At 39.5% G+C, this 288,358-nt stretch overlaps 5 protein-coding genes across 5 annotated transcripts; 2 read left to right on the top strand and 3 right to left on the bottom strand.

The window, feature by feature from the left end:
- Positions 1–113,563: 113,563 nt before the first annotated feature.
- Positions 113,564–198,963, bottom strand: WDR27 (WD repeat domain 27). Its single transcript, XM_059827963.1, has 25 exons — positions 198,781–198,963; positions 197,737–197,878; positions 195,185–195,309; positions 194,592–194,705; positions 192,540–192,591; positions 191,281–191,351; positions 190,288–190,402; positions 188,810–188,942; positions 182,984–183,087; positions 182,465–182,532; positions 181,379–181,512; positions 178,767–178,843; positions 177,137–177,215; positions 176,531–176,602; positions 175,210–175,313; positions 172,211–172,300; positions 166,154–166,275; positions 165,449–165,582; positions 158,017–158,114; positions 157,591–157,712; positions 148,611–148,708; positions 136,298–136,400; positions 121,315–121,413; positions 113,937–113,975; positions 113,564–113,653 (listed from the first exon to the last, which is right to left on the bottom strand). Exons 1-25 carry the CDS (start codon positions 198,961–198,963, stop codon positions 113,564–113,566), a joined length of 2,568 nt encoding a protein of 855 aa, XP_059683946.1.
- A 5,619-nt stretch (positions 198,964–204,582) lies between these two features.
- Positions 204,583–206,674, top strand: C2H6orf120 (chromosome 2 C6orf120 homolog). The gene is made up of 2 exons (XM_009817119.2): positions 204,583–204,614; positions 206,055–206,674. Exon 2 carries the CDS (start codon positions 206,099–206,101, stop codon positions 206,654–206,656), a length of 558 nt encoding a protein of 185 aa, XP_009815421.1. The 5' UTR covers positions 204,583–204,614; positions 206,055–206,098; the 3' UTR covers positions 206,657–206,674.
- A 1,294-nt stretch (positions 206,675–207,968) lies between these two features.
- On the bottom strand, positions 207,969–227,142 carry PHF10 (PHD finger protein 10). The gene is made up of 11 exons (XM_059835793.1): positions 226,660–227,142; positions 223,808–223,914; positions 223,095–223,225; positions 222,217–222,300; positions 220,755–220,888; positions 220,491–220,640; positions 219,190–219,299; positions 217,485–217,638; positions 210,020–210,128; positions 209,551–209,739; positions 207,969–208,054 (listed from the first exon to the last, which is right to left on the bottom strand). Exons 1-11 carry the CDS (start codon positions 227,140–227,142, stop codon positions 207,969–207,971), a joined length of 1,737 nt encoding a protein of 578 aa, XP_059691776.1.
- Positions 227,143–228,638: 1,496 nt separating this feature from the next.
- Positions 228,639–234,097, bottom strand: DYNLT2 (dynein light chain Tctex-type 2). The gene is given in 6 exon segments (XM_059827959.1): positions 228,639–228,749; positions 230,082–230,156; positions 230,158–230,238; positions 231,063–231,151; positions 231,154–231,265; positions 233,675–234,097. Coding segments are annotated over 6 exon segments (891 nt in total).
- A 528-nt stretch (positions 234,098–234,625) lies between these two features.
- ERMARD (ER membrane associated RNA degradation) lies at positions 234,626–253,373 on the top strand. The gene is made up of 18 exons (XM_059835794.1): positions 234,626–234,685; positions 235,612–235,780; positions 236,870–237,009; positions 237,524–237,625; positions 239,481–239,570; positions 240,744–240,841; positions 241,430–241,566; positions 242,889–243,003; positions 243,599–243,701; positions 244,140–244,169; positions 244,694–244,762; positions 245,579–245,749; positions 247,645–247,728; positions 248,578–248,657; positions 249,474–249,602; positions 251,083–251,292; positions 252,182–252,295; positions 252,957–253,373. Exons 2-18 carry the CDS (start codon positions 235,612–235,614, stop codon positions 253,114–253,116), a joined length of 2,001 nt encoding a protein of 666 aa, XP_059691777.1. The 5' UTR covers positions 234,626–234,685; the 3' UTR covers positions 253,117–253,373.
- The last annotated feature ends 34,985 nt before the right edge of the window (positions 253,374–288,358 follow it).

Genomic DNA, 288,358 nt, shown 5'->3' with positions numbered 1-288,358 from the left:
AAACTGCTGTTTTAGCAGAGCAGTGACAGAATTCAAAGGTCCAAATTTCTGCGTTAACAGTAGGAAAAAAGAGGACTTGAGAAATCTTGCTAAAAACACCAAGCTGGAAGCTCTGGGAAGGAATGCTGGAAGTGTGTTTACTTTGCTGCGTTAATTATTGACAATTCTTTATGTAGAATTGCTAGCCTTGCTTAGAATTTGGTTATTTCTCATTTGCAAAGTCTTTGGGATGCCAGTTTTCAGACGGTGCCTTCATTAAATGGCTATGGAGTCCATGGTATTTTTTCTGGGTTTGGTTTTGTTTTGGAAATTTTTTGTGAATAGGTATTTAACTTCTTGTGGTACAGCTAATATAAACATTGGTGAGTTGGAGTAGTGCCATCTGTAGAAAATCAGGAAAATGTCAGAAGAAGGATATGGTGACTAACCTGAGGCATATCCATTCAAGACAGTGGTACTCTAGTCACCTTCTTGGGAGGCACTACTTAGATTTGTGCAAGGAAAAAGAAAATAAAGATCTACTCTCTTCCAGGCAAAAAAAAAAAAAAAAAAAAAGGGTGGGGGCAGAATGAAAAGGCTCAAATCTAGGTGCAGGGCAAGAACTAATCATGCTCTTAAGCAGCTGAGATGTGAAAAAAAAACCCCATCCAGTCTGTATTATGTATGGGCTATACTTCTGAGAATGATACCTGGATCCTCTCTTTGAGCCTCAGTGACTAGGCTGATTCAGTGGCTGGAGCTGTTCATGAGTCAGCTGGAGAGCTGTGAATTCTACACAAGTTTCCTACATCACTCCAAAGAAAACGAAGTTCCTCTAGAATTATTTTTCTTTTGACCTGGGTTTCAGTTAATTACTGAACATTACGAAAAACATTCCTTTAGCAAGCTAACAGAATGAAGAGTGTACATGCGCTGCAAATCAGTGGTGGCTGGTTATATGCACATGAGGCCTAGGGGAAGTCAAACACACAGAAATAAGCATGAGCTCTCATAATATTAAGATCTGGCCTGCTCAGTTTGCTTTTGTTTTCAGAAAAAAAGCTCAACTAATAAATGCCATGGGAAGTTGTTTTCTTCACAGCCACTAACTACATATTGGGGACTGAGTTTCATCTTGCAGAGAAGACAGCATTGCTTTGAACAACTAAGAAGGAACACCTAATCCTTAGTGGTCTAGACAACAGTATCTTTATACATATGCTGTGCTTTATTTGCAGCATTCCCTGGTATTCTTCCAAGAAATGTAATTTCATGAAGATTCATCTCAGAAGACTGGCTACTCCCTCCTCCCCATGCATTCCATATGGTGTTTTCTGGGCTGCCTGGGATATGTTAGTGCTTAAATACCAAAACGAATCACAAATATAAACCTCTGTATGGCCTCCACTAGCATTTTTTTGATTGTTGGTTGAAACTGCTGGTAGGTACAGCTAGTGTACCTATAAATGTACCTATAAATGGTGGAGAAAACCAAGAAACAAAGTGACTGAAAGCAGTAACAGAGGAGCCATTCCTGAATCACCAGGTGAAGCTAAGAAACAGTTTTCATATTGCATTTTGGTGTTTGAATTTATGTTAAGTAAGTAAATTATGCTAGCAATTTTTCTAACCTTAATAAATTTATCTCCAAATAGAATGTGAATTTTCTGGCATTAAAAGGTGAGCTAGAGCTACCGAAACACATGGAAGTCAGGGTAGAAGAAAAAGCCACACCATGTACTGTACTCCTTCAAGAAGGTTTTTACTTGAGAAGACATTTCTTTATTAATAAAATGCATTTGATGTGTGGGCCTTGAACAGATGTACACTTTTCAAATCTTAATAAATCATATAGACTGTGGTTTTCAAAAATACTGTTTCACCCACTCTCTTGTTCAGAGAAAACTGAAACAAATGACAGACCTTTCCTTTAAGGTTTGCTGATTCATGGTCTGTCAAAACAATGGGAAAAAAAATTCCACAGCTGGGGATCTTTCTGCTCAGGTCCCTCTGCACATTCAGCAAGGAGTAGGCTTTATAGGCCAACATCAACTACTTGGGCAGTAATTGGGCACAGAAATGAATGAAAGGTCATACAGCTAGTAGGGCAATTGACTAAAAATTACCTAGAAATTTGTTGGAAGCTCTTTTTCTTTATAGAAATGGAAAGTGTTGAACGTTTTCCTCATCAGATGAAAAGATGATGCCTTTGCTTTAGTGAATGAGCTATTTGAACACATGAAATAATGAGTGTGTATAGAAACTGCGGCAGAGGCAAGTGGTATAAAGGATCCTCTAGGACTATTCATACACATATCCAGGACCATGTGCAATTAGTGTAATTAATTTTAACACAGTATTAATAAAAGACTAGTTAACTTACGACTATAATGCAGCACAGTACATAAGAAACCAATGTTTCACCAACAGCTTTGAGCATCTTAGACTGAAAAAGACTGAATGTCTAAAGCAGGTTTTACCTGAGGGCCAAAGAGGGCTATGCTATAAGCCTTCAAAGCCAATGGCTTCAGTTTGTGATGCATGTGCCTGTATCACTTGGTGGGGAAAATACTGCTGCTGCCTGTCCTGAGCAGCACTCCAACTACATCCTACTCTGATTCATTTTGGGGGTTTTGTTCCAGCCTTTCTAGATGTAATAGCAGAAAATATTGCTGCTGGGGATGAACCCCGCATTCTGCAGGACCTCTGCTTCGTAGTCATTCATGAATGCTAACTGGCAAGCTAGTTAAAAATGAGTGCTAAAGGTCAAAAAAGGCATTTGGGAAAGTATGGTATTATGTGGCATTTTAAAACTATTTGCGCTAGCTTTCTTATTTTTGCCACAAAGTGTTTTCACTAGTACTGCTGATAGAAACAGCAACAAAGCCTTAGCCTTTTAAATCTGCTCTTCCCCCATAGTGTTTTTTTCCTTTGTGGAACAGAATCTCCCTCAGTTTTAGCGAACCATCCTGATATGCAGAGTAATTATGCCATTTTGGATTGATAGCAATGTAACTCACAACAGAATGTGGCATATGACATAAATACTTAACCCATCCTAAACCAAGACACCTCTAAACAGTCCTGCTGACCTTGCATATAAAGACTAAAAAAAAGTAAGTTTTCAGAGAAAAACTTAGTTCAAAACTCATTTCAAGTGTCATTCCCTGCAGAAAATATTACTGGGAGAGAGCAAGGCCAGAAGATCTATGCACAATGCATGGTCCTGAGTTGTCCTAATGTAAGCAGAGAGAGCATGCTGGGTCACACTCCCTGCAGTAACCCCAAATCGTCCTTTGAATGATCAGTCACTCAGCCTTATTATGAAGGATGAGTGTTCCCAGGTCGTGCTTCCTAAACTTGTTTAAAACAGAAGAACACAGCGAAGCAGATAATGAATGAGAGGCTAATGCAGGAGCAGGTAAGAGCTGTTTTCACAAGGAATTAAAAGAGTCCCTTGGAAGCGATGGGCCAGCAAGAAGAACTCTGCTTGAATCCAAAGTTCAACAGAGGACCTGGTTCAAGTACCAGAAGTTCTCAGTAAGCAGGACTTGATGTTACTAGGATCAGGGTCTCTGTACTATTCCAATTTGGCTGCCTCAACACCGTCTTTAATTTCTTCTCAGAAAGGCAGTTTCCCTCCAAACATTTTTCTCTCCAGCTGTAAGCTAAGGCTGCTGATTTAATTTTTCCAGAGGTGGCATATCTTCTTAGTCACTCATATGAACTGCTATTTCAACAGACATTTTTGGGGACAAAATGCACTCTCTATTGCCTTTCTGTAGGAAAATGTCAAAAAGCACGGAAAAATTAAAATAAAATCATAGAGCTTATAAAAACATAGTCCAAAGAGTTAGACTGATGCGGGGGCAGGTAGTGAATCCAACAGAATTTTTGGGTCTGCTCAGCTACAAAAGCAGAAAATATGAAAAGGAGCTTTATCATGCTGCACAAAATGCATACTTCTTGAAGGAGTGTAAGATGAGGACAAAGGTAGCATCAGCCTCATGGCCCAACACTTCAGGGAGAAATTCAAGGAAGTTTGGCAGGAAACTGAGGCACTTTCCACTTAATGCCTAACAGAAGTGATCGCTGGCTACTTCCAGAAAGCCTTCAGCTTCTGAGGGACTCTCCTTTCAGTGGCTTCATGAAATGCATCAACAGCTTTCAATGTTGGACTGCATTGCAAGTCCAATTTATTTTTAGCTAGCACTTAGTTTCTTTGCCTTACATTCCTTTTATAAAGGCAATTATATGGAGGTACAGTCACTAGTGTCCTTTAGAGTATTAAAGTTACTAAGAAAAGCAGGGTATATATTTCTAATCATACAACTGCTTTACATTAAAAGGATGTGTATCAGGGACTGCTTGGCATTTTTAAACATCAGACTTCCATAACATCTAAAAGAATTTCATTTTATGGTGACTAACAAAATAAGAGACCAGGATAAAAAACTTCCTTTATTGAACGTTTTGGTTTTATTCTTATTATAAGAACAAGACTTGAAAAAAACTAAATTGCACCGCATGCAAAAATAATTGTGTGCAGACTTGATCTAGATGTATTAATGCACTGGCAGGTATAGACAGAACTGAGCACTTTCGTGTCTATAAACATCTGTTTTGCAAACACGGGCAATTGCTAATGTACATATAAGCAAGTGACTGCATATTTCTCTGTCTGTGTCCCAGCAAAATGAGTTTCTGCTAATCATACATGCTGTGCTAGCTTTGCAACCTCTATACAGCTTTTATTTCCCTCACTCACACACAGTACATATAATTACATATTGTGTCAACACATGCAGATTTGTCAAGTATATATTATGCATTCACCTGCAATGTCTCAGAAGGAAAATTTTCCTAAAAATGTCTTCAGTCTAAAAGCAAAACAGAAGAAAAGCGTAATTAAAAAAAAAAAAAGTGTTGCTGCTAAATCAGCAAATTTGAGCCAGTAATCTTTTTAAAAATAAGAACAATCCTGTGATACCAAAGCAGCATATGCCTAATCTGTTAGGCACTGATGGAGACCTGCTGACACAACACTTAAAGCATGGTTATGGACATTTTCTTTCTTCTTTCCTGTAGACTACACCATTATGGAGATATTAAATTTCAAAAATATTTGCTGTCATGAGAAGGTCTCTCTCCCACTGTTCCTTTGGCAAACTAGAAATGGCAGAAAGAAAATAATAGCTTGCTGGCAGTATAAATTCAGTCTTCAGTTATAGCAGAATAATTCGGAACATTTGTCACATGTAAAAATCTGTAAAAGGCAACACTTAAAGGCACATTGATGACGAGCTGAATTATGTTCTCAATTGCACTGGTGTAAGTCAGGAGAATTTCTGTTTGCTGTAATGAAGTTACTCTCTCTTTACACCAGTATAATCAATTGCTGAAGCGGGTATTTAGGTTGCAAAGTGTAGGTAGAGTGGCAGCCAGCAGTCTCTCCATCAGCCTGTCATTCCTGTTTGGGCTATGGCAAATGCAAAGCTGGCCAGTTTCTATTATAAGGCTTCATCTACTTAAGTCACGGCAAAGGATTAGAACATGGCTGTACTGCCTGGCATCAGCAAAAAAAAAAATCATGCCAAAGAGTAGTTAGTCCCACTTTTTAGTTTCTAGTGCAAGGCTCTTAGCCCCTGCAATTGTCTCATAAGCAGCCCTCTGTATTGTCAGAAAATCTGAATAAGTAAGTGAGAGCATCAGATTTTATCAATTTCTACCATTTTAATAAAGATATGTTTAAAAAAAAATCTAATCAAAATGCATCCAGAAGATATATTGGTCCAAATGCTAATTTTAACTGGTTATAGTAAGAAAACTGTTGAAATCTAGATAAATAATAAAAGGGCAGATAATTCCACTGCACTAATTGTTCTGATTCCAGGAGGATTTTTCTTGTATTTTATTGAGTCAGAAAAGTCTCGATTTGAAAATTTATATCCCTCCTTCTCCCTTCGTTTCACTCCACTCACTGTATGTGGCCAATCTCGTATTCCTCGGAAAATCCAGCAGACTGCAAGAGTGCTAATGTTGTGCCAGTATTTGCAGAGGGGCAAGAAAAATGATCAGCTAGTGTGACAACAATCTTAGACACAAAAAAAGGAAGAAGCTTATAAAACACATCTGAAAAGGACCTCAGGTGGTCTATTCCCCTGCCTTGAGGGAAGATGAACATTAGCAACAAGGCCCGTTAGACAGCTAGTACCAACTTTCATGCACAAGGCTGAATATTTCAAAAGTGTGCACAAAGATCTGGGTTTCTACTGGCATTTTTCTCAAGTCTAGGCCTAGGAACCCAGGTGAGCAGTTTTAAAAAAGATGCTTTCTTCCTAATAGAATCCATCTTAAAATGCAGCTCATAGGTGCAGAAAGCCTGTACCCTGAGTTTCCAGAAAACCTGGGGGCAGTACAATCCAAAAAGAGCTAAAGGACAGGAATTGAATCAATACTGTGGTCAGTACTGAGAAGAGGCAGTTCAGATAAAAGTCACAGAAAAAGGTTAAGGGATAGAAAAAGTGATTTATTATGAAAGATGAGAAATATTTAATAAATTTGTCTTGCAAAAAGAAACTTGACAGATGTCTTGTTTGTAGTAGGAATAAAGTCTGTATGAGGAGAAAGTATGAAGTACAAGAATATAACATAGGAGAGAAAGCAATGACAGAAAAACAATGTCTGATGACTGAGGTCAGCCAAGTGCAATTGAGAAAGAAGCCTTAGCTGCTCTGGTTTTAGCAACTAGAATAAAGCACCAAGGAGTTCTCAACTCTTCATGCTTCCAGCCTCAAACTTTCCATCTTTCTAAAAGCTGCTTTCACCAAACAGAAGTTATTAGACTCAGTTCAAGGCCAGCAGAAAGTGATATAATGAAATTTGATACACCATGGTCTTATGTTTAAGACCTAATTGCTCAGCTTTCATTAAATTCTGTGACTCTCAAAGATAACATAAGGAATGGATAGCATTTAGATTGAATGCCTCCAAAGGAAACCAGATGCCATAGACAATACTGCTGGTAATCCTTTCTGGTGCTGAAACAACTCCTACTGCATACCCTGCTCTCCTGGGATGTGCTATCCTTACGACTGGAATTTTATAAAATAGAACTTTGATCTATGTTGCATCTGACATTATTCCAATTATCTTGCCAAATTCCAAGTGTGAGTAAACACAGTCTTCACCTTTACCCTCACAGCTTCTGCTGGAAAAGATTTCCTCATTTCTTGTCCTATGCAGCATTCCATGAGGAAATGCATGTGTAAACCAGTGCAAAATACAGTAGAAATTTTAAGTTTTATATATAGCATAGATCTATTCTGAGCAGGAGAGATATCGTTCTGACCTTAAACTGGTTTTCAAATGCAAATGTGCCCTCTAAATAGATAGTCAGATGTTGAATTAAAAACAATGGAGAGATTCCCATTGACTTTCCTGAGCACAGGTTCAAACTTAAAAACAGGCCAAGTAGCCAATGAAATGCTGTACATGCTATGTACCACAGGCAGATATTTAGATTTTTAGCTTTCTATTCAACTGTTAACATTATCTGGAGATTTCTTTCACAACTGATTCATACTGATAAAAAGCTGTCTACTGGATTCACAGGCAGTCATCCATTGCTGTTCATGCACACTGCTTTAACCCTAAGCGGTCTTTGTATGGATTGCAGAAATACAAATAACAGCTGATTAAACAAATTCAAAGAATATGGAGTGTCGATGGATAAAGGCAAAGCTGCATTCATATGCAACCTCAGCTGAGAAGGGGTATGATAGTGAAGATCAGAAACCCAGTGACTGCAACATGTCTAGGGTGAGGATCAACTTTGAAACCACTTGGAAATAGACTTCTTTTCCACGTCACGCCAGTGAAATATTCCACAGGGGGATGGGGGCAGGGGTGGGGAGGGAAAAGCTAATATGTCAGGATTTTGGTTCATTCAGTTTCAGCGACTACCACCCCTATGCTGTAGTTCAAAATCATAGTAATTGTTGCTACTCTGTACTAGTAAACTACTGAGAGAAACGGGACACCAGCAGTGTGAAATTTATCTCAACTCCTAGGTGTCGCACAGTAATAGCTTAATAGTGTTCTTGATTGTTACTAACCCGTTTTACCAACTTTCTCATCCTACCCTACCACCGTTGTCATTATGAGCACATCAAGGCAGCTGTATGGAAATAGGAAAGATTAAAGCTGGAGGTGCAAGCAGGTGAGAGTAGCCAGGGACGTGTGCCTTTGGGGAAAGCAGTGGAATTGATGTAACTTTGGGTTGCTTAGAAGTTTTAAGCACTGTAATGCTAATTGCATGACAACAAGATGTGCTAACTCCCTACTCACCTACAGCTGTTAATACACTGGAGACATTTTTCTCCACACTGAAACCACTGAAAGCTATGCTGGGCACAAGGCTGCAGCGCCAGGAACAATTCTCATCGCTGATGTCGTTACAGCCAGGTGCCACAGACCTGCCCCCAGCAAGATGCTTGCTGGGTTTAAATTTTTGGGATTCTTTTTTGTTAGTACACATACTGTCTCCTACCCTGAGCCTCACCCCAGAGAGGAAATAATTGGCATACTCTTGCCAATGGTAGCCGATTTTCAAAAACAGGAGTGAGGGAGAGAAAGTATTTTGAAGTTGTCTTCAATCATGATGCTTGGTCGAGTTGCTACTGTTCAAAGAACTGTGAAAAGCATGATATAAGATGCTGCAGAATTTTCCCAGGATAGGTATTGCAATAAAAGGCAATTCCACAGGTAATAGAAATATCAACCAGGGAATTTCAGAGCTGTAGTACTCAGATTCCCTTACCTTTCTGTTTAGCCGCATAGAATAAATCTTTTTTCTCTTGAAACTCAGGGTTGACATAGGAAAAAGTTCATAACCACTGATTTACAGAGCCGCTTACATTTTTTAAAAAAGGGAGAAAGTGATTCAGCAAACCCTTTGGGACAGCCTTCTGCAGATCTCAGGGCTGGTTGAACTGATAAGCTACACTTTTCTGTCGTCAAAAATTGCTAGTGAAACTCTTTGCCTAAGGGGGGGGAAAAAAAGTTTTCACTTCTTTTTGCAGCAGGGATTTAGAGGTGTTCCTGATGTGATGAAACTGCCAATTTCAGACAGAAGTGCCCTAAATCTGGCAAGAGTCATGCAAAATTTCTCTGCATGCAGCAGAGCCCTAACACCTCTCTCCTGACCTCTACAACACCCCTCTGAACCTGTTCCCGAGGCGTTCCTGAGGAGACAGCCAACCATGATGTATTACGTGCATTTGCAAAGGACCAGATTGATGTGACCACCAAAGGAATGTTTCCTTTGCTGGAAGAACTGTCTTTCACAAGAGATTTTCTGTTCCTCCTCAAGTTGTTTTTCAAACATTATTATTATCATTAGCATTTAATGAATGTTCTACATGTTCAAATATGCACCATATTTATTAGTTTCTGGCTGAGGTTATCTTGAATTCTTTGAATTTCCTGTTACGTTTCATCTATTCATTATAAAAAGGCAGATGCAGGTTTCTTATGTCTAGTATGCACAGGAAAATCCTAAAGTTATTTCCCCAGAGCAAAGGATTCTTCGTTCATGGGATAAAACACAGGTAGAAAAGTGTAACTTTTTGTCAGTCTGTCTCAAAAAAAATGTAAAATTAAGTCACTAGAAACTATATTATCCTTATATTAAGATATAAGCCATTACCATTACTCTGGAGAAACCAAGTCATGAGACATACACTGTTCCATCCCTCCACATAAATATCCAAATATAGGGGCATAAGTAATGAAAAATATTTCAAATGAATATTTAAACAAAAGTTTTCAAGGTTTCTTCATACAAAACAAAGTACCAAAAAAGAACACAAACTCAATTTTCATCTGTGTGTACATTAAAGATTAGCACACGGTATACTCCACCCTCATCTGGCTCACACATGAGTCCCATTATTAGTCAGTCCCTTGATTCTCTGTTTACATTAGATGTAGCTAAAGCTCAAGGTGGGGCTGCAAATCTGGCCCTAGACACATAGATCCTTCTTCTTGTGCTTTTCCCAGTTTGAAAATTAAGCAACTGTATATATTTTTCCTTTAATTTTAAATATATTTAATTTTGGCCTTAAATGAACAAAAGGGGTTTGTGCAATTAAGGTGTGTTTGAGCGGAGCTTGGTATGTCATTGATACCAAAGATCAGGCTCATAAATATCATGGCAAAGATGGCATCCTCCAGCCAATTAGTAAGTCATTGCAGCTGGTTTGATTTAGAGTCATCCAGAGGAAGAGATCCTGGCTCCTTGAACAAAGTGAAGGAACTGGAATCCACTGACCTCCACAAATACCCATTTCTACGCAACAACAAAAAAGAGAAATTATGAGAGTCATTCTCTGAAGCTAGCAGCTGAGCATTAAATATAATTAATTCCTGACTTTATTTTTCCACAAAGAAACTGCAGATCTCAAAGAGGAAGGGAAACGCACAAGTAAGAAAAGGAGGTGTCAACAGAGCAACCTTTCCAAAATTGCCCACCACTGAAAAAAAATTGCAAACTTAGAAGTTTAGCTAGAAAGGAAAAGAATGAAAGAAATTTTGAAGTAAATACTAGGAGCTTGGATTTTCATCCACTTAAAATTATTCATAACATTTTTTTTTTAATTCTCTGTGCCTACAGTGCAGTCTGTCCGGTTGAGCATATGCCTGTTAGCATTATATTTTCATGCGCTCCCTAAGATTTCTAGGTGCTGTATAGACAACTAACAGGCACACATCCTTCCACTTCCCTCTATTGCAGCTTTTTCCCCGACTCAACCAGAGAAGCGACTAGCACCGGGTCATAAATAGAAAGTGATGGAGTATGAATGTTTTGCGGAAAGCTGATTGGAAAAGGACGTTTTCCTTCTAACAATATTCATACCTCTGGGTAATTTGGAACAACACTTTTTTTTTGGCATACCACATTAGACATTTTGGTTTTTATTATATTTTTCACTGAAACTAGAAACAGCTGCTGTCTGATGTTGGCTGGTATATGTGGTAGTAGTGTGGGTGGAGGAAGAGATTTCTTTTCCCTCACAAGAAAGACGCAACTGTGGAAAGTATGAAGTTACAGAAAAGTGTTAGCAGGTGATATAAAACATTCCTATGGTTTATATAGGTTAGAGAACATAGATCCAAATTGCCTCTGAATGATTGCAGTTGTCGCATCTTTAAAGTACAAAGGTTTGATAACTGCAACAGCGATTAGAAGAGCAAAAGAATCTATTTTCTTTGAAATTATAATTGCCAGGGGAGGATGCTTGGCAAACATTTTTTGGGACTGTGACAATCAACACTTGCCCCTCTGACATATTCCAAAGCCACCGTGTGGAACAGGAGAATGAAAGCAGCAAGGGCCTAGCTGTCCATCTCTCTCTTGTAATTATACCTCTGGTTTTTTCATTTCTCTTCTCAAAGCAGAAATATTTTTGGAAGTGCCACTTTTTAGTTATTTTGAAGTATTTTTGAGCACTGTACCACAACACAAGCATTCCCTGAGTTAGTTAATCCTATATAATGTTCCTTCAGAAGCTCCCTGAAAATCATAAATGGAAGGAAGCTTATCAATCTAAGCTGAAACAGGCAACGTGCCTTCCAAACACCTACTTGTCAGTTCCTATGTCCACATACTCAAGTACAAAGCCCCAGTGACTCAGGATGAGACTTTATCGTTCCTGCGCAGTCACGCAGCTACACCCCAGCCAGCTGTAGGGACACATGCCACAGCAGTCGGTAAAGCCATGGCACGGAGCGGTGAGCAGAGCGCAGCTGCTCACTCTTCCTTCCAATACAAGAAACTCTTAAGTGACAGGTCCAGTAAAACCAAAGAAAGGTGTTTTTTTTTACACAGTCTGTAATTACACTGTCGAACTGTTGGTTGTTGCAAAGTTTACGTGGGTTTAAAGTTGACCAAACTAATGAAAGAAAAAGCTATGAAGGGTCTTCAAATGCAAAGACTCCATCTACAACTGAGGAAGCTTGTAAGCCATAAGCTATTGGGGGCTAGAAGAGCATTTAGGGGAAGTAGGGCTACAGTTATTTTTTATACTCTTCACTGTACATCTGCTTTCAGCTACTGTCAGAGACAGGATACAGGATACTGATGAGCCTTTCCTTGGACCCAGTACATATATCCTTATGGTTATGCCATTTAACATAGACATAGGACCTGGAAAGGTCTTTGTAAACCAACATAGGAATGGGCCACTGGGACAGCTGTCCTAACAAGGTCTAAGACCTTAAACTTTGAAACATCTCTTAAAGAAGGAAGGACGTTTGGGATTAAAGAGCTGGTGCATACTCTCTCTCTATCTCTTTCTTTGCCTTTGGAGGGATAGGCTGCCTGTGTTATTATCTCCTTGCCACTCCTCCATATGCCTCGGCAGGCAGAGCTCAGTCTTCTTTTGCAAGGCAGCCTTGCAGGACAGTCTAGAGTGCAGCCTTTTCATGCTCATAAGAGCCAAGTGTTACAAGCATGGAGGCATAGGAAATTTAGAGAGCTTCTGTGGAAGTGTCAGCATGCGTCTCCTTGATGTTTCTTGCCTTTTGCTGAGTCTTTGCCCAAGTGTGCAGGCAGCCTAGGTCCAACTCCCAGTCTCAGAGCACCTGGATTCAGAGCATTGCAAGTGGATCAAAACAGGTTCCCTTCAGTATGACTCCTGGGTGTTTTACAAGGCACCACAGACACAGGAGTGCTGCTCTCTGGGTTGAATATGAGGACCTGTTCTTTTCATGTGTAGGTAAAGAAAACAAATTACTATTTCTCTGTCTTGAACAACGGTAAAAGTCTGACTCCTGCTGGGACTGGAGTTGCGCATTGAAGGCTGTTATACATCCCATATGATCTGATTAATTCCCCTTAGGGACTTCTGCTATGGTCCCTCTCCACAGACTTCTACAAAAGCCTTGAAATGGGCTGGCATTGTGCCCCCTGGGTACAGCTAAGTTCAACAGGGACCACCCCAGGCTTATGACCTCTCGCTGAAAAAGGGGCCCCTGCTTCAGTGCCAGGAGGTAATATAAGGGGACCAGGGACACGCTACTCTGTGCGAGCCTCTGGACAGGCATGCACCACCAGGTGGGCTGTGAAATACAGGTTGTAGTCCAGATTGGCCTTGGGGAAACAGCATGGAGGACTGCAGAAAACCAGCTCTTGACCATGCTTCCCTCCTGCATTTTGCCAAGAGTTGTGGAAAGCAGAAGGCAGACCATTCACTTTGTGTAGAGCTACACAAAGTGGCTGTGAGGTCTGTGGGAAGCAAGCAAATGGCATCTCCATGAGCCCTTTAGAAAACCTGGGTGATCGTACAACCTCAGTTCAACAGACATATATCTCACAAATATTTGTATATTTATTATAGTTAGTTTTCCCTTAAGGAAAAGCAATCTTCCTTTAATCTGTACCCCATAATTTCTCATGTCGAGCTCTCCTGAAGTGAACATACAGCTGTATGCCAGTGACTAAAGACTAAGTAGAAACTAATTTCAGGGTTTGGCCCATGGTGATTTTAAGAAGTCACACCTGGGCTGGGCCATTGGGTGCCAAGATTTTATCCTGGAGCAAATTTTTACAGCCAAGTTTGAAACCCCTGAAAATGAGAAGAGAGGGGAATGTTATAATGGAAAGGCTGGCATAACTTCAACTACTGTAGAGCAGCCCAAGAAGTTGATGAGGCCAAGAGTTAGAAGCAAATCTGCCAACTTTCACTCTGTTCAAATAAGGTAAGTCATGCTAAAACATTTGACTGCTTTAAAAAAATAAAATAAAGTTGCCTTCACCTCTTCAGAAAGCTACCAGTTATAAAAAAAACAGTCAAAAATAATGCAAATACGCTTTCAATCAAACTCTGCTTTGTTTTCTTTGTGTCACGTGATTTTTCTGCTCAGTAAAACGGGATGTGGGAAACTACCTTTAAAATGAATTTGACTATTCCTGGCTTGAAATTCAGGCTCTACCTATCCAGAAAAAGGCAGTATAGTCTGGGCCATTCCCCAACAATAGAGTGGCGGCAGTCTAAATATAACCACACTTACAGTCCCAGAACTGGCATCTAACACCAGGGGCTTACAATAACACTGGAGCTGCTGCTGCTCCAGCAACAGCAGAGGCAAGGGGAGGGAAAGCTCTGTTTATTTTTCAGCCGGGACCTCATTCTTCGCTCAGCTGTTTGCTATTAGGGCTGGAGCAGTAGCAGTGAAAAATTCATTGCTGCTTGCTCTCTGAATCCTGACACAGTAACAGCACAGATCCAACTAGCCAAATCCACAAAGGATCAAGGGAAGGGGAAAAAGAGAGCAACAAACTTTTGAGTGCTTGCCGTGTCACTTTTATAGCACCCTTCATCCCCAAGGAACCTATTTACTGAGGGTCAGACTCTGCCCCATTCCTGCAGAGGTGCGTATTAGTGAGTGCTGGAAGCAGTAGAAGGAATTTCCTCTCACCCTGCTCCTCCACCCTGCTGGTGCAACCTGTGTGATTGGGAGGCATTCCCATCAGCACGAGGGCTGGGGTGTCCCTCCAGCTGTCACCTGCACCGTGCCTGGTGCCAGATCCCCTCCCCTGCCTGGCTGGGAGGAGAGATGAGGGACAAAGCGGCGTGAAATGGTGGGGAAACAGGAGCGTTCCCGGTGTGAAGTTGCAGGTCTCTGCTCCTTAGAAGGGCACAAAATCAAGCACTAACTCAGTTAAACTCATCCTGATGCTCCGGCAGCTATTGGACCCAATTCTGCTCGCACTGACACAGGTGTAAATTGAGGTGAATTACAGTGTAAATATTTTTTGGAGAACAGGACTCACCTTACCAGCACATCTCCAGATCAGTGGAGTGACTACCATGCCCCAGTCCTAGGGGTGAGGACACAGCCCCGCTGGCATTTAGTGGAGAATACGGACTCCGTAAGAGCGACACAGGCTGGGTGAAAAGCAGAGACTCCTTTCCAAGACAACTGCTCCAGAGCATTTGCTACTTGGGAAAACTAAAATTGCTATCTGGGACTCTGCTTTTGTGCAGTAGGTAAGCGCTACCAAAGCAAATTGCTGCATTTCAGAGCAGGCTTCCCTGCCGCTGCGGAGAGCAGAGCTTTCAGCTTCTCACCGAGGAGAGCTCTGGAGGAGGAGCCTTGATTTGGGGTCCCTGGGTACAAAGGGTGATTTCTGCTAGTCCTGCTCTAAAGCACTGCAGCTGAACGACGGCTGCTGGATGCAGACAGCATGGGTGAGAGTTCGTGCATAGAAGCTTGTCACAGCAGTGGAGCTGATTTGCTTTCATTTTTCTGCAGTCTATTTATGTTTGAAAATAAAAATGATATGTAAGAACACAGGGGCTTTTCTGCCAGTATAGCTGCTTCCCCTTCTGGGGACTCTACTGTCTGGCTTGTGAGCTAAGCGATAAGATTGCCAGTACTGGGATTTTTGTTTTGCATTTCATTGCCTCCTTGTCCTGTTGACACAATGATCTCATATGCAAAAACAAATCACCCCTGACCTCAGCGTAACAAATTGAATGCGATACTTGACACATGGGCTCTGAGACTGTCTGCCTGCTTTCTCCTGCTGCCCTAGAGTAAAAGGGTCTGTTTCCTGCTATCTGCAGCCTGCAAACTTGGATACAGTTGGGGCTACTGCCAGCTGTCACCTGTGAACCTATCCCTCTCAGCCGTGCTTTCCGATTACAGTGAATGAGTCAAGTATGTCCCCATAGGCTGACAAACTAGGCACAAAGGAATTCTTGAGAACATTAAAAAAAAAAAAAATCAGGCAGCAAATGATTGCCTTTATACAGAGAAAATCTGTATATATACATATACATATATATACACAGATATATATATCTGTATATATATAAAATTACTCACTAAAAAGCAAATCCATCACTAGTTCTGTGTCGGTATACATAACCAAGACTGACCGTAAAGGGCAGAGTGCAGTGTAAGCAGTGCAAGTGCAAGCATCTTGATATTGAACACACTTGCGAGAGACCCCCATGTGCTCTGCCCCACCACCTTAGATCAGGTCTTGTGCCTACACCGAAACCCTAACTCCCTGCTAAGTCAAACTGTGGATGCTATGTGTTGTCTTCCATCCTAACCCAGATGTGGATGGATCTAGTTGGCTTAGCTGGTGAGAAAAATCAGGTGGGGACCAGCTTCAGCTTGAGCCTTCCCCTCACAGGCAGGAGGGCCAGTGCCTCTTTCAGTGATATGAAGGAGGCAGCAAAAACCAGAAAGATTCACAGCTGTGGAAGCATCAGTCAGTCACCCCACAGGAGCTGCTCCCCTTTGTTTCTAACCCATGGCACACCATGTTTACTTCTTCTTCTTTGTAAGTACCTGCTAAACATGTAGCTGTTCAGGGCTGGCTGTTCTCAGAAGCGTACCCAGTACATACAGGATAACTAGTACTGCCTACTGCACCAGTTGAAACCATGAGGTTTTGATCTGATTTTTGATGATGTCTTTAGACCATTTGCAATGGGTACCTGAAAAGTGATTAAGAAATGCATGGCTGTTCACAGGCTTACACTACATTGCGTTGGCAGACAGGGACTCTACTTATACCAGAAAACTTCAGTAGGACATCTGCTGAAGACCCAGGAACCACTGCTGTACAGGGCTGCATTCCCAACCTGTAGACATGAAAGTCTTGAGCTGTGCCTGACCCCTGTAGCTACTTAATTGAACAGACTAGTGTCAGCCTGGATTGTGACACCCTTATTCACTTTAAAGAAAGAAGCAACTTGATCAGTGAGAAAGGGGAACAGAAGAGAGCCCACACCCTGTATATAGCATTACTACTATAATACAATGAATAAGAGCCCTAGCTAATCAGTTATTTCTTCACTATCAGAAGCAGTTACATTTGAATCTCTGCTAACAAGCCCCGTGTGCATCTACCAGTTATGTGGAGTCCAGATCATCTGACACTCTTTTAGTGCTAACATCTGTCCCAAGTCCTGTGTGACTTTTTGGCATGAAACCATGACAACTCCCAACAATGGATGATGGTCAGCTGACCCAGGGCTTTCTTCTTGCAGAATTACTCACCTTTATTTTGCCCTGAACACCTGAATTCTCCCACAGTATTCTCCTGGAGAAGCTGGCGGCTCGTGGTTTAGACGTGTGCACTCTTCACTGGGTAAAAAACTGTCTGGACGGCTGAGCCCAGAGAGTCATGGTGAATAGAGCAAAATCCAGTCGGCGGCCGGTCACAAGCGGTGTCCCCCAGGGCTCAGTTTTGGGACGGGTCTTGTTTAATATATTTATTGATGATCTAGATGACGGGATTGAGCGCTCCCTCAGCAAGTTTGCAGACGACACCAAGTTGGGCGGGAGTGTTGACCTGCTTGAGGGTTGGAAGGCTCTGCAGAGGGATCTGGACAGGCTGGATCAATGGGCAGAGGCCAACTGTATGAGGTTCAACAAGGCCAAGTGCCGGGTCCTGCACTTGGGTCACAACAACCCCATGCAATGCTACAGGCTTGGGGACGAGTGGCTGGAAAGCTGCCCAGTGGAAAAGGACGTGGGAGTGTTGGTCAACAGCTGGCTGAATATGAGCCAGCAGTGTGCCCAGGTGGCCAAGAAGGCCAATGGCATCCTGGCCTGTATCAGAAACAGTGTGGCCAGCAGGAGTAGGGAGGTGATCGTGCCCCTGTACTTGGCGCAGGTGAGGCCGCACCTCAAATAGTGTGTTCAGTTTTGGGCCCCTCACTACAAGAAGGACATTGAGGTGCTGGAGTGTGTCCAGAGAAGGGTGACGAAGCTGGTGAGGGGTCTGGAGCACAAGTCTTATGAGGAGCGGCTGAGGGAACTGGGGTTGTTCAGTCTGGAGAAGAGGAGGCTGAGGGGAGACCTTATTGCTCTCCTCAATTACCTGAAAGGGGGTTGCAGAGAGGTGGGTGCTGGTCTCTTCTCCCCAGTGACTAGCGACAGGACAAGAGGAAATGACCTCAAGATGTGCTAAGGTAGGTTCAGGCTGGATATTAGGAAAAATTTCTTTACTGAGAGAGTGGTGAAACACTGGAACAGGTTGCCCAGGGAAGTGATTGAGTCACCATCACTGGAGGTGTTTAAGGAACACGTGGAGGTGGCATTGTGGGACATGGTTTAGTGGACATGGTGGTGTTGGTTGATGGTTGGACTTGATGATCTTACAGGTCTTTTCAAACCGTAGTGATTCTGTGATTCTGTGAATTGCTCAGTACTGAATTAGCCTTTTAATAGACTTTTATTCCAACAGTTAAAGAATCCATTTCACCCCTGAGAAATAACTGGAGCTTACTGTGCTAAGGCACATCTGGTATGAACCTCATTAATCTTGAAGCAGTATGGTATATGCCCAGCACAATTTTGGCACTGTGAAAGAAGGAAATAAGAACGTTCCTTCAGAAGCTGTGAACACCTGGTATTCTACACAGGTTGCTATAGAAAACATAGCCCACCTTAGCAGTACACTTACAGATGGAGTATTGTAGCAGCCATCTTGACTTACTTTGCAGGGAAAAAAAAAAGAGATTTCTCCATCCAATAGCTGATGTGTCTTCACTGGTCCTCAGTTGGTTCTGCATGGTATCTACAAGTCCACTGCCCTCCATGAAGGCTCTGCCTGAGTTACAAATTACTGGCCCCATGAAATCAGCTGCAAACACTGAAGAAAGATTCATTTCAAATATACAAAGACTTCACAGGACCTCCGAGACCATGTTCATAATTGAATTTTCTTTCAGCAGCTTCTGTAACTAACACAATCATACAACCATATACCAGCATTCCTCCCTTGCTCACTCCATGATGAAAATCAAATCTTGTCTTCATCCTTCCACTACTATATTTGGTGTGGTAAAAAGTAGCTTCCACCTTGTTAGAATGTGAAAACCAGAGAAAAGAAATGCCTTTGTAAACATTTGAAACTATGACTATCTTCACCAGAGAGAGAGAGAGAGCACAAAACCTGTGCTTTTAAAAACACCACTTGAATCTTTACATTTCTTCAAAAACATTAACTAATTCATTCTTCTTGCAGGTTTTTGTGCTGGTAGTCATCACCTCTAGTTTATATCTGAGCAAAGTGAAGCTAGCGAGATTTGCCCAGTCATGTCTGAGCTCGTCACCTCAGTTTTGTCCTCTTAGCCTGTTTCCTCCTTTCATTCCCTGTTTGACTCTGCATGAGTTGAATACAATCCTAAATCATGGTGGCAGTGACTTTCTTCAATGTTTTGGAAGCAGGCAACCAACCATCAGGGTTCATTTGTGCCATCTAATTGTATCTTACAACCTAAGAGTGCCATTTAAACTTATAGTACTATGTGTGTGTAAAGACAGGAGAGTGTGATTTAAAGTTTGGGTTAAGGAACACACACTAAATTCTTGAACTCCAAGCATGTGCTTATATGAAATAGTTCCTTACCCTTTGATCTCAATGGCATGTGTCAAGGATAAAAGTACTATGAGTAAAGTTGTCAGACAAAAGTCCGGTCACATGTAACTAAATTTTAAAGAAGATATTACCTACTATTCTTATGACGTTACCTATGGTGTTGCTGCAGATGTTTATAGGTTCTTAGCACTCAGCTGCTCTTCAGTATTTGAGGAAATACTGCATTGTTAGTTTTGCAATGCAAGTTGTTCCTCCAGTGACCATATGCATATATCTGAAGCAGCAATATTTTCAACAAGACAGAGCTATGCTTTGGGAATCAGGCAGTAGTGTTCTAGCCTAGGTGCCTGAGCTAGGGAGGTTTATCTGTTTGCTGTTTGATTGCCTTTCTTCAAGAATAGGAGCACACAATACAAATAATACTAGTTATATCAGTTAAAATAAAAGTGCTGCTAGACTGGTTTAACCCTCAAGGGGAAATCAAGCTGCAATCCCTCCAAAATGTGCTATTATTTTGTAGGGACAACATTACCTCAAATAATACTAGAAAATTTATGACCCATGGGGAAATAAAAAGTAAAGCTGGTAAATTAACCTATATTTTGGATTATGTTAATGAGTTTCAACAAAACCAAAAAGAAACAACTCCAGAGCAGCCCTATCTTCATCACTCTCACACTCTCTTTCAATTCTTCCTTGCCTCAGGCACCTGCTCTCTGGCCACAGTAGACTGGGTCAGCAATATTTTGGCTCCCACAACAAACCACTGATGTAGTCATAACATATAGCCATGTCTTAGCATCAGACAATTTACACAGCTTTGGATATAGACCTGCTTACTCTGAGCTTGGTGGGCACCAGGAAGCAGAAGGCAACTTCATTGCTCCTGAGGGACAGCAGCCCCATGCTGTTCTTGCTCTGACAAGCAGGCAACTTTACCAACTCTTAGCCTTTTGTTCTGAGTCAAGGAACTTTTCTTGCATTTCACAAGTGTTGCTGTTTATTTCAAGCCTTACAGACAAGGATGGTATGAATTTATTTTTCCCACGAAGCTTCTCCCCCTTATAGCTGCAGAGAAAAGCTGAAGAATTTGACATAGTTAAAACTTAAATTCCAAAAGATGAAAGGGCAATAAAGCAAACCCAAATGGGTTTATTTGAAGCTCAAGGGTTTTAGGTCAGTCACATCATTTTTGGGAAGCTTAACTTAACCCAGGGAAAGTGAGGGCATTTGCATGTTTGAGATTGGAGGTCATAAAGCAATGGTCTACAGCAGAGCAGCACACGCACGGTACTGCTCCTTTCTGCCCCAGGGCTCCCACGGCAGCACACTGACCACACACAGCCCAGACAGTGCTTGTCAGGGGCCAACAAACAACAGCCCAAGAGCAAGACTTCCCTCCGCCTTCAGCCGCTAGACCAGAGACAGAGGAGCAAGGAGGAACCGCTTCCTACTGTCACCCTCCCCAGACGGAGACAGCTGCAATGCCTACAGACATGGGAACAAGGCTTGGGGAACCAGCACAAGCTCTCCAAGCCAGGTAAGCTTCCCAGTAACGCAACACACAGTACGTAGGGAAAGTCTTGACTGGTGCCATGTGTTCGTTCATAGCATTATTAAGCCTACAGGCCATATGAAGTCTCTAGTTCCTGGTGCTTCAGTGAGACTAGAATTGAAGGGAAACAATCTCATTTACCACATGGTAAATCATCTGTCCTTTCCTTTCTGAAAAAAAAGCTGCTGTTAGCTTGACTGTAGCAATAGGCAAAGTTAATTTACTGTCTTCCTTCCTCCAGGGCACTGTCTGCTAGAGAGCACATCTGAGAGGGTCCCTAAGCAGAGCTGCTATGTGAGGAATCCCGACCAGCAGAAAAAAACAGGATGCAGAAAGTGCTTTATTCCAGGGCAACACTCACCTGGTTCCTATTGCTGGTGAAACCACCTCCTCTGCCTGAAAGCAGCCAGACTCACAAGCTGTTTTGATGCAGGTCACTTCATGTGTTGTTAGGCCATGATATAAACTCCCCCAGATCACCATTAAATATGGGTTGCTTTATGTAGTGCTGTGTGTGTTTGTGACTGAGAATGGCAGTGGGTTCACAGCCATGGAGCCAAAATATGAGCCTGCCCATGGGAGCAGGAGGTATTACTGAAATGCAGTTTTATGTAGCAGCTTCGCAGCATGCTGACAGATGTGCAAGATGATCAGGCCACTGAGGAGGGAGCTGATGCTCGCTCCTTGGTCTGCAACAAGGATCAATAAGAAAAAAAAATCAAGCTCTCTCCACTTTCTCCCTTGTTCCCCCACTCGGATCCTGTGGAGGATCAAAGGTATTCTCACCTGTTCAAGACCCAAACAGATGCTGCAAACCCAGCCCCCTTGGTTGTGCGTTTGGAGGGGGAAGTACTTTGTGCTTCCTTTTAGTCCCAGGGGACAGATCTTTCCTATTTGATGGCTCCATTTCAGTTTACACATATATAATCTCTCTAGCTCTCACCCTTCCAAGGTGAATTCATTCTTAGCTCCCCAATGAAAATCTGGGAGAAGTCCTTGGCCCCTTGGCCACTCACCAGGAGAAGAGAATTGGGAATTACAAGGCATCTAATAAGGGTTTGTAAGAGCCCATACTGCAGTATTTCCTGTAGCCAGGATGCAGAGATTATTATCAGGATGATCAGCACCTTTAGTTCTTGGCCCCAAGCACCCTCTGATGTTTCAGTTTGTCTTCTTTCAGGATTGTCAGATCCCAAAGTCAGAAAACCTTTTGGAAATTTCTTTTTCACATTTCAGTTAGGGATGATAGAAACCCAGTCCCTGCTCCCAGACACATTTCCATCTGTGCAGAGAAAAGGTTTAAGGTGCACAGGCTGCACTCAGACCCTTTCATGGATTAAACAGGATGCTGCCCCATCACACACAAAGCCTCCCTTGATTTTTCTCCCTGTCAAAGCACCCGCAAACCGCTGCCAAACTGTTCTGCAGTGCCATCTAGTGAGACAGACACATTTTCACAGAGCTTCTCACTGAGCCTGGGCACATCAATCGTTCCTACAACGCTTTTTATTTTTTCACTAAGGCTTCTCTTTCCTTCTCATATAACACCCTTCCCATATCTTTTGGTGTTCAGAATCCAGCCAGACCAGCTTTTCCCTCCTAACATGAGGCCAAAGTCTTGACTCCAGAGCACTTTACCAGCCTACCGAGAGTAACACCGCTGAAAGTGGATGGCAGCTTTGCAGTCTGCAACAGATTAGATACGTGTAGATGGTATCATCTCCTGCCCTTCAAGAAAACTTGGAAATGTGGAGTTAGGATACATGTGAATGCAGTCGTCCATGCTGGGGATGGTTTGCAGGTGGAAAAGAGACAGACATTGGGTGGACGAGGAGAATGACCAGCTAGGTAAGGGACTTGGGCAGGGAGATGGGAAGAGGGCAAGGGATCAGTTGGGAAAGGGAAAGCTGAGGTTGCAAAGAGGATGGAGCTGAGGAGCAAGAGGACCGGAGGTGTGGCAGAAGAGGACATGGAGACACAGCAAAGCAAGGTGTGATGACCATGTTATGGTTGCCTGCTCAGGGAGGCAGGATGAAGAAGAAGGAATGAAATTAGCAGAAGAGCTGAATGAAGGAGAGTGAGACTGGGAACAGTAAGAATAGACAATATAGTTAGGCAATGGGAGACAAAAGCAGTGGAGACACATAAATCTGCTGTGGCTCGCCTGGGAAGTTGTGACAGAAAATGGGAATGGCCAGGCTTGGGCAGCAGCACTGAGAAGCTGGGAGCAAGCTAGGAACAGGCTAGGATGGGTGTTCATGGGGATTTTCTGAGGATGGGGCCTGTGGCAAGTGTCAAAGTTAAATGCCAAATGATGACTATGCACATGTGTCAATATTCTAGTTTTCAGTTTGATTATTTAAAGACTTAAGAAATTGAATGTATACATGCAAAGTGCATGCATGCAGAAACCTTACATTACATTATTAATATATAAAATAAATTAATATATAATACAAATCCTATCTTATACTGCAGGATTAAAACTTCACCTCTGAGCTCTCCAAAATTAGTTAACTGTTGGATAGGGTTGCCTATACTTCCTAATTCACCACATGCCTTTAAATAAGAGAAGTCAAGATTGTGCAGTAAGAGACTTGTCTGTAGGAGACTGTGCCTGCCTTTCTGTAGGCAGGAGATTGTGGGAGAGGATGAGCTCATGGATAAGGCAGCTGAATGATGCCACAGAGACAGACTCTCTCTCTTCCCTTTCCCCAGTGTTCCCAGGGGACATGCCTGGTCTTTTAAGCCACGCTTTTCTCAGGTGATGCTCAATGTGTGCTCTTTGCTTTGGGGGTGCCAGACTGGAGATCTATGAATGTGGTTTGCAGAAAGGCAGAGATATAAATCCATAAATAATGTCACGAAAAATTCCCACACCAAATCACTGCTCAAGACTATACCATAAAACCAGCCTGGTTGGAGGGCACATATATGCCAAGAAAACCATCATCTTGCACAATGACAGTTTCTGGCTTTCTCACGTGTTGCCAACCAATTTCCATGTGCCCAAGCACAACTTTACTTTTTCAGAAGGTAGATGTCCCTCTGGTCTGATCTGCCATGATTTTTCATGTAGTTTTAAGGGACTAGGAGTCAAAGTACTAATAAATGTAACAGCGTGTAAACTGATCTTTTAATAAAACTGCAGTTATTGGGGGGAAAAAATCTTTGTTAGATTTCAGAATAGTCTGTGTTGCATTTTCCATTTTGCTTGGACAGAAATGTGAAGTGGTGGCTGCGCTGAGGAAGAAGAAAGCAGCCTCTTAAAGCCCTTAACTATATCTCCAAGCACCTGAAAGAATTCCACAATCACTCCCTGTTTTCAGTTCAGTAAGGATAGGAACTTAGTGTACTTCTAAGTAGGAAAAGGGAAAAAAATATGAAAGGGAGAAAAGCCACAATAAACTCATGGGGTATTTTCCATCCTGCGGGGCTGGCTTTTCAGTATTTACATTACATAATATACAGCTACTAGAATTACAATCCTATTCCAGAGAAGCTTCCGGAAACCAAATTATTTAGTGGCTAGGCATGAATGCTAACCCCATCATTTAAAACACAAGCTAATGATATATAAGTTTATTCTAGGGTATGTGTATCCATCATACTTGAGATGCATTCTTCTGTATGATAGATTCAGCTTGATGGGCATGTTTACAAAGGCTTTCTTCTTAGGATAATTGGACGATTTTGGTTTGGGGGAATAGAGACATTTGAAAAGTATTCTAGCATAGCGTAAAACACTCCAGAGATCTGGCTACAAAGACTTGAGGCCTGAGGAAGTGAGCAAAACTCAGAAACGAGAAATGAAATCATCAATTCCAAATGGCCAAGAGGCCTGCTTGGGTAGGCTGTGGTTATCACTAAAAGAGCCATGGCCAACATAGCTGCCCCTTCCTGCCTACACCATACAAGGCTCAAGACCACTGGTCATTTGTAATGCATGGGCTAACCAGGCTTCCCTCTGTTTTTCCCAAGAAACCCTTCCCGTGGAGCAATAAAGACCTGTCAGTGAGATCCCTAGGGCTTGCTAAGTCTTCACAGCTGACGTGGCATCCGACCGTCTGAAGCACAGCGTGAAACCCACGGGCAGCAGACTTTGTTATTGCAATACAACATTTAACTCCTCAGCTCCAAAACATAATTCCCCACCAATACACGAGGTCAAGCGTGACAGCTAGGTTTACGCAACAGTGGCACTTCACTGCTTCCTGCATGTTCTTCTCTCCCTACTGCCCGTAATGACAGTCCATGACAGTCCAGTCTTTAGCAGTTCCCAAGTACCCCACTGATTCGTCCTGTAAAGGTTTCTTCCCACAATTTAAAATGATGAAAAAATGCATTCATTTACCATATTTGCCCATGCAATGTCTGTATATTTTTTTGGAAATATGCTGAGGGTTTCTAATCATAAACTACAAGTAATGTGTTACTCACAACTAGCCAAAACCAGAGACGTTATGTGTGCTAGTTTTACCAGAAAGTCAGGGATCAGTTTGGACTGGGTCACGAAGCTGCTACTTCTTTGCAGCTGCCAGACTGAGCCCTTTTACAAATAAAAGAATAATAATAATTTAAAGAAAGCCAGCTGTCTAATGTCCATTTTCAGAAGTGGAGAAGAGTCCCAGCTTGCAAGAGCTTCCTTTTATGCTATGTCTGGTTCAAGCTAACTCTTCGTGAAGGCACAGGGTGTGTTGGAGTGCCCTAGCTACATCTCCTGCTAAGGAGCTCAGCCTGTCTATAAAGGGTCTGGCCCCCAAACCACCCTCAGCACATCCGAGGAGTCTAGGTCAACATGTTTCATATCCAAACTGCTTATGAGAAAGTCCCTTTTTTATGTAATCGTAAACCTGAGAGAAAGGGAAACAATGATCAGAGCCAAGTCACAAGAAACAAAAGCATCATTACAGTGGAGAAGAAAGGGAGGAAGCAGGGGAAGGCAAAGGGCAGCACAGGGCGGACTGTAAGGAGTGGCTGCTTGGTTTGGAGGAATAATGCAGGAAGGAAGCTGGAGGGGGTATTAGATCTCTTTCTTTCTATGCCGAAGTGGCAGATCTCCTTTCCCTGTGAGGCTCTGGAATAACGATGCTTCCCAGATATTAACGTCTTATGGCTTTGGGCCTCTGAAACAAAAAAGCATTTTTTCCTTGGTATCAAAAACATCAGTGTCCCTCTGCTTTTTCCTGGGAAGTTCAGGGTAAAATTCATGTTTACAAAATTTAAAATGGACAGTCTTTACCCACACATCTGTTTCTACTTAGGAGAAAATGACAGCAGGGCAAAGGATACTTTCTTTCCATTTTCTTTGAATCTTACCCCCATTCCTCCTTCTCCAAAGCCTGCGTTTGCTGGTTTCATCCTTGCAAAGAGATTTCCTGTAGCCCTGACTGTCACAGGAGCAGTCAGCTACTACAGAACTACTGGCAAAGTGTATAACCAGTGTAAAAGTGTTTATGGTAGTAAGGAACAAGTTTGGGGGTTTCACATTCATGGTGCCAGCACTCCAAAATATCTCTGAGGCAAGGTCACCTAGTAATATGCCCAGATAATGTCTTTCTTAAGGTCTTTGCCCATTTACCAGGAAGAAATGTGAGCTGGCCACTGATTTAGCTTCCAAGAGCTTCGAAGTTATGTTCACAGGCCAGCAGGATTGCAAAAGGGTGGCAGTCAAAACCTTTATCCACCACAAACTGCCCACAAACAAGGTTAGAACCATCAAGTGTCAAAACCTACAGCTGAAGAGTAACTTCATTGTTTGCTACCAGGAACAGGCTATGGTCCTCAAGGTTGACTAACCACAAACAGAAACAATGATGTGAGGATTTACAAAAGTGTGAAGTGGTTAAAAGAGGGGGAGTGGTAACCAATCACACAGCTTAAACTGCAGGTATGGGTCTATAAATACCCAATAATCCTTAACAGGTGCTCATTTGGAGCACCCCAAAATAAGTCATTTAACACCAGCAAAATTTTTAAAGAGTTTCTTCCAAGTGGGCAATAGCGCTTGGCTAACAGTTACTAACTCCAGCAGGAGCACAGGTCTAGTTCTCACTAGCCCGGCATATCCCCCAACTTCACAAGCATGTAGATGCACATATCGACTCTGAAAGAAGCTATGGGTAAAATTGTCAAAGAGGAAACTGTACCTGACGTACCACCAGTGAAAACATCCTTGGAACACTTCAGAGACACGTTTCTGATGAGGCTCCAGTGCTACTTCAAGGGCAAGAATCCCCATAGCTTCGAAGATTCCCAAAAACAGTGTTTGGCACTAAGAAGAAAAGCAGCATTTTTGCAAAGGCAGAACACCTGTAAGGGCTTGTTTTGCAGTGGAAAGTGTGCTGTACCAGCAGAGAGGGAAAGAGGGGAGACAAGCCTGCTGCAAAACCTCATCATGCATCTCGTTATATTCTGAAATGTAGATTTTCGAATAAAACAAAGAAGCTGATCGCAGAGTGTGAGTTCAGCAAGTGACTCTCATATCAGTAAAAAGCTTTTTGGTAAGATTACCTGTCACACAAGGAGTCAAATACCTCAAAGTCTGAGAAAGACAAGGTTAGCAGACAAGAACACTATCAGTGCAAGAATTTCATCGGCTATATTGAAAAGAAAACAATTCCAGACAGACAGTAGTTTTATTAAGTTATGAGTTGTCTCTTAGCATCATGTTACTATCTTCTGGATGATTTATGTTGTCCTAGGAAAACTCTGGTGTGCAAAATGTTCAATCAAAAGACATGAGTTCAGCCATTTCTCTGAGCCTGGCATAAACAAAGGTGTTTTATGCCAAGTGGACATAACCATGCAAGTTCTTTGACATTCCTACTGCAACAAGTAATTGTTATTATTCCAGCTTTAGATATGACAATAGCTTTCTTGTCTCCTTACATAAGAAAGAGCCATCATTTGCTTTGTTAGGCCTGGAAGGGAGCACGTTGTACCTTAGAGAAGAACAACTTAATAGAATTGATTTTAGCACACATGCTTCAGAGTTTGGTGAGCACAACAGTATGTTCACTTTGCTTCATGATGTGAATGAATCCTCAATGCAATCCTCAATGCAATCCTCAATCCTCAAACAAGCAAACTTGTTTTAAAGCCAGATTTTCAACCTGTTGAAGCCTCACATTGTTTTTTGTTGTAGCTATTAATAGCTTTTTTGTTAGGGCAAAAGCTAGATGTTACAAGTGACCCCAGCCCACGTTAGATATCCAAATAAACAAGGCAATTGAGAAAAGTGGCAGAGAAGACATTCACTCATAAGAAGAGAGCAATGGCACCCTGGAACAATAGTGTCACTTGTCCAAAACCATTTGACAGGTTTCATATATGTTGTTGTATCACTGCAGCAGAACTTATTAAAGGCCCATTTCAGTGCATGGGGAATGAATTCTTGACTGAACAGCCTCCATTACACAGATCCTTGTAACCTTTCTTCAGAGAGGCACCAGCAGTTGCATTATCTAGCGCAGCTCTCCGAAATGCAGCAGGTTTGCCTTTAACTTAATTTTGCCTTTAACGTAATTTGTGGGGGACTTTTCACATCCACGAGAAGGAAAGAAATATTAGAAGAGAAGGTATTTTTTTACCCTTTAAAGATATTGGTTGTCTCAAGCTGGACTGCTGGAACAAGGCCACAGAAGAAGGATTAACAAGCTGGGTGCTGCAGAGGTAATCACAGATCTGCAGTCTATCACACAGCCAAACCTTCTCTTGTGTAATTTTTTAGGACATGCCTTCTTGGGGAAGCAACATTTATATGTTTCTTCCATGTGAATTTACATTTTCAGGACTGTTCTAACTGTGAGCATCCAGAATTTCCTGTAGTAGCTAATCCTACTCTCAGGGAAGTAAGGGGGGATTCACCCTAACATCTTTGGGAGCAGGAAAGCTCTATTCCTGTCCAAGAACCTCTGTATGTTTTCTCATGACAGAAAAATTTACCAGAGTTCAGATTTTGTCTGATCTCCAATCAGACATTCAAATGAGTTACAAGGATCAATTAAATTTACCACTGCAAGAAATGTAACAATTAGAACATAAATGGTTTAGGTCTTAGCTAGCCTTGAACTGCTGTGTATGACTAACCTCCGCCTGCCTTCTACAAGGCTATTTGCGCCTTACTCTGGAGCATCTGGTGCTGGCCATGGACTGAAACTATACCATAGGGTCACATGGATTTGGGATGTAGTTCAATTCAGCGACTTCCGTGTTTCATTTAGAAGTATCAGTAGCTCCTTCAGCTGTGCAGATATTTGTTAACCAAAGAGGGGAGTCTGCCCCGTGAAAGAACTACTGCAATCCCCATTTTCTTAGACCCCTTTTTAACACTCCCCAGTTTTGAAAGCAGAGCATCCCAACACTGGTGCTTTGCACCTGGACTCACCCTGCTATTAAAAGAAGAAACATCAGGACACCAAGTTATCCGATAACCAGAGGCACTGAGAACTGTTCCCCAGAGAGCACCTTTGCTGCCAAACTCTGCCTATGAGAGTAGATGGTGCTGTGGTCATTGGGGCCCCAGATGCAAAAGGCATCCACTGACAACAGCAGATCTTCAGCTTTAATCTATCCCATCTTTATGCAATGCAAAGGTTTGACAATCAGCAAAGTAAAAAATGCTCTAGTCTACCAAAACATATCTCTTGCAGTTATGAGAAACAGATAATACCTCTTAGGAAGAAAATGTTTCCTTTCAATAGATCTGGGCATAACTGTCCAAGCATGTTTTACCTGGAAGGCACTTATTTTCTTTTTTTTTGCTTTTCTTTTCTTTTTTTTTTTTTCCATTTCTGTCAGAACAATACATTTAGTTTCTTTGGCCTCTTGTTTTAAGAAAATTCCATGTCTGTGGAAAGCGTCTCAACAAGCTGGAAAGATAGAGTTGGCATCAGACCAATGGCACCGTAAGAAGGCTGCAGTTGGCCTAACAAAAGGCTTTTCATTAGAAATAAACCATCTTCATCCTCCAAATGCTGTGTCTGTCACATATCTTGAAAATTCACACTTCTCTTTCTTTTCTCCTTTCAGGAAAAAAAGTAAAAACAGAATCCGAGACCCAACAACAAAAATATGGCTAAAAGAAGCAGCAAGGTGTATAATTGAGAAGATCCCCCTCTTCGAAGTGAGGCATGAGCACATGCTGCTATGACTGCTTTGACAGCTCACCTTCAAGGCTCATCAGCATTCCTTTTCCTTCCCAGAGACCAGTGCATGACCTGGGCCCAGCATCTCTCCCAAGAAGAAGAGCTGAGGAGATGTGCAGAAGGGGAGGAGGCTGCTCCTTTGTTGGCAGGGCAGAGCAGCTTGCCTGGCAGCACAGGAGCCCAGCAGACTCAAAGGGCCTGCAGGAAGCTCCCAGAAGTAGCCCGTGGTCTTGTATGCCCAGGGAGGTGCAGGAAAGCCTCTGTCCTCCTGTCATGCAGAGAAGCAACCACCTCCTCTTTTACAGATCCTGCGACTGCTGTGAAGACAGGGTCTGCTTCTTAAGTGCAGGTTTATTCCTGGCTTGTAAAGCTGCATGACATGTTTACAATTTCTATACTAGCTATGTATTTAAATATTTTCCTATTACCATGTTAAAACTATCATTCTGGAAGGTCTTCTTCACTTTTCTCCTCCTCAGTAGTGTGATCACTTGTCACAAGCGATCCTAAGCAAAACTGCAGTGTGTCTCGTGAGCTAACAAACAGCATGGAGAAGAGAAGCAAAGCCAGAACACTTTGCATCCATCCTCATCTTCCTCCAGCAAAACACAAAGCCTAGTGAATGCATAGAGACAATTCCAGCAGCTCCAAGTCCTTCATGCTTCGTCCTGCACTGTTACATGCCAAAAAACCACACTCCAGTGGGTGCTTTGCAAGTGTCACTTGGGAAGAGAACCTCACAAGACAGCCTTGCTACTTATGTCCTTACAACACACTATGCTGTGCAAGTCTGTTTAGACCCACACAGCTCCTCTGTGTTTCCTCGGTAAGGACCAAGTTTGATCTCACTTGTGCAGAGATGTGATGCGTAAAGGAGCCACTGTAGGTTGCCTGGTATTAATTTTTCATGAGATCAGAATCTGACTTGAGACAGCCTTTGTGTGTGTCTGTGTTTATTTCTGTTTGAATCCTTTCAACAGTCGTTTCTAGCTACGCCCGCAAGGGATGACTGCAAACATTCTTCTCACATGACTTGTGTGTTGTAAATTTTGCAGCTCTTTGGTGCAGGTTTTTTTTTTTTTTTTTTTTTTTAGGACTGTAGCCCTTCCCCATCCTTTTACATCTCATTACAAAGGAGAGTAAAGGTTCACTGGCTGGATTTCCAAAAGGGTGGACAAATTTATTACCACTAATAATATTTTCAGCTACAAAATTCAATAAGCTGAGCAGCCAAAGCTTCAGACTGAGGCAGGAGGATCCCACGTTTGGGACTATTCTCTTGCTCTGTCTAACACATCAGCAGTCCCTGGTCAGAGCCCACTCTCCTCCAGCCACAAACTTGAGAGGGGGAGCGTGCTGATGTCTCAGCAGGCTGGCTCCTTGCAGGCATTTAAGTCTCCCCTGCCACCTGAGAGCCTAGAAGGCCATGGGGACAAGGAGGGCAAGGCAAGGGGGAAAGAATAGTGTGGGAGGAACAAATTTCAGTTCCCTAGACACCATTCGCAATTGCTCATGGAGGATGGGGGGGGCTTGGCCCATGTGAAAGGACAACCAGCTGTCTTGGCTCAGGGTGCAAACTGGCTGATACTGAGGGCAGAAACAATTACCAGGGTGACATGTGGCTGTGGTGTCACAGGATGCCGTTGTCCTGTTTTGTTCGCCATGTCTTTATTTTCTTCCTCTGTAACATCAAGTACTGGCTGGCAGATGAGGAAGGTTTCCTGCAATGGCAAAAATGGCTTACGTTCCCGTTCCCTACTCCCTCATCCATCACTCACACCTGTCCCCAGGCTGCAGCTCACCAACCCTCAAGCCTCCTCCCTCCCCATCTCCTCCCAAAACAGTTTCTTTTTGGATGGGGGCATGGGGTCACAGCCAGAAGGACACCCCACAGATAGCTCGAGCAACACACCTGAAGGGCTGGCAAGCTGTGGCACAAGAGCGGGAATGAACCTCCTGTGATGGGCTGGAGCCAAGGGATCATCTTATGTTGTCTTCATACCAAAGGAAAATTTAACACGTAACAACACCTGAGATGGGAAATTCTGGTCTTCTGTAGCACACTGTGAACACAGGATCCATCCACCGGCTTCAGAAATGTCCTCCTTAAGTGTACCTTCCACTCAAAGCCATTTCTGGCAAAGCATGCTTTGCCTTGCCACACCACTGGCTCTGGCAGGATTTTAACTTTATGGAAAATGCTTTCATAAATGTCATTCATTAGCTTTTTTCTCCCCTCTCAGTTTCTCTACATTTTATATTACATTTAAACCTTTTAAAAATTGTGCTTATTGTATGAGTACATAAGAGTTTTAAACAAAACTTTTGCGATGTTATGCAACATCTGATTGGCCCGTTAGCGTATGTGGGGTATTATTAATATCTGCTAATTGAATGTACCCGGCGACAGTTCATCACTTAAGTAAAAAATAAGCTTTAAGCCAAAGAACTTTCTCTGTGAGATTCAGGGTTGTTTTCCTTTCCTTCTTCCCAGAGTGTGAAAGTATTTAAGACCAGCTATAGATCAAGTTTGTAATGGGAACATTATAGTTTTATTGTGCTCCTGGAAGGAGATAGGAATCAGGCTAAATCCAGAGTATCAGTAGCAATTTTGGATTAATTCCAACTTGTGCACATCTTGAGAGTCTATCTGTTAGAGATGGGTAACGTTCATAGTTTAATCGTAGACATTTGCTATTAATATTAATCTGTTTCTGCTTATGACTCAGAGTGCTTTGCTGCCAGAACACACTGAAAAACCCCAAAAGGCGGTGACAATGAGTGCATTCATTACGTTAGCAGAGAAGGCAAGGAATGGGGGCGAATGGTAAACTCATTTTACAAATTGAAGGTATGGCTATTTATTATGAGTCATTTTATTGTTTGTCTCACCGCATTACCTCACTGGAATCTCTGCTGAGCTTCATGCTGAGAGATAGCCTGTGCCCTCAGGAGCCTTCCCAGCCCAGCCAGGCACCGAGCGTCTCCAGGGGAGACACACAAACCCTCAGACAGACTGCTCCCATGGGGCTCAGAAAGGGCAGCAGGGTCTGAGCAGGCGCCCCAGCTCAGCCCAGGAGCTTGCAGGCAGTGCTCGCATGTCCCACAGGCTGCTTCAAAGGGGTAGGTGGCCCCAAGAGAGGAGCAGGACCTGCTCCCACCCAGGCTGGTACCTCTCAGAACCAAAAGAAGGGAAAAAGGATGGAGCCACTTACTCCACCTATAAGCCTCACCATCCTCCCTAGAGGACCTCTCCCTCATTTACTTGTTAGAGACAATTCCAGATCTGTCTCTGCAGTGAGCATGAAGGAAAAATGAAAATAAAACTGTTGGACATCAGCAAGTACTGTCTCCTTCATTTCTGGCCACACCTCATTTGAAGGAGTAGGATCTCTCAAGCAAGCTGCAAAACATTACAAACGTCAAGAGAAGAAAAGGAAACTCATTTCTACCTTTTAGCAGCAGAGTGGATTGCCTGAGACTCCGTTTCCTATTCTTCTGAGGCAGGATTTGTTTTATTCACCCCAAGGGCCAGGGCACAGCATGGCCACGTGCAGGAAGAGAGCTATCGGATATCGAGCTCTAACAGGATTTCTACGGTGGGTCTGTTTTCCTCATCCCAAACAGCCATTTCTTCCTGCATGTCCTGAAGTAAAAAATCTGCCCCCAAGCCTATACAACAAATGCTGCCCTCTGCACCTACTTTCTCATTTACTTTCCACACTGGCCTTTATAGACTTGTCACCTTGATCCCTCCTTCAAGCCTTCTGCAGTGCCAAGTAGTGCCTCACAGGAATTTCCTCAGCTCAACCGATTTTCAGAATTTCTAAGATTAAAAATATATATGTAAGGAAGAAAAATAAAGAGGTCCAAAGAAATGCCAAAATACAGCACAGAATCATTCAGATATTAACTGAAATATAAGCAAATAAACTTGTCCAATTGACTGGAGTGGCTAGTTGGTTACACAACCTTCAAAACAAGCACTGGGCTGAGGTTTTCAATGTGTTTGTTTCTCTGAGTCATAAGTGTGTCAGGCTCCCTGGGAAAGGCCAGCCAAAGGAGATCACTCTCTGTCTTCCCTTCTGCTTCCTTCCATTGACCATAAACAATTCCCGTACATGTTCTTAAATGGTCCAAAATAACAGGAACTGGATCTGGTTCACAGGGAGCACACCAGTGTCCCATAATACTCATTCCTACCTCCCTCCTGTCAAGTTCATTATCTTGGCATGGCTGTTCTGCTGTGCTCTGTTTCTATTTATATGACTTTTTTTTCCCCTAAATCACTTGTTGCATTGATCCAGATATTTGGTAAATAGAAATGAGAGGCCTCAGACACAGAAATAAACGCAAAACAAATTATGGATATTTTATTGTTTCTGCAGGTTATTTAAAAAAAAAAGTCCTCTTCAAGATAGCATGAAATTTGCAAATGCCTCCTGTCCCCATCTTTTAACTACTGATTAGGGTCCCTAGAGAACACCAGTAAAGGCAAGGCTGGGTACTGGAAATCTGTCATCCTTGGAGGTAGGCTTTGCATGTGTCAGATCCTTATGGCTGTTGGGACAGAAAGCACTTAGTTCCCAAACTGTAGCTCATGGATCACCATGCCTTCACCATAAACTTGCTGAAAATTATTTGATCACAAAGATCAGATGAAGCAATCTTTACTTCCAGCTTCTAGGTCTCACAGAGAGAAACTAGAAATGCCATTATTTGTTAAATCTCTAGGTAATACTGATTTTCTATAATAGCTATACTCGTGGGTTTTAATAACAAAGAGACTAAAAACATACACATTGCAATCTGCCTGCAGTTCAAAATTTAGACATGAAAGTGTATACTGGAAACATGTGAGTGTGCAACGTGTATGTGTGCATGTATAGGTGAAAAACTAAAGGCTGACAGAGAAGCAGAGAGATAAGCAGTTGAGAACATACTCTGCACATGTTTTTAACTAGATCTGACACCAGTTCTTAGGCTGTAAATCACTTTATGCTACAAATGCACATGTACATGAGTTATTTGCTTAGTGATCAGCCTTTTTTTTAAATTGGAAATGTACAATATGAGGTTAAAGTGGCTAAAAAGATTTCATAGAAAATTTTGTGAAAGGGTCTGTCTTTCCTGATTAAAAACCTTGCCTATTGAAACTTTTCTCACTGGTCTTAGCCACTGTCCAAGCTTGGTCTGAACTCTCTGCCTGCTGTGCCTTAAATGTTGGAAGAGGCTAAAAATAAGCCAATAGAGCTGCTTTCTCCATTTCTGTTCTGAAAAAATAAGCAGCATGTAGTCTCATTATGGTGCTTGCACTGTATGAGGCCAACAAAATGCCTCCCTGGTTAGCCCCTCTCCGAAAAGCACAGCCATCAACAGCAGAGTGTGCCTGGCTGTGCCCATGCCTCCTGCAAGGCTTACAGCAAGGCTCTCCTTTCGTTTCCATCTTCTCACGTGCTGGAAATCCCACCTTGGCAGCGGGTTTCCTGCAGAAAATTAAATATATATTTCCCAGACACCCTGTTGCAAAGCCAACCAGGACAAGACTCTGCGCTCAGTCCAGCCTTAAGAATGCAACTCCATTTGTTCGCAGCCCCCCCCAGTGCCTAGTTAAGGTTAGGAGGTGACACTCTTGACTATATCCCCCAATCTAAACTAGTTGCCACCTCCCACTTTTAGGATCAGTGCTCCTTCATGACGTAAGGTTGGAGCTGCAAGGGCAATTGCATCTGTTTCACACTTTCATTGTGGGCACTGCATGGCTGAGGTGTCTGTGGCTCTTGTGATTCAGTGGAATAATTCCTTAAGCCAGTGTTGAGAGTGGAGATTGTTCACTGTATTTCTATACAGCAAGTAATGCGTTCTGTCAACAGGTAACAGCACTGTTCAGTGTCCTAAAGATTTCCTTACACTACGTAGTTTGTATCAACTTTCCTTGAGCTGCAGCAGCAGCATCTGCTGCACTTACAACATACTCTTTCACTTCCTACTGTGAATCTTAAAAAAAACATCTGCAGGGGCAGAAATCACACCACAAGGACACACACATCCATCTGCCCCACATAAATAATTCCCAAATTCAGACGTAACTCCTGACTGCAGGGATCTTTGTTCCCTGATTTCAGCCCTATTTCCACTTCCACAGAGCATTTGCTGGTGGGGGAAAGTTATCACCCCAGAGCCACTGGATTTATTATCACAGCTTATGCAGAGCCACTGATCTGTCAGGCATCCCTCTTCTGAGGAGAGGAGAGAATGGAGATGGCACATTTTCATAGTTCTTACAGCAACAGACTCTAAGCAGCAAGATCTGTCTAGAAATAACTCTTGTTTTCTAGCAAGAGTCTCAGGGACAGACATGCAAACTGAATGATCCGTTTCCATTTTTCTTGCTGTCTCCACAGCAAAAAAGAAAAGTAGAAACCTTCATCACACACATGTATGCAATGAGAGCAGAGGTCAGCACTGACACTTGATGTGGTTTCAAAACTGCGGAAGCAGTCCCCCAAGGCCTATTCTACTTGGCAGGCAATATTTTTCCTGCATGAAATAAAAACAAGATACAAACCTGGGGCTTCTAGTTGCTGCAAAGGAGAAACAGTGTACCACATGGTTCATTATTTGGGGTTGATCAAGATCCACCCACCTGGAGTGCTGACTAACCTTCAGGTGGGTTTTCCCCCCACACTGACTGGAAAAAGAAACATCACAAATCTCTCCTGAAACAGTCTTCTCACAAGATTTCCGACCCACTTGTGCAAACTGTAGTAGTGTGGATGGTTCAAATAAAGGTCAGCTGAGCATTCAACTTTGTACCTTCCAAATTGTGGAGTCTTGCCCCACCACACTATCATCTAGCATTGCTAAATCTATGATCACATCAAATTACCTACACCACGATGGAGGTATTTGCAGGTGGAGCTGTAAAAATCAGGTTTCAATGGGAAACAATAGGAACTTCTCACTCCAAGCAATATGCAAATAAAAACTGACCATTTTGCACAAACTTTCTTGAAGGATTTACAACTGGTTTGAATTATTTTCAACTTTTTGTTTCAGAAAATATTTCTCCTATTTGTAAAGAAGAAAATATTTTTAATTCATTTTCCAGTAAAATCTAGTTTCAAGTATGTTATTAGCATGGAATTAGGCAGTACAAAAGAAATGTGTACTGTGCCCATTTTGGAAATGCAGAATGATAAAGATTAAAAAACATATTATTTTTTAATATGGAGTATTTGGATGATTAGCAAAAAGGGACCACTGTATCACTACAGCTGACAGAAGACACTAAACTTCTGTGCAGCTTCTAGGTCTTCAAATACTTTCTTTAGCTGCAGAACAGTCTCATAATATGGATTAAAAACATTCATCCCAATTTAACTAAGAAGGCAAATATAAACACAGTCCTCTTCAGACTGGCCCAACCTGTACAGCAATATGTAGCACTGAAAGAATCTTGTGCAGAACTCAGGGTCTTTGGCACGTTCCCTACTAGCTGTCTGCACCAGGTGCTCTCACATCACCCAAGGTAGAAGAGTTTCCTGGAAAACACAAACTTCTATTTGCACTTTTACCAAAGATGAACAAACAAAAGAAATTGCATCCCACATTGAACTGAAAACAATCCACAACTTCTGTCTGAATTTCTTTAGCCTCATCTGCTTTGTGTCTCACTAATCTTATGAAATCTTCTTGATTTTGAGTGTGTGGCAAATGTCCAGGATGCCTTTCATCCCAGAACCTGTGGCTGTGTGCTCTAATGAATCAGCCAAAAGCAATAGCGCTATTGCCTCACTCTTCAAGGAACATCACAGAACTGCAAGGATTCTCCTTACATAAGTTGCTACTGGACATTCCTGGTGCATACAATTTGTCAGGGAGACAGAGGTATCTAAAGAAATAAGCCAAAGTTTGGATATTTCACAAATACTAAAAAAAAAAAAAAAAAAAAAAAAGATGACAATTGTATTTTGAATGCAAAGGGAGAGATAGCTCCTTCCTGACTTCTCTGTAGCCACAGGTCACAGACAACAAGAAGATTCTCTCTTTTGACATTGTATTGACAGTTTTCATTCTGGTCTGCAAATAGGAGATTTGGGGCTGGGGGGAAGGAGGGTCTGTCCCCCAACCTTACCAGAACTGAAGTTGAAATTCACCTTTTGTTCTTTCAGCTCTTACAGAATCAAAGAAAACAGTTGTAGGGAGGGCTCTGTGACCCAACAAGGGTTAAGATGTAAACATCCACAGGTTCTGGACGATGAAATATATTCTAGCTTGTTCATGACTTGAAAAATAAATGCATTTGACCAGAGTAGTGCTCAGCAGCTGGTTGTTGGATTAGAGCTGGACAGCTGGAAGCCTACAGTTAAAAAAGTGTTATCTAGAACACAGTGGTAAACAGAAGGGTTTGTTATAAATGTCTGAGTAGCTGAAAGGTCAAGAAGGAAATACAAGAACAAGGGGAGAAAATAAAAATGTTAACTCAGTTATTTACTCTGCTAAGTCAGATAGGAAAGTTTGAACCAGACATTCAGGTAATTTCTTGTTATAGAGCACATCCCAAGTGAATGAAAGACTGCTCAGCTTTAGCAGCACAATGTTTATGAGAAAAATAATTTCTTTGATGCTGAGAAAAAGTAATACTTTTCTATAGAGACTTCCTCCTGAGGAATCCTGCAGAATTGGTGGCAATGTCCAGTGCATCTGTCTCCACTTAGGGTTGGGTTCATCACACCTAGCTTTTGGTCTCAAAAACACAGACATCCAGTTTAAGTTAGTTATCTATACATCTTCCACAGACAATGGAGAGTGCTAGACATCTTCCCAGAATAGTTCATTTCACTGGTCTTAGCCATCTGTCTCTGTCCAAAAACCTCACAAGATGATTTTCAGAGCCATCAGTATAATCAGGTGCTCAACATCTATTCGAGGGCGTGGGAATGTTAAATATTCCCTAGGCCATGCCTGGACTCCCAGCACACTCCCTTTGAGCAGGCTGGAGGGAAATAGCAGAAAGCTTGCTCCAGAGTGAGCATGAAGTCTAAGAAAACAACTATGACAGACCATCAGGGCTGTATATGAGGGTTTGCAGTGGTTTTTCTGTAAGCCTAAATAGCATTTCTTGTACAAAGTAATCTCTTGGCATTCTACACAAACTGATCATGTTGCCCATGTTGTCCCCAAAAGAGAGCTAAAAGCACTGACCACCGCTCTCTTCCAATACCATACACATATGAATGATACCAGACTAGAAGAGGCTGGTGGGAAAGTTAGAGTAACTTCAGAGACCTGCCTTAGCAACAACAGAGCAGATATAACAGGGGTGCAGGAGAAACTGCTAGTTGCTGAATCTTGGGAGCCTTTTATTTCTATATAAATTCTGTAAAAAGTTTTTTGGAAATGTCAACACAGGCAATCAAAGCAAGTCAACATATGCCCTGATCTCTAAATATGCTCTGATCAATCAATAAGGACAGAACACAGGTGGAGGGAAATAATGAAGTTATGCTCAAAGGCACCAAAGGGCCAAGGTGAAAGACTAAGGACTCTTCCAGAGATTGCCCAGTGGATTTTGCTAGTATCTGAGAATATCATAAATGGGTGAAGTTGTTCTGTTTGCTAGTTTGCAAACTAAGAAAATTACCAGGCTGTGGTCAATAAGCAGAGGTCTGAATAATAAATCATTTCACTGAGGGCTTCCAACTCATTTTCCTGTGTATTGGGGAGGGAATGGCTCTCACAGTATTGGATAAAAGCTCTTAATAATGGGTAAGTTTTCTTACCAGGAGGTACGCTATACAAATCTTCCCCGAATATAAAGGGAGACAAAAGAGAAAGGAGTTGAACAAAGTTGGAGGAAAAAGAAAGGAGGACAAAAACCAGAAGAAGCATAGATATTTTTTTCTTCAATTTGCTGATTTGTTTGGCTTTTTCAAATGAAGGAAAAGATCATGAAAATGCACTAGAAGAGAACTATATCAGCACATACACCTCAATCTCATGGAAATATATAAAAGTGAAGGCACATTGTAGTAACTGCAACCTTTTAAAGACAGTCTCTATATTTGAAAAGCTCATTCAGACTTATTTCAGTATGTAAACTGCAGAAGCATCCAGTACACTATAGTCAGCTTTATTCACTTATGGAAAAATCCTTTGGAATGCAGGAAGCGTGAAGCCGAAATGGTCCAATAGAAATTACTTTATCCAACATTTGTATCCCTCCTATACAATTCTATAAATTGATTTTTAAATTCTGTAGAAAGACTACCACTCTATTAAAATCTATCATATATTTTCCATAAGGGCTACGTGTGAAAGTCCTTATAGCAAATATTCCCATGTTCTCCTGCAAAACTTGTGACTTTCTGTATATCCATTCATTAATACTCAATTGATTGATACTAGAGAAGAGAGAACTTTCCTTTTCTTTGGACTTAATGGTATTTGGAAAGAGACCCCCTGCAATCCATCCAACAGGGCTCAGTGATGTGAAAAAAGAGACCACTAACACATCAGTGCTCTGTAATATTGGAAGGGAGACCCTCTTTTGCACTGAATTAGTGCCTGGAAAATCTGCTCCCCTTATGCTTTTTCCATGTGATTTGCTGGAGCTCACTCTTGCTCCATTGCTGGGAAGGCCAGGATATATCCCCTGGCAGTTTTTAAAACTTTTATAAACTGGAAAGTATTTTGCTGGCTTGAACTTTGATTGCCTAGAATCTATGAAAGATGCTGCTGTTATTGTTGGGGTGTTAGTTGAGATAAATCATGTTATTCATTCCTGTTCAATGGGGTGGTTTGATTTATTTTTAAAGCTTTGTTATTTACCTCAGGATGTCAATTAATTCAATTCCCAATTGCTTATTTGTGCTTCCTCCCTTTGGTTCATTCCGGTATGTGCAGGAACTTAGCAGGGGGGAAAGGGGGAAAAAATGTATTGTTCCAGCTTGGTTTCCAGTTTGTTATTTTAGTCTAGGTGAGAAGGCCAATCTGCATTGATTTAAATACCTGAAAGGTGGGAGAGAGATGGGTCTTCTGGTGCCAAGAAAGCAAGCCCTTTTGCTGAGCAGAGTCTAGTTTGTCTTAATAACAGCTGCGTTTTCAGCATCCTCAGAATATGAGGAAGTCATGTATGGGGATCCTCCATGTTTCAGGTGAAACAAAACTGTGGGTTTGTGATAAGAATTTGTACACATTAAATGTTAGTCCAGTGGCACATCAAGGTATTTTTTCTAAGGTGATGAGCTGGGCCTCCCTGAACTTTCATTGGCTGAAATATTGAAATCCTGGAAATGCGTGTGTGTGCACACAGAGAGGATGGGGGGGAGGAGGCATTCTTAAATATCCTTCCAGTTTAAATAAAAATCATGTAAAGATCTGAAAATGGGTATAAAGTTGAGATCTTAAAGTCATTTACCATTCAGTGTACTCAAAAATTTGCCAACAATTCATTCACTTACTTACTTGGCTCCTTGCCTACAAAATTGACTGTGGAAGGATTTAAACAAAGAGTTTGATGGAAATGAGAGACCGAGTCAAGAATATATTCCTGTGCTGCTGAGGAAATGTATCTTCAATAAAGTGAACATGATATTTAGAGTGCCCAGAATGGTGTTTTAAGCTATAGCATTAAGCTGGTGATTTGTGTACTATGAAATCTGTAATGGAAATAATATCAACCACCGGTTTGGGTAAGACTAAATTCTGGGATGGCTTTTGTCTCAATGGTTCATTCTTCTATTAAAGAGAAAGTTATCACGTCTGAAAGCAATCACACTGGAAAACCGTTTGGGGAGTACAAGTCTCCTTAAATCAAACTCAAAAGTTTCCTGAAAGCCATAAAGTACTAGGAAAACACCAGTTTGGATGTTTCTATTTATCTGCCTACTTACATTGCTATTATTGTATCTGCACTTAGCTGCAGATGCACTGAATATGTTATGAAATACCATGGCTAGTTCCTACCATCAGCATTAATAAAGACTTAAAGTTAGGAAAAAAGCAAACAAACATGTAACATACAGATTTATTTGTGCCAGTAATTAACATGTGAATCAGCTGAGGAAGGGTCACTGGGACCTCACCGGATCATTACACAGAAGAGCAAACAGGTGGGTGTAATCCCAGAGCACTCCTGGCCCATGTCAGACTGGAAGTACCAATCTGCTCCTGAACAACTCCAATCTGCTCGTCAACTACCCCATGGTCTTCTGCTGCCTCTTCAAAGCAGCCAGCAAGTTGATCCCAAGGCTCCACATCAATGAAGCGTTCTCCTGGCGTGTTCCATCGGCTGTTGTCTGACATGAGGGCATGTGCTCGGTGTCAGTGGCAGCACAGTACCTCGGGAATGACACAAGAAGAACTTTTGGAAAAGCCATTTTAATCTGTGTCAAAATAGAGTAGTTGGAAGAGCCACGGTTTGGATGAAAAGAGATTTCAACTGTATTCTTCAAATGTAGCATTTCTAAGAGGCCTGGACCTGAGTTATATGATTCTGATCTGGGCTCATAAAAACATAGAAAAGGTAGGGTGAATCATGGTGAAATATTTTCTGGCCTGGTCTGAAATAGCCCAAATGAGTGCCAGTGTAGCTGGAATGGATCTTGACGGTTTTGGTTTTCCTCATCAAAATAAGCATATGTGCTCAGCTCTGTATACAGCACATGGATGACAAACCCACAGGGCACGGGCAGATGGGCAAGAATAATGGGAAGTCTGTGCAGAGAGAAGGGACTCATTGAATTAGCTGAATTTCTGTAGAGGTAAACAGACCCTGCTAAGCAACATAAAATAACTAATGAGCTATAGTTCAGTAAGAATCACTGGCAAAATGGCATTACCTCTGGCTTCATTATTTGTTATGAAATTATAGTAAGTAAATTAATTCGCGAACTTCAATTTTGGTACCTTTGCTCTGGGGAGAAAGTAACTCTTCCTCTTCCGTATGGGCTTTTCTCCCTCCTGATACCACAGTGCTCCCTCATTTTTCGTCCTGTCTAAAACCAACATTACCTAACACAGAGCTCCTGGGCAACTTTCTTGTTGAAAGGAGAGCAGAAATTTGGGTGGACAGGGAGAACAGAGTTCAGTATTGCCCCTAAAATGTGTTGCAGAGTGCAGTAGTTGTTTATTACTGTTTTTTGACAGACAGTGATGAATGGAGGGCTAGTCTTGAACTGTTCCTTTCTTCAGGAACGACCCTCTGAATTGCAGGTTCAGCATACTGCATTACAACAGTGCATGCATGCTTATTGACAGTAAAATGATCCATGTTTCAAAATAAGTCTATTTATTTTTGCATGGGAAACTGCATGATGTGCAGCACTCCCTGACTTTGGCGCATGGGCTCTGGCAGACCACCCGCATGCTCTCTGCTCTATGTCATCCACAGGACAGAAGTAAAGCCCTGCTGAGATCTGAAGTTATTGATCCACTTCTCAGACAGAGACCGTTTTGTGGGGAATGACTAGATTCTCAGCCAAAAAAAAAGGTTAAATCATGTCTTCACTAGTGTAATTCTGAGTAACAGAACAAATCCCTCAAGGATAAGTTTCATTTTTCACAGAAACAACTAAAACCAGCAGCATGTACCTACTATTTAACAATTCTTTAAAATAACCCTATCATTAGGAGGTGGCAAATACAGTCTGGATCTCAGGGTTTATTCCCAGTCCTGACCAAAAATGTCCCTGTGGGCATGCTGCACAGAGACCAAAATCCATGAAGTGCCTGTAAAATGGTTACAACTGGAGAAAAAGTGCCAGTTAACACTAAGCAAAGCACACAATGAAAATAGGTTGTAAGTGGCTTTAAGAACTCTGACCATTTCTGTTGTCAAGAAGGCTGTAAAAATGAAATTTACTTTTCAAATACCCAACATAAGAAAAGAATAAAGCAGATGGAACTAGTGTCTCACCTGTGTGAGAAAGAGCAGACACCATGAGCACAGGTCTGGTATCCAACAATAACCCAATTAAATCCCAGTACAAGGGCTATTAAAAACTTACCATCCTCCTATGATGGGCACTGCTCAACAGAGGACCCCAAAGTAGATATGATGTCAGCATATACCGTGCCCATGAAATCATGGATTGCAATACCCAGTTTGGAAATTGAAGAGGAACATGTTTCTTAGCAACTCCAAAACACACACTTGAATATTCAAGGATGCTTTGCACTAAGATAAAACTAACCCAGGCCTAAGGCTCCACAGCAAGTCTGCAGCCTCTCAGGCTCTCAGCATGCTCACCTTCAAATCTATGCACCACCTCCTCTGAAGGGCTTGAAACACTGGCTGTCCCAAACGTGTATTTCCTAACTTCCCCTGACGTTCTGCATCCCTTTCTTCTGCCTTCACCCCTCTATGTAACCGCAACCTCAAGGATGAGAATAAACTCCTATTAGGATTCTTTCTTTCAGTATCACCTCCCAAATCCAATTAACAATGCTTGTCCAGATGGAAAGCCCAGACCTACAATTTCCACATGAGTCTAAACTAGCTGTCAAGCACAACTTTGGCATCTGTTTCTCTGTTTGAAAGAAACTGCAGAGCATTGATTCAGGATTTACCCAACACTCAATAAATCCTCTAGTGCTTGATTTACCTTTAATAATAAATTGGGTCTAGTCATGACTTATGAGGCAATTGACTGCCAACTGCAAAATACCCATCCCAAGGGCACCTCCTGGGTTTGAAACACTAGCTAGGCTTCTACTTTATTCAAGCAAACTTCTTGTGTGTCTCTGAGCTTCTAACTGACTCCGACAACTCTGTCACTTTAAGAAATGACTACCTCTGTACCTAAATCAGCCTTTCCAGACCCACCAGCCTAGACAGGAATGGTGGATGGGGACACGGGAGGACCTCTGGGGTTTTTGCTGGTCTTCTGCAGAGTTGCAGAAGATGCCAGTGGCTTTGTAACTTCTCTTGAATGACAAAAAGATTAAAATGGGTGCAGGTGGCTCACAACTCCATTGTCTGTCTTATCTGCTATGCTAGATACTTCCCCAGATGTGGAGTTCAGTGTTGGTGACAAACGTCACCAACATCCAGATCCTTGTCTTCTCAAATATAACTGCATGCTGTTAATGAAAACCAACAGCTGGGGAGCCAGGGATGTGGGACCAGACATAAGGTTTATTGCTTGAGACCTTGTTCCTAATCTGCCACTCTTACTGTATTTATTGAAGAATGAAGAACAAGTCGGAGATCACTGTTTAAGGTTTTTCCAGAGTTCACTAACTGCCTCCTAGGAAGGATCTGAGTGAAGCAATGCGGCCAAGCAGCTTCCCCACAGCCACAGGGCTAGGCTGGATTTAAAGGCAGTCTGGGAGGTGAGTAATTCAGGTCCTGTGGCACTGTTGTGGAGGAGGTCCTTTTCCCCCACTCCTGTCACTTGATTCACCCCCAGTTCTGACAAAGGCACCGCAGCTTGGTGACTTCATGAGATGAAGAACCCACCACTTCCCTTGATAGCTTTCCTCATGTACTGTTAAAAACATACGGCCACAGATTCTTGTTATCTTTTCTTGCATGGATTAAAGAAAAATATAGTACTTTCTTTCCCCCAGACATGAAGGTATTCAAATAGAGCAACCAAGCCCCATGTTCTTTTTGATAACCTACACAGTTGAAACAATTTAAATACCTCAATATGAATCCTTTCTCCATCTCTTCAGTTGTTTCTAGTGTTCTTTTTTACATTATCTAATTTTTTCATTTTTCTTGATGACTGGTTGACAGCAGCATTGAATCTTTAATGTCTGGCACGTTCAAAGCAAAATCACTCTGCTACTCATCTAGGTCTCCTCAGCTGTATCCCAGTTTCATGTTGCAAGTTAATCATCACCTGTAAGTCCACTATGAGCCCTTTTCCAGCTGCCATGTTCTCAGTTTTGTAAAAGACTGCCAGTTCTGCTCCAGTGGCTAATTTTATCTACTGTAATTTTATTTTTCATCCTTTATGTTACAGTTACATTGAACATTGCCAGCTCTACGATGGCTCATTGGCAAGCGCCCTATGAAATAATTCATTTGATAAAGATTCTCTAGTGACAATTACTTTTTTCATTGTGTTTTGTGAGATTCATCTCACACACAATCCTTAATCCATTTAAAACATGCTGCTACTATGCAGTGCTAATTTCAAATATAGTGCCATAGTAAGCAAATTGCTTTACAAAGTCTAAATACACTCCATTATGCAGCTCTTTTGCATTAGTCATTAGAAACTTCATCAAAGATTTACACAACTTTCACTTAACAATAACTTTTCAAGTATTATGCTGTCATAATTTATACCCCCATTTTTTAACCATCATTTGATATCTGTATCAATTTTTCTGTTATTTTATCCAAGACCTGATTCAGATCAAGTATTTTTCATCTGAACATGGTGTAGTGCTTTTCTTAAATATTGGCAGAACATTAGCACACTTAAATTTTCTGAAATGTTCTCAGTTTTCAAAGATCTATTTAAAATTAGTATCAGGAGGCCAAAGATATTCTCAGCCTTAGGATTTCTGGACAGAAGTTATCCGTGTCTGATGGTGTAAGAATATAATAAAAACATATTGACTTCTGCCTATTTTCGCCTTTTACAATTGCTGTTTATTATATTTTTTCTTTTTAATTGGTGCCATGATTTTGCCACTGTACCATGGTTTTAGGCCACAGACATCCTTTTTTTCTGATGTCAGAAGTAAGCCTTGTAGTCATCTCAAACCTCTTTAGGGACAACAAGCATCTCACTTCTAAAACTACCCTCCTGCTCAGCAACACTCAATTCATCCCATGGGGGAGCTGTGTATGGCATGCAATGACCTCAGAGAGCATGTTCCATTGTTTTCGTGATGTTAAGGATGCCTGTTCAAAGTTAAGGGCTTTAGGATGGAAAAGTTTCATCTTTACTTCTTGCTCTGTTAACATTGAAGCTTTTTGAACATAAATATTAGTGCAAGTCTTCATCATTGCCCAGCTGATATTTATGTATTAAATGAGTCATGCACCCACTGCAGCTCTTGTATTTGCCTGGTTGAACTGTTTTTGTTGAGGACTTTATAGAAAGGAGTATCAGTTCTTTCTAACTCTGAAATTCTTAGATAGTCTGAGGTTGATAGGAAACAATGGCTCTGAGGATCAGGGCCCCAGGCAACTTATTTTATTTATGTTTTCTTTTACTATTTTTAAATGTAACCTAAAATTTTAAATAACATTTGCCTGGCTCTTGAGCCTAATCCACTATTGTTTTATATAGTATGGCTCATTCAAGAGCATCCATTAAATAGAACTTGATTCATAATTCCGAGTTCTAATTCCACAATTTTTAACAGTATTATTTTGTCTACTTGAAAGATGCCGCTCCATACAGGACTCAGCGTGTACCTTCAATCACAAAAGGAAAACAATGAAAACCAGCCTTCTTGTGAAGGCAAACATGCATTTTCAAATGACTGTCAACATAGGGAGGAACTCAGCAAAGGTGTCTCAGAATAGAAAGAAAATTTCCAAAGAGAAATGTGCATTGTAGAGAAATCCACTAACCAACACCAACTGTCTCCCTGTAAGGAAACAGCTAGCTACTCCAAGGGAGTACAACAACATGTATGCTGAGGGTGCTTAGCTTCAAGGTTGGCTGGAAGCACTTCAAAAAATGTGGGAAGGAAACCAACAAGGGCAAAATAATAATCATGATGAAAAAGTGATAAATAATGGGGAGAAAATTATTCACACTCTAAACTGTTGTATTTCAGAACATCCTTTGCCAAGCAGAGTGGTGAGGGTGGCGATTACCACAGTAAAAGAGAGATGTTATACCGAAGGGGTCCCTTAAGCCCTTTCCCTTGAGTGGCTCCATTTGACCCTGGAATGGTCCCACTCAGCCATGGAAAAAACTGATGCCATCTTCTTCTAGCCCCAAAACTAGTTGTCCTCAATGCATATGCATATACAGGTAACACGGGCTTGACCAATGGCTTGCAAAGCAGTCAGCCACTGTATTAAGTGACCAGTCAGTGCAGGTCTGCTTGGTGTAATATATTGGCCAAACATAAGCCTGGCACGCTTTCAAAATGTGGCTTCACAACTCTCATTTAGCTCTCTTGTAAGTCATATGACCTCGCAGGCCCTTCTCCATGCATGGCTGCCTGCTCTATGCTTTGCAAAACACCACCATTTCTCTGCCTCCCTTGACACTGTTGTCCCTCTTTGGGTCCCCTTGGATTCAATTCCCACTCCTATTCTTGCACCCCTCAAGCAGAACTGGCCTTTTCTCTAGGAAATCAGCACCTGGAGACCAGTGTGGATAACACCTTCACCCCCTCCATCAGCTCTGGTACCACTGCACGCCGGTGGCCCGTTCCTTTTGCTGAGGCTCGCCCTGGCTCTGAGCCTGCGCCAGGAGCATGGCCCTGGGAAGGACTTGGAGGCCACACAGACCTGAGCAGCTTGACAGGGCAAAGTCACCTTTAGCTTTGGCTGTAGATGCCATGCTCTGCATGAACAAAGACAGAGTTTCTTTGTTTCAGGAGCTAAGGACTTGGCAGACAAGATAAAACGTCTCAGATAAAGAACTTAATATCAGTCTCCACTTGGCTGTTTCTGAGATTTCTGAAAGTTTTGGCAAACTTCAGCCCTCTCCTCAGGACCTGGAAAGCAACTCCTTTACTTTGTAGTATAACCTGCTTTGTTTCCACAGGTTGACAGTGACTTAATCATGGTGCAGGCTAGCATAAATCTCTGACCTGGCCAGCACGTTACTGCAGCCTGCCAATTAGATGTCTGCACTTCATACACGGCCTCATGTCTTAGCAGTTGAACCTTTTACACTGAAATGGGGACCTCCAGACTTTACCCAATGAACTGGAAAGTTCTGGGCAAATTGATCTGCTGCCTCACCTGCAGCCTTGATTTTACTGCCAGAGCCAAAACCCAGAGCTGGGTTTCTGTCCGTCTAATAGCTCTTAATTCAGACCAGACCCCAGAAGACACACTGCAACGCTCCTGTGGGTCAGCGTTGCTGATTGCAACCAAGAGCAAAGCAGCCCTTTCAGTACTTTTTAGACAATCAAATGTTTACTGTTACTCAGTTTGATTAACAGCTGCAGTCACGCTCAGCCCAGCTCAGCTTAGAAAAATTACACAACGTGTCCTGTTTACAGCTTTAGCTGAATGAAGGCAGGAAAGATAAAAGATTTGCTTTATAAACTACTGATATGCTGCCTAAATCTGGCTCAGGAAGCAAAACATCAACAGCTGTGGAGCATGGGATTTTTAATTCCTGGACAAACTATCATGATTGTTTTCCCAGTGACACGGCCAATTGACAGCCCTGCAGCCGTGATACCACTGAAGTAAAGCATCTTGTGAATCAGCTGGAGGGAGAATAATGAATCTGAGATTCTCCCCCAGCCTCTGCTACAGATTTGCTGGGTAAATGAAATAGCTCTGAGCCTCCTTTTACACCTCTGTGAAGGACCTAAACTGTCACAGTGTGAAGGACTTTATTGATTCCTCAGAGAATTTTGAAGGCAGGTAACCGAAAGCATCAGGCGGATTAATAGGAACATAAACAAATAATAAGAACATGATTTGCAAATGATAATACCATAATCAGAAACTGTTGAGTATTACAAAATTATTTTTGTAAACTTCAGCATTTTTATTTTGTAACACCCATGTTTCTTCCTGGTCAGTCAGCAACAGACTACCACAGAAGCAGGTCTTCATCTAGTACTTATTTATTCCTGCTAAAACCCATATGTGACTCAGACAGGGAGACTTCTAAGTCAGAACAAGTATTCACTATTTGTACTGGAACATATAAAATTCACTTTTTCATCCAATCAAAGGACTGAAATAGCTGCAGGTGACTCAGTTTATCAGTCCCACGTGCCATCCACATACTCAAACATATTGTTTATGTACACACACAAGTAATGAAAACAAAAAAGCCTTTACAATGTCTATATTCAGATACACTTCAGAAGGAATAATTAACGAAGCAAGGACAGGAGCTTGTGTACAAATTATTGTGTAAATCCTGCTAACACAACTTTCATTTGAAAACATGCAGCAATGCTTCCACACTGTGCTTCGGGTGTTAAATAAGCCTGGGGAGATGGCAATCTGATGCGGAAAGGAGAAAGGGGAGTCTGGGTTGTGGGTGCAGGCACATGCAGAGCAGTGTTCTGCAGCCAGGGCTCTTGTGTAGCCATCCAGGCAGTTACTCCCACCTCGGAGAAGGAAGTTCGACACACTGCTCCCTCCTGCAGGAGGTTTCAGTAGCTTTGTGCACTCACTAATAGCATGTTTGTCAGACCCTGGCTGCCATCACTCCCATCCAGGAGGGACATTCCCTCCTTCCCTACCCTCTGCCTGTTCCCAGGCATCTCGGAGGACCTGCCTGGACCCCTGTACCAACCACGTCACTCCTGCCTCCGAGCATCTCCACTCTGGTGTAAAGCAGCCGAGCCCACACTCCTCCTGGTCCAGACCTCCAAAGAGGTCCCTAGGTAGAGAAAGCAGGCAAAGAAAACTGTTGGGGACCCCTGCCACCATCCATCCCTAGCTGAGCAAATAAAAGGTTTACATTGCCAAGCAGGGCTAACAGGAATTATAAGGAAAAGAGGCACAAGATGAAAGGAAGTTGGCAAGAAAAGAGTGGGGTCCAAGCAAAGGGGAATAAAGAAACTCATCAAGAAGCAGCCAAAATGGTAAGAGGAAGCAGGCTTGAAAAATCTGTGGCTGACACCATAGTCTGTGGCTAACTCCAACAGTATTTCTGAGGATTTGTACAAACCAAAGCAAGCTATTTTTGCCCCATCCTTTATTTATTATCTCACAAAGGAGTAACAAATCAGAAGAAAAGTATCATGCAAAGCAGAATGAAAAAAAGAAAGCATTTTCAAAGTTGCTTCAATATGTAAAGATCCTGTGCTTCAGTCCAGCTTCTTAGATCATGAATGCAACTTGGAGTTCAATGTTACCAATATATTTCTGTATATTTTTGCTAATAAAGATCCTAAACACTGCTGTCAGTAATGCATTAAGCTGAAGGAAAAAAAAATCCCGTGAGGGTCCTCATATTTGTGTATGTGTCTCTCTGTTCTTGAAGAGATGTTGCCAGAGAACACAAATGGGGAATCATGAGTCAACAATCTTTTATATTCACATAATGTCCTTTGGGATTGTGTACGTTCTAGCACAAAGACATATGTTATGTGATCATGGAGAATAAGCATTTAATTGTTACTATTATATATGGCCATAATTTTGTTATGATGGATCAACTGAGCATTGTTTGCATAGCAAGCACCATAGAGTCTACATTTCAAGCCAAGTGACTAAACAAAGCAGTACCGTTTCCCATATGTTATGTGAACTTCATTATCACCCTTCACATTTGGAACTGCAGGTGACATTCTTTATTTGCATTCATTGCTTTTTTGGCATTTTGTAGTTAAATCTTTAAAAAGAATGTTATAGCAAAAAAATTTAGGAGGATGTCTTCTCACCAGCCTTTGAGGACAGAGTCTCGAGAAGTAGGATATTCTCCCAAGCAGAGAGAGCAGAGCCCCACTATTCCAGTAAGGAGCAACACAAGAATATTCAGACGGCAACAGCGATTCGTTGTGCTTTGTCGGTACTTTGGGGCATATCTTACATGACATATCAGCTCCGACTCTGCTGTGCAGCATGATGCTTTTGAGTACACACACAGTGTACCCAGCCAGCCTGACCACTCAGTGTTAGACTGATTTTCAGTAGCAAACAAAGTTCAGACTAAATCTTTGAATCATTTTGCTGTCTGGAGCTCAGACACAGTGGAGGATGAGAGGGAGGGGAATGGCAGATGGTGGGAGAAAGAATGAGAGCCAGGATGTCCCACTGTTATCCTAATCCATGCATGTACTTTGTTCCCTTCCATTTTTTTGCAGTGGTTTATAACACCGCAGTCCTGAATCTTGCATCAACTGAATGTACCTATGCTGAATTTCATGTAGTCTCATTTTCACTGAGACTATCCCAAAGCATGAAAGGTGCCTGGAAGAAACACCTACAAGCCTGGTCCTGCTGTATAGAACAGTCAAAGCGAATGCAGAAGACCTGAGTGGGCTTGGAGGAAAAGCTGCTGCCCGTTAATACTGTTTGATTCCTCAGTAAGACACACACACTGCTGGGTCATTCACTTAAATACATTTCTCCGCTGTGAGACACAGAGGTTCATCTCAGTGGCTTCCGTCTTAAGGCAGCCTCACTTACGCGCAGTGAGGTGGCGGGGCAGTCCTGAAGCTCCCTGGCACACAGATACATTTCTGTAAGTTCCCTCTGCCCATCAAAAATCTATTCAGTCTGGAAAAAAGGAATTCAAAGCAGTTAAAACTTTCTAGGAGAGAAATTTGAAACAATTTAAAATAGAACCTGAGAGTAATCAACACCACAGCATGCCTAGTTCAACACATACGATACATACAGTATCGGCAAGTACTAGTCTCTAGTTAACATTCTAGTTGCCTTGAGGCCAGGGAGTTCAACAGACCCAAGAATTTTAACTCTTTTCATCCCTGCGTTTGTACCAGTATAAAAATTCACATCATATGAGTATCTCTGTGCTATGAATGTCCCTTGCTGGAAAATGATTGAGAACCCCAAACCTCAGACTTACATGTACTTGTCCTACAGGTAAGATTGGAAATAGAAAATCTGTGTGGTAGGAAACTTAAAATGCTGTCAAGAAGAATATTATTTCATATTGCAGATTGCATTTGAAAGTCATGTCAGTAGGGAACTACTGCTTTTATTTTCCTAACAAAGTAATACTGAATGTTTTACCTCTTAATTTGGATTTTCAAAGGTCCTCCAGTGCTAGAAAGAGTCCAAATGAAAGTGGTATAAGGCTGTAGGCTAGAAGGACTTGAAATATGCTTTTTTCTTTCTGTTTAAAGGCATGGCCAAGGCTATGAATAAATCATTCCTGGATTTGATTGTTAGTTACTAAGAAAATTGGCTTTTTATCCGAGAAGCACACACATGACACAAAACCAATCAAACCCAAAGAATTAATATTCAAACCTAACTTACTTCTCATTTCTGGGATACAAACAAATTCCTCTCAGCCACCCACTGAGTTACCCAAAAGAAGAAATGGGACTGGAATTTCTTTATTGCACTTGGCAGGAAACATGAGCTGCTTTTCTGTGCGCTGTATGTGCATCAGTAATGCCACAGCTCTACTCCTTAGGTGGCAGAAGTTGTCAAACCTGACTACTATGAGTAATTTTTAATGTAGTCCTTCAACTTAGCTGACAAAATTCTTAGGTAGCATTTAGGCCAGGGCAACTGATTCAAGCTGGAGTCTGAAATGCTTTCACCATTCCAAAAGGCTGTTTAGTCCTCTTAGCTTAGCATTAAAAGCATTTTCCAGCCTCCCTGTGACTAGTTAATCACGGCAATGCAGTGATATTTCATGCCTACCTAGCTCATCACAGAATCACAGTATGCTTGAGGTTGGAAGGGACCTCTGGAGATCACCTAGTCCAACCCCTCTGCTCAAACAGGGTCCCCTAAAGCAGGTTGCCTGGGATCTTGACCCATAAGCTCTTGAGCAGCTCCTGACTCATCCCAAGGCAGAGCTCCATGCCCTGTCATCTGTAAAGCAGGACCAATTTCAGACCCTAGTTCCTGAGTGTTGTTTTCCAGACCAGAGGAAGAGCCTTTGTTTTTGCATAGGAGAGATTTCTGAGTTGAATCTGGGACGATGTTCACAAGGCTAGGTCTCCTACTGTATTGCCTGGAAACTACATCTGGGTAGAATCGGACTTGGGACATCTAGCAGACATACCACAGATCTGTCATAGCCTTATCCCGATTACCATTACAGGCAGAGACGAGACCCTGTGCTCGCACAGATCATCAGGGCAACGTGTCAGAGCTATGCCTGACGTTTCCCAACACACTGGCTCTCTGGTGCATGAAGTGTGGTAATGGACTGAGCAAGCTCTGTAAATCCCCCATGCTCAGCTATCTCCTGGTAGAAACACAGGAGCCCTTTATGAGCAGATCCTGGAATAACATAAGTGACAGGTCTTGATGGCAAGCAATTGACTTTAAAACTGCAGTTGGACTCAAGGAAAGCCTCTCCCACTTCCTCCTTTGTTCAGCAAAACAAAGTGAATACAATTTGAAGCTGTGGTTCTGCTATTAAATTTAGGCCACTTGAACACAAAGTGATCTACCAGGTCTGGCAGCTGTCCAGAGGGTTGCACTGAGCAAATGTACTTCTTGTAGTCTGAATGTGTCTGGAGATCCCGTGTGGTTGCTGTGCATTAGGACGCAATACGAATCTACTACTTTCACTGGGATTTTGCCAGTTAGTCTAGTCGCAACCTCATCTTCTGATTGAAACCTTCGTTAAAATGAAAAATGGTTCAACAGACAATGATTTATGGGACAAAAATGTGAAAAATGCAATATTTTGTTCTCTTGCAAAATGCAACATGGAAGTGAGAATGGGCTGATGAGTGCCGGCTATTCCCAGCCTGGAAATTCAGGATTTCAGGCCATCTAAGAGAACACTAGTGGAAAGGAAGGCAATTAACTTATTAAAATAGCATATGGAACTGCAGGGGTTTTTTGCTCTGAAAGGGTAGAGTAGCAGGACTTTTTTCTAGGTTGGATTTGCAGACACATCCTGTCAGAGCAAATGGGCACTCCAGTTCCTAGCCCCTTGAAATCCTGCACATTTCTGGAGTTTGCTGATACAGGACAGGTAACTAGATCTGGTGGAAGTTTTTCCATGGAGACAATTTTCCATGGGAAAAGGCTGATACTGTGGCAACTTCAGAAAGAAACTTGGCACATTTCCGGCAGAGGACTGGCTGCTTATTTGTCCGTTCAGCCCACCTATGCTTTGGACTCCTGGTTTCTCCGTACAAGTCCTGGTGGGCTAGCTATTTGACGTCTTCATCTCTCTACTTTTGCTCAGGCTCTCCAAGAAGATGCCAGGGATCTGGAAGCCTTTGGTTTACCAGATATCAGAGGCTACTGTAAGCTGAGTAAGGAGCTCACCATTTCCCCAAGCTTTTTTCCCTTACCATATGGGCCAGCCCAGCAGTCAAGCAGGGGACTCCATGGCGAGCTCCCTGCCCATCCAGCAATTTGGATTCTCAGACTCCCAGGCTCTGCTGTTCCCTGTGCTGCTTGGGAACAATAGCAGTTGTTCACTGGCTCCTAGAGCTCATCTGGGACTTTGGGGGTCCCCTTTCAAGGTATCCAACTTGTCAACTAACCATCTTCCCATGATCCCATCTATCTTGAAAAGCAAGACAATGTTCAGGCAGGCAGCCTGTCTGCCTACAAACCAGGCAGTAGCAGCAAGGAGAGCAGAACATTTCATTTTTTGTCTCATGAAGTAGAATTTCCTGGAAATCCCCCCATGTTGGGAAATAAACCCCAAAGTCTGCCCTTTGACATTTTGTCCTCGTTCAAAACAAAGCCCTTTTTACAATACAGCAACAATGAGAGATTCTCATTTTGCCAGCACCACGGAGGGGGCTATTTCTTAATTTCATTTCAGACGGGAGCCAGATACAAATTCCCTCTCTCTCTGAAGTGTGCACACAAAGGAAGGGCAAGGGAAGCAGAGCTAAATGTGACTGCAACTTTGTATTTCTGCAGAGGTCTATTCCTTAAGGAAAAAATGCCAAGGATGAATTCTGGAGTCTCAGGCATTTCATTTGAGCCTTTTTTTTCTCAAAATAAAGGCTAGAAGAGTCCTTTTTGCAGTGAATGGCAAATTGCAAAAGCAGAGGAGGACAAGCATCTAGAGGAAGGGTTAAGAGACCACGGAAAGCTCAGAATGTCTTTTTTCTGACATTACTTTTGATTCCAGACTTTTATGTTAGGAAGTTTTTCCAGCTGAATATTAGTGGAGGGTTAGGATTGGAGAGGAAGTGGCTGTAGCAACTAATTTAATTTTATTTATCCTTTTTATAGAAACATCTCTTTTCTGTCACACAGAAGGCCAGTTTTATGGGGAAGACTCTTCAGTGGGTTTCCTGATGCTAGGGACCCATGAGCCTGGAGCAAAAAATCCTTTTTTATTTGGCTATAGCTTTTGCTATCATACATGGCCTTGGTAACACAAATTAGACCAAAACAAATACCTAAAATTTGTGACTTAACCAGGCTTATTTTCTGGATATTGTTTCCTCTGCTCCATTTAGAGAAAATACAGGGAGTATGTGTTCCTAGTGAATCTTAGAGAAGGTTGGGACTTGAAGCTCTTGTATCTTTCACATAATTTGGCACCCTACTGGAAAGGAATTTGGAAAAAGCACTACAAGAGGAAACCTCACCCTTCTTGCAGGTTTCCCTCTGGGAGAAAGTTATTTCCCTTCCTAATTACATTTTTTATAGGTGTCTTCTTAAGTAATGTATTAACTACATACAATAAATATGAAATGCATAGGGATGTTGCTGGGTGTTAGTTCCAGTTGTCATTTATTAACTTTAAAATGTTTTTCCAGTCTGTCTGCCAAAGGACTATGTAGGATGATGATGGTGTGTGTATACTATGACATATATAAAGGGTGTGCAACTTCATTACTCTTAGTGAATGTCCACACTTTGAAGAAAAATGCCTTAAATCTCCAGTTTCCTCCACCCAAACTATATTTGTTTTTACATCATCCTTATAGTCTTTATTTTAATCACTGTATATTAGATTATTCCGACTGTTCTCAGCATGCAGATCATTTTAGAAGGTGCTTAAAAGTGAGATAATAAAGAAGATTATTTGTATTAAGGTACCGACTGGCAATCTGGAAAGTGCAAAAGCATAAAATATTTCTAAAGAAGAATAATAAAAGCATATTGGTATGCCTCTTGAATGAAACCTGAAATTATATTTTTACAACTATCTTATTACACAATTTTGTTTTCTTAAGCAATTTCATTATAGTTTACTATCATGAAATCAAAAAACTGCAGTGGATGAAAAAGCCTTTGGATGAGTGAACAAAAAAAAAATAGTACTACTCTGTTAGGACAGAAGAAGGTAATTTGCATTTACTGCATCCTACATCATGCTCCACATCATGCTTCACTTGAATATATCCTCTGTTATGACTTCATGGGTGGGAGCAAAGAGGAAGAATGGGTAAAAGGAAACATACCACTGTTAGACCACTGATCACAGTGGTTTCAACTAGAGGAGGGAAAAAAGCTCCTTCCAACTGTATTTTTCATGGTCCAGGATCACACATGGTGGAAGGTATTTCATTCATTTTTTCAGCTTCTATTTCCTTTCCTCAAGAAGTCTTTTTATCTACAATTGTGGAGAGTGTGTTTTATAGTCATTAGGCCAAGATCGTTCCTGATGTAACCCTAGCCAAATGTGTGGAGTTGGGCCAGGAACACTTTCAGCCTCTGGTCTCTTTCTTTCTGGGATCGTTACCACCTGAAACCAGCATCCTCCCCTGAGGCACGGCTTTTGGGTCAGCTAGTCAGCAGGCACAGACATGAGGCAACACTTTCTGCCCAGGGATTGGTAGCTGCCTGTGAGTCCTGTCTACAAATTGGTAAAATGAGATACCTCTGGGCATTGTGGGAGAGTAAACTATAAACAGACGTTTCTTGCTTGCAAACTGAGAGCTTAAATGGCCAGTTTAGGGGCAGGTGCTGCCCCGAGAAAGCAAAAAGTGCTTAATCCAGGCATTTTGGCAGATCTCTGAGCAATAGCATGGAAGCAGAACAACAGCTACATTACTATGTGCTGTTACTTTTCACAGCTCATGTTGCAAGTCGGCTCTAGGATGGGTTTGCCACTACAGACTCCACAAACAAATGGGAATTACTCAACCAGTATTTCAGTGAACCCTGAATTTGGGCCTGTATTTAAGTTATAGCTGCCTTTTCTTATTTACTGTCTCACTGTGGCTTAAAATAATGGAATGTGCTGCAACGATTTGGCAGTGTGTAAGCTTACTCCCTTACTCCTTACTCCCAGAGCAGAGCACAGCCCAACTGTCCACATCGCAGTCCTCAAGCAGAAAGACACTGGGTGATGCTTATGGATGATTAGAAGTCTTCTTTCATGTAGAGACTACAAAAATTTTGGATTAACAGGGCTTCAAGATTAATAAGGCTCAGAAGTTTGAAATCCTCTCTGTTTAAAATTAAAACAAGGCGCAGCAAATTCAGGTTAACTTTTATCCTTCACTTCTATTGCTATTAATTGCCACATGAAAAGCCTAAAACAATGGGGAAAATGCTTACTTCAGATAGTCTGCATTTTTCCTCTGGCCTTAAGAAAATTGTATAATTCTTTTCTTCTGTTAATTCAACTGCTCAGAAAAATATTTTGCAATAATATCCAAGCTCCCTGTACTTGACACAGCTAATGAGAGAAACAGCAGCCAGGAGCCTCCAGCAGGTCTCCTAGAAGGGCCGGTCCTGCAGTGGGGCACAGTAACCTTTACATGAAAGCTGCATAAAAAAAAAAAATCAGAAAATGCTATCTTGAAGAATAGAGTAGTAACCCTTTTTTTTTCCCTGTCCCTTCCTAAAAGATGTGAATTCTCTGAGTCTGAATCAACACAGCCAAACTGCAGCATTTGGTGCTATGGTAATACAAGGCCTTTGGAGGGAAGAAAAGTCAGAGATTTAACTCATCTTAATTCCAACAGTGCAAATGAGGAACAGCTCTTTGAAACTGAATGCAGATATTAGATGTAAAACAAATGTGAAATCATTGTGGCTAACATGCCTGGTCCAAGGGCCAATTGCCTTTCTCATGGTTGGAACCTCCTTAAACCTAACAGGAGAGTCAGGCCACAAATTGTTTCAAAGCCCATGCCTTCAGCTAAAACCAAAATGCATGCATATAAGTATGTGCATGATTGGTTTTTTACACCAGGGGACTAATGCATCTACACAAAGTCCCGATGAGTGAAGGAACAAGAAATTTGCACTGTGACATAGTAAAGTAATGATGGCGTTCAAGTGTTGTTGACCTCAACAACATCAGTAAAAGCTGAAGTGTCCTGCCTTCTCTGGATTGCTAGAATAAGGCACTAATTTCAGCTAATTATCTCATTGAAAGTCTTCTCCTCCTGCCTCCATCTAAAGCAAGTGAAACAAAAAGAACACCTTCCTTGGCAGTGAATATACAATCTAGGAGCCAAGTCAGCAGGCAATTGACTTCCTCCACCCTCCAGAATCATTACTTATTCAATTTACAGACAGTAATAAATTAGGAGGTGCTGGAGGCACTTGGGACCACAGGATCAGAATTCATTGTGATGTTGGCCAATTCAAAAAATGAGCTGAAATTATGCAGGATCCAGCAAGCCTAGGGGGTGAGCATGAGTCAGTAATGCTACATATCTGTAGACAAACTCAACACCACAGTGGAATGTCAAATTATGAGTGCCATATTTAAGAAGCACCAAGCCATGCCTTCAGCCTACACAGCACTGACATAGCATGTAGTGGTGTAACCTTCTGGGAGCACTGCACTTCCAGAAAGAGGAACATGGGACTGGAGAAAGTACAGAAAACAACAAAAATTAACAGAGGTCTAGAAAACATGACCTATGAAGACAGATGGAAGGGCCTAGCTTTGTTTAGACTAGAAAAGAGAAGTCTGAGGAGAGACATGATAACAATTGCCAAGTATGTTGAAGGTTGCTACAAAGAGAATGTAATGAATTATCCCCTGTGCCTAATGGATTAAGACAGAGAGTGATGGGTTTAAATTGCACCAAGGGGATTTCCCACCTCGGGAGGCTGTGGAATCTCTGTCACCAGAGATTCTGAGGAACAGTTTAGACAAACATCTGTCAAGAAGGATTCAGAAGTAGCTGCTTTGGGCTTGTGGGCTGGTCTTTGGAGGTGGCTTCTCAAGTGTTCATCTTTCTTCTGTGACTGGATCACAGGATCAGCCTAATTGCCACATTATCTTACAATACTTTTCTGCTCATAGCAGATTTTTGTCCAGGAACAAACAAAGCAAAACAAACCCCAACAAATCACAAACTCTTTCTTGTTTGAACGGAAGGGAAGGCATGAGTTCATTTGTTTGCATTAACTAAGACAGTGCAAATGTTTCACTGTGGTTGGTTTAACTTTGGCCACAATGTAAGATTAATCTGGAAGCTCTTAATCTGGGAATGGAATTTATATTACTATATGTTAGATCGAATTCATCTTAATGAATTCTGCTCATTCATGCCGCATCTTTTACTCTGTGTTTGGTCCAATACCTTCCTTTTAGCAACACTTGGCTTTCATGAAAATACATACAAAAAAGGCCTTCAGCTAAACACTAGCTTTTGGATTAAGATATTTTTTCAGGTCAAGATACCATATTCACATCAAACATATAAAGATTTAACATAAAACAGTTAACATAGAACTTGCTTGCCATCAGTAACTTCTGTAGGCTTCTTCAGGTGTATCCAGCTTTCAGAGTTTACACTGTTCTATCACCAAAAATTTGTACTTAATAGAAGTATACTGTTCTCCCTTGGAAGTTATTAAAATGCCTGGGACAGCGTCCACTCTCAGCAGCACCATGTTCACAAAAGTAAGCATAATTACTCTTGCTTTACTGAAGCGCAGAATTCTGAAGAGCAGAATTTGGCTTAAGTTATTGTGGGAATACTGGTGGGTAGAAGTTCAATTTAGACAGTAAGATAAATAGTAGTATCTCCCAGAGCAACATCTTACTATCCTTAAATAAGACTATTCTTTTAAACCTGCAAGGATTTCAAGGAACGTACTATGTTAGTCTTCCTTTTCTGTTGGTATGTATTTTAGAATCGCCACTCATGCATTGAAGCCAGGCATCCTAAATTATATTAATAGCTATTTCATACCACATCACTTCATTTTTATTTATCAGGTATACACCAACATTTTTTTTAAATTATTTTATGTAATTTTTATTGATATTTTTTCTTCCTGCAATGAAATACCATAAGACAAACAGTTCTGTTTGTTGTTTAAAATGGAAAATGTGATTCACAACGCAGTTTTGGAAAGATAATTGGAGATGATTAAATAAAGGAACAATGGAAGAAAGAAAAGAATATGTGCCACTGACTACCTCCAGATATTCCAGAAATATTTAACTGAGTGTTTAAATGCAATTATCATGTATAATGGAAAGCAATATAATCTTGAAGAATACATCCAAAGAGCACTTCTTTCCTGGTGAATTAAGGAAATGGAAAAGGGCAAGGAAAAGCAGAGTTCATTCGTGGGCTTGCTCTTCCCCTCCTCCTGACAGTGCAACCCAAATTTGTCCACCTCTGCTTTCTTTCTACACAGAAAAATGAGTAGTATCTGATATTTTGCAAACTACTTAATACCAAACAGTTTTTAACAGGGTCCGCTTCAGAACAGTGCTGGCTACCTCCCTGTGCTTTCTCACCTTTAGAGCACCAGAACAAACTGCTGTGTAAATCCATTTTAAGAATTCTGCGATGTTTGGCAGAAGGTGTTCACCTGAGAAAGTACCCCACATAACAGCACACATAAAGTCACAAAAACACCATTCTTCTCCCCAATATATAGGACATTCAAGGAGAGATGCTACATAATGACACAGCAAATATCTAATGAAACTAGACTATACTTCTGCCAACTGTTTTCCTCACACATTGCCACATATTCCTTCAAAGCCAGACTTCTACATTTCATGAGATATTTGGGACATATACTATAGTCACGTTTTTCCAAAAGCAGTCTGAAAGCATACTCAAAATTCCTCACAATGACCTATTAAATATTTACACTTACAGCTGTCTGTGTCAATTATTTTATAGCTGAGATATGCTGTCTACCTGAGCTAACCAGGAACTTTTCCTATCTGCTTTTAGGACTGTCTCTTTTCAGATAGTCTTGTCTTTATGCCAGAAACTGAAAATATAAACTGTCACGTTTGCCTGTTTAAATCCAAAGGTCTAGTGCTTTTGTGGATACAGCATTATGTTGAAAAGTAATCTTTCATGACTGTAACACTTTAGTAATGAAGTATAGTCTGCTGTGTCCTCCTATCAAACAGATCTCAGAAGGAAAACCTAGTGATTATGAAAATTTTAGATATAATATTATAAGATGGTAGCACCATCCACGACTGTTTTTTCCTATTACTTGCCATTAGAAAACCTGCTTTCAAACATTTAACTGTGCCAAACTTGAAGTGTGTCAGCTAAAGTTTTCCATTCTCAAAACCACAAGCATTAAAACATTTCTGAGGAGCCCAGCGGGAAAAACAATCTCTCTTTTTTGAACATATGAAAAAATTGTAGTGAATTTCCATTTGAAAAGTCCTAGCGCCTGTGTGGTAGGGCAGATTCTCACCCCCGAAGGAAAAAGGGGTTACCAAATTCTTGGGCTACCAAAGAGCTACACATCTGCAAGTCCTGAACAGATGAAAGTCTCTGTTCAGCATGGATTGTTGGTGCTGTGGTCATGGCCAAAATGCCCCAAAGGGCTTTTCTGTCCAGCAAAAGTCCTTGGTGAAAGTAACCAGAAAGCACCAGACAGTTGAGTCTCACATTAAAGAAAGAGATAATACATTAGATTTGGAAGAGGAGCTTCTCCTCAGAGATAAAACTAGCCCATGATTAAGAGGGGGTTTTGGGATCCACACTGGCTGACTGGTGACTGACAACAGTCCTAGAAGGTAGGAGATCTAGAAAATGGATGCCTTTCCCTTTTACTTTAGTCCCATGCGGACTGTGAGAACCTCTATGCTTCCAGCAAGGATTCAGAGTTTTTCTGAGTGTCTCCTCTGCCTTGAGCTTTGAGAATGTTATTCTTCTGTTTTAAGAATGTGGCACTTTTAAAAAGAAATAATAGTAATAATTACAGTTCACACCTCCTCAGCAGATGTTTCAAGCTCTCTGAAGAGTCCGTCACTGCTAAGCAAGTTGCAAGCCAGGGCTCAGGAGCATTTTCCTTGCAAATACAGCTATGGGCCATGCTATTTTTCTGTATTTGAATAGTGACTCTTGGTGTGGAGTCCAGAGCATGCAGATGAGAAAATTAGCTAAATGAAGTTTGAAGAAGAACATCCTGAGGATCCCTGTGGTGGAGATAAAAATTCCAATCTTGCTGATAATTCGTGAGTGTAGCGTACCAGTGTGCAGCCACAGCAGCAAAGGTGATCTCTTGGTTAATCTGATTTTGAACTGAAAAAGTATTCAGGTGGGTTATTCCACATTTGCTTTGATCATACCAGTCCCAGTTTTGATATTCAGATGCCTGCTGAATATGATCTAGCTGCACTACACTCTTAGAATTATTGATGAGATTGTTGTGTTGTGGAGAATATCTGAATATGATATATAGTGACAGTATATGATTTTGTTTAGTAAAAAACAGCTAAAGCCTTTTCAGAAGAACATTTTTTTATGGAAATTAAGCAACTTATAGAAATACCTTGATTCACTTATACTAAATATTATAAGTATAGATTGGGGATGCCTATTAAATACAAGATTATTTACAGTACTGAAAGTGATCTGGCCATACTGATTGTTGTAAAAGTGGTGGTGGGAATTCCATTTTTAAATTTTTTTTTTTTTTTAAAGTAATCTGATTAATAAAGTTTAGTGATTCTATTCTGGCAAATTTAACTGAAATGGCAGCACAAGTTTGCAAGAAAAAGAAAAAAATCTCTCTCCTTCCACTAGTCATACACATGCTCTCTACTCTTACCTAGAGTTAATGAACATTTAGAATGTCTAGTTTTAAAAAAAGAGTTGTCTAACAAGTCTTTTCTAAGATCAAGACAAATAAACTAGGAAGAATACAAGAAATGAACAATTTTTTCCCCATAACTTTATTTTCATATTACTTAAAATTGTTTTAAAATATTTAAAGAGTTATTGAAAGACAGAAATAGTTTCCTTACTTTTAAAGCTGTTTTAATAATATCAGACTGTAGCAATAAGGTAACATTTTAAAGAAAAGACCTTTCTCACATATTCCCTAAGAAATTTGCAGAATGTAGTATAAAGTGTAAAACATTAAAATTCTTATTTTTGCAATAAAGTTGACAGATTGTACAACAGAAAAACTTTGAGAACAGCTTGAGAAACTCACAGAAAATAAAAACAGAAGAAAACGGTGGTTTAAAAGGGAATATTCTGCTGCTTGCCTATGGCCAGTTACAGTCTCCTTTCAGCAAGTCGTTAGAGCACGAGGGCCAAAGCTCCACAGGCTGGTAAATATCAGGGTAGAAACAATTGGAGTTTGCCATCCAAGGTGGCTGTGGTGAGCTGCAGTTCAAAAGAAAAGAACATATGTCTTTAACAAAACTCTTTCCAGTGAGTGAAGTTTGCTTTAGGGCAATGAACTGAATGAAGATCGTTAGAAGATATTTCCACTACTTCTATATTAAGAGGTCCAGGATTCATTTCAAAAAAAAAAGCAACAACTTAGCCTATGGACTCTTCTCAGCAAGCTAATCTGAAAATTCCATTTTACTTAGATTTTTCTTTTCCAACTATTTTCAAATTTGTGTCAACATCCACTAACACATCAACAGTCTGTAAAACCAAAGCATATGTTTAAACCACATAGAAAGACAAACAGACTTCACTGTGTATGACTCAAGAAGAGAGTGTGGAAGAAATAAGAAAGAGCTGGAATAAATGAAGATGGAAAATACTATGAATTAAATCAGGCATACCAACAAATGCAGTTTTCTGATTTCTTATTGGTGTTAAATGTACTATAAGAATTTCCTTTGTAAGAAAGTATGTTGAAAAAGGCCACAAACCTTTATGAAAAGGCAAGCCTCGAAGACATGCATAAAGAGTCTTCAACTGCATTAGCTTTCTTTTACCAGTCTCACAAAATCTTAATTAAAAATAAAAGCAAATACTATTTTCTGCTATTACTTCTACAAACAAGTACTTGAAGACCTGCTGTAGCTCAGAAAGTGAGGATCTACAAATGGCACTTTTTATTAAAGACATTTACTACTTGCATATTAGGATTTACAGTTATTCATATCAGTGACAAAAATCTGAAGAGCTGGAACCAAAAACATATCTCATGCTCTAACTGGTTCATCTGGTTAACTTTTCTCATCCTCATTTTTCTTGATCAGTTATTTGTTTGACATGTTTACTCATTTCTTTTCTTCCTTTGGATAAAGTGGCTGTCTGGCCAATACATGTCTTTGTATTCCCTCCTTCAACATCTCCAACTACAAATTCTTTTAATCTCTTACAACTGTTATCTCCCAAGACAGTGACTTTTGTTCTCTTATTTTCTTCTTTTTCACTCTCACTTACGTAGTCCTAAAGTGTAGACTACCCAGAACTGTCCAATCTAATTCCTCCAACTGTATTTTTTACAGCTATCCAAGACTATTACATCTTTCCAAAGACTTTTATTAGCTCCTTATCTTCCTCTGTAACCTATTATTCAAAAGATGATATATCTATAAAATACCTAAGTAATGTATCCTTTCTAAGTATCTGTACCCATTTAACTTGTGGGAAAAAAGAAAATGCTTTTATTATTATTTCATCTTATCACAAAATAACTGACTTAACCTGAGAAATCAGAGATAGATTCTATTCTAACTGAATATTCATTATAACTGGAGATAATATAGAAACCTTGTTTAGTTTTCAATTGAAAATAAAATGATTGTAAACAAAGTAAATTTTTGCAAGACCCAAGGAGGTCATCTGGTCCATCTTCCTGCTCTAGGTGCAACCACTGAAAACTTTAGAAGAGCTTAGCTATGGTTTCATCTGGCTAAATCTTGAAAAATTACAAGGAAATTTCACAATTTGTTCCAGCATTCCACTGCCCTCCTAGTGCCTTTTTTTTGTTGTTCAACCTGAACCTCAAAAACTGCAATGTGTGGTCAATCCCTCTTGTCATATCCTCTGACAATACTGAAACACTGTTTGGTTTCCACCCACTAAATGTAAATGTATTCCCTACACTATTATTACATTCCTCTTCCAGAGTCCTTCTGTTTTTACTATCCATTAAAAATGATCTTTCTACTTCATCCTTTTTGGTCATGTGCTCTAAACCACTGATTGTCTCCGAAGTCCTCCTCCTTCCCTTTCCCGTTCTCCTGCTTTTTCAACCTGCTTTCCTTGACAGTAGGTAGAAGAGGCTGCCCTTTGATTGCGTCATTCTCCTGAGAAGTGTTACACTCAGTATCTTGCCATGGACAAAAGGAATACACTCTACATACAGATCCAGCAATTTATATTTTTTCAGTCCAACCAATGTTTTAAAAGTCTAATCAAAATAAAGCAATTATTAGACAGTTAAAATGACACTCGTAATCCAAAAATTGCCTAATTATTACAGAAAAGTTTCATCAAAAGTGGAGTTTTTGATGGGGTCAGCGAGTCACTAGCATCCTGAGTTCTTCCCTGGGAGGAGTACAGTGTTGATGGAGCGGATTTTCTTCCTCCTCAGACTGGAGTTCCCTTGGGTTATTTTTAGACATTACATGGGTTAATGTAGACTAGCGCTACTCTGGTCCCGTGGATTGAAAGTCTGTTAGCACACCGAGTGCATCCCTGGAGTTCATCTTTTGGTTTGACTTGATCAGAGGCAAATCCAATTCACATCTCCAGTGAGTGTACAGCAATGAGAAGCAAAGTTGGATAAATGGGCACAACTGGGACATTCACTTCAAAAGCGCATTTCTGATCCAAACTAAATTCCTAATACACACTCACAGGGAGTCCCGTTTAGCCTTCAGATTTTAGAATAAATTTCTATGCCTGATTGCTGAAAGAGCGTTTTCGCTTGTAAAAATGGCATACTTGTTTCAGAAGTGACTGAAGATAAATGCAGAGCACCTATAACAACAATTTTACAGTGTGTTACATTTCAGATAATATGGAAATTTTAGTTAATAGTACAATAGTAAGACAATAACATTACAAAGTTAATTGCAATCTGTATCAACATACATCAAAAGAGCTACTAAAAACCTAACCTGTAGGACCCTTGAAATTTCTGAATTATTACACTTAAGAGCTATCAAAATTGATGAATAAAGAATGTGCTCAGCTGTATTTAGAATCCATAGAAATATGAGTAAGATTTTAAAGAAAAAATGATGTTTAACTTATGCCAATATTACATTTCCAAAAAGTGCAGGTCTGTAACTTCATTCAAACCCCTCAGCTCCCAAATATGTTATTCCAAAATTGTGGTTTAAATTATATTTGAAATCTCTATAGAAGTTGTCAATTTAGTACTTAAAATTAAAAAAAATATAAAAATCTGTCTTACTATTACATGTTCAAATTTTGGCATCAGTTCTGTGAATAACTTGAAACCTATGCAAAGGTTTCCTATGGGACAAACACTAGAACATTATGGAATATTAGAGGGCGTATGAGAGCATGGACTATTTTTCATATCAATGGATATATGAGTAGTGAAGAAAAGACCTTCAAGTAGGGTAGAGAAGAAGGTGTAGGTTTTGAGCATTTTACAGCTTTTTACAGAAGCTTCAAGGTTTAGAAAGCACCTATGATATCTGGTGCCAGAACGGGGGTAGAATAAGTTCTTGAACACAGTCCTCCTCTACTTGATGGGCTGCAGAATATATAAAAGTTTGCTGCAACAAAATTAAAACAGTGGCATGCAGTAGTGGAAGGCTGTCAGTTAACTAACAGAATTAATTTCAAGACATTGCCTTCTGAATTTCCTTTTATAAGAACACAGTATATATATTTTTTTAGAATTATCTTTTGAGGGTGGGAAATATGCTTCTGTAGTGTTGCCACATAAAAAATGTGCTGTAAATTAGAGACCTAGAGTTTTTTAAACCACAAACACAAACAGTTGGCTTTGTATAGAAATGCAAATATTTTGTTCTAGTATTTCACACAACACACTTACGTGTATGCAGTGTAAGCTTCAAGACATACTGTACTTCAGGAAATAATAAGAATCAAAGCAATTCCAGCTAGTTTCACAATACAGACACATGATATGATTTTGCTTTCTTTTAATTAGTATAAATACATAAATATGCATAATATGCAAATAGAGAAAAATTCTTGAAAAGGTCCTCTAGCTGCACAGCAAAAAGTATCATCTTGCCAAAAATCCAGTATCTCAAGAGACCAGATGGGAATATAGTTTTTAGGGGTTTAATCTTTTTAGTTTTCACTATTCAAACTATTCTTTGAAAATAAGAGGGCACATGTAGAACCAAAACTGCCAGAAGCAGATGATGCGGAGCAATATGTCTCGGTAAAGTCATCCCTCGAGCTTCAAAATGATAAAGAATTCCTCAGGCCAAGCTGTTATATATGATTTATAGGAATAGTTGCCATAAATTGTATTTTCAAAGTAGCAATTACTGTTCAGGGAAGCATCTGTTTATGGTTTGGCTAGTCAGTTAATCTTATTGTTCCCTTCATTTTCTTATGTGGCATATATTGATATGATAGGAAAAAATTATCAAAGCAGAAATGAAAGTATAACATACTGAATTGTTATTAGTAATACTTGCATATGAGACTAGAGAAATGTTTACATATAAATAACCTACATGTTGTTGAAGCACCAATTGCGACTCCAACTTTTGCACAAGAACCTGCGACTGCTGACTGACGACTATGAAAGTCTAGCACCTTTCTGCATTCCACCATGTACTTGAGAGGTAAAATAAACATACCAAGTTAGATGAATACACGCATTTTCTAATTTAACTTACACTTTTTTACAGCTGCTTTTGAATGTCATAATGGCATTTTTACATTATAGACTTTAGTTCAATAACATCTTTTTAACATTGCCTGGGCTCCTATTCCACTTGTTACAGAGGCTTGCCATTGCCTGTGCTTCAATACACCAAAACCTTACTTTACAAGAAATATATTTTCAAAGGAAATGCTAATTCATTACACAGCTATCGAACAGCATACGCAGTAAGTTCAGGGTTTAAAGTAATCTTCCCTAGCCTTCTGGTTTATTAGACTAATATGTTTTGAAACTGGTCATACAGAACTGCTTCCTAACCACCAGAGTTATTGTGCTACACAGTAATAAATAGTAAACAATGGTCAAATTAAAAAAAAAAAAAGTACCTATTATTTTTTCCCACAAATGATTTTATATAAATAACTTACATACCAAAATCAACAGCTATAAAAGCTACTCAAACCCAGAATCATTGATTTTTCATAGAACCAAGAAGTGCTATGCCAGAGCCCATCACATACTGAATTGTTCTGATTACAAGCTAATCATTTCTGTCCTTCTGAAAGAAAGATTAAAAAAGAACTCACCAAATTGATCTGCAATTGCAGTTTTTCAGTTGACCCTCACAGAAACACTGAGTCTGCAGTTGGATGGTGGGATCCCATCCTGCAGCACAGTGTCCCCCCTCACCCCACAGACTGCACAGGTGGTCGTACTGTACCACGGTTGGCAGCACTGGGTGCAGAAGGTGCACCTGCAAGTGGTACTGCTGACCCTGACAGCAGCCCCTGCAGGAGGAAGTGGAAGTGATTTCCTAATGAAGGGATGGGGGATGGATGAGTATCACCAGCAGAGACAGGTCCAAAGAACTAATGGTAAAAGCGAAAGCTGTTTTTCATTAATTTCAAACCTAAAAAATACCTGGTTCATTTATATGTATAATCAACCTGGAGTCACATTGATATGGTAAGTTTTCGAGTTTCTTTTGAGACTGAGCAAATTTAATTCATTCTCTCTTCATTTTTTTCACATAATCTCAGAAAGCAGAGATTAAACTAAAGACTTCAATCTTCTCTACGCTATTCAGAGTGTCACAGACTTCTCTTATCCATGCCTTTTACACTCGGGATAACCAAACACAAGACAACCTCTCAATGTGGCTTTACGTGTAACCTACACAGAAGTCAGAAGAACCAAATATCTTAGCAAGTATTTATTTTGAAAATTAACTTGAAATTAGTCACACAGATAAAATATAAATACAACTCCTATCTCTCTATTGCCATGCAACAGTATCTTTAGTTTCATAATTTTCAACTAATTATGAGAATGGGAAAAAAAGGCACTGCTCAATGGGTTTGAAGTGTACACAACAACAAACACCAACTTTTATTCCACATATTACAGTAGGCAAACATTACTCACTGATACAATAAATCTCAATTTCAGGCCATTGGCAACAAGCCACATTCCAAATCAGTGCTGTAAATCCTACAGGTGTTTGACCACTGTTTTTATTTTTAAAACAGTAAACTTTAAATGCCAATGGAAATCTTTATGTGCCAAGACTCTTTAAAAACTTACAAATTTGAATTAACTCAGAACTAAACATATCAGAAATAAAATTGTAACTGTAATGATTTTTAACATCAATTAAGTATATATTTGCATTTATTTTTATATGACATACCTATAAATCCTTATACTATAAAACTTTATAAAACTATTAAACTTTATACTATAAAAATCCAGATTCTTAATCAATACTGGTCATACCTAGACTGAAACACACTTTAGGAAACAACTCCGATCTCTCTTCAACGGATATAGTCAATGCCTATTACAACAGATTTTTGGTCTCATCACCTTTGAATGGATAGATAATCTCTGAATTTACTAGTGGCACACTCACAGCTGCAATATAAAACTGACAGAAAGCCAATGATGTGGATGAAATGAAATTGGTAGGAATACCACTAAATACTAGTGTTTATCAATGAAAACAAAACCACCAATACTGTAGCACTTACTGTTGCTCTTGAATTATGCATTGGTTTGATGGCTAGCAACAATCAAGAGCAACAGGAAAAGGAGACATTAGGAAATGGACTTTTATTATATTTTTCCTGTTCAGAAAGTGGTGTCTAAAGCAATGTAGAATTCACCACCTTTACTCCTGAAGTTCTACAGTACCTGAAGGCTTTACCAACTCTGGTTTTGTGGTTTAACCCAGGAACAGAAGACATGTAAGCAGCGCTTTGAAAAGATTTGTTTTCTTGAAGAGATGATTGCTTAATTTGACAGCTACCCTTGAAGCGTTCAATCAGTTAGATCAAAGCCACATGTTTTTTCGCAGACAGAAGACAGGATAGAGGTTTTTATTGTTAAGATAGCGATCTTATTGCAGAAATGAGAATTGAGTAGAAAATATAAAAAACAGGTCAGCAGCTTTTAACCATAATTCCTTGAGGTGTAGCACACACACACACAAACATATAGGGGTTAAGTACATGTAGTGTCATTCAAGAGCTGAGGGCTTTTCTGTCAAAACATGTGAACATATTTATTTGAAATTTCTATCCAGACTTCTCTGTGTATTTATTCAAGTGCTTTTATTTGGAGCAGAAGACTAGGTATACTGGAGCAAAGATCCACCTAGCTAGACTCCATCTGGGAGTCTTCTTCAAGAGTGCTATAAACAAATACCTAGGAAAGAGATAGGAAAGATACTCTTACAGTTTGAATGTAGGTGCACCTACATTCAATGTTAAGGAACCTAACACTAGGACCTAACTTAGTGTTATGTCAACAGTTGGGCTCGATGATCTTAAGGGTCTTTTCCAACCTAAATGATTCTATGATTCTATGACTTCCTGAGCCAGATACAATTTCCACATGTTTGGTAACGTAGTCAAGGGTAGACTCTAGTGGCCTCCCTCACCATGAAACAGTCATTCTTAGCATCTAAAATCTGATCTCTCCATACATCCTGATACGGCAGGGACCTTCTGCCATCACTGATCTATCATAACAGAGACAGTGTTGCCATCCTGGTCTTGTTATCAGGATGTAAGTCCAATACTCTATTCTTCCTATACAGGCCTGGAATTTCAGCCTGTTCAGGTCTCCTTATCACTTGTTGAGGTTTTTATTAATTTGTCTCTCTTCTACACTGCCTTTAACATAAAGCATACCTCGACTGCCAGCAAGGTTTAGTCTATGTTCCCTATACATTTTGTAACCTTGTACTGGAGTGTCTCACTGATTACCCTTCTTCCACCAAATTTGTGATAAGCCTAACAGCTCACCCAGGGGTGCCTTCATCTAGCACTGACCATTCCATTTTCCCATCTTATTTCTTAGTATTTCTGCAGATGTGTTCTTGTCAGCCTAAGTTCTATTTTCTGCCTGACTATTTCTACCCTCTGACATATTTGTGAGAATACAGAATTTCTGCATCTTATTCTTTCATAGGAGGGTCATCCCAAACTCAACCTTAAGTTTTAACACCTTAGTTCCCTTACGACTCAGATTAAGTTCACTTCTGGACAAATGTTCCTGGAACCTCCTAGGAGGTTTCTCTAAGGTATCATATTTTTAAATGTATTACTCATTTCAGCACCTGCATCTCTTTGCTGTCAGCTTTTAGTAAGTATTATTTATGTGTTCAAAAAAACCAAAATTCTCAACTATATTTAACATGACATTTTTATAGGCAAGTAAAACCAGTAATTTCCAATAAGTCTTTTGATGTGTGAAATTTACTTGACGAAAATATATTATGTGACGCAATCTTAAATCTATCTTCTTGCTTCTATACTAACATTCAGGAATCTTTTTCATTTAAATTTGATATTGATGAAGGAAAGCTGAAGGAGTAAGCCACCCCAAATAACTACAAACTCCTGTAATGGATCTAATTTGTTTGACTGCCTTCTCAAACATAGATAATAATCTGTGTAAATATTATGAAAATCCTCAATCAGCAAGATAATAAAAAACAACTTAAATACCCTCATCTAAAAGAATATAATCCACTTCATATTTTTCTGTCTCTAGGGCTAATGAAGAAACAAATACATGACAGAAGGTTTCATAATGCTTATACCACTACTGAAAGATAGGTCAACACCACAGCAATGCAAATGCTCTGAGGATAGATGTGATGCAGAATAGGATTTTATGGAAAGCTCTGCACATTTTCCAGCTTTAAGATATAAGCCAACACTTGTTAAGTCCAGCAAGAGAGTTTCCTCTAACTTTAAGGGGCATTGAATCAGATCTTAATGTAAAAAAGCCAATAACTGGAACAACACACTAATTTAGAGTTACTCTTTACAACTCACAGTGATCAAAAAAACTAGTTTCACTGCTTGCTACTATACTATTAATGACAACTTACATAGGCCCCCAAATGCTGTTTTTCTTTTAATAGGCCATATTAAATATTTCCATTCCAGAAACCATGCCATTTTGGCAGCAGACCCTCATGTGTGCAGAGCACTAGGTTAAAGTAGTGGTAAATGTTCCTTACACAACTAAATACATATCAGTACATCAAATCCCAGCTGCTAGAATACAAATGAAAAGAGACAACTTAAAAAATAACTGAAAATAAAAATAAGTCAGACTTAACAAAAGGATGGCGTGAGCAGTGGTGACATTGGAGAATGGTTCAATAAACATAGCATTCATGCTTTAAGCACTCTCATACGTGAAGTGTTGTTTGACAGGAGAACAACTGGGAAAGTGTCTCATACAAAATTTGTATCATGAACCTAAATAAATTATTTTTTTCCTTTCTTTAGCATAGGCTTTGCTCACTACAGATGTTCTCTTTCTCCAAACTTTTTATTTTTTAATGAAATCATTATATTGGCTTGGACTTTATGACATCATACTTGGTTTTATGTCAAAATCTATTATTATTTTTGTTATTGATTTCACATCAAGCAGAAAGCTGAAGTGTAAAAGAATAGTTACTTTAAAACCCCCAAACATCTTGGCAATAAAAAGTGAACTTATGAAAGGACTCATTAAGTACAATTGTTTTTTCATACAATCTTTTATTTATTAAATTTGGTTCCAACATAAAGTTCTGTCTCAACAGACACTCCATCCTGGTGGGCTAACACCTTGGGGGACTGCTGAAAGAATGCATGGAACCTGACACTTTGAAGCAGCTAATTCTGTTTCAGGTTAGTATTTCTCAAACACGGCGTACTACTCACTTCGAAATGGAGAGGGGGCTCACTCTGCTAATGGCAATTTGTTTGTACTGTGTAAAGAAAATTCCCAAATAGCACTACTGAGGAAATAGGTGTGAGATTAGAGGATGAACTACACTTCTCTCTTCCAGAAATAATACACCCAGGACAGGGTCAAGGTATGAAGCACAGCAATAAAGGAAAGTGCAATTCATTACTCTGCATGTTTTGTGATTAAAAGGGAAAGTTCTCTACAGACCACATCTCTTGTAACAAGACACCACACTTCACCTCCCATACCACAGAGGTATTTAAGTTTTACATATTATCATTTTAGACATGTAACTTAGTCCCTTGCTTTGGAATCACAGATATAATTGTTAAACAATTTTCAGTATAAAATATACATTTTTGGTTTGTCATTTCTGTAATTACAAGGCAACAGCAATGGAAGTAGGTAAATACACGATATATAAATTATCAAAGTAGCCTTCCATCAGAATTATCCAGTCCTTTGAAATGCACATCTCAGATTTTTCACTTGTAATTGAAATAATACATTGATATATCATTCAGTTTATCTACAAGAAAGAAAAAATACTTTTCTGGTAAATTTTCTTCAACTTATTTAGATCCAGAAGAAAATGATAGGGAGGAAATCTAGAGTGGATAGGGACTGATGGAAGACAAAAAAAAAATAATAAAAAAAAAAATCAGTATTTCCTGTTTTGTGAATATAATCTGAAATGGGTCTTACATAAACATAATGAAGAGTCCAAGAAAAAAATAATAGTTTTAGTTGCCTGTTGAACATTTGTTCAAAAGGCAATCATGGTAAATGTCTTACTGCATATCTCAGGTCTCAAACTAAGAAACTACAGACATAAAAGTTCAGTAAGGAAGAACTGGAAGGAACAAAACCCAGAAAAGTGGAAGAACTTGTTTAATATTTTCCTGCGTTAAGGGGCAGAGAAGACAAATAAAAGACAATAAATATTGATGAAAGTACTCAAGCTAAAAAAAGAGAAGAAATTTCAAAACAAGAGTGAGCCATTTATGTCTAATCCGTGCTCACATCTGAGGTTCAGGCAAACCATAACTGCTTTCCAGTTTCCATAACTGTGCCCAGCCCCAAATTACATGATAGCCCACGCTGATTCTTACAGCAGAGGACAAATGTGCTACCTAGTTTCTGTCCATGCATCTGACTGCAGCACAGCAACACAGCAATCCTTCCTGGTCTGGGGATCCGCACATGGTGCAGCTAATTCATGCATGAGGGACCCACTGACAAACAGCCTAGAGAAAGGGCTCCTGGAGGGGCACAGAGGAAGTGGCATAGTACTACCAATGCTCGAGACACAGTGGCTACAGATAGCATAAAAAGAAGCAAAATCGTTTCCTTCATCATGTGAAAATTGACAGGAGTGTTTTTGTGGTTTTACTCTCATCAGTGATGCACTTTGTGACATATTATTCTGCACATATTATTTCTCAAATTGCCAAATGTGGTTTTTGGCCTCCTTATACATAGAAGTTTAGTCCTCCTTGGCAAAGACTAGCTTGTGTTTGTGTCAAGTCTACTGGAGTCAAATAAGAGACACCATTTCTTGAGGCCAGTAAAGCATTTCTTGAAATGCAATGTCCAAAGCTGGTTACAATGCCCTATGTGATGACCTAGTAGCACTTATGTAGGTTGGACAAACTATAAAAATTGTTTGACATCTCACATTAATATGATGCCATCTCTCATTTGATGCACTTAATACAAAACCTGGCAACTGGAGGTACGACTTCATGTGCCAATTATGCCCGTATTCTAAGAAGAGGTTTTCTAATTTGCCTTTATTAGGGGTATCATGCTAATGACTTTAAGATATTTTGAACTTATTTCCACCACTAATAAAATAATTGCTATTTCTATGCCTCATTACCACTACTTATTCTTCTTTGGCTCCCATTTACTTTCCATTGCATCAACATCAATGAGAAATGCAGAACAGAATTCTTTTAGACTTTCTGGTCACACTGCATAATCTTGATCTTGTTGTTATCCTCGCAACATAACAGCGCATATATTTTTTTGCTTCTTTTCATATTTATAGCTAAATATATTTTTATTTTCATAATATTGGGACATTTTCAGGATCTAATTTACCTTGACTTTTCATGTTTGTCATTCAAACTCTCTATAAGTTCCTAATGTCTTATAGATAAGTATGTGCCAACAGATATTGGTCATTCAGGAAAGACAAGGATCATTAGTTTGCCTTAGGGGGAGGAAGTCATCAGAGATCTTTGCTGGTCAAAAAGGCAATATTAGCTAATAATAATAATAGGAACAGCTAGCTAAGCTGCTCATAAAGACAGGTTGCACAAACAGAGTAAGCTTTCAAAGGCTCCTCTGCAAACTAGGAAGTCCTAAAGAAGGATAACAAGTCTTGTTCTGAACAGATTTCCTGAGGCAATTTTACCTCTGGCTTATCACTTCATTTTATGGTTGACTTCTGAACAGCAGGTGTTGCCATCAGTCATGCAGGACATCACAGTGAGCAGTGCAGTGACTGCACTGTCAGTCTGCCTCCCCAGACATGAAATGAATTTCATGGTATAGAGTTAAAAAAAACATTAGGTTGTTACTCCTGCTTTTTTGGGCATGCTGTTTCATTGATCTCAGTTATGGGAGTCTCTAAGACAATCAAAGCAGTGCATGTGCCCATCACCAGCCAATATAAGGACAGAGGAGGAAAAGTAAATCTTTAACACCAAAAACTTTTGCAGTGCCATCTTGCTTAGTATGATATACTGTTCCCAAGAGAACAGGCTTCAAGAAGAAAGCAAAAAGGATGCAATAGTCTCTCGACAGAGTAACCATTGTGCACACAGTTTACAAACAAAAATGCTAAGAGAAAAAAGAAAGAGAAGAGAGATCTAAGAAATGCAGGAAAGAATGGTACTAGCTGGTGAGGGGTCTGGAGCACAAGTCTTATGAGGAGCAGCTGAGGGAACCGGGATTGTTCAGTCTGGAGAAGAAGAGGCTGAGGGGAGACCTTATCGCTCTCTACAATTACCTGAAAGGGGGTTGCAGAGAGGTGGGTGTTGGTCTCTTCTCCCAAGTGACTAGCGACAGGACAAGAGGAAATGCCCTCAAGTTGCACCAGGGGAGGTTCAGGCTGGATATTAGGAAAAAGTTCTTTACTGAGAGAGTGGTGAAACACTGGAACAGGCTGCCCAGGGAGGTGATGGAGTCACCCTCACTGGAGGCATTCAAGGAACGTGTGGACGTGGCATTGTGGGACATGGTTTAGTGGGCATGGTGGTGTTGGGTTGATGGTTGGACTTGATGATCTTACAGGGCTTTTCCAACTTTAATGATTATGTGATTCTGTGATAAACGCCATAGTTCAGAACTATTTTGTACTAAGAAACAAGAGAAAATGCGGTAGTCACAATGCACAGGAAGAAAAGAAAAACAAAACGAGGTGAAACAAGAAAATATTTATTGCTCTGTAAGCACACAAATGAACTGACAAAAACTCTAAGCGTAAAAACCAATATATAGCAGACATATAAACTATGCCCCTGTCCCAAGAAGGACTGGGATATATGTGCCCTCTCTTGATACAACCTAGGTTACCAAGTCTCTGCCTTCAAGTGCTAATGGAACACCCACCACTTTGTGAATGTACATATGTGCTCCCATTGGAAAAAAAGGCAACATACCGTGAACATTTCCTCTTCTACTCTAACCTTGCTTTAAACCCACATTAGTAAAATCATGCTATACAATAACAATGCCTGTTTGTATGGGCATATATGCATCAGCTCATATCCCTGCACATATATAAAGTTTATTTTTACTTTCTTCAAACTTCAGAAGCTGGTTATGGCTGGTTGTGTTTCAGATAAAGAAAACCTCAGAACCTTTCTTACTGAACCCACACAGGTTCAGAAACCTGCATTTAAATGTTACTATTACCATGTCTTTATAAATACACATCAATTAACATCTAAAAACACACAAGACAATGTAAAATACAGCTGGTTTGCCTCAGGATATTATGCTGAGGTAATTAAATACGTCTTACTTCACCGGTTCCTGTACATAAAAGCAGTAGAATGATTACATCTTTTCACTGTTAGAATAATACCACCTAAACCTGTACTATTTGTTCAGAATTTACAGTATCTAGACAGCCCGTGAGCATTCATATCTGAGATTTCACTCATTTGATTATTGGGCAGGAAACTAGGAAACAGTTTGCTGTTTCTAAGGAATCCTTTTTGAAAGTTTCATGGCTGGACTAAGAATTCTGCTAAGAATTCTGCATATTCCACATTCCACAATATTTCCCAATTCCATACAATTTTCCCTTCCTTGTAGTTCCCTAGCTCAAGTTCTGTGCGGCAGACACAAATTTGCATAAATCAGAGGACAGCTGCCAATCTGGTTGCTAATTTTTTCAGGCACATATCCACTCATATCTCTTACCTATTCCACTTTAAATGTGGGGCACTGTAATAAAGGGTTTGTCATAATTACAGTATATTGAAGGCAATCTTGAAGCAGTCAGATTGCTGTCAGGTTGCCCAGAGAGACTGAGGAGTCTCCATCCTTGGAGATATTCAAAAGCTGACTGGACATGGTCCTGAGCAACCTGCTGTAGCTGTCCCTGCTTGAGCAGGGGAATTGGACTAGATGACATCTAGATGTCTCTTCCAACCTCAACGATTCTGTGATTCTGTGATATCAGAATGGTAAACCAGGGATCTGAAGATAGCGCATGGCGAATAACAACAAAGACTGCAATGAAGTAGCTTATGTTATTGGCCTCAGTCATTATTATATGAGAAAGAAAGATGCCAAGGTTAGTCAAACTCTCAGATACATTAAAGCAAAGTTCAATTAAATTAGAAAAATATATATAATTAGCGGTATTAAAATGTCTAATAAACCATTTTTTAATGTAGAAAACACTTGTACTATACTCTTACAACAGCAATTTTTGAAAGTCTGCAAAATACACTTTGAACTCACATGGCTGGACAAATGATCAGGAATGGTTTCCAGATCATTTTCTTTAATGATGGGTTTGAAACAACTCAAATGTAATCTCAGACATTCTTCAAAAGACTGCCTTAATCTCTGAGGCTGCTAATGTTTGCATGACATCATTGTCATTACAATCCTGTCTCTTCACTCAGTAAGGAGAAAAACTAAGGGAAACATGAAAAAGAGTTTTTACTAGCGTCCTACTCAGGTGTATAATTTCAAATTCCACTTCAATCTCTGGACATTAGCTCACAGCAAGATACACTAAAAAAACAAAATTCTTTCATGCAAACCTAGCCACGCAAGCGTAGTCAGGCAGTCCCCTTCAAAGTAGTTGTTTTATACCCCTACTTATCCTTGATACACCACAGGGATAGATTTTTCTTCCTAAAACTGAAGCACGTATCAGAACCTAACAGGCTCACATTACTTCTTTTATTATTCCACATTCAAGTGACTTTTTTTTTTTTCTCAAAACCCTGACATTCTTATACAACTTCCGCATTTAAAATAGTCCCTTCATCATGAAATAAGGTATCATCACAAGAGAAAGACAACTATCCAAAGAGTAAACCTGCTATATGAAGGAACTTCTATAACTTCTTGCATTCAACATTTTGAAAACAAAATGCAAGAGTCAATGGAAATTTTCTATGATGTAATTCATCTTGGGCAGTATTGTTTCTGTCCCCATATGGTACTTACGAAATTTCTCCAACTGGCATAAAGTTTGTGTGTTACAAAAGCTGCGAGAAAGAGCATCAGTTTTTTAAAAAGTAGGTGTTAACTACTGATCACATAGGCACAAAGCAGCATAATGAAGTCATTTGTGCTTGGCAGATCTAGACCCAACTGAAAGTAACTGCAAGTGGATGTATTTATTCAGGGTACCTACATATACAGTTCAAATTGTCACCATAGTTTAAGATTTTAAAAGATACAAAGAACTGTTATTCATAGAAAATCAACACTTTCTCAGATTAATTGTCTAAAAGAAAGGGGTATATCACTAAAACGTTTAGCAGTTACCACAGTGACAGGAGGCATCCTAAATTTTGTCAGGTTTTAGTTTACTTCTGGGTTAACAATTTAAATAAAATTAACAGTGATTAGTTAGTAATCCTCTTATATGCTTATACCAAAAAATTTGCTGAGATGTAGTAAGTCTATTTAAATACATAATTTATAGCAAAAATAACACCAATGTAATTTTTAAAGAACATTAAATTAATGGAAATGCTAAACAACCTCAATTCTGCCCTGGCCCTACAAAATACAGTATGATCATTTTGTGTAAGTTAAATTTACTAAAGCCTATTAATATTCACTAATGACTTTTAGGCAGACTAAGTAATACACATGTATTCCAAAATTTATTAAAGTGAAAGTACAGTGATTAAATAAAAAAATTGCAGATGTCTATTCCTCTGTCCTGAAAGGGTAGAAGACAAGGAAATGTATATTAGCATCTTCCGTAAACATATGTATGCAAAAAAGTTTAGCCTGAGATTAAAATATAACTTTATACATGAACTGCAGAATTGTACCTTCCTGATCAAAGTAATGGAAATGCAATTTCATAAAAAATCATTGCACTAGTATTATATTATCACTTTCCCGAAGAAAGAAACAGAAGGCCCAGGGAGATTCCACTGTGTCAAAAATACTTCTGGAAGCAACTACTGAACGTAATTCTTAAGATGAACCTTGAAGAAAAAGAGAAGCCAAATGTGTTTTCCACTTATAATGAAGTACAGTTCTTGGCAGTCAAAAAACATAAAACATAATGAGACTTCACCACATGAGAAAAGTATCTTCCCACTACTTAGTGACACACTGCAACAGTTTGTACATGAAAGAGTCCAGGTAGGTCATTAATAGCAATGTGAATGTGCCTTTATAGTCTCCACAGACTATATTCTCAGAGTCATGGGCTATTGTCACTTGGAATCTAACACACTAAAAAACGCAAATGAGCCTTAAATCTGAGTGCTTTCCTGCCTTTAAAATGGGTAAGCCCACTTGTCAAAGAATGGAAGATGGTTTTTTACAGTGCAGCAGCTACAAGGCAGCTACAAGACTCTACGGCAGGATCAGCCTTATGGCATGAATTTTCCATTCATGATCACTACAGTATGTATAACCATCTTGAGGAGAGGGAACATTCATTGCACTTTTGCCATTCCACAGATGATTATTCTAAAATTTTCCAGATAGACTTATATTTTGAGATGATCATTGTTGACATTAGTAATTACAAGAAGCATTCTGAGATGCAAAGTTTTAATGGCAAAATAGAGCATCACATATCAACTGAAAAGAAAACTGTGGACATATAAATGTAGATCATTCTTGTTAAGTGGAATTTCTCAGAGTACAAAGGCCATTTATCTGAAGTCAACAAAGGCTGCCTCTAGCTTTTCTAATTGAGTGCAAAGTAGTCATTTAGCTGGAAAACTCTAGACTATTAGATGAAAGCTCAAACTAATGATTCACAAGTAATTTGAAAATTATGCACACAATTATGTGCTGAGTCATCTTGCTTACAGGCATTTTCTATATGCCTGTTGCCCTGTAAAAGCACAGGTCATGATGCCCCCCTACAATCACCGGTGTGCTAAGAGGATAAGATAGCTTACCAGCCTGTGCACTGAACTGCCAATGGGACTTGGTCTGCCATGTTGTAGGCACGTCTTCTCTCTTGTATTGCTCTGGTGAAACAACTGTCCCAGCTAATGCATTTTCTGGGACCACATGTAGCTCTTTTCCTGAACAGCAACAAAAAGCAGTTCCATTCTGCAGAACCACCCTCATGGAACCCCACCTGCCACCAGCTCATGAGTGTCTTCAAGCCTGAGCTAAACTAGTTCGATTAGGAAATGGGTCTAAATCCCTATTTTAATACCACTGTGTATACTCAGGCTGCTTTTAGTTTTCATCTGGAAAATGAAACCTTCATGACCAAGTGCAAAAAACAGCCTCTTAGTGCCTCAGTTATCCAATTTGAAAACAGGGATAAGAAGATTTTCCTACTACCTAAGGCTGCTCTGAAGGCAGATAGAGTGAAAAAACTGGAATACCACTCAAGATACCACAAGCAAGAAAGAGGGAGAATTTATGTGTGTTATATATGTCAAGATATTTTTCAAAGTATGGTTTTCTTGAACTTATAAATATATTCCTAGTTACATAATATAATATAGAATATGAAAGAAATCTTTAGCCCTGTGTTTTGATGAAATTTTATTTTAAAAAGAAATTTTTAAGATTATTGCAGTCCTGTGCAGATTCACCTTCAAATCTTTTAAATCCATACTGCAAGTCTTAGTGATACTTAAATACAAATGTCTCTCCAATAGTCTCCTATTCCTGTACAAAATATGAGATGAGGGTGTACATATTTTTTTCTTTGTAACCTTGCACTGTTACTAAGAGTAGATCATCACATCTGGAATATTCTTCACTTCTTCCCCCACAAAAGAAAGCAGGAATAGAAGGAAAGCATGAACTGATTTTGCTTTTCACTTTACATTTTAACTTTGTGAAATTAGGAAGTTTAATGTTTCTGGTAGCTGAAATGAACTCATCAAAGGTGCAGTTTCCAGATTCCTCACCATTGTAATTTGACTATGAAACAGTAGGCTCTACATGTGGAATTACTTATTTCACAATATGAAGATTATTTATAAATAAATTATTTAATGTTGTTTGCTGCCATTTGGGAAATAAGGACTATATTTTAAGTTCCTAGAAATGGTACATTTTGCTGTTTATCAGTTCCTCATTAACTTGATACCTTTTGGACAGTATGTATAGTATAAATATATCACACTGGAAAACTACAATTAATGTATCTGAAGTCACGCACTTTGAAAACGGTTTATATGTATGGGGAAGAGGGAAGAGTGGCATGACGAGAAGGCATGCTATGTACTGAGTTTATAAACTACCCAGAAATAAAATTCTCAGAACAGAAGATTGCTACTCAATTGACACATTCCTCAGATGTGACTTCAGTGCACTCAGTGCTGGAGATCCCAGTACTCAGCACATGAAGAACAGAGTGACTTGCCAGACAAATAGCTTTCACTAGCCAGATACTAGATCAACAGTCATAAAGAATAATCTGAATCAACTTCCATGGCCAAAGCCCAGGGACTTAAAATACAAGTATTTACAGAAGTATCACTAAGACAAAGACTCATATATCAAATTTGTTATTTTACAAGAGAAAATCAAATACCTTTTGTAGGGCATATTTCATTTCTAAAAGAAAATTTTGCTGCTATACTATAGTTGGGAAAATCCATTATTTAATACAGGAAGCTAAAAACTTATCATACATAATCCTTCTAAAGTAGAAAAAGTTGATCCGCTTGGTTCTCTATACACATTATTAATTCTTTGTGATTTTCTAGAGTTTTCTGTCTTTTTCAAACTAAGATGTTACAGACTCACTGAATTATATTTCCCTTTTCTACTTTAATGTAATTTCTATCAATAATTTTTTTTTATCTTATAGTAATGATGGAATTACAGTATTATTTATGTGAACATCATGTAAAAGATCTTTGTGTAAAAATGCAAAATAAAATTTAAGAAATTATATTTTTATTTATGTTATCTATTGGCAAGTATGCAGATTCCTACATATGCTTTTGACTATAATCTTATAAAATATGAAAGCTGCTAAATATGCACCATAGTAAACATTCTCTATAGCTAGCAAGTGACATGGTGAACACACAATATTAATAATATTTTCATTTTTCAAAGCACTGAATATTTACCAATTTCTATTAACTTTTCAAAATTGTAAATATGGAGAAATATTCTGCAGGAAAAAATCCAAGGCCATATTGCAATTTGGAACAAAAAAATTACTAAAATAGTATACACTCATAAAATACTCAGAATGCTAACAGAAGACAGAATTAGTTTTCTGGAATTTCTTAGCTCACAAAAGAAAAATAGAAGAGAAATTAGATTAATAACTTTCTTAAAATGTGTTTTTCCTAAGTGCATGATTTGTACAGCCAAATGAGAAGTTTAAATGTAGCATGTCAAATAACAAGCTCATTCAGTGTGCTGTACCTCAAGTACACATACAAAAACATTTGCATTAAGTAACTCAGGGGGGCAGTTAGAATGTACACATTAAATTTAAACCCAAGTTTTAAAACAACAGTAAGTCTTATAAGGAGAAGTCTGCTATTTATATTATAATAGAAACAAAACCAAAGAACTTCAAGGCATGAAATTTAGGGCATGCCTATACTGTGAAATGGACCACGGTGCTGTTATGCTTGAGTCAACAGAGAATCAAGGTAATATGGTCATATGGTTTAGTAGAGCACTATGCAGTCTTGTGTGAGTTCACGGGCAGTACAGCCATGTTAGTTTGGTACCACCTTCCAGTGAGTTAGTAAGGCTGACAAGAGTTACTAGCTCATCTACAGTGCTAGAATAAAACACTTAAACTGTCCCAGGCCACAAACTAGCTTGCCAGTACTCCACTGTTGAGTTTAAGTCTGGTGTGAATAAAGCAAGGCTGGAGTCTTCATGCACACCTACCTAAATATGTCCTTACTGCTATCAGGACTTCAGTCTTTACTGATTAAGGGAGGCCATTTATCAATAACTCTGAAGTGGAGTAGTCTATACAGACATTTACAGTCTGTGTATGCATGTGCAGTCAAACATCTTAGACTAGGGATATCTGTAAGGTTTGCACTCCCCTGTTCCCTGTCCTGCTGTCTGAACATGAGATAAAAGCCGTAGAGAGCACCCCACCTTTTTGGTTACAAACCCAACCCCTCCCTTTGAAAAAGGAATTCAAACCAAAGGGGAGGAATGCAGCTGTGAATATGCACAACACTTCCCTAAGAATGCCCCGCAGTTTTTAAGGAAACAATCTTTTCCTTCAGGTGATAGTCCCTTCATACTCATGCTCTGGGCCACCCCAAGCAGTATCATTCCTAGCCTCCCTGATTAGACAAACTCAGAGTAACTAGAAGGACATATTCACTTTAGCAGTGGCATAATTTGTAATAAAAGCATGGGTCAATCTTCAGGCAGCAAGCATACACATCACTAGCTTAGAAAAAATTCCAGAATTTTCTTGGAAGTCCCTTTGGCTTGAGCTGACATCTTGCTGCTCATAATTCTCTCCAAGACCTTCACAGCAGATGCGCACAAAGCTGGCAGTACTTTGGAGAGGAGCTTACTGAAAGCCTTATGAATATAAGTTAAAAAAATAATGCAGTAGTTCTTTTAAAAAAGCCTGAATCTATGTATTTTTCCAGGGAAGACAATGGTTACCAAAAGGTCATTTTCACTAAAAGATGAAGATATTAAGCTACAGACATAAAGGTTCACAGCAAGTTGATATCCCTTTCTATGATACAGTCTCTAGAGGGAGAAAATGTCAATTGCTCAAAGAAGTTAAGGATGTCAGCATATGAAAAAATTAAATACTATTCTACAAAAGCACTGAGCAGAGACTGATGCTAAATGCATCTTCACATAGGTCACAGAATTCCTCATGCTAAAGGGAGAAGAAATGGGTCTTCCAGGATTGAAAGGGATCTGATTACATTCAACATTAGAATGCCAGTCCACTTCACTACATATCTGCAGGTTCCTTTTCATTATTAATTATGTGCCAAGTAAACTTGCTTTAACCCTCAGTGTCATACAATACTGCTGTAGTCTGGAGCAAATTTATAAAGTTAGTGTGGAAGCTTCATTCCAAGCCATTAAAGTCTGTCACCAAAGTTAAAGACCACACTGGTAAGCGGAGTATGTCCTGAAATCAAGAGTTATCACTACCATGCATGTGAAGTCATTTTCTTGGAAACACACTGCCTTGCTCTGTATTTACAGTGCTAGAGGAAAACGGTTTGAAAAAGCAGAAACAAAAGGACATGTATTAGAGCCTCAGATAAAGACAAAAGATAGATCCAACAGGGATTTCTAGACTGGTCCTGGAGCAGAAGAGGTGGTGGCATCTTCCTATAGGTGGTCCTGTTGGCAGAAGAGCTAGCAATAGAGGGAAACTGGGAAAATGTTGATTATGGGGCCAAGCCCTGGCTGGCAGCAGAAGCTCCTGGCAACAAGCCAATAGCACAGCCTGAGGCCACTGCAGACACTGGCTGTTTCAGGGGAAGCAGAGCTCTGAACTTTTCCTTTCCTTTATACTTGCCTGAATGGTTCACATGTAACATACAGAAGCCCCAGTTTTTGATCCAAGTTATTATGAGCTTCCTGAGTTCCTTCTGTAGTACACCAACTCTGCAGAAGGTGAGAATGCCTTTCTTCACAAAACTTGGACCAACAAAATCCTTGAAATCAGGAACCAAATTCTCTACTGAAAACACACAAATTTTTCTCAATAACTAAATAAGAATTCGAAAGTGAACATCTATGAGTTCCTGATGAGACAAACAGTAGAGAGAATGTCAGAGTTTTTCCTAATACTTCTGCCTAATTTGGCCTTTGGATACCCAAACACTTGCTCTATGTGTTCTTCCTTCAAAAACGAAGGGTGGAACTGGGCCCCCAGAACGGATGCATGGGTCAATCTCAATCAGTTCATCTAGGAGACAATAGAGAGGCCAACAACAAAAGAAAATGACAAAATTAACACTAAAATGTCAACACAGGCAACATAAACCAAATACCAGTAACTAATGTAGAAGATGAACATGCAGAGTATAACTAAAGCACTGCAGCAGAAAAGCTTTACCTCCACTGGATAGTTAAGAAGAGAGGTGGTATATGCGCTAAGAGTTTCAAACAGTAAAGAGTGGAAGATTAGGAACATGTCCTGTGGTACTGCAGAGGCTATAAAAGTCTGAGGTCTTGTTTGCTGCCAAGGTTTGCAGGTCAGGTTTTAACTTTATCCTTACACGTCTAATTCTGTCAAGTTAATTAGCAGATGCCTAGATGTGCATGAAAACTTACGGAAATCAGTCCCGCTGCACCAGTGTGGAATAGTTACATGGAAAATAATTACAAGAATCTTTCTTCACACTTTCAAGATTTTAACATTTTCTTGAATAAGTTCTGAAAAAAACTATTGTATATGCACCTTTTCACGAAGAACTGTGTTATTTTGTGTATTTGGGTTCCCCATTTATTATGTTATGTAACTTCATGACTGTGGCTCTAGGTACTACTCTAGCAGGCTTTGCTACTATTTATTATAATTTCGTGACAGCCTCTGGACACAAATTGCTCCATATGAAACAGATGGCTGTTTCTACTAATGTCAATCAGAGCAAGGTCTATAGTTTCGATCCTGTACTTTGAGCACACAAAACATGAAAGCACCCTTCCTTATCTTTAGAAATCACTGTAAAATTAAGTACAACTACCATGATTAATGTTTAAACAAAGATCTGTATCTAGAAAGAGATCCTGTCTCCAAATATCAAGATTTTTCACCATACATATTGTATAATGTCCTATTTAGGCCAATAAAACTCCAAGCTCTTGGACTGAAAAGCAGACTCCACAGCCAAATAAAATAGCACTGTGAGTCTGTTATAAACATTTGATGAAAATTTGTCCAACCCAGAATTTTCAATCCTGTGAGTATATTTCGTATTCTAAAGGACTGAAATCCCTTGTATAATTAATTAAGCTATTTTGCAGATTTTCTCTAAATTTTAACATGTATTATAAAATGGCTCTGGTGTAAATTAATAATAAGCTATTTCTTTTTAAATTAGAATACTTACTGAAGTGATTTCCTTCCCAGAACTCTGCAATTTAAAACTATTTTTTTCAAGTTATAATTCTGGAAAATTGGTTCTACTTGCAAAAGTATGTTTGACACTACTACTATTATTAGTCCATCCTTATGCACAGTGATCCAGATAATCCTTTGCATTTTACATATAAACAGTAACATGAGAATCCACTGTTCCATAACACAAACTTTCTCCCATATGACTATTAGAGCAAAATTCAATTTGTGTTTAATTATTACTATTCCTGGTGAAATGTATTTAATTTCTAATGTCATTGCCTTGCAAATACAAGGCATATTTCTTTTTTATTCACCTCATATTTACTGTTCCTTTTTTAGTATTTTTTCATTACCCTTTCATGTTTTAAAAACTTTTCACCTTATAAAAATAAATATCAGTTCTACCCTTTCCTGCACTTTAAAGCCTTGCACTAAAACTGTGTGTGAATACACAATTGTTCTTTCTTTCCTTCCAGATACTGTTCTACTTCTGTTTCTTTTTTGTTACATTTGGTGAGTTTAATTGTATGCAATTATTTTATATAATGTTTTAGTACTCTGATATGCTAAATTGCTAATACTTCTTTTGAAGAATAATTTTAAGTCAAATCACCATCAAATATATTCCAATATATTCCAAAGAACAAACCTGTGATCTAGATACATTTTTCTCTGTAGTTTTGCCTAACTAAGGTTTCTCCTTTGTTGGTCATAGACAGACCAGAAACAGGGAGAAATCTTATTGCATATTTACGTGGTAGATCTATTTCCTTCAGGAACAAGAGATTTTGCAAATGGAAACAAATAAACTTTTCTTCTTTTTTTTTTTTTGTAGTTCCAATTCAAAGTCAAGAACATTAAACTGTCAAGGTCTGAAAGGTATGCACAGCACTAATGCTTCACCTTTCAAAGGTACCTTTTGAATAAACACAAGCAACCAGATTAATAATATCTTCCATATATAAGCATGGAGTAGGATGGTGCAATTAGCCTTCTGGGAATCTAGTATTTCATATGTGAGAACATAAAGTATAACTATTTTGACATGTAATTATCCAAACATTTATTAATGGCATAAGCTAACACTAGTAAGAATTGTACCCATAAAGCAAATCCTTTCCCTTGGTTCTTATTTCATTTGAAAAATTCAAAACTTAAAGAAGTTGTAAGACTGATGGATCACTTTGGAACAGCATATCCTAGACTTGCCATCATTCCTATTAAGTTTAATCCATAAGGAATATTATATTGCCCTACATAGCTAATGAAGTTTTTAAGAGGCTCAAACTGATCTAAGTTAAAATTGAGAGGAAAGCATTCTAGAGACTTTTAAAGAAGACGACTCTACTCCATCCTCTTCCCCAAAGCGTATGTTTCACAGCACTTTGCATAATGATACATAATACCAAAAAAGATTAAACAAAGAACATTTGTAAAGATCTCTGCATATTCCATGAAGGGTTATCTCTTCTACCTTTATGAGGACAAATCTCAAAGACAAATTCTACTGAAGATAAAATATGGATTACAAGGAATTGCAATAGAAAAACCCAACAAACCCCTGCCCTAATGACAGATGAAGTTTGTTTAGTATGTGTACGGATCAAGAAGCATCAATCTAACCCATACCTGGCTAACTGTGCTGCTTCAGTTGAGCAGATGAGCAGCTTTAACTGTAGAAACTGTCAACAGTGTTTCATTTAAGATTCTGAGAATTTTCTTTCTCTGCTTTTGGTGTGGTTACTACCTTGACTAAATAAGCTACTTTTCTAGCATGAAATTTCAAGTCTGTAATGCCCATTACTTCTTTCCTAACCATGTTTATTTCTCCACAGTATTTTCCAACTTTTGTCTTCCTTTTCTTTTCCCCTCCTGCAATGCTTGCTTCCTTGTCAGTTGAGAAATTGCTCTTCTGTTCTGCTTTCCTTGCCTCAGAAGCCCAGTCTCACACATTAACTTATTTCCTTTATTCTCTCCATTACTTATTAACATATCAATGTCATCTGGCTCTTCCTCCTTCCAATGCAAACATTCCTTAGTTTCTGTGTCCTTAAAGGGCCTGCTGTTGTCCATACTTGTTTCTCCAGTTACAGATCATCTCTCATTTACTTAATAACAAAGAATGTGCAGTCTGCAGTCAGGTTTGGTGGGTTTTTTCCCAGTTCTCTTCTCTAATGTACCTTTTGCCTCTGAATTTCATTGAAATGGATCCTGACAATCCTTCTAATGATCTGTTCCTAGCCATAACTGAGAATAAATGTGTCATCTTTATTTGCTTCCATCTATCAAGCTGCCTTCAATACAGCTGACAATGCTTTTCCTGGAGTCTAGATCTCTCTTGGCTTCCTTGATTCTTCTCTATCCTGACTATCTTTCTGCTTCATAAGTCGGTCCTTCAGATGAGCATTCTCATTTCCCAGTCAATTCCCTACAACATCTCACAGAAGTCTGCCCTTCCTTTTCTTTCCCCCCTCTCTTTACATCTTAACTTAAGATAATGTCAAACTACTATTTCTCTACACATGACTCACAGTTAAACCTCTATTCCAGACTTGTCTCCACACCTGTCTAATGTTTCATCATTATTTCAAGTCTGACAAGATTGGAAGGATACTTATTTCTCTTTCACTGCAATTTTTGCTCAGACCTTCTCCATCATTGTACACAGCAACTTGTTACTGGGACAGATAAATTGGAGATCATCTGCAACTTCAGTTTCCTTCTACATAATCACCCCTAGGTTATGTGTTAGTCCTACAAATTCTTTCTGCTTAAGATCTCCTTTTTCTTTGGCTTGCTAATTGCTTTCATCCTTCCTTTCCTTCACTATTGTCACCCCTTGATTCAAAACAAAAATCAGAAGTCCACCACTTTGACCATGCCACCACCCTCCTTTCTTTTTTTCACTGCATCAGACCTAAGCTAGTCATTTTCACTACCAAATTTGCGAAGTTTGTTTCTGCATCAATCTTTGAGCATCTTGCTTACACAGAAGCACAATTCATCTGCCTCAGGCATCTCTGCAATGAATAATTCATTAGCCTGCCCTTTTATTTAAAAGAACAAAACAGTTATTGTGGAATGCTGCAAAGTGTTTATTAGTGCTATACTGATTGATTTTGACATTCACAGATAGAAATTAATCTAATTGATTCAAAACTAAATTACTAGCTAAAATGGGAAAATCAAAAAGATGATGTTTGAATGCCAAAGAAAATTACTCCTGAAAAGATTATAAACATAATTATAATAATTTTTGAGGTTTACTGTAATGGTAATATAAAGTAAGAGAAAACATGCATGTAAGGTATACTGTTAGTCTTCCAGAGTATTAATTCTTGCAGGTTATTAATAGAAAATGTCAATGTTGGATAAAGTTCTTTCACAGAACGATGAAAGACTCCACATAGACTTACAGACGGACAGGTCTGGAGAAATTCTTACATGTTTACTCTTAGCAGCATAATGAGGACTCACAGGCAAGTGGAAAAAAAATGACTGTGAGTTAAAAATGCAAAGAGACAGACAGCTATTATTCTTTAATATCAGAATTCTTTAAATTGAAAAGATTTACTAGTTTCAAAACATTTGATCTACAGTTATAGTATTAGTCTTTATATAATTTTCAGTTAAAAAAAAAACTACATCAGCTATAATAATATGCCTTGCATGTCTCCAAAAAATAGCCTAAAATGGGCATTCAACACAAATTGCTACAGTCAAACACAGATTAAGTTTCTTTGGAACTTGGAATATTTACCTTTGGGTATGCTGAATGCGGGCCTGATGTGAAATTCCAATGCTCACAGTTGCCCACACATTGACCATAGAATCCCTCTATAGCACAAAGACAATCTATAAGAAGGCAGGGTAAACCATCTCTGAATTTTCTTTAACTACATGCTGGGGCAAGAAACTTTCTGAATCAAGCAAACACACAATGGATGCTCATGAAGTCATTTCTTTAAAAATATATATGTTTTCACCTTGTTGCAAACTCACTGGCTCATCTGTTGGAGGTTTAGAAAATTACCTAGTGCTGGTCCCCAAGAAATACGCCCTTAATAAATGTCTGGAATTCAGTCAAAATGGGTAATCCTGTCCACTTTTTTTCTTGTGGTGCCCTTTGTTTTCTTTTCGCTTGCTACTCCTTCCTTACCTACATTGAGTTCACTCTCATCGACCTATTTCCTTCCCAGTTCTCTTCAGCTCCACTGATGCCTCAGCACCCATGCAGTTTCCAAAGGGCGCAGTTTCCTTGCAGATCAAATGCTATGCAGAAGCCTAGATGGTAAGTATATTTCTGGCAATCTCATTGCCCTGTCAAAGCTTTTGACAAGCATGCAACTCTTGACATATAACAATTTCTTGAGAACATGGTAACTTACCAGTTTTCTGGTATTATAATTTTTCCTTAGAAAGTAATTAAAAACAAACCAGCAAAGATGAGGTAATAGTTCGGTTTTGTTGCAAATACTTTTACGATTGATCTTGTTCTGCTACTTGACATAAGGCATACAACAAAAGTCCAGACTGTGGATAACATCAGGCTACCATTCATTAATCATCCTCAGCATCCATGGTCCATTAATATGAGATAGAGACACGTGAGCCATTCTGCAGATACTTCACTTCCTGAAGATTTGGGTAGCATGATATCTTTTAAAAATCCACTAGTGAACTGGCAAGAGATTTTGTGAACAGTCCTTGAAACACTTAGAATGTTGCACCTCAGTATCACAGGCAAGATTAATATTAAGCTAATTTTCAATAGGGACAATTATGATCAGGTTCTGCATTGGTAACTAAGCCAATAGATACTTTCTTTTCAAACTCTCTTTGACTGCATTTGCAATGACTTACAAAAGTAAGCCAAAAATGGCATATCATCAATGCTGAATTTCCAAAGCAAAGTAGTGTTCGAGCCAAGGTTACACATTGTCCAGCAGAGCCACCAACCAATCAGAGACTATATGAAATGATGATGGAGCACCTTGGATAAGGATGCATGGAAATCAAAAAATGCTACCAACAGTTCTGCAAGATTTAGTTATCCCTGGCCTGTCCACCTCAGTGTGATATCAGATCATATAAGGGATCTAGCTGTGTAAAAATATTTTTTCAGCTGTACTGTCAGGAAAAGTTTGCTGCCTAAATTAACTTCCCATTTAGAAATGTTGAAATACTTGTAAAAGCACAAATACATCATTAATTTGCTTTCATTTTCTGCAGTCCCATGGAAGATTTCTCTACCATTACCAATCAGAAAAAAGGTTTTCATTTTGGCCAAAGAATTAATTAACTTTTTTGAAATACCTGCATGTCTTAAATAGCATGAAGGAATAAATGCCTTCAATGACAAGTGACAATATTTATAGCATCATAATTATAAGCAGGCTGTAATGGCAGCCACAAATGGTTAAAGGTATACAAGTACACACAGTAAACAACAACTTTCCTAACGTGCTTAAATCTATGAGGCTAATTTCACCATAGATCAGGCCAACACATTCAGGATCTGTGATGGAACTGGACCATTAACAAGCTATATAACAGCTTTATTTCCTCCATACTAGTAATATGCCTCCTACAAAGAATGTCAGTTTATAAAACTGCATTCCCACCCCCCCTTCACCATCTTCAGTCAGAGACACGTATTTTTGCTGAACAAACAGTCAAATGCCATGTAAGAACACTGAACATGCCTGAACATCTGTAGTCTGAAAATAGTAGTTAGACCTGAAACTTTCTTCAGAATAAGATGGTAAATTCTAGATTTTCTGATGATCTCTATAAGCGTGTGTGCATACAGAGTGTCTTACTTATTCATGTACCAAACAACAGCGATGTGAATTCAAAAATCAAAAAGGGATAGTTTACTCTTTCATAAACTCTAACATACAGAAGAGTGACCACACCATTCAGGAAATAAACTGTGAAATCAATCTGTTGTGAGGCAACAGTTGGTTTCAAAGTCACATTAGGAATTTCGGAAACAAAAGAAACCAAGAGCCAATTTTTCCAAATTCTTCATCAGGCAAACTTGCAGTAAATTCAAACATATTGTCAAATTTGCACTTGCAAAATCAATGATCAGTGTTGATCTTGGAACAACCTTTCATTTTGGTAGCCTAATTAGCTATGGATTTCTAAACAGCAAATGACAAAGAAAACAATTCTAATTACAGCTAAAAGACAGACATCACCAATCTGTTTCTATTCTCATGTTATCAGAGAAGTAGGGGGAAAAGAACAAAGGGACACATGTTACAGATTTCAATAACTAAATAGACTGGCTTATATGCTTGCATAACTAACCACAAAATTACCAATAGCTCATTCCTAACTGACCTTAAGGCCACTTTGTGTGCCAGAATTAATTAATACTAATGCAGTGTAGTTTATTGTTTCTTTCTTTGTGATCCCTTTTTTCCCACAAATTTAAGCAGCATAAATACTCATGTCAGGTTTGTTGTACATATGCAACGTGATGCAGTAGAAAACTGCAACTGTCTCTTCTCATAAACCAATGAAAGATACTTCATGAAAATAATAGATCCTTCCTATGATTTTAGCATCTATTTCATGCTGCTGAAGTATTCACATTTTTCAAGACAGACAAGAACCAGCACACAAAAAGTGCAAATAATGTCTTTTTGCCCACTTTTTACTTTAAAAATAATGAAATTTTTTTTCAGAGCTGAGAAGAAAAACATGTGTTAATAATTTGTCCAAAGAGCAAAAAAGTCAGAAATTAATAAACAACTGACATGCTAAAATGAAAACATTCACAAAACTCTAGTATGAATCAACCCCAATAGCTGTTTATAGCAACGTGCTTTTTCTGCTTTTTCTTAATTTTGTTTCGCTTAACATAATTGTTTTTGCTATTGCAGCATTGGCATTTTATAAAAAGACGGACATAAGACTACATTTAATGCAGAATAAACGTATATTACCCAGACTACTGGAAAGGAAAAAAATGGCTATTTTGCTGATTTGTCATGGCTGAATTTCACAGTTTACCATTTCTGACATAAATATGTTAATATAAACCACTAAGAATGGATAAATGCACTGACATATGGGGAATACATGGAAGGCATTGAAACCATTAGCAATAGCACCACTGACATTCTTAACAAAAGGAGCTGTACTATCGGAGGTAGTGTCATTCTTAAGAAACCATCAACAAAAAGAAACTCTGCTCTAATAACAAGGTAATCGAAGTGATTCACTCCCGTACTATGCAAATATAGTTCAAATCAGTTTCCCTAAAGCAGTTTGGCATACAAATTCCCTTCAACTTCAAGGTCTGGAAAAATTCTGTGGTTTGGCAAGAGAGCAGCACAAGGGTGCAACTGTATACAGTACTACAAAGCAAAACTGTATTCTTTCAGAAGAATGTGATTGTACTAATTAATGTGAAGAGTTTGTCTATTTTTACAGATATTACAAGATGTGTAATCAGATATTCTGATCTTTCACTACCTTACCACAATCCAGTAACTATTCCTGCCTCCGCAGTTATAAATTTAAGGCTGTAAACTCTGATTTTCTTCACTGAAAAATAAAAAGCCAGTTGACCAAAGTATGCCTTAAAATGAGACTGTGACCTATAAGACCATTTCATATGGAGTTATTATGTATGCAGAATCTTCTTTTCTGTAATGTCTCTTTCCTTCCCAGTGGAGTGGCTGTCACAAGGTTAGCCATGCTTAGGAGAATTAAACGGAGAATACATCTATAAAGAGAGAGCACTACTCCCAATCTAGCCACAGTGTCTTCCTGAAACTGTCCCTCCCAGGAAACTCTTGGACCACCCATGATACACACTATTTAAGAGCTATTTGTTATTGATGGACTTTCCCAGACTGCCATTGTATTATGACCACCCATTGTGGGTTTGCTTGAGGAATGCGACTCAGGCCATTCAACAAAAACAGTAAGAGCCTCCATGATTTGAGCTAAAGGGCTAAAAGCTCAAACGCTGAGTAAAAGATCTAACAAATGAATAAATGATAACTAAATTACTGACTTAAGAGTAGGTTCCAATTCCATCTTCAAAAAGGATCTGTAAGCTCTCAGAATCCTAAATCACTTGAGTGGTTTTATATCCTGCTATTTAGTCCATAAGCCAACATCTGCAGCAGACGCCTTACACTCTTATGTATGAAATCCTGGAAAAGTACAAAAACCTCTGGTACATTAACAAGGGTTGCATGTTCTTGCAATCTACTTAGATATCTAGACTCCGGTATTGCTATTATAAAGTGCCACTGCTGTCTTGTGAACATCTCTGTCATGAATACTGCCCTATGACCTACTCTCCATCGATCCATTCCCTACAGAACATTGTACCTACCATCTACTGTATAAATCTCAGTCACTTTGATGTTCTCTTAGTTTTAACTGTAGCAGTATTTATTTTTACCTTTAAAACATTCCAATTTTTAAAGTCCAGAAATTTGTAACTTAGAAGCATAGTGGAAATGAAAATGAAACAAGAGGATGCACAGTGGATATGGTTTGAATATTGTCCATTAATGACCTGTAACAAGTTTAGCTGTTCAGAAGCCCTTCATTCTAGGTCTTGAATATAACTCAGATGGACGCTCTCATTTGCTCTTCTTTTGAACTGTGAGGCCATACTTTGTGCCTATCTGGCACAAAAGAGCAAACATTTAATAAACCAAACAATGTCAGAAAAAAGGTATACATAGCTAAGTTGAAAGCCACTTTGCCATCTAATATATATATAATATTCTACTGAATTAAAGTAAGTGATTTTCAATACTGCTTTTTATACTCTACTCATTGGCACCACTTCTTTAGAACCACTGCACATTAAAACTCCAAAAATAACTCAATGGAACAGGAAATGTTTACAGAAGTGGGAGCTTAAAAACTACAACTTTTTTTCACTTCAGCTGTAAGCACTATGACAGGCCAACCAGCTGTAGTGATGTCAGTCAAATGGATTCCAGACCTGATATCATGCAGTTTATTTACAAGATAATTTAATGAAGTAAATACAAATCTCTTGCTTCTTTAAAATTTCCCATGTAGTGCAATAGGTTAAAGAAAAGTACTTGTACCTTTCTAGTACGAGTCTTAATTATGTAATTAAACAAATGTATTAACATCTGTTTTCCTTAACTTGCTCCTGGAGAACCAAAGAACAGCCTCTTTTCTTCCAGACTCCATGACGTTCTCTTTTGTTTGCATTTCCTTTTTGAAGGGGACAGAAATGCTAGCTCTAGTCCAGGGAATTATATTAGCTCTCCTTGCATGCAAACAGGAGATAATATGGCTCATTTCACTGTATAAATCTCCCTTGCATTGGTCAGTTTGTATTGGTTATATAATAAGCATATTTTCCTGAAGGACTACTAGTGATTTGCCTTTTAAAATAACCTATCTGAAAAAAGGATTTCTGCCATTCTAACACATGCCACAGTTCCTTAATATGCAACCTTGTCATTCCATCTGAATGACTTAGATAACAACTGGTTTTATTAACTCAGTATTGCTTCCTTTTTTTAAAGCTTTTGCTTTCCTCTGGATGGTACTCATCCTCTGTGTCTGAGAGATTTATAATGTGTATATGTGCCTGCATGATATAGCCTGGGACCCAAAATATATTGTGTTTCTGAATTATTCCTCCTCATATCTCTTTACCCGCAGAAAGAAAGTTCATTTTGTTGTTGGGTGATCCACCTTTTCCTCAGGAAAATATTTTGCAGAACATAGCAAATTCAAAAGTCAAACCATGGTCTTAAATGACATACTGCATATTTAAAGATATTCAAGAGAAAAGGATATTCTGTTTAAAAATAATAAAGGGATATAACTCACACTTAAAGAAAATGAAATCATATTTATTCCATACAGACTTTTGTATCACTTATAGGAATCTTGAAATAATCACTTAACTGTCATGAAGGACCTTATTATTTACAAGATGTTTTAAAATTCTGTATTTCCGTATCTAAAGTAAAAGTAACAGGAGCTGTTCAAGTCATGGGATAGCAATGCTTGCATAACACTTGGTAAGTCAGTGGGAAAACCAGCTAAACCTGCCAGACTAGCAGCTTCCCAATGGAGAGTGTATCATATTCTGCAGTGCAAACAAAACATTTTGAAATTGAATCATTCATAGACAGAATTTGTTCCAACCTTCAAATATAGAGTAAATCTGAAATTTGGAAGGAGAATGCACTTAGAAGTGAAAAACACTTCACTCAATAAGTATCAGAATATAACTGTGTATATTATTCATGGGAGAACCTCAAAAGTTTCATTTCAGAGCAGATACCAACATTTCAGATGCTAGCTGAAATCTATTCAAAACTTTTAGATCCAGTATAGTTTACATGGAAAACAAAACAGTAGTCCATGTTCATACTTCACACTAAAAACACAGTGTTCTGCAAGGCAGAGAAGGAATTTTGGAAATCCTTATGAATTTTGTAATGAATCGCAGCTTGCGTGTCCCTCTTTAGGTATTTTTTTAACCTTAAGATGAGTCTTAATAGATATTTAACTAAAACAGCCCAAAGAAAAAGTGTTTTTTCCCAAACAGCACTCTTTTGTAATTATTATAACTTGACAGTAAGTAAACAACAAATGACAGCCATTTATAGGCATCTATTGTTATCATTAATATATTCCTTTAGACTTTTGGACTGCTTCTTAAGCAAAACCGAAAAATGTTTTCCTTAATTTTTATCAGACTTCATATTAAAACAGCATTGAAAATAAAACGGAAGGAATGCAACTTCAGTTAGAATCACAGAAAATGTTATGTGCTCCAGATACAATAAAGTGCTGCCAGATGTAGTGTGTCATTTGGTTTACAGTACAATTTTTTGGAAGTTCTCAAGATTCATCTGCTGCTTCTATATCTACTGCTCTTAAGAAGTTCTAACACAAATATGTAAGCTTGAAAGAGTAACCTTTATGTCATACTCTCCATAAATTTTTATGAACTGTAATCTTACTTTATGCCTTTTCTTAGAATGATAGCTCTATGACTTCTGTTTTCCCTTTTATTAATATATTTTTTCTTATATTTGACATTATACATTTATAAAAAAACCCTTAAAATTAGGAAAGTTCGCTAAAATCTGATAATTGAAATCAGATGTTGCTTTTCACTACTGCAGCTTCTCACTCCCAGTGTTCTCTCCAAATTCAAATTGGGCAATTAAAATCCTGTTCTACAAAGGCTCCTCCTATACTACACTCATCATCACATCTCAAACCTAGAATTTTAACTGTAAAAAGACATAATCTCATTCTGCAATGGCACATGTTACATTTTGATGTGAGCTATTTTAAACCAGTGAAGACCAACTGGTGACTTTAGGACAGAAACAGGCAAAGGAGAGATTTTAACTAGCACCTGGAAAGCTTTAGAATCGGCTGCACAAAATGCAGTAGGCTAAGTATTTTGTTTGGCCAGCAGGTAGATGAGGAGGGTTCATGAAACAGGTTAAGGAGAGAGGAGGTAAATGCACAAGGCTTGCCCTGATAAGGTCTGAGGGACAAGAGCTAGCTCTCTGCAGGGTCATTCAGATGTCTTTATACTGCACTTCTCAGAGACTGAGGTTTTGGAGAACTAATTACTTTCAGCGAAGTGCAATACTTGAGTTATCTATCCTAATAAGCTAACACGGAGCAATATGAGATTTTACACAGACTTTGCAGGGCTACTGCTGAGACAGAGCTAGTAAAGGCTAATGGACTCAAGCTGCCTGCATATGATCAGTATCTGTACCAGAATCCCTTGCCTATAATAAAAGTGTCCATATTATATATAATTTTCAATTGCCTGCAGTATGGCAGACCTTACAGAACTAGGGGGAAAAACTGGTGTGGAAAGGCTGGCTTTCAAACCTTTTGAACTGCAGTAGATACATGGTAACAATTCTCTCTGTGGAGTCTATCTCTCGTCCTGGGTAATATGCTATCAGCACATGAATAACTTTACTTTTAACATTTTTACCAGTGAAGGACATTTTCATATTGATAGTAGACCTACTATTTTTCACCTTCCCAATGAAGTTTCTGAATGCTTAAGTATCTACAGCAAATGTTCTGAAAGATCCTGCTTAATTTTTTTAAAATGCATAAAAGGAGAGAAAAACCAAAACACAAACCAACAAAAAACTCAAAGGTGAGTGAAAACAGAGCTGCGTGATGGAAAATAGAGAAGGAGCTTCCTTAAATCCTTAGATCATCCACATAGTTTATCCCTGCAAATACCATACTTTACAGACTTGTGCTGCAACTCAGGAAACTTCATACCATGTAATTAAAATACAAGGTCTATTCCTAACAAATTCTGTTGAATTTATTGTCGTGAGTTCTGGGTACATAGTGTGAGACCATGGATGACCCTTTCTTGACTGTAAAGGAGGAAAAAATAAATCTATATCTCCTGAATATACATATTTATAATTTGAGATTTAAAACTGGGATTAGTTTATCTTTTTTTGGACACACTAATAAAAAGCTTTTACCTGAAATTTATCTCAGCATAACAGTGAGAAACAAGATTCATATTTCACTAATCAGTTTTTAAGAGCTGTGTTATTAAAAGATGCACAACAAAGTAATTCTATTTCTCATTTGTTTCAAGAATTTGTATTTATTAGATTAATAAATTCTAAAGTAAAGAACATAGCATATTTTAAGCATATGAATAAAACTGTTCTGTCTAATCAACGTCAAATTTCATTAAAGTAAAAAAGCCAAGTGATTTTTTTTAAGTTTTTTTGGCACTAATAATTTAATTCAATGTAGAATTTCACAGCTTTCACAGTTTAACAGAAAAGTGCTTCTTTCATTAGTTTTAAATGCATTATTGATGTGTCTAGTTACAATGGATATGGTGCACATAGATGATAAATATATACACCCATTCAGACAAATATGGATACAGAACAATTCTAGATATTCCTTCAGGATTTAGCTATCCTTGCTGTTTCTCAAAGTCTCTGCATCACAGCAATTCTACTTCTGTTGAGTAAGTTAAGTAATTTTCAAACTGGAAGCTTGAGTTTCAATCTTGTTAAGAATATGCAAAAGCCTTCAGTTTGTCCCAAAACTTCTGGATTAAAAAAACCAGTCCTTTCTTCCTTCACCATTTTTGATGCAAAAATAATTCCTCCACTTCAGTAAGACACAAGATACAGGCTTCATGAGAGCAAGGTCTATGGAGTCATGCCAACAGAAAAAACCAGCTCTTTCAGCTTGTAAAATAATTTTTATCTTAAATAAATTTGTACTAAGTAATTCATCATAAGGAAGAAATACATTTTAACACATTATTGGGATTCAAAAAAGACCACTGAAATACGAAGATTTGACGTGTCTGCATTAGCTGTAAGAATAATGGAACCTGAAGATTATGAGACTATTTAAAGAATCTAAGCAATAGAAACATGTACAAGAAAATATGGAAAATGCTCTCCTTTTAGTTATTAGGTTCATTGGGTGGACACCTAGAAGAGACCTAGCCTGGTAGGCAACTTGGGTTTCAGTGAACAGTTAATGAAATTAAAGACTTTTTTTTCAGAATATGACAGAAGCATTTGTGCAAAGTACATTGAAATAGCAGAAATATATTCTTGTTCTTTTTTTGGTACTTATTAAAGGCATCATGAACTCAGGATCCTCTGTGTATAATTCTAGGATTAAGTAAGCAAAAATATAAAACTTTCCCAAAGATTTTTGTATGTGACTATCTAACTATTATAAGATTTAGTAGATTCTTAAAATATATTGTATAGATCATCTGGTTGTGGTGGTGACAGCCTACTTGAAAAATAATGAAATCTAATGTTTTTTCTCCAAAAATTTTGTATGAAACCCACAAAGAGGTTTTTTTTGTGTCACTGTGATAAAACACAGACTGAAATGTTACCAAAGGGGAGTTTCTGAGTCATTTAAAACATACTGTACACTCATAACAAGACAAGAAAAGACTCCAAGATTTCTGCTTACAAAAATGAGAGCAGAGCAATGATTCAAAATTCCACGCTATGCACAAATACTTGCACTCTATGCACAGATAAGTTTCAAATCATACTTTAAGATCACAAGAACTACTGGACTTCAGTTGTTTTTTCTCCAGATTTTGCGCTAAAAACTGTAAAATCACTTAAAGTAGTGATAGTATGGCAGAGGTCTGTAGTTCTTGTTGTTACAAGTAGGACAGCTACTTCTAACACTAAGATTGTAAAACAGAGTGGTACAAATAGTACTGTAGAGCTCTTTATTCCCTAAATTTTCCAGTATTGCTGTTACAGAGAGCATTTCTCCTGTGACAGAAATAATGGGATAACATCTGAATCAACCTGAGCACTCAAAAAAATAAAGGAAAAAAGCCTGAGGTGCGGAATTAGCAACGCTACTGTACCACAAAGATGACACTGCTCTTAAGAGGATTAGTTAGATGCTGACCATATTACCTGCTGTTACGACCCATCTGTTCAGGTTTAGAAAAAAACACGGGGAAAATTAATTGCTGTAAAATAAGTAAGACAAACTTTGAAATTAAATGGCCCTGTTTCTTACCAGCATCATAACAGAGTACTTTACCTTTGGTCCAATAGATGGTGGAGAATATTCATTGTGGAAAACAATAAAGAGTTAACATTTCTGGAAAAGTGGAGCAGAGCCTAATTCTTAGGGAGTCTAGGAAGGAAGGAAGAAATGGGGAAAGCAGAAAAAAGAGGGAGTCTGGCAATTTTGTACAAAGAACTCAGGCATTACAGTAACTAGAATGATGAAATTGTCAGCTATATGTGTTGGCTAAACTTATGACATAGACATTTTTCAGTGACATCAGAACCACATATATGAGGTTTCAGCTCTTTTCTTTATGACATAATCAAAGATCTGATATAGCTTTATTCAGACCACCAGCAAAATGTTTATTTAATGTGTAACTGTAAAATAAAAACTAAGCTATTAAATTCAAATATAGAGGTGACTCTGCTTTTGGGCTGGGGAAAATATGTGAAGTCCTTCATCCAGTCTTGTCAGTTTATGGAACTTCTACATCGCATATCATTTCTAAACATCATAAGGTTCACAGAGATTTTCACTGCATATAGATTATACAAATGACTATACTGGGTCAGACTAGCCCACTATCCTGCCTCTGATAGTGGTCCAAAGTGGATGTCCAGGAAATAAGAATGTACAAAAGAATGAACTTTTAAGAATATTAAGATATAATATAAGAATAGACTAAGTATATCATCCCTAACATTCTGTGTGTAGAACTTGAAATCCAGGTACATTTTGCAGAAAAGGGGATCTCTGTGTATTTTGATTTACCTTTAACAGATTTCTCAGCAATGAGTCTGTCTAGCTTCCCTTAAAACAATACAAAATTTCAGCATTCACAGCATTCACGGGTAAGGTATTCCAAATCTTAATTATATGTTATGGAAAATCACCTTCTTTCATTTGTTTTTAACCTATGACAGGTTATTTTCATGTGATATCCATTAATTCTGTATTGGAAGATGAACAACCATTCCTTATTCATCCTCCGCAGGCTATAAAATTTACTCTTGATTATTTTAGACATCTCATATAACACCTCAGATTTGCTTCTTTTCTGGGCTGAAGAATCTTTAGTTATTTCCTCGGCCAAAGCTATTCCACGTCTTTGATCAACTTGGTGAATCTTTTCTGAAACTTTCCCAATTCTATTAAATGTTTTTTGAGATTGACAAATCAGACTTTGCACATAGACTATCATGTATTTATACAATGACATGATGATGTCTCTGTTTTGCTTCCCGTTTAATTCTTAATAATTCCTAACATTTTTTTGTTTGCTCACTGCTACTGAACATTAAACTAATGCTTACATGCATCTATTGAACCGCAAGATCTTGTTCTAGATCAGTAGTGGCTGGCTCTAAGCCCATCAGTTTATAAAGTTGGGATGTTTTTTCCTCACCATGTGTATCACTTTTCTAAAATAGAATATTAGTGAAACCAGTGTTCATTTTTTTTCCCCAGACTCTAGTAATATTTACTGCCTAGTTAGAATTGTGAAATGTCTGTTGCATCTGTTCTTGTTCAGAATATTTATTATCTTATTTTATTATCTGTCCCAGATACTTGTAGGTGGAAGATTTATACTAATTTTAAACAAATAATTTGAATGGTGTATATTTCAGAACTTGACGAATTACTTGAGGCTGTAGTTCCCCAGATGTATCTGTAGTGCCAATATCCAGTGACAACTACCACCATCTTCCTCCCCTCACCTTAAATGTTTGCTCTTATCCCCATGTCTCATGTCATCATAAAGACTTGGCTGCAAGGTGAATTGGATCAAGGCATAGATCTAGGTGGAGAAACAAAAAACTGCCAAATTATTTGTTTTATGCTGACAGGGCCTTTTCTATGTTCTCAACTCTACACATTTTAATCTCCGGAATAAAATATGAGAACATACTCTGATATTTATCTCAATTGCTTTAGGCTAAATATTTTTTCTACATTATTTAAAATATTCACACACAAATCTTTGACAAACAGATTTTTTTTAAATGGTAGTAGTTTTTCAAGTGATAACAATTCTTTTAATATAAAGCAATTCTTTTCCCTTTGATTCTTTAAATCTTTCTTAGTTCTCCTGGAATGAATGAATGAATCAATCAATCAATCAATGTTTCCTGACACTAACAACCTATCTCTTTACTTCTGTTTCTCTTTACTGAAGCACTATCTGGAAACATTCCTTTCAGTGTTAATGTTCTATGATCATGATGTTGTTTTCCAAACAACTTGCTGAGAACTTGTATCCAAAATATAATCACACTAACCTCTGAAATAAATTAAGCATTGATGAAATACTTAATCAGTGATTTTTAATATAATGGAATGGAATGGAATGGAATGGAATGGAATGGATTAGAATAGAATAGAATAGAATAGAATAGAATAGAATAGAATAGAATAGAATAGAATAGAATAGAATAGAATATTTTCAGCTGGAAGGGACCTACAATGATCATCTAATCCAACTGCTTGAGCACTTCAGGGCTGACCAAAAGTTAGAGCATATTATTAAGGGCATTGTCCAAATGCCTCTTAAATACTGACAGGCATGAGGCATCAACCACGCCTTTAGGAATCCTGTTTCAGTGTTTGACCACTCTCTCTGTAAAGAAATGTTTCCTAATGCCAAGCCTAAACATCCCCTGACACAACTTTGAATCATTCCCACACGTCCTGGTTTCTGCCATGGCCTGAGAGAAGAATAACCACACTAGTTTGCCCTTGGGAGTCAAGTGGCAGAGGACACATCAGGGATGTCCAGCAGCTGTGCCCAGTGCATGGACACCAAGGGCAGAGGCAGCCCCCTGGGCCTCTTGGGCACAGGGACTACCTCAGGGCCAGCACCTCAAAGGCCTTCCTCAGAAGGATGCTGGGTGGAGGGGTGGCGGGCAGGGCTGTGGAGGGCCCTGTTACCCCCATGTCACAGTGCCACCACACGGCAATGCAGCAGTCACAATGCCCTGGGGCAGGATAAAGGGGGCATCCTCCCATGTCCCACAGCGAGCCTGCCCAGCTTTGCCCTCATGACAGAGCTGGCCCAGGGGCAGCCCGAAAACATCTGAGAGGAAGTCCTTGAGGAATCAGTGGAAATACTTGGAGGGGGCTGAGGGAGGAAGACTGGAGGCTGCATAAGGCTGCTGGAGGTTCTTTGCTGCAAGGCCAGCTCCTGGGGGTCCACATTCAAAGCTCATCTGATGCATGGAAATCCTTTTCGGCTGGATAGCAGTAGCAAGACCAAGGGAATGCCTTCCTGAGGACCACTGCAGAGCTCGCTGTCCTCATCCCCTGTGGAGCCCAGGGCAGCAGCCGTAAGAAATTGGATGCAGAGATGTTGGAAGGAGTCTCAGTGCTTTAGAGCACCCACTAGTGTCTTGACAGCATGGGGAGGATTCTTGCCCCCAAGGTCAATCAGACCAGGGGGATTTGGCCACTCTTGGAAGCCCCTGAGATGGCTCCAGGTTGAGGGAGAACAGGGGTTGGGCATCTTCTGGGAGGCATGACCAGCCTGTGAGACGAGGAAGCAGGTCTTGCTCATATGCTCAAGGAATAGCCGATTGCCAGCTGTGGGGTCAGGAAGGAATTTTCCCCCGAGGCAGATTGGCACTGGTCCCTGGGGTTTTTTGCTGCCTTCTGCAGCATTGAGCATGATCACTTGTCAGGGCTCCTCTAGTCCATTTTGGCTAGGTTACTGCCTGCTGCTCATGCACCGCAAAGATGACCTCTCATGCCCTGCATCTGTGGGGAGGAAGGCTTTTTTACCCCCAAGGTGGGCTTGCAAAGGTCCACGGGGTCTTTTTGCCTTTCTCTGCAGCATTGAGAATGACCCCTTGCCAGGGTTCCTTTGGGCCATTTTGGCTAGGTGCCTGCTGCTCATGCTCCACAAAGGTGGCCCTCGTACCCAGCAACTGGGGGGAGGAAGCTTTCTAGAATCCCAGGGTGGGGCCTCAAGGGGGGCCCAGGGAATCGCTTGTTTTCCTCTGTAGCATTGAGCACAGCCCCTAGTCAGGGCTCCTCTGGGCTGTTTTGGCTAGGTTCTTGCCTGCTACTTTTGCACACCAAGGCACCACTCAGGCCCTGGCTCACTCAGGCTCTCTTTCCCAGCGCAAGTTTGTAGCAGGAGTGAGCTTTGTTCTTCCCTTGGCTCCATTTCCCCAGGCATTCTGGCTTGTGCAAAACAGCCTGTGCTTGGAAGGGCTGTAGGCTTGCTGCACCACCAGGAGTTACCACTTTTCAGCTCTCCCTGCGTGCAATACAAGTGCAGGGCAGGCAAGAGAGCACTTTTCATGCATCACTGGCCAAGAAGCATAGCAGAGCAAATTTTTGAAGGCAAAAAGTATGCTTGTCATCCATATGTGTCATACTTTTTAAAATACCCCATGGTACCACACACATCTTTTGTGTGTGGTCAGTCCTGATCCTCATTCTTCAAGTTCTCTTGTGGAAACGGGGACTGCTTGGCCTGTATTCCTGCTGCTACTTTCTGTAGCTCTGTGACTTGCCTTTGCCAGACTGCAAGGGATGGTTTTTCAAGCTGAACTGCAGGATGCATCAGCTGGCTCCGGGCTACACATATGCATTGTGTTAATGCTTGTGAGCATCAGCTCTGAAACACATTCAGAAAAATGAAATAAAATTTAAAAAAAGAGAGGAGAGGAGAGGAGAGGAGAGGAGAGGAGAGGAGAGGAGAGGAGAGGAGAGGAGAGGAGAGGAGAGGAGAGGAGAGGAGAGGAGAGGAGAGGAGAGGAGAGGAAGAGAAGAGAAGAGAAGAGAAGAGAAGAGAAGAGAAGAGAAGAGAAGAGAAGAGAAGAGAAGAGAAGAGAAGAGAAGAGAAGAGAAGAGAAGAGAAGAGAAGAGAAGAGAAGAGAAGAGAAGAGAGAAGAGAATTCAGTTGGAAGGGACCTGCAATGATCATCTAGTCCAACTGCTTGACCACTTCAGGGTCCAAAAATTAAAGCATGGTATTAAGGGCATTTTCCAAATGCCTCTTAAACACTGACAGGCTTGGGGCATTGACTACCTCTCCAGGAAGCCTGTTCCAGTGTTTGACCACCCTCTCTGTGAAGAAATGTTTCCTCGTGTCAAGTCCAAACCTCCCTGATGGACACAGCTTTCAGCCATTCCCACGCATCTTGTCACTGGATACCAGGGAGGAGAGATCAGCAATTTCCTCTCCACTTACCCTCCTCAGGAAGCGGTAGAGAGCAATGCAGTTGCCCCTCAGCCTCCTTTTCTCCAAACTAGGCAAGCCCAAAGTCTTTAGCTGCTCCTCATAGGACTTTCCCTCCAGCCCCTTCACTAGCTTTGTTGCCATCCTCTGGACGCATTCAAGGACCTTAACAACCTTTTTAAATTATGGGGCCCCAAACTGCAGACAGTATTCAAGGTGAGGCCGCACCAATGCTAAATACAGAGGGATAACCACCTCTTTTGACTGGCTGGTTATACTGTGTTTGATACACCCCAGGATGCAGTTTGACCTCTTCGCTGCCAAGACACACTGCTGACTCAAATTGAGCCTGCTGTCAATCAGCACCCCCAGATCCCTTTCTGCAGGGCTGCTCTCCAGCCACTCCTCTCCCAAATTATACTTGTGCCTGGTGTTACTCCGTCCCAGATGCAGAATCTGGTACTTGGACTTGTTAAATTTCATGCCTTTAATGATTGCCCAATGCTCCAATCTATCTAGATCCCTCTGCAAGGCATCCCGTCCCTCAAGAGATCCAACAGCACCTCCCAGTTTGGTATCATCAGCAAACTTGCTAATGGTGCATTCAGGTTGAACATCTAGAGAAAATATTTTCTGACATCTTTGAAAGATCATCTGGAACATGTGGAAGGTAGCTCCCCTCCACAGGTATATAACCAAAAAGTAAAAATCACACTACCAGCTAAGTCAGTAAGAGACAGGTATACAAGGATGAAAAACAGAAATTTAGAAAGGAAGTAATTACACTCTTACATTGACAACCTTGCTGTTGCTGAAAACAACATTCATTATTGGTGAATTTCATCCTGTTATCAGATTCTATATAGAGAAAAATTGCTACTATTGAGAAAACAGAAAGTTTAATAGATACAGTTCTTAGGCATAATGGAGTCTAGTTTCTTCACTCATGGCCCTGTTGCTTACAACAGTAATTTCACTGATCTCACTAAATAACTACACAATTATGGAGGAGGAAACAATGTAAATAAAAACAGATGTCATACAGAAAGTTAGAATTAACACAAATTAAAGAGCCAGATTCTTCCCTGAGTCTGAAGACCTCAAGTCAGTTTTGGAAAACACAGAAAGTCTTCAGGTACTCAACACCCTGTTGTTCTGTTTTGATTTACATTAACTTCAACCCCATTTTGTGTGTCAGTAAATACAAATTAGAATTGCACCTTGTCTCTTGAGTACACGATCTTTGCGAAATTTTATACAGTGAATTGGCAGCATAGCAGAGCAAATGGCCTTCCAGATCACCTCCTCAGCATTCTCCATATGTATTGGCTTTCACCTAATACACACACTTTTTTGTCACAGTCGTAGAATAATTTACACAGGATCTGGTTTCCCTACCTTTCCATTAACACTGTATGGATAAAGATGTAAGGCTATAAAATATTCAACTTTACATCCTATACTTTTTAAAAGTCAGACTATATTGTTAATGATTTTCTCCTTCTGTAAATTAAATGTTCTGTAATATGACAGAGGGTAATTAATAAACAAGGAGTAGGAACTCTAGGAAATTGCAAGAGAACACTAATCAGCTATAAGGAGCAGCTCTTGAAGAATTGACCCCCAGTTTCTTTTACAATGCATTTTTTACTTTAAGTTCATGTCTTAGATTATTGCATGGCAGGTGTCAACTAAGCAGAAATGTTTCATATTTTATTATGGTATACAACAGGATAAAATGAGAACCTTATAATTACATAAATGATGGACACTTTCCTGAGATCTTAATAAAATTAACTAAAATATTATCCAATTAAGTATCAGTCTGCCTTAGAAAGAATGCTAAATGTATATTTTGTCTCAAACAATTCCCTTATAATTGGAAGTTATACCACATTTCTGTTTCTTCCCCTCTCCCTGCTTTCAGTAATAACAGGCAATGAACCAGTGTTCTGTTTAGCTTCTCTGGGAAATCAGAAGTAAAATTATCAAAGCTACTGGTATCAGTTGGGCTAGAATTTCATGCTACTGCTATCATCCTCTGCTGATCCTTCTTCAGAGTCCTTATGTGAGTTAAAAAGTGGTTCACTTGCATTCAAGTGAAAGAATGACAGACATACAGAGGTGACATTTTAAAAGACAAACTGCAGCTTTATTATTTGTCTTTCTCCAGACCTAACTTCTCTCTTCAATGCACAGTATAGGTCACTTACTACCTGGTCAGAGACAAAAAAGAAAGTGGCAAGAGTCAGTGTGACTCTCTCCAGATGTTCTTAGCAGCGGAGCTGAAATGAAGGTCATAAATGTTGGAATAAGTCCCAGATGTGGGTTTGTAGTATGGTATGTTATGTTACTCTGAAAACGATCTATTTGTTTCAAGAAAGGTTCTTAAATGAGTAAGCAACTAGCTGGATAGAATACAGCTACAGTTCTGTAAAAAAACATGTCACAGGGTGTCTCAGCTACTATGATATTCCAGACAAAGTAGATACATTGTGACTGAATTATGAAAAAGCCTAGATCAACCAATCCCCTCAGATTACAATGCCAGCATTTTAATGCGTGAATTACCGTAATAGTTAAACATCTCAAATACTACTCTTCAGAAACACAGTGGCTAGGAACAATGGTGATTGCAGCTGTTGAACATTTCTATGGCATACGAAAAAGGGTCACAGGATCCCCTTATCAGCGTCTACTCTTCCCTGCCTACTCCAGCACACACTGCAGGCCTGAAAGGAGGAAGGCAAAACAGAAGCCCCCTCCAGCTGCCAAATCGGCTCACAGGGAAAACTTGTTAGGGAGTGCAGAATCGATCACTTCTTAGCCTGCTGTACGTTGTGCAGTGGACTGGAAGAAAAGAGGTACTAAAGGCAGCTTTGAAGAATTTCTGCTTCCCGCCTTCCCCACACTATGCTGTACGCAGTTCAGATACAGCCAGGAGCTGGGCCAAAATGTTTGGTGTGGCTATATCACGCTCCGTCAGACAGCTGGAATCATTTTATGTTGCTATTTTAATTTGAGGCAGAAGTTGTGTCTGTTTTTCTTTTCATATTTAACCTGTTAGCTAAGACTTAGCTTTCCCTTTTCCAAAAGCACATTTAGAATGCGGTTTATTTCATACTTAATTTTCCTTGTATTTCATCTAATTGTATTTTTAACAGCTGAAGTCTGCTTTGTTATACAGCCTCTATACATTTATATTGTAATTGCCCATCAATTTGGCCCTAAGTTTCTTAAACACCATGTAAGAAGGGAGAATCTTCTTGGAATACAAATGCTTGAATTTTAATCGAAGTGTGGGAAGAAGCTTTGTACCTGTTCTACATGAAAGCCCAGGAATTTTAGAACTGAAACCTCCCCTAGAATGGTTTCTAGTATCAGCAAATGTTCAACTGCATTCTATAAATATTATTTGTTGAGCAAGAAAAATGCATGATAGCGACACTTTTCAAGATGGTGAGAAAAAGAAATTAGGTACCTTAAGGACAGCTTCCTAGAGGGCTGTGTAAGATAATTCAGTTCTAATTCCTACTTCTATATAAGAAACATAGCTGAACAAACTCCTAATGGTTTAGTTCTTCCTGTTTGGCAAAGCTTCCTCACTTCAGCTTCTCAGGACAGAGGAAGAGACAAGTACAAAGTACACTTCACAAAGTATTTTTCTACATGCCCCTTCATGGAGCATGAAAAGTAGATGCTCACTTGCTTATCCCTTTCAATATTGTATTATTGGCTCCTGGAAGACAGTTGTGCAGTGTGTGAAGGGAGCAAGAGAGGTTTATTTTATCTGGCAGCTTCTCTTCATATCCTTTGAAAAGCATTTTTTTGTGAGGCATTGAGCACACTGATTTTCAGAACTGTTAAGTCAAGAGCAACCTCTGGTTCTCAGCAACTCGGAAAATCTGGCCATGGGCATCTCACTTGCTATCTTTTTCAGAAAAAAAGGATTAACTAAAAGTGCAGAAACTATGGTTTTTAACCTTGCAGCCATCTTCTCTTAATTCTCTCTGCAGGGCTTTCATTCCCTCCCTCTAGGCACTCTCTTCATCTCTCCAATATCATCACTTCTCTCCACACATATGTTCTTTCCCTCCAGTTCTTACATTTGTCTCCACCATTCCCTCCTCACTCTCATTTTCTATCTGATGGTTTCCAAGAAGCTCTCTGTTCTCCAGATTATCCCTATGACTACAGTTAGTGCCTTTCCTTCCTACTCCCAGCCAATCCTTTCTCTTTCCAGTACACAAGTGATCCCCACCCTCCCTGTCTAGATACTCGGTAAACAGAATGCACATTGAACAGCTGAGTAGCCAATTGTTTAGTACCACCCCTTTCAACCTAGTAGTGCCATTCAATAAAATATCTACACTTGTAAGAAGTACAGTAAAGATTTTATGACAAATGTGCTATGAATTGAGAATCTCGCCACTGCAAGCATATTTATCTAAAATCATGTGGCGTACAGCTGTTGTTTGCTGGCAACACACTTAGAATGGCTGGAGTATCCATGATTAAACTGAATTATATTGTCCTTTCTAGCTTACAAAAGGCTTTTTCTTTCTTTTTTAAAATCTGCCATCCTTCTTCAGAGTTGTCCTATGTACTTACAAGAATTTCTTATGGTATAAAGAAATTTTTCCACTAAACAACATCAACTCCTATATTAATTAGCACACAGCATTACTGGGTTTTATTAGAAACTGCAAAAGTAATGGTCTTCCTGCTATAAGCGGAGACATAAATGTACAGTGAGGAACTCTGATCCTGAATTTTCAGGGATTGGAATAAACTCAGCAGGACTATCTGCTGTGTCATGCTAATAGGTTCTCCACAGGCTCGACCACCCTCGTAGGAGGAGTGTGGTACAGCCCAAAGTTCTACGTTCTTTTCCATCAAAGCAGTTTTTTAAAAGGCAAGGGCCAAGATTTGCAAACATAACAGTGACTTAAACACAGCAGCCAAACTAGGCACTGTAAGAAACCAAGTCCAGTTTGAGAATCTCCCCAAGATGAGTAAAGCTGAAGCCCCTCTTTTCCCCCAAGCCACTTAAACGAGGACTAAATTTAGGATAAAAGACAAGTTGTACTTCTGTGCTTTGGCTGAATTTCTAAATCCATTTAAGTGTTGAAAGTTGAATGGTTATGCAAGTCTCTAAATTTGAAGAGTATCTTATAGATTATTAACAAGTTATGGGCTTGTAAATGACACAGCTGCATCAGCCACCATCTGCTAACAATTTTTTAAAAAAACACTATCTTACATAAAAAAACCCAAAGGTCTCACTCGCTGTCACAATGATTCATTTGCTCAACAGCACTCAGGGTGCTGTTACCTTTTTCAGAGATCTTTTTTCCCCAGTGTTTGGCCCAGTGAATCCAACTTCTCCCTCTCATAAGTCTTAGAGTCTTACAAGAATAAGAAAGGGCACATGCAGCTGCCTTGGCTACTTTGTACGAATGTTTTGGTACCATTTACAAGTTGATCAAACTGGAACAGCCTTTAGCCCATGAGAGTTAAGATAAGTTTTATGAACTTCCATCCCAATTTTTTTTACAATTAATACCATGATAATAAATCTGTACATCTGAGGATAAAAGAAGAGGGATATTGAACATGATGGTGAATGAGAATAAAATGTTGATAAAATTTAGTCAGACTATTTCAGTAAATTAGATAGAAAAATTAAAGTGATATGTTCATTAAATTTAAGAGAGATCTACTCCAAATCCTCATTCAATTCACTGAGATTACACAAATGAGAGTACACAGATTTGGCTAACAGTTCAAGGAGAAGACAAGAGAGAAATACACTCAACCTCGGAAAGCATGTATATGAGGTCAGCAGCAGGCTTTTTTTTCTTTTTAATGCAGCTGTCTTCTTTGGCTAGATGACGGTAAAGGAAATAACTTCTAACCAGACACAAACTGCAGTATAGTCTTTGGCAAAGACAGCCTTCATACAAAGCCTGCATTACTGCACACTACTGCTGTTAAAGAAAACTGATGAAATTTCTTCCTCAGCAGCTTGAAATTGTATGTAGAAAGAGAACAGGTTTGTGAAATGAGTGAAGAGTTGAAGACTTGTTATTAAGACACATGAGGACATGCTGGAAAAATATTAAATAGTCTCTCTCTTTCACAGTCTTCTCTGATTTGTCACCCAATTTTAATCACACTCTGCATTGGAAGGTTTTGAGCCAAGCCAGTTGACTGACTGCATGTATAACCCCAGCTCATCAAAAGAATGAAGTAAAATATGCTAGCTTAAACCACTGCAGTTGCAAACACGTTTTGTTTAACATCTACAATGGCATATGTCTACAAACTTTAAGATAGCAGCCACAGCACAGCAGATGTTTGAAGGCCTCTACAATAGAAAGGCCTACGGTAAAAAAGACCTCTACAGTAGAACAAGTGGGTTTGGGAATTCTTGTATTCAAGAATAATTAACAATTCAGTAGTCCATTTCTCATCAAAAAAAGCATCTATTTTCTTTTCCTTTAACAATAATTCCTAAGGAGGACATTACTGTGTTTAGAGAATTCTGTTTTATAAGCAAATTAACTGTAATTGTTTAACATGCATAGTAGAGGCATATTCAGTTCAGTTCAGGACAATCTGTGAATTTCCTAAATTCCAGGAAAGTGCCTCTTCTGAGATGAATAGTAACCTATTTGCAAAAGCCTAGTCCTTCTGAAGCTAATTAAAAACCAAAAGAAAATAATCAGTCTTCAGATTTTTACCAGGTGTCCTTTTCCACAAATATGCTTACATTCCTAGTCTCAGTGTCTAGCTTTCTGAGGCTTCAGTAAACAAATTCTAGCCTTTATAGATTTGGATGTTTTTATTATCTCAGACAGTACAAAAAGATCTCTGTCCATTGGCTGCTACTGAGTTGCCAGATTTTAATCTAAGTAAAAGTGAGCTCTCTGCCCTGAAAATAAATGTCCCGATGGTTTTCCTCAGACCTCCTTCTCAAGCCTTTTCATTGCTGCTTCCTCGCTGCTTTCTTGTTCATTATTAGAGCACTCACACTCCCAGATACACACCCTCTGAATTTTTTCTGACATGACTACAGCTTCCCCTCAGATGTCCAAGCTACCTTACTTTGCGTCTTCCACTTCTACTTCTTTCATGAGTCGAAAGGTTGTTCCATCCAAGGGCCATACATAAGACAAAGGATTCTACCAAATAATTTTTCAACAAATGCCTATAGAAAACTTTTTAAAAAACCTGATTTTTGAAAGTTACTCTAGTCTTCCAGCAGAATTCAAAACTTTAAAATACATTTCAGAAAAGCAAAAGAAAAACTAAAATTTTTATAATTTGATGGCATTTTCTAGCCTTTGAATTTGATGTCCTGGAATGGAAGATAACAACAGCTGACAGCTGGCTGCTTATTCCTCTCAGAGATAAAAATATAGGAGAAAGAAAAACAAAAATTACCAAATTCCGTTTACATTTAGTTTTGATGCGTTTGTGGATTGTGAGAGGGAGTAATTGGGATTGACTGGGCCAAAGAGTAGGGTCAAAAGAACCATGTGAAAGAGCTTTCCTGACTTCAGTGAGATCATACTAGAGGTCAAGCTGGTCACAGGTTTTAAATCCACATGATTTAGTCTGTGACAAGATAGTCCTGAGTCCTAAGGAAAAATATCATACTGGAAAAAATGTGCCCTACATACGAATGAGACGAAACTAATTCAATACTAAAGCCAAAACTCAGCAAATTAAAGTCTGAAAAAGAATTTTCCATATCACTACAAAAGCTACCTCCATTATGGAAAATTTTATGATTAAGTGAACCATTAATGGTGAACCAAAATCGCAAAAGAATGGAGTTTTCATACAAGTTGTTCTAAAGTGAAATGTCCAGATGTGACCACCAGGAAAAGTATACTTTGTTAGTAGCTAGTAAAAGACGATAACTCATATTTCCAGACACATCCAAAACCACCTGTAGCCAATTCTGACTAAAGTGGTGGTTTTAGTGCTAAATTGTATTACTATCTGAGAGACTGACAAGGAAATGTCCTTACTGGGAACATTAAATATGTCTCCTTTCAAGCAGGTCAGCAGAAAATCAATATTAAATTTTTAGTGCCTTCCATGCAAATCTATCCGTGAATGAGATTTCCAGATCTCTACTATTCATTTAACTTTCTCCAGCTGCCAAGTAATGCATTTATTGTCAGTTATTATCTAACCTAAACATGCCACAATATAATAATACTTGAAACTGATGTTATTTGAAATAGTTGTGCTTCTAAACATAAAATCAGACTTACAAATTAATGCAAAAAATATATATTCTATTGAGTAACAATTTGAATTAATACCTTTCACACATGTAAATTAGACATTTTACTGATAAACAGGCCACAAGTTGAACTTATACGGTAATCAAAAGATGTTAATGTTTTCTGCATGGCAATTTTAAAATGCCATGTCTTCAGCCGAAGCATGTGCACTATCACAAAATCAGAGAATAAATCTTATCATCCAACCTACTCAAAATCTTATCATCCAACCTACTCAAAGTAAGGTCAGCACTAAACTCAGACCAGGTTGCTGAGGTCTTTTTCCATTATAGTCTAGTTTTGGTTTGTGGGGTTTTTTTCTCTTGAAGTTATTTTTCCGTATATCAGTTGAGTGATCACATCAAACTTCATATATTAATTTCCTTTAAATCTATAGACAAAGAGAATGGAACAGATTTACCATATTTCATCCCACGCAAATTATATTTTTGATTATTTTTCATCAAATGCCCTACACTGACTTATTGAACATGTATTTAAATATCTGTGTATTTCAGACAGGTAGCCTACTGAGGACTTCAAGAAATCATCTCGTCCAACCGTCTACTCAAAATAAGGTCAATGCTGAACTCAGCTCAGGTTGCTCAGGGCTTGTTCTATTAAAGTGTATTTTGGGGTGGGGTTTTTTTCCCTGTCTCGAAGCTACCTCTTAGTATATCAGCAGGGTGGTAGCAATGCATACTGATTTCAAAGTCATTATTCTGTCATGAAAAAATAACTTCCAGCACGGTATATTGGCTCAGAGCTTGGAGCTTCTTTTCTTATTCTCTGCTTTTTCTTTTTTTTTTAAGCAACTACCGATGCAGACAATAATATGCTAGAGTGCACTTGGGTGGTTTTTCCACACAGTATTGACCCAGGCTGTACAAAGATGAAAACAACACTCAACTACACAAAACCCACCAAAAACAAGCAGATGACAATAGTGGCCCCATTTGCTTTTATCCTGTTTCAAAAACATTTTGTAGAATCATAGAATCATTTAGTTTGGAAAAGACCTTTAAGATCATCAAGTCCAACCATAAACCTAACCCTGCTAAGTCCACCACTAAACCATATCCTTAAGCGCCTCATCCACACATCTTTTAAAGACCTCCAGAGATGGTGACTCCACCACCTCCCTGGGCAGCGTGTTCCAATGTCTGACAACCCTTTCAGTGAAGAAGTTTCTCCTAATATCTAATCTAAACCTCCCCTGGCGCAACTTGCGGCCATTTCCTCTTGTTCTATCACTTGTCACTTAGAAGAAGAGACCAGCACCCACTTCTCTGCAACCCCTTTTCAGGTAATTGTAGAGAGCAATGAGGTCTCCCCTCAGCCTCCTTTTCTCCAGGCTAAACAACCCCAGTTCCCTCAGCCGCTCCTCATAAGACTTGTGCTCCAGACCCTTCACCAGCTTCATCACCTTTCTTTGGACGCATTCCAGCACCTCAATGCCTTTGTTGTAGTGAGGGGCCCAAAACTGAACACAGGATTCAAGATGCAGCCTCACCAGTGCCGAGTACAGGGGCACGATCACCTCCCTACTCCTGCTGGCCACACTGTTTCTGATACAGGCCAGGATGCCATTGGCCTTCTTGGCCACCTGGGCACACTGCTGGCTCATCTTCAGCCAGCTGTCAATCAACACCCCCAGGTCCTTTTCTGCCAGGCAGCTTTCCAGCTACTCGTCCCCAGGCCTCTAGCATTGCATGGGGTTGTTGTGACCCCAAGCGTAGGACCCGGCACTTAGTGTTGTTGAATCTCATACAGTTGGCCTCAGCCCATGGATCCAGGCTGTCCAGATCCTTCTGAAGAGCCTTCCTACCCTCAAGCAGGTCAACACTCCCTCCCAACTTGGTGTCATCTGCAAACTTACTGAGGTTGCACTCAATCCCCTCATCCAGATCATTGATGAAGATATTAAACAGAACTGGCCCTGATACTGAGCCCTGGGGAACACCACTTGTGAATGGCGGCCAACTGGTTTTAACTCCATTCACCACAACCCTTTGGGCCCAGCCATCTAGCCGGTTTTTTACCCAGCAAAGAGTGCACCCATCCAAGCCATGAGCAGCCAGTTTCTCCAGGAGAATGCTGTGGGAAACAGTGTCAAAGGCTCCATAGTCTCCCCGGAACCGAGGTCAGGCTGACAGGCCTTTTGTTCCTCGGATCCTCCTTCTGGCCCTTCTTGTAGATGGGTGTCACATTGGCTAACCTCCAGTCCACTGGGACCTCCCCAGTTAGCCAGGACTGCTGGTAGATGATGGAAAGTGGCTTGGTGAGCACTTCCGCCAGCTCCCTCAGTACCCTTGGGTGGATCCCATCCGGTCCCATAGACTTGTGGGTGTTTAAGTGGTGTAGGAGGTTGCTAACCATTTCCCCTTAGACTGTGGGGGCTTCATTCTGCTCCTCATCCCTATCTTCCAGCTCAGGGGGATGGGTACCTAGAGAACTACTGGTCTTACCATTAAAGACTGAGGCAAAGAAGGCATTAAGTACCTCAGCCTTTTCCTCATCCTTTGTCACCATGTTTCCCCCTGCATCCATTAAGGGATGGAGATTCTCCTTAGCCCTCCTTTTGTCACTAATATAGAAACATTTTTTGTTGTCTTTTACGGCCGTCACCAGGTTAAGTTCTAGTTTCAAAGAGAGATGATTTATTGTTCTCGTATTTGGAAGATAAGACTCCTACCTTATTTTTAACTTCGATTGACTCAAATTTGTTATAGTTATTATAGTTAAATGCTGTAATATCCCTTAATGTATATTCCCTAAAATAGATGGAAATTAAATGAATATTTTTGGTAAGACAAACATTTTTCCCTACATAAACTTTGAACAATGAGTGAAAACCAGGAAATGACAATGAGAAGCTAAAACTGAGAAATCATTTTGAAAATATATCTAAGAGAAATGCAAACCTTCTATCTTATTCCCCTTCTCCAGCTTTCATAGCAACCATTTTATAAATCATTCCAGAGTACCACATGATGAAAGCAACAATGCCCCCCACCCCCATCAGTAAAAAAATCACTATTATACCCATCCAGGGTTTTTCCCTCTTTTCTGGAAGAACATGTATGCAAGTGAGAGTTATAATAATGGTTGGAACAAACTACCTCATGGACAGGTGCTGGGCAAGCAACCATTGAACGGGAGTGCTGCCAGTACACCTCACTTTTGGCTGGATCTTTCCACAGCAGAAAGCTTTGCCATAATGTTCAAATTTCACTCATCAGCCACTTCCCTTTTTTCACCCCTCAGTTCTTCCCCTGCCAGTGTTTCCCTTTGAATGCAATGGGGCTTTGTGTAGAGGTTATTCAGAACCCAATATAATTCTTAACTGTAGTCATTCAAACTTTGGATGAAACAAGAATAGTGTCAATTTTAAATCCCTAACTAATGGTAGCGGTAGGTATAAAAATCTTCCAGTGTTGGTAACTCTGGCTGCCTAATAAAAAGTCTTTCTTTCAAGACATGGGATTATTCTTTTCTGGTTCATTTGTGGTTTTCTTCTTTTCCACTCTACAAGCTTACCGTTGCATTTCTTAGCTTCTTCTCCTAGTGCCTTTGTATGTAACTTCATTCTAAATCCTATATTAGAAAGCCCAGGTGATTTTTTTTTTTTTTGGTTCTGCAACTCCCCCCAAAATACTTGTTTAGAAAGCATTTCAGAGTGCTTATTATACAGAAAAACTTGGTTAACAGAATTTACATTTCAGCTGTAATACTTCAAAGGAGCAGTTTCTGCACATTCCTTGCATTTTAGTAAAGTGTTCCTGATAACATCAGCTTCAAAATCTTCCCCCAGAACCATATCTATGGGGAAATTTGTCAGCTGGTTCAAATCCACAGCTTTTGCTTCTCAGGAAAGACCTCTTCAAGAAAAGGGTTTCTGGTTCTTGAACTTCAGATTTAGCTCTTAACCATAATACTAAATTGACTGTGTGATGTTTTATAAAGTTCAGTATTAAAGGCTTTGTACCCCAAGGCACACTTTCAGAGTTAGACCGGTCTGGCTTGTATCCACAGCCAATGTTTATTTTATATGATTTATGGATTCTGCCCCCCAATTAACAACTGATTTGCCTGAACTTAGTTACTTCAAAGTCTTGATTCGTAGTATTATTGCAGCTGAGTCTCTAGACTTTTAACAGCTAAACCCTAATAAGACATTTTCCACCACAATTCATTCCAATAGCTGGACCACAGGTCAGGATGCTGCAAGACTACAGTCAGCTGTATTCTTCGGTATATAACATCTTTTTTGCAGAACTGTGTTCAGTGCTAAACTTGAAACTAGTCCTAATCTGGGTGCAAAATTTAATAAGCTATACCATTTGGTTGAATATAGCATTGCTGAATCCAAAGAGCAGAAATACATAATGTTCACCACAAGATAGCAATTAACAATTTCTCAGTTCAAACAACATATACAGAAGGAACAAAACTTCCAGAAATTCTAAAAGCGCATAAATGCTACCATCTTTATTTACAAATGGAAGGAGATACATAAATGTGACGATATAAAGATATTATTCTTACTCCATGAATATTTTTTAATAGTAGCAAGTACAGCCAGTGTTGAGGAGGCAGTGAAGTAAAAAGGAGCTACTGTGCACTCTTTTATAGATATAGTGACCACTGTTGTCTCTTTAAAGTAAGAAGTGAAGAAAGCAGAAAGCTTCAATGCAGTTTCAATACATGGAAACAAAGAATATAAGTCTATAGGATTCAAAACAGTATACAAAGAATTCATGTGATAAACTAGCTGTTGGGAAGCTCTGGTTTCAAGATAAACTTAGAAAACAGACTCCTGTAATGAAACTATTACATTGAAATATAATGCTGTTAACACAGCATAGTATTAATGATAAGTACAAAAATAGGAAATGTTATTTCCTAATGCCTAAATTCTTCGGAGTTCTTTTTGCCTATAGATATCTGAAAGGCTCAAAACACAACAGTGATAGTTTTTCAAAACATTGTGATAAAGCTATTTCACTATTTATTCTGACACATCACATTTAAAATAACAATGCTTTTTAAATCTTTCAGGCCTTTGAGTAATTACGGCAGGCCTGAGCCTCTTGCCATTTCCCTGTTCTTACTTATTTCTCTCTTAAATTCTCCGAATTAGGACTAGTCTACTTAGGTAATTTGAGGCGGATGTACATTTTCCCAACATTCAACAAGTACAGGTTCGCAATTGTTCCCATGTCAGAACTCTTCTTTGTAGGCAGTTTATAATTGACACAATAACCACACTGTAACTGGAAGTAGATGAACAGCCTTACAGCTGCACAGCATATTGGCAGGTAAATAGAAGAGTAATAAAAAGCAAGCTTAGAGTTAAGATTTTACATATTTTAATTACAAAGAGGAAAAAAAGCAACGACTTACCTGTGGAGATGAGGGATTAAAAGTAACACTGATGACAGATTCTGTGTGTGTCCCCAGTTTATATGAAAAAGTGCTTGAACGCATTTCATATATGTAAGCCTAAAAAACAATGAGATTATATTTTCACTTTAAAGAAATATATCACACTCTAGAAGCACTAAGTTATAATATAGGAGGACTAAGATTCAGCCTACAGAGAAGTTAGAAAATTTTCATAATAGCTAAACAGATATAAAAGTCATCAACATCTTAGAATTGATTTCTATAATTCAGGATAATTTAGCAAATGCTTAAGTTAACCCAAATGAAAAAAACCCCCAAGATTTAGAAAGAGTAATGCAATCTTTTCCCCTTAAATAACTAAACATTAGGTATATTTCAAGTAGGCAGGTAAAATATGACTGTTTTAAAATACATTTTTAAGGGTGTTCTTCAGAATTTAAACCCTTTCTTTTAAGTAGAAATAGATAGAATCTAAAACCTTGGTTTCTAAATTTGAAAACCCTTATGTTTTTTGCTACATTAAATAAATTTTTTCAGTTTCTACATAGGTCTTTGCAGTTTTTAATTGAACAGCATAGAATTCAATAACAAATCAATAATATTACCAGTGATGCAGGTATCATCAATGAGCAAAAGCACACTGCCTGCCTTTGCTTCTCAAAGGAAAAAGGGAAAAGTGCTTTCCAAGGAGTAAATTAAATTTAGTAGCAAAATAATTATATTCTTATTGGTACAGCCTTAAATAATGAAAAAGTGCCAATGCAAAACTACATTAAGAAACCAATCCAACGTTCAGTGAAAGTCATAGACATATTGATACTATGAAAACTGTTGGATTGTGACACTAAATTAGCATTATTTTACTTAAACAAAACAGAATTTTTTTTAAAGTAAATCGTCTAATATAGGTCCTCCACATAAGAAATAGTTGTGAGAGTCACATGCAGGCACATAGGATTGTTTTAGACTATGCCTTATCTAGTAAAAATAACAATTATTTGCAGGATACAGTCAGACAGCACGCATGCACAAGGCATATCAGAAAACACACATAACATATGTAGTTGGGTTGATGGTTGGACTTGATGATCTTAAAGGTCTCTTCCAACCTTAATGATTCTGTGATTCTGTGTGATTCTGTGAAAATATGCAGATTTATTTGGTACATTATCAATGAAATGTGTCTCTCAAAAGAAAGAATAAATTGTAAAGCAGGCAAAAAATAGTCAGAGATGATAATCCAAACTTTACAGTTTCAATAAAAAATTTAAATGTTCCATTGTCTTTACTAAGTTTCTGCAGTTAAAACTATGAACGTGGAATTCAGAGCACAGCCTAATATAAACTAAACCAAAATGTGCATAGGCACTATTACAACAATGTATTACTCTGTGGCTTGTCTTAAGTGTTTTGTTGATAGTACCCTAAAATGAGTTTAATCATTCAGACCCAAGGCAGCTGAGCTTCCCCTAGCAGACGGCAAACTGCGACAAGATATATGTCTCAAAAACTTGTGGACTCAACTGACAGTCTTCCCAACTTATGAAAAGATTAATGGACCAATGCAGGTCCTGTAAAACACTTAATGCCTCACTCAGAAAACAAATCTTATCAGCCAAGTCCAAAGATTCTCTAGTCCAAACCAGCACTGAAGAAACACTGGATAGTCCTCAGTGTCAAATATTCCATTCATGACCATATTCACTGAGAGGCAAACCAAGAGGCCAACTGTAAGTCTACTTAATTGCATCCAGTTTATATACCTCACATATTCTGGGTTCAGTCCAGGATATGGAATTAAAACCATCTACTGACATAAATGAAGTACCTAAAACCAGACAGAAATGTAGGTATCCATTTTTAACCTCTGGATCTTTTGTAGCATTCCACACAGATATTGCCATACTAACTGAGAAAGTAGCAGAGTCCCCAGTAATGTGATAAAATCATTGCATACTTCCTAAAAGGATACAGCAAACACTTGTTAATTGGAAATTCTGCCTTAAAAAGTAAGACCCTCCTCCCTACTTTTTAAACATCTCAGGAAACCGGTCATAAGAATGAGTATTTGATTGCTAGTAATATAAAAGCAGCAATTTTTTTTGTTTTAAAACATATGGCCATATCACAGCTACTGTGACTTATACCATTTGGGACATCACCAGTTCACAAGGAAACAGATAGGTAAGGGGAAGCCAAACGAGATAAAAGTGATATAATGACACAAAAGAAAGCATTCTGATATGTCTGTAGAAATGAAGTTCTTTTCTCTGATAGAAAGTACAAGACCATATACTAGTAAATTCAGTCTGTACACAGGACCACTCAAGTTCTTGCCGTTTCCATACAAAAATGCTGCAATTGCTGTTTGTAAATACCGCCAGTTAGTCATAAGATTCCTTTTTATTGACATAAAAATATTAAGAGGTAGTGTTGGTTATTTACTTCACATCCTAAACAGATTACAATATTGGCAAGTAATTAGGCTTAAACAGAGAAGGTTTCAGAGTTCTAACATAATAGTACCTTCAAAATTTCCCTTATTTTACAGGGCTACAACCATCCATTCTCCTTCTTCCATACTGGCTCTCCATTCTTCACTCTGATGATACTATACCATGACTCAACTGGTATCAAAATTATCCGATGCTGACACCTATGTATTATCTCAGTACCTGCAACATTGTGCTGTTTTCTTCATAGACAAGCTTTGTCACACTGTATATCACCTGGCCCTACTGTCCAGACTTCCCACAGGACTTCCTTCAGAGAACAGAGAGTACCAGCAATGACCTTTTTACTCCAGCAAGGATGAGGTGTAGAGACTGCAGTCAGGTTGTACTTCATCACCACCACCACCACAGTGCCAGAGCAGACTACAGCGGTTATGCTCACATAATTAATGGAAATCTGCAAGTCTCAAGAAAACGATAGATGAGATGCTGTAGAAGTCCATATGCCAGGGAGATGCAAAAAAGGAAAGGAGTATGCTGAGTGAGAGGAGAGCAAGAAGCATTACAAGCTGCACTACCATCTCCAGAACAGGATGTTCCTCTGCATCTAACTGACTGAAGAAGAGTATTCATGAAAACAGGGAGAAATCATTCTTACCAAACAGCCCCCCAAAATTCAGCGGATTTCTTTTCAGAATGGTTCAATAATATCACAATACTCAGCAATGTCATGGCACTTTTTAGGTGTTTGTATCATGAAAGATTCAAATCCTATTCCTCATAGCTATTGTACACATATCCATCCCCCTTGGAACTGTGGAAATGACCAAAACAGGACAAATACGTCATGTTTCTTAACACACTACAAAACTTTGTTAGATATAAGAACTTAAACAGAATAGAACTGAATCAGGAAAATACTGAAGAGAATAAAATCAACTCTAAAAATCAGGTGTTTGGTACATAGCGTAAGTCCTCTGGACTTTGCACAGCTGACACATGGGGAGCTAGTAAAATAGATTTATGAAACTCCTATTGCAAGCAATTATTTCTCTTCACAAACTAATTACTCTGCAATTGCAAGTTTTTGGAATGTCTGCATCTGTTCTTCTGCATATACTAAGACCAGTCTTTGGCAGAGAAGTGTAGGCAGCAGACATAGCAGAAAACTATGTTTTCTATCACTCACCATCTTTTCTCTTTCTGACCCCAAATTGCCTTACTGTCACTTTTCTTTTCCTCTTCAAGCCTACTCTCCTCCCTCCCTTTCATGAAAGTAGGCACAAAGTAGGCAAAGTCAAGGACAGCAAGAATCAAAAGCACAAAATGCTCTGAATCACAGATCTACAATGCCTTCGATAATTTTTGGCCAAGAATAAACATGGCTCCATGTTTTAACCAAGAGAACATATCACAGAGAGAGAGATGGTTAGTGAAGCTGAAAATTTTCCACCATAATCTAGTGGCTTACAGAACTTTGCCAAACTTATCCAATAAAAATTGATTTTCCATTTCAGGTTCTCAGTTTAATTTGGGGAGGAGCACATTCATTTTTGGCTTAATCTCTATGTCCCAATTCCTCTCTGTAAAATAGGTGTGATAATATTTCACTGTTTTTTTGAAGACACATCCAATGTTTCTTAAACCCACGTATTCTAGTAACTTACGCTTTTCCACACAGTTCCTAAATCAACCATTTGGCTCATACTTTTCCTTCAAAAAATATTATGAAACGATTGTGCAGCTTCAGAACAATCTAGCAAGTGCGTATTCAGTTGTCTAAGAAGACATGTTAGCTAATCACACTTCTCAACCTAAAAAGCATTCAAACTCTTACCTCCCATGTTTCAAGAAATGTTTCTAAGCCCTGAGCTAGAGGTTAGGCTGTGATGCAGCACTATTCTGAATGGTCACACTGTGTAACAAGATTCACTGGTTCAGAGAAAAGTATGACAAGCAAGTAGAGATGGAAGCCCACCTGTAGCTAACCACTGAAGCATTCATCAGCATGGGACAGACCTTTACTCTGATCTTTACTACAGAGACTACTTTCGTATTGAATGGCTGCTAGACAAAACACATAGAACATGTCTGGAAACACAACTTTTCCACTGTACTTCATTCCTACAATCCTATCCTAACAGAACTAGTGTTAAGCTTCTTGCTGACACTGTATTTCTAGCCATATAAATCTTAAATATTTAGGTGTGGTAGTTCAGCTTCCACAGGAAAAGTGGCAGAGTCCCTAACTACATCCCAGAATAGTTTATTATGCTGTTGCAGCTATCATCTTCTCTTCTAAGAGCAAATATTTTAAATCAGAGTAATTTAGACATGTAACACAATAAAATGTGATTAAAACAAAAACATCACCATAAAACAGCATATAAAACCAGCTTCTGTTTAAGTAACTCTAGTCACAGATATTTAAGCCAGCCAGTGATAGTCTAAATTCTGAGAATAAAAGTTATCTTCGTGCAAGGTTGAAAATAAACTTTTCAGTAAATTTCTTTTTAACTTCAATAGTAAAAAAAAAAAAAAAAGCCAAACGCCAACCCAAAGGAAATTGTATTTTAACAGAAATGACAGTCAGGTATTCATAAGAAGCAGAATAACTCCAGTATAAATATTCTCCTACTATCGTCTGCCATGATTCTAGTTTTACCACATCTCTGATGTCATTCAAATTGTTTTTCTATTCTATACTTACCAGATCTTTTAGCATATTCTTCTCTACAGAAAAAAAAAACCAGTAAGTAAATTGTAAATGATACCATAACACTAGCCAGAGAAGAAAAAAAAAAAGTTTAAAATATTAATCCAACAACAGAGGAAGAACAGATTTTCAGCAAACCAAATGTAATAAAAAAGAAAGCAAAACAGTCTAGGAAGTACTCAGCAATACCCAAAATGCATATGTGCATATAATCGGTTACAGACTTTAGCCAAAGTCAATCCCTTTTTTTTATATTAAGACCAATTTCTTGCAATAAAAAATACTGATTCAGTAGATATTGGTATTTCCTTTCCATTTCTGTCCAAGGGTCAGCCAAGAGTAAAAATCATTTACCTGTACCAACAGCTTCCAAACAAGTTTCCTGCACCCATAACCACATACTTACTTGTGTTTCCATTCACTTGAAGTTAGAAGAAAATTTGGAGTAGTCAGTTTTCATTAACCCACAGTGTGAGAGTGTATTTAGCACCTTACATGTATATACAAGCTTGTGCTTTCATCTTTAAATTTGTAGCAAGAGGCAAGGAAGAAGGGTGAAGGTCTCTCCTTGAGGGGAAGAATTTGTATCCAAATGGAAAACTACTTAATTCTACTGCATTGGTAGAGAGAGTGTGCTAAATAAATTGACTCTTTATCTGCAGAGTTTCACTATAAATTCTTTCATCTGTTTTCTTATACTCTGCCTTCAAAGCAAACTTGTCCCCATCTGTTTCCACTGCCCCCTAGTCCAATCCATGGCCATGCGCATTTGAGTCAAACTACTTACGCTCCTAGTCCCTCCTGGGAAAGGAAAGAGGGAGAAGCAAATCAGAAACAGAAACACTGAAAGCATAACAGAAAATTCCTCCTGTTATCAGCTCTTGCACAAGGAACAGAAAAGCAACACCAGTTTCAAGAAAAACCCTTTGTAACTGCTGTGACTTTAAATGGGAGCACATATTTTACAAACAGATCACAAAAAAAAAAAAAAAAGACACTGGTATCTAAGATACCTAATTTGACCTTACACAAATAGAGATTTTTTCTTCAGAAGTTTTGCATGGATAGGCTAAAGTCATCCCTTTCCTGTGACTATTTTTTCTAATATTTCAAATCAGCTTGCAGAAGATGAACATGTTAAAGCCTCTTGATAGAAAAATAAATAAATAATCTTACTTACACTTTTATGAAAGACATCTGGATTTATTAATAAGGCATTAGTCTCCATTTGCCTCCATTAATGCCATCAAACCTGATGCACACTCCCACACTACATGATATAATAGTTTGGCTTGCACTCCCCCATCCCCTGCTTACACTGGGGCACATCTTCCACTGAACTGTGTATTTTTTCTCAATTTCAAGCTGAAAAAGCACCTGAACTACTTTTACTAAAATGAAAAATAACAATCAGCCTGAAGCAGACACCCAGCATGTGAAGTTTCAGCCCCAAATTTTCTCAATTATAAGCAACTGAAAACAGAATTATAGTGGAAAGTGTTAGACTACCTTAACTATAAGTATCAGTGCCAAATCCACACATAATAGAACAGATTTCACAAGTATCCTAAGCACTGATTAACGCTCTTCAGTCCCAAGATATCTTATACACTTGCCACATGGTAGCATGGAAAGTCTATTCAAGCCCGTCACCAAAACATTGAGTGCAGTATGCCCTTTCAAGTGTCCCTTCCCCTTCTAATGCCACTTATGGAGGCTGTCTTTCTGGTAGTCACAGGAAATTGCCCACTACAGTAAGATCCCAGTTTCCGAGTTCCTTCAACATAACTACAAAAGGAGTAACAGTGAAAATCAATAATGCTTTTTATCATTAAAACAGTTAATATTATCAAGGTCAGTCATCTTTCAAGATGAAGGGGATACTTTTCAAACATATCAGTATGCTGGCAGTTATAGCTAACACAGTTTGAATTTTCCTCACTAAAAAAGATTACATAAACAGATTTAAGCCATGTCTCAGATTTGCCTCTGTAAACCATTCTTCTTAGAAGCTTCAATTTATATTTTTCCTGATTTTAGTTTCTATTTAATTAGCTAATTTCAAAGCCTTATGTATATGATTGTTTTTATTTGTCTGCCTGTGGAATTTGTGTAGCACCAAACACTGCTGTATTTAGGTTGCTTTTACTTTTATAACATACTTAGGTTTGGCAGAGTACAGAATTCTTACCTGAAGATTTTGTTCTAAGAAAATTTACCTCACCTCTCATTCATTATGAAGCTGCATATTTGGATCACCCCCACTCTGGAAATGTCTCTTTTCTGACTGCTGCTAAGACACTCTTCTCTATCAACTGTACCAATAATTGCATTCCCTGTTTGTTTATTGGTGTTGACTGTTCAACAGAAATACTGCAAGATTCAGGTGATGCAGGGGATCTTCATTCAGGTGTTTAGGCATAACAGGGAATTTCATTAGGTTTACAAAGGATTACCCCATCTTAATAAAATTGCAAGCACAATGCAATCAACTAGTAGGATTATAGGCATATGTACCAATGACACACAAAATTCAACTGCTGTCAGAGTTATAGACTAAGAGGTATACATATAGAAAACACAAACCCTGTGGGTATAATTCTATACATAGCCACTTTTAGCACCTCACTGGTGCATGCATTCCAAAATGAACCTTGGGTATTCATATCTACTTTGACTTCCTGTTTTGCCTACAGGGTATTTTCTACAAAATTATTTTTCTTTAGCAAAAACACTAATTTCTCATACTTCCATTCAGCTCTCAAAAGTATTACCAAACTTAAAGGTTGACACAGTAACACACTGCACCCTCATAAAATTCAGTTTGACAGGCCGCTAGAAAAAAGGTGTTCTGTAGTAGTTAAATAAGCTCACGTCTATAGCCAGCAGAAAATCCTCCACTAGTCTCAACTGCCAGTCTGGTTTTATGGTGGTCACGTCTGAGGTGTAGAGGCATAGATAAAGCAATAGTCTGAACTGACCAAGAAGCAAACAAGAGCAGCTCATGTGCTCATGCTCACATAATTTCACAGTTCATAAAATAATCTACCAAGGCTACGATTTTCAATCACCTTCGAATTTATTCCCAAAGAGACAGCAAAGTAACAGCACACTGTAAAGTCATGACTGTATTAATATGAAAGCAGTATTTATCTCTTCCCTCCTATGATAATAGGCCTAAAAGCCAACCACACTACCAGAGAATCCAAGAAAATGAGGTTCAAGGGTAACACAAAGTTGTGTTCTTCTTTGGAAAGGGATAGACTTTCTCCAGCAATAGCTGGCAGAGAGGTAGTCGCAGTCTCTGTTGTTCATTCTCTGCCATGAATTTCCTTCTGCCAAGCAATGTCAGTCCTGGTTTTTCCACAGTGAACATTACTAATGCTATTTTCTCCAGATGTTTTTTCTTAAAGCCTATCTTAGTTAAACAATATGGGCACATAAAATAAAACTCGAGCAATATATAACTGGGATACCAATGACACTGAAAACCAAAATACCCCAGATAGTCCCTACCACTGCTTCATATAATACATTCTGTTCTGCAAGCCCTCTGCTACAAAGTGTAGACCAAGAAAATAAATACTAGACAAGACCACTATTAGACATTTCTAAAAGTAATTTTCCAGTAAAGAAAATATCCTCCTATTTTTTCAAACCCAGTATTAAAGTGAACACTACAGCATACTCTCTTGTATCAAAGATACCTAATTTAAACATCAGTGAAACCTCCAAGACACACTCCCAAGAGATAATGACTAAACATTCTGAACTATTAGCAAGTCTTATCTCCTCCATTTACAAACATCCATACAAGAATATCTTTCTCAATCCCCTGCCTCTTCCCTCATCTGTAGTCTTTTATCTTCCATTCATTAGTACCTAAAAATTTCTAGTGAAATTCTGGTCTCAAAGGGGCAACAAACAACCACATAATTTTATCGTTCACATTTTGGGGCTCTTGGGGTATTTTTCTCTTTGCTGTTGTGGTGGGCTGACTCTGGCTAGACACCAGGTGCCCACCAAAGCCACTCTATGACTCGTCTTCCTCAGCTGGACACGGGAAAGAAAATATAACAAAAGGCTCACACATCAAAATAAGGACAGGGAGATCCCTCACCATTACCATCATGGGCAAAACAGACTCGAATTGGGGAAATTAGTTTAATTTATTATCAATCAAAATCAGAATAGGATAACGAGAAATAAAACCAAATCTTAAAAAACACCTTCCCCCCACCCCTCCCTTCTTCCCAGGCTCAACTTCACTCCTGATTTTCTCTACCTCCTCCCCCCACAGCGGCACAGGGGAATGGGGAATGGGGGTTGCAGCCAGTTCATCACACATTGTTTCTGATGCTCCTTCCTCCTCACTCTTCCCCTGCTCCGGCATGGGATCCCTCCCACAGGAGACAGTCCTCCTCGGATTTCTCCATCATGGGTCCTTCCCACGGGTTACAGTTCTTCACGAACTGCTCTGGCATGGGTCCTATCCACGGGGTGCAGTCCTTCAGGAACAGACTGCTCTAGCGTGGGTCCCCTGTGGGATCACAAGTCCTGCCAGCAAACCTGTCCAGCGTGGGCTCCTTTCTCCATGAGTCCACAGGTCCTCAGAGGAACCTGCTCCAGTGTGGGCTTCCCACAGGGTCACAGCCTCTTTCAAGCATCCACCTGCTCCTGACTGGGGTCCTCCACAGGCTGCAGGTGGATACCTGCTCCACTGTAGACCTCCAGGGACTGCAAGGATACAACCTGCCTCACCATGGTCTTCACCATGGGCTGCAGGGCAATCTCTGCTCTGGCACCTGGAGCACCTCCACCCCCTCCTTCTTCACTGACCTTGGTGTCTGCAGAGTTGTTTCTCTCACATATTCTCACCCCCCGCTTCTCCACAGTTGTTGCGCAGTTGGTTTTCCCCTTTTCTTAAATATGTTATCACAGAGGCGCTACCACTGTCACTGATTGGCTCGGCCTTGGCCAGCAGCAGGTCTGTCTTGGAGCCATCTGGCATTGGCTTTATCAGACGTAGGGGAAGCTTCTAGCAGCTTCTTACAGAAGCTACCCCTGTAGCCCCCGCACTACCAAAAGCTTGCCATGCAAACCCAATACAGCTATCTAGACAATTTTATGCAATTTTGCACCTAATGACATGCAGTTTTTAAGCTTATCACACCACAGACACACAAGGGTGGAAGTATTTCTTATAAATAAGATCAGAGTAACTGACCGCAGTGGTAACAAACTGAGATAGGCCTCATCTAAATTCTTCTTTTAAAGAGAAAAGGACAGAAGAAAGATACCATTGCTAATGTCCATATTATAAATCAGGACTGAGCCACAGAAAGACTAATATGACTAATAATATATTTATGGGAGTCAAGAAATAGATAATAAACTCCTATGGCAATGATTACATTAGGATGCAGCGCAGCGCAAGAGGAGCAGATGTACAGAACAAAACAGTGCTGGCAGCCCAACTTCCAGATGTATTTTGGTGCTTTGCTTTGGGCTATCTTATGTCTGATTCTGTGGACTGAACACCATTAGCATATATAGAGCATTCAGTCTGCTCAAGGAGTTGCTCTTCCACTTCAGCCTCACTTGAAAAGAATCGATCTGCATGATTGAAGATGACTCTGTGATACAAATCAAGGCACAGTAAATGGGGAGGACTGGGGGACATGCTTCAACAAGGGGTGTGCACACTCGTTATCCAAAGTCAAATCAGATGCTCACTCTGCATGGCAGTTCATACACTAGAGAAAATAAGGGGAAAAACTTTAAAAATTTATACTCCAAATTATAGAGCTTCTTTCACTATGGCTTCTCAAAAGCCAAAATATATGTGGCTGAGTACAGTAGATGACGAGTTTAACAGATAGCAGCATTGCATTTTGAATGCATTTATAAGTGACAAAATAAGAAATAACATTTTAAAGCTACCCATCTTGATGTAAGAATAGATAAAAATAAAACCAAGAGTTCTGTTATATAATATGTATTTTTCTTGTCCTTATTAAAGAAGTTATAAGTCTAATCCAATAGGGAAAGTCATAAAGATATTATGTGATTTGAGACAGTGAATATTACAACTAAATAAATATCTGGTAGCAAAATATTAAAGTATATTGCTCAGTAGGACTGACATTCTGTTTGCAATATCAACCTCTGTAACTATTTAAAACTAAGGTGTCAACTATAAACAAATTCTACACTTTGTGTTATGCCAGCTGCAGAATCTTGTACGTGAAAACAACTGAGTCTGCAAGCACTATCAGGTCCTGGTGTGCATCCAGCCACCACTCACTGACAGGTTTGCAGAATTCTTTGGATATGCCCCCTGACCAGTATGTTTCCAGCATCTCTTGCATAATGGGAATTTACTCTAAAACCAATTTTGCACAAAAGTTAACATTCAGGAATTAACAAGTGGTTAGTACACTGGTGTTATGTAAAAGCATCAAATTGCCTTATCCTGTCTCCTGTTACTCCCTTCAGTGTTGATGCCCTCTGGAGAAGAAGAAACAATCTTCCTACTCGCTCTAGCTTTGGTGCCTTCACAGCTGGAAGGTATAAATTTAATCCTGGATTTAGATTTTGTTTCAAAGACAATGTTGTAGGAAAAATCCTATACTTTGGTGAAAAGCGTAAATAAAATGGAAGACAACTTCACACATTACCCATGTACTTTTGTTATTGATGTAGCAACCTCTTATGCTGAAAAGCTTCTGGGTTTACATTATGGGTCAGTCAGTGTGAACTGTGAGCCCAGGCTTTGAGATTTGACATGCACACAAGAGTTTTATGTTAGCAAATTCCATTTCAGCACTAGGGTCAAAATGTGCCCCTTAATGCCTACAGTTCAAAGACAGCTAGGAAGAATGAATCTGAAAACAATTAAAAAGCCAAATCTTTATTTCTGCATTCCCTACTTCATTTCTGGAAACTTTATTCAGAGATCCCTAAGGTCTTAAAAGACAAAAATGAAGAATCTAATTAGACATGAAGTAAAACAACTAATTAGAACTACACGGAGCACAGAAGATTGGCTATTTCTATTTTAAAAAGTAGCATTTCACACTCTCCAGATATTTTTGTCCTTTTAGACTAAGATTTCTTTGGTCAAGAAATGTTTAGGTAAACAATTTTTACACACCTCAGGACAATGGAAATCTAAACCAAATTAGAGTATTTGCTCAACATACTTAATACTATTGTCTGATAGTCAGAAACCTTAAATTGCCCACTTGTAAAATAGTTAGAAATTCAAATATTATCTGTATCAGTTAAGAAAAAGTCAACCCATGTCACTTGTAACCTTAGGCTATTTAAGAAGAAGAGAAGATCTGATATTAGAAAGGTTAACTTTCCATGTTTTCTAATCACAATGAATTATGGAAAAGATAATCACAGTTCAAAACCAGGATACTGTGGGTACCTGCTTTAATCAGACTGTCAGGTCCTACACAGGTCTTGACAAAGGTTCTCTTAAAGAAGTTGGAGTAATCAGTTAGGGGAACACTTTCAACCGATGATTTACAGTATGTACAAATCTCATACTAACACACACAAAAGCAGTTCAAATAAAAGCAAGTGGCTCTTTCAGCCACACAGAAGCTCTACCTAGCTGTTCTCATATAAAATAGGTCGTCTGCTTTCTAAGTGGAGAAAAATGCAGACAGAATCTCTTTGTTTACAATAACATATTTTCGTTTTCTGATTCTATGCCCTGCAGGAATATGGTTTTGATTCTGCTATTAATCAATGCAGCCAACATATTCCTCTCTGTCAAACACTTCAGATATTGTGAAATATAAAAGGCAGTTTAAGATTAATGTCTCTCAATTATATTCTAATTCTGCTTCTTTTGGCTTTAAAATCAATCGTGTTTGTTAACCACAGGGTGCAAGCATTGCACTTGATAAGCTAAACTCCAAGATGATTGAAGATGCAGTTGCTGGTCAGTGGAAAGTTACATAACTTATTTCCAGAATGCATTATTTCGAGGTAACACTGTGTCCACACTGCTGAATTTTTATGCAGCTTTTTGAATTCCAATGGACATTCACTCATAGAATACAATCTGCAAAAGCATGTGGCTTCTTGATACTCTTAAAACTGTTCCAGTTGCACATCAGTCCATCTGTCAGGACGTTATTAACTTAACAATATGAATGGACTATTCAGTGCCACGTTCAATTTTCTTTTTCAAAAGGAAACACAAAAGTATATCCAGTCTCAACATCCCAAAGAGAAGCCTCCTAAAAATGCTCCAAAACTGTATTTTGTCCTAACAGTACAGTTGTAGCAAGAGTCTGAAACTTGACTCAGTCTTCCTGAGGGGACACAAGGAGAACAATGAAAGTTCTCTACAGACATACGATGCAAATTATGCAAAATTCCAACCTAGGACCCACACTAAAAAGTATTGACTGGCCCTGTGCCCCCCAAGGGACCACATGCCAACTGGAGCAGGATGCAGTCCAGCTGTTCAGCTTCCTATGACAAGCAACCATGTGCCAAGAATTTGGAGTAAGGGCAAAATCATGCTCTATGTCTTTCTTTTCTTGTATCAGCAGTAATTCCAAACAATAGCCTTAATGCAAAAGAGAAGTTGAAAGGTCCTGTAATGGCACCTCTTTTTATACTATTCAAAATCAAACTTAATTAGTAATCTCGACTAAATTTATTTATATCATATACCTCATGAGTTGAGATCAATATTAGATACATTCTGTTTCACAGACAAAGCAAAAAGCCTTTATTTTGTATTGCAAACTATATTGTGAAATGCAAATTACCAGAAACTTGAAAAATATATTTTATCATAGAAATGTCAAGAACACGTTAGCTATTGCCAAACCTCCAGCAATCTGCCAATAAAATCCCTAACCTTCACACATGATTGGAGCCAGTATTTCAAAACTAGCCACAACAGTAAATTCCTCTTGTTCTGAATTTGAAGTTGACCAGAAACACTGTGTCATAGTCCTGATGAGTCACCTAGAAAGACCTAGAAGAAAGTTAAACAGCTTTCCTACCCAGCTGCCTTTAAAGCATGCGTTTTACAATGAAACCAAACCCAGCCCAGTTTCAAAGGCCTATACTACAAGCTAGCAATCACTCACCTCTTAGCAAACACCAAGAAAAACATTGTGCCAACAATGCAGGACTTACTGAATTAACATTAGGTGCATACTCAGAAAGGTAGTAATACACTTTTACTCAGGACTCTTTGCTAAGTGTAATAATTTAAATACAGTTCACATTGAATGAGAAGAGAACCTGCCTGGGGAGGAAACACACCATGAATTATGAAAAGTTCTAATTACAGTTGAATGACTTTTCATTTTGTATTCAGCTGACTGCTTCATAAGAAACCAGTAAGGAAAGATTTATCGCCTTGTATTTGGGAGCTTAAGTAAATTAATGTGTAGTTGCTACATAGTTCCTAGTGGTCAGATGTGTACACACTACGTAAAGCTGTGCTACAGGGCACACCATTCTTCTCGTTTTTGATCGCACGTGACAATTTAGAGTCAAGCACTATGAAAACTTTTAGAAACAAGCTGTTAACAATTACTTTGAGCACTAAGATTTGGTTGTTCAGGGATTTTTCAGGCAAAATAAAGAACATACAGATCAGGAATCATACATAACTGCTACATATAAATGAAGTTTATGAAAGTATGATAGACCTCAGTTTTGCACATTAAGCTGAACCCTAGAAACATGCATAGAAAGACTACTCTGTGTACAATATGAGGCGCTCCTATAGTTTAGGAGGAAAATAAGCAAAAACATTACTTACACATTTGTCGTCTGATCCACTGGCTATAAACCGTCCACAAGGAGATACTGCAATTCCACATGGGTAGCAGCAGCTGCTGTGCCCTTCAAAACGACGTTCACACCTTCAGAGAAATTTCAGTCTTATTAACACCAACTAAAAACTAGCTCTCTTACTGCCATTTTCAGTAAATCCTGCTGAAGTCTCATCCATTTTTCTTAGTCTACAAATTTACTAAGGTAAATCCACAAATGAAGTTTTAAATATCTTTGCAGTAGGGTTTTGACAAAACCGAAAGACATTGAAGAATATTAATGACTAAAAATAAAATGAACACACAAAACTACCCTAGGACAATACCCAAAACCATAGTTTAGCCTTGTTTAGTTTACAAAGATAGAAAAATCATTAGTATTTAGAAATTAGGATCTGTGATGCCTACCATTAACCTACCCCTAGTTAGCCATCTCAGCAGGGAAAGCCAAACTCCCCTGCATTAAAGGGAGGGTGTTGTGAAAGCTAGTCTGCTCTGTGAAGCTTTAGAAATCTCCCTCAAGTAATTTATATCGAATGAAGATCCAGTATGTGGCATCATAACATAAATAATTATTGCTTGCTTTTCTTATGCCCAAATCTGGATATTTAATCTGTGTTGCTCTATTTACATTCCAGTACAGTATCCAAATGACATTCCAAACTGATAAATCTAGCTATCTACCCTACAACTATAGTTATCTACAACTGTAGATAACTTCTTACCTATCTATGTTAAAACAGTCTAAAGGAAAGAATGCATTTAAATTTAATGCAAGGAATTAATTTCCTACTTTTCATGTTAATACTGTAAAGTAGCACTGTGGAGTAAGTTTCTGATAGCTGAGCACACTTGGCCCTTTTAAAAATAGTAATGTTTTTAATGAGAGGAAGATTAATATCCACCTAAAAAAAATCCATGGTTGTAAAGAACAGTGATAGCTTTTTAGTCACTACAAAACTAAGGAAAAAAGTAGTATTTAGAGTTGCTTCAATGTTAAAAGATATTTTAATACAATTTTCAACCCCATTCAGAACTGTCATTTGCATATGTATACCTCATTTCAGAGCTTTATTTTTATACCCTCAAGGTATCATTTCAAAATGGACTTATAATAATCTGTATTCTTCTTTTACCTTGATTATGAATGCTATCAACCTGCCCTTCCCCTTACAAAAGAAATTGATACACTTTGCCATAATACAGCTGTCACACAGTCTCTTTGTTATGTATGCTAGGTCCAGGAACAAATTTGAAAGAGTAACATCTCCTGCCAACACCTGTGATATATATTTTTTCCTGGCCAGTGAAATCACAGATGCTATGTTTACTTCGATTGACTGAACCCATGTGCAGAAATCTCTAATCTTTATACCATGTTGTTCTGTTTTAGACCCGCATGTATGTGTAAGAATGCACCGAATGCCAGGCTGATTTCGTTCACCCAGGTGAAAGAGGCATACTTAAACAAAGACATTACTTTGTGAGTGATCTAATGGCTATGACTTAATAAAGCTTAAAAAAAGACACTTTTGAATGCATGAAAATACATCATTTTACAGAACCTAACTCTCAACTTTAATAGATAGTATGTATTTGAATGAATTTCTGTATAACAAAACTACTGGTATCAATGGACATTTTGAGTATATAGTAACCAGACCTTTCACTTCAGGCTAGTTCTACCCTAAAACTGTTATAAATAACCCGATTTAAGAGAAGACTACAGTTCAAAGAAAAGTAACTTTTAAAGACAGTCAATTACTGTGACTAAGGTGTAAAAACATTCTTCAACTTCAGTTTGTACATAGCTCTTGCATGAATATTCAGAGACTTTCAATAACCAGTGGCCGCATTTGGGCCATTGAATAACCTGACTCTATTCCAGCTTCCTATTAACAGCAAAGGAGAGTCCTAGCAACACCAGTTTCCTCTCAAATGCAGCATTCTAACATGTATGACTCCAAAGGTTAGTCAATGGAGGACAAGTCACAGAATACATATTTGATTTGTACTTTCAAAGACCTTTATTTTTTGGAAGGTAACTTAAAAGAAAGCATAAAGGGTAGCACATGTTTCCCATACCACAGCTTTCACAGAATCATATAATGATTGAGGTTGGAAGTCACCTTTGGAGGTCATCTTGTCCAACTTCCCTGCTAATCCAGAGTCGGCTGCCAAGGACTGTGTCCGGATGGGTTTTGAGTATCTCTGAGGTGCAAAACTCCACAATCTCACTGGGCAACCTGTGCCAGTGCTCAGTCACTGGAAATGGTTTCCAGAATTAGCTGTTCCATCACCTTCCCAGGGATCAAGGTGAGGCTGACCAGTCCATAGTTCCCTGGGATCTCTTTCTTGCCCTTTTTGAAGATAGGAATGACATTTACTCTCCTTCAGTCCTCAGACACCTCTCCTGGTCACCATGATCTTTCAAAGATATTTGAGAATGGCCTCGCAATGACATCAGCCATCAATGAGCTGAAGGCAGGCTCTTTTCAGTGGTGCCCAGTGACAGGACAAGAGGCAATGGGCAAAAATTGAAATGCAGGAGGCTCTGTCTGAACACCAGGAAACACTTTTTTACTGTGAGGGTGACTGAGCAGTGGCACAGGTTGCCCAGGGAAGTTGTAGAATCTCCCTCCTCGGAGATACTCAAAAGCCATCTGGACATGGTCATGGACAACCAGCTGTAGGTGACCCTGCTTGAGCAGGGTAGTTAGACAAGATGACCTCCAAAGACGCCTTCCAACCTCAATCATTACATGATTCTGTGATTAAGCAGCAAAGGCATTATTGTAACTTTTGGCAAATCTTTCTTTTAAATATTTTAGACAGACAGAAATGAAAATGAAGCATGATGTGTTTCATCTGTCTGCTGTTCCCCTTCATGGTCAGATGTGGCATTGCAAGATTTTGCCCTCAGATACGCTCCTACCAAATATTGTTCATTGTGTAAAGCAGATCTCTCCCACAACTCAGCCTCAATCGTGTTTTTTATTGTCTCTGTCAGAGTCCCAATTGCACTGTTTGTGAATTTCAGAGTCCCTCAAAAAATACAGCCAGTATTCTTCTCAGTGGCTTTGTCATTGTCACATATGGACAATGTTTATATAAATGTTTGAAGAAAAAGTTTCTTTTTAATCTTATACTTGTAAGATACAACAGCATCCATGAAACAGATTTCCTTAGGAGAAAAATAAAAAAAAAACCATATATCCTCTGTCTCTCCTGAATATGCCTTCAGGATCACCATTCTTCCTTAAGTAGAGCACTGGCCAGCAGGACTAGTTCTCAGTGTTTAAAACCTCATTTTCTCAGGGCCTGTAAAAACTAAGTTCCTCAATGAGGTGATTCTTCTTCACAGAAGCGTCTCCTAATAAATCACTGCAAACAACTTCCTTTCAAAAGAATTTGACTCCTCTGCATCTGTGACCAATAACTCAATTACTCCACCTATAAATGGATGCATAAGAACTAACAGGATTCCAGGACTTTCACTGAGCTTTTCTCTTTTATACCACAGCAATATAAAGCAATGTCTGAGTCATAGGACAGTGCCACTTTTCCTTGTGCTAGTACAGCCATAGTAATAACATCCTGGATCTTATTTTCTTAATTGTTTCCCTGTTCAACTTTTCCATTATAATCAGGATGTATGTTCTCTTACAAGTATAGCTACTTCCCAACCCCCTCAAAATCCTGCTCTAAAAAGACATCTAAAAAAATTGATTCCAATTAAATTTTCCACAGAATCCAGTAAAAACTTTGTTATGTGATCTATTAACTCCAGATATCTCCAGGTATCACAGCAATGGAAAAAAGTGGACAAAAAAATCCTAGAATAAATAGATAGATAATTATGTGTATAATTTTAGCTTATTCTAGGAGTTCTCTTATTTCAGGCTTTTTTTTTTTTTTTTTTTTGTCTCCTGTTCTTTTTAAGTAGCAACAGGTGGTGATCAAACTTATTTTGGATATTGCAAGCTTTACGTGGCCAGCTGGCATGCTGTCCAGCCTCCTAAGTATTCTTTTCTGGTCAGAGCTTTTCAGGGGTTACCATGACAAACATCTGGTAATTGCATGGGACAGCAAACAGCCAAGTTTTCCCTGTGTTCTCCATTTTACAGCCTTTAGTCTACATTCCAAAATATGTATCTTTTTATGTCACAAACAACTTGCAGAATATTAGAAAAAAAAGTAACATGTTTTCTGTCTTTGCAAGAGAAAGATAATAGAATGGTGCCTGTCTTTATAAATCAGGGAATACTCTCAAAAATAAGTCTATTTCGTTCCACTTGCTGCATTAAAAAAATATCTTGACCGCAAACCAAAGTTGGGGTTTTTTTAACCACTTTTCCTTGTATTCTGTTACTTTGTCCCAGTGCTCTGGTTTTTGTTCAGAGACCCTTCAGTACCAGCAGATCCACTGAGGCTCTATGAAATCCAAGTATAACTTCACAGTAGTAGTAGCTGCCTTAGATGTTCTGTACACAAGTTTCATTTTAAACACACACCAAACCCTTCACATAGGACCCCAGCTTGTTTCCACCAACATCATTCAGCAAGGACCACATGTTCCCTATCCTGTATAATTTCATGCATCCCCAGTCCCAAACTTGGAGGAATTCCAGCCACTGCTTTATCCCTTTTTCCCTCAGAATCCAGATAAGAAGACTCAAAGCTCCAGGGAAAAAAAAAATATGGCAAATCATGGGATGTTCATGTTCAGAAGAGACCGAGAAGTAATCAAATTCTGAGTATGTTTATATGTGTATCATCTTGCTCAGGATCATGTCAAGCAGTTAGTTCACAGTGGAGATGCAAACTGAAAAGTATCTGAAAATTGAAGGACCACTCATTCAAACTGCGTGTCTGACCCTAAGGCTCTCAAAGTGTAATTGTTAAAAATGTATGAGATGAGTTCCATGTGGCTGCAGGAATTCTACTAAAATATGTTGCCAGAGGAGCTTATGATCTAGTTGCACAGGATCATAATACTAGTTGGAGATTTTACCTTAATATCTAAAACTATCTTTATACAATTGGCAAATCTTTTCAGAGGCTGAAAGAGTGAAACTGATTTTCCCTGGGATTGTGCATCAAAGCATTATCATGCATCTGAGTATTCTGCAGAAGAAATTCAGTGTGTCCAAGCAGTCCAATATTCTTCAAATATCTTCACTGTGGTCAAATAAGCACCCACTGTCTTTTTTCCAGTAAGAGATGAGGAATGGCTATTTCAGCAGCAAACAGCATTAGAGCAGCTGAACTTCTGTTCCTCAGTTGTTCAGAGTGTGAGTCAGACACAGGCTGCTTCTGCCACCAAAGGTGTTAGTGTGGCGGTGGTTGGGAGCTCCTCCCAACACCTTGCCCTGCCCATCTCATTACCTGCAACAGTAATCTAGCAGCTGTCACAGCTACCTCCCCACACCTACCACAGTAGCAGCCCAGACCTCTAAATTGGGCAGCAATACCTTCTCCCTGCTCTTCCCACCTCTGGGTAGATGACAAGCACATCTGACAGCATAGCACAACTGTCCCATTCCTTCCTTCTAAATTAATTCCCAATTTCAGCTGTTATTGTCCATCCTGCTCTCTTACTCAATATTACATCAGTTCCCCCAGCAAGTTTCCCATCTCTGTATTTCTGTGGCAAGTAAAGAAGAGCAAATGCTAATTTCATAGAATCACGGAGTCACATCATGGTTGAGGTTGGTAGGCAGCTCTGGATGTCGTCTTATCCAACCTCCCTGCTCACATAGAGCTAGTGTGGCTTCACCAATGCTAAACAGAGGGGAAGCATCACCTCCCTCAACCTGCTGGCAACAATCCTCCAGATGCAGCCCAGGACATCATTAGCCTTCTTTGCCACAAAGGCACATTTCTGGCTCACGTTCATCTTGGTGCCCACCAGGACCCCCAGGTCCTTTTCTGCAAAACTGCTTTCCAGCTACTTGCCCCCCCGCCCCCAGCATTTATTGGTGCCTGGGGGTTGCACCTGGTACCAAGGGGACTTTACACTTTCCCTTGTTGAACAACATGAGGCTCCTGTCAGCCCATTTCTCCAGACTGTTGAGGTCCTTCTGGATGGCAACACAACCCTCCAGTGTATCAGACACTCCTCCCAGTTTTGTGTCACCAGCAAACTTGCTACACTCTGCCCCATCATCCAGATAGTTAATGAAGATGTTGAACAGGATTGGAACCAGAACTGATCCCTGGCGTACACTGCTAATTACTGGCCTCCAACCAGACTTCATGCCACTGATCACCACCCTCTGAGGCTCCCATTCAGACAATTTTCAACCCTCCTCACTGCCTGCTCACCCAGTCCATAATTCATCAGCTTCTCTATGAGGATGTTATGAAAGACAGTGTTGAAAGCCTTACTGAAGTCACCGTAGACAATATCCACTGATCTCCCCCCATCTACCAAGCCAGTAATTTTATCACAGTTGTTTATCAAATTCGTCAAGCATGGCTTCCCCTGGGTGAATCCATGCTGACTACTCCTGATTAATTCCTTGTCATTTATGTGCCTGGAAATAGTTTCCAGGATTAACTGCTCCATCACCCTCCTAGGGATTGAGGTGAGGCTGACCAAACTGTAGTTCCCTGGGTCCTCCTTCTTGCTCTTTCTAAGGGCCTTTTCCTCAGAAATTTATAAAAACTCTGTGTTCTTGGTCAGCTGGAGATAGGAACAATTACTGAATAGATATTGTAAAGTGACATATAAAAAACACCCAAGCTGCAGCTACGAAGACAACTTGTGCCTTGTTTCATCTCATATTCTGCCAAACACTAAGTGTCGTAGATTAAGAAGTCTGCTGTTGATGCAGATGTTCTTCCTTCAAAGGGGAGACAATGGTTGATAAGAGCAGAGACAGAGTATTTTTTCATGTCTTCGAACATGAAAAGACCTGAGCAGCTCTTCACTCACCCAGAAATGTTTCTATGGGATAACCTCTAAAAAATCAGTAAATCTTTCTTTGATTATTCACCTAGCTATAATGATCAGCATATTCATATGCTGATTGTGCTCACAATCTAGCAAATTCATCAGTGCATGGCTTCCCTGCACAGAGGTATTGACCTTGCATTATCTTAATCTGTTTATATAATACATCACAGAACTGTGTATGTAGTAACTGTGTTACTATCCCTTTCAGAAGTGGAAGGAATTACTTTCAGGTTAAGAGTATTGCTTACAACTTTTGGGTTCCAATTAACTACATGGATCACATACTTGATAATTACCAGGACCAACTTATCAGCACATTTTTTTGGAGCAGAAACAAAAATAAAAACATCACAAGGCATTCCTTGGTGTGCATTTTGCAGACCTACGCACCTTATGTGAGAAATAAATATAATGGTGAATATGCATGTCAGAGTGCAGCAAGAGCAGGCCTGCTACAAAAGGGAAAATGAGTGAGAAGCCAATGGTGATCATGGCACAGTGTCCTCACTGACCAGGGCACCATCCCACCGCATCTGAATAGGGTGGGCAGAGTAGTGTGCTGATAACGAAGTCCACTGACAGTCCCAGAAAAAGTGAGGTAATGAGCCAGGTCCAGGGTCCATCCCGGGAGTCCAGTCAGGAGCAGCAGGAGATGAAGCCAGATACAGGGCTGCAGGCAAGACTGCAACATGGGTCTGCTGGAGACAGAACTCAAGGCAAACTACCTACAAGGTAGGTCAAGGTCCATGGAGAAAACAAGACCAGAGGCAGGACTTGAGACAGGTACACCGACAACATAGTTCAGGCAAGGACTAAATGTCCAGGCCTGAGCTTAAAAGGAGTGCCTGAAGCAAGGAGCAGAGAGTGCATGAGTGGGGATCCAAGGCTGGTCAAGGCAATTAAGGCCCAGTGGTGCACTCGGGGCCCTCACAGTGCAGTCTGTAACTTCAGTAAAGATACATCTGAAAATCTGAGACCAAGCCGGGCCATAAAATTAGTGTCACAAAGTAGGATGAAGCTTTACTGCATCATGACTTTAGCCACATCTTACTGATGAGCAAGGAACGTCCACACCAGTGCCTAAAAGCTTTGCAGAAGATCTGAAATCTGCCTTGGGGAAGAAAAGCTTACACTACTTCACATTCTAGAACCTCTCTTATGAAAGTGACTGCTTGGAATGAATCATGCAAGGGAAACAGCAAACTGCTGCAGAAATGTGGACAGCTGACTTTTCTCAGTATCAGCCAGTCATGAAGGTGAGGGTATTCATGTAACTTTCCCAGTCAGTGTGAGCTGGTGCTACAACTAAGTGTTTAGTCAATATTCTAAATGCATTTAACAAAGTGAAGAGGGCAACACTTTGAACTGACAGTTTCCTCCTAACGTAATGAAAGAAACTTCCTTTCTTCTGAATGTTTTAATGGACAGAATTATCTAATCTACAAGTGGGAGGAAATGAGAAATTGAAGGGATCCAGACTGGTAAAACAGAATTAAAAATTGTCATGTGAAATTTAAGTGCCATATGAACATATTAAAGCAGCTGGTATTTAGTCTAGTCTGCCATTTTGGGTTGTTATGGGTTTACTGTGTAAGGTAATGGAATTTTCCTTAATTCCTAAGTTTCTACACTCTTTCTATGCAGTGGGTTTACAGCACTGGGATGCCAAAATACACCTGTCTCTCACTGCCCTATATATTAATGAACATAGTCACTAGAATCAGGCAGGACTGGCAGATAAGGAGGCGTAGTGTATTGGACTTTTCTGATATATCTAGCCTGGGTGATCTATAGGACTCACCAACTTGTGTCATTCCAATCCAGACTTTCCCAAAAGATTAATGATAATGTAATTAAATGGTTAGATTAAGTGGTGGAGACAACAGGTACAGATCCCTATGAATCATTGCTAGATTCCTGACTTCAGAAGGAATTGTGGTATCTCTAAAATGCCTTCAACAGAGAGACAGCAGAAGGAGGTAGAATGGTAAAGTTTCTTGTGTCTTATGGACAATTAAGAGTCTACAATGTTTCATCATAAAGAACACTTAAACTCCTTCAAAAAATGTAAGCATGCATCAACCTTTTGTACCTCCTGATCATTAAATGTTTGTCTGACTCTTGGTAATCCTGAAGCTGGTAACTTTAATGTTCTTATTCAGATTCTCATTGCACCTCAGTCTAAGTCCTGTGTTCACTGCTTCGACCTTAGACCCAAAAGAAAGTATTTTAACTTGTTCTCCAAGTAGCCATTCTTTTAGACAAGATAGACTTAAATTGCTCTTCACAGTGTCTTGGAAGTTGGACAAAGGTCATTATCTTACCCTAATGCATGTATTCATAGAGCCTCATAGTTCGTTATTGTAACCTGGAAGAAGAATAGCCAGAGTTGGTTCTTCTTCAAAAAAGATCTGTTCTCCTTGGTTCTTTATTCATAACTCTGCTTTGTAGATTGTCTGGAGCTTTTCTTAGCTACAGTTATAAATGAGGAGAATGCAGGAGAAGTACAAAAATATTCAAAATCTTCAGATGAAATTTTACAAATCCATGCATTTCAAAGTAAATGAAGCAGGAGTCTGAGTAAATCCAAAAGTCACTAGCAGTGTCCAAGATTCCCTCATTTATTGGCAAGATGACCTGGCTGTGTGAGGTTGGCTGACAACATCAGAAAGTTAAAATGCCTTTTCTTGTACCACCTTCAGAGGAACCCATAAGATTTTCTGGCACTCTCTGAAGCAATCTTGGAATGCCTCCAGCTCATCAATAGTGAAAGAGACAGTCAGATTCACAGCTTTATCCAGTAAGGATGATGAAAATGGAAGTTGCAAAATACTCTCACCAACTTCAAGAACAAAAGAAAAGGTAAGTTAAATAAATTTTCACTGGGAAAAAAATGTAGTTTGATAACACAGACTGAATGGAAAAATTCTTGTAGAACTCAGAGCAAAAAAAATCAATATATTCAAAACCTATAAAGCTGCAGGCCAGGATAACATATCTGATGATTTACTCTAAGCAAAGATCAAAAAAGAACCTGAGCATTCTGCTATGATTCCTCAGTCAATTATGAGAACAGGAATGCATGTCAGAAGAATAAAAAAAGGAATCATCATCAAAGAAATTTAATAAAAGAAACAACTAAGAGTTCCAGGGAAATTGTGCAGAGTTACTCTGAAAATTATTTCCCATGCTTTCAACTGCAGCTTTCAAGAGCACCATGGTGAAGGGATTTTTTCCTATTTAATCAGAATTTCATACTTTACAGTACCATTAAATAAAATAACAATGGCTAGAACTCATTAAGGGCAACAAGCAGATTAAACAAAAGCAAAACAGTTTTCACTGTGGATGTCTAGGGCAAATATTTAGAACAAAATCAACAAACAATAAAGTTGAGATTTTGCAGTTAGTGTTACTACCCACGACACTGCAAACAGTATAAATGAGAAGGTGGACTTACCTTTGCTATATTTCAAGTACACTGGACAAAGATTTCACTAAACAAACCCTATTCTGGCAAACCCAAAGCAGAAATAAAGTGAGGTCATTCCAGAGGGACCATTCAAAACACAGTAATGGCTGATGCACCAACTTTACAAATCAACAACTTTAAGAAATTAAAGGTACTGGCCCACCATGAGATTGTTTAGGAACTAATCTCTCCTGTAAGCACCAAACAGTGCAAGGGATGGACTGGATTTGATTGGACAAGACCTATGAACAAAAAAAAAGCAGCAGTTTTCAGTCTGTGTAACTGTATAGTAGACATAACACTTCAGTGGAGGCTTGTTCCAAGTTCAGATAGAGCTTTCCAAATTCAGCCATTTCAAATTTATTTATGTGAAAAACACCTGGTGAATACATTAGGAAAAAGTGAACAGTTTTCTTCCTTATTAGAACTCAAAAATAGATTTTAAAATACAGAAGACTCAATCTCCGGTCTGAGCAATGAGAGAAAATTTCATTTTTAAAAATTGGAGATTTTTTCCCTGGAAGTTACTAGTAAGTGAAAAATAATTATTTATTTTCTCTAGTTCTTCTCCACAACAGTTACTACCATTGATCACTGTGTAATGTGTAACAAACAGACACATATACGTAATGCCTAATAAGCACCCTTAAAATATGTGTCATTAAGGACTTGAATTACTTTTTTTGAAGTTTGGCTAATAGAACTCAGTGGACACTAGAATACACCGACTTTGCCAAACTAAATATAGAGCAAGAACATACATAAATTATTCCCCTCTTCCCAGGACATATTCATTTAATTGATTGCCCAGATTTTACACTTTAACTATTTTACCATTCACCTGCTCTACTTATATTAGTATTTAGAAACAAAAAAAAAAAAGATAAGTGATCTGTGAAAAGCTTTCTACTTTTTCATTACTCTTCAGCAACACAGCTTGAGCAACTTATTAGAAAAACATGAGAAGGTAACAGATTCCAACAGATCCCAGCAGTCTCTAGTTTCATTACTTTCTGACATTCAGTGCAGGTAACATAGCAATGCTTTTGGCAAGAACATATATGCCCCCTATAGGTTTAATGTATTCTTACTACAGAAATCTGGAAATAAATTAAATTATCATTAAGCATTTCCTAAATAGAAAATTCAGTATTAGTAAAATTATATTACATCTTTCAATAAATATATGTTTACATACACACAAAGCAAATATGAAATTATTCTTTAAAACTTAAACATCCTCCCTGTCCAAACCCTTTTCTTTCAAACATAATTCTTTTAGCCTGCACAACAGAGATTGCCCCAAGTATTCCCTTTTCTGAGCAATGTTCCCTCCCTGCCACTCCCTCCCTTTGTCCCACAGCTTTTCCAAACACAACACTGAAAGGTTTTTAGAAAAAGTGTAGCATTTTATTCTGAGTTTATGATAATGTATTATGCAAATTTATAGCACTGCATATATGATTTGTAATAATGTTGTTACAATCACATTTGTATTTTAAAAGCTGGATCATAAATTTTACCTCTTTTAGCAGTAATGACATGCTGTTTTGGAAATACCATTAGCATTCAATTCAATATTCAATTTTATATATACAATTAGATCTACAAAGGTAGGTAAGACATGGGTGATAAATCTTTACCATTTAATGGCTTCCACATAACTCTCTATAACTGAGGAACCAGCATTTTGTTTGGTCTCTTAAAATGAGTAAATTCCAACTAGCCTTTAATTTTCTTTTTTAAAGGCCTGACTGTAGATCTGATTCCACATCCAAGTTTCTACTGGTATATCACAGGAAGTATGACAATTCTGAGCAAAGATAAAGCATGGCTTTTTACTCTGAGGTACCTAATTCAGCCTTACCTCAGTGTTCTTAAATCCCACAGTTTGATGCCATCACCTGCAGCTGTGGTCATGAAAAGATTGTAAGCTTCGGGTTGCTGAGTGCTGAATGATGACCCCTGTAAAATATGAAATCAGTTTCAGATAACTATTCTTGTGGCATTAAATATTTATAGAATCATAGAATGTCTCAAGTTGGAAGGGACCCATAAGGATCATCTAGTTCAACTCCCTGCTCCTTGCAGGACTACCTAAAACTAAACCATATGACTAAGAGCATCATCCAGACACTCCTTGAACTCTAACAGCCTTGGGGAGTCTGTTCTAGTGACCAATCACCCTCTCAGTGAAGAATTAAGTCCATTTAAAAAATAAGCAACAAATGTTTTTTAGGTTATGTGATAAAAAGCTTGTCTGTACACACACAAAGGAGTGCAGAGGGAAGCTGGCATGTGGGGGAACCCCCATAACCCAGTCAGAGAAATGGAGCATTGCCTCTACTCCTCTCAGTGTTGTCCCAGGACTGCCAAGAGCCCTTTGGTCCAAGGATGACACCCACCATGATAAGTCAACAGGAGAGGCTCTCTGGGTCATCTCGCAGACTGATGGGGATTACTACCTATCAGGGTATGGAATTCATTATGGGATGTAGGAGAAGATCATTTTGTGATTGCACAAGACACTATGGGATGTTTAGGGGAGGAAATAAGGATGGGGAAAGGGAGGGATCAAAGTGGTTTGTGGAGGAACAAGTGTGGGAAAATAGAGGGGAAAGGGAATAAAACAAGCCAGTTGCATGTAAACAGACTGCTGGTCAGTGCGTTTGGCCATGCCCTGCATCTGATCAGCACAACCTTTCTTGTCTTCTTATTGAACTCCACTTCTAACTATTTTCCTGGGTGAAGGGGCTCTCTAGTCTATCAGCATACATGTATATGGAAGTCTAAGAGTCAGCAACTGGATAGGGGGCCACAAGAGGCCTGTATATCCTGGAGTGAGTGAGGGTCTGGGTGCTTCCAAATGGAGTAGGGCCATAGATCAGACAGCCTGTTGGTCTGAGTGCCAAGAACTGGAGAGACTGGAGTGAATGAAATTAAACACCAGCAACTAAAGTTGGACCAAGCATCTGTGGTCCAAACAACTCGATCAAGTGACGGGCAAGTGAGGGTGCATAAGCTAGTGTGTGATTGCTAGCAAACTTCAAGCTGGACTAGTCAGCAAGTAGGTGAAGTGGCTTGGGAGCCAGGTATGTGTGTGTGTCTTGGGGAGTGAAGCATCTGAAGGAGCTGGCTGCCAGAGGAACCAAGGTCCAGGCCAGCTGCCAGAGAGACATGGGTTCACATGCCCAGGTGCCAGCCAGCAGCTGGGAACTGCAGAGATCCAAGGACAGTTACTGGATAGCTTGTGTCCAAGCCCAGCTTCTGGAGCGATAAACATTGTATTTATGTATACATTTCCCACTAATGGACCTTTATCCTAATCAGTCAAAAAGGGGAAGAGGATGAGGCTGTTGGTGATGTCTGTGTTTGAGTGAGTGCTGAGTGTCTGCCTCTGTTGATCTGTGTGGCTAGCTGTGTGTATATGTATATATGTGCCAACTGGGTATACAAGCTCAGCCTCATTACTGGTTGGACCCAGGGGCAGGGAGATATAGCAGCCTCAACTCCATTGGGCTACTGGATTCATCTACTCCTAACAATATTTTATCAGAACTTCAGAAGCATTATTTGGCTTTGCATAGCCAACAAGATTCAGTTCACACAAACTTCCTGGACCTATCCTATGTGTTTTCTTCAGAAGATGGCCCTTCAAAAACTATCATTCCAAAAGCCTCTCCCTATAATGTGCCCTACCTTAAGTTCACATCTGTTTGCAGTCATTACAAGGTCTTCAAAGAAAGGTTGAGGTTACCACCATCAAAACCTGTTAAAAGCAGTAAGACCTCAATACTTTCCCAGATCCTTAAAGGAAGGTTCAGATTATACTTTCTGTCTTCATTCAAGATTTTCTTATTATTGGGCAGCACCAAACCATACCAAGCATTAACATTGATCAGCTTCAGGTCAGGGAATATTCATGTTGTCAAGACAAACTAAGTATTTCATACTTTTCATAGACATATCCAAAACATTGATAAATTATACAAATGTGAAATGCTCTATGGCCATTCACTAGGAAATCATAAATTCCATCAGCTAATTAGAAGATTGTATCATTCAGAGAATGACTATTCAGTTAAAAATATGTTCACATTAAAGCAGAAAATATACACATATAATGCAAGCTGGGAACATTTTAGCAATTTCTAGTTTAAAGTTACTTTTTTCAGATTGTAAATATAATTTTCATCTACATGAGAAAAAAGAAAAGTACAAATATAAAACCTTAAGGAATTATCTATCTTGACAAAGTCAAACTACATAATAGAGACAACCAGAGTAGTCCAACATTTCATTATAAGCCACGTTTAGCCCTGGCATAAGTGGGCACACTTTCCATTGACTTCAGTAGCAATTGCATTGATTCATAACAGGACTAATTTTGGCTTCATACCTTTAAATAATTAAATCCAGTCTATCTTTAAACCTCTGATTTTTTAACATCCACATTGGCAAATCCTGGCCTTTTTTCTGGCTACAAACTTCTTTCTCCAGGGAACTAAATATAAACAGTTAAAACTCCTTCTTTCCTTTCCCTACCATTCACATTCTTGATTTGGCTGAATATATCACAGAAACCTCAAGGCCATTTCCCGCAATCAGTGCTTGACTGCCAGGAATCTTCTATTAGTTATGAAAACTGGCGTATAGCTGGAAAATGCTCTAGTATTTAGTCAACAGAATTCCCCAAACAGCAAGACAAAGTGGGGCACTCGTCATAAGAAGACTATAAGAGCTTTCACTTACTTTGCTTTAAGCAAGTTTCCTTCCTAAACTAAGGATCACCACAGCCTGCTCTAACAGATGAACTAAAATGCACCGTGCAATGAATTTCCCAACGAAGACTACACATTCTCACATTAGCTGTGTATAACTACAAAAAAAGAGTAATCGTAAAAGAGAAAGACAGTAGTTGTCCAAAGTATAGTATTCATTAAAAGTTACAGAGCACCCTTTCTTTCTGTGCTTTTGAAACTTTTACTCACCATCCCTTTCTTCAGTCAGCAATGATCACAGAGTCCAATACAAAAAGTTCTATAGACATGTACACATTTACTTCATGCACTACTCCTTTAATTTAGAATACACTAACAGTAATACAGGTAAGAAAAAGTGTAATCCCTTTGTTCCTTCCCTGCCCTGACATTTTGTCAGTAATATGCTTTTCTAATCTAAAGGTATTCTTGTATCTTCAAACTACATTTGCTACTGAATATTGCTGTAGAAGACAAGAAAATATATACTAGTTGGGGTAATATGCAAGCTGAGTTTTATTTATCCCTTTGTGTTTTTATAGTCCATTAATTTATGATAATCTATAATTTATAAGAATCTAATGCAAAAAGTAGCATATTCCAACACACACTTCAAACTATATTCTTTCATTCTAACAGACAAATCACTTGCCTATGCCCCATCACCTTCCTCAACCACCACTGTTAATTCCTTCTCAGCTTCTCTCTGGACTAATTACACTGCAACTTCCACATAAAATTTGGCCCCAAGAAGGACATGGTTCAACAGAATCCCTGTCTCATTCACTAATTCCATGTGAACATCACTGATATCATCCAAACAGCGCAGCTGGCTTATGCTAAAGGCATCAATCAATAGATGTCTCAGAAACAACTCCACATCTTCCAGGCAAGCATTATACCTTCAGACAGATTTGTCACTATGGCTAGGAAAAAGTTAACTGACTCAAGCTTCTGAGTTTCCTATTACATTTTTCAGCCTTCACATCATGTACATTTCCTAATTAATGGACCAATGAATTTTGAAACAAAAGGACCTAGGCAGAAAATTAGAAACTTTGTTGTTTCTCTGAAAATGAATGTAATCTATAACTGTGTTTGCTAGTGGAATATAATACCATCCAAATATTTGTCATTGATACTGATCGATTCCTGTTCGAAGGACATGTTTTGCAGTATTACAAATGTATTGCTAACACTAAAGCTCTGAATCTTTGTGGTTTGATCTCAAATTGCCCTCTATTTCTGTATCTCAGTGGTTCCTAAACTCTAAGACAGGAACACAATTTTGATATTTCAATCAATTCATCTTACTATGTTTCTTAAAAGTTAGTATGCAAAGCAATGGAATGATGAAAAGTCACATAATACTTTGGTAACCACTGATAATCAATTTTCATTAGGTGATCTTATGTATCAAACCAAATTCATCAACTTGGAGATCACTGGTTGAATAAAACAACTTATAGCAGTGTAGACCCATTACAGAATCACAGAATCACAGAATCATTAAGGTTGGAAAGGACCTTTAAGATCATCAAGTCCAACCATCAACCCAACAGCACCATGCCCACTAAACCATGTCCTGAAATGCCACATCTACATGGTTTTTGAACATCTCCAGTGATGGTGACTCCACCACCTCCCTGGAATTACCAGCTTAGGGTATTTGCCTTGTCTGGCTTGGTATAAGATGGCTAAAGACTACCTATCAGAGTGAGGTGAAGTTACTACAGCCAGAACAGCAACATTTGCTCATTGCCTCAGAAGAAGCTTAATGACATCACTTTGGTCTAGCAACACCCCGCACTAAAATATCGTAAGCAGTTTTGAGAGTAGGGTCTGGAAACCAGACACAGGTTCAGGGAGAAGAGTGGAGGGTCCCTCAACACCAGCCTATCACTGAAAAGTGGGAGATTTCCACCAGTTTCCTCAGACTGAGGAGAACAATGAACCTCTCTCCCCCAGCTCCTAAGCAAACACTCTGAAAGTAAGCTATTACATGAACCTGCAGCAGTATCACCACCACATCTCCACCGGACTGTGTATTTAGCCTGGTTTCCTGATGAAACGATGCTTATGCAACTGTACCATCTGCTGATTCCCTTCCAGAATTTTTTTAACCTGCTTCACTATTTAAATCCAATGTGACAGAGAGATAAAGGTCTTACAATAATTATGTTTCCATAAGATACATGTAAATGAGTAATTAGCAGACAAATTCAAACCAGCATAGGCATTAAGGAAAGTGATTTTGTTTGACAAGCCGTTAGCCAGCCAACACAAGAGTAATTTAGAACAGGCGTGCAGTATGGTGTGCCTCTCAGACAACTAGTAATAAGGACATGACAAGAAGATAAGGCTGTGATAGGGGAGGAGTGTTTAGGGAACATCATAGGGAACAAAACTGAAAGTGCATGCGGTGGGGAAGTGAAAGTTATAAAAAACAGAGTAGTCAAATGGGAGTTATTGTGGTGGATTTGGAAGGTGATATTTAAGGACACAGGCTTAAAATCCTTTAGAAAGCATGGTAATTAGTTTCATTACTGCTGGAAGAACCTGTATATGAAGAAAGACAAGCTTTGTATCATCATTATATGCTATGCCCTGAGCACTTCAGGGGAATTTGGGGCCAAAATGCTTAAGGAACCAAAAATACACTGAGCTTTGGAATAATAAACATTAATATGCTCAATTAAATCAAGATTATGTATGTTCTAAGCAAGCAGTATAAGGTCTAAAGTTCTGCAAGCAATTTAATTGTGTAAGCTTTAATCATATATGGAGCTTCAAGAACTAGGCCTGTCTTTTGTGGTTTCCTCTCCTGGACTTCAGTAAGCTAAGTTGCACGCTTTTGTATCCAGGACTAAGGGTTCTTTATATATCAAATCCTAAATAACTGTACTAATCTAAAGTAGATGACGAATAGGAAGTAATGTGCCACGAGTAATACAAATATATAAACAAAAATGTGGTAGTAAGCACACTACCCAGAACAACTTTTTCCCTAGGTGAGTTTTTTTCTGTTACAATTTTGCCCAGCTTCCTCTTTTCCTTCTACTGTTTTATTTCATCCAATACTTCAAATTTGTCACACCCCCTTAAGTCTAGCTCTAAAGTGGCCTTTTTATAAGTTTTAAAATATCTATCTCCCATCTGAGAGATGCTTGCTCCAGTCTTGCTCTGATTTCCCTTCCCTGATGTTGACAAAATAACAAAAATTCACACCACAAAATACTGTTTTGTAGAATATAAGGAAAGACCTGAAGAAAACACAATCAAATCACTGAAATGCTATAGATGGAAAGCTATAGTGCAAAGATATTTATATATCTGTTGGCGTACTTATATACACAGTGTGTCTATATAGACACACGTTACTTTCAACCACTGTTGCAATTTAAGGTTTGCAAATCAAACAGGGTAGTATTAAGGCATTTGGCTATTCCTACAGTTAACAAGGATAAAGAAGGAAAGATTAAGTACAGCGATATATACTTTCCATCATGATATGATGCTAGTGTGCAGATATATTTTTACTGCATTCATTATTCTTCATCTCACTATAAACATGTAACAATATAGGGCAGCTTCTTACTTTAAGCAAATATGAAAACTACTATCTTTAAAGATTTACCAGCCAAGATTTTTTTCTTACATTTTTCTCTGCTCTGAATCACAGTAATAACTATTTTTTCCCCAGCTTCCATGTAATTTTTATAATTTTTCTTCATCATTATGCTATTGAATTTTTCATTTCTAAAGTAATCCTTTGCATTAAAAGCTGATTTTAAAAGTGAAAGACTTTCTAACTGTGATACTGCATTTAGTTTAAAGATGTTTAGAATTATTCTTCGTACTAAAGGAGAAGTCCCAACCTTCTGGGAGTGAGCTTTACTGATGCTGCTCTCTTCACTTCCCTGCATCCTTCTCCTCCTTCATGGCCATTACCTCCCCAAACCCAGTTTCTTCCTTTCATCTGTCTCCTCTGGACCCTTGCAAGACACTGAGGTTCAAGGAGGTGAGAAGGGAAGACATAATCAGGGCAAAGGACCTCTGTGAACAGTAATCTACATGGTTGTGCATGACTGGAACAGTATTGGGGGGGTGGGGTGAGGATTCTACTAGAGGAGGGAATTAAGTACGAGAAGGAGAAGAAAGGAAAGCAGTTGTAGGAGGTGGAGAAGTGAAGACTCATAGCTGCAGAGGCAGAGCACTCATGATGATATAGAGAGATACAGCCTAGCTTCAACTGGTGAAATAGGTTTGGACATTTAAACTGGCCAAGTGGCACAGGATCAGAGGAGCAGGCTTCAGCCATAGTTCTTCAGCCAACATTTATTCCTGTTCTGGAGGAAGATTCAGAATACTGTTCTATTATACATCAGACAATATCCGCTGTGAAGAGAACATATTCCAAATGATAAAATAAGCTTAATCAAGTACACTGCAGGTTGAGATGAATTTCACACATTGCCAATTCTTGCAAACAATCTCTAGAATGGACCAAAAGAACAGTTTAAAATCGAAGTCATTACATTGCAAATTATATGTACTTGCTTACAGCTGCTGCTTTCCAAAACCAGAAATAACAATGTCATGTTGTTCACCTATGTTTCTAGAATATCCTATGTATTTAATAATTTGCTAACAGGTTTCTCCCACACTTAATCAAAACATATCTTCCTTAGTATTTTACAAGACATTCTAAATAGATTTTCTTTTTTATTTATTTAAAAAACAAATCTCCTGAGCATCCCCACTTACACCTGTCCAGGTAGCATCACAAAGCAGTATTGGAACATGGGAACTGATTTGCATGAATCTAAACCAGAAAATGTACTTCAAGAATATATATATTGCAGTCCCTAACAAGTATTAATTCCACAAGACGAGACTAGGGCTAGTCCAAAGGAAAACCTCCATAAATTTTGTTGTGTAGACACTGGATCTTCAGCATCAACTGTTTCACTCACAGATTTACTTCTATTGCACCACCCCTACTCACTAGCTAACCTTAGATTCCAATAGGTTTCATCCTTTAAACAGGATGTAATTTACACACAGCATTCTGCATATTTTTATAAGTCTATAAAATAGTTTAGCATATGATCTTAATGCAAATGCACTGAGTTATATTTACTCTAACAGCTTTAAACTATACAACTGCAACAAAATAGTTGATGTGTAATTTCCAATTCACTTATCTAAAGTATTAATTTTATATAACTGAAAAAATAGAGAACCTTGATCTATAATTTTCCCCAAAATGGTCAATTTTCTTTGCTATACCACATACCTCTAGGTTTTTTCCCAAGTGAATACTTGCCCACAGCTTTACAGTTTTTCTTGATTAAATAACCTGAAGTCACTAAGCTGACCAAGCAAAAAGAAAAGCCAGAAATTTAAGCCTATATGTGTTACAAATAGTACTGAAATAGTTAGCACAATTTTAAGTGTTTTACCAGATCACATCTCTCAGGAAAACCCACAAAGAGTTATACAAAAGTAGTAATAAGAAACTGTTTTAAACCCACAGAAGCAAGGACTTTTCAACTAGGAATGAAGAGCTATACTCAACCAAACCTAATGCAGTAGGCATTCCAGCATGTACGGTATCATAAGACCTCCAAACATTCAAATCAATCTTCAAGTAAAAAAAGAGAAAGTATGAGGGGTTTTAAGTCATCTGTTCTACTGCAGTACTGAGCAATTATTTTTTTTTTTGTTGCTATTTCTGAAGTTCTAGAATAAATCAGCTGTCTTCAGATTCAACTTTTATAGGATAACAGTTACATAAGGAAAAGTTCCGGCTGAACTACATTATTACAGTCTGGTGCAAGTAAGGCAATGGGTAATATACACTTCCCTAATAGCAAGCTTCTTCAGTCATTCTCACTGCTCCTTGCCTTCCACTAGAGAACAAATGAGATCTGGGTGCCTTTATCACACAGGCTTATGACCTTGCCCATCCTCCCCAACATATAAAAAACTCTATCGGTTACTATCAATTATATTTTTAGCCTCCAATTTCTTTGTTGATGGAGTTGTAGTGGTACTACAAATAAAATTCAATAAAGTATATACCTTATTCTGGCAGATCTGATGAACTGATCTAGTATGAACTTCTGGTATCACTGCTGTGCTGCAGCCTGCATTGAGGTCAAAAACTTCCAATGCTCGGTTGCTGCCAGCTGTAAGTACAATATCTGTACAGTTCTCTGTGTTAAAGTTAAACTGATTTAAAGGAACAAAAGCATATAGATAGACAAGGTGACAAATAAATAGATATCAAGACTCTGTTGTATTTAGTGCTTTGTGAGCAGCACCAAATTCTTATAGTCCTAAAAAATTTATGTCCAAGGCTGAAGCTCAGTACTACAAAAAATACAGCATTTTTACTCTAGCAGAAAAAGAGTAGTAAATAATCAAACGCTAATTACTTTAGCTGAAGTTACTTCCATGTCATTAAGTCCAAAGAACTATGAAGAAAATAAGAAATATGAAGGATACAAGAGTAGAAATCATTTACTGCTGAAAGGCTGGTAATCTCCATTGTTGAAGCCATTGGAAATTTCTGTACCAATTTGCAAACACTTCTCTGTTTGTATCTGCAAAAAATATCAAATGAATGCTAGTGTTAATGGAATAAGTTATGAATTGTGTTGTTAATAACTGTACTGGGTCTGGTTGGGGTGGAGTTAATTTTCTTGTGGCTTGTTGTTGTGTGGTGGGTGTGTGGGGGTTTTTTGTTTGTTTGTTTGTTTGTTTTTTTTTTTTTTTTCCCCCCAGGTTGGACTTGATGATCTTACAGGTCTTTTCCAACCGTAGTGATTCTGTGATTCTGTGATTCTGTGATTCTTCACAGTAGCTTGTATGGTGCTGTGTTTTACATTTGTCACCAAAACAGTGTTGATAACACACCAGGGTTTTAGCTATTGCTGAGCAGTGTCTGCACAGCATTAAGATACTCTGTGTTTCTCACTGTGCCCCCAGAGTGAGTAGGCTGGGGGAGTGCAACAGGTCAGATGGGGACATAGCCACAACCACTTACCTGAATTATCCAAAGAGATATTCCGTAACATATAATGACAAGCTCAGCAATAAAACTGGGGGGCAGGAGTTTTTTGAATGTAGCCATTGCTCAGAGACCGGCTGGGCATTGGTCTGCTGGTGGGAGCTAGTAAGTGATTGCTTTTGCATCACTTAGGGTTTTTTTCTTTTTCCTTCACTTATTAAACTGTCTTTATCTCATCCCATGAGTTTTTTCTCATTTTTGCCCTTCCAATTGTCTCCTACTAGGGGAGAGTGAGTGAGCAACTGGGTGGGGGCTTAGCTGCCAGAAAAGGTCAACACACCGCAATAACTCAAAATTTCTACATTATATTCTAAATGCAGACACTTCTCTGCAGTAAAATAATTCCAATGTAACTGTAAGTATTATACTTCCATTTTAGCATGTCTATCTAATGACAACACAAAAGTGCATGTGTGACACACTTGTAGGAATAATTACTGTTTCTTTCCACCAATGCTAAAAGTTTACAAAACTGAGATCAGTTGACAAAAGCAGTATGTTTATCAACTGGATCAGTTCAAAAGAAAAATGGTTAATGATTTGCTTTTGCCTTTCTTCGTCATTCTTAAACAATGACCTGCTGAGCTTTTCCAGGCAGACATGGTGATGCAGAAGGTAAAACACAGTGTTTTGCAATTTAATCCAAGAACCTTTTGTGGTATCCACAAGTGTTTTATTCAAGTAGACTACAAAAATAAACTGTCTGCACCTCAGGAACAACTGATTTATCTCCATTTTTGGGTAAAGATATCCAAGCTAAGTTTAAACAAGCTGACTGAGATAATAGGAACTATTTAATGAAGGCAGCAAGAAGCTTCCTCTGGTCTAATTTACCCTGCTGAAAAATTGCTCTCAAATGCAGGATCAATTGTTTTGAGTCAGCTGAAGTGTCTCTCTTCTACAGTGCAGTCTGCTACGTAGATAAACACCTCACAGGGTGTTTACCAGATAGAATTTCACCTAGAAAGCAAATCTTCAGCCAACACAGTACACTGAGATTCATCAAAGACAAGTTAGGACAAAACTGAACCAAAGTAACAGAGGGAAAAAAAATAGAACAAGAGTACCCATTAGCAAAAAAAGAGGAATTTTAGTATATTTAAGACCTTATATTTTTTTGACATAATGCGTTTACCACATGTTCTCTACACATTCAATTCAAAGTGCAAGTCAACTAAAATTCAGCCAGGCATTGTAGACACACTGAGCTGGACACTGTACATTAGTTCTTGTCTCTTAGAGATTGAAGTGTATATAACAATTTGGGTTACCTCTTTATTGCTTTAATAGTATCTCCATAAACTAAGGATTAACAAGCAACACAGAAGGTAGGTAATCAGATTGTGAAACAAAGGTATTACATAATTCAAACAGACACAAGACAAAAGCTTAAATGCTGCTCACTTGTAATATATAAGAATAGAATTTGGGAATAATAATGTATGTTGAAATGTAAGCAACAGCACACAATCTACATTTTAAGTTAAAATAATTTTCTGTTTGCTATAGAAAAGATTGTTATATATCTTACAATTGGCTTGTTGAGGAATTAATCAGAATTAATCCAGTGAAGGTCAGAAGGCATAGTGTTTATCAAGGTAAAGGTGTGAAGAGCACACAAAAGAAAAGCTTTTTAGATTGTTGAAAGTTATTACAACTTATCAGTAAGAAGGTGCATTTAACAAAACTGCTTTTGTCTGCAGAAAATCAACAGATTTCTGTGAATATAGCAAGGGTTACTTTGTAAGTAAAAAAAGAAGGTAATAACAAGTAAGATAAGAAATCTTCAAAAGGAGAAAAAAAATAATTTATTTTCCCTTCAGGAGTGAATTCTGAAAATAAAAATATATACAACTAGGTTAAGAATTCCATCTCAGGTCTGGCCACTTTCTATAGCTAAATTTGATAGTCTGCCATTAGCAAAGCTAATACTTTTGTTGCAGGGTTTCCAATATGAATGCACTGTCACAGACAGTTGTGAAGTTGTTTTCAGCTATTACAAAGCACTACATGCCCTAGAAAATGCTGCACAGATGATGGCCAGGAGTGTGAAGTGAATATAAGCAAAATTCCATCCAATAAACTAGAGAGGCTATTGTAGCATAAACTTGCCCTAAAAATGGTCTGAATTAGACCAACATCTCCTCAAACCACAGAAAAGCTTGTGATGGAGGCAAAAAATGGATGAGCAGTGTCTTCTTACTACATTTTTTCCAGGTCTCCAATTCTACGTACAGCACATAATCTCAGCTGACAATCCTATAGATAAGGTATCCAAAAAAATCACATTTGTCTTGATATACTCAAAACTACAATTCTGTCCTCCTTTAACGTCTTCAGTCATTAGAATTCCGACAACAGTGTAAATTACTAATCTCTGTAATCTCTTGTATCTTGCGTACTTTGGGGGTGTAATCATTTTGGGGGAATAAATTTACAGTGTATAGTTATTTTCAGGACACCTGTATATCTTCAGAAATAAAATATGAAATCAGATTCTAAGATACAAACACTTCCTGCAATGATTGCAGAGACTGATGTGTATACTTTCCAGCAGATTTGAAGTCCTTTGCAGAAAGCATTTTTCAGGAGACCCAGATAAAGTAGAATCATTTTCATGACAGACAAAAACTTCAAGGTGTGGAAGTATGTTACTATGCTAAAACCAGAAGACAAATTGGCACGTAAAAAAACCCTTCCAAAACCCAAAAACTCCCAGCTTGATGCAGATGTGACATTTAAAATTTTAAGGAAAATGGCTGCACATGACAAAGTCAAAACTAAGTGACAGACCACAAACATCATCAGTATAACAGATCATAAGGTTTCAGGCTGTTAAAAACATTATTATACGCACTGTAAAAGTTAATCTTCAAGCAGTAGTTCCATTACACATTTCCAGACACAGCCTTGAGTTCAGTAAAATAAGAAAATGAGTTACATGAAAAGGAAAAGAGCCACTTCATCTTCTGGAACACTTAGAATTCATCACAACTGAAAAATATTCTCTCTTCACTACAGAGGAGGGTGGCTGTCATTCACTGACCCTATGTAATGAATCTTAGACATAAGAAAAGATAAGCATGCGAAAATTTAAAGCATTTAGAGATGGTTGGTGGTAGAGTGTTGTTAGAATTCATCTTATGACTTATATACTTCTCATCTAGTTTCCATTCTGTTTCTGACCAAAAAAAAGAGTGTTTAAGTTCTTTGATCTAATGGCTAAAGCTCAAAGGAACCAAGCGTAGAGTATTCTTATTATCATACTTCTGAATCAGGTCTGTGCAGCCCAGTTATTTAAGAAGTTTAAACTGGCTTAAAGTGGTTTGCATTAAAAGAATTATCCTGTTAAACATTAACCTTCCAGAAGTACCTGAAATGAACACTCTCATGTATCATTAGCATGCTGAATTTTAAATCCACTTAGCATGGCCTTTGCTCTATCCATCTATAATACGTTCTGGTATAGTTTCCTATTTCATCAGAGTAGATATTTTATCATTGCTTCCCTTACTGTATGTATGATTACAACACCAGTTGCTAAATATAATGGCTTTAAAAGGCACTGTTTCTGTTAATGGAAGACATTTTTCTCCTTTTTAAACTCTTTTCAAATTGCTCATGCTGATCTTTAAAACAGCACATAAAATTATAAAAACGAGATAACAACCCATAGATGTTTTGTTCTGCTCAAATTCTTATGTGAACTAAAAGTAATTAAGAATCCAAAAAAACCCCCCAAAACTGAGAAGCAAATAGTTACACTTCATATCAGCATACACAACTGCTGATGAGAGTGGAAATTCAGTAGTTAGTAATTTTGGAGGATGTAAAGAAAATTGTTTAGGTTGTGAATCATTTTGAGATTAATCATACAAGCAGAAGTCAGGAGATCTGTATCCTTTTCCCAGAACTGCAATAAATCTCCTCTATGGCATATGTAAATAAGGATATATTTAAATAAGCCAATAAGGAATATAACATTCTTTCTTATTTCCACTTCCCAGTTTCATCTTTAGAACTGAACCAATATTTAACCATTTAATTAAGTTGTTGTGATGCTTAGTTAGTTAATACTTGTGGAGAGTTCTTTGGAAACTCTGCACAGAGAAACAGTGATGTGATCTGTCATTGTACTGTCTTTACATCTGAAATACAGTAGCCAGACTGCTTTGCCATGCCCTTCTAATTAAGGGTGTAAAGCATGCTTAGGGGTTAGATCTAGCCTCTTCTTGAATCAGTTCCATTGAAGCATTCTTCCAAACTTGACTCAGAAGGCAGAATGAAAGAGTTGTGAGAAACAAAAGGAATGATGCAGTGTTCCATAAAAGAAAGAAATGCTGGGAAATGAACTGGAGGGAATCCACAAGAAAATGTCAAACCAAATTAACCTTTAATAGCTTTTTTTATAGATATATATAACCAGGCCTCAGACTGGTTTGCGGATTTCTTGTAATGTCTCCAATTGTGTGTTTGGTCTTTTGGCATTACACTAATATCCCAGAGAGTCTATTAGCTTATTTTTGAGTTAGTGTTAATGCATCAAGGAATACTGAGAGCATGGCAATAACAAAATTCTGCTATAAGCACAACCATACATACTTTAACAGCTTTAAAACAGGATATTATATGCTTCTAACAAAGCAATTGGAGCAACACAGAACACAGTAGAAGTTCAGTGCCCAAGTCCTTGCAAACTGCTTGGGTGGGTTCTACAATTACACCAAGTTCAACACTACCTTTAATTTCAGAACTAACTAGCTTAAAGGTAGTTCAGATAAGTCTTCCACAACAGTAGCTGCAGTAAGGATTTTCTTCAGGTTACTGGATACTTTCCTCTGGGAGACATGGGTATTTAAAAAAAAAAAAAAAAAAAAAAGGAGATATCTAGAGCCAGCACTTTACATACTACAGTAAAAGTTCTCTATTAAAGCCTAAGCACCTACAAATAGAAGGAAAAAATATTTTTAACTAAATCTTAAAACTGAAGAATAGTCAGAAGAGGGAAGGATCTAAAAGAACAGAATATTGTTTTCCATCTTCTTTTTCTAAGTTCCTCCACGATTGCCTGTATAAATTTTAAGAGTTAAGAATACTATGAGAGAAACAGTTGCCCACCTCAGTTTCCAAATATTACTTGTTTACACTATGAATAGATTTCATGCAAACCTGGGAACAGGACTCACTTTTCCTGCCTTCCAGGTTCCTCCTGTACTATTACCCATTGCTACAGGGTAAACACTTCAGAACATGAGATGTCTGCAGAACCAGTTATGAGAAAAGAAGGTCAAGGGGAAAAAATCCTTTCAAAATAACTTGTTTCTATATTTCAGTATTTTCTTTCTGTTTTATTCTATTAGATTTAACCTCGTAATGTATATACTATAAAATCAAAGCAGAAAATTCTGTATTCCTTTGTACTTAGTTTTCCTATCTATTTACTATATGCCCATTCCAAGTAGAGTATATGACTGAAATAATATGAGTAAGAGCCACAGTAACAATCTCCATTAAGGATTCTGACCGGGAATGCAAGGTAAAGAATCACAAGTGACAGTGGATTAACTGTAAAACCAAGTGGGTGACTGAAAACCTCAATTAATTAACCATTTTGAAGAATTTATAAACAGAACTTAGATCATAATCCATTAGCTACTTTTTCAAATAAGAAGGATTTTCTGTTCTTAAAAAAGTGTATTTTAAAGGAGTGACAGAATTTGGCATTTTTTCTTCTTTTGTTTTCTATACGACCATTTAAAGTTTCAGTGAATTTTCACCTACCAGGTTCGTGCCCCTATCCAGGAAAACACTCCTATTCAAAAACATATTTAAGCCTGTGCTTAACTTGTTTTTCTGTGCAGTGGCAAAACTACCAAGGAAATAGGCCAGTTTTTCCCATCTAAGGTTGCAGCCCAATACGATTCAATATCATTAACAGACAGGACACAGCATTCACAATTTCAACCAATAGACTTCAGTGTTGTAACCTTAATTCTGTGTGTCCTTCCACTCAAAATCTAAAGTCATAATATCAGACAAAGAAAAATATCTTGTTTTTTTAAATGCTATTGTGTCTAAACATACACATATATACATGCATATATGTAGATGTATTTGACTATGATAAAGTCTCATATACACAAATACTGTTGAAAACCAGCAAGAGCAAATGAAGAGCAGAGAAATTTAGTAAAAGGATACAAGGACAGTTTTAGCTCCAATTATAAACTAAAAGAACAGAAAAGGTATATTAGACATTTAATAAAAGAACTAATTCCATGTCAGAAAGAAGGAGCCATATAATGATAAATAGAATAGTATTAGTAAAAAGTGCGTGAAGGATGCCTAACAATGAAGAAACACAAGGACAAAACAGGATAATAAGAAAAGTAATTGGATACAATATAACAGTTGGAAAGTCAGGGAAAATTATGAAGCGATCTACTTCCATTCAACAGAGAAAGAAGAAAACAGTCACAGCATGTTGGAGTCTGTGCAAGATAAAGTATATAGAAATATTCCCACAAGAGAAAGATTTGCAACAGCTACTCAAACATAACTTAAGACATTAATGCACACTAAGATGTAAACAGGTGGAAGGTAAAGCTCAGAAGGTCCCAAACGGTAACCGTAATAGTGAAACAGTATTTGCAGCAGTTAAGGTATGCACTATAAAAAATTATTTGACATTTCAATTTTTTTTTCTATTATGCCAGAACAAAAGTATTTTTACAATTAGCTTTTACTCTTGTTCTATTTTTTTCTTCTGTAATATTCTTGCCCCCCAGCTTACCTCATCACCCAAAAAATGCCAGATCAAACAGTACAAGTACTTTCACTGGTCTGTTAAAGAGCAATTGTACTCACCGTTTGAGGTCATCTTTGGTTTTGTCTAGATGGAAACTTAATAGATGAAATTCAGCTCCACAACACAGCAATATAAATGCATCTATAAAATAAAACTGTGCAAATCCTACACTCTTACGGAACTTTTCTTTGCCCTGAAATGCAAAGTAAATTATTAAGAATGGATTCTAAGATAATGAATATTTTTTGTCTGAGATTCCTGGTGTTAAGGCATAGTCTCCCTGTTATCCTGATCATATGCCAGGATGTTAACCTGCTATGTAGTGGCCCTTCTTATTTTTGACATCTATTAATCTCAAAATAAAGTTTTCACTCTACTTAAATTAGTTGGCAGTAAAGTTAATAGTATTTGTAGTCAATTGAACTTAATACAATCTAGTCTCATATTCTAAACTTCTATTTGAATTGGGGAGTAGACTATAAAGTCAAGCAGAGCTGAGCCAATGAAAATAGAGTATACAGAGCCAACAATAAAACCAGACCTTCTAGACATGCCCACTAGGTTGCTTTTTTCTTTTCATAAATTGTCATGATAAAAGCCTAATTTAAGTCAATAGAGACCACCCAGATCATAGTATCAGTTTGAATCACCACCACTCAGTAGCTCTGTAGCTCAGGCTGTATGTTCCTTCTTCAGAGCTGTTAGTAGATGAAAGTGCAAAACAGTGCCCTCTGTGAAACAAACTGACAGAAGTTTCTACTTACCAGAATTAGGGCAGGTTCATTGTTGCAGACTGACCAGACCCTTAAAGTTCTGTCTTCTGATGCAGAAACTAACCACTTCTTGTCATGACTCCAGCCAACAGAGTTAACTGCCCCATCATGACCTAATAAAAACAATAATGGAAATATCATAAAGTCCATTTCTTGAATGTATACATTTCTCCAGAGTTAATTGAATTGTTTTAATATAATTATACACAATATTAAGATAAATTTTAAATACAGGCTTCAAATGGTTAGATTAAAACTGGTAACAGTAAAGCAGTTATTGATTTTTTCTTCCACCAAAAACCATGGAAAAATGTCTCTCATTAATAATCAAGATTCACAAAATTAAATAATGTCAGAGAAATACCAAGTTATTCTATCTCAGATCTTATATGCATTTGTACGACATTGCCTCCATCACTATAAGGGAGTTTGTATAACAATGTTATAACAAATATAAAAGACACACTTATCTTTTACAGACATTCACATTCTAAAAGAATAAAAACTAGTATCTAAATTTTCTTCAGCTTTCTGCAATTCAGATTTGACTCAACTAGAAGTATAAAATAGTTCTAAACAAATATAAAACAAACCGACAAATAAACATCCTTCAAGTTAACACATTCACACATCTTCACTGTCATAGTAATATTAACAAATTCAATCTCCACACAAAACTGAAATAGAAGCACAAAAGTGGTTATAAGGTTGTTGTCATTAATGGTGAGTCTTGCTGCTAACAGTTGTAATTCTGTTCTTTTTCATTAAACACTGTCTCAGAGTTAAGTGCTGAATTGGATTAAAATTATTCCAAACTGTGGCAAAAAACTCAGCAGAAAATAGAAGTTTGACCATCAATTCCTAATGCTTCTAATCAAGCTTCTAAGGTCTGGAAAAGCTGTTTTCTGATGCACAGATGTCCAAACGTCAGTCTGAAAAAGACTATGCAGAGAGAGATATTCAGCGAATAATTTAATCTGACTTCATCCCCTTGTTTGTAATAGAATGAAGAAAACAACCATCACTGAAAGCTTGGCTACCAAGTATTTCAAAGTTCAACTGGGATGGTTGCCTTATGACTTGCTACTCTACCCAAATGGCAAAATAGGATGGTCGTAATGCAAGACCACAGCACTCTGCATCTGCTTGTTAGCTAGTATTTGGCTCATGGAGAGGCCCAAAACCTGGCATCTAGCCCGCAGTGTTGATGATCATGCGTTATTTTGCTCTGACTAATAAGCTGTCCTGAGTGTTTCATCCTAGATTTCTTTGTCTCTGCCCATCCCTAATAACAGAGGTTTGGAAGTGCATCAAAACTGAAGTTAGCCCACTGGAACTTGTAAAGACTGTTTTATTTTTTGTCATGTGCCTGCAAGAAATGTACTGGTGTGGAACGGTTCAGCGCAGAGAAAAATCCTCAGTCCCAGAATGGTTACTCTGGCATTGAAGACCTTCAGGATCTGAATCAGGCTTCATATGAACTTTGAATGTTTAACCTCAAGTGCTTAGAAACTGATTTTACAGAGCTGCAAAGTGCCATATATTCCAGAAGAAGACAATGTAATTGATGGAATGATGCTTTAAAAGGAAAGAAGGCAAGGCTACGGAGACCCTGAAGGATTTTATAACCTAAAGCAGTAAAGGAACTCACCACAGCCATGGCAAATAAGTACTTATTGTAGAAGTCTCAGCAACAGAACACCTGACTTTGACTTTGTCGAAGTTCAGCATTTTAAAACACAAAATATAAGCAGTTACAAAAGAATCACCAATCTAATTTATCTACAGACAATGATAATTCCAACTGTAATCTTTCAAGAGATTGGAAGGGGATTTTCAAGAAACATCCTTGAAATTCAATTTAAGCAAAGATACTGTATGAATCAAAAAGACAATCTGAATATTATATTGTAATGAAATTCTGTATTAAACATGTTCTGGAATCCACTTAAGACCTTGCAAATAGTTGCAGTACTTTATTTTATTAATTAGGCTTCTATTATTGAGGTAGCTGCTTTTGTAAAAACACAATGAACATGCCACTACAACAGCTTCTGCAGGATTGTCTCATTAGATAAAAAAAATGTAACTGTCTGTTTAAAAATCATAGTTTAAAGTATTATAATATCCAGTTAATAGCAAAAACCTTCTACAAGAAACAGACTTTTCCAGTTTGGTGTCACACAGTTAAAAATGAGATTAGAAATTTACAAAGAAAGAACTTTGAAAGCCAGAAACATCACCCAGAAGCTAAAATTATTAATTTCATCTAAAATTATATTGATGCTGATCAAAAAGGTCAAAAAAGAAGAAAGTATGTCAAACAAAATTAACAAACTTTGGCCCATATTATTCTAATCTGTTCAGACGAAGTCTGGCGTATTTCACCTAGCCTTAAAACATTCAAAGTGTGCCCTCTTGTGCACATTTTCTTTTTAGACAACTGAAGTTTTATACAAAAGAAGTTGATTGCTTTAAATTAGAGGAAGACTAATGAATTTATCTCAGCAATTCAGATCTATGAAAACATATATCCATAAAAAAGCTTATAAACAAGATATTTTAATTCCCAGTTACCAAAAACCTATAGAATTTTCACCAGAAAACTGCCAGGTACTGGATAAGTACATATGGAAGTAATATACTTATTTTATTCTCAACACAAAGATTTACTTGGGAGCCTTGGTTTTGTAAAAACATTTGGAAGCCTTGAATTACCTGCCTTAAAAAAAAAAAAAAAAACCAAACCACAAAACAAACAAACAAAAAAACCCCTTACCACAATATACAAAACCATTTTCCAAAGTGGTAAGGAACATGAGAAAATCTGATGTTTGGAAAATTGGAAAAGCCATGCAAAAAGCTTAAGAATCTCTGCACTCCAGGTCCCCAAATCCCAAAGCACAGTGAAGGAGATGCCAGCTGGCTTTCAAGAGGCCAGTAAGCTTCAAAACAGGCATTACTCAGGGTTCCCCAGTCCTGAAGCACATTGAGAAGCTGCTCGTTTTGTAAAAAGACTTCTTCAAAAAGGCCATGCTGGCTGTAACTCTCTTAAAGCTGGCCAACATTACCTGCGCTTCACTAGAGAACACAAACACCTGAAAAGCCAATACTGAAGAGGAATGCAGAACTACTTAAAACTGCAACTGAGCACTTCAGGGAACAAAACTGAATTAATTAGGCTGTTGTTATATCAGTCCCCTCTGATGGTGCATTATAAAAATATGATTTTTGATAATCAGCTATATTCAGATGTCAATGCTGCCTTGAAATTGAAATTTTTTAACAGAATAGATATCGTTGCCAATTTGTGAAAAAGGAAAGTTTTACATTACCATTGATCGCAGCTTTGAATAAGAGTAATGCATCATGGTTTTTAATGAAAAGAAAATACATTTATTATGACACTTCAAAACCAAAGGCATCTAAAGTTGAAAATAAATAGGTGATTCCATGATAATCTGAACTGTACAGAAGAACTACATGAATGAAATAAGCCCGTAACTGATGGTTTGCTGTTCCTACTCCCCTACAGTACAGTATCTGACAGTTTGACATTTATGTTGCTTTTGAAAAGAACTACATGCACAGGTTGCATTCTTATGCTACCTAAAGAGCCTGAAGTAGAATGTGGTTTACACTTCTTTTCAGACTATGCGTCATAAAAAAAGACATAGAATAAAGAATGAAAGGTATCAATGAAATAAATTAGACAGTAGTGCAAAACCTAAGAAAACTAATAGAACAAAGCCAATTGTCAGAAGAACAATTTAGTAATAAATCAATTTTTTTTTAAAGCAACACAAGGAACTAGTACTTGACACCTTAACTACTGGCACCAGAAAAAAACCTCTCTGTAGTAGCATGAAGTTTGGTGCAGGTCAGTTTACTCTTCTCATCACAATAAATTAGCCTGCATTTGCAGTGTACTGCAGTATTTTAGGGAGCTCTGAATGTTGAATTAGCAAAGGAATCTGAACTCTGTATGTTAAGCAATACATCTTAAAATACAACTTATAAAATCATAATATTTAATTTTACTTCACAGAAAGACAAAGTCTTTTGTTAATAATGTGTCAAAACCTAAGTACTGTTTCCTTCATGATTTACAGATTAACATGAACTAAGTTTTTCTTTCAAATTTAGAAACCTCTAAATTCTAACCTTTTTTTTTCTGCTTTCAAATATGTCTACTTAAGTGAATATTTTTTCTTATTAAAGTCTATGTTTTCTGTTATTGCCAGTATCAAACCATTCCTTAGATAGTGTTCGGTATGGAGCAAGTATATGGAGGTATAGATACAACAAAGCCAATGAAATTAGTGTCTTCCCCTGAGATGAAACAAAGATAAAACTCAGCTATTACCCATCCAAAATCGATTAAGCCTGCATAAAAACAAACTCCAGTGAAAAAAAATCTGAAAACGAGCATTTCACAGGGTTGAAATGTCACTTTCTGCAGCACATAATCTCTACATACATTCAAGTAAAACCAGCCTGCCTAACTTCTTGATAGTGGTTCATATAATGAGATGCTGAATCTGTGATGCAAAAGACAAACTGCAAAGAACAGCTACAGAACACATACTGTGCATTGATAATTTATAGCCTCATGGAATAATTTTGCAACATTTATGTTCTTCTTCATGTTCAGAGTAGCCCTGCTACAAAAATAAAAAGACTTTAAAGTTCTTGAAAATCATTTACATCTTTGCTTCTTCAGATTACTTAAGAAAGATGTGTTAATAATCTGAAGAAACACTGAATTCTTTGGGCACAAACTTGTTAAGCTGCTGTGTACCAAATACTGTAGCAGTACTGTAATGTTATTTTTATAGATGCTTCTAATAAGTAAGGAAAGGAAATACAGAATTTTGATCTCTTTTGGTTAGTTGCATTTTTTAGAAATCCTGATCTTCTAAAACAATGTTTAATAGATATATTCCAGATATACGGGGTCCCTTTGGACAAAATTACTATTTTTGTTCCAGTATTATCTAAATAACAAAATTATGTCAATAAAATCTCAAAACACTATTACTGCCTGCAGATTATGTGACTTTCACTATGAATTTCCTCAAATTAGTCAGTGATATGTGAAGAAAAACATTTTTTTAAGTTTATGAACCCTCTATTGTGGAAAAAAAGACCTTACTACCCTGCCCACAACATGTATTTTCATCAATTTCCTCACACAAAGAGGAAAATTTCAGTAATGTTACGTGCATTAGCTGTCACAATGCCACAGCTGCTTCCACAAAATACAATGAAAATTACTCAAAAAAACAGTTTTCAGAAATCAGTTATCAGAGTTTTTTACTTAGAAATAATTTTCTAAAATAACTTAAAATAGTCTCTTTTTATACTTGTTGGGGCCTGCTTATAAATGACAGTCATCTTCCATTATGAACTTCCACAGTAAATCAGGCCTGCTATATGAATTTTAAGTCATAACATTTACTGTTCTTAAAAATTTAACAGATAAGTTCTTGTAGAAATTTAGAATTCATTTTTTTAAGGCTTATTTACAATGTTAAGTAATGCACATGTGTTTGCACATGCATACACTTTTGCAGATATGGATTTCTCCATAGAAATAGTCCCTTTTTTTTCAAGTAGTTGTTTATTAGAAGTCTGGAGCTGCAAACCAAACACATTTGTTGCCAAGTCAATGCAGTCCATTTTTTGGCTAATAATGTGTTACAATATATTACTGCAATATGCACATGCATTATCATTACAATATATTGTCTTTATTATTTCTATTTAAATATTGTAATATACATATGCAATGGAGATTGCAATATATATCATGATACATTACTATTTACCTCCCAGAAAACTGAGAAATGGGAAAACCTGATAGGCAGTTCAATCCTAGAACAAAATTAACCAATCAGAGAAGTAACTTCCACATCTTGAATCAGCAGTATCCCCTCTCCCCCATTCTTCTCAAGGTGATATAAGTGGAATCTTTTCATTACTATGCCATTTTAGGTTAAACTCAATTATATACTATTTCTTTAATAATGTAATTCATAAATTTACCTGAAAAAACATTGTAAGTATTGGTGAGATTGGAATTGAATATCAGTATAGTCTTGTCAGCCAGGCCACAAGCCAGCATCTCTCCATCCCCTATAAAGAAGAATGTCTAATGGTTTATATTTGAAAGCAACAAGGACCTAATATGCTGTTTCTTTTAATTATAAAAATCAAATATGTCACTACAACAAAACACACACTGGATATTCATTTCATATGTTGAACACACATTTTGTATGAACATCATAAACTCATATTGATGAATTTGGTAGGAATTTGTATGCAATTTGTTGCTTGTCCTGACATATTCTCAAAACAATTATTCATCACAAGGCAGAAATTCACTTTTCACAAAAAAAGTCCTTCAAAATTTAAGTGCGGAAATTTTTAGGAGTCATTTAAATCTATTTCCTTACACTCGGTTTTTTGTATCTTCTTATTAAGTTGTATCACCTTTTCTTATATATTAGAATAAAAAGCACATATTAGTCATTCTGATCATCATTCTGATGATAATTAGTCATTATCTTAAAGATGATAAATTTCCTTCATAAGGTAATCCTAGAAACTATCCAAGTGCAGTCAGATTGTTCATTTATATTGCTAATCAGCGGGGGCACACAATGACAGGATAGACTCCCTTAATGTCTACATAATTGCAGTGACCTGTGAAATTTAACTATTTGCTCAAAAACTTTTCCTGACAAAATTAAAATAATAAAGAGCAGATAAATGAACCAATGGGAAAAAATAAGGGAGGGTGGAGCAAGAGAAGATACAAGTGAGATAAAGCAAGGAAATTAAGTGCAGAATTCTAATCAATGCTACTAGGTTCTCTGTGAAAAGTATTTTTAAAGAGGTACCACCTGAACACCCCCTTCATAAATCTCCCGAGTATCTTTACAAAGAGAGAGAGAATAAAAGTCATGCTTGACTTCACCAACATTACGCACTGCTATCCACTGTCCAAGTACCATCCACATGGCAGGTTCAGAATACTATGTTCCGCAACACATTTTTTTCCCACATTATGGCAACATAAACAGATAAGAGATCCATATTTCTAATCTCTGAGAGTCATCTACTAAAAGGGAATTTTAAGTGGGACACACAATGGGGTAGACATATATGCTAAGAAGAGGCATTCCAGAATCTTTTCTTTTGTTACCAGTTATTAAATGCACCAGTACACTAAACTGGCAAAGAACTACCTTATAAAAATATTCTTCATTTTATCTGACAAGCAATATTTCAGTTGACTTTTTCTCCAAGTACTAGTAATTGCACATACTAAATAATGCTGTTAAATATTTTCATCACAAAAATAAGATAAGTAGACCTGTACAAAGTATTCAAAAAAATTCATGCCCCACAAACTCAAAGGTATGAAGTTTCTGAGCTAAAGGATGGTGCTTTTCTGCAGATTTCCCCCACTTTTCCTAAAGTTTTGACAGTATGCATTTTCAGCCTGAGAGCTGATTGCTAAGTATATCAGGGAAGTGTTATAAGGTAAGTAAGTCATACATACATAATTAACAATACATAAACCTTCTTGTGCATACAGAATGAGAGAAAATAATTTTGCGTAGAATTTTGGAGACTTGTTTAATGGAACATCCTCTCAGATCCTGAAGAAAACTTCTTCTAACAGAGCAACAAGTTATAACTCATAACGCCTCCAAGACTACAAAAGGATGTTTAATAAATCTAAGAAGGTTTGCATTAATTCTTGAACACAACTTTACAACCTCTTAAGTTTTACTTAAGTTTTCTATTTAATTTTCTTTCTACTATGTTTAAAGATGCACATAATATTAATTATTGTGATTCATACTTTACAAAGACCACTTGAAAGACTGTTCCAAGCTGGAATTCCAAGTTGCAAATTTATATTGTAAAGCTAAGAATCATCTGGTCAACACAGACTGCAACAATAACAGAACATCTCTTTACAAACTTACAATGATATGATTTTTTTACTCCAAGAAAAAAAATCTCTGCAAGTTTTGCTAAAGCTTGTTTTGCTATACTGTGGCTGTTTAAGCCTGCGTGTACATGCGTGTGTGTGCGAAAGATGTTCCTTCCTCAGAGTAAGTAAAAGAGGATTTATACTTAAAATGTATTATTGAAACTATAACAATGTTTTTCTTAGCTAAAAAAAGAACTTTTAGTTTTAAGCACACATACCATTCCTAGAAATAAGCTCTCTGCAATGAATTTCTTTCAGGAGAAAATAATTTCTTCCCATTCTCTAGGGAACACATGGCTGGAATAAATTTTAGAAAAGTTACTGATTGTATCTAATTCCTTTTATTTCTTGAAGATGAAAGTTGCTCTTGTCCCCAAAATATTTATAAAGATATAAATTTTTAAATACTTTGAAAATATTGTGGTTTGCAGAGTGTACATTGACGTAATTATATACTTGGTAATACATTTGATTGGTAACCTAAGAAGTGGTTTCTGTATAATAATATTTATATGGATTGGAAATGACTAAACCTATTACAAGACTCACTTCTCCAAAGCAGTTAAGAAAAATACTCTTCTTTGGATTATATGGAAGAATTCTTTTTTTATATTTTAATATATAAAAACTGAATGAACTTTATGTAAGAAATGGGAGTATTCTGATTCTTTTGAAACTGAACTTCAGCTTTTAATACACCCTAATGACATTAAGTAAATACCTCAGAAAATAAATTCCTTAGTGAAACAACTTGTTAGACTACTAATTTTCAAGTTGTAGTGGGAAAGTTATAGAATAAATCCAAAAGGAAACAATATGTAAAATCAAAGAATTCGAATCCTTTTGTATACGTTTTAGCAGCTTCCATGGTTTTGCAAGCTATAAAATGATGATCAAACAGCACATGGTATTGCCAGAATGTTTTCTGGGAATTTACCTACTAAATCCATGGTCTTAATAAAGCATGTCACACAATATTTTTTTTCTTTCTGCATACTGACACAGCTGTAGATTTTATAAATCCTGTACATACCGGAATACTGAATGCAACAAATTGGGCTTGGTTTACAAGTAACTGATATCTCTTTCTCATATTTGATTGGAGGATAACTTTCCAATGGATATTCTTTATTTTTACTTCAAAGAAGGAAAAAAGAGAAAGAGGGGAAAAATATTAAGATATCAAAACCCAGTACATTTTCATTTCCATTATGAAATACATGTGCTTTGGGAGCTATTCTAAACACCTTTATATAAATATTTCCTGGAAAACTTATGTAAAATCCAAGATAAGAGGCAGAATGAATTTTAAATTGTCATATTTAAATTACTCCTATCACTAACAGTTATGAATTCATAAGATCAAGAATTATCATGGACTTGTACATAAAATCAAAATTAAGTTGCAAACCTATCTGATACAAGTATTTAAAGAATGTAAACATTCTTGTTGTGACAAGAAGCAATATGAAAAATATCTCTATACGTAAAAATAAGAATTACACTGATCATCTATTTAACAAGATATTAAAAAACCCACACAAAACTTAAAGTGCTAAGTAGCTTAACCTATCATAAAATAGCACAAGCCAATCTAGAAATTATCTAAAGTGCTCACCTAAAGGCTTGCCTATGTGTGCAAGGATTACAAAAATTTAGTCTTGAGCTATTAAGTGTTTAAGAAACAGTTATTTAAAAAAAAATATGGCATTAACCTTTCTTTACTTTTATGTTTGTATTATATAGAACAAAGACTCTATATCACACTAAAAATAAAAAATGTGTGTAATATCCTCATTTAACATACCACACTAATTATTATGGAAGTGCCAGCTCTAAAAAAACATGCGTTCTTTGTGTCCACGGTGATGATGAATCCGCTGGTTAAATTGTACCATTATGTATATTCTGTTTAAATCCACTAGAGTGAGCTTGCATTAGCTTAAGATAACATGATTTTAGGAGTGAATGAGGCACATGATCTGAAATCACTAAGTCTCACTGTGCCACAGTCAGTTATTTTTCTGACTAGAATTGCAACCTAAGAACATGTTGAGACTATGCCTCCAACAATATTTACCACCTGTTCTTCTTTCTAGCAACAAAAATGTAAGAAAATAATGTGTATATTTTCTTTTACATGTAAGACTTACTCAAATTTACTTGATAGTCTGATAATCTGAATCCCTTGCTGCAGCCATTTTATAGCAAATTTACAAAGTCTTTTAGTGCCAGTCATACTCCTAACTAAAAAGTTCCAATGAGAGAAAGAGTTACAACCATATTTCCAATAGAACTGTATTTACCCTTGTTTTAATTTGTTCCTCCTCTAATGGAGTTGCTAGATTACCTACCGTTTACAACTGGTCTTCCACTTTGATACTTCATTTTTCTTCAGGTTATTATTTGGAGAAAACATGGTCATTCTACAAGAAAGGACACAGACCCTCTTATATGAAACATTTAATGTTGCATGAGATAAATAGTTTATTTCAAACAAAAAACAATTCTATTTCCTTCTTACTATTTATGTCTACTAACAATGTCAGTAGGTAAAATAATGTACACGTTGATAAGATAACTTTCTAACGATCTAATGCTCAAGTTTGCACCTAAGTTTTGCTTTCTGTGAGTTATTTGTTGGATAATGCATTCTGAAGGTCAAAATACATTCATATAAAGTCCTTAGACATGTCTTTCTACAAGCTGAAGAAACAAGAAGAGTTTAATCATATGAAAGAGATAGGATGCCCAATACAGATTTTGAAAGGAAGTTGAACACTGACCAGAATCTGTGAAAATTTTGTTTTACAACATATTTTTAAAATTATATTGCTTGATAACATCACATTTGTTTTTCATGGGTGATTAATTTCACAGTCATGAGACAACATGGCTCTATTATGTGACAAAATACCACACACCAATCAAACAGACAAAATAGTAATGTATCTACTCACTGTGGTGCTGCTGTATAACCTGATGACTTAATTTTACTACGGAAAACCAATGGCTGATCTTTCACCTTGCTTTTCACTCCTATAGCAAAATAATTAATTTTCATTAAAATGGTTTTTTAACATTATTTTTTTACAGTTCAGGTAGATACATAGTTAAGCAAGCACAGTAGAAATATTTGATGTCTCCTTATGTTACAAAACACGATTATGACCAATCATTCTAAAATAATGATTACTGAGAAAAGGAAAGAAACATGAACTGTTACATTGCATAACATCCCTCCTCCAATAACATCAATGAGTAGGAACTTCTTTAAACTTTGAATTAACAACAATATGTTTCTGAGGAACTTTTTTCACCATTCATTCACAAATGTGTTTTGTAGTTGCCTGTTTTATGCTTAGACTTTATATGCCCTAGCTATAATATATTCACACCTTATATTTGGAATGTGGAATGCATCTAAAGATCATTAACAAACTGGCTGGTGGGTACACATAAATGTTTGGGGATTTATGTGTTTTTAAGTAATTAATAGTGTCTGCATTCACACTGCTGTACTAAGAAGCTTGAAGGGCAGCCTTGAGCCCAAAACTAAATCTGAGTATTTCATATCAACAGAAACAACTTAATTAAATAAATGGTGTAAAGGGGGAAATCTTGTTGATATTCCCAGAGAAAAACTTCAGGTGCATTGGGAGTGATCTGATAGGCACATTTACCTATGCTGAGGATAGAAGCTCCTTCAACTCCCACGAGCTATCCTTTCTCTTTATGTAGCGATGAGGCAGAAAAGAGTCCTTCCTGGGAAGCTCCCAGTACCACTTGCCATATGAGATCATAGGATTCCCTTACAGCGCCTAATCTATCTGAGTGTGAGGTGTCAACAAGGGTAGTACAGGCATCAGTGCTGGGTGTGAAAAGCAGCCTGGAATTCTAGCTAAAACACTGTAGATGCATTCTCAGAATATCATACAACACTAAAGATATAACCTTTGACATTCTAACAGGTCCAATAAGTACAATCAGTATAGTAAAAATAGATTCTTTCTACATGTCTACAGCTACCAGTATTTTTATATCTTTTTTGACTTTGCTTTACTGTTGCTAAGCAAAGAAGCTATAAGTGCTTCAACAGCAACTGGAAGTCAGACTGTTTTTTTAAAGAGTAGAACATTGAGGCAAAAATTTACTTCCTAAACTTGCAGGTATTGACAAAAGACTATTCAGGACAATAAAATTAACCAAAACAGGTAAACAAAGTTAAGAAAGAAATGACAAATTATACAGAAAAATATATTGCATCCTATGGAAAAAGAATGACTTATGAAAAATCTAAACACTCTACACTCTTTAACTCTTTGAAAATCCACAGAAAGTTCTCAGATGATTGTTTTTGAAAGAAGAAATATACCATGTTACTATCATCTTCACTACAAATACATATGTAGGATATAAAATACTACTAGAAGTATAAAATTCGTCCTACTAAAATAAAAATATAATGCAATATATATCTAAAACAGAAATAAATATATTGATTGTATTAGGCACCAGCCAGTTGTGAGACAGTTACTGTTATTAAAAATATAACTTTATTAATTCATTTCAAGATTGGTTTATACTTACCGAGTGTTTTACTATAAGGTTCTTTCAAGTTTTTCTTTAAACCTTTACACAACGGAGAATTTGCCAATAAAGAACACCTAAGTTACAAAACCAAGCACAAAAATCAATCAATGCAATGGACAAAAGTATCAGATTAGGAAAAGGTGTCAAAACTTCTTTTTAGCTATTTGTGTGCATGTGTGTATATAAATGTGTGATACCAGTGAGATTTTCATAAATACAAATCAGGCTTAGTAGATTAGTTATCAGCTCAGATACTCAGCAGCACACACAAGCCTTGGCCCTGACTAGATTCACAGACAATTGCATTTACATGTTAAATCCCATTTCTGTGAATAATAACAGATGATTTTATTGTAAGCACTGTAATCTGCACTTCAGTGTATATTGTAGGGTTTTTACTATCTTCAAGAAGTCAGTGTTTTCCTGGAAATCAATTACAGGCACATGAAGGACAAGAAAGTAGTAGTCAGCATGGATTCACCAAAGGGAAGTCATGCTTAATCAACTTGATAAACTTCTATGGTAAAATGACTGCCTTGGTAGACAAGGGCAGAGCAGTGGGTATTGTCTACTTTGAGGTCACTAAGGCTTTCCACACTGTCTCCTCATAGAAAAGCTGATGAAGTACAGATTGGATGAGCACACACTGAGGCAGATTGAAAACCAGACGAACAGCCAGGCCCATACAGTGATGATCAGTGGTGCAAAGTCTAGTTGGAGGCCAGTAACTCGTGGTGTGCCCCAGGTGTCAGTACTGGTCCAATTCCATTTGACATCTACATTAATAGTAAAGTACTTTAGCAAAGCCTTTGACACCGTTTCCCACAGCATTCTCCTGGAGAAACTGGCTGCTCATGGCTTGGATGGGTCCACTCTTCGCTGGGTAAAAAACCTGCTGGATGGCCAGGCCCAAAGGATTGTGGTGAATGGAGTTAAATCCAGTTGGCCGCCATTCACAAGTGGTGTTCCCCAGGGCTCAGTATCAGGGGATATTAAACTGATGTTTAATATCTTCATCAATGATCTGGTTGAGGGGATTGAGTGCAACCTCAGTAAGTTTGCAGGTGACGCCAAGTTGGGAGGGAGTGTTGACCTGCTTGAGGGTAGGAAGGCTCTTCAGAAGGATCTGGACAGCCTGGATCCATGGGCTGAGGCCAACTGTATGAGATTCAACAATACTAAGTGCCGGGTCCTACGCTTGGGTCACAACAACCCCATGCAATGCTAGAGGCCTGGGGACGAGTAGCTGGAAAGCTGCCCAGCAGAAAAGGACCTGGGGGTGCTGGTCGACAGCTGGCTGAATATGAGCCAGCAGTGTGCTCAGGTGGCCAAGAAGGCCAACGGCATCCTGGATGTACCGGAAATAGTGTGGCTGGCAGGAGTAGGGAAGTGATCATCCCCCTGTACTCGGCACTGGTAAGGCCACACCTGGAATACTGTGTTCGGTTTTGGGCCCCTCACTACAACAAAGACATTGAGGTGCTGGAGCGTGTCCAAAGAAAAGCAACGAAGCTGGTGAAGGGTCTAGAGCACAAGTCTTATGAGGAGCGGCTGAGGGAACTGGGGTTGTTTACCCTGAAGAAAAGGAGGCTTGGGGGAGACCTTATTGCTCTTTACAACTACCTGCAAGGAGGTTGTAGCAAGATGGGTGTCAGTCTCTTCTCCCAAGTAACAAGCGATAGGACAAGCGAAAATGGCCTCAAGTTGCACCAGGGAAGGTTTAGATTGGATATTAGGAAAAATTTCTTCGCTGAAAAGGTTGTCAATCATTAGAACAGGCTGCCCAGGGAAATGATTGAGTCACCATCCCTTGAGGTATTTTAAAGGCGTGTAGATGTGGCACTTAGGGACATGGTGGACTGGGCAGTGTTAGGTTAACAGTTGGACTCAATGAATTTAAGGGTCTTTTCCAACCTAAACGATTCTATGATTCTAACAATCTGGATGAAGGAGCAGAGTGTACCCTCACCATGTTTGCCGATGACACAAAACTGAGAGGAGTATCTGATACACCAGAAGGTTGTGCTGCCATCACGAGAGACATCCACAGGCTGGAGAAATGGGCTGACAGCAACCTCATGAAGTTCAACAAGGGAAAGTACAAAGTCCTGCACCTGGGGAGGAAGAACCCTATGCACCAGTATACAGCTATAAGGAAGACAGAGCCAGGCTATGTGCTCACTGCCCAGTGAAAGGACAAGAGTCAATGGGCAAAAACTGAAATACAAAAGGTTCCATCTCAATACCAGGAAACACTTTTTACTGTGAGGGTGACTGAGGACTGGCACAAGTTGCCCAGAGAGGTTGTGGAGTCTCCCTCCCCGGAGATAAAAAGCCATCTGGACATGGTGCTGGGCAACTAAGTCTAGGTGGCCCTGGTGAGCAGGGTAGTTGGAAAAGATGACCTTCAAAGATGCCTTCCAACCGCAATCATTATGTGATTCTGTGATTTCTCCCACTCAATACAACTAAAGCATGACAGGAAAACAGGTAAAATATTACCATGTCAACAAATAGCACTGTACAAAACCATCTGATGCATTTCAGTGTCAGGAAAACAAATGCATAATCCAACTCAGAGGAAAAAAACATATAAAGTTATTCTGTACCTGGCAATAACTGATAGACTGTTTTCATTTCCACATAGGAGAAAATCACTCCGCTGACTTCTCACCAATGCAGCAAGGTTAACTTCCAACACAGCAATCATATCTTCAAACATTGAGGTGATCAAGCATAAAACCTGCAGCAATTATACCATAAAATAACACTCTGTTTACTTCATAATTTAACCTCCAACACTGAAGCATTTATAATGGAAAATTAAATCACTTTGTGTCATTTATGAAAGTTAGTCGAAAATATCCATGGATTTAGTCTTGCAGAGCATTAAACAGTAAAAACTGGTTAATGCTGTCCTTCAAAAATATGCTTGTGTTGTTTAAGTATGTGTCTTAACAGACTTGCATACCTAACAGTCACAGAAATTCCAATACCTTCTACAACAGAGATATTTCTGCAGTAAGAGTTGTGAGAAAAGAAGCATACATGGAAGAAAGGCTGGTTTCAGAGAATGCTGAGAACATGTAAGAACTGATTTTAAAACAAAATCCTTCTTTAAAACAAAACACCGTTGTGATAAATATGTAGAAAGACCTAGATTCAGCTCAGTTCTGTAGAAAAACTGTAACAGCAAAAATGGAGTATACAAACAAGAATGCCTTTCATTTCCTTAAAAGCACTTTTACTGACTTTTCACAGAAATTTTCTCAAAACTTAAATAGTTTTCACAGATTTCTTGGAAGGATTCAGAAGAAGTTCATCCTAATATTTGTTTGAGAAACAAGGTGTAACAATGCTTATATCCTTTTTCCCTGAAAACATTGCCTCTGTTCCCTCAATGGTCATTCTTGACATTCAAAGTACACACCAAACACTATAAAAAACAATTAATCTTTTGCTTATTAAACACTTTCTGTACAGTACACAAATTGTGAGAGCTTTAAAACTACCCAGCTGTTTAAACTGGTAGATTCCATAAAGAAGAATCAACCCTCTCAAGAGAAACTACTGTGTAATTCACATCAAGTAAAAAAAATGTGTACATCATTCTGTAAACAAAATGCATAATTAATATTTATTGACAATAACTGGAAATGTGAACATTATTAAATCAATGTTTACTGTATACTTACCTTTCCATTAACTGCCTTCCTTGTTAATGCACATGATCCGGCAAACCGAATGCTGAGGTCACTGTAATCTTTACCAAAAAGAACACAATGCTATAAAATTGTATTTGCAATTGTCACTAAGACAGGAAATTGTCACTAAGACAGGAAAAAAAAATTACTCATACTAATTTGACACGACAATAATCCACAGTGTATATCTTCATTGTATATTATTGCCTCTTACCCCCACATTGTAAAGTAGGAGTAGAATAACATTCCTCATATTTAACACTCATAAACTGCAAAATCAGACAAAAATTCATTGCTAGCCACTACAGAAATCTTGTGCCAACACATCTTCTGAGACAAGTCAGCAATGACAGAAAAACATACAAAAATTAATTAGAAAAAACATTTTCAAAAAAACACTTAGTTCCTACTGTATTCTGCTATTTCACAAACTAATTCTTATACTATTTATATCAGATAACAAAGGAAAGAAATCACATTATGGTGTAGTCAGACATTTTATAATCATACCTTTGTAAGATAAAAAACCTTCTAATTCAAAGTTTGCCAAATTAATTATTAATAAGCCAGTAGAGGTTCCTATCCAAAAATAGCTAGTATTCGGGGCAGAAGATCTATTAAAAAAAGGAGAAAAAATTATCTGAGTATGATCACAGAATCACCGAATCACCAAGGTTGGAAAAGACCTGTAAGATCATCAAGTCCAACCATCAACAAAAAAAAAAAAAAAAAAAAAAGAAGCTTTTCTTATTACTATACAAGACACAGCAATTGCATTTTTTTAATACTTGTTACCGAATTCCAGTACAACAGCAATAATAAACCACACCAAAAAAAAGAATTTAAATTTACAGCATTTTTTTAAATTCCGTGGCTCAAAGTAAAAAGTTTCAATCAAATGGTGAAATTTTGAAAACTAAGAACAGAACACAATCCTTGATTTTATGTAAGTGCGCATGGCAAGTCTAAAACAGCATAGGAAATACTTCAAAAATTACTGTGGTTTGTGACAGTTGAGAGATGCTGCAAAAGCACTGTATACACAAAGAATAAATTCAAACAAAGAGGCAAATCCACATACATTCTTACTTTTACCACCTGTAATATGAACACACAAAAAGCAGTGAAATTTAAGGTGTGTTTGTACATAGTAAAAGTACAAGAGAAAAAACAGCACAAACGAAGGGGGAAAAAAACCAGGCAAGCCTGGAATGTCTGTCTCAGTCTGTGCTTAGTGACAGTAGTATTGAAGTTAGGTAATGAAATCCAGCCTTTGCAAGCACAACAGAGTATACCAACTGGTTACAATTTCAGTCAGCACCCTCACAGAAGAAAAATTTTATCAAGCAGAAGATGATTATAACAAAGTAATAGTTGTCATTCTCAAAAACTAAAAACGTTTTGGTGCCACAGTTAATACAAATTGACATCAACATTTTAATAAATTTTCCAAATATGAGTGAGTAGATTTATCAGTTTGATTTGTAAAGTCAGACTACAAGAGTTGAAGTAAGGGTATAGAAAAACATAAAGCTGAAACTTGGCATGAGAAGAGTCACCACAGTGGCTTAATACTATTTTTATTTAAAAAAACAAAACAAAACAAAAAAAACCCCTCAGAAACAGTCAAATACTTTAAAAAGCAGATGGGGAAAGACAGTTTCAATTCTGGTTTGTGATACTTTTATGTGCTCTGTATAGTTTTATTTGTGGTTTGCACTGCTTTCATGCACAGCAGTAACAGACTGATTTAATTTGTGAATTTTTTGCATTATTTATAAAGAATTGGCACTATCAATTTATTATGAACAATGATATCAAGTGATATATACAGGAAGTTGATCTCATGCCCACTTTCCAATAATAAAATGCTATCCACTGTAATGAAATCACTCAACGTCAAAAAGCTTAGGGAAGTATGTGACCCATAATTCTTTGGACATCAGTGTTGCAAAAATGTTTCACTGTTGTATTTCATTGCAGGCAGGAAAACTGGTAAATCAGGGATTGCCCAGTTGTTCAGCAAATCTGAACCACCTGATAAAACCAACACATGGTAATCTAAAAATTAAACAGAAAAATACCACTAAATACAAAGGAAACCAAAAGAAAATGGAACTGAATTAACAGTAAGAATTTAATGATCATGGTTGTTTATAAGCAAAACAAAACCTCCAACTGTGATGCAATAGCTGAAAGATGTACAATGCCAGGCAGTATCAGGTGGGTATTGGAAAATGATGTTATCTCAATTCAGAAAATCATTTCAGTTAATCTATTACTGTGGATCCATTTCAGGCAACCATGTCCAAAAAGGGCATTGGAAAATAAATGAGATTGGATTTCCGAAAAATTTCAAAAATGAATGTACAAATGTTACAGGAAACGTGCCTTATACAAGGTGCAAACTATTTTATCCAGAAGTGTAGAGATAACTTGTTCGTGAGCTATAATTTGTTACGCAAGGAGGGAACTTTAGAGTAGCTGGCTCTAGACTATCAGAATAAAAAACATACTAAGAGCCAATAACGGTACATGAAAAGAGGGTAATTCAGATTAAAAATAAAATGTAATGAGTCAGTTGCTGGAAAAACTTAAGTAGAGACATGGTGGATTCTTCATCACTGGAAAACTAGACACTTTTAAAGACATGCTGTAGTTCAAATCAAACCTGTAGTTTTGATGAAGACAAAGTTTTGTTGATTGGTATTATACAAGCCATAAGACTACCTGACTGTAATAATTAATATTCTGGCCTTAGAGTTCTGACATTCCATTAAAGTATGTCTGAGATGTTCATCTTAAAAATCACTTCCTTCCTCGCAATGGTAGTCCTTCTGGAAATATAGGCATCATGAAAATAACTGTTTGTTAATAAGTACTTCAATTTGACATAAAGACAAACAAAATGATCCAGGACTGCTGGACATTTTTCTTCTCTGTTTATCAAAAATTGTTTATATATCTAAACTAGATTTGAAGGGGGAAAGGGATAAAACCCAGGCTCGTTAGAGATAAGCCTGAGGTTGGCACACCAATGTTTAAGGGACAGTGTGCTAGTGAGGTCCTTCAGTCTGACGTCTCAGTGGAGGTAGGGGTTGGACATCCATGCAGCAGCAAAGACGCAAGGGTTATTTATGTGTTAGAAACCACATAAGCGCCTGAGATTGGTCATGTAGGAATTAGAGCTTCTCCCACCAAAAAGGTGGAGGGATCAATAGCCCGGCTGAAGTGCATCTACACCAATGCATGCAGCATGGGCAACAAACAGGAGGAGCTGGAAGCCATTGTGCAGCAGGAAAACGATGACATAGTTGCCATCACGGAAGCATGGTGGGATTACTCGCACAACTGGAGTGCTGCAATGGATGGCTATAAACTCTTCAGAAGGGATAGGCAAGAAAGGAGAGGCGGTGGGGATGTTAGGGAGTGTTTTGATTGTCTAGACGTTAATGATGATGATGAGAGGGTTGAGTGTTTGTGGGTAAGAATCAGGGGGAAAGCCAAAAAGGCAGATATATCATGGTGGGAGTCTGTTACAGACCACCCAACCAGGATGAAGAGGCAGATGAAATATTCTATAAGCAGCTGGGAAAAGTCTCACAATCAGTAGCCCTTGTTCTCATGGGGGACTTCAACTTAGCAGATGTCTGCTGGAAATACAACACAGCAGAGAGGAAACAGTCTAGGAGGTTCCTGGAGTGTGTGGAAGATAACTTCCTGACACAGCTGGTGAGTGAGGCAATGAAGGAAGGCGTCCCACTGAACCTGTTGTTTGTGAACAGAGAAGGACTTGTGGGTGATGCGACGGTTGGAGGCTGTCTCGTGCATAGTGATCATAAAAAGATAGTTTTCGATTGTTAGAGAAGTAAGGACGGGGGTCAGCAGAACTGCTACCTTGGCGTTCCGGAGGGCTGACTTCAACCTGTTTAGGAGACTGGTTGACAGAGTCCCTTGGGAGGCAGTCCTGAAGGGCAAAGGAGTCCAGGAAGGCTGGACATTCTTCAAGAAGGAAATCTTAAAGGCAAAGGAGCAGGACATCCCCATGTGCCTAAAGACGAGCTGGTGGGGAAGAAGACCAGTCTGGCTGAACAAAGAGCTTTGGCTGGAACTCAGGAAAAAAAGGAGAGTTTAAGACCTCTGGAAGAAGGGGCAGGCAACTCAGGAGGACTACAAGGATGTTGTGAGGTTATACAGGAAGAAAAATAGAAAGGCCAAAGCCCAGCTAGAATTTAATCTAGCTACTGTCCTAAAAGACAAAAAAAAATGCTTCTATAAATACATTAGCAACAAAAGAAGGGCTAAGGAGAATCGCCATCCCTTAATGGATGCAGGGGGAAACATGGTGACAAAGGATAAGGAAAAGGCTGAGGTACTTAATGCCTTCTTTGCCTCAGTCTTTAATGGTAAGACCAGTAGTTCTCCGGGTACCCAGCCCCCTGAGCTGGAAGATAGGGATGGGGAGCAGAATGAAGCCCCCACAGTCTAAGGGGAAATGGTTAGCAACCTCCTACACCACTTAGACACCCACAAGTCTATGGCACCAGAAGGGATCCACCCAAGGGTACTGAGGGAGCTGGCGGAAGTGCTCACCAAGCCACTTTCCATCATCTACCAGCAGTCCTGGCTAACTGGGGAGGTCCCAGTGGACTGGAGGTTAGCCAATGTGACACCCATCTACAAGAAGGGCCAGAAGAAGTACCAGGGAACTACAGGCCTGTCAGCCTGACCTCGGTGCTGGGGAAGACTACGGAGCAGATCATCTTGAGTGCCATCACCGGGCATGTACAGGACAACCAGGCGATCAGGCCCAGTCAGCATGGGCTTATGAAAGGCAGGTCCTGCTTGACTAACCTGATCTCCTTCTATGACAAGCTGACCCGCTTAGTGGATGAGGGAAAGGCTGTGGATGTTGTCTACCTAGACTTTAGCAAAGCCTTTGACACCGTTTCCCACAGCATTCTCCTGGAGAAACTGGCTGCTCATGGCTTGGATGGGTCCCCTCTTCGCTGGGTAAAAAACCTGCTGGATGGCCAGGCCCAAAGGATTGTGGTGAATGGAGTTAAATCCAGTTGGCCGCCATTCACAAGTGGTGTTCCCCAGGGCTCAGTATCAGGGGATATTAAACTGATGTTTAATATCTTCATCAATGATCTGGTTGAGGGGATTGAGTGCAACCTCAGTAAGTTTGCAGGTGACGCCAAGTTGGGTGGGAGTGTTGACCTGCTCAAGGGTAGGAAGGCTCTTCAGAAGGATCTGGGCAGCCTGGATCCATGGGCCGAGGCCAACTGTACTTCTCCCAAGTAACAAGCAATAGGACAAGCGAAAATGGCCTCAAGTTGCACCAGGGAAGGTTTAGATTGGATATTAGGAAAAATTTCTTCACTGAAAAGGTTGTCAATCATTAGAACAGGCTGCCCAGGGAAGTGATTGAGTCACCATCCCTGGAGGTATTTAAAAGGCATGTAGATGTGGCACTTAGGGACATGGTGGACTGCGCAGTGTTAGGTTAACAGTTGGACTCAATGAATTTAAGGGTCTTTTCCAACTTAAACAATTCTATGAGTCTATCTAACCAGAGGATTAATCAGTTATACACCATAGGACAAAGGGTGGAACAAGCATTTCCTAAAGCATGATATGGCTGACAAATTTATCCAAATGACAATTATAAATAACAACAAAATCACATTGTTCTATGAAACAGTTCTTGTGGCAGTGTCCTGAACAGATCCCCAGGTGCCTGATGATATGGTTAAACTTCTCTTCAGGAAAGAAAGGCAACTTAAGGATTAATTTATGTATCTCTCCTCTACGTGGCCAACTAATTCCATGGAAAGGAGTAAAAACTTCATGCTCTGAAATGTGTGTGTCTCTGACAAAAATTTGACTAGAACAGGTTACTTAGTTCAAAAGTTACTTAAATTTGGAAGGCAAACTGACACAGGCACACGGTGACTGCATCACGCTTATTTCCTTTGGAAAGCAAACTAAAAATAAATTTGGCTTTTTCATTCTAATTGGCTTCTTAATTATTTTTTTAATTGATCTTCCCTCATCAACTGGCATCAATAGATGCTAAAATGGATATTCCCAATGCCATTTTTATAAAATTATTTTTCAGACTATAAACCGGTTTTAACTTTGTATCAGTTTGTGTATATTATCCGCCTAAGAGTAGGCCACCAAAACTTGCAGATCACTAAATACATTCTTTGATTTTCCTATTGAATTTTTTAAAAAACAGTAAGTTGCAGTGAAAATAATCCAAGAACCAATAGGAACTCCTAGGAATAGACACCAGCCAAATACTTGGTGCTATTTTAAAGGACTTACATGTTTTCTTCATTATGGAAACATACTAGAAAGTCACAGTGTTCAATTAAGAGGACAGGCAATGATGTTTCCACTGACCCTTTTAGTCTTGTGTTGCTTGCTTTGCAAAGCTTGGAAGTATTTCGCCCTTCACCTAAGAAAGACAATCAACAATACTAGCTATCAAAAAACAGTTATATAAGGGAAACAGATAGGATTTAAGAGAGAATTAGGAGTAGTAAAGTAGCATGAACTAAGATCACACTCAAGAAGTTTCTATCATCTAAAAGATGAACATATCCTAAGACTCAGCCCTCTTGAAATATCTTTCCTCATTACCACATTATTTTTAGTATCGTCTTCTTTCAAATACATAGAGATTAAATCCAAAGAGCCTACTTCAGGACTGAAAAGGAGTTGGCGGAATTTAGGTGTGTTCATCTCAAAAAGTGACCCTGAAAGCCATATTCCAACAACACTTAAATACATTGAGCACCTTTCCACTTAGCCTGAAAATTCCTTTGGCACTAAAGTTACAACATAATCCAAAACCAAGATGGAAAGCCATCTCAGTTTCATCTTCCCAAGGAGTCTCCAAGCCATTATGCATGTGCAGTTCACACCTAGGAACTACTAGCAGAGAATTCAGCATTAGGAATAGAAACTACATCACTCTCTTTCAAACATGCAAAGATGAAAGTGACATCCATGTATTTTAGATAATAACAAGAAACTTAGCAGTCTTTCTCATTAGGTTAGGACCTTAGGATTATTGAAGCTGGACCACTAGGCAGCTAAGCATACAACAGTCATTGGAGCCAGAAGAGCAAGCAAGGGAAACCAGATCTTGCGCTCCCTAAAGAAAGCTCCCTCTTGCTTGCCTTTAGGAGGACCTCAACTAACTTCAGCTAATGTGCAGGTAATCTAAATGCCTCATTTGGGAACATGGAATCACTTTGCTGAGGTTACCAGTGCAGTCTTTAAAGACTTGTAAGTACTCTGTGTTATACCACTAGAAATACCACAGCCAGAAAATATCATATCATGGAGGCACTGGTATGGATTAAAAAAAAAAAAAAAGAAAAAAAAAAACAAAACAGATTCCTAGAAGCTTCAAAGGTAACTGACAAATGGTACTCCACTTAGACAATGGATGAATTTTTAGGCACTGATTCTGTTTTCACTTAAGCCTTGGGCAATGACTTCAATAAAAAACAAATACTTAATAGTTCACATCATGCAGTGTTTTATAAGCAGATGCATTGGCCAAGGTTATATTACAGACATACATGCATAATTCTTTCCAGATATGTAAAATAATTCTTTCCAGATATGCCAATACCCAACTTCATGTCAGCTTCAGTAAGAATTCCATGCCACAGTCTGAGACTCATAACTCTATCAGTTATAATAAATTTTCATGGTATAAAAAGCACATACTCAGTAGCCAATAACAACTAGAATATATCATAAGCAGTATTCAAGAAGCACTGTGCTACCTATTTCTTTTCCAGATTTCCACACTTTATTGCAGAATATCTCTTGCTTTTTCTTTAAGTTGATATGTGCCACACAACGGTAATTATGATCACTGACTAAACTGAAGATCCAAAGCTGCAAGAAAAAGCAATTGCAATAACCTTTTGACACTAAACATAAAGCTTACATGAATACAAACTAAAGGTCCAATATTTAAAACTGTTGATGTAACTAATGAACTTTTATATCTGGAATCTCACCTTGGACCAGAAATATAATTATATGCATTTCTAAGATTATCAAAGAATATATTCAATATCAGCAAAAGCAGCCATTATCAATTTGACCTGCACATCTAATTCCCACATGTTTTTGCCTTGGAAAAAACCTCCTCATATACTATTTCCCACAATTAAAAATCACAGGTAACCTGCATGTAATTGCTCACTGAGTCATGTACATGAATTTCATGTATACCCTTCTCTTTTTAGGCACTGCTATAGTTAAATCTTTAATTTTCTTTGCAGTTCACCGAACACTGAAGGAAAACAGCTGGAAAATCTCATGTAAATATATTCTTAACATTAAATTAGAGAGGAGGTGAAATGTATATTCACATTTATCACATTTTGATTAGAATTCCAACATGCTGAAATCATAGTCTCTTCCATTTGTTGTCATGTGTTTCATTCCTTGGCCAAAATAGGAGAATCCTATTTTTCACTTTTTTTTAAAAACAGACATATTTATAGCCTCTCACTGTACTCCTCTTATATAATCACTGACTGTGCTCTTAAAAACTTTCCTGGTTTTCAGGGAAAAGTTTCCATTTTGTAATAGAGGTCTTATATACCATATATGGTTTGTATGCAAAGCATTGAATTATGCTTACAAAAATAACTGTTGTAACAGTTCAAAACATGTATGCAGACTGTGCAGCTTTCTATAGACAGATACATTAATAATAGTTGACTGTTTTAACATAGAGACTAAGTTTAATGAGTAATTCTTACCTGTCCCTCAGCACATCCAGTGATAATCTGTTTATTTTCTTCATCAATTAGCAGACTTAGCAAAGGAAATGCTGCTTCAAAAAAGTTAAAATTATTTCCAGACTAGACACAAATCAGATATTTAATTAAAATATATGATTCAAAATTGAATCCTCTTATTCATAAAAACGGCTGAAAAAATCCCTTACTACAACTCTTACAGTTGCACAACGCTTTGTGAGCCTTAGCCTTTGTGTTGCTAAGGGCTTTCCATTTGTAGGTCTGTGCCCTGCCTTTCACCCAAACTGCCACAGCAGTGGTTTTCTGCAGTCTCTCAACAACACTGCCATGGCAGTGGTTTTCTGCACGCTTTCACCCAAGCTGCTGTGCCATGGTTTTCAGAGCCCCTGTGGCAGTAGTTTTCCCTTGTTCCCATGCTGTTATTCTCATGGCCTTGTACCTGCAAATCCTGATATTGTGGTTAAGGCAGGTTTTCAATGGAAGCAATTGCCACAGGCAACGAGGGGGGAATCACCCCTTCTTCCTCTCCTTTCCTACCATATGGTTTTAGCTTTTAGTTTATATGAGATCATCCAATAATATGTATACACAAAGCTTAGCAACCAATCTTCATGCAGCTCGTGCCCCCAGAGTGTGCTCCAATCACCACTAACAGCACCACAAGCAGGAGCAATAAAAGGGGAGTTTGAGCAGGTCCTGTTGAAAACTATATGGTTCCTGTAGGAAAAGTGCTATTGGAGGAGGGGTCCCTGCTGCACTGGAAACAGTGCTTGCCCTCCTCCTCTTCTATCCTTTTCCTCATCTTTCCACAAAACTAGCTTTCACCTTTAAAGTCAATATGTGCCACCAGCTACAGACACTGCTAATAAAACCACATATAGTGTACTTAAAGTATTTCCTTCCATGTCATATACAAAACTTGAAAGAAAACAAGCACATAGTACTCAGACAGTGGAACTGCACCTACAAAAGAAGAGAGCTCCATTTGCATACCTCAGTAAATGGCAAGAGTTACATGCACACCCTGTACAAAAAGAGCTCTTTATGAAAGTACACTAAAACTATCTACCCAGAAGTACACTTTAAAGGAAAATATATTTACTACTGGCTTTAAAGGATAATATGTTTACTACTAGCTAGTCTACTAGAATTATTTTCACTAAATCAACTAAATACTTCAATAATAGTTTTATTTTATTGTTTAGAGAGAGATTTTTTTTTTTTGCTATGAAAAAGTATATATAAAAAAGAAAACTTACCCGTTAATACTCCTGACTGATATATTAACCGACCGTTAGAATAGTCCCACACCTTTAGGAAAAAAAACAGTAAAGATAGACATCTACATAGATCTTTAAGGAAAACACAAACTTCAACGGCCATCATGTGGTGAAAACTGAGAAATGCAGCCATTGAAAGTGATGCAATATGGTTAGGATTTTTTTCAGCTTTTTTTTTCTAACTACATAGGGCTTTGTTTAATTTATAAGTATCCATAGTGAAAACGGTGAAACTCACCTGGTATGGATGCACAAAGTAATTAGAAGTACTTATTACCGTCTTTGCTTAGGTTGATCTCTTAGTGACTTAGATTAATGAAAAGACATACTTGAACTGGTTCTAGTTTTCACACAGGGAGCTTGCATAATTTCACCATTTTCACATTGGGCTCTGGGATAAAAGGCCATTATTATTAATAATGATACTTATTATGATCTATAGACCCACATATAAGTCAACTTTCATTATTAACATGACTGGTTCTAAGTTATGTATTCTATGCCTAATAGTTACGAAAGCTAAATACAACCACATTTTTCCTCTTATGTTGCTACTTCTATGTGCCTTCCTCTCCATAAATGCTTCCATGATGTTTATCACAGCTATCACAGCTGGGATTGAAAAAATCACAGCCAGACAGTCCCTGCTTTCTAAACATGGCTGTGAGCCTTTGCTTAGCTCCCAAGCTTTTCTCTTTGTTCATGTTTCATTTCTCTCTGAATGTAAACATCATTCTTCTGAAAAGATGTTTCCTAAGATCTTGTTTCTCAAATATATCTGAAGACATTCTCACCTGTTTCACTTCTTTAGCCAAGTAAAAGGGCTAGGGGAGCATAAGGTTTTGGACACTGCAAGTCCTGCAACCACAGGAGCCAACTATCATAGACTCCAGCATGGCTGCCATCAGGGAATTACCCCTGATCTGCAGAATGAGTCAGAGAAAATAAAACTTGAAGATTTACTAAATTATTTGAGAGACTTGCAAAATATTTTTATTTGATTGTCATTTTAGTCCCAACATTTATCGAGGTTAAAAAACCCACAACTTTTTCTTTAGGGTTTTGTATAATTTATCAAGTCTTAATTAAATTAATATGAAGAAGCATATAGATCTTTTCCTTCAGTCATTTTTACCTTGATTTAATTTCTTAGATCAACATAAACTAAATAAGAAACAACCCATCAGGTCAGAATTATAAATACTTCCTAAAATTCCAATTCAGCCTTTGCCATTCTTTTGTCCAAGACCAGGACAAAACTCAAAATCAAATTTTCTCCAGAACAAAGAGTTACATAAAATTTAAATTTAGAAAAAAACAAAAACTTTTAATACAGCAAACTTTAATTTTACTTTACCTTGTAGAACCAAATGTTGGGTGATGTTTAGAATCATATAGATGATAATCAGTAGTAGACTAAATTGTAAGTAGACTAAACTGTACCTAATCAAGATACCCACCCCAGTATCTCTTGGAAGATACACCTGGGTTTGCTCAGGCTCCTTGTTTCCCCTCACTGTCTATGTTGTCTTCAACTCTTGTCATGTACAGCAGCAGCAGCAATCCATGGTGTCATCATACAAAATGTTGTCTGGCAAAAAATCCTACCAGCATGCAATAACCCAGCCATTGTATGCAATAACCCAAACCAATATTCCCAAGAGGGAAAATTCCAATCAATGTCAGCAGAGTTAAAGTTAAATGCTCAAACTTCAGCATACTGAAACACTTCAGTTACAGCCAAACTGATCAAAATACTTGATTTCCATTTGCCAGATGATAATAATCACCAAAGTTAACACACTGCTGTAGAAAGTTTTGAATATATAAAACCTGCATTGTTCTTTTCAAAAAGAGTAATTAGATTTTACAATAATTTCCCAAGCAATTCTAAGAACAATGCCCTGATCTCTATAAAGTCAAAGATGTTTTTTTGCTTAATCTTCAGAAAATATTTAAAAGGCAAAAAAGACTACTTTACGTATTGACTAAATTGTATTTTTTAAAAATGCAGCTCTACAATTTCCTTGCCTTAAAGGTTCTGTCTTCTGACACTGATATAAGCATATTTTTCTCCCATGTGCAAAACTCTGCAGCAGTCACTGGACCCAGGTGGCCCTCCAATTCAGCTAGTATAGCTTCGTTCTGTGATTAGTCAAGTCAAAACAAAACCAGATTAGATTTCAAAATAAAAATGAAAATTAGTTAAAGGTTTTAATAATTAATAACTGTTGCTAACAGCTGTCAGATTTGGATTCAAAATTCTAATTCAACAAGATTTTTCTTATTGAAACTGCAGCCCTGTATATCATCCTGCTGGCAAAACCACTACATATTACATTTGCTTCTTCAGAATGAATGCTATAGGAGTAGTTTTTCAGATGTCATCAGAATGTTTGCTTTTTCTAATTTACTGAGATATTGTTTCACTTCAACTTTTTTAATCTAGTCTTCTATCTGGTATATGATGCATTATCAAGCATTAGTTCATAATTACTTTCATCTAGATGAGAAAAATGAATGCTTTTACTTAATTATTCTGACATTTCTCTATCATGATTTTATTTGAAAGTGAATAAATTAAGAAAATACCAGCACCATGGCTACAAAGAATGGTCTCTCACCTTTGCATTTAACATGTAGATCCGATTTCCAGCACATACTGCCACTTGTTGATCATCCGGACTAAATCTTACATGAAGCACCATTCCCAAAAGAGTTCCTATAAGAATTCCTTGAGGTGTTAACCCTGCAGCAATTTTATTGTTATTGAGAGTCAATGAAATATAAAACTCTGGTGCAGTGAGATTTTTAGAAATTTTGCATAGCAGTTATCTAACCACAGAGCTATCCCATTTTCTGTTAGGAAGATGTACAGAACAATCCATGGTTTAATTATACAAGGCTATTGGAAAGCAAAGCACAGAACTACGCACAAGCAGGATTCCTCCATATGCCTTGTTGCCTAGACATCATCTGGTACTCTTTGATATACTAACAATAAGTGTGCCCATCAAATCATACTACCATCTAAGACTGCCAGGGACAGGATTTTTGGAGTAGGGTGATGTGCCCAAGGAACCCAGTACTGCCACATTCATTTTGGAGGCAAGAAATCCTGACTGAAGCTCAGCAAAACAGGGGTTTGAAAAATACTTCTTCCAGGAGAATATCCCAGTCACTCAGCCATCAAGCAACGGGGACTTTCCTTCTCTTGGTTTTAATTCTTCTGTAGGAAAGGGCTGAAAGAGGAAGTACACCACTAAATATCATTACAGAATCAGGTGATAAGACTAGCTTTGAGAAGAGGCTAATGTTTCACCCCTCTCTTCACGACTTCATTCTGGTCATCTCACTGGCTCAGGCAGGCTGGTTTCTGCAGATCCCTATTTTATGATGCTACCTTTAACTATGTGAGGACATTTTGGACATCTCATTAAATTTTAGGATTTCATAGGCAACAAATTAACTAGGATACAAGCACAATGACTATATGTGTCCTTTTCTAGGTTTTATCCTAGATGCTGTGGAGTGTTTCTACAATTGATTAATGTGCCAAGATCTACCAGGATAGAGAGGGATGACACAAAGAACTCCTTAACTACCTTGATACAGTTGATAAAAATATGGTCAGAGAAAACATGTAAAAGACTGTGCAAAGCACAGTTTGGGGAGCGAAAGACTACACAGCATCTGCTGAAGAGCCTGTGGATAGAGAGAAAAAGAGAAAGAAAAAAAATCCAGCAGCAGAGGATCTGGCTTTTAAAGGTCTTGTATTAAAAATACACAAACTCTTTATCTGTCTGCTACTAACTGTCTATTTCCAACTTCCATTTTTGTTTCCTCCAAATTCATAGTCCCATTTTATGGAACTTTGATTCTTTATGTTACTCTTACACGGCTTAAAATGTAATAATAACATTTATTATGAAAGCACTTAAAATGTTCACTTTTCTTTACAACATTCATTTTCATAATATGTAGATTTGCAAATTCAACATGGACTAGAGTACAAGAGACCACTCCCACACATTAAATCATAGGCAAATCTCTAACTACAGGTAACAAGGAGGAAATTTTCAATAGTGTTGGACAACACCATACTACTCTCATTATTGACACCAAAGGGGGACTGTAATACCTCTCAATTATCATGCCATAACAATGTATTTTGGCCAAAGTGTCACTGGAACTCCAGCGAGTCATGACACTGGGGGTCTTGCTCCCTTTCTTCCTCTTTCATTATTCCTCTACTTTCCAATCATTTTAAGCTTGAAGAGGGGTTAGCACTGCTCCCTAGACTCTAACTCCATTGGTCGAGGCTCCAAACTAAGATGATGGTCAGGATATTAGAACTTCTGCTTTCTTTGTGTTAGGTCATCATAACTCTTTCACTCATGCACTCTCCTCCCAAATCAGATACTTGCATTGCTCCCACACACACATGACAACAGTGTTTCAGACAGAGGCAGAAGGAGAGGCAGGACCAGACAAAGCAGGATGTAAAACACTAGTTCTACAGATATTCCAGAAAAGGTAGCATGTAGGCATTTGGGATTGCATGCTTAGTTATGCAGTGCTGCTACGATTAAAAATTTTGCTGTCCCTTTTATTCCACAGTGGTAGAACTTAACCGCCTTTGCAGTGCTTCTCTGCGGTTCCCCTGAGGTTGCCAGCACCCGCCTATTCCCGCACAGCACCTTGGCCAGCTCCCGGGGCCGCCGCCACTCGGCCGCCCGCCCCTGGCACCCCCGGCCCAGCACAGCCCCCGCCGCGCGGCCCGCACCCGCCTGTGGCGTGCGGTCCGGTGGGCGCTCGGGAGCGCGGCGGTTGTTAATACGCGGTCTGCTGAGAAGGCATGCTGTCCAGACTGGTTGGACTACTGGCCCGATTCAGCTTGGCGTTGCCGAAGAAAAGCAACAGAGAAATAAAGCACTATTTATCACTGTTAGGGCTGCTGAACCTGAGTGGCTAATGCATGCTACTCAGAAATAACAAACTTTTTATAGAAGTAGTAGTGGAAGAAAAGGAGGTGTTAGGGATTGTCTTCTAATGTGGCCGTTGCTTGGAGACTAGCTGGCCATTGGTCTGCTTGTAGGAGGTGCTAAGCAATTGCCTTTGCAGCACGACTTTTTTATGTGTATAATATGTATATAGTACATAAATAGTACTCTACCTTCTTGCACCTTCTGTGTGCATTCATCAAGATTCCACACTATTACACGTTCACGAGAAGCAGAGCAGACAAGAAGTGGATTGATTTTACTTCCAAATGACAGCGCAGAAATTGAGTAATGATGTCCTGACAAACGTAATGGCTAACAAATGTAGGTAAAGAAGAGTTAAATGAATCACTTCAAACTAAGATTATGAACAATACAAAATTACAAATGGATAATGTACATGCAATTAACAAAACAATAACTAATTTTTCTATTGTTTCAAAATCACTTAATCAGCTACAATGTAGCTGGACTGGGTTTGACTGGGATGGAGTTAACATTCTTCATAGCAGCTTGCATGGTGCAGTGCTTTGGATTTTGTGATTAAAACAGTGTTGATAACACACCAATGTTTCGGCTGTTGCCAAACACCGCTTGCAGAGCGTCAAGGCTTTCTCTTTTCCCATGCTGTCCCGGCCCCCTCATCCCTAGCAAATAGGCTGGGGGGTGCACAAGAGACTGGGAGGAGACACAGCTGAAACAGCTGACCCAAATAGACAAAAGGATATTCCCTACCATATGATGTTGTGCTCAGCAATAAAACCGGGGTATTGGATGACAAAGGTGCTGGGGGGTTGGGAGGGTTGTCTACTAAGGTGGCCATTGCTTGAAGCCTGTATGGGGATTGGACTGCTTATAGGACGTGGTGAGGGATTGCCTTTGTATCACTTCTTTTTTCCTCTTTCCTTCACTTGTTAAACTGTGTTTATCTCGACCTGTGACTTCTCATTTTTGCCTGTCTGCAGCTCTCCACCACCCTGCTGGGAAGGAGTGAGCAGGAGACTGAGTGGTGGTTTAGCTGCCAGGAAGGTTCAACCCACCACAACAGTTTATATTATTCTCATCACAATAACAAAACTCCTAAGAAATGCTAGTATCTTCCCAGCATTAAAGTGAAACCTGACACTCCTACACTACCCCCAAATATTTTATTTATATCTTCATTTTAAGTCTTCTTCTGAAATAGCAGTCTATGAAGGGCTATATTCTGGTTTTACCTGAGTAGTCGCTGTATTCCAGATGCATAACTCATTTCGATTCAAAGGGAAAGCACAGTGATGGTGACTACATGCCAGCTGAACAAGGGACTCTGACAGTTTGGATTTAAACAAGCGTTTTTCGCAGACAACGTCAGGATTGCAGCTTCCTCCAGAAGAACAACGGTCCCCGTCACTTTCCATCCTACAGCTGAAAAACGCCCCGCACCGGAGCACCACAGGGGGCCGGCTTCGCCTCACCGGCTGCGTCCTTACCGCCTGACAGCGCGGGGGTCCCAGGGCCGCACAGCCTGTCGCGGGGACACCCTTACGCCGGGGAGGCGGAGGGGCCCGCCCGGCTTCGCGCCCCCAGGACGAGACAACGCGGCCCGCGCCCTACCCGGCCCCGCCGCCCAACCGCCGGCCCGTAACCAGGGCAGCGGCGCCGCCGACGGGTCGCCGAGAGGCACAACCCTCCCTCGCCCGCGGAGGGCGGCGGGCCCGGGGCGGCCGTCTCCCTCAGGGCCCCGCGAGGCCCGGCCGCCCTCCCGCCCGCCCGCAGCAGCGGGCGTCCCCTCGCCTGGGCAACGCCTGAGCGCGAGCCTAACGGCTCCGCCGCGCCCTCTGCGGGCGCCCAGCCCAGCGCAGCGCAGGCCCCAGCGATCGGCAACAGCCGCTTGGGGCTGTTCCTCTTTCTCCAAAACATGGCGGCGGCGCCACCGGGCGTTCGCTCTCCTCAGCCGTACGCTGGGCTGCATAAAAACCGGCGGGGCCCGCAGGCCGAGGGAGGCGATTCTCTCCCTCAGCTCCGCTCACGTGGGACCCCACCTGGAGCACTGTGTCCAGCTCTGGGGACACCAGCGCAAGACAGACATGGACCTGTTGTCGTGGCTCCAGAGGAGGGCCACGAACACCGCTCCTGTGAGGAAAGGCTGAGAGAGTTGGGGTTGTTCAGCCTGGAGAAGAGAAGGCTCCAGAGGCACCTTATTGTGGCCTCTGAATATATAAAGGGGGCTTGTAAGAAAAATGGAGAGGGACATTTTACCAAGGCCTGCAGTGACAGGACAAGGGCCAATGGTGTTAAACTGAAAGGTTGATTTAGATTGGACCAAAAAGGGTATTTTTTACAGTGAGGGCGGTGAGGCACTGGAACAGGTTGCCCAGAGAAGTTGTGGATGCCCCAACCCTGGAATTGTTCAAGGTCAGGTTGGATGGGGCTTTGAGCAACCTGGTCTAGTGGAAGGTGTCCCTCCCCATGGCAGGGGGGTAGACTAGATGATTGTTAAAGGTCTTTTCCAACCCGAAGCATTCTGTGGTTCTATGATGCAGCACGGACAGCACGGCCCAGCCCATGACAGTGCATGGAGCAACATCACTGAAAAGAAAACCAAACCCCTTGCTCTCACCCGAGTTTGTGGACAATGCCAAACTGGGGGGAGCAGTCACCATGCTGGCGGGCAGGGCTGGCAGTCAGAGGGACTTGTCAGGCAGGAGAAACAAGGTGATGGGAATCTCATGGAGTCCAAAAAGAGTAAGTGCAGAGTCCCTCATCTGGCACAGAGTAACCCCATGCAAAAGGATAGGCTGGAAGATGGCTGTCTCGGAAGCAGCTCCACAGAAAAGGATCTGGAGATCCTGCTGGACAAACCGAGTATGAGCCACCACGGCACCCTTGCAGCAGAGGCAGCCAACTGCATCGGGGGCTGTATTAGTAATATTAGCCAGCAGGTCCCAGGAGTGATCCTTCCTCTCTGTTTGGCACTTGTAACACCCCATCTCCAGTACTGTGTCCAGTTTCGGGGTTGTTGCTACAAGGATATTGACATATTGGAGCAAGTCCAGTATAGGGCAACCAAGATGGTCAGGGGGCTGGAGAAGGTGATATACAGGGAGAGGCTGAGAGAACTGGGCCTCTTCAGCCTGAAGAAAAGACAGATGAGACCTTACCGTTGCCTACAACTACCTAATTGGGGGATACTAGATGGAGCTAGAGTCTTCGCAGAGGCGCACAGTGATTAAGACAAGCTAGAACCTGGGAAAATCCGGTTAGATGTCGGGATATTAATTTATTTTCTTTTAAACACCATGAGGGTGGTTGTATACTAGGACAAGTTTCTGGAGAGAGGTTGTGGATCTCTATCCCCAGAGCTGTCGAAGAGCCAACTGGACATGGCCCCAAGCAACCTGATTTAATTTGACCTGTTTTGAACAGGAAGTTGGACTGGAGGAGTCTAGAGGTCCCTGTCAACCCAAGTTATGATTCCATGATCAAGTTTTCGATCTGCGCCAATTTAAACCATTTTGATGGACATCAATCTGTGGACTCAATATCCACCTCAACTGCATTTCAAACATACTTTCTACAGGAATGCCTTTCTTGTGCCTGTCTAATTAACATTTTTGCCCTATATGAGCATGTAATATATATTATAGATGACAACACAATCTCCTTGTGTTAGTTTTGCCTGGAGAAAGTACCAGTCCAAATTCTCTTTCACATGTCCTTGTGAATTTGGATAAAGCCACTGTATTGAGCACCAGCTGCATAGACATAACTCAATGCACTGCATATGACAGAATTTCTTTTCTGAACTGTGACTCGTGGCTAAGAATACTAGACAAAAATTTTATTGTAATATGCTGACGGCAATTTTCATGAGTGACAGTCATGAATGTGTTACAACAGTTTAGTCAACAGTAAAGAAAGATAAATGCTGATACGGAAAAAAGGTGTGGTTCAGACAGGCAAACAACGCTTAGGAGTAAAGAACTTGTTCTGAAATATGTTGTGTCTTTGTCTGTAACTGTTTCTAGGCAGTTTAGTATGCTTTTTTCCAATTCTTTTCACTGTAGTTTATTTTCATCTTCCAATGTTTGTGGCTACAAGACTTTCAACAACCTACTGTCCATAACAACCAGGGAACTAGTAGAAATCTAAGGAAGTGTCGGAGATCTTGGACTGATTTCTTGACTGATCAAACAGGAGTTAGAACACCAACTCCTTTCCTGCAGCTGGACCCTGAGCCAGCAAAGTCAATCTGATGGAGACCAATTCAGACAGGTGTGGACCACCACTGCTTTTTGCCCTTTCAATGGGTATTGCTGCTCCTCAGTGGCTGAGACACCACTCATCCAGTAACATGACAAGAAGCAGATTTCTGCCCTGTTGGGACAAGGTGGCAGTTGCATGGGAACACTGATGACATGTAAGTGTGCAGAGAGAAATTTATACCACACCCCCATGAAACATACCTCCTGGCAATGTCCTGTTTCTATGCAACACAATGCTAAAAGACCTTGGCTCCAGCATGTACCTACAGCTTCAGTATATACCCATTTCAAATGGAACTGACAGCTACATGAAAAAAAAGCTTGTTAAAATTTTAGGGCAATTTAGGAAAAAAACAGTTCTTTATCATGTCATGCTTTTGTGTCCAATAGCATATTTCTATTGGTCTCAGCATTCAATCATTGTAAGAACAATTTTAAATAATGAGATTATCAGCTTTAATATTTAATGAGTTTTAAGCAGTTGATTAGCCTGTTTATAAAATGAAATTGATTTTAATAAAGCTCAAATTTCACAGAATCCACACTTGGGATCCATAAATCCACTGGCAGGTTTACGCAGCCTGTTTGCTTGAGGTAGGAATGAGCAGAACAAGTTACATTGGTTTTATGAAATTAGAGAGCTATGGTTTGAAGACAGAACATTAGCTCATTCTGTTAATTCAGGACCTTTGAGGTACATACACAGATTCTCTTGAATCTCTCAATATACAATAACACTCCATGCAGATTTTTTTTCAATTTCAATCCTTCAGTCGTGCTTACAGTTTTAAAGAGCTCAGTTAACTGTTGAAATCAATGGGTATTCAAAAGCAATGATTTTTTCCTCTTCACACTGTTTTTCTGTTCTGTGATCTTAGGTGAATTTTATGCTGATAGCCACATAAACTGTCACTAATTGTTGAAGGGCAACCTATCCTCCAGTAAGTGTGTTACATCCAATTTCAGTGCAGATAAAATTAGATTTCTCTAATTCTATTTTCACAATTTCACTAATTTTCACAATTTTCATTGTGAAAAATGCATGCTGTAGAAAAACCTACATATTCAGTCACTGTCTCGCCATCCTCCTCGAATGTGTCATCCTTAACTCAGAATTTACAACTAAGCAAATCTTACTTCACTGGACTTAAAAGTGTTTGGTGCTCTGAAGCTGTGCTCCCCCCATGCCTCCCAAGCACATCCCCTCCGACCACACAGCAAAGCCTTCCCTTCCCCAGCCATAGTCCAGGCAGCTCCTGAAGGCCAGGGTGGCCACTGTCCTGACAGGACACGGGAACCAGCGCAGGCCTGGTCTGCTCCCAAGCAAAGCTCCCAGCCAGCCACCCACCCGCGCCGGCAGACCCCAGCCTGCAGCACTCTGACCCTCACAAGCAGCCAGCAGGATCCGCCACGGGCCGATGCCCTTCCCGTGGGGGCCCCACTCCAGGCGTGCCCTGAAGCAAGAGCATTAACCCCGCCACTCCCAACCACCCTCACGGGCCCCGGGAGCGCGGCCACCGCGTGCAACGGCCGCAATCGCCGCCCTCCGGGCACACTCAGACCGAGCAGAGGCGCCTGTTCACGCAGCGCAAGGTCCCCCCGCTTTTGGCCATTAGTAATACACCCCCTGAACTCCGCCCCAGGCCCCCCGGTTGGGGGGGCACAGCCGCAGCCACCCGCCGGGCCGGGGGAAGGCCTGTCCTCCGGGGCCGGTCCCCTCCGACAGCACAGCAAACGCCCGCACCGCGGCTGGCGGGACGGGTGGCCAGGCCACCCCGGAGCCCAGGGCTCTCCACCAACGCCCCCAGGTGGGGGACGCGCAGGCCCGAAGCTCCAGGCCCGACGCCCTAAGCCCTGCCGGCAGCGGCCGCCGGCGGCCGGAGCCCGGGCTGGCAGACGCGTCCCGCCCGCCGCAGCGTCTGGCGCGGGGCGGGGTGTGTGGCGTGTTCCGCGTTGCCATGAGGAGGGCCCCGCCTCCCCGCCGCCCGCTCTCGCGATAGCAGGGGGGCGCGGCTGGCGGCCCGCCCGCCGCCACGCCCCGGGAAGGGGGACGGGCAGGGGCGGAGCGCCGGCGGGAGAGCGCGGTGCTAGCGGCGGTGAGTGGCGCGCGCCGCGCTCGGCTGCGAAGGGGGCGGCGCAGAGGCCTCCCCCCCTCCAACCCCTTCGGCCGCTGCTGGCCGCCGCCCGGCCTCAGCTGCTGGGCCGGCCTCGGCGGGGCGCCGCCGGTGCAGCTCTCGGGGCGTGCAGGGGGAGCGGCGAGGCGGGAGGGGCGGGGCGGCGCTGCGCTCTGCTCTGCCCTGCCCTGCCCTGCCCTGCCCTGCCTGCCGGCTCCTCGGGGGCGGCCTCCGCGCCCGCCCGCCTCCCCTCGGCCGCCGCGCTGCCCCGGGCCCGCCTCAGCCCGCCCTAGGGAGGGGCTCGCCCGCGGCGCCCCAGCCGCGCTGCGCTGCCGCACGTCCGCGACGCCTCCTGCTCTGCCTCGCCGTGGCCGTGGCCTCGCCGCTGCCGGAGCCCCGTGGCAGGTCAGAGGTGAGCCGTGCCCCGGGCCTCAGCGGGGTGACGCCGGAACCGCAGCCGTGCCCGTCGGGGCCGCCCGCCGCGGGGGGCCCGGGGCTGGCGGGGGCGGGCGGCAGAGTCGGTCCGCGTCCCTCCGAGCCGGCCGTTGCCTCCTGCGGCTGTCCCGCCCGCGGGGAAGGAGGGAGTTAGCGGGGCGGGCAGAGGCGCTCGTGGCTCTGTCCAAGGTCTCCTGAAATCACCTCTCCTTCCGAGTGCTGTTCCAGGGCCAGAACGCTTTCGTTTGTCCCGAGGTAACTTAATTGTTTTCTGCTCAGATGTGGAGCTCTTCCTGTTCCTCCGCTGGGATATTTCATCACCGCTTCGATTTAAAAGTGGTGGAGTCAGTTCCCTGATACAGGGAGACAAAAGGCAGAAGACCATTTTTTTCTGTTGCTGCTGAGGGGGTTTTGTCAGTCTGGCACGTTCTGTGAGTGCTGTGCTTCCTTCTTTTATGCTGTCTTTGCAGAATTGTGGCCTTCCAGCATAGAGGCCTCTGGGGCAGAACTCTTGGAACTACAGAAATATTTGTACACTTTTTCCCTAGATCTGTTTAACTGTAAAACCTCTAAGGTTGAAGTGACATCTCAGTGGAATTAATGCAGTTTGTTTTGATACTAGCTAACTTAATGGTCACTTCCACGTTTAAGGTAATTGTAGTGTCCTTATGGAAGGAATGAGAGGATGAAAATCTTCATCTGAAACATGAGAGTGTGTATACTTGTGGCTCCTATACTTGACTGTGATTTGCATGTCAAATTCAGTCAGCTGGATGCTTTGGAAGCCTTCAGCAAGGTTCGGAGCTTGGTTCTTTGCAGACACACGCTTAGTGCAACTGTTCAGGGGACTGGAGTGCTGCATGCACACTCAGGCTGCCTGGCCGGGAGCGTGCAACAAGGAGGGAAGGCGTGTAAGAGCCTTAATCTTGCAGCAGTCCTTTTCATCTCCCCCTTGCCCCGGTAACTTCAGCTTTCTGTTTTGCAAGAAGTGCTGTAAAGAGCTGAGCGTTTGTACGGTAAGAGAATCTTTAGGAAAGTAAAGGCATTTTTTTTTCAGGGAAAATATGCCAAGTTTTGTCCTAGAAACAATCCACATGGCAGAATCATAAATTAATGTATTATCCCACTAGATATTTTTTTTTAATTTCTAACTCCATTCCCAGTGCAAGTCAGAATGTACACTGCTTCATGCATACATCCAGATTTGCACCTTTACTGTCTTCTGAAGTTAAGATGAGAGGATGGGAGCACAAATAGGATGCCCTACATACCTGATACAATGTTAAGCTTCTTCAAGCATGCAAAAGCCTTCTTTTTTTAATTGTTTTTTTAAACTGAGGCTAAAAACATCATTGGGTTTCATCTCTTCTGGGTATCTGTCAAATTTGGCATGTATGCAGGTAGAATTAAACTAAAGTCTCTGTGTCAGTTCTGGATGAAAGAACACCCGCTTGATTAATTTCTGTTTAACTTCTTTAAGAAATTCAAGCCACTTTAATCCTCCAGAGCTCTGAATCCTAGCAATGGGTGTTGTTACTATTAAAAAAGAAGACAAGTTAATGAACATACTTAATTGAAGTTGCTTAACTTTGTAGAGTGGATTTCTAAAACTTATCAAATTAAAAAAAAAAAAAAAAAAACTTCCTTCCAGGAATGGAATATGCTAGAATCTGACTTATGTTTTGTATTCACAAGGTAGTGCACAGGACACAGGAGGAGTCTGAATAGAACTTAAGACCATGGCAGCACGCTGGAGAAGAATCCTGGTAACATTTGTGGCAGCTCAAGTACTATTTGTGGTAAATACCTTTGAGGAAGAGGATGTACCTGAAGAGTGGATTCTTCTTCACGTTGTTCAAGGTCAGATTGGAGCAGGAAATTACAGCTATTTGAGACTAAATCATGAGGGAAAGATAGTACTTCAGATGCGGAGTTTAAAAGGTGACGCAGACTTGTATGTATCCGATATGACGCTTCACCCCAGCTTTGACGAATATGAGTTACAGTCTGTGACCTGCGGCCAAGATGTTGTCCACGTACCCGCGCACTTCCGCCGTCCAGTGGGAATAGGAATTTATGGTCATCCCTCTCACCTGGAGAGCGAGTTTGAAATGAAAGTATACTACGATCGAACAGTTGTACAGTATCCGTTTGGCGAGGCTTCTTACAACCCCGAGGAGATGGAGGCAAACCAGAAATACTCACAGTCTACGGAGGATGAATCTCAGGATGAGGAATCTGTTTTCTGGACTATACTTATTGGAATCTTGAAATTAATACTTGAAATTCTTTTTTAAATTGATACACACTGGACTAAATCACACTTCAGCCTGTGAAATTGAACATAAATGACTTGCTGTAATATTTAATACTCTGTTATGTTTCCTGAAGAGGTATTCAGGTTACTTTTCCTAAACCAGAAAGGAAGCGGGGGAAAAAGCCATATTTAATTTTATATTGTAAATCCTCCCCATATGTAAAATGAGCAGCAAGCACAGTATTTGCAGTGTTCTTCAGAGATCAGGGCTTAAAAATGAGTGCAGAGTTGGCATCTTGTTAAATTCACTTTAAACGGATGCTTAGGAAAATCAACTCCAATTCAGTATTTTCTATTGGTTTTTTTATAAAGAAAAGTAAAATAACAACCTGCTGCACTTCAGTGCCCCCTTTCAATATAGAGCATATTTAAAAAAAAAAATCTACTCCTTTTCTGAGCAAGTATCTCCAGGGGCTTTTGAGTGTATTCAAGTTGAGGCGCCTAGGGTGAAAGAAGGAAAAAACCAATCAGTCACCTAAGGGGACAGATGATCTATGTTTTGACTGCTTGTGCTCTACATCAAGTCAGCCATCTGTCAAGCGGAGGTCTGTCCAGTCAGTCATCACTTTTGTAAATCCATGACCTGAATCAAACGCGTGTTACTTCTTCACTATTACTGCAGGGAAAGTAAGCCTTCAGCTGTTGTTACTTGTCCATGTGACATTTTCATTCCTTGTTAAAAGCAATGCAGCATATAGTATCTTGAACTTGAGAGGGGTTTTCTTACACCTCCCTTCATAGCTTTTTGTGATTGATTCTTTTTCAGTACATCTTTATGAATAAGTCATTAGCTTGCAAAGAAAATTTCTGCTGAAAGGGATTTGCAGCACATTGCAAGGTCAGGTCATGCCCACTCTTCCTTGAAAGTTTTTCCAGGAGTATTTTTTGCTTTGGTTGAATCTTTCAAAATAACCAGTTGCTATGCAAATAGTGTATATTTAAATTGCTCTGTAATTTTCTTTTCACAGAGCTTACTGATGAGTGCACTGAAATAAACAATTACGTTACTCTAATTTTATACAAACAGTGCATGTACAATTTAAATTTCATTACTGAAAGCCTTCTCTCTTTAAGTGGGAATTTGCCTTCTCCGTCTCTATCTAGACATCTGACAGGACATGATGAGTCACTTGTATCACAAAAAAAATAATTATATAGCCAAAATTAAAACTTTATTTGGTAAAAAGAAAAAAAAAGTGGTATTGTTCCTCTTAGAGTGGTTGGTTAAATAGCACCAAAGTATCACTTTAATTTGTGCAGTAAAGTTTTGGACAGCAAGTTTTTTGGGTTTTTTAGCCCTCCTTGCTGTTTTTCCCCCTTCTTCCTCCTCTTCTGGGTACGGGAGGGTCTTTCTGACAACAATCACAAATCCAGCGACCTAAGAAAAGAAAGTTATCAATTATTGGGAAACTACCTTTGTTACTCACTTATCTAGTTATGCACCTTTCACCCTTCTAATAGGTGCTCACCTATTTGCAGTACTTCCTTTAATGTAAACAACCACTGATTTTTCTTTAAAATGTAAGCATCTTTTCTAAAAGGTATAGAAAGCAGCAGACAAAATTCACCCTCCATTGCAGACTCATTACATGTAACAGCTGGCTGCACTAATCTTCATGGACCTCAAGAAGTGCCAGCTCTGCTAAGGAAGTGGTTATTAGGAAAGAACTTGACAAAATGTGTTTGAGTTTGCAAGTTACATTTTCATGTGGACGCCACAGTTGGAGGTTACAGGCAGTTGCTCAGAGCAGAAATTAATGGCAGTTGGGGAATGTTGCTCTTCTGCCACAGGTACAGGGTCCTGTTCCCCAAACCAGGGTCAGTTATTTCGGTGCAGTCAAGCAGCACAGATTAAACTGCTGGCAAGGGTTCATCACCAGACCTTGTACTAAAACTTAGTTACTGAGGGAACAATCAAGGGTTGAGCAAAGAGCAGCAGCATTTAATTGTTTATATTACAACAGCTGGAATCATAAAAGGCTGCTTTGGTAATTTTACAGTTTTGTAGGCATGTAATCTATTTTGCTTAGATTCTGTCCTTAGGTCAGCCTGAAACTTAAATCGGCCACACGGAAGCTGCACAGAAGTGACAGCTAGCGCCAGTCCTTCCCAAAATGGCAATGTACAGTATATTTGAAGTACTGTAGTTACAGAGGATACTGTCACTGCAGAACCTGCAGCCACTGAATACTTATTCATGAACTAACTTACTATGGATTTAGTATTACATTTAAAGCAACAGCACTACCAGTTATTTATATGTCTGAAGCATTCCTTACACTGCTTTGAGTTGGCCAGGTGATATGAGTGACCAGGTAATTTAAAGGAACAGGCTACCTGACATATAGGTACTTCACTGCCAGCTTTGATGTTTAAGAAAAAAATGGGAAGGAGGGGGTTTAAAGAGGTGTTTACAAATATTAAATTGAACATACTTTTTAATTTAGAAACTGAAGTAACAGCACAAACATTTTATTAATATGAAAGCTATACTCCAGCAATATGCAGCAATACAGCCTCTTTACAGGTTTCTTTTATGAAAAGAGGTAATTACTCTCAGTATTCTGTGGATATGGAAAAAAACCAAAACACCTAGTTCTGAGTGAGTCTGTTCAGATTCTGTTATAGAAGCCAGTTATATTTCCTATACAGGAATTGCCAGGTTAAACTGTGCACAACCAAATATACAGAAATAAAGCTTATTAAAAAAATTGGGTCCTACAGTGTGAATGCTTTCCTGCAGTATTGCTTACTCCTACCCTTCACACTTGTTTTAAACTATTCTTTCAAAAGCAATGCATATATTAATTCTGACAGAGAAAGCTCAGGACTCAGAGGAGGTGGGAAGGGAACAATTAACTCTTACTTTATTACCTGAAGGGATAGCGTCAAGCCCCACACAAAAAGTGTGGTAACCACGGTCACATACATCACAGAACATCATTTCTTCTTCATGGTGAGGCTGCCCGCATATAATGCATGTTTTACACTCCATACATTGCCAAGGATAAGTCTTAATCATAGCAACAAGCTCCGGAGTCATATCAAGGCAAGAAGGGTGGCCTAGATTAAAACCAATATTATTACTTTTATGTCTGAAATGAAATTTAAAATTCAACTGTTTACTTTTACAGAAGCTGAAGCTTAGCTCACCTCCTGGTGAGATCCCACAGTGCACTGAATGTGCTAGTACATGTAACATTAAATAGAGGTGGAGTCTCAGCGAAGGACAGAAAAGGCAACTGAACTGTTGGAAGACAAGTGTAGGACACTAAATATTTCCACAAAAAGATCTGTCAAACAAACTCCCTTAGGAATCTGCTTAGTGTACGCTGATACTTACCACTGTTGTCACACTGGGAGCAATGTATAAGAGCTTCAGCTTTTCCTTTCTTGTTGGACTCCTTACCCTTCAGACAAATTCCACATATAGCATTTGGAATGACCTTTGGCTGGAAGGGTAGAAGAGGGCTATAAATTCATTCCAGAAGAATTTACAGGTTTAAAAGGAAATGTCATATATCTTCTTAAGTCTTAATATTAATGAACTATCTGTTATGATGTGTGAACCTTAAAACATATGACAATAACTGACAAGCAGCGGCATTGAAAAAAATTGTAGATTAACTACATAAAATTTTGCATTTGCCACACGTAGTGAGTTATATGTACATCAAATTGGAGCAGAAGCATGTACTTGCTTCTTCCTATGAATTCATCAGCTAACATTCCCTTCAATGTAAATTAAATATGACATAGCATTAAAAATTCCAGTATTTTTTCCAATATAGAATACATCCTTATGAATTTCCATGCAGATTTCCTGTTTTTGGAAGAAATTAGATACAATTTTCCATTTGTATAACATTTATCCCTAAATATAGAAAATTAATTACAAAAGCAATAAACTTGATTTTTGTATCTTTAGTTTCAAAATGGCTGGTTAGCTATGCTGTACATGTACACCTGTTTTACCATTCTTTCTTGTAGCCAGTCATAATCACTGTAAGAAATACACACACCTGTGTTAACTACAGCTTTACATTCATCATCTTTCTAAGTGATCATCTGGAGTGTATTTGGGTCCATGAGATCCATTTAAAAGGTAAGAGAGAAACAGCAGGCTGTTACAGCAAGTAACATTTGTGTATATATTCTGTGTCTCAACCCAAGAGATATACCAATGGAGTTTTATCCCGATGAGGACGAAGGAAGAAATAAGGCATTACCAATTTCAGAAACATTTCAGTAGTTACATTGTTGAGCTTGGACCTCTGCATAATGAAGTTAGTGAGAAATGCATTGTAAAATTAATATAGAGCTCACTGATGTTAAATTGACTAGTGCCAGAGTTTTTAAAAAAACATGTTGCTGCAAAGACACAGCTAGCAGGGGGAGTTCAAGGCATATCCTGTTTTCTAAGGAACTGAATGGCTTGTCAGTAAGCAAGAAGAGTCCCAGTCAACTACCAGCCACGTGTGGAAAGAAGAATAAAATTTAATTTTAAAATAAATAAAAGTGAAAACTGAAATACATATACATATATTTAAAAATTACCGGGATCCTTTGCAATACAACTTATCTTTAAGTGTGTCTGTTTCTCCAGCCAGTTTTTTCTAGCACCTAGCAAGATAATTAATATCTTGACTCATTTTTAAGTAGTCAGGACGCATTGCTTTAAGTTTTCTGAAGTTTTCAATCTGCTTTTTAAGTCAAAACATGGCTACAGTCTGCTTCAAGTTGTCTGGTCTAAAGAGTTTTATTTAAGAAGACAAAACACCATACCAGATGTTTATAGGTAACTTCCTTCAAAAGATGACAGAGGCATTCATACAGACTTTTTTTTTTCTTATTTATTTTAAAAAAGCAGAGTCAACCTATTTTATACATAAATATAATAAAACAATAAAAGAAGTCTAACATCCACAAAGGTCTCTACAAAATAATAAATATAATGGAAGCAAAAACACACATAAACTCTTTTACTGTTAACTATTCTACGTGTCCTACATGTATACCTTTATACCCTGCTCCTCCCAACAAAAGTGGCACATGCTTAAACCTCGTCAGTGTTGCAGCATTTACCCTTCCGTTGTTTAGGCTACATTCTAATTTTTTTTACTTGTGTTTTTATCTATTTCTACGTAAATGAAGCCTTTCTAGAATAGCAAGTGCACTTTTCTAACCAGACTTCTAGTTTGTTATGGATTTGTGTTTCACTGCCTTTATGTAGAGCAGCATTCTCCCTTGCATGCCAGCAAAACTAAAGTGAGCTGCTTTTCGGTCACTGTACCTGCTTTAGGGTATGTGCACTTAACACGCTGATACACATTAATTCTAAATTTAGACACAGATATAGATGCATTTATTAACAATGCTTCCATCTATTCTTACTTCACTAAATTGTGTTCATCAGAAATCGTGCATGTTGGGGGGGGGGGGGGGTGAGAATCACAGCCTATTAATAATAAAGCTCCAACAGTCTGGAAGTATTTTTACAAAAATGAAAAAAAAAAAAATAATGCAAGACTATTCACATTTCAAATTGGTTCAAGTTCTACCACCATAAATGGCTTTTAGAAACACTATGAAAAAGGTCTATCAAAGCCAAATGGGAAGTCACAATATCCCATCTGATTAGAGTAAATTTTGCTTTCTATGTCCTCATCTTATTGGAATAAGGAAGGGAGAGAAAATGAACACAGGGTCAAAATGACGACTGCCTGCTCTGTAAGTTTTTACTTTCATGCTGCTGTGCTGCAGCTTTCAAAGTAAGCACTCCAACTACACCATTTTTATAAGGTCCTATTCTGAAAGCAAAGCTTTCCGTTTTCATATATAGTAACCCGAAACAGAAGTGTTGTAAAATACAGTTTCTCAATACATTTCAGTTTTATGTGCAAAAAATCTCCTGTACTTTTAACAGTACCCTGTGTGTGCAATTGTAGTAGCCAGTCCTGCAGCAACAAAGACGCGCTACTTGTAACATGACAAAATGTAAAACACACGCTAACCGTTCTTTGTTAAAGAACTGACAATAAAAATGGCTCCATATAAAATACATTATTTCTTTTACTCAAAAATAACTCAGTGGAAATGTGTGAATCCTGTAATACTCATAATGTGGCTATAACTATACATTTGCATGTTGAATCCATAGCAATTATCCTTCAATTTTAACTACATGTAACCAAAAGATTACTGTCCTACAAAAATAGTCAAATATTAGAGAACAATACAGAACAAAAGCATTACAAAGATTTAGAATTCACAGGGACAACATTTTAAATCACTTAAGCCTTCAGCTCAAAGTGCCTTAACATTTAGGCACATATGGTATATCATTATCTGGTGTTTTTATAGACTAACAAACAAGAATCTTTCTGTCTTACCAGTTAAAACAGCTCATGTAATTGGGTTTACTGAAAGCGTTTAAACGTTCCCACAAACAAGAAAGCCAATCCTCTCACCCTCCCAACACAACATCACCACCTTTGCCTTATCAACAGCCTGATGGCTGATGCAGGCAGGGTACGCTGACATTGCAAAGATGTGGCACTGTAAGTTTACAGTAATACCTTGTTACTAGATAATCGGTGATTTTGAGCCAGTAAGTAATTGCTATGGGAATCCATTTTCAAAATGCAATGCTGTAGACTACCATTATTCTTCTACAATTAGAAGTTCAGAACTTTACAAAAAGTTCTGCTCCATCAGTCCTCTATGCATTCATAAGGCCTTTAAGTAGATTGGACTAATCAAGCACTCAAGCATCTCACAGCCAAGTGAAAGTTCCGTAAACCAGTGGCATACAATCTCTAATGTCAAGTTAAACAAAGCTAAAATAAAATTTCAAGCTCCATCTTTGGATTTCATGTTCATGGGAATATTGGTGTGCATTCTGTGTCTACAACAATTTGCGAAGTTACAGATAAAAAAATATACATATGGTACCACAGTCTAAATCTCCATAGTTTGCATATTTCTTAGTAAGTTCCTGAAAAGAGAAAACACAGCTGGAGCTTGGTATCTGTTATCAACTTGTACAGATACTGTATGTAGAGAAAATTTATCAAAGCTGTCCAATTCTTGCTGGAAATTAGCTTCTTAAGGTAAGTTATAGTTTATTTACTGTTAACTTGGTAAATACAAATAGTAAGTATTTATGAATACAAAATGCAAGCCATCAACAGCTCACTTTTGCTGAGACAGTTTCCCAATATGTACGATCTTGTCACTGACAAAAAGCATTCCCGATTGCTAAATACTAAACCCTGTCTTAATGTAGTGTTTTCCCTCTATGGGTCTATTTCTGCTCCCACGTAAGTCAATGGAAAATTCTCATTCCTTTCAGTGGAACAGGACTAGGCAATAACGTGCTTTAAAAGTGTTACATTATATTCAGATCCTCTCTCAGTATGCAGAATAATTACACATGAATAATGCATGTCAATTCCCATTTCTTCTGGAAAGTATTTTTTTCTTATTTTTATCTTAATTTTTGAAATTATTATACAGTAATACTGATGATTTGGGTCTTAGGTTTGGCAGTCACTGCTTGCCAGCTGAAATGTCTTAACATCCTCACCAAGTTTTTAGCTTGGATAAAAGCATATTGCCCGCAAACATTTCTGCATAGTATAAACTACATAAAAAGCTATTTTCCATATACTGTTAAAGTGGTTACATAGTGTTGCCTATACAAATGTAGTAAGCTTCTTGCCTTCCATCCTATACATTGTAACATCTCAGGATGAAAGACTGTATTTAAAATGAATGTCATTACAATACGTTTAGACACATAGCTGCACTTTACAGGACTGATCTCTTGGTATGCTGCCATACTAAATAGTAGGAAAAAATATCAGATACTGAATGCTCGTTTTGAACTGGCAAGTAATTCTGACTGCTATGTTAAGGCAGACAGAAAGACGTAGACCTCCAAAGATAAATCCACAATGGATTTTCTGATGTTACTGCCCAGGAATCTGAGAAGTTAGCAGAAACAGAGGCCACTGTATAGCTAGAGTAAAGGAAAGCCCCACATGAAATAAAAGCAAAAAGGAAGTAAGGAAGCAAACAGATGGAGCACACAACAGGAGAGCAGCTAGTGAAGTACAGCAAGCAGAAGTTCCATATTACTGAAAAAACAAATATTTCAGGGAGAGGCTGGTCAGTAAAGAAGTTCAGTCAGGGGCTTTTTTCTTCTACCTTGTACCCAGGAACTGATTTTGATAATACAGAGCGTTTGGAACCATCTTTTCTTGGAGTAGCACTTTTGTCTCTTGTTTTTTGTCTTCCCTGAAAAGAATCCTCCTGGTTGTCTGTGGCGCAATCACCTTCAGATACATTGCCAGACGAATTGTCCTATAATAAAAATACCATAGCTATATTTTTTATTTTTTGGATAGACAGACAAGTCTTTCCTATGCCCCTTAGAGCCAACTAAGGTAAGAGAAGGATACATCTTTCCTTCTGCAAAAGCATGGGGTACATCACAATCTAGAACGCCTTTGCTCATAACCTTCATTATCTATTATTTCTCATGCTAAGAGACTAGCATCAGCAATAGCAATCATGTTTTCCAGGTGGTTTTGATACCACAGTGGGGAGCACAACAGCATAATTCTTTGAACCGTTTTCCTTTAAAAGTCAGCAAGAAATCCACTATATGCAAGATGTTGTTTACAAAGTAAAGGGCCAGCAAAAAGTTAAACGTGCCCTTGCCATGCATTTAAAGTGGACTACCAAATAGCACTGCCTTGAAGGTTTTTTCTGCCACGCTCGTCTACTATTTTCACCAGGAGCAACCTAAATATTTCATTTGGATTGCAGCAGAAGAATGCCATCAAAGGCAAAACACATTTCAATACTCAACACAGAACCAAACAACAGAATTTATGCTGCAGTTAAAGCATTTTTTTGAAGAATGAGGAGGCAAGAAAGAGGGGAAGATGCTCAAAGAGGGCAAGAGATCAATGTAAGCATAATTAAGAGCAACAGCACAAGATTTTTCTCAGAAAAGTGTTAATAAAGGCCTCCAAAAAGCTCCAGAAGAAAGCAATATGATTAATCACATTTATTACAATAAAAACCAAAAGGCTAAATAACAGTGGTGCCCCACAATAATAGGCACTCTGTACAAAAATAATAGTAATCAGCCTAAGCCCCAGAGCATAAAAATCAAACCAGGCAAAACAGATACAGTGCAAAGGGAGGAGCATAACACAAAAGCAAAGCAAACTATGTGGCAACAACAAATGGTATGTTTCACCGTTATTTTAGGGGAAGGGTTACTTAGGACAGGCCCATTAAAACACTACAGAACAGGAAAATTGCTACCTGACTCCAGCTACCCCTCCAGTGGGGAGGGTGAAAAAGGAAAAAGTATAAAGCATATTGTAGGACTCACCAGGAAGATTTGACAAATGGTAGGTAGCCCAAAACTCAGGAAAAGAGGCCTGACAACTGCCCACCTTTGTGTTCAACAGGTATTTTCCCCAAACAATATGCCCCAATGATGAGCAAAGAACCCCTGCTCCCATAGCCAAACCCACTTCACAGGAATCTCATTTTAAATTTTCCCTACACTCTTCCAACACAAGGACATTTTCCCTTCCGCATTCTGTCACCAAAAAGACTTCTGAACTTCTGTGAAAAATGAAAGGATAGTCTGCTGAGTCCAGTTACTTTTGTTTACCATTAAGGGGAATGGGAGTCAGTGGAAAAGGGAACTGGGAAGAAACGGTTAAAGACCAACTGTAAAAAAGCAGGAGTGTGATTAGACCAAAATTTTGAGTTGACATTTAGCATGCTAAGTTTATGTAATTTCTTTTTCTCCAAAAAATGCAAGCATAAAGGTATATTAACAGCTATCTCTCCCTTGTTAGCCTACAAGTTGACCCCTTCCTTTCTTCTTCATTTATGAATAACTTATGAATATTCAAATAAAATAAATGTTTATATGGCAAAATTTAGCATTACATATACCCACCATCTAACATGTTCATCAATTGAACTAGAAACTGTTAAATGCACCTGTGATTTTACATTCTATTTCTCTTAAAATTAGGGTTAAACTTCTGGGAAGTGGTTGTCACCAACATGCTAACTACACCAATATACCAATGGTTCAGTTGTATTCAGACAGCTCATTTGAAGCTCAGCTGCTCTTGAACACTTAAAACACTATCAAGGTAGGTATGTGGAAGTTTCCCTTAACTTCCAGTAACAGTTAATTTTGCATTTGCATTGATAGAGAAAACAAAATACATCTTTTTAAAGATGTAGTGTAAAGCAAAAAAACACTGCTTTTTACCTTCTCTTTAAATTGGAATAAAGTAACTGTTTCTGCATCAAGTTACATCCTGCTTCTACATCACAAGAAGAAAAAGTTATCAGCCTATCAATACCTTTGCTTAACTGACAGATTCTGCGGGACTTAAGTAGCAAAATATGCTGTGACCTGAACTACCGCGTTTATTCCCCTCAGAAATGCTAGCAACTTCCTCTTGGGGAAAAAGGCATAACGAAGAGCTGCCGTTGGGAAGGTACTTCAAGATTTCTTTAAAAAGAAGGAAGAAAGGGCCTGAAATTTCACAAATTTGCTTGATTTACTTTAAAAATAGATCAAAATGGAAAGCTGGACAGCAATGTTACAAAATAAAGAGAAGTACTAAAAAAGGGAGTACACTTTTAGTTTATGAATCTCCTTCATTTTGCAGATGTTAAATATTCTACTAAGAAACTACTAACAAAAGTGAAGGGAAAGGATTTTTCTGTTGAAGAATACTTTCAATTTGTCTCACCGAATTGCCTTTGGGTTTCCGTTTTTCATCACCTCGCCCTTCCTCTGCATCATCTGAATCTCCATCACTGTCTAACGCAGGCAGCTCTGGATCCAAAGGAGGTTCATAAAGAGCTGTGTTTAATGGCAAGTAACGAAGTTCATCTGGAGAGTATCTAAAGTTAAAAAATAAATAAATTAAATTAATTCACGTGTACTTTATACATAAATATTAAATCACACAGCATACAAGAACTTCAATGAGAAAGAGTAAGAAAAGCTCTCTTTCCAGGAAGGCACACAAAACCACGCAGTTCTGAAAACACGGGGAACATAGAAATTTCTCCTCCCAAATGTGGTACCATCTAGTACTTGTCGTCTTTGTATGTATAGCAGATATTTGTGGAACACAGGAAAAGTATTATTTGCAATGTTCCAAATCTACATAATCATAAGAGGCCGTGGAACCCCTAAAAATTTTTAACCAATTCATGTTACTATGCCCAACAGACTATACACTTTGTCTATAAATGTACAGGGCCCACATAGCACGTGCACAACAATTCTAATACAGGGCACACAAACAGCTAGGGTCCCAAGCAAAGTAAGTAAAGAATACAGCTATATGCATGATTTCCTTGAATATTGAAGGAGAACAAAAAAATGCATATAGAAATATAATTTCGGAAGAAGGTAAAGATCTAATCACATTGCTTATAGCCAGATACAGCTTAACATGTGTAAACCACCCTCTTTTTTTTTTACGTTAAATACTAAGAAAAAAGTGAAAATCCTCTTACTATTAAGGACATGCATTGTAAGGAGTAGGATATTATTTTGATGCATACTTTGGAAGGTTGTGTCCTTCATTAAGAAGGATAAACAGTTTCACTTGCAGCTTATAAGTGCAAAATAAACAAGACATCCAATATTTTTAATTCAATTAATTTAATAAAATTGAAGTCCTTCAAGAATGTCCAGTATTATGCAGATTTGGGGTGGGCTGTATGCACACACACTGGAATGAGCAAGGCATATGCCAATAAAGCGCTTCTCTAAAGAAAACTGTACACGTATAGCATGAGTACCATCTCTGTTGTACAGATGATAAGACTTGGGCAACAATTTTCAAATCAGTAGGTATTTGTCAAATGGGAGGATGCCACTGGTAAAGTCTTAAATTTGTGTAGACAGTCAAGTACACGTTTTTCATGAAATATAAAGAGCCAACTAGCAATACCTTTCTCTCTCTCTCTCTTACAAATCCAACATTAAACTTAACCCACAAGACCAATCAATTTTTCAATTAGAAATTTCCAAAAAATTTAAAGAAGGACAGTAAAACTGTCACATGGAAAACATGTGATCACAAGCCAGCATTACGTTTTGATATAGCAACATTAATCTTAGCACACATGCAGAGGCAGATGATAACTAAACACATGAGGGTGGCAGGAGTGAAATCAATGTCTCCTTTTACCACAGCAAATATCTGAGCAGGCCAAATCTCAGGCACTGCAATACATCAGCGGAGACAGTACTCTGACAGCCAGTACTGTTTTGTTGACAAAAGCTGTCACACTATCCATCTATTAGAATAGCAAGTGTCTCAAGCATAAAATTAATTCAAAACCTTACAGTAAATACACTGAAATGTTTCCATCTGCTAGATGTAAAGCAAATACACCAGTACAACAGAATCAGCAGTTAGGATGCTTTTAAAATACCTTTTGTAGTACTCCTGGAACTGGCCGGGTATGAGAGCCACTGGGTAAGGACTAACCTTTGTTCTCTCCGTAGGTAAGATTTTGTATTTTCCTTGAGGCACCTGGATAATCTGTATTGTTTAACACAAAACAATGACACTTTGGTTTCACGTACAAACTTTTGAGCCTTCCTCACCATCTACCCCCCCAAATATTTTTTAACTAGCCAGTTTTATTGAGTTGGAACAGCTACCTGAGTTCTCCCATGGGAAATCTAATTCATTAAAACAGTAAGAGACCCCACTCACAAAATAGTATTACAGATTAAATCCAATCATTAAGTATCTAGAGAACTGAACAAATATTAGGCAAGACTACTTCTAACAGTATATTATGTAAAATAATTAAAAAATTAAAATCTAACAATTGAAACAGTAAACTAACTTTTGTGACTGGCATCTGTAGCGTGAATTATCATTGTTGATCCATATTGATAGAGGGTAGCAAGAACATGTTCATCTAATTCTGAAACCAGACTCTACTATAAAAAATCCCATTAATAATACAAATATATGGAAAGGAGCTTACACAGAAGCCTTCTTTCCCTTAGAAAGAAATAAAACTAATTATCCACTATCTTGTCTCTAACATGGGTCAATACCAGAAAAATGTAAACTTTCCATAATAGGCTGCCATGTAATGATTTGCATAGAGAAAATTTTTGCTTTACTGTCTCTACACAAGCAGAACAGTCGTGCTTCAAAATGCCAGCTATTTTTTTTCTTTAAATCAGGCACAGAAGCATGAAATATATCTAATACAAAAATAATATAGCACCTAACAAAAACAAGGGCATAACATTGACAGGCAGCACTCTTTTAGAGGATAAATAGTTTACTTTTTTACTCTAGGTATTTTTCAGGCAAACTTTTTGAGGTGCTCCAAAAAAGAATTAGCCATTTATATGAAGAGATACAATAGCAACAGAAGCTTCTTAGTAACTTATACATCCCTCCTAGTTTTATGCTACTACCAGCAGATTAAAGTCATGACAACAAAGTTACACTGAAATTTTTAAAGCTTCCTGAGACAAGTATTCTCAAGTTAAAAAAAAAGTTTTCACATTAAATGTATTTGAGATTATTATTTTTAGCAATATTACCCATTTAACAGCAAAACTGTTTAAGTCCCTACATGACTGAAACAAAACTATTATCAAAACCCTTGATAATAAAATAGTTAAAATGGTACCAAAAACCAACTTTACCAAAACAAGCAAGGAGCTACCTATTGACTTTGATAAGAAATTTAAATCTGCCTACATGTGTCTGTAAATCAAAATAGGCTCTTCTTTCTTCCATTCGCTCTCGGTTTAAATTGCTGTTGAATTCTGCAGCTTTCTTGGCAGCTTTTTTAATATATTCTGGAACTTTACTGGCTTCTACTTTCTGTGTGTTCTGCTGCTGCATTTGCTGGAATAAAAACAGTTTTATTAACTCACAGACATTTCCCTATCAGTTTGAAAACAGCCTTTTCTTATACTCCACATGTTACAGATCTGGTTCATTTATATGCTAGTTACTTACAGAGTACTCTTTGTAATGATCTGTTATTCGCTGACGTTCTTTCTCTTGCAGTATAACAGAATACTCAGCATGTTTGGCAGGATATTCTTTAATCATAAGATCAATTACCTCATCGCTACGCAAAGCTGTTAGACCTAAAATAGATAAAAGCAATAATGATGCTATCTGGCAAAACTAACTGTAGGTTATTTATATCCAACAATGATGAACTCAAGGTTTTGAGCAGCTAAAGACAACAACCTACTGTGCACAATGCTTCCCTCTCTCTCAAGTAGGAGTGAACTTGTGACATTCAGCCTTCAAGGCTGATTAGGAGTCTGCTTCTGCACAAGGAGGCAAGGTTCGTTTCTTTTCTTGCTTATAGCTACAGACCCCTTCACATTGACTCAGCCACCTACCGAACTCCCCTTTGTTCTACGAGGGACCTGGTGAACTGTTAGTTTCATTAACTTGCAGAACCTTAACTGAAATTACAAGGTTTACATAACCTCTCTATACAAATCAAGGAAGACTTACTTTGAGGGCAATTCAGAGCAGCAAACTGCACAGACTCATGACTCCCAATTAAAGCATTTGAAGTTCGGAAGTCAGAATGCTTCAGTTTGCAGCTACAATGGAGAACTCCTCCTTTAAAGGTTCCAACACAACTGATCTCCAAACATTGACAATAGAATGGAGGTTGACTATGTTACTAGCACTGATTACAAATATAACCTTAAAAAATAGGTACAGTTAATGCAGCGCACATTTCTACTGGATATATGGGGCAGAACATAGCATTTTGCTTCTATTGATAAAAATTAGATACTGTTCTCTCCTGCATGTTTAACTTAAAAAAAATAAAAATCAAGAGACCTGGCAGGTGAGAAAAAAAGGTGGTATACCAAAGACTGTTAGTATATAAAATGACATTATATTTGCACAAACCCATGATATACAGAAACAAATGCAACAGGCATCATTTAATCTCTAACATGCTTCAAGTCACATGTATTAGCAGAAAAAAATACTTCAAGCTCTTTCAATATAAGCTGCATCAATGACATCATTCCATTTCAAGTACATTTAAGTGCTTTAATACACACCCTTCTAACACATAAGCTGAACTATATAAGATACACTAATGTTTGCAGAGTTCCAACTAACTCAGCGAAACAAGACTGATGTACTTTTTAATTTTAAAAATTATGGTGTTCTCTTTTCTAGGAGAAAAAAGTTCTAAAAGTTAATTTACAACATAGAAGGGATTTTGCTAAGTAATTATAATAGATCCATAATTTATTTTTTTATAATAAATCTGCAATACTGATACCTCATGGCCAATTAATAATAAACCAGTTTTCATTTCAGAATTCATGTTTTCAGTTGAGAGTGATGCAATTCTTCTCTACCAAACAATCACATTTTCAGCGTGTCATATTTTTAATACTGTAACAAGGAATCTAACAATTTGTTTTCTTACCTAGTGTGCACTGAGTCTCTGTGATAACATTTAGTTCTCTGAGGTAGAGTTTCTCCTTGTGAGATAGATCTCGTCTTTCTAAATCTCCAAAGAAAACAAAATACAGCAATAAAAATGTGTGCAGTTACTCAAACTCCCCCATAAACAGTGTCAAAGTATTTTGACAATTTTATTTCTAGGCAGTGAGAGTCTGTATTATACTACTATTCCTACAAACATGATAATTTTATAAATTAATTTTAAATTTAACATACACTGTAGTGACATGGTTGATTTTTCTGAGTACCCTGCCTGTAATTATGATTTACAGAAATACTGAAGAAACCTGACATATGAGCTCAGATGCAGAAAATGCTTTCAAGCACTGAAGGTACATTCTTTTTTTTTCTTTTAATACACCTTTTAAAAATAAATTCCATGACAGAACGACATTTGACAATTCTGAACAATGAAGGCTCAAAGCCTAGAACCTCCCCAATTCATTTTTTAAAATTCTTCCACGGTGTAAAAATGTTGCCACAATTCAGGAAGCAGAACACAGAGATATAGCTATATAGTAAGAAACCACCAACAAAATACTTAAAAATAAAATAGAGGTAAGTTTTCAAAAGGTACTTGCTGATCTAACCTCCAAATCAGACTTGTTTACGGATTTTCAGTGGCAATACCAAAAAGTCTTAAATTACTTTGAAAACCATAGGATACATTTTCAATATGCCAGTAACAAAAAATAAAAAGTACAACATACGTAATTCAGATCTGCTTTTACCAGGGTCTTTTTTAATCAGTTGACTCATGCTATAGCCAGAGAGACACAGATTACATGCATACTGTACAAAGACCAAGATTTTTAGAAGAAAGACTTTAAAAATAAATACCTGGGTATTTTCTTTTAAAGGAAGTCACACCCAAATATTCACTGACTTGCTCCTGAAGCATATAGTATTCTCCTGTTTCATCTGGTGGCCACTTGTATTCTATCAAGTTTTCAGCAGGGAAATAGCTGTATCTAAGTAGAAGAACAATGTTAGAACAAATCAAAGAATCCTTAAGAAGGATACTTGTATTTCTAGAAATTCAATAATTCCTACTTGCATGTCAATGAACAACATCTATGAAGTTGGACAAGCACTTTAGAACGCTGCATCCTGTTAACCCATTTCAAAGTCACTTTATTATATTCCACTTCACATATATTTCTCCAAACCAGCATTCATCAATATGCTGAGGGACAGAACATAAAGAAGGGGATATCTATGATAGCGGATAGGACACCAGGAAAAGCGGGTATTTACAGTGTCAAAATTCACTCAAAAAATATGTAGTATTTTAAAAACACATAAGCTGTGCTTCTGGATTGTAAATCAGATGCAGCACATTTTGTGTCATTTTGAAATAAAATGTCTTAAAATAAAATGTCTTAAAATATGCTGGGAGAAAAAGACAGCTAGCTACTCATAGGACATTGCCTCCATTCAGAAAGACAAATGAAAAATACACAAGCAAAGAAATAAGAGCTAATACTTAAGCATATTGAACAATACAATAAGACTAGTAATAAAAAAGTGGGAATTGTAAAAAATGGTATTACCCAAGGTCCTGACTAGAAGTTTCACAGCTCCGAGAACTGTCCCCTGAGCCCATACGTCGTCTTTTGGATGGTTGGCTGCCATCATTGGAATTTTCTTCTGTGTCATCCTGAAATTAAGATTAATATTAAAAAAATTAAGAGTATTCAGCAAATAATGTAAAACATCAGTAAAATACTGCAAGGCAATGGCCAGTTTAAATATACCTGAACTACCAAGCTATTTAATAACACTCTTTACAAACAACTCATAGAACAGCTCACGTAGCAAATTATTCTTTGCTATAAACTAGCTGCATATGACACATAGTGACACAGAAGGAGAACTGGGTAGTTTCTCACCTGTTGCGTAGGTGGAGCACTGAATAGACAAAGCTGTGGCTCTGACCACCAAGTTCATCGTTCTTGATGTAAACTACCTATAGCATCAGCATGGCCGCACAGCTGTAGACCCAGAAAACTTCCCTCACTGGTGACAGTCAGGGACAAGACTAATTCACTTAATCACACCAGCTCTCAAAAGCAACAGCAAGGGCAGAGCAAAACCACCAAGCCCTTGCTGAGAGCCGACGCTTATAAAATCAAGGAAAATACTACCAAAAGCAACACAGGAGTTTATGGACATACAGTTAAAATAAAAGGAATGGTATACAGTTTACAAAAAGATACGATTACAGCAAGTAGCAAAGACTTGTCTTTTGTGGGGGAAGAAAAAAAAGAGAAAAACTGAAGTTGTGTCGCAACAGATACAGAAGACAAACTTCCTCTTCAGAGCAAAGCTATTGCAAGGGAACATTTAGAATTAACCTACAGGTGTCATTATTCAGATTTCATGAGATCTATATAAAGAAAGGGAATAAAGGGTGAAGAAAAAAAAAAATAAAATCTAGCAGACCAATGATTCCATTGGCCTTCTTGTGCTTTTCCCTGCTTTTTTGTCTAATAATGCTACACAGCTCCTACCTAGTGCTCATCACCAACAACTCTCAAAGCATTTAGTGATCACCCTTGCATGATTGTAATTGAGAAACAGAAGGTAGAAGTGTTCAGGTGAATCACTATTGTCACCAGTAGTAGAGGCAAGAACAAGATAGCTCTTTAAATAACTGAAACTCTAAAGCGGAGTAGTATGAAAGAATCACGTTTCATAACTTTTGTGAAAAGTTTAAGAATAACTAACCTGTCAGAAATAAATGCATCGAGCCACAATTATACTTACGTATTAAATAATGACAGGAACAATTATTAGGTCTACCTTAGCTAATGTCTTTCATTCTAGCATGTTTTACATATCATATCACTTGAAATATCATTAAAAAATATTCCAGCAAATGAGAATACATTACTTTTGTTATGTAACATTTCACAGTACTATAATCAAGACAGGCCACAGGGAAAAACCATTTGTATCCTGTATTTTTGGTTTATTTCATGTTTTTTACAACTCTTTACATTTTTTTTCCTTCTCGTGGAATAGTATCTTTCACACAATAAGAACAAAAACTTAAAAGCAAAATTTAATGAAACTGTGCTTTCTTAATGCAGCTGTACTTAAAGAATCAGGTAAGTGGCATCTCCACTAGTACTACTAATAATACTATTTCCTAGTATTACTGAGAGTACCCTGTATAAACTTAATTAGACAAACCAAGTAGCAGTTCCCCATCAAAACAGTATCACACTAGCGTATTTTGTGACACAGCTATGTCTCAGTTCATCCCTACTTCCCACACAGAACATTAATGCACTCCAAACCTTTTCAACTACTAGACAAAGACATGAACAGGGCCAAAGCCATGCTTTGCTGTATCAAAGCTACCACAAGACTTCAAAACATTTTTAAAAGATAGATCTCAACCTGACGGTTAAGAGGAAGTGCCTTACATCAGTTTCTCCTTTTGCTTTGAAATTTTCTTTCTTTTATTAAATGCAGTATTGTTAAAAGATATGAGCACCCATACCACAGGAGAGATAAATGTCCTCTATTTCTATCTTCGCTTCCTTATTTGATGAATACTTCAGCAAATTCAATCACACAGGCTCACAGACTAAAAACACTCTAGGAAATGAGGCCAGTTGCAGAGGACTTTGCAGAAAAAGTGAAAACATTTGCACTGCAATCCAAGACACACTGTAGTTCAACCACTGTACCAAAAATAATAATTAGGGGCAGTCTTGTGGCTGCCTTTACATGGAAAGCCAAACATTGCCAAAAAAGCCCCTTCTTCCCTTGAAAACGCATGTTTCTGTAAAACCCGTTAGTCCTTACAAAATAAGGTTATGTTTCAAATTCCTGGTACGCCTATCAATTATAAGATCTACGTAACGATCCTTTATTAAGTAATCGGAAAGCCTGAATTACCAAGATCTCTTTCAAAAAGTAACTGCCCATCCGCCTCCGAGCGCGGGTGCAGAAACAGCAGCAGGCACTTGCCGCCACAAGCCCAAGCAGTGCCTGGGAAGAGCTGGTACAATCTAGCAGGCCTGCGCAGAAAAGCCTGCGACCGGACCCAAACTTTGCTGGGTGCGACGCCCCGGCACGGAACGAGCTGCCGCGCCGCACCCGGGAAGGCGCGTAGCGACTTTTTGGAAGGAGGACGGCCCCCGGGCACCCACAGGGGCCTCACCCCCCGCCCCGGACCCGCACCCGCACCAGAAGTTCGGCCCGGGAGGACGCCAACCCCTCCCGCCAAGAGGTCGCCCGCCGCCGCCCGGCTCCCCTGGGAGGCGTGAGGCGAGCCCGGGGGGGTCACGGCACTCACGCGGGGGGGCCGGGCGAGGCCTCCCGCCGAGGCAGCTGTTGCGCCGCAGCCCCAGGCCGCCGCGCTAGGCCCGCGGCCGCCACCCGCTCTCACCTTCAAGGACTGGGCGCCGGGCGTGGCCGGGTCGCTGTCGCAGAGGCGCGGGGACAGGACGGCCGCCATGACCGCCGCGGGGGCCGCCGCCGGCTGGGCGAGGAGAAGCGCCGCCGCCGCCGCGCGACCCGGCCTCGCGCCGCGCCCGGCTCCGCCCCCCCTCCCCCTGCGGGGGGTGGCAACGGCCCCTACCGGCCAGCTCGCGCACGAGCGCGGCGGCTCGCGCAGCTCCTGCTCCGCCCCCCTCCGGGCAGCCCGCGGCGACCCCGGCCCGCGCCGCCGGACCGGCACCCGGCCCGCCCCGCCGCCGCCAACGCCGCCGCGCGGGCCCAACGCAGGCGCCCCGCCGCCGCCGCTGCCGCCGCGCCCTCCTCCTCCCGCCGCCGCCGCCGCCGCTCGGGCGGCCGCGCGGCCCGGCCGCGAGCGCGAAGCCGAGCCGCCGCGGTAGCGCTTGGGCAGCAGCGCGGGGCGGAGGGGCAGCATCCCCCCGCGGTGGTTAGCGCCGAGAGCCGCCGCCGCTGCTGACCGGCGCGGGAGCTGGCACCCAGCTGGGCTGGGCTGCTCCGCCGCCAAGCTCCCGTCTCCGGGAACGTCAGCCGGGGACGAGCTACGTTTGTGAACCATCAGCCCCCGCAGGAGGGGTGTACGGGGGGCGGGGGGCGCACTCGGAGGAGCCGGCACGAGCGCGCTCGCCCCTGCGAGGAGGGCGCTTGCAGCCGGTCCCGCCGCTGCGCGGAAGCGCCAAGCAGCCGTGCGCCGAACAGTGCCGCGGCACCGCGTCCCGCTGCCGCCGTTACGGCCGGGCGAAGGCGGAGCGTAGCCCTCCCCGGCGGGAGAGACCCTCGTCCCGCCGGCGCGGGCGCGGCGCGCACGCTCGCTCGCACGCGCGCAGCCGGGCTCCGTGGCCGCGCGCGGCCCCCGCTCCGGCGAACAAAGCGCAACGCCGCTCCCCGGCGGGAGCCCCGGCCGCCGCCCCCAGCGGCTCGCCTCGCTGCGGGGGCTAGCCCACCCTTCCCCCGGACCTCGGGCCGCTCCCCGTCCCTCTTGCTTTGCCCGTAGGCGGCTCCCAACGGGCTCGGAGCGGAGCAGGCCGAGGGGCGCTCAGAAGCACCACCGCCCCTGTTCGCAGGCGTTTATCGCCAGCTCTCAGCAATGCAGCCGACATGGAAAAGGCATCAGCGCTCCATTTCCGCACACGGCAGTGCCCAAAGCAGGTATCTACGCACGTCACAGGTCTGCCAGCGTCTTGTTTTTTCAGAATATAATCACTGCTGTCCTTGCCCATTGTGGATGAGTTATCCACAGCCTGGTTACGGACCCGTTGCCCTCCTGCTGTTAACCGTCAGAAGCCACTCGACTGAAATAACCAAACTCGCCCGATTCCGTACTTAGTTAGCCACCAGCCTGAACACGGTTGACATTCAATGCCAGTTTAAGGCCCAGGGAAGCTACCGACTGAACTCACACTTCATTCAAGGCGAACGATTGGAAACTTGCACAAATTTTTAAGCGAGCAAAACACAGCTTCCTTCCCAGCCAGGTTTCTACACAGACCGGCATGCTATCAGAGATAGAACTAGAAAAAACTGAACACTGCCTTTTCTTACAAAGAGCATGCTTTCAAGGATACGGACACCTGCAATTTATTGTAAACATTCGTTAACAACTCTAGGCATGCAACAGATAAGGAACATTCAAAATTTTGCAAAGTTTGGCCTCACACCAGCTGCTTCAACTTCCACAGCAGAGCATTACAACAGATGAAGCCCATATGTATTCAACCATACACATTTCAAAAGCATTTTCTTGGGTTTGGTTTTTTAAACAGAGAAAAATGAGCAAAATTATCTCAGCTATATGTCAATTTCAATGTATCAACAGCATCAGGACAAAGATTAGTACTAAAATAATGACATTCTGAAAATTTTCAAATATACCAGGGACTGTGATGCACAAAACCAGATGTGACTTTTAGAGTATTACTCGTAATAACAAGCCATTACCAAAGCCAGTGCAATAAATGTTTCAGTTTCACATTTAGCTGAAACCCAAGTGTCTCTTTGAACATCCCAGGCCCATCTGCTGGCAACCTAAAGGAAAGAAAAGGAAAAGCTATTTGTGAATCTATAAACAGCACAGTTTTTATATTTTTTTAAAAAGAACACAAAGAATTATATAAATACTGATATAATTGCATTATGAAAGTTAAAAGTAGTAACAACAAGTGCAAAATTACAGTGAAAATGAATGAGTCCTATTTGATGTTCTTGCTTCACAGTAAAGCTCCCACCCCAATAGACCCAAAAATCTCTGCACCAAAAACTCAATTCTCTCTCATGCTCACTTGTTAGCACTCTAGCGTACTGTAACAGCACCCCTTCAAAAGCAATGTGAATAGACATTAGTTTTGGAAACATACAACTAAGAACTCACATCCCCCGCTGCTTCACCTCCAGCTTACTCCAGTCTACTTGTGACCATTCACTGGGCTCTCAGCTTTTTTGATAAAAATGTTTTCAAAGCTAAAATGTGTGAATGGACTGCTGGAATAGACATATTCTGCCAGAGAAAAAAGTTAACTTGGACTGTTTTAACCTACAGCTCCTCAGTCAAAGTACAATTTCAGAGGCAGCACACTGTGAGACAGCACCAGAAAAGTAAGTAGATGGAGGCCCCTCACAGGTTGGCTTCATTGCTGAAGCTGACAACCCTTCAAACACATGATGTTTCACATAACCCACTAAAAACAGGTATGGTTTCATCAGGTTTTAGGATCTGATGATGAACACTCCTAAACAGAAGTCCTCTCTGACACTCGGCAAGATACCTAAGAGTTCTGAACACCAACGGGAGCTTGCAATACATGTACATTTACATACAACACAGGAAAGCCTAGAATACTTTTCTTTTGGGTGTCAAGTTCAGATCACTAATGTTAATTTGTAGTCCCAGAAACATGTTTGGTGGCAGCTACAGTTGAAACAGTTTCCATCCCTTTCCTTGCCACCCATCCCTTTCCATGTCACCCCACAGTACAACTGCACAGTATTTTGCGTTCAACCTGACGGCCCAACTGGAGATCAAAGTACGCTGGAAAAAGAAAAAGAAAATTCACTGCAGTCATGCAATTGTACTGGCACAGCACACAGCGGAAATAACTGGCTGACAGGGAAGAGCAGCATGGGCTGCTTACCACTGTTACTGAACTGAGAAAGACAACAACCTTCACAGGGTCAGGTAGAATCACAGCAGTACCTTAAATTTTTACCTGGCATACTACTTACCATAAAGAACCCAAAGGCCTCAAGACCACCTCAAACTAGTTAAGCTGCTGAATGCAGATGAACGCTTAGGAGATAACACACAGTTCTAAAAATTATGTTCAATTTGCAAAAGGTATTATGAATAATGTGTTCGCTCACCCTTATTGCCTGACCTGCCTTTTCCACAATTAGTACTGATACCACATACTTATAACGGTCAAAGTCCAATTCCTTCCACAGCCTTTAATATTTCTTCTGAGACTGAAGCACACAAGGAGGGACTGGAAATTCCATCGTATTTGGCTTGAAGTCTATTCTATCAAAAACAATTTTGAAAGATCTTAGTTTTCATCCTTTTTTTTTTGCATCTTTTGCAAAAACACTTTTACACTCATTTCCATTGCAAGAACATTAGAAGAACTAATGAGTAGAACAGTCAATATAGATGATGCTCTCAAACAGCAAGGGCTGTGCTGTTTTTACTCTAAAATACTTTATCTATTTTTTGAAAGTGACAAACACCTCCAGTCAATCTCCATTTACCAAACAGGAGTGTATTCTTCACCATTTGGGCCCAGTGCACTGGAAAATAGTGCTACAAATAATCTGTTCCAAATACCCAAGGCACGTCTTCCAGACGGCAGAATTACAAGAGTTGGTTATAACTACTCAAGGTATCACTAACAGCTACGTATTATCTCACCAGATTGTTTGCCTTCATTTTTGCATGTGGCAGTCAGACTGTCAAGGACACCAAATATATTTTATGCAGGTCATGTAATATTAGTATAACTAACTGAAGGAGTAGAATTCCACAAATTCAAGGTCGAGATCTTTGGATAACTGGGTATTTTGCATATTAGGGTACTTTGAACTGTGCTATAGCTCAATTTGATTTAGAAATGGGTAAGAGTTTGAGAAGCTTCAGCTCCACCTTAACAGCACATGCTCAGTAGCAACCTTGCAGAGCGTCTTCTGCACTTTGCGAAATGGAACACATTCACATTACATTTCTGTGCCAAAACTCAAAGTCTGCATATATTTAAGTTCATGCAACTTACACTGTTCCTTTAATATAATCTTTGCAAGACAAGCTACTTTTGCAATACAATTAGACAATTAATTAAAAAAAAACTATACCATTAGTATCGCTTGAGCTTTGTCTCTTACTAAATAATCCCGAAACTTATTATGTGACTCCAGTCTGTATGTATTAGCATATCTTATGTCTTATTAGCTTTGAATGCCAATAGCTTAGCTTTCATTGAATCACTGAAATACTCTTCTTCCATTGGAGCCACACCTAAAGCTTCGTACTTCGATTGTGTCCTTTTTCCTTTCGCCTGTGCAAATAATAAAAAAAGTCCACATCACATGTCAATATTTTAGAATTTAACAGTCTCTAAGTAATACTTTATGATGTACATTTAAGAGGAAAAAAAACAATTAGTCTAGGAATATGTCACAAAAAAAGCAGAAGAGCTAGAAAATGGCTATCTTTTTCTGGCTGTTTTGACACTACCACTTTGACTGAAAAAAAGAGAATAGTGGTTAACTTCTGCTCGATTTTAGCTTCTCTTCCACCAAAATCCAAATGAGCTCAGTCAATCAGACACACCAAACTAGCACCCTGAAACCACTCCATTTTCCTAGTCAAAACACACAGATATTAACATATATGTCCAAGACTGTTAACCACAACTTCAAACTTGTCATTCAAACAGCCTACACAAACCCCACAATATATGCTTTTCATTTACTACATAATTTTACTTGTCCTCACTCCTTGTGAAGCTACTAAACAAATGCCTTATGTATTAATGACTTAATTTGCTCATTATTTAAAAAAAAAAAAAGAAAACATATGCTCCAATTTGCAAGCTTTGTAATTTTGCTTGGAACTTAAAACCAGAGGACTACTTCTTTTTGTCATCAGAACTCTGAAGATCCAAGTTTTCTCCCCATCCAGCCTGTGTACTATCTTTCTCTTCAACACACATAACAAAATTTGGCCCTTTATGAATGCAAGCAGCAAGTATGATGATGCACACAGAAGATGTCACCTGCTGTCTTCCATGGCTGGCTTAAAACAGAACTGTAAAATGATGACAAAACAAGACAGAAAAGCACATGGAACCAATGAGATCATAACAAATGCCACAGACAGTGGTATTCCAGCTACCTCCTAACTAACCACTTTCAAGTTTTGCTGACTCTTCAGCCCCTTGCACCGCTTCCTAACTACAGCTAGAACTTAGGTGAGAGAAAATCATCAGTTCCTTCTCAGAAGAGCAGAAAGGAGCAGAAGACGATATAACACTACAGTGAAAGGCTTACACTAAGAAGGATAGAAAAAATCATACACTTACAAATAACATAAAAGTCTAGTGACAATTATTTGAGAAGATGCACTACTCAGGGGCTCACAAATCTTTCAGTCAGAGGAGTTTGAGAATAAGGGAAGTAATGCAGTTTCTTCTCTATGACATCACTTACACGTTAGCCCTGTCAACACTGTGGACGTTACCTACATCTCTCCTTGGTTCCTTGCTGTTAGATAATTCTGTTAAAAAACAGTGATGTTGGCAGCCCTAGTGCAAATTGGCTCCAGGTTGACGGAGGTGATTGGTTCATTGATGTCATGCTAACAATGCAAACTCTGAATAGTACTTACACTACACTAAAAATGCAAGGAGCAAACACATTTGCACTTAGGCTGTGGACTCTCATTATCTTCCAACTGAAACTCAGCTCTCTAAAGACTATAGCCCCCACCTGCTCATTGCAGGTCCCCTAACAGAATAAAAACCACCTTAAGTCTGCCACCTGAGCTGCTCAAATGAGCATCCCAATCCACATCAGTGGAAATGAACCTGTGAAAAAGGTCACAATCCAAACAGCAATTCTTTACTAACATGGTTCAGCATGAATCACAACATCTTCAGCCTGTACCATTACAGATGGAAGAAAATTCATGTCTATAGCACACAACTTCCAACAATGCTGTTACTTACAAGTTTAACTGCTATTATTAGTGACAAAAATTTTCATAATCATTCCCTCATGTGCAAGAAGCCATTTACTAATGAGGCAACCAAAAACCTTATTGATATCTCTTCACGAATAATTAAAAAATAAACCTACTTTTGTATTTCACAATACCAAGACTGCGATTGCAAGTTTTAGCACAATGTTGAAACTACATTTCTGTATGTTATTTACAACCTTCATTAAAGAATCTCTCAAACACTCAAGAAAACTTTGCACTTGACTATACAAAAGCCTGTTCTTATGTTACTGGACTCTACTATGCTGGCTTAACTTTGCACGTAGGGAAGTAAGTATCCTGACAGAAAAAGCTTTTGCTATTTAAAAAAAAATGCTGTTTGTTAACAAGCCTGTTTTAACAACCAATAGTTGCTTTAAAGTTAAAGAAACGGTTCTTGTTTACTTCTCCAAAAGAGGGCACACCTTATCCTAACTTTGAGAGCTTACAGTAGCACTCCAAGTTGGAAAGACTGCACCACCAAAGGTCCACCCTTGCCTTCTTTTTACCTTCACAAGGCTTTAACGATTTGCCTCCCCATGCCAAAGGCGGCACAGCAGCTGCAAGGTGGATGTGGACATGACATCCGACCAAGTACAAAGGGGAGGAGTTACCCCAAAGTGGATGTAAAACAGATGGGAACAGCACTTCTGATACAAGCTTTCACAGGATCACACTCACCTTTTAATCACACATCGAGCCTCACGTTCTTCCACACACTGTGCCATCCTTCCGAAGGACCCAAGCCCCATCCCTGCCTCCTTCCCTCGCCAGCCCAGCAGAAGCACTCCAGCGCCGGCCCGGCGCCCCGGCCGCAGGCGAGGGCCACGGCGGATCGGAAGGCCGCCGTGTCCCTCCAGGCCGCGCCAGGGCCACGTGACAGGCGCGCGGCGCGACCGTTGTAGCCGTCACCACCGCCCTCACACCCCTTCCCTTCCCACACGGCTGGCGAGCCCAGCCGGGGGAGCGTCGCCGGCACCGGCCTCCAGCAGCTAAACGCCCCCGGTGCTGCCGTCCCGCCCTCGCCCAGGCGGCCGCTCACGCTGTCTTTATCCAACAGGCCCTGGCGCCGCTTTCCTCCCTCCGGGGCAGCGGCGGCGAGCTTCGGCATCTGGGAGCACTCCTCCATGGCTGGCAGCACACAGCGCCGCTTTCTCGGGGGGGGGGGGGAGGCGGGCGCAGCCCCCTCTCCTCCCGCTCCCGGCGACGGGCCGCGGGGCGACGCCGCCTTCGCGCTCCGCAGCGTGGAGCAGCCCTGTGCCAGGGCGGGGCTCTTCCCGCGCGAGCCAGGCGTAACGGCGCGCTAGCGCAGCGTCACGACGTAGGAGTGGGCGGGCCCAGCGGTAAGGAGGTAACGGCAGCAGGTCGCCATGACGGGGTGTGGTGGCGGCTTCCGTGGGCGAGAGATGGGGGTTAGGGGCTTTGGGCCGCGGGTTGCTGCTGCCCTCGCCCCCGCGGGCCTGCGCGGCTCCCTACGGGCCCTGCCGGTCCTGGGGAAACGCTGAAGCTGCGGTCGGAGGGCGGCGGCAGCGCTGCGTCTGCGGCGCGGCGCTGTCCCCCGTGGAAACCCGGGACTTGGTCACGTACTCTCCCTGAAAAAGTCAGCGACCTGCTCCTTGTCTCTTCTATTTTAGACAATAAACGGTGGCTGTGGTAGTTCAAGTTTTGCTCCGGCCTCCTGTCTCTGACAGTGGAACGTGGGGTGCCTCAAAGTAAGGTGAAGGACCAAATTATGTGTTTTATGAACATTTTAGATAGTTTTTTTTAATAGCAGAGAGGATGGTCCTGATGGCACCTGATAGCAGTTCATTATAGAAACTGCCGTACTTGCTCTGTGTGCCGCTAGCCATATAAATACATAGTCTATCCTTGAAGCCATGAATTCAGGAGCTATGTACTGTGAGGGTCATTTCCTCTGCCTAATTAAAGATAAGGGTTTTTTTTTAATTAATGATATCTTTTTATATTTGTTATGATTCTTAATTTTCAAGCAATTTCCTGTTTGTCTTTTCTGTTTGAGTAAGGAAGAAGCATGGCTTTTCTTTACTAAATCAGAAGCATATTCCTCCTTGTTAGTGTGAACAGTTTTATCTTTGCAAATTCTTTAATTTAAATGTGTGCTTCTGAGTCGGTCCATCTTTCTGTTTAGACTAATGTGCAAATAACATTTATGCTTAGATTGTTGTACCATTACTACCAGTTCATGCAGAATTCGCATGTTCCCCCCACCCCCACCAATGATTTTGCTGGTCATGAGGACTAAAGCTCTTGGTTTTACCTGGAGTAGCATCAGTTTCCCTGCAAACTCCAAGATTAGGCAGAACATACATATAAATGGAGATCCTTTGTTTCAATCTGTCTTGGCATCAGTTTAGTCGATCTAACCATTTGGAAATACATCATCCTGGCATTATGCAAATAGAGCAATTCTTCCCCTCCTCCTTCCCCTCAGTTTTCCACAAGGTGGTTCTGCTCAGAGTTCCTTTCATCATATGCATAGGTGAAGGTTGCAGTGCAAAACTTAACTTGTTTACAGATGCTGTGTTACTATCTGTGTATCTGTGCTTATGGGTATGCTTTAATAATAATTTTCTTTGTTCTCACGTACTTTCTTAATACAAGGACTCTTTTTTTGTGTTCTAGATGGCGTTGTCAGACTCAGTCACTACTTGTCTTTCTCCACCTGTGCATTATGTGATTTGTAAACTTGGATTTGAGAAAAAGGACACCTATGATATTAATAATATTTTGTCTGAAAATGGTGAAATATGTTGGCAAGCTGTTACAGAGCGTGTGTGTTACCTTGAATCAGGTTGGTGTTTACCTGCTGTAGTAGTGATACATTTAAGACTGATGCTGAATCTCAGTACAGTTCATAGAAATCCTAGTTTAGTTATAACATTTTATTACAGTACAGCATTAGCTTTGCTGCAGATCGGAGTACGTACAGTTCATATCTACGAGGAGCTTTAGATTTTTCATCCACGTTTGGTATTTAGTTATTGCTGGCTCCTAAGATTCATGTAATCTGCACTACATAAGTAGCTGCTCCTTTGGTTTTTCATTCGTCTTGGTTCCCAACTTCATGTGCTTGTTCTGCTTCTCTCCTACCTCATAATTGCTTTCCTCTGTGTTCTTTATATTCCTTTTGCAGTAAATTTGAAACACTCTGGGGCCATCAGTATTCGTACTGTTGCTTCTGGTTTTGTTTCCCCAACTTTAGCTTGTACAGAAGTACTGTCTGGTTTCCCTTCTGTATGTAGAACAGTTTATAATTGTTTTTTTAATCAAAACAAAGTATTTATCCCCTGATGAACTCATTGAATTTTAATTTGCCAAATTGCATCATGCAAGCTCTGTTACAATTTCCAGAGATGGTAAAAATGATACAAGTTTCTGCCTCAAGCAGTATCTTTCAGTAAATCAGAAGAATTTCTTTTCCTATAAAAGTGTCCCACCAAAGAGGAGCAGTGATACCACTCTCTAAGGTACCACATCCGTCTGCATTCTTTAAAGGGTGTAAGTGGTGCAACTTGACTGAGCCCTCTGAGCCTGCACTAGCTTCCAGCTTGGTTATGTGGAATTTATGTACTCTAGTAGGTTTTCCCCATTTCAACAAAACCAGAACACAATAATCCTCTTTACTTCCATATTTTCTTGCGTTAATTTTTTTTTTCATTTGGAGAAGGTACTCAGTCTCACCTGGTTTCACACTGCACTTTTCTATATCTTACCTACGTGGTCTTTTGGACAGTACGTTGTAGTGTATTAGTCATGCTAAAATAGTCTGGATAAAATTCTCTGTACACAAGCTGTAGCAGGTTTTACTCCTTGTGAGTTTTAAAATATTGGACCTTCGGGAAGTTTGGTATTCTAATCACCTTCTGTTTTTCAATTTAAGATCAAAGTGTGGATTATATCAAAAGCATACGATCCTTAGGACCTGTATGTGAATCTGTTAATTTGCACTTCAAATCTCTGACCAAGGAGCAATTTGTAATTCAGTATGCATTATGGTTCCACTGGACAAACTACATAGAGGTATGGAAATGTCTGTTGACAATTTGTATTTTGGCACATGAACCCTTTGTGGAAGTTTAATGTAAGAACACACAAGAGGTATCAATGAACCAAAATGCTTAGAATTTGTAACTAATTGTCCTTCGTAGCTGCTTTTAATTTTCCTGACTTTGTAATTAGATTTTATGTAAGTTATCACAAAGAGAACATGAGGTGCTTTGGACCTCTTCTAACCTAAGGTGGAAGGATTTTAGTTTTCTAATAATCTATGCTTCATATAAAGTTTTACTATGTAAAGTTATTGTTGATAATTTTTATAGATGTAAGGCACTAGATACATTGCAACTAAAAATACAAGAGGTGCTCTAGGGCAGTTTCTTTCCAGGCATCTACAGTTCTATCTCCTTCACAAGGTTTTCTTTCTACATTTGCATAGCGACTCTCACAGAGGAATATTTAGGTTTCTATGTGCTTTTGACAATTTGTTTTTTCCTTCTGAATATTTAACACATTCTTTCTCTCCCCAATCATACAGTTATTTCTTGAGGTATTTGATGTTCTACAATACACACGAACTACGGAAGTTGCTCTTGGCTTAATGAAACTAACATCATGCTTGGAGCGAGCCTTGGGTGATGTAAGTGCCAGCATGAGGAGTCTGTTGCAGATTTGGTTTTATAAGAAGGGAATGAGCTCTTGGATTTAATTGCACACTGAAAAATGGAGATTACCCTGTACTGCAGTAGTACACAAATAGCCCAGCTGCATTTTGAATTGGAGAGATGTTCTTTTCTGGATCCAGTTGTGCTAATGGAAACATCTTCTGGGGCTCATCGACCTGTGCTGCTAGAGTTGCTTGTGTGCGTGCTGTTACTAACCAATTTCATTAAAAAAGAGCAAAGTTTGCTTAATCAGTGTACATATAATAGGTCTTTGTTACTCTGATTTATTTAACTGAAACAGGGAGCAGCATATCTTACACAGACGATCTGATAATGTAGTAGCTTCTGTGAGGAGAGGCAGAAGCATGCAGCCAAAAATGGGCTGCTAGATAACTTCTTTCCTCAGAGCTCTGTTCACAGAGTGTACATCTGTTTAAATGCTTTGACATGAGTCTTGTGCTGCAAAAACATCTAGAAGTCAGCTCACAACTTAAATTCTAGACCTAACTGATCAGCTGTATAGATCTAGGATCCATCTTGTAGTCCTGAACATTTGTCTTGTTAACACATTCCCTCTTTCCTTTACCCTGTAGTAGTTAATAAAGGTATGCACTCTTGTTTAAGTTTAAAGAGTAATACTGCAGGAGTTCTATGACCAGCATGAAGCAAGGAGTGCGTACGTGATATGACTTAGACTTAGGAATTCTGACTGGTATTAAGAAACTTGTATTGTGAATCCTTTTTGATGGAGCGTGAATTAGGCTATGTTTCAACATTTGGTGGTAGCACTGCTTAAGTTTGTTTAATCAATCTTCACAGCCATCTGCTTTGTTTGCTGGTATTCTGTATGTTATGTGAGCGCAAATATTTGAAGGCCTAGTAGCAAGCTAGATTGATGAACTGGTCCAGGTACCTTTCCACCTTTTTCCTGTACTCCCATTTTTGTTTTTCAGCTGGATCAGTTCCTTGATCTGCTTCACTGCATGACCACACAAACAGATGCCATCACTACTTATGGGCATGCAGATTAGGAAGAAGGAAGCAGCAGCTGTTTTAAGAGGCTTTGCTGCTGGGGTATATTACAGAATCATGGAATCATTTAGGTTGGAAAAGACCTTTAAGATCAAGTCCAACTGTTATATTGCCCACAGATAAGCTAGATGGTTGTTAAATCTCTGTGAGGAGTTCTGGAGAAGGAAATGCCAGAGAAAGAACAATGGGCTAATTCACACCTAGACAAAACAATTTGCCCAAGTATGGGGGGTGGTAAATTTTGAAGTAATGAAAAATTACCAAACACTGAAAAAAATGCCAGGGAGAATACACAGAATGGAAGGCTTCATAGCAGTTGAGACTAGAGGTGCTAAGGTTGCCCAATTAGGATAAAATCTAGTTTAAGGAACAGCCAGAATCAGAAGACAAACCACAAGTCTCCTTCCTTTAACAATAACAGATCCTATAGATTTCTAGGGTAAGAATGAAGTATGGTTTCCCGGGTAGAGTTTATGCCCTTAATTATGTGTTCTTGTTGTGCTTTGCCTTTTTTTTTTTTTTGAAGAGAAGAGCAGTACGTGTACAGACACTGTGAAAAGCCTAAGTATGGGAACATTAAATAGCATATGCACTCTTTCCTGATATGTTCCATAAATTTTAATTTGTCATGAAATTACAGAATTTAAAGCCTTTTTAAGGATTTGGTGGGTTTTGTTTGATTAGTGTTTTTACAATAATGAAAATGGTTACTGGGTGAAATAATCAAGTTGTATGTTAGAAATACAAAGAAGTATACTGAATTACTGGTGTTATCTGTTTTGTGGGTTTTTTTAATAGGTATATTTACTGATTGGTAAAGATTGCCCTTTCCTTCTAAGAGACTTACTTGCTTCTGAGCAGCTTGCAATTGTCTTTGGACAAGCTGTAGTAAGTACATAGTTTTGAAATAAGTAATAAATACTGAGCTGGTTTTCTTCTTGCCAAATGGCAAGTTTCCAAGCATAGCCTTTTCTTGCACTGAAGGAGAGTTTGAAAATTCTGTAATATATTGAAAAAATTTTCATTTTATACATGTTAAAGTCTGGGGTATATACGGCAAAAATAGTAAATGTTGTAAATGGAAATATTTTTTAAGGCAAGCTCATAAGTTCTAGTTTGCTTTTCTACGTGAAAAACCTACATACATGAAATTTCACATATCTGTCAAGGGGGGTGAGCAAGCTGCAGAGTTGTCTGCCTCTTTCTGAGTTGCGCTACTTGAAAATACACATCCCGTACTGGCTGTTTCCGATGAGCTGTGTTCCCCTTCACCACCACTGTAGTAAGATACTTCATAACATTTACCACACTAGAATTGTTCAAAATAGAGGAGACTAATTTGTTCATCCCCGTGTGTAAAAAAAAAAAAAAAAAAAACAAAACAAACAAACAAAAAACAAACAAACAAACAAAAAAAAACCAAAACAAAAAACCCCCCAAAATTCTGATAACATTTACACTCTTGTGTAAACAGAGTAGTAGGTGGTCTTTCTCATACAGTTTTACAATTGTAAATTCTTTGTTAGGAGAAAATATTGGATGTGAACTGTAGAAGCTTGTATTGTTAGCCAGACTAGTATTGTTATAAGGATTATTTCTTGAATTTTGGTGGCGTGTGGAATAGTTCAATTTTTACAGTTAAAAAATAAAAACAAAGTTTCCCTTTTTGTTTGATAGCGATCTGATAATACAGCTTTGAATGCAAATTCTGTGTTTTATGTTAATTTGTATCAAATTATTGTGGATTTGTACTACAAGAAGTAGGAGCTAAACTTGATCTCATTTGTTTGCCTGTCATAACTGTTCAGAATGTCTAATAGCTAATTTTGTTCCTCACATATTATATTCCATAGCATGCACAAGTAAGCTGAAAGATTTCCTTTCAGAGAATGCAGGGAATTGCAAATAGTGAGTTGCTGTTACTGTGACAAGCTGTGGCCAGTCATCTTGACAGTAGACATTGTAGTTTCTCCATAACTTCTGAAATATTCTTTCAGGGAAAGATACAAGGTAATAAGTAAAAGATTTCTTCATACAGTAATCACTTTGTTTATTAATTAGATGAATGTACTGAGGGTATTCATTGGATCTCCGCATGGTCTGAATCTCCGTAATGTTTTGTGGCATGGGTTTGCATCCCCACAAGAAATTCCTGCAAAGTAAGTTACCAAAAAGAATCTGATTTTCTTACCAGTCAGACCTGATGGTGCTTGAAAAGCTGTTAGTAAAACTTACTGCCCTTACTGAAAAATTTTTTTTTAAAAAGTAAAAATGTCCAACAGCCTTTGGTAGTGTCCTGACAGTTTTCCCCTGCTGCTCCTGCTTTTTTTGGCAAGGGATTTCCGTATAATATTTCAGAGATTATAAAGCTGGTCAGTTTTAGGATCAGTGTTTTTTTGCTAGCAGGAAAAGAAAGGTCAAGGTCTTTTTTTTGAAACCCAGTTCCTTGTCTGTTAGGGCAGTCGGGAATAGCCTGGAACAAAAGGCAGAGGAATGGGGTAGGAGGAGGAGCAACTGCAGCTAATGTAGAACATAGTGATGCTTTTTTCCTAATTCTACATTGTTTTTTCATGCTTGTGAATGCAATTAGTTATTAAGTGCCTGTACTCAAAAGAGATGGGGAGCGTAGGTTTTGGATGTTCTTTGAAAGAGCAAAAAAACCCTTTGTCTCCAACCCACAAATGTTGATTCTTTGCAAAAGATTTAGTTGTATAAGCTTTTCTAATATATTATGGTGTTCTCCCTAGATATTGTGCTATGCTGCTCTTTTTAACTGCAGGATTGGGTCAGTTGTTACAGACGTATCTTCTGCAAACTAAATGCATTTTAGTACATCGACCTTATGTTACCTTCATTAGCTTAGAGGAGCTTGATGTTTTTCCAGGCAAGTATTTAACGATTAGCAAGTTTTTATTATGCTGTATTTGTTATTGTATCATTGTCCAAAAGTGCAGTTGAAAATAATGCATTTTCCACAGTTCTAAGATTGAATCTTAACTAAGATACCTGTATACACTGTCATTAGATGAATCAGTCATGCTTGTAGGACAACTTTTTAATATGTAGGCAGTTCCACTGACTATTGAATCAAAAAATACTGCATTCTAAGATAACTGTAACACATTGAAACGTGTAACGTTACTGCTTCTAAAAGAATTCAACTGTATGTTCCAGTTTTTTGATGATGGAGTTCATTTCATGTAACAGTCATCTAGTTTGCCTTTACAAAATCTAATTCTTTCTAGAATCGGTGGGTTCCAGCTGCAAGGGTCCCAGCAGGAGTGCCCTGCATCTTGCAGGAAAGGTAGTGCTGAAACAGAGTAAAGGACGGTGACACTTCTTCAGTACCCTGATGGTTTTCTCAGGGAAGGACCTGAAGTGTCAGATTAAGATCTTCTTATCTCTCGGGCTACAGACCTTATTTGGTTTACTCCTATTATTTTTAAAGCAACAACAGCATATGGGGCATCTTGGTGTCAGTGGTGGTCATGGTCAGATTGTGCTACGTAATCAATTTGCCAGTGGAACATCTGTTCATGGAACTGAAACAGGGCTTTTGTGAACCAAATCAAGCTGATAACATTCAAATTATCATGTAGTATAAATCCTATAGCTGTTGATTTGCTTTGGAAAAACACCTACTGCAATCAAGTTGCATTTGCCATTTTAAGCTTTCTCTTGGATAAGATATTTATAATGTGAATTCGTAAGTGTGAGTTTCATTACATGGTATCGTTGAAGGATGAAGTGTTAATTTATTATGCTAAATGTCATCATAGAAAATTGATAAAGTAGGAACAATGTGCTCATGTTCAAATGTTCATACTACTGTACTGATTCTTACCTAATTAAAATGATTAATGTATATTACACTTTTTTTAAGTATTTGAAGAGGAGAACAACTCAACAGAAGCTAGGTCCAGTTGCTGTGTAGTCTTTAAGTCTCAGTAAAAAGCAGCCATGACTTTTTAACTGTTTTTTCTCTGTAATTTTTCATATTATCACTAAAAATGCAATCTTACAAACTCAATTTCTGATCTTAAGTATGACTATCATTGTAGTTGCATAGTTAAAATAAATTGGATAAATTTTAAGTCTCTGGTTACAAATGCTGAAATAATCTTATATTTTCAAGGAAATATTAAGAATGAATTAGTAAACCATAGATTGTATATAGTTTATCAATGTTGTTTTGCTAACTTGCAGATCTTGATAATGAAACGCTTTCCATAGCTGAAGAGCTAGTAAAACTGTCCAGTTTTGTATTAAAAACAATGTTACCATTTTGGATGGCTGCTTTAGCAGCTTTCAAGCAAAGCAGGTAACAGTAGATTATTTTTTATTATTATTATTATTTTTTAATAGAATAAAAAAGACTATATTCTATACGTATAGACTAAGAGCTGCATTTGTAGATTCCAAAGCTTTTTGCTAAATCTGTTGCTTAACAACATGTAGTTATGCATTGTTAGGGTGGTCTCTCAGAAAGTTTGTGGACTTACTACTTTATTTTGTGCCAACTAGGATTATAAACTACATTTTGAAACCTAAAAAGAACTATTGCAGATGTAGCCAAAAAGGAGAGTTTTACAAAGCAAGTGGAAACAAATCTTTAGATACTAACATGTTGAGTTAAAACAATGCATCTTGTTTGTTTGTTTGACTCTCCCATGTTCCACCTTTTTGTAAGTTATTCTCATCTCTGAGCTGGCTTGAATTTGGTAGTCAGCTTCTGTTGGGCACAGGTAGTCATTTATTGTTTGTTTACAAAGTGCATTGCAAAGGAATTTTGGGCTGGGTTGTTTGGCCTGAGAGTGTAACTCTGAGATGGCTCTAATTTCCATTTGGATTATATTTATATAATATAAGGGGGAAACCCCCTTTGGGTATCTCTTTTTTTTTTTTTTTTTTTTCAGGTATGCCGACTGTGTGATTCTCTTGCTTCCTCAGCTGGAAGTTGGACTTAGATTGCTCTTCACTATGACTAATAAATGTCCGAATCGATTGCTAACAGCTGAGGTAAGATGTCTCTCTAAAGTCAATTATTATTTAGGGCTAACAATATTTGCAAAATAATTTTTCTAGAAGCATAGTGTCTAAACACAGATTTAAAAAAAAAATTCTATCAAATATGTAACATTATTTAAAAATTTTCAGTAAAGTTTCATGAATGCCTTTTATTTTTTTGTAAGGTTGTCTGCCAGTAAAAGAGATCTGAAAAAGTACTTGAAGGTTAGTGTTCAGAAACAGTCGTTTAGGGTGGAAAGTATTTCATGTTATATTTATTTTAAAAAAACTTGGCATAAAATCCAACAGTCCCTTTTTTCATTTGTAAGGGGAGGTTTATTTGCTGTTCATGCACCTCTCATGCAAATGAATAAATACAAGTTTGGTATACATGTCTAGTTAATTGTTTTCATTTGACAATGAAATAATATTAATTGTCTTTTGTTCTAGCCTTCTTCTCTATACACCACTTTCGACGAGGTACTTGTGATTTCTTTTTTTTTTTTTCCCCAAATATATATTGATGTCGGAATTTAAGCACATGCATGAGTCTCATTACCAGAGACCAGAAAGCACTTTCTTGTGTTGGATAAGATATTATTTCTAAATTTTTTTCCAAATAGAAGATGGTGGACAGTAAACATTTTGAATTTGGAATCCCCCAGAAAATATCAAAAATAATACAAATTTTAATGAACAGACTTTAATTTCTTCTAAATGTTTTTATCTTGAAATTCTTCATCTCACAGAAACAAACATTCTGTCATTTTTCCTAGATTCAGTTATTCAAAATAAATACAATTAAACATTGAAAGCAAAAATCCTCGCTTCTACAACTCTCTTGAATTATCTCAAATTGTCTGTCAGGAATAATTAGACACCTTGATTCTTGAGTGGTGGAAGTAATTGCTTAAAATTAGGGAAACTAATTACTTTAGTTGGTGTTTTTTCTTTGATTGTTTGGCTTTCAATAATAACTTTCTATTCAAATTACTTTTTTCTAGATGCTAGCAAAGCATTTGGATAACGAAGAAGTCAACCAGCTTCCCACAGTTCTTGAGGAACCTGCCATGGCAAGTGTTTTGAAAGTTGCTTCTGTTTTGTTTTTCTTGTTGTTTTGTTTCATTTGGTTTTAAATGTAGTAATATATTTATGATCATATATTTATGATCATGCATAATACTCATTTATTTCACATAGCTTATCTCTAGCAGCTTAGAACCAGAAGCTTGTTACCCTTTTTCATTGTAGGATACAGAGTGGTACCTGACAAGCTATATTGGGTTAGGATATAAGACTGTCTTTTCTTCTGAAATATCAAAGTCTCAGAGATATTTCTGTTTAGACTTCTGAAGATCAGCTGAATGGAGCAGAAGAAAAACTGATGCCTCATACAGGGAAAATTAAAACTTATTTCTGATTGCTTCTGGGACGCATCTTTCACTACCTGGGCAGATGGCACAAAAACATAGCTGCAAACCTGCCAGAGCACATCCTGCATCTTGCCACCCAAACAGATAGTGAACATGAAAACTAGGGGTCTTGAATTTAGAGGCCTTTTGAGACTGTAGGGGAGACCTAAGTTTATTGTCCTGTTACCAGAGGCAGTGATGCTGTGGAGGACTTGGGACACAAAGCTGAAGGAAGTCTGTTGTTACTTCTCGTGAAATAGCTTGTATGTTAGTTTTGAATTTCCACAGAAGCTACCAAGATGGATGAGTTGCCTTTTTTTTTTTTTTTTTGCTACAAGCATCATTTGCATTGTTTTTGCTGACCATATAAATGCCCCTTTCCTATAAATGTGATCACATACTCATCTTTCAGAGGTATTCTATACACTGAATATATTCTATTCTATGTGAATACACACTTAGTGTATGTTTCCACAGGAATTTCTTTGGGATTTCTTGAATCACCAGGAGGGTCCACGTATAAGAGATCGTTTAAGCCATGGAGAGATCAATCTAGAAGCATTTCCCAGAGAAGTAGCTAATCAGATAGTCGCATTTGCTATTACTCTTCTCTGCAGATTTTCAGATGAGGACATACTTGCCTTTAAGGTAGGGATCAATATTGTGCTCTCAGAAGATTTTTTTCAGTTGTTTTGCATGCCAAATCTGATTTTAGAGAGTCTTATGACTGAATCTTTCTTGACAGCAGCTTTTTGTGGAAATGAAGTATTCCTCCAAGCAAAAAATTGTTAAAGTATGTTTTTTCTAGTTTTGTAGTGAAACGAGTACAGAAAGTTTTCCAAAAGATTACCCTTTCTTCCTGTACTTTAATTCATTTGCTTAACCACTCCTTATTCACATGTTTGATCCATAAATTATAGTGATTCCACTTAATTTTATTTGTCAAATTGTATCAATACCTAGCCTGTTTATCTGCTGAAATACCCAAAAGGTAGGTAAAACAGCTGTAGCTCAGCCACTGACATATGTAATACCTGAGATTTTCTTTCTCTGGGACACTATAAATAATGGTGGCTCACTAATGGAGGTGCCATTTGTATCCACCCTCTGTACTGTGAATTTGTGAACACGTTTTGTCTAGTAATACATGTTTCTCAACAGTAGCAATTATTATATTTGCTCCCCCCAATTTCCTGTTAATATTTGGAGTTACTTCTTTCAATATCATACAGCAACCTGAGAGGTAAATCTTCCATTTATTACAGAATCATAGAATCACTAAGGTTGGAAAAGACCTGTAAGATCATCAAGTCTAACCATATTAAAAAAAAAACCCAAACAAAAAAAACCCCACAAAACAAACAAACAAAAAACCCACCAAAAAAATAAAAACACACAACCCACACCAAAACAACCCACCCACACCACACAGCACCATGCCCATCAAGCCACATCCCACAATGCCACATCCACACGCTCCTTGAATACCTCCAGGGAGGGTGACTCTACCACCTCCCTGGGCAGCCTGTTCCAATGTTTCACTACTCTCTCAGTAAAGAACTTTTTCCTAATATCCAGCCTGAACCTCCCCTGCCGCAACTTGAGGCCATTTCCTCTAGTCCTGTCACTAGTCACTTGGGAGAAGAGACCAACACCCACCTCTCTGCAACCCCCTTTCAGGTAGTTGTAGAGAGCGATAAGGTCTCCCCTCAGCCTTCTCTTCTCCAGACTGAACAACCCCAGTTCCCTCAGCCGCTCCTCATAAGACTTGTGCTCCAGACCCCTCACCATCTTCGTCGCCCTTCTCTGGACACGCTCCAGCACCTCAATGTCCTTCTTGTAGTGAGGGACCCAAAACTGAACACAGTATTCGAGGTGCGGCCTCACCAGTGCCGAGTACAGAGGCATGATCACCTCCCTGCTCCTGCTGGCCACACTATTTCTGATACAGGCCAGGATGCCGTTGGCCTTCTTGGCCACCTGGGCACACTGCTGGCTCATATTCAGCCGGCTGTCAGTCAACACCCCCAGGTCCTTTTCTGCGGGGGAGCTTTCCAGCCACTCGTCCCCAAGCCTGTAGCATTGTCTGGGGTTGTTGTGGCCAAAGTGTAGAACCCGGCACTTGGCCTTACTGAACCTCATACAGTTGGCCTCGGCCCATCGATCCAGCCTGTCCAGATCCCTCTGCAGAGCCTTCCTACCCTTGAGCAGATCGACACTCCCTCCCAACTTGGTGTCATCTGCATATATTAGTTGCAGCTCTTTTAGTTTCTCAAGATATATTGCATGCTGCTGCATTAAGAGAGTACTTGGTTGCTTTTCTGTCAGCTGCTGTCAGGTTTCATAGTTAAAATGTGTCAAAGAAATTAAGCTTTAAACACTCAGTGTGCTGATGACTGCTTTCAGCCCTCAGACATTTGGAAGTCTTTATTGACTTCAGTACTATAGGTGGCTTGCATAAAATTAAGTCTAAGTCTAGGTCTGCATATGATTAGGACAGTTTAAAGAAACTCTTGTGTATTGTCTATGATTTTGTAAATCAGGAACACATGGTCATAAAACCACTGATGAACTGTGCAAGTTGCTACCGTTCTCGATTTCATCCAATTTCCCGACTGAAGAAGCAGGTGGGTACTTCCAACTGTGAAAGCATTTCGGTCCTTAAATTTGTGAATCCTTGAAATTGGTCTAATTGTTGTCTTCATGCTTTGATTGTCCTAAAAAGGTAAAATCTTCCATATTTTTTTTAATGAGCTTTTTGGTTTTATCTTTTGGAATTTACAGTTGCTAAAATGAGATGTAATTAAGCACACTCCTGTTGATGCAGTTGGTGCTGTGTTTGTGCTCTGGATCACTGAATAGCTTTATTCTTACCTGAATGTTTTCTGTTCTGTAGTTTTCTTAATCTCCTTGTGCTTTCATATGTCAGGAACGCTCTGTTTCGTCAAGTATCTAGGAATCTTGGATTAGGCTACAAGTGAGGTTTTTATTGTATGAAAGCCAGCTGATTAAGATTCTGTCGTTGTAGCAAAATTAGCTTTCAAGTGTTATGGTAGTTCTCTGCCGATCAGTTTCTAAACTACTGAACTGCTTGAAGATGTTCCTCTATTGATTTAAGGTTCCTCTATTGATTTAAGATTGCAGTAGACGTACATAGTACTTCTCATTTTCAACAGCATTCAAACCGTATGTTACAGAAGTCATATTAATTAATTTTTTGTATTAAAAAAATGGAAGAAAGAATAATAAATTAGTTTATTCAGATTGATGTTTTGGCATGAAAGTGTACATCAAGACTTTTTGCCCTAACGTGAACCTTAACAATTGATTTCAGCTTACGCAATTATGACTACTGAATAAGTAACTTACTACCTGCTGCAGTTTTTTCTAAAATAGCCACTAAGAAAAGTAAAATATGTTGTCCTGTCTGTCCAAGGCTACACTTTACATAACATTTTTCATGATACATTTTTGAGGTCCTGGAATGTATGAAGAGCATTCATTTATGGCCTGAATTGCCAACAGCGCCTGAGGAGCACATTCAAGCAATTAAAGGGTATGTATATGCTATTAAAAAAATGATAGTTCTCAAAATAGTTATGAAGAACGGGATTTGAGATGGTGAAATGTCTCTTCAGATACTTTACTAGGAAGATGATAGACACCAGAGGGGTTGTGAGAAGATCCCAATGTTCTTTTCTGCTTAATCTGTGCTATACACATCAGTACAGATATTATAAAAACTATAAACAGTGTGCTAACTTGAAGAGAATGAGAACATATCTGAAACATACAAAGGTGTTAGTAACTCCATATTCCATTTCTGAAGAAATGCCGAAGGGGCTGTTAGGAGGTTAAACTAGAGCTTGAGTCCATCATAATAAAAACAAAAAGATGGCTTGCCAGATGTAAAACAGAAAATAATTGCCTATTCTGAAAAGGACTTGGTAACCAAATCAGTGGAAGACTTTACATGAGATATTACTTAGAAAAAGAATGTAACATTCTCCTGTTATTTGAAAAGGAGGAAGTAATTAATAATATCACTGGAGGAAATAATACTTATTTAGAGCTGAGAGGTGAAAATTCAGTGCATCTGGCACATACTCAATATGCTGCAGGATTTTGATGAATGAATAGAGGATTAAGAGGGGTTCAGAAGACTGCTGAGACTGAGAAAACGTTGGTTTTAGTGGGAGAAAGAAAATCATGCTTATAAGGTAGAGGGAAAAGAACCATAATATCAGAGAGTGAGAGTGGACATTGAATACACTGGTATCCAAAAAATCTGCATCTTCATCAATGCCATTTGAGAAATAAGTACTACACATTTTTATCATCTCAAATCTTAATTTTTTCTTTTGTTTTTAAGGTTGGAAGGAAATGCCAAAGCTGATACTTTAATTTTGATGATACCTGCAATTATATCTCAGTTGCAGCAATATATGCCCCAGAATTGCTGTAGTTCAGATGATCCAATCAATAGTGTCCTAACAGAGAGGTGAGTTTGATGTCCTCCCAGTTCCCGCTGTCAGTTTCTACATGCAGCCCAACACAAGAACTGTAAAACCTAAGTTACTCATTTCCCTGGTTTTAGAATGATGCTTGAAATGTTGCGTGCACTTTTCTAATGTTGCTGCTGATTTAATGTAAGAATCTTAAGAATACAGCTGAACATCATCTTCAAAATGATGATGAGACGTTGTATATTTGGGACGTTATTACAGCAGAGATTTTACTTGGAAATTAGCTGAAAAAAAATAACCATTTTTCTTCCAGACTGGAGAAGCAGAATGTTTTAAATATTTATGTATTGACTAGATTAAGTTGGTTTTAATCTGTTTTGTGTGCTAAAACTGCATCAGAAATTCATTTTAATGTGCTTGGTGTCACAGCTGTGCATGGCATTTAAAATAGTAATAATATGCCACTATATAATTCTATTTTTACATGCTTTAGTATCAAGATTCTGAAATAGAAGATATCTTGTTAATACTTGTCAGATTTGGAGGTATGTTAGTTCCAGTTATATCTGACTTGGAATATTGATCAAAAACAATTTGACTTTTAATTGGCACTCTTATAGCAGTCTTAGGAGTCCCATGACTGAATGAATATGTTGGAACAAAACTCTCCTAATCAAACCCATTAGGTATGGGCAGGATAGTGCAAAGAGGATTTTACCTGTTGCTTTACTTACGTAGCATGTGTGCCTTCTGTTTTCTACCCATTTTCTCATTTATGAAAAAGAAGCCTAATTACTAAAGTGTTAAAGCATTTTTAGAGTTTTCTGCTTTTATCACTTTTAGTCATTAATGTTTTGCTGTCTCAGAGATAATTTGAGCATGAGGGAGATTAAGAAACATTTCTGTAAGAACAGAGTTTTTAAAGTGATGTGTGAAACATTAGGTTAGCAGGTTAGAATATGATAGCAGAAGGATATTTGGGTACTTTATCAAAGCATAATCTGGTGTGGTGTTGATGAAAACAATGGCCTCACCCACCTGCATTTTACAAAATGTTAAGTCTGCTTCTTGTTCTACCCAGAAGAAAGACCACACACTAATGGGAGTACTAATTAATACCATTTTTTTGATTGAGTTTTATTATGGTGGATGTTAATTCATTGTGAATTGAACTATGGTGGGAGGCTTCAACTACAACCCTGCTGTGATTTGATGTGTTCAGTATATCATTTCAGCCAGGCAGTTTTGTTTGTTGTGGTTATATTTCTTTGATCTGAAATGGGAAACATATTCATCACCAGCAGTTTTGCATTTATATTCAGTAAAGTGACAGAGAATGCAATCACTACCCCTACTACATAGATCCTTGCTTTTTTTCAGTCATGAGGTAAGAGTAATCCGTTTCCAGGTTTTCTGAGTTAAAACATGAATCAAACCACACCGAATATGAAATGTGTCTTATGTTAAAGCCAGCTAACAAAAGATTGAAATTAACAACTCCTTCCTGTTTTGGAGGCTGTTGATTGAACTTTGTGAGACACATATTTGCACACTTTATGCTCCGCGACCTGTTCTGGAAATACTGGTGGTACTCCGTAAAATAAGCACACAGTGCCATCAAGTGTCTGAACAAGTTATTGCCAGCACTGAGTTGAGATACAAACAGTGGATAAACAAGACTCTACGTTCTCGCCAGAGGCATAACTATCTACGAATGTTAAACAGGTTGGCTGATGGTTTTTCTTTACTTTTTGGTTAGGTTTATGAGAGAGTGGCTGCATGCTGCTGTTGCTAGCTTTCAGTGGTTTGTCTTAGAAGTTTAAAATTAAGAGTGTTCATGTGTTCTTGTTAACCATTTCAGAGTTAAGTGCCAACCCAGATTTCTATTTTGTAGTAATATTGAAATAACAGGAAAATCTCAAATTGGAGAATAATTTAGTATGTATTTTTAGCATTGCTAGATTATTTCACTGTAAATTATAAGCTTTCAAATAAAAGTATTGTTTAAATGTTAGATTGTATTTTTCAGTTGCTAGCTTAAGCATAGAAATGCCATTCAAGTTTTAGCTGAATGCAATAGATTAAACTGATTTCAAGACTCTACCTACTTTAGTTCCGCTGTTTTTTATCGTTATACCTGGGTCAGCATCTTTATAGATAGAAGAGAGATTGTTTAGTATTCCATTACTTTTGTTCCTATTCAGAAGTGTTTTCCAGGGATTTATGAATCTACTTTAAAAACTGGGCAAACTGTAACTATTGTATTCTTGGCCAGGTTATGTTCCTGAAAATGTTAACGACATTATTTAAGAAATATAGCTTAAACTGACAACTGACAATACATATTTGCAATTCAGTTGAACTCCACTTTATTATCTATGGAGTAATGGGTGCTGGTGAGGTTTCCTTTGGAATCTTAACTATACGTGTTTCTCTATTTTTCCTCTTTTTGAGGTTTCATAATTTATAATCTTCGCTTATAGTGTTGATATTTCCTCTGATCTTTGCCGAAGGACATTTCATAGTCTTAAGTCTGAAGAATTTTTTATACTGATGATTTGTACTTAATTCAGTTTCAGTTTGTTCATTTCAAAATATTTTTGCTTATTTCTAGTATTAAATTTTTGTCTCCGGTGTTGCGGCTCATCTTAGTGTTGGTTACTCTGGAACTAGTCAACATTCATTCGGTTTGTAAGAAGAATCCTTTTGATTATCAGCAGTATCTAAAGTGAGTATATAAGATTTACTTTATCAAAATAGGAAGTTGTAAACATTCCTGTTTGATCTGTAATGTAAATTCTGTAGAGAAAAAAACCAAAAAGGAACAGCATGACTTTTAGTAGACTGTCATCCTTCTTTCTCTCATTATAGTCATCATTGTATCTCAGACAATGTTCACTCAAGAACTAAAATAACTTAGTTGAAAATATATGGTCCAGTTATTCACATTTTTAATTCTTATTAGACTCTTCCTTAGTGTAGATATGGAACAATCTTATACTCAAAAAATATTAATACGTAAAAGCTGTATTTAATATGTTGGTAATTTTACTCCTTGTGTGTCAATTAACAGCTGGTTGCGTATCATAGGCATTGTGAAACATTTGTCTGAGAAAGGAAGCCGTTTGGGGAAAATTCTATCACACATTTTGTTACTGCATTCTTTCTATGCAGTGTTTAATTGCAGTTCTGAAAATCATCACTTCTTGCTGTGAGAATGAGGGAGTGGTTCTCTTCCAGAAGTAGAAGAAACCTTAGCATACTGAGGGAGATTTCGAAATTTGGAGACATTAGCAGCTTTAAGTCAGGCATTGAGATATTTTTCTCTATTTCTTTTTTCTTTTTAAATCCTTTAATGAGTTTTTCTTCTTTGGTTTTATTTCTCATAGGTTTTTGAAGTCAGTCTTGCAGTATACTGAGAACTTGGTGACATACACAAGCCCTGAGAAAAACAAGTGGGATGAAACCATCGAGCTTGCAAACAAGGCTTTGATAAAAATAAGGAAAATCAGTGACAGAAAGCTAATGTTAATGCAGCTAGCTACGTAAATTAAATGGGTTTAAGATTATTTGGACATTGTTATTTCTTAAGAATTCTGGAGTCCTCAAATTTTACAAGTCTAATTCAAAGAGAAATTTCATCAGTCTTTGCTTCTTCATCAGCATCAATTTTGGATGCAAAATTTAGTCTTTTTTGAGAAGGTGGCTGTTGAGACTGGAGTTGAATGATCAAGCTTCCAAAGAATGGACTGTTTGCCAAATCCAGTGAAAAAGATTTACTGTGAACTAAATCAGGATGATGCAAGTTCTACTTTTCAGTATATTATGTGGTTTGTAACTTGATTATTTTTTTGGTAGTTTTCTATTATAATGAAAATATCTAAGAAAAGAGTGTGAATAAAAGCTCTGGAAAATTTTAAATCTGAAAAGTAATTTTTTTAATTTGAAATATACTGGAAATAATATCAGACTGTGATCTGTGATCAACAGGTTAAGAAATGATGAACATTTAGCATGAATTACTGCTCATGGGCAGTTGTGGTTGTTGTTATTAGTTCAAAACAGAGTCAGATCTTGCACTGAGGTACAGCTGATAACACAGTAACCAATTGTTTATATACCAGGATTTAAAGGAGGCAGGGTGGAATAACTTTTACACAATATGTGTTTCTTTTGTTTAATTTCATCTGCTCATTCCCAATACATATCTAGTTAGTTAGTGAGTTAATTTCATGCAGATTAAATATAAACACTCAGATGCACATGCTCACAGACACATATTTATTTTGGTTCAAAAAATTATCCTTTGTTGAACACAACATTCATTTGAATAATTTATTTTTTCAGAATAAATTCTCCCTCTTTCTCATCCCCAAAGAGTAGCATTTCAAAGGAATGCATCAGTTGAAGAACAGATTCACAGAAGACCACCAATCTCTATCCATTTGCTTTCTCCTATTGAGAGTAAAACCAGAGGGTAACGTCTGGAGAATGTTTGACACTACAGAGGATTAGAGATTCAAGTTACATTTTAATAAGATTCTTTGCAATGTTTCTTGGCTGGAAATCACAGTGACAGCGTTAGTAGTTCGGTTAATTCAGTGTGGGGGCTGGGTATAAACTAAGATCATATTGCTTCCTTTATGCTACTCTTGCAATATATTGTGTGTGTTTGAAATTTAACTATGTCACTTTCCAAGGTTTTTTTGTTACTATGGAACTAAATGATGAGAAGAAATGTGAACTAGATAAAAAAGATTAAAACTAGGAATAGAGAATAACGAATTAAATGCAGTGTATGATCCACAGTCTGAAATTTCAGCTTTTTTTAACACCTGAGTTGGCAAATCCTAATTATATTTTTTGAAGGCTTATTTTATACCCATTGACTTTGCTCAGACATGTTAACTTCTACTAAGTGTAGCTTGGTAGTGACATTTGTGATGACACTTGCTTTGATGGTGGTAAGTATTGTAAGGGAGCGGTGATAAGTATGGTAAGGCAAAAAAAATATTTAAGCTTTACGTATTTATTGGAGGAAAGAGATCAAGAAATTAAAACACAGAGTCATGGTTTAAAAGTACATAAACAGCTGACACACTTTCTCCTTTTGAGAGTGTTTTCACGTACTAAAAAGCACCTTATAGTCCATAGATGTGTATTTTTCAACAACGTAAGTTCTCCTTTTGTTCCTATATTTGCACTTTGCTAAAATGATCTTGCATGCTATTCTCATCATATGTATTTACCTAAGATGGAGCACACAGAGAGTTTCTCCTTTACTAATTAGTGCCACAGATGTGATTTACTGCTTTAAGTCTGCAATAAGAAACATGATGGACTTCTGGCAATTTTGTCAAAGATGCTTTTCCAGTTTGTTTTTCCCACCTCTGAAGTTCTGTGATGGGAACACTGCTACCATCTATTGTTAGACAAATCTGGAACAGACTGGGACAATCCAATTTATTCTGACTTAATGCTGTCATTTGCCAGTAGAGCTGTATGCGGGGCTTATGGTTTCTTCCTGCTGTTAGAAGACTTGCAGAATAGAGCTGCAGAGTAAGTGTATATTCTACATGCACATTGAAGAGCAAATGGCAAGAGACATGGTAAAGATCATGGGGTTTGTCCTTTATCAGTTACTTGAAATGACTTCTCCTCTTCAGTTATTCATCTTTGCCATCTGTTTGGATTCACTTTGAGTTTCAAGATATTAGGAAGAATCTTGACTCTGAACACTCAGTGTTCCTGAGAGCAAATGAAGCATGGAATAAACAAAGACATCCAGTGGGTACACGCATGAGTAATGCTGACAAAACACATAACATTTAAATGCAAGTGTTCGGATTTTTGTTGTCCTAAAGGGAATTAATTCTGGAGCTGAGCTGTCCAAAACGGCATAGTCATCCATTAGGCATTCAAGTAGTTGTTTAGTCTTTTTTCAAAAATCTTTCATTCTTGAGATTTCAAATATCTTCAATTGTACCAAAGAATGTTTTCTTGCAAGTGTGGTATTTCATCCAAGTATTACTTGCATCTGTTTTAATTGTTGGCCTTGTTCCCTGAGGTCTGCATTTTCCTGGAGCTAGCATCCACTCAATGAACCTATACAGACATAGATGTGGAATCTGCAGCATCCTCTGAGAAAGGTGGTTGAAATATTTTGTTCACCTGGATAATGCTGATGAGGGAGTGATGATTCTTCAGGCAGTTCTTCTGCGTTCAATTAAACAATTTATATATGTGTGTGTGTATATTAATTAAAACTAGCTGAGAATTTGTTCATAATACTTCCTGATCTTACAAGCTAATGTTAGGTATCCCAACTCAATTTATGACAGAAGTTTTGAAAACATGGAAAAAAATCAGGTATCCATCTTTTTGGCTAAGTCATTGAAATTCCTTTGCATCTTCTTGAATATCCCATCTAAATGAGAAGAGGAGCGTCTCTAATAATTTTAGCTTTTCAGTAGCGAGATGCAGTTCCTCTGCCTGCCTTCCACCTCAAGGTGAGTTTTCAAATGAGAGATTGTATTAAATAGTAAGAAATTGAATTATTTTAATTCAAATTGGAATGGAGTTAGTTTTCAAGTAAGAGTAGAGATCCTTTGCTGCTTACATTAAAACTAGTGAAAATTAATGTTGTAGGAAGTCCTCTGAATCCATTGTCTCAATCATTATGTTTTTGTTCATATGCATAAATGTTTGAAGAAAAGCCGATCTCTGAAATAATTATGTTGTAGTTGTGTGAACATTTGTGGGTTTTGGTATCTTCTAGTGACCATCAAGATGAACTAGAAGTTTCTTAAGGTGGGCACTGCACAAACACAATGAAACAGGTGTGTGGAAACAAAGCTTGTCCATTTTTTTCTCTCTGTCATTCTCTAGTTAGTATTCTCCACAATGATGATAGAAGGGGTTTGTGCTTTTGTACAAATGTAACACAAGTGGCTAAAAGTACTTAAAACCTCTTTGAGGTTGTCATTACTATTGCATTATACAGAAACATTTTACATGAAGAGATAAAGCAACAAATTTGATTTACTTTATCTTCTAATACTTACCATATAGCTCTTTTCAAGCAGCCTGATAGTCTTTGAAGTGAACACATGGTGGCAGTGTTTGGTAATTCAAATAGGATTGCAGCCTGACTTTTTTTTACCTCTTCGAATGTATATAAAGAAAGCAAGTTTTCTTCTGATTTCATCAGCTTTGTTATATGTGTCTTTAATTGTGGCCGTTGCTTCTGGTGAAACTTTTTTCTCTCCTCATTTGCTTCAGATCACTTTTGTAGAAATTGAACACCTCTGAAAAAATGTTTTGCAAACACCATTTATTAATTAGATAGAGGTTTATCACATTCACCACATTACTTGCTGAAGACTTTTCAAATTTGCCAGTTCATCAACTCCCCCTCTCCTCAGGTAGTTTAAGAGAATGATTTCTTTGAATTTAATAAATAGTTTATTTTAATAAATTATTGTTTATTACAAAACATAAGAAGGTAATGACATTCCTAAAAGAAAATATTCTAGATTGTCCTTTGTTAATTGCTGTGATAACACAAAAAAATCTTATCTCAAAAGCAAAATACATCTTTCGAACAAAAATAATAATTGTCAAGGAATGTGTTTATTCAGAAAGTTGTTCTGAGGTCTCAGACTTACTGCTGTGGTAATGATTCTTCAGTCTGTTAAAACTGAAATGTGCTATTCATATGCCACCCTGTGAAGAAGATGTAGTTGAGCATTGCTTGTTGGGTGGCCTTTGAAAACCTTGTCCACAGTAGCACTTTCAAACCATGCAGAGAGGTTACAGTTAAAAAAGATTTTCATTCACATGAAGTAATTTTTGTATGCTGTGAAATCTTGTGTCGAAACGTTGGAACATCCCCAGCAGAGCTTGTTTTTGCCTTATACTACATTAGTGCATCTGGTCTGTGTATGGTGTATCACCTTTTTTTCATAAATTGTTCTGCAGATGCAGAGCAGATTCCTGGCTGGCATAAACTATTCCTGTCCCATCTACTTCAGTGCAGATCCTTTACTCCACTAAGGATCTGCCCTATGCTGTTTGGCTTTCCCTTGAAGTTCCTATCTATGCTTCTTTTTTCAGGCTTGCATATTTTCAGGGGACTGAAAGAAAGAGCTATGTATTTCAGATAAAATTGCTGTGTAGCAAATCCTGATTAATTTAGTGGCAGGGAAGTGGGGGTCATGTGTGGGACTTCACAGCTGTATACCAAATTCTTAATTCTTTAACATTTATGTGCTTCAGAAAGAACTTCACCTAGAGTAGAAATCAGTTTTCTTTTTGACGCTTTTTCAGGGGCAATGCTATAGGTTAGATCACCTGATTTTTGCTTTTAAAAAATTTTCAAGGATAAATGCAGATCTGTTATTTAAGAAGTCTTTTAAGTCATACAGATTTTCAGATAGAAATTGACTGAAAGGAAAATGCCTGTTGTTTGCCTTCCCTGGGCCCCAGGCAATAGGATGTAAATATGGGTAGTGAATACTGCGTGAGCTCAAATTGGCATTTTTTCTGAAGGTGAGAATCCAAGACAATATATACAATTAAAGCCAACAGCCTTGCCTACCAAAAGGAGTCCATGCCTTCTGGCATTCTCCACTGAATAACTCCTCTGTTCCTCTCACATGTATATGCATCTCACAGTTTCTGTACAAAAAAAAAAAAAAAAGCATAGTAGAACCAGCCAGCACCAGTTTGTTTTCCATGTTTTCTTTTCTCTGTAAGGGATTAGTTGTAGTAACAGATTTCATGTGCCAGAAAGTGGGTGAACATTAACTATTTTGTCATGCACTGATCCTTCCCACAGCCCTGCAAAATTTGAAATGCAGGAATGGTTATTCATTAACATTTCTTTGTGTCTACAGGAAGCACATTTACTATGTAAACATGTTTTATATAGAACATACAGCTGTTTTGAACAAGCACTCAATGAAACATAAGAGTATAGTGCCTACACTGCCACTTCAGAAACTCTGAGATATCACAGCATTGTGTTTTGGAAGAGCAAACACACAAAGACTTTTCCTGGAAAAACGAATGGTGGAAGTTTCTTTTTTTTTTTTTTTTAAAATCTTTCCTTTAATTTGTTTGATTGTTTTGTATCTGAAATGCCTGGACACTTAAATATTGACATGCGGTCAATATTTAGAAGTGGGGTGGGTGGGGGTGTGTTTCCGAAGTTCCTTATGCTGATTTTAGTAGAGATCCCATTAGAGAAGGAGACTTCAAGCACCATCAGATAGTCCATTTTTAACAGACTGTGGAGTGTGTTGCCATCAGAAAAAAACTTACGACATGGAGAAAATGTGCCTAGAATAGCTAGAAGAATCACAGGCCTCTTGTCTTGAGAATGTCAGTCTCAAATTTGGGAGGAGCTTTACTAGTAATGCTACTTCCTTGTGTAATAGGTGGAATTGTGTCTGATACAATTCCACTAGCTAAACTCCACCTTAAGTGCATTCTGTGGAATGGAACATTTTCTGAAAAGGTGAGGAACTTTTCTGCTTCCCAGAAACAGCAGTCAAACAGGGTGTTTTGTCTGGCCTGTTGCCTTGAGGTGACTGCAGCTGTTTTGCCCCTTCAGAGCTGTAGGATGGTGCATTTTTGTAATGGTTGGACTTGATGATCTTACAGGTCTTTTCCAACCTTAGTGATTCTGTGATTTACCAAGGTATATCTCAAACAGGCCCTTCTCACTGTAGGCCCTCCCATGTGAAGTTTACCATTCCTAAAGACCACAGGACCAAGTAGCATAGGTGTGCTGTGGAGAGGGGTTATGTACAGCATACCAAGCCCTTGGACAGCTCTCCACTGCACAAGGGGGTAGATATTGAGGTACCGAGTTAGCCAGCATTTGGACCATGGGCTGGTAGACTGTGGTTTTGTGGTTTACCTTTAGCTGAGATAATCCTTGCTCAGAAAAGCCCAAGATGGGAGAAGGGAGTCGTGGTTGACTAGCCAGTCCTACTTGCATCTTCTACATGTAACTTTTATTAAATGTTAAGGAAGGGGAGGGTTCTAATTGTTTTAATGGGAAAATAATAATACTCTTAAACCAGCAGGATAGTACAATGATAGGAGATCTCAATTAGATGAGCTCATAAATTTAGGACCAATGGTATCTGTGCAAAAGTGGAAGGTTAATTCTATGCAGTTGGTAAAGAAAAAGTAACCAAAAAAAACCAAGCTGCCATTGACCCTTCAGGATATAATGCACTTGTGTCAACATGGACTCTGCCCAAACATTGTTCTGCTGTGGAAGCAGCTGGATGCCCTGCCCTCTGGTTTATATAGCGTCAAAGGGAGGGAGTAAGGAGACATGAGGTGAGGGAAGAGGTAGGAGAAAAAGAGGCAGGAGGGAAGATAAAGCAAACCCCGTTCACCTCTTCAACACCATGCTCTGAACTGAAAATGTACTGCGGATGACCCTCTCTGCTCTTATTTCTTGATGCTTAGGGACCTGCATCAGCAGAGAAAGTGTGTCTGCATCAGCAGAGAAAGCGTGTCTACATCAAAGCCACAGGCATTGTTACAAGGAAGTAATTTTTCTGCCTCCTTTGCAAATATTTTTCTTCAGGAGGGTAGGCGGAGATGGGGAAAGTGGGGCAGGGGAGAGAGTAATAGCTATTTCTGTCTGGCCTGTTATATTCAAGGTCTAATTTATAGTATTCCATGTAGCATGATGGTGTCATTTTAATAGTGTATTAACACTGAAGTCTGGAATATTTATTTGGTTGAAAAATGCATCTGATACTAAATACATCTCTGGGGAGATGGCTGTGGGATGATTACAGAACTGATGTCCATCAAATTGATAGCATTTCTCTGTCCTCCTGAGTATTCTGCTGTAGAAGCGGGACAGGGCATTTTCTGGTTAAGAATAATGGTCTCTGTGCTGTCCTCAGGGGCAGATGTGGCCCAGCACCTGCGCTCTGTGTTCAGGATAGACAGAGCTGCTACACAATTATCTTCCAGTTTGCTGTTAATTTCTATTCAGATTAATCAGTAGTTGCTTGACATGAGGAATCACATTGTGAGCTTTAAAGCTTTACCACACACCATTGTTGTTTATTTATTTACAGTCTATTATTCATGCTAGAAATACTGGCCAATTTAACCTGATTTGTAATCTTCCTTCCTTCCGTTTTTGGGGGGTTTTTTTGGCTGACGTCTCCCATGTGATTTGCATATGTATAAAGCCAGGGGGGTTTATTGCTGGGTTGTTGGGGTTTTTTTGGTTGACTATCTATACTAGGTAATATGAGATAGTGCCCAATAGAGTTTCTTAGCATTCTTCACTTTAAACCAGGTTAATGTACTGAGGAGAGACATTACTGATCTCAGGAGATGGACCTGAGGATTACAACTGCATTTTGTTTATTACTTGCACTGTGGCTATGACTGGATGTCTGAAGTGAGATTGTAAATCATCTGAACTGAACTGGATTTCTCAGTTTCATTGTGTGATGCTATGTACGGATCAGGAGCAAGCAACCACCTCTGCAAATACATGTTCTTGATTCACAGAGATTAATTTAACATGGACTGTGTCAAAGCTATGCTATGGATATTTTGATAGTTTATTTTCATTGACATTCAAGCAAGGTGCAGTCCTATCATCTGTGGGAAAGATGGGATGCATGATGGAAGGAGCCCTGCATCCCTGCATCTGCAGCACTATGTTCTATAGCTGTGGCTTCTGCAGCCTCATAGGAAACAGGGTGTGAGCAGAAGTGCACTGGTCGTGTACATTGGTGGGTCTGTGACGGTGGGGATACACTTGCCAACACCCTTGCTGGATGGCAGGGATTGCAGCTGTTAGCAATCAAGAGGAAGCTATCATTTCCTTTTGACTTTTACAGACTGGCCTAATATAAGTTCTATTTATTCAGGTGTTTTTATCCAAATTTTCCAAAGATCCTGAGTTTGACCTTTGTATATGTAGTTTCCCCTCCAATTAGTAAAAAGCATTTAGAAATGCCAAGGATGGGACTAGAAGGGGCCTCATAGGTGCTGTATGCTGCTGTTACAGCCAAACTGATTGCACACTATCTTTTTCAGCTGTATCAAATACCAGAAATAATTTGTCTCTCCTACTCTTCTGTTTGCTGTACTGCTGTATCAGAACCTTGCTCAGGTTGCTTAGAAACCTTCTTCTAGCATCCAATTTTTTTCACAGCCCATTCATATTCATTTGTTCTTGAGCCAGTACTGTCCCCTTGTTGGGTAGCTCTTCTTTCCATCTAATGTTTACACATGACTTGGTATTTATAAGGAACCATATCTTTTCTTAGTCTTCATATTGCTAGGCTAAACAAGCTCAATCTCATAAAATAGGTTCGTTATTTCCTGGATATACCCAGTAGCCTTTCTCTGCACCTGTCCTGGTTTCGGTTCCTCATCCATGGGACCAGTCTTGCACAATCCTCCCAGTCTTGCAGATGAGGTTGCACCACCATCTAGCATAATGGCAGAAATATCTGCCTGTGTGCCTGCACTGGCTTTACTTCACATGCTACACAGTAGGACCGCATCTGCCTTTGCAACATCTCCTGTTGATGGGTGCTGATCATTCTGTAATCATCTAATAAATAAAGGTCTGCATGCAGAGTTTGGTTTTTCACTCTGGAACAATGCCTTGCACTTATTCAGATCTCCCTTGCCCCTTTCTCACTTGAAATATTTGTTAAAAATATTGCCACTGATCTTACAGCTTCACATGATGCATTTTTTTCAGGCTTCCAAAGTCAAATCTACTCAGTCCCTCTTGTAGTTCACAGCTTCTTGGAATGCAGTGGCTTCCATCTCCACAGCCTCCTTCACATCAGCCATCTTGCCTTTGCTTCCACCTTTTACATCACCCTCCTTCACAAGGCCTGGCGGTGAAGCCTTCATCTAGATTTCAGGTCATGCTAGAACATTGGTGATGTCTTTAGCTTCAGAAGAGCCTCATTTTCCATGGTTTTCATTATATTTAATGCCTGATTTTTTTTTTTTTTTTTTTTTTGCTTTGTTTTTTTTTTATAAGGTCGAGGTCAGATCAGCTGGAATAATTTCAACTTTGGTGGCACACTTTCTCATCCCTAGTGTGACTTCTTCACAGGCCAATCGCAACTTCCAGCATTTATGTGATCTTTGCTTGATCCAATACAGTTTTTGAGGTGGTCATTCATCCACATGGGTTTGATGCCACCCTTACAGAGTTCTTCCTTTGGCCAGAGGTTTGACATTTCACGTAGGTTTTGTCTTGAAACGTTCCAGGTTTCTTTCAAAATCCAGGTCAATGAGATTTTCAACCCAGTTCGCTACACTAACACATCCCATTAAATTCTCAAACTTAATTAAATTCTCAAATTTAATTCCCATCACTTTATCCCATAGGGCAGAAGCACAAATGAGAAGTTTGTGTTGGTTCTGTAAAAGCTTCTAAAGCGTCTCTGATTTTAGCCCAGCACCCTTCTCACGGGTAAGGTGAACGAGTAATGGAGCTTGTCTGCTGCTGCCATGCACCGGTGCCTCGAGCCAGGGCAGGTGTTCCTGCGCGAGTGAGGCTGTGCAGATGCAGGGCCAGGTGCCCGCTCAAAGAAGGACGGACACCCACCCTCGGCTCTGTCCCGCTCCTGCAGCGGCATGTTTGAACAAGAAACAGTAACACGCTTGGTAATGGCATGAGTAAAGTTCTACAAGGAGAGCAGATGTGCCTGCTTGAAAGATAAACTCTTCCCCCATGTGATGATAAGATAAATGATCCGAATCTTGTGATTTAGTTAATGTTTCTGTCTTTAGCCTGCTGTGTACACAGCACCCTGCTGGCTAAGCTGCCCAGAACTCTGTACCTCTGTATGCACAGAGCTGTAATAGTGAGCAATATCATTCTCTCACCTGGTGTCCTTAACTAAACAGCTTTTAGTCATTATTTATCATTAATACGTGTTCCTTATTGTACCATGCAGCAGCTACCTTGCATTATAAAAAGGCTAGTGCCAACATTAAAAATAAAAGACCAGTGCCAACATTAAATAACATAATTGCCTGTGACTGGAGGATCTTGTTTCGCTGCTATTTCAGGCTGTCACGTTTCTCTGGAGCAGTATTTAAATTATGTCTGAATTGAGGCAAATGTTTTTGTTCAGTTGCCTTGAGAATTGAAGTTAATCCATCTTTCCCACCAAGAGAAAATTCCTCCAGAGGCATCTTGCTCTTGTTTCACTGCTTATTGATTATCACTCCCAGTTTGCACGTTACTGGCTGCAACGTTCCAGCTGCATTTGAATGAGCAAAAGAAAAGTCAGCTGGCACTCTGTTGTTCTGATTTTTATATCAGCATTTTGGTTTCAAAGACATTTATCTAATCTTATTAACTGGCTTTACCAAGAGGATTTCCTCACAGACTTTTAACTGGGAGAAAACAAATAGGCAGCAAGGAGGGGGTAGTGGAGGATATCTTCTGTTACTCTGCACAGAAGCACATTCTTACCTACTGGGAGAAAAAGTAAGTCAGGTTTGCCATTGACTCAAATGCTGGCACATCCTGACTAAGGCAAAGCACCTGAATTTCCCTTATGTGAACGGCCTGAAAGAAGGCAAGGCGATGGGCATTTTCCTTCCGCACATATGCAGAGAGAAGGCCAGAAGGCACAACGTGCTGCGGAGAAAAAGGCAGGCAGCGGGCCCATGCCTCTGCTCAGGGAAACATGGCCAGGGGTCTGGGGGCTGCGGCCATGTCCCTGGCATGTCCCTGTGCTCCCTTTCTAGTGAGAGCACGCTTGTTATGTGTGGGGCTTTTTACATGCCACTATGTAACCATGTGACTATGCCACATGTACACTCAGAGAGAAGAAATGGAACAGATTTGGGGAAATTAGTTCAAATGGTGCCTACACATTTGGGATCTCTGAGGTTGAGGGTAGCAAGCATGTAGCCTAAGGTCTAGATTCCCAATGAGACACATTCACAGGTCATGGTATTCATAAATTCAGAGTCTTATTTGATATAAAATAAAATACAGTAACATGAATGTACAAGCATACATGTTTTATTATAGGGTTCCTTAAAAGTAGTTGCTGCTAAAACAGGATTTCTACTATGAACAAAGGACGTATCTTTAGTCAGTCCTTTGTTAGTTTAGCAACTCTCAACTTCACCAAACAGGGGCTGTATGTCCAGGAATTCCTCTGACAAAGGGCACCCCAGAATCTGGAAGATTATCCACTTACGATTTCAAGAAACTTACAGCAAGGATGACTGACTAAAGAGAGAAGTCTCTGAGAGCATTAAGAAAAGCGAAAGAAAGAGCATGTGAGTGAGAGAGTGCTTCACTTTCTCATAGGAGTAAAGTGAGGAGAATTATACCTGTCCTTATGTTTTGTGATGGGTGGAGTGAAAGTTCCTGGTGTCAGGTATGGACTTGCTTGCTTTCCCTTCTTTCTTCTTCTCTTCTCCTTCTGTCTCCCTCTTTTGCTGTGTGCAGACCCCATACTTACATGAAAAACTTACATTGATTCTTAACAAATCTTTTTAGATTTACATGTGTTACCAATGAGGGGCTCTTAACTTAAAAGCTCTGTTTGGGGTAGCACTGGCAGAGAATAAAGGATTGCTGTTAGTCCTGGGCTGAGTCAGGGGAGTGGTAGATGGCTTCATCTCCTGGGAACAAAAGGGAGGTTCCAGGGAGCCATTGCCTTGGAAATCCCACCCAGAGCAGGATCATCAAGGGCTACTGGCTCTTCCTAGCTCTCTCTAGTTGCTGGGAATTGTCCAAAGAGGAGACAGACTGTATTATAATGGCTGGAGGGAGAGCTGCATAATGATGCATTCCCATCTCATGCCCATTACGGGTATTACCATCCCTGAGCAGGCACAAGAGTGTGTCCCTTTGATTCAGAAGCGTTACAGATTGACTGCAGATGAAGCCCATTCCCTCTTCCTCATTGCTAACAGAGCCTGCCCAACTCACTTTTTGGCATGGCTGGGCAAACCTTACTGCAGCTTCTGATCTGCTCCAGACACCTTCTGCTTCAGCCAGCATGGCCATGAGGCAGTGGATTGCTTGAGCATAAGCTGGGAGCTCTGCGTTATACACTGTAGCCTCTCTGGGGGCTGAAGGATGCTACACTGGAGTGCACCCACCTCCTTACAGTCTGCAGAGCTGTCCTGTCCTGGCAGTCACAGGGACCTCACACCACCTCATGCTTGGGTGTTTTTGGAGAATGACATAAAGGAAAGGACTAATGGAATCAATGCACCTATTACTGAGAGCACATCTGATAAAATGACATCATTAAAAGAGCAAAATACAGGACATCAGTGCATCTATCGTGATGCTACATGTTTTTCCCCAGCGAATGTACCTACATTTCTGTAGGCTCAATTGCCTGTCCTCATGGGAAGGCTCTTGCAAAGTAAGTGAGAAGTGAGTGTGTTGGGGGGGGGGGGTGGGGAATGTGTGTGAAAAAAAAATGCTCTGAATCAGCTCCTTAAAAGGATGCCTTTATTCCTCATAAAGAATGCCTTTTGGTCACTCCACTTAACTCACCTCCAGAACTGCCTAAATGTAGGCAGCACTCAGTAGAAAATGAGTGTGTCCAAGTTGGAAGTTAATACAGAGCAGCCATTCTGGGCTATTTCCCTATTGCATGTCCTGAGATGAGAACATCTTCTTGGTTCTCCAAGCCTTGCATAGTGCACTCAAAGTGGAAGATTTATTTATTGTGTGAACAGATTTATTTCCTTCTTTACTCTAATTTAAAACACATTCAATCAAGCAAGGGCCCTTTGAAAATCTGGATGTGCAGCAGAGTGACGGCTTTTGATTTTAAGATCTGAGTCACTGTTTCCCAAGTCCCCATAGCCTGAACCCAGGCTATCCAAAAGATCTTCTGTACAGGATGAGTAATGCAGTCAGTGGTCTTCTTTCTTCTGGTAAAATTGAGTTGCCTGTGCTAAGAATAAAGCTTGCATGTCCAGTAAGTGAAGCTTTGTTGGGGCATCCTCCAAGGATATGAATCACAGAATCACAGAATCATTAAGGTTGGAAAAGACCTGTAAGATCATCAGGTCCAACCATCAACCCAACACCACCATGCCCAGTATAACCATGTCCCACAGTGCCACGTCTACCCGTTTTTTGAACACCTCCACTGATGGTGACTTCACCACCTTCCTGGGCAGCCTGAAAAAGCATGATAAAGACCATGCCAAATTTTTACTTCACCACTAAGAAGCAAAGTTTCCCACCTGTGAGAAATTTTTGTGTGTATGAGATTTAGTGTCAGTTCAAAGTGAGCCAAAATTGCCTCTAACCAGAATTTTCTCACAAGGGGATCTCATAGTCCAGTGGCTCCAGGATCTCAGGAAGGGGTCTTGCCTTTGCACTGTGAGCTGCAAACAGCCCACTGATGCACACCCAGCCCTTTCCAAAGCTGCATCCTTAGGGGTACTCTGGGGCCGTAGACAGACCCAGTACAAGCATGCAGAGGCACAGACCAGCTTTGCACCTGATGTAGTGTGACAAACTACTTAGCAGAACATGAGAGATAAAAATCTGAAGAAATAATAAGCACATTTATATACCTTTGTTCTATTTATATCTCTCATCTCTCTGAAGAGTTGGAAAAGGGTGAAGCTCTCTAAATTATTCAACTTCTTTTTCCAGTTGGTAGTTTTCCTTCAGAATCATGTCTAGGTAGACTTGTTCTCTCTGTCCTTAGAGGGTTCCCTTATTCAACTGAAATTACTGCAAGAAAGTGTGCCTGTATTTCCTCTTTTTCATCTGAAACTTACTATTTTTTCACTGTTAAAGCAGTTTTGCATCCTTCTCCTTACCGACAGCTGGCTTCTTTGCTTTACTGCTACTAATTTGCCTCTGTATAGCTGTACCCTGTTGAACTATTTCCTTGCCTAAGCAATTGCTAAATATTCCCACTGTTGGATCAGTGCACAGTTAGTAAGTGACTGACTCTCCAGCAGAGAAATGCTTCGGTTTCCACAGTAAAAGAGGGATTCCAGTACATCACAATATTTTATGGCTTAACAGGGCCATCTGAACTGCCTAACTTCTACCATAATTCTTAATTTGCACATAGATAAATAGAAGAGTGATATCTTGTGCCACCTGCAATGTTAAAACTAATTTTTCCCCACTGATAAAAACAGATATGAATATACAGTATACATATAAAGGCACAACCACCTGCTGGAGATTGATGCCCATGATAAAGATTTCCCATTTCAAATTGCACTTTGAGAACTATCAGTTAATTTTTAATAAATTTAATCTAAGAGCTTTTATCTTGTAGTGTCCTAGTTTCTTAATTAAAATGCCGTATGGTATCAGGTGAAATGCTTTGTGGAAGAAATCTAAATCTCCTGTGTTATTATCTTACCCTTATTAATCAAATGTGTGGTCCAGCAGCTGTTGAGCATCCTCTGTACAATACTTTTTCTACATTTCACGATGACAAAGTACCCTCCTGCAGGCTTGAAGTAACTACAGGAGTCAGAGCTTAGGAGTCTTCTAGGTTTGTACACAAGACGTATTTCTGTTCTGACTTTTTGTGCATGTTTAATCAATTTTGTGCAAGTATCCAACCAAGGTGGGTGTAACCCATTTGCAGAGAATTAATTCAAAAAGTTTGCCAGTCACTTGGGAAACAGCCACAAGATGACTCCACTATCAACATTCGGCAGTGATCTGTCTGTGTAGTAGTTTGGAAGAAGCACAATTTCATGACTCTTTCTTTTTTTCCCATAAAACATTGTACAAAATGATTACTTGGTGTAAATGAATGTTTATGCACACCTCCACAGCTGGAGTGTGAGTGACTGATTAAATGAGTTATTTTAATTAGTTTGGGGTTTGTGGACTTGACTGTTTATCTGGACTGGACTGGACTGTTTATCTGTTTCATCTCATCTAGCAAAGAAGTAATGCCAGAATTCAGGTCCAACTTCACTTTCATAGAAATCTACCTTCGATTCCAAATTAAATACCATGTTGGCTCCCTTCTGAAGTTGGCTACTTTTATGAGTGTCTCTCTAGGCTGTGGATATTTACAGTGCCTTTCCTTTTCTTGAATACCTGTGTCTTAGAGAAACTCAAAACCACCCTAGTTTTCCAGGTGTGTATTCCCTCCCTTTTTCTTCCCCTTGTTCCCTGTTCCCAACCCTTGTGCCAAGCAGATACCCTGGGAGCATGGGCTGTGGTCTCCACCGGAAGGAGCGAGAGGATGAGCTGGCTCCCACCCGGCAGCAGCATCGTCTTTCCCCTGGGGCTGGGCTGGTGGAACAAGCCCTTCACCTCACCGCGCATGCTTCCTTTGAAAATTTGCTTATTGCACTTGTGGGGAAGACAAAACCTGAAAATCAGCTGGCCAAAGAACATACATTGTTGGGTCAAATATTAATGAATAAGGACAGTAAGAGTCCCCAGAATTTTTCTTGGCTGTGTCTCCCATTGCTTTTCTTCTCTGCAGAGATTTGCTTCATCATTTAACCTATTTTTTGATGCCAAATAAATCATTGTCCTATCTCCTTCAGTTACTCCTTTGAAGTGCCATTGTGTTGTGAGAGTCTGAAGACAACCATTTGCCATAGGGTGAGATGAGAGCCATTGCACACGCATGGGTTAAGAGGAACTCAGTTGGTACCTGCCCTTGAGATAATACCATTCTTATTTCTCAGGTTAAAAAATCTTTCAGCTGTAAAGCAGAAGCTGCAACTATAAGGTGTTTGTTACAGCCAGTTTATCTAGCTGCCCACGGGTGATGCTTTTATACTCAAAGAGAAGTGGCTGTTGACTGTTATTTCTCTATGTAACTCTTGTCCATCATCACTGTGATATCTGAGCATGGCTACCGCCCTGCATGAGCACTGAGAAATTTGAGCCTACTTTAGTGAAGCATTTGCCTCCTGCTCTGTATTCCCCAGCAGGTAGAAAGCCACAGAACCAGCTTTCTTGGAGAAAACATGCAACAACAAGCAGCAGAGTTTTGCATACTAAGGAACCATAATTTCTGCAAATGACTGGTCACCTGAACTTGGCTTTACAAGCCACTAAATAATGATACAAGGTTTATGTGTGAGGACCCACCTGAAACACAAGAGCATTGTGGATGCATCTGTTTTCTAACTTTGAGTATGGTGATGGATCTGTGGCCTTCTCTTCTGTGGAGAAAAAGAAGGCAACTGCATCTGTTTACATATGTGCATTCATAATTTGTAAGAAACCCAGATATTAAAACACTTGCATATCCCTGCATAAATAAACAGCAAATAAGGACAAGGTTTTTGAATTTAGGATGCCTTTTTAGTGCATGTTCTCCAAGGATTTTTCTTTTCTGAGTATAAAGTGCAGCTTCTTTCAAAAAAAAGAAAATCAACATGCACCATAAATGACAACTTGTTATGGATGTAAATATTAATTATACATTGAAATTCTGGAACTGTTTTTACTAGAAGCTTGTTAGCTTGTTAATTACCATAATTATCATACAAGGGGAAAGGGAAGAGAGAGAGGGAGACTGATTAGTGTTGGTAATTTGCCTCATCCTTTCTGTGCTGTTGCCTTTTTTTTTTCATTTTGGGAGAATTAATGCTGTGAAATTATCACTAGGGTGCTGTGTGCACCAGGACACGTCTGTATGATGCAGCATTGTTCTGGCAGAATGCAGACTTAATTTGTGCTTGGCATCTTTCCTGTCCTTCTCCTCTTTGCCATGTTTGAGTCTGCCACTCTTGGGCAACGCCATATCGTGCACTGTTCTTTGCTCAAAATAAAACAGAAGTAAAAATAGGGACAGACACACAGTGCTCCTGAAATCTTAGGCAAATATGGGCTGACAGAGGCATAAAGGAAAATGGTGGTGTTTAAATTACATTAGAATAGAGAGAAATTACCCCTAGGAGGCATAGGGCTGTTTGTGGGTTCCACTGGGAACCACAGCTATCCTTAGTGTTTCAGAGTGGTCTTGGGGAAAGATTCCTCCTCTTGCTGACGTTAATGAACTCTTGTTTTCTCTGCTTGCACCTATATAGGTGGGACAGCCCTGGGTCCTGAGAGAGGAGAGGAAAAAAAAGGGGGAAAAAAAAGTGCCATATAACATTTGCTTGTAGAAGAGTTTTAATTAACTCTGAGTTAGGAAACAAAAAGGGGGTTTAAATATCTATGTTTCATCATGGCAAAAATTTGCTTTTCAGGTTATTTAACGTTCTATACCGCCTCTTGGGTTGCTCAGGATATTCAGGAAATATCTAGAAAAAGGTGGCTGTGAATCCACCAAATCTGCAAAGAATACCGAATTAGTCAAATTCTGAAAAGGCTGTGAGAAACTTCAGAGGCACCAATCCAACTAGATGAATGGGTGACACGGTGTCAGACAAAGTTCAGCTCTGTTCAGACAAAGTGTTGCACACTGAAGGGGAGAAAAAAATGGATGTGCTCATATGCCTTACAGGGCTCTCAATTACCTGCGGTGGCTTGGGAAAGGCAGCTGAGTGTCACTGTGGACAGCTCAGTGATCATTTGGATGCAGAGCACAGCTCTAATTTATTGGTCAGGCAAGATGTTAGACTGCAAAACAAGGATAGAGAATAATGTGTAAAATACAAGCAATTAATAATTTAAGTCGATGATGCATTCACATTTGGAATAACATATGCAGGACTGGTCACCCAATACTCCCAAGTTTCACAAGAAGCCTGCACCAAAGCAAGATAGAGTTCAGAGAAAGGTGACAGGAATGGAAAAGGACATGTGAAATTTCCCACGTGAGAAGAGACTGAAAAGGCTGGACAGTTTACCTTTAAAAAAAGGTGGAAAAGAGGTGACTGATAGAAATATCATAGAGGTAGGTTGTGATATACAGCTAGCAAATAGAAAGCCTATTTGGCCTGTGTTACAATTCAGGAGCAAGAGAGGAGTGAGTGAATTGAAAAAGTAGCAATTTCAGAGCTGATTAAGAATAGAAAATGTTTTTGCACATCTATCATTGGCCTCAATGCCACCTGACATCAGTTTCTAAGCCTGTAGCAGCAAGTGGTTTGTAATGATAGGAGTGGGCTTGTGGAGTGAATGGCTGGTGCTGGGGACCCACCACCCATGTTATGTGCCTTTGGGGCTTTTACACTGGACTAGGCCTACTTTGATGCCACAGACCAAACGTTCATCAGCAGCAACTCGTCAGTCATGCTCCTCGGGTGCGTACTGTGGTTTATTTTCATCCAGTGGAAATGCACAACATGATAGAAATGAACATTCCACACTGTGAACCAAAGCATGGTACATGGGGACCATGGGGAGAAATGATTCAAAAGCACACCTCAGATTCAAACTCAAATGTTAATGTAGATGTAGCTTTTGAGCCCAAGAACATACTAAGACTCAAAATAAGGCTTTGACATTTATGCTGTAAAAAGAATGTCAGAATTGTACTAAAGAAACTTGAAAGCTGATAGCTATTTTATTTTACTTTATTTTATTTTTATGCTTTTTTTTTTCCTTTTCATTAAGTGACAGTGAGGATTTAACATTTTGAGTTAAGGACCAAGGAAGATGCTTATGACAGGAGTCTCTGATGTCTTTTCATAGCCAGTCAATTATGGAATGAAATGAAATATTTAAATGTGTTTAATATAAACTATTTCACAAACTTGTGCATGCTTAACATGCATTTATTCAGATAGATTTCTACAGTGTTTCTTGTGCTGCTGTTTATTGCTCTTGTCCACAGTGCAGACTATGGAGTAGCCTTTGAAGTGAAAGCAGTCATATGTTAACCAAATCCAAAGATTAATTTTTTTTTAAATTATTTTGCTGTTTTCAGGTTGTCATAGATATCCACATCTTTCACAGAACAACTACAGCCAGGCTGAGGAGACCTTACAGAATGAGCTGCAGGGTGAGGAGTAGGACAGTGGAGTGGGCTGTATGAACACAGGGGGTTTGAGATGATTGCTGCCACCTGATCTAGTCCATCAAGACACACACATTAGGACTGCTCTTGCAAATGTCTCTAGAGTGGGAGCAATGCCGTGTACTGAATACCACAGCACAACGGGCACCTCAATATCTGCACCATAGGTGGCTCTCTAACACATTTGAAGACAGGTTCGTATTTTGAGAGCTGATTGCATTTCAGTTAACCTCACGAGCTCAGCAGTGACAGCTCTCCCAGCCTTAGACTTATTTAACTGGAGGTAGGCATTGCTATTATTAATGTAAATGGTGTCTATTTGCTCTTTGTTTAGGTTTTGCCTAAGTAATACACTGAAACCGTGTACCAACTATCAGCTATCAACCAGTAAATGGGACCAGGAGAGACAAGACTCAGCTCTGGTAGCCAAGCCAGCACAATAATTCAGGTGACAAGAAGTCTTTCGGGGAGGTTTAGACCCGTGTTAGGACTCTGCCAGGAAACGAAAGGTTTCTGCTTACTGAAGAGGGCCTGGGACCTCCTGTGCTGGGCTCAGCTGGGCAGTGCCATGGGGACAGGGGACAGAGGTGGGACGTGGCTGTGCCCAAGCCGCTGGGTGGTAGCGAGCCTGGCAGCGTACCAGCATTTGTGTGGCAGCAGGGGGGCATTTTCCTTCATGCATCTGCCCCCACAGAGGCACTGAAGGTGGCCGTAGGTGTGCGTGACTCTATTACCAGTATAAATAACAGAAAGCGAGCCAGTCCAGTTAGCTGTAAGGTCAGGGAGGGCAAGTGAAGACCACTGGACTGTTTGGTCCCCAATGGGTCTCAGCAGTTCCCCCTCAGCCCCTTCCTGCAGCCAGCGCATCCTGACAAAAGGTCTTGGGAAATTGCCCTGTGGAGACTGCTGTGTGACATCTGGAAGATGTACCTATCTCTGGAGGAGAGCAGCTCTGCTATAATTATTCATGTCTGATAATTAACCAGGATGTAATTAGATATAATCTCCCTGACAACAGTGTGCACCTTTTTCAACAGAGAAGGAGGAGTCCTTGTTGTCCACCTGTGTCTGATCAAAAGGGGTAATAGAGGAGCAAGCCATTAGCGTGCACATGGTAAGAGAGCTGGGCCAGTGCTCCCATTGAAGGCATGATAAGTGATACAGCCAAGCATGGGAGAAAATAATTAATTCATGACATTTTTTTAAACTGTCTTTGCCATCACGATCTCAGTTGTCAGTAGCCAACCTGTTTGAATAATGCTGCATTAAAAAAAAAAAAAAAAAAAAAGGCCAGGGCAGCTAAAAGAGAAGAGAAACATTTTCTATACTATCAGCAGGGTTCAGTGAAATTATTGCGGCCCTTTGTTGCAGCAAACAACAAGGGAACAGCTGAAATGTTTTGTATCCATCTGTGCATGGCACCTACCCAAAACCTGCTTAACACAAATGCGCCAAGGCCCACCGACAAGGGTCCTGTCCTCTGCTCATCCAGAAAGACCAGGGTCGTGCATGGAAATCCCCAATCCATGGAAGGAAGATTTAAAAATGCGAGCTGGGAGTGCCTGGTGCCTGCCCGAGCCTTGCTCTGAGGGGCGGCAGAGCTCCCTTTGCTTTAGCCCCAGGGCAGCTGCACGCAGAAAAGAGCAGCAGCGGGGCTGTGGAGCCGGGTCAGGGATGCCTCAACACCCTGGGCAGCTTTAGTTGAATCGCCAAGAGCAGCTGCTTTCCCACGTGCCACCACCGGCAGCCCTCCGCCCTCGCCCACTGCTGTGGCCATGCCACCTCCCCCAGGGCAGAAACACGGGGCTTGCCCCCTTCCCAATGAATGGTGTCCGTCAGGCTCCCCTGGAGGGCAAAATGGGACACCTGCTGTCCCGTGCAAGGGGATGCCCCAAGACCAAAAAGAGGCATTTTACAGGGTTCCTCTCAGGAGGTGCTGCTGCCAGCCTGCTCACTGAGGCTCATGCCATCCATCCACAGGGACCTGAAGAGAAAACATTTCCCAAAGGATGACATGCACGCACATTTGCTGTACTGGACGACATGCAAAAAAAATGTGTCAGAACTGAACCTTTCTTTTGCAGGAGATGGACCAGATCCAACCCCCAAATGTCTCTGAAGTAAGATGCAGTTCACACTCCATTCCTGGATCTAAAGGCTGAAGTGGATTCTGCTCTTACACGGGGTAAAACCAACATTTCTGGCCTTTTGCTTTAGATCTTATGTTTTCCTCCTGAGCGCTGCGCATAGCACAGTGTTTTCCCTCAGCAGCTTTGAATGATCTTTTAGGATGCCAAAATGTCACTAGTTTGTACCTGAACTGCAGCCCAAGGCTTTCTAAAGAACAAGGTCTCCTAAAGCAGAAACTTTTTCACATGTTTTACACTAGAAATAATTAGAAATTAATACATGGCAGTAGAAAATGCTGTTAACTGGCTTTGTGATAGATTCTGTGCTACGTGCTCATAGACTGCCACAAAAAAGCCATGCTGGGGTCAGAGTCAGAGCACTGATATAGTCAACGTTTGGAGCCAAAGTCTAGCCAGAAGTTAGTCTCTGTCTAAACCACCTAGTCACTGCACTATAATTTTTTTCTTCTCCCCAGGTTGAACATGCAGGTCTTAGTCAGGCTCAGTGATGATACCTGCACCTGCCCATGCTTGATTCACCCTGTACAGGACAAGTTCTGGATAACCACCAGCTTCCCCCATCTGCGCAGGATCACACCAAGACAAGCTGTCTACAGTCAGACATCTGCCTTTCAACAAACTAGCTCAAGGTACCCAGTCTTTCCCCACTCCCCCTTTGATGCAAATTTTTATTTATTTTTCTCTTTTTTCTTTTCTTTCTGTTTCCTCTGGATTCTGCTGCTTTTTTCTCCAAGGCAGATGTGGGCGAACCACACTTTTATAAGCCCAGAGACCAATGTGTACTTTTGTTGTTGAAATCTTGAAAACATTTGATGAGACTATAAGCTAGGTTTTGTTACTTATAACTGAAGATCCCTTATTCCCGTGGTTTCCCAGATTCACCTGCCTCTTTCCATGTCTCCACCTTGCCTTTGCTGTCTGACTGTGGGACCCTGACATGTACCATTGTGAAAACGCTGCACACAAAGTACCCATTGGAGAGACTCCTCATCACATTAAGCAGGAACGTCTCTACAGGCACAATCAAAGCCTAAAATTTTGCTTTTTCTAGATATTTCCCAGCATTTACGTGTTTTGGCAATCAGTGCTGCATTCATAGAAAGCAGGTACCAGAGCGGCGTGGATACAGTTGGAGTCCAGGTGCTTTAAAATACTATAAACGTGTCTTATGTCAGTTTTCTGAGGGTTTTTTATGTCAATACTTCAGGAGTTCAGTTTAAGTCTTTCTAACACCGACGGGGAGGCAGCCTCGTGCAGTGGGAGCAAGGTGGCTGAGCCGGAGAGGAAAGCTGGGCTGCGTGTGCCAGGTCCCTTGCTGGGACCCCCCTGCTCCCTGCTCCCCCTTCCTGCCTGCCTGCTGCTGCCCCTGCCCTTCCCAGCTCTTTGGGGCAGGGATTGCCTCTCTCCATGCGAGACCCTCACTGCCAACATCTCCAAGTGTAACAACACCAAGGGGGTCTGTAAGAGCTGTTTTAACGCAAACATCAGTCTCTTTCCTTTCAGAAGCAGCAAGTGGACCAGCCAAGCCCCGTTTGGTAGATCCTGTGCTCACCAGAGAGTCTCCAGCTACGGTGCTTCACCCGGGATCAGATGCCCATAACGTTTTACATTTGTAAGGCATCCTTGCCCCCTGCAAAAACATAACCCAGCTATTGCTGCTTTGTAGCACTTTGGTCAGAGCACTGGAGGGGAGAATCATTTCCACCCCTACCTCAGACATTATACAGATGCCTGATGAAGCACGAAAGAAAGCAAGGCTAACGGGGGCCAGCCCAATTAGCGCAGCACCCTGGGCAGGGCGTTTCAGCTGGGCCCTCCGTACCGCCCGCCGGGCCGGGTGCAGATGTGCGAGCAGTGAGTGACAGGCAGAGGAGCTGGGACCTGACTACATTCAAAATCCTTCCCTGAGATTTTCCTGCTTCCTTTTTCTCTTTCTCCCCTTTCACCACGTGAAACGCGCGGTGGGCTGTATGTGCAAACACTGACAGATGGTGACACTCGGCTCCAGCTCAGGCAGATTAGAAAGGGAACTCAGTGTTCAAGGGACCAATTACCACTCTGTCCCCTCGGGGAAAAGCGTATCAGATGTTTACTGGGGGTTAATAATAAATGAATTGAAAAAAAAATTGGTCTTCGAACACCATATTCTGTGTATTCATGTCAGCAGGTTGTAATTAGCTAATTAAATGCTTGGACTGACAGAACGGCCCCAGTGGGGGTTGCAACATTGCAGACCGCTCCTGAAATATGAGCAGGAAACATCTTGGAATATGTAGGCAGGAGAGCAGTTAACACCTCACATTTAATGGGACACTTCTTCCTGCAAAGGTTACTGGGAGAGCTGGGAGGAGGACTTGGACAAGTCCTGTGTCTGCAGAGCTCTCTGCCAAAAAAGCTGGGGACAGCCTACGAGTGAGGGGGACACCCAAGATAAGGAAATAAGCGGTCACGGGCTCTCGGCAGCAAGCAGCCATGGAGAAAAAAGGAAGAAGCTCTTGAAATGAGTATACAATTCAAAATGAGTATCAACTAGCTGACAATTCCCTGCTCCTCCTTAAAAGGGTAGAGAGCTCCACGGTGGCGAGAGAGCTACCAGGAGATGCAATCTACTATAAATATGGGTGTCCAACCATGTATGATTAGTTTGAGTCATCAAAACCAAAGCTGCACTTAAGGAACATGAAAGGCCCACCATTAACCTCCCGAAGCAGAGGAAATGAGAAGGCGCATTCAACCTCTTGGCTGCCGTTTGGGTATTAGCTCATGCCGTATGCCCCTGCCCTCGCTGCTGGCCTTCGGAGATGAGAGCGTACCACTGGCATGTCACCAGTGCTTGTTTGCTTTCCTGGCTCCTTAGTAGCAGCGGGGTTGGGTTCATGAACAGCAAGGCACCTGGCACACTACACGAATAGGGGAGCAAAATCCATGCCAAATTACAGCACGAATAATGCATCCGTCTGGAACATATCAAAGGAGGCGTTTGCAGCACCGGCAGTGAAAATGATAGTGTGTCAAGCTTTTTCAGACCCTAGGTTTCTTTGGTCTCACTTTCTAGACACAATGCTTTGGAGGTAAAAAAAACGCTTACAAGGAAGCAGCCTGGAAGTGTGCAAGCCATCCCAGTAAGGAATCTGAGCTCACCCTCGTCAGCCACTTTTTTCATTGTGTGAAATGACCCACAGCATCGTGCGCTTGGACCTGCAGCCTCCCAGCACGTTGTAGACACGCAAGACAGCGCTCATCCACCCCGTGGTCCTGGGTGGGGTAGAGTGGCTTGACGCAACAGGAGTTTGCCCTCTTCCCTTCCCTCCCCAGCTCCGCCCTGCTCCCAGCACAGCTTGGCTGGATGAGGAGAGATAGATACCCAAACTCTCAAAGTTTTGAACAATGATTTCTCTGAGATGCAAGTCCATGTAGATGAAAGGGATGAGAAACATGTAAAAGATGCCTCCAGAATGTAAACCATGAAATACCTACAGAACACGAGAACTCAAAGGGAAACGTGCCACTTTGCACCTTTCATTCATTACTGCATCAGAAGTTCGGGGTACACAAGGCAGCTCATTTGAAAGCGTTTTGAGATGTGCATTAGACCATGTACCAAGGCAGATGAAGAGCCAGCATATCAGGGCTGCGTGCTCAGTAATGCGGGTGTGCGCAGGACTTGGGGAGGACCACACTCTGCCAAATCCCGTGTGTACAAGGGCTCGCCTGCTGTAGATAGGAGGTGTCATCTGACTCCCCAAATCAGGAATGCTCTGATGAACTCAGGAGGTCTAACCAAACTTTTCTTTGCTGCAGCTGTGATGTTTTCCTCATGCCCCTGCTAGTGCTCTGTGCTCTCTGCTGTAAACATGCCCACCCAAAGAGCCTGAGAGAGGATGGCTGTGATGCATTGCTGCGAGACCGGGATGTATGTTTGCCCTATGAAAGCTTGTTGATCTTCCCTTTCCACTCTCCCCAAATGCTTATTATGATTGCAGAGCAAAATCACCGCTATCCCACACGTGCCAATCTGAACTGTCCCTGTCTTGTGCCCTCCCACCCTTCCAGGGGTGGCCATCCAGCCCCGGGGGTCAGTTTGGGAGGGCAGCTGTGAGGATAATCAGTTTTCTTTTTTTCCTGCCCCTGCATGTGAGGGAATAAGGCAGGTTACTTTGCCCGTGATTCATTTTTTAAAGCCTTTCCCTTTGATGAGGCACCTTCACAAAACTGCAGTTGTTTGGGCTCCTTTAAGGGCTTTCTAGCACTGACTTGTTGGGCAGATTATGGAAATAGCCTTTTTCATAGTATTTTGGCCAGCTGGGGCAAATTCAGCCCTCTTCTAGGCTGGCAAGCTCGTGGGTGGCAGAACGAGTGTAATTTAATCAGATGGTGGCAAAAGCTTGGTAAATTGAAGGCTGCGTATGGGGTGTCTCTTCCACGCCAAGCAGAGCCTTGTCCATGGGCAGCCTTCACAGCACACGGGTGCTTGGAGGCAGTGGGGTCTGAGCAAGATGCTCCTTCGTGGAGGTGCCTGTAGGAAGCCTGTCCTGATGGGTCCGGATGTGAGTTTGTGATAGTCCTCCCAGGCTCCCTCTGCCGTTGCCCAAAACTTGGGGAAAAGCATCTGTCCAGAGCCGCCTCTGAGCCTGCTCTGCTCTGGCTGTCCTCAGCACCTCTGCAGCTCCGCAGGCCTGGCAGGTGGCTCTGGTCCCTGGTAAAGCTAACGGACCTGAAATGTGCAACGTCAGGGCAGCCACCCAGCTGGTGATGCTTTACAAATGGCTCATGAGTGCCTCTACCAGAATAACAGACGTGGCTTTTGGGTTTCAGTCTCCTGTGTAGTCAGTGTCATAACAACCCTTTGTGCTTTCCACTGTAGGAGTTCGGGTTGAATTTTTAAAATCCTTCAGGAACTACACCATAAGGACAAGCCACAAGAAGGGAGTAGACAACCTCAGCTGGCTGGGTCCCACGCACGGGGAGCCGCCATGCTGCTGCCCACCCCCTGCCCGTCACCCATTGCCACACTCAGCCCTGCTGAAATACCCTGCGATGATGTCTTCTGGGTTTTGACTTCCTCAGGCCTGGGTTTCTTTTTCTAAACAACGAGTAGCACCGTTCCTACATACCGACGGGCTCAGGACCTTAATTTGCACTTTGGGAAGCGTTTCTGGACTCTCAGCCCCTCTCCTGCAAACATTTAGTCTGTGCCTCCCTCTACTCCCATTGTAATGATGCAACTGATGCTTGAAGTTCAGCATGCTGCCGTGAGCTTTCCCAAGTCCTAGCCATACAGCTTGACTCTTTGCAGGAATGATTTGTAGGAACAGATATGTGTTGGCACGGTTGGGATTACAGGCAGTAAGATATTTTCTGTGCAAATGTGCAACAGAGAACGTGCTGTGTATCACACCCACTGAGCCCAGCCTGTGAGGATGGAAGGAAAGCACGCAGCACCCTCCGAGGGTGAGGAAGGCCTGGTGAAACTGCCGGCTCCTTACTACTGAGCTGTGATTAGTTAGTACAATCCTGCTCAACCATAATATTCCAGAACTGAGTCATCCAACAACATCAGCTATGCTTGTAATTGCTGTATCGGATAACCACATATATTTATTATTTACCAGCACATGCTTTATTGGCGTTCATTACAAGCTGTTAATGAGGTGTCTGTTTTAATGGCAGCCATGGAGTTAATAAGCAGGAGGTGGAAGGATCCTGTCCTTTGCCAACGGATTTGATTTCTTTGCTGGCTTTTGGGCAACGACGTATCCTGTCCACAAGTGACAAGCAACAGGATCATGAGTTCTGCCTCAAGCACATCTGCTGTCACCCCATTTTGGCAGGGTATGGGGAAACAGGAGGCTGTGTGGGGGCCAGCGGCTGAGGAGGAGGTGAAGGGGTGAAAGGTGCCACCCATAGGCAACCTGACCCACATGGAGTGATGCTCACCCGGCAACCCCCCAACTTGCGCGGGGACACCGTGCCCCCCTGGGGACACATGCGGCATGCTGCCCATCACTGGCAGCCATGGGGCTGCATGGGATAGGGCCAGCTGCCAGTGGCATGGCCACCCCGTGCAGGCAGCACTCAGCTGCTTCGCATTTTGCAGGGTGTTTTAGGAGAAACATGTGTCTCCCCCATCACTGCCATCCCACACAGGCACAACCACTCAGGGCATGGGTCCCAGCTGCTGGATGAGGGGGTGATGCTGGGAAGCCCCTCTCCCGGTGCTCACCCCTGGTGGGCTGCCCATGCATCAGAGGGGCGCCTTCGGGGCCTCACTCACCAACAGGATGCTTTTCCAGTACAAACTGTAGGCTTGAAGCAAACCAAGGTAAACTCTCAGCAAAATTCCAGGTGAACCCAGATGCACAGGTTGCAGTGGCTCAGCCAGTGCTGCAGGTGCAATCCTGCACTCTCCTGTGCCCCTCTGCCAGCGGTGCAGCTCCTCTCCCTGTTTCCATGCCCTGTCCACGGGGCAGGGGATGCAGGGTGCTCCCTGGGCCCCCCAGCTCCCATCCCTCATCCCCAAATGGGGAAGGAGGAGCATCTCAGTGATGGCCCCTCGTCCCTGGGAAGGGGGCATTCTAGCAGTGCCCCCTTCACTGCCCTCCTGCCCAGGCTCGCCTCCCTGGCACAGGAGGAGACGGTGGCGCTGGTAAGGGATGGTGCGCAGGATGAGGCCATGTGTGGTGCAGGCTCGGGGAGGCTGGCAGCAGCTCTGCTGGGCTCACCCCAGCTCTCTCTTGGGGAGATGGGGCGACAGATGCAAGGCAGGCACCGAGAGTGGAGGCTCCCATTATTTTGGCCTTGGGCTCTTTAGGAGCAGTGGCCGTCTTGAGAGTCACCCAGCATTTGGCCAGATCCCCGAAGGCTTTGCACATTCCTTTTCTTTCCCTGAATGAATGGTCTAATCTGGCTGGAGGGCATTGCAAGGCCCAATAGCCAGTTTGCTGCACCTGCTCATCAGGGATTGAAACACCTGCCGTGGTCAGGGCTTAGCATTTAAGTGCTGCTATTTGAAGACAAATCTTGTCTTTTGTCTCTGCCTGAGCCTTCTCCCAGCTCCCCCCTCCCCTTAAAAGAAAACACAAAAAAAAAGAAGAGGAGAAAAAGGCTGTGCTGGGGATGTTTTTTGGACAGGGCTTATTTTTCCTCTGATTTCCCAGAGAAGCAACCCTTGCTTTCCATGTTAGGTGCACTGCTGCAAAAGGTTATTCACACAGGCATGAGCACTTCCATTTTGCTCACAGCTGCTTAAAAGGCCTGTGCTGATGTTAAAATGTTGGAGCGTTGAGTGGTTACACTCTGAAGCGCTGCTGTATCATCCCAGTACTGGCAATCAATGCTATGCTATAAACTGATGCTTTTGATGAGAACAGATGTTCTTCTTCCACACAGCTTCCGACCTACATTTGACCTTTAAATTTTTTCAGGTTGTTTTCTTGTGACAACAAACAAATAATATTTAGTCAATAGCTAATGTGAGATTTACTTAATAGGAAATTAAAAGCGAGTTGTAGAGTTTGTATCAGTCAGTTAGGCAGTAAGGCAAAAAATATGTTTCTAGGGGCTCTCAAAAGATGTGTTCTTGAACCAGGTTCTTTAACACTTTTGTCAGTGATCTGGAAGAAAAATAAAAGCCATGTTATGTACAAAGATTGGCAGAGAGCAAAGTTTGCAAGGGAGGTAAGTAAGGAAGAGCAGGCTTCAGGGAAGAGAGCTGGGCAGAGCTACAAGCTTGACTAAAAAAATGGGGAAACATGTCTATCTCCAGTGTAACAGAAAGGGCTCCCCACCCTGCCCAAGCACCTACCCTGGCAAAGGACATCTGGCAATGCAGCAGTCCTCAGTCTGCCAAAGTATAACAAAATCTAGAGCAAGAAGTTGAAATTAGGTGGATGCAAGCTAAAAGGTAGATTTGCAATAGAGGATAATGAACCACTGAAATTACTTACTGAGGGCTGTGATGGATGCTCTATCACCGGAGACTTTTAAATCACATCAGAATTTCCTCATCCCTTCCCCCATCCCCTAAAAAAGAGATGCGTTACTTGATTGAGAGGACTTTTATATGCTGTGTTACAGGGAAGATCAGGCAGTATGATCACAGTGGTGCTGGCTTTATAACCTATGAATACATTTGATAAGAAAACAATTTTAACAGAAGACAAACCCATGAAAATCTTGAGCTTATTTCAATTTCATTTATCAAAAAAATAATTGTGGGATAGTTAAGAAATATGAGGGAGGGGTAGTTCATTCATTTTGGAGATATTTTTTGGGCAATTATAACATCATGTTAAATAAATGGGGAGAGAATTTAGGCCCGAAATAAGAAGAGACTTGTTCAATCAGTGACGGTCAGCCTGCAAAATTCTCCATATTGGGGGCAAAACAATTAAATAGACAGTTAATTTTTGGGGAACAGATCCTAATAAAAGAAGAGCAGGAGATCCTGTGTTCATCTGCACGATAAGCTGAACTTGCTTTAGGGCACAGATCAATTGCTAGAAGTTTTAAGAAGAAATTTCTCCCACAGGTAGCTTAGAAAGAGTGATATGTGCTCCATGAGTGCCTTGAGAGGCAGAAGCCCACTTCAGTTCACTGGGAGCTGAGCCTAAGCCTGCTTCATGAAAGACACCAGGAGTTTTATTAAGAATATCAATCAGCTGAGTCCTCATACAGTTTTATATAGTGGTGCCCTTGATTTCTTTGTGATCCTGGTATTTTTGCGGCTAAAGGATGAGGGACTGCCCACTGGGAGCAAGGTTTGGGTTGGACCTTTCTGTTGTTGTCTTTGCCTGGAGCATCTAGTGGGAGGCCGCTGCTGGAGGTACCATGTCAGCTGTGATGTGATCTGGCACAGGTTTTGCTGTTACAAATTCCCTTGGCTGTTGCCTCTCAGAGGCTATACCAGCAAAAACATAAAACAAAATAAAGATCAGAGACAACTCTACTTACATGTCCTTAGCAATACAGAGAGAATATCTTCATTATTTTTTGCCTGTGAGATTAATCATACAGGACTGTTGTCCTTTCCAATTGCCTCTGAATGTAAAACAGTGCTGTCTCGTAGAAAATAATTCAAAGGAAAAGAAAGTCCGCATTGCTCTACCTAGAGGTGTCTGTGTCTTTGTCCTCCACATGGCATAACTCCCCCCTTTCCAGGAACATAGCCCTAGGACGGGCTGTGTCCTAGATATACACAACTCACAAAACAGCCCATAGTGCCAGACTGTCACCTCACCAACACTAGCATGAATTTCCAGTGTTACTCAGGTGTGAATTTGAGTTGCAATGTATTTATTCTAGTGGAAGTCTCAGACTAGGTTAATTCTCAATTAGCAGTTAAAAAAACAGCAAGAAAAAGTCTCAATGGCTTTGAAGCAGAGGATGCTATTCATGTAATGTACCACAGAGAGTTAATGACTACAGTGCAGTGGGTGGAAGTAAAGCTACTGCAGGTGTGTTTCTTAATGAGCTGCTAATTGGACAGGTGTAGATAAATAGGGGACAGGAGGGCTGCCCAGTCCTGGGGAGTAAAGAGGATTCTGTGTTGGGGAGGGTAATGCTGCAGCTGAAAGAAAGATTTATTTGTTTTTATTTGTGACATTATCTTTGCATGATCAGCAGAACACAAGGTTGTTGGCTCTAGTAATAGGAAAGAGGTCTGCATACTGGAGGAGCTTACTGGGTAATGAAGGTTTTGGGAGATAAGATGGGAGGGCAGAGGATGTGGGACTAGAGCTTGCAAGCTTGCCAAGGAATAGAAGTGAGTTATTTGCAGGGTTCTTGAAAAAAATGTGAGGCTTAAAGGTAGAGCTGTTTGGATGTTGGAAGATGCTTTGGGGTTGTGCGGGGGCAGCTTTCTTGACAGGGATAGCTCTGAGCCCACCAAGTCAACTTGGTGTTTCCTCCTTGGAATGGAAAAGTGCATAAGATAAAAGAAACACAGTGGAAAAGAGGGTGTGCTTAGAAAATGGGAAAGGGAGAACAGCAAGGGACGTATTCCCTGAAGTTTTCAAATGATGTGTTCTCCCTTCTCCATAGCCAGAGAAGGTGAGCCCCTATAATATTCTCTGTTTAGCTATGTACTCCTTGAAGTTTCCTCACTGCTTAGAGAAGGTGGTTATTGGCAAGAAAAGATGAGCAAGTGTATTGTAACACAGCCTGTTACTATGGGTGCTCTGGGAGAGAGAGAAGTATAAATGCTCTCCAGTACAAAGCTTTTCTGTGCTTTGCATTGAAGTAATCCCCTTCCCATCCATTCTTCCTTGTTAGAAGGCTCACTGGTGGACTGTGGTGGCTTTTTTTTGGCTTAAGAAGCAATTTGTAATTAGCTTTCCTCCACCATGCTCCCTCCCTGCCAAAACAAACTTGTCAATAAAAGTCTGATGTTTAGATGTAAAAAAGATGTACATTTAATTAAATGCAAAGCTGGTTTGTGAGAATGGAACGTTTGGGGAAGCCACTAAAGAGCATCATACAGAGTGTAAAGAGCTGGAAGCAAACGTTTGAAGAAAAGGAACAGAGTGGATATTGTGATTTCAAGCCACAAACATTGTAGCAGTGAAGCAAATGGTAAAGCAAGCAATTTCTGAATATTTAAAAAAAATCTGCTAGTTGCATCAAATTAAGGCCTGAGGAAAAAAAACTTCATAAAACTTGAGCATGCTGTGCTTGGGATGTATGTATAGAGAAGCAAATCTGCTGGGTGAGGTCCTGTGGGACTCTAAGCATGCTATGTCTTATGAGAGGGCTCAATTTTCAAGCCTTCATTAGTTTTACTAAATAAACATGCATTCTTATTAAACATTTCTCCTGAGATGACAGCTATTGACAATACATCTTCCTGAAGCATATGACAGTTATCAAACAAATAGCTGACAGTTTGCAAAGTTTCCATTTTCTCTAGTTGCTGAAGAAGCTCGAGGGTGCAACAGGAAGCTTGGCGTTGGAAGTGTTTTAGCAGTTAAAGTTTTTGCCCAGAATTTGTTAAGGGTAGAATCTGTGCTCAAATGTCAGAGGTGTTGATTCAATGGAAGCACCACTTTGGGGTCTACTGTTAAAGAGCAATCTGGGGGGATGTATGCTCTTGGGGAAAACTGCGTGCATCTGCAGCAATTCAGTGTCATAAAAGCTAACGTTAGGAGTCACATTCATTTGAGCTTGTTGGGTAATCACGCATGTTTCATCTCATGGTACTAAAGACAGACAATGCTGACTGGGAAAAAAAAAAGTTTGCTCATTTCTCTATGATCTTTAAATGTGCAAAAGACAAGAGGATCTATGTGGATCTTTGTGTGGAGGATGCTACTGTTGTGAAACACTTGCACGTGGTCTAATCGTTGCTCTAACGTGACGTTTTATTAAGCTGAAATCAGCACAACGTATATACCACGAAGACAATAAAGTTGATTTTCTTACTTTGGGAGAGTCATACAAAACATCTGAAAAGTGATGAAGCTTAAAATCCTCCTCAGAAATGAGAGAAATCATAAAGCAGTCAAGAGCAAAATAATAATTTGTTAATAGAGATGTTATTTAAAAAAAAAAAAATAGCAGCCACTACATTCCTCTGCAGGTGGAGCACCCTAGCAAAACCGCAGTGAACAGTGTTGCTGTGTGAAAATACGTTTCCCTAATGTTGAGGCAAACTTGTTTTCTGAGGAAACTAGAATTGGAACAATTTCTCTTTGGTCCCATCAGCTAAAAATGCTCTTTCTGGAGCAGAGAAACTTTGGCTGTTAGTTTTCAATAAATTTGTTAATAACTGCCACCGTTCCTGACTGCCGCTTTCTTAATCAGCAGAAAAATAAGAATCTTATGCTAAAAACCCAAACAGACTTCCGATTTCTTTCCAGGTCTTTCTCACAGAGACCCCCAGGAACGGGTGGCTGGAAGGACCCCGGGGATCCCCAGTAGTGTGGCTCCTGGCAGGGAACTGCTTCTGCTCCCCTGAGAACGTGGGTTTGCCTGACCCTGTGCTTAAACATTAGTGAGGAGGATTTTGGTTTCAAAAGCTACCATGCTCCTGTGATGCAACCAATGACTGTACCAAACCAAAGAGTCTATTATACCTTTTTAATTATTATGTTTTCCCTCTGCATTACTTATATCTCCTTTGTTACTTCATAACGCAGTTAATCTTGTCACACTGCCAGAGGAGATGAGGAATAGCTGATCATACTCATTAAAACAATATCCCTTTATAAACTGGGATATTCTCCTTGTGGGCTGTTTTACTCTCCCTCCTCCCTGGCAAGGCAGACCCATTTCTGCCAGCCTCGACCCGCAGCCTTTCATGATTTCTCAACTTTGTATTTCTGGCCTGCCTTCTAGTATCTGCCTTCAGAGCCCAAAGCCAGGCTCACTACCCCAGCTGAGAACTCAGAAGCATTTGAAATAAGTATTTTCAATGGCTGTCATGGGACAAGTGTGTTGACCAGTCGAGGATGTGGGTTTTCACTTTCTGAGAAAAAATTCTGAAAAGTGACATTGCACTGCTTGCTCAGTTTGAGGTGCACTGTAACTACCACATATTTTCAGCAATGTTACTGTTTACCTAGTCTGTGCACTTGAATTTTTTTCTCTTCTGTTTCCCACAGACAATATGACAAGACCATTATGGGAGGGACCCACTTTTTGATCATATGAGACGAAGCAGGCTGGCTCTCACTTTCTCTTACTCGCTGCATTTTGCATCCTGATTTACAATGACACCAGTAGCAATGACCCACCAAGGCTCTGGTGTTACTGGGAAACCAGGGCTGCCACATGGGAAGGGCTGCATGGGCTGAGTGCCTGGCCTGTGGCCACGGTTTCCAGCTCTTGCTGACATTCAGTACCGCAGAAGTTGTAAGACACGGAAAGCCTCGGCTGCCCTGTAGCACTGGAGCGGGGTGCCAGCCCTCCTGCTCCTCTCTGACCCGAGCCCATGTCCTGGAGCCTGAAGGCTTTGTGCACAGCAGGCATGTGGCTGGGCTGGCCCTGTAATGCTTGGATTTCTCCTCATCGTGTTGCTGTGTGCTGCTTGTCTCCATTCAAAGCCAGGGCTAAGGTAGGGCTGACATCACCAGCCTGTTTCCACGCTGGTAGCTGCATCTACGAGTGCAGAGAAGCCACTTTTCTCTCTCATGCTGCACCACAGACATGGTGCAATGTGGTAAAAGGCGGACATAACCACAACAGATTTTTTTTCCTGTGGTTCAGAGACTAAACCACAGCTGCCCATGGTTTTGCTGCAAGTACCACAGTTGCCAGGCAGGAGATTATGCCTTGATGTTGGGCTTGCAGTCCTGCCTCCTCGCTCAAGCTTTCTAGGTACATATTGCCACGCTCCCATAAGTGTGGCTCACTCCCCATTCCTGGGCATCCTGTGCCAGCTCTGTGATTGCCGCGGGAGTTTCGGAGGCAGCCCTGTTCCACCCAGGCAATCCTGCTGCAGTGATGGCACGGTGTTTCAGAGCTGGGAGGAAACACTGGCTGCAGTTTCAGCCTGCTGAGGAATCCTGGAGGCACCTCCTCAAGTGCACCAACAGACAAGGGTAGCTGGTGCTGAGGACTCAACCTCTACCATATACATGTTTTGGAGTTTCTCTTGACTGTAGTCCTCACCTAATCCCATGGACTGAATGTCCACTACTGGTCAAAGCAAATTAGGTTGTGCTCTCGCAACATGTCTTCTGGCTTAGTTTTGCACAAAAG

Source organism: Gavia stellata, chromosome 2 (genome assembly GCF_030936135.1).
Source record: "Gavia stellata isolate bGavSte3 chromosome 2, bGavSte3.hap2, whole genome shotgun sequence".
NCBI lineage: Eukaryota > Metazoa > Chordata > Aves > Gaviiformes > Gaviidae > Gavia > Gavia stellata.
The sequence above is the reverse complement of the archived record's forward strand: the minus strand, read 5'-3'. Positions and strand labels throughout refer to the sequence as shown.

Bases quoted from the DNA above. Each gene is read 5' to 3' on its own strand.
- C2H6orf120 (XM_009817119.2), top strand. From the start codon at position 206,099: ATGGCAGCACGCTGGAGAAGAATCCTGGTAACATTTGTGGCAGCTCAA.
- PHF10 (XM_059835793.1), bottom strand. From the start codon at position 227,142: ATGCTGCCCCTCCGCCCCGCGCTGCTGCCCAAGCGCTACCGCGGCGGC. The intron at 223,226-223,807 runs GTAATACCATTT...TCTTCTACTTAG, and splicing joins ACTTCTAGTCAGGACCTTGG to ATACAGCTATTTCCCTGCTG. The intron at 220,889-222,216 runs GTAAGAAAACAA...TATCTATTTTAG, and splicing joins AGAGACTCAGTGCACACTAG to GTCTAACAGCTTTGCGTAGC.
- WDR27 (XM_059827963.1), bottom strand. From the start codon at position 198,963: ATGGAAAGTGACGGGGACCGTTGTTCTTCTGGAGGAAGCTGCAATCCT. The intron at 188,943-190,287 runs GTAGCACAGTGC...TGTCTTTCTTAG, and splicing joins GAAATCTGGAAAAGAAATAG to GTGAAGGGCGAAATACTTCC. The intron at 166,276-172,210 runs GTAAATTTATGA...TGTTTTTATTAG, and splicing joins TACTTACAATGTTTTTTCAG to GTCATGATGGGGCAGTTAAC.
- ERMARD (XM_059835794.1), top strand. From the start codon at position 235,612: ATGGCGTTGTCAGACTCAGTCACTACTTGTCTTTCTCCACCTGTGCAT. The intron at 237,010-237,523 runs GTATGGAAATGT...CCAATCATACAG, and splicing joins ACTGGACAAACTACATAGAG to TTATTTCTTGAGGTATTTGA. The intron at 240,842-241,429 runs GTAAGTTACCAA...TGTTCTCCCTAG, and splicing joins CCACAAGAAATTCCTGCAAA to ATATTGTGCTATGCTGCTCT.